Consider the following 288358-nt stretch of genomic DNA (forward strand, 5'->3'; position numbering starts at 1 on the left):
TTTGGTTGAATATTATTCTAGAAGTTTTTGTGAAGGTATTTTTCAGGTGAGATTATGAGTAAAGAATATTACCCTCCATGATATGAGTGGGTCTCCTCTAATCAGCTGAAGACCTTGATGGAAAAAGACTGTATTCCCCAAAGAAAAGGGAGTTTCCCCAGCAGACTGCCTTTGAATTAAACTGCAGCATCTACTTCCTGTGTCTCTAGTCTACTGGCCTAATCTGCAAATTTTGGACTTGCCAGCCTCCACAATCACATGATTGTGATTATATAATTATAATATACATAATTATATTATTATATAATTCCTTATAATAAGTCTCTCTCTCTCTCTCTCGCCTATATATATATATATATATATATATATATCTCATTGTCATTGCCAAGACCAATAAAAATGTCTCGGTCCTCCTTTGTAAATAATTAAATCTATGTTTCACAGGAATGCATTCCATGTCATTAATACTTCTGTCATTTTTGACGATTTTTTTTTGTTGTTGTTGTTTTTGTTTTGCGGTACGCAGGCCTCTCACTGTTGTGGCCTCTCCCGTTGCAGAGCACAGGCTCCGGACGCGCAGGCTCAGCGGCCATGGTTCATGGGCCCAGCTGCTCCGCGGCATGTGGGATCTTCCCAGACCGGGGCATGAACCTGCGTCACCTGCATTGGCAGGCGGACTCTCAACCACTGTGCCACCAGGGAAGCCCTTTGATGATTTTTATTCCCTCTGGATTCACAGCTTTGCAAGTCCTCTCAATTTGGGATTGCATACTGATTTTTCTCCATTTGGTAGTATCTTCTTGTGAAAGCTAGACTGGAAGAGTATGAAAACTCTGCTTAACTTTCCATATACACTTTGAATATAATGTGTCTGTGGCAATATTCACTTGTCTTTTCAGACTAGCCACAAATCAGATTGCCACTTTCAATGATATATTACAAAAACCATTGCACAGCACTCAGACAGCCCTGTTTTATTCCTGCCCTGATCAAATACAAAATGACTGTCAGATTTTCTAGCCTGCTCCAAACTTGAAATGTGATGGACAAGAACACAGTGGACTTTTATCAATTGCTATACTGGCGACAGCATGATTTTTCTTCCAAGGGAAAGAGTGATTCTTTTTCCATTTGCTTTAGTGGAGCTATCAAAGGATAAATTAGCACAAGATTCTCTTGCTAAGATTGAATGATAAATGGTAAGAAAAACATTTGGACTATGTACAGGTAGATTATAAAATAAAAAATATGCCTCTGCTCTGTTTTTTTTTAAAAGAGAAATGCCTAGAAGAGAGGATGTCTTTTGCAAATAAAGTAATAATTAAAAGGAAATGTTTTATTGAAATTGAGGAAAAAGTAAAAGAAATTAATTCAACAAACATTTATTAAGTGGTTTCCAAGTGCTAGGCATCATTCTAAGTACCTAAAGATAGTAAAATCTGGTATCTGTCCTTAAAAAAGCTTATGGCCCATTAGAGGAGACATGACACTCAGTTTCACTCCACTTGGTATGTGAATTTGATATTGCACTTGGACATGTAAATGAAAAATGAGGAAACATAGCAGAAAGAGTGATTATCTTTATTTAAAGAGGTAGGGTCCAGAAAGATGTTCTTGATGATGTTATATCTGAGCTACAATGAAAAGGCTGAACTGGGGTTCATCAAATTCCTATGGTGAGGATATGTTGTAGTTGAACAAGGATTTCAGGCAAAAAGATATGTGCGGAGGCTCAGAATTATGAAAGAGTCTGGTACACTTATTTGTTCAGAAACATGTTGGTACTTTTAGAGTATAGAGCCCCAAGGGGACCAGGTTAGAGAGGCAAAATACTCACTGGTGACACAGGACGGAGAGGTCAGGTCATGATGAGTTTTGTTTCAAGATAGAAGCTTAGATTTTATTTTTAGGACTATGATTCACATCTTGGATGCACATTAATAATCTGAGGGAGCTTTTAAAAAGTTTATATCCCATTTCCAAAGATTTTTATTTAATTTTATGAGATAGGGCATGGGCACCAGTATTCTTTAAAAGTATTTATTTGTTTGTCTTATTTTGTTTTGCTTTTGTTTTAGTGAGCAGCCAGGGTTGAGAACCACTACTTTAGAAGTTGGTTAGTCAATAAAGAGTAGGAAAATATACACACATACATGTATCTTCAACAGTTCATTCTGGCCATAAAGTTGAAGAGAAAATTTGGATTTGGGGGTCATGTCTTAAAATAAAAGGAACAACTCTATCACTAGCTGCTAATCCCTGCCCATTCACTTCATGCCTCATTCGATGTACTAGCATTTTCACTATGGACAGACACCTACCCTCTCTGAGCCTCAGTTTCTGTGTCTGTAGAACTGGGAATCAAGTAACATCCATCTAACAGCATTGTTAAACAGTTATATACGTGAGAGCTATGGTTATGTGTGAATCATCCTGGGTAGAAGCAGTCTACAAGTTGAAATGACAATGTTCTTGACTGTCCAACATCTATACACCCAGACAATCATGAGAGTTCCATCTTCATTCTACAAGTTTTACTGCTCCTAAGAGAGATCAGTATAGAGAGGTGGTTCCTCTTCTTCCACTAGACCCTGTTATTTCCGGGGGCAACTCCTGGAACTGCTATAGCCACTTTGCTATTGAGAAGAAAATGCTTATTCTGTATACTTGAAGACAGTGTTGAGGATGAAATGACTAACCCTGGAGCCCACATTACTTCTGGGTTTATTGTTATGTGAGATAACACATTTCCTTATTGTTTTGTCAATTTGGATTGGGCTTCTTGCAACAAAAAGATGTACAAATTATGGATCAAAAAATCAGAGCACTCATGGAGCAGATACTTAACTTGTTGAAAGCAGACTTAATTTTATCTTCAGTTTGAACAGTTTGGACTAAATGAAAACAGGCCAAAGAGGTATGCTTTAAATGTGATTTAAACTTACTAAGAATGGAAAATTGATTCCAGTTAGATGGGAGAAGTTCCAGGACTATAATGGGGCATTAAGGACACATGGGGGAAACTGTGAAATCCATTTAATCCTAGGTCCCTGGAGGCAATATGGCTTTACTTTCCTGTGTATCCTTGGAATACCAGCCTCCAAGGAAATCATATGATACAATGCAAAACACAAGCTCTAGGGGATCACTGATACAGTTTAATTTTATTACTTTCTAACTGTGGGACCTCTGAAAGGTTATTTAACCTCTCTGAGCCTCCTTTTCCTTAAATGTAGCATAAAGAAAATATTACCTACCTCAAAGAGTCTGCTGTGAATATTAAATGAAGTATTATAAAGCACTTAGTACATTACATGGTAAATAATAATAATGATGGTAATGATAATGATAACAAAACAATAGCAGCAGCATTGGTGGACATATCCATTTGTTGAGTATTTAAATAGAGAGACAGGAACCATGTATGGCAGTGGTGACTAACACAAGACTTGTTCCAGACTAAAGTTAGTAGCTGGAGTTATGTCTAAACACACTCAATCCCCAGAAAATACGGTAGGGAGCATGAGCTGTCTTCTTCTTTCTTTAAAAATTGTAAATAGCTTAAGTATAGGATCATCTCTTTATTCAGTGTAGAGTTTCTACAGGGAGCTTCAGCAATCCACTAGTTACATAAAAAACAGAAATTTCAGTAAGTAACATGATAACCTCACATAGGAAAAATTTGGTACAAAATTAAAATGCATGGTTGATTACCCTTCGACTTGAATTTTGGCCTCTTTCCTTAGACTAACAGCCTGAATTTCAGGAATTAAGGAGTTATCTTGTAGTAATTAATGTCCCACATGCTTCAAAGATGTTCAGACTCTGAGAATTCAGATAGAAAAATGAGATTTTTCTGGGAAAACAGAAAATAATTTTCTTTAGAGTAAAATGGCAAAACTGTACAATTTGGAAGGATGTTAGGGCAGAGGAAAGAAATATAAAATATGAATACTCTTTGGAGTAAGAAAAGATGTTTAGAAACACATACTATTACTTAGGAATTAGGCTAGATGATAAATCTTTCAGGAAGAGATGCAACTGAGCTTTAAATCAAAACCAATCAAAGTTTCAAGAACAGAAAAGGCTGGAATGAGGGGTTTTGATGGACCGTTAAAAGGAAAAGATGAAAGTAGCAGATTTAAGGAATGAGTTTCTTCCTTTCAGGATTGTTTCCAGCCTTCGTTTTCATTGTCATCAGAAATCTAATCTGATCAAAATCCTTACTCAATTTAACTCCTGGGTCATGCTACTCAGCCAACTGTATAAAAATCTTCAAATTATGTTAAATTGTCCTCAGAGCCCTGCCTCTGCCTAGCTCTGTGCATGGCAGTGCATAAACTCTATCCCGCTTTTGCTGAATGTACTTTAACGCTGCTCTGTAGGATAAAGAATCTCATTGTGTAAAACAAAAAAAATGAATCTGATATTTTGTCTTCACATAGAAAGCAAATATAAAAATAGAAGATTAAGAAAATATATATTTGGCAAATGTATTATGATTATATTACAGGTGGTTTTGGAGGGGGTTGTTTTGTTTCTTTGGCCACAACACGTGGCATGTGGGATCTTAGTCCCCCACCAGGGCTTGAACCCGCACCCCCTGCACTGGAAGCACGGAGTCTTAATCACTGGACCACCAGAGGAGTTCCTATTACAGGTGATTTTTTACTGCTATAATTTAAAATATCTTGTCCTTGTTGGAATAAAGTTCAGGCGTTATTAAGTAGAACAATTATACCTTTTAGATCAATAACATTTTCAACTGCCTATAGGAAAGATGCTGTGATTAAGATGAATATCTACTGAAAGACTGTATCAAAAGAAGCCTGTGTGACTTGGCTAGTGTGTTAAAAATTGTATGTATTTCATGGACTCATAAGTAATACAAATCATACATTCCTGTAATCCCCAAAATTATATATCTAGCTCAACTCCATCATTTTACTAATGAAGAAAAAGACCCAGAGAATAAAGAAACTGCTCAAACAGGATCATACAGATCTTGAGTGAATCAATGGCCCACATCTTCTTTTTTTTTTGACCTCACAGTCACTTTTTAATTTTATTTTTCTTAACATTTTTATTGGAGTATAATTGCTTTACAATGGTGTGTTAGTTTCTGCTTTATAACAAAGTGAATCAGTTATACATATACATATATCCCCACATCTCTTCCCTCTTGCATCTCCCTCCCTCCCACCCTCCCTATGCCACCCTTCTAGCTGGTCACAAAGCACTGAACTGATCTCCCTGTGCTATGCGACTGCTACCCACTAGCTATCTATTTTACATTTGGTAGTGTATATATGTCCATATATACACTACCACTCTCTCACTTTGTCCCAGCTTACCCTTCTCCCTCCCCATGTCCTCAAGTCCACTCTCTAGTAGGTCTGCATCTTTATTCCCGTCTTGCCCCTAGGCTCTTCATGACCATTTGTTTTTCTTTTTTAGATTCTGTATATACGTGTTAGCATATGATATTTGTTTTTCTCTTTCCGACTTACTTCACTCTGTATGACAGACTCTAGGTCTATCCACCTCACTACAAATAACTCAATTTCATTTCTTTTTATTGGCCCACATCATCTAATGCTTAAAAACCATTCCAAAATAAATTCTACACTAATTATACAAATATGCTTGATATTTGCTAGAATCAAGCTGGGCATTCAGATTAAGAGTTAATTTTATTTCATTAAATTCATCTTTACCTAATAGAATGTTTTATGTAAATTTGGAACTGGTGATTATGAGGTGAGACAGTAGAATCAAAACTTAGATGAGTGTCTGAAATCTCTTCAGTAGTTCTTAATCTTTTACTGAACTCAGCTAAGTTTAATATACACAAAGTCAAAGTTACCTTTTCTAGCATTTTACCATCAGAGAATTATTATTTTGTGAGGTATTGGACTGTTCTCCAAAAATGGAAATATCTTTGGGCGGTATGAAGTGGAATCTCAGTAAGTTATTTACAACTTAGTGTGATTCTTTTTAATGATTCATCTCTCCACTCCCATCCCAACATCAAGCATAAGCTAAAATTATCTTTTTCTTTTGGGAAAGAGTTTGGATAGTAATGTGGCCAGTAGGAATGGATGATTGTAGATTATTGAAAATTGTCAAGTGATGGCATATTTGGGTCATTGCAAAGAGCAGTCAATTACAGAGTAGATGGGGGAAATTGGGGCATATGGACATGAGGAGAGAACTTCAGGAAGAGGAGAGGAAGAGCTTGGGCACCTTGACACCTCTCTAGAAATGGTCCTTAATCTCCTCAGTCTAATAAATTAGACTCCAATATTCCTTCTAAGCCAAACTAGTGAATAGTTGTCCAACACTAAAACATTCCAGTATTATCACTAATGTTCCTAGGCTTAGTATGAGCTGTGGCAAAACACTGGTGGGTTGAACAGAAAAGCATTTTCAAGAGGTCAGGCAAGGTGTTTGAGATGAAGGGGCTCCTTCAGGGAATTGAGTAAGGAATCAAGGAAGCTTATCTCATTCTACCTGCCCTCTGGCAGGTTCAGGGGAAACCGATGTGGCCGATGGCACTGTAATCCTTTCCCCTCTGAAACTGAACCTCAAGACAAGAATCAGGTGTCCTGATATCTTCATCTAGTCTGTTCCGTGAGGAATATCTTCATCTAGTCTGTTCCATGAAGAAGGGGAAGAGGGCTATGAGGTACATTCTCTCTCCCCTGGTTTCCATTTCCAAACCACTTTTCAACCTCCTCCCCCAAATGTCCTTCTCTCGGGCTGTCCACAATCCCTTCAGTTTCCTCTAAACGCACCGAGCTTTTTTATTCCTCAGGGCCTTAAACCCACTGGCTTCCCAGGTAAATTACTCTTTCTCCAGCCCTTTGCATGACTTGCTTTTTTTAAGCTGAAATATCATTTTTTCCTGACTGCCCTATTATAGAAAATGTTTTCTCCTTATTTTCTTTCTCTGCCCCTTTTTAATTATTTAAGTGCCTTAAAGGAAGTAAATCTGGGCTCTAATCGTTTATTTTCTGGCCTCTTCTCACTAGAATGTGAGCTGCCTGTAAGGCAGGCTGTGCCTTGTTTTCTATTTTTGTCTTACCTACCACAGGACTGAATTTCTTAAAGCACGGATACTGTGCTGGTTTTAGTGAGAGTTAAGTGGTGTAGTTCTCAAGTCTGGAAAGGGTCAGGCTGCCGCTATGTGGGGAAGATGGAGAGCGGGGTTTGTAGACTTGCCTTGACAAAGGGGCAGGCGGGAAGCCCCTTCGGCGTGAGGGAGGGAGCAGCAAGAAGGGCTGCAGCAGGAGGAAACAGCATTTTCCTCAGGAAAGAGCTTGATCTCTTCTCCAACACTGGCACAAGCTTTGGGGTGAGGCTCTAGAATTTTGCACTCTGTGAAGGGAGAAACTTTAATCTGGAAAACCTGAAGGAAACATGGTTTAATCAAATGTTACCTCCAGATTATTATGTCCGTAAAAAACAAACAAGCAGCCTTGTATAGCCTGTGTGAAACCTGAAATTTAAGAATTGCTATCTCAAGACTGGAATCTCCTTGTAGGAAGGAATTCTGCCTTATTCATCTCTATAGTGTAAAGCCCTAGACAAAAAAAAAAAAAAAAAAGTGATCCATCATTTTAAAAATACTAACTGCTAATTGTCCCTAAATACTACTGCTAATACTAAATTAAATACTAACTGCTCTCTCCAGCATGAGAAGTCTGCCAATAGCTAGAGTAATAACCCAAGGGAGAACATGTTGGTTAAATTTAGTTAAAACTGGCATGACTATTCCTAAGGTGATAGCCACTTCTAGCTTCCTACTTTCCTTTTCCTTCTACCTCCCAGACATTGGAATTGAATAATCCTGGGGAACAAAGGTGGAGACAGGGCAGGAAAGAGTTTACCAAGTGTTTCCTGTATAACAAACCCAGATCTACATGCATTTCTTCCAGTATCTTGTAAGAATTACATGAAATAGTCTACAAAGTTGTTATTATTTTTACTGTTAGATCTAGGACTAAATTGAGTTGCAGTGCTTATGTAACTCACAATCACAAAGCTAGGAAGTGGCAAGGCTAAAATTTGACATGACTTAATAGTTTGACTTAGAAACAAGTTCTACTTCCATTACAAGACACTTAAGTAAAATACTCTGAGAAACTGAAGAAATCACTCATGCTAGTAGTACCCCTGGCCTCCCTTCATAATGGCTTCCCTTTTAAAAAGGAAGGATAGGTTTAAAAGAGTGATACTTAGAACAAAGAAGGACTCTCCAATAGCAGAATCTCAGGCAGAGTTAAAAAAAAAGTTTGTTGTACAGGTAGCTCACATCCTAGTGAGAGGAGGCCAGAGAATAGACAACAACAACAAAAATACATTAGAACCTGGAATTAATTCCTTTAAGGGATTTAAATAATTAAATGGGGGCATAGAAAGAAAATAAAGAGAAAACAGTTTCTAAATAGGTCCAACAGGGAAAAAGATATCTGTACTGTACAAATTTGGGGGAGGAGAATGCTTTTGTGCTTATAAAGTGGCATTCACATGATTTTCCTATGGGCCAGCCCTCAAACTTCATCATTTCTTTTCAACCACTCTTATTTTACATTGTATTTCCCTTGGTTATCCAATATTTCCAGTATCTAGTAGTTTTTGCAGCATTCAGGATATGTGAGTATCCAGTTTCTTGAAATGCTATTAAATAGCATTAGTTTTTCTTCTGCAAGTACAAACCTTGACTGAAGTTCCAAGTTTGTTTTGACCATATGACTGTCCGTGATAAGCATGCCAGATGTTGTCCCAATCTTTGTTTGCTCTTTAAGGATCAGAGTGACAAACTGACAATTAATCCAGGTTGGCAAAGCCCAGGTCAAAGTGTTTTGTTTGAAACTCAACTTGGTCATAAAATGTAACTCAAACTGAGTTTCCAAAAAAATCGGGGCACAAAGATAGAGACATACTCCTTTAAATTCAGTTATGAAAAGCATCTCTTGGAAGTCAGTCCACAGTATTACCATAAATTCCACAATGCACCACATCCTGTTATAACAGTGACAGATCCTAAAATCTAAATATTTTCACTTCTAGGTCCATTATCTCTGTCATTTCCACAAAGGTCCTCTGAGATAAGTGTTGCTGTACCATTTACTTTTTTTTTTAACTTATACTGGCATTTATTTTTTAATTTTTTTAACATCTTTATTGGAGTATAATTGCTTTACAATGGTGTGTTAGTTTCTGCTTTATAACAAAGTGAATCAGTTATACATATACATATGTCCCCATATCTCTTCCCTCTTGCATCTCCCTCCCTCCTACCCTCCCTATCCCACCCCTCTAGGTGGTCACAAAGCACAGAGCTGATCTGCCTGTGCTTTGTGACTGCTTCCCACTAGCTATCTATCTTACATTTGGTAGTGTATATATGTCCATGCCACTCTCTCACTTTGTCACAACTTACCCTTCCCCCTCCGCATATCCTCAAGTCCATTCTCTAGTAGGTCTGTGTCTTTATTCCCATCTTACCCTTAGGTTCTTCATGACATTTTTCTTTTTTCTTAGATTCCATATATTATGTGTTAGCATACAGTATTTGCCTTTCTCTTTCTGACTTACTTCACTCTGTATGACAGACTCTAGGTCTGAAATTTCGTTTCTTTTTATGGCTGAGTAATATTCCATTGTATATATGTGCCACATCTTCTTTATCCATTCATCCGATGATGGACACTTAGGTTGCTCCCATGTCCTGGCTATTGTAAATAGAGCTGCAATGAACATTTTGGTACATGACTCTTTTTGAATTATGGTTTTCTCAGGGTATATGCCCAGTAGTGGGATTGCTGGGTCATATGGTAGATCTATTTGCAGTTTTTTTTTTTTTTTAAGATGTTGGGGGTAGGAGTCTACTAATTAATTTATTTATTTTTGCTGTGTTGGGTCTTCGTTTCTGTGCGAGGGCTTTCTGTAGTTGCAGCAAGCGGGGGCCACTCTTCATCGCAGTGCACAGACCTCTCACTGTTGCGGCCTCTCTTGTTGTGGAGCACAGGCTCCATACGCGCAGGCTCAATAGTTGTAGCTCACGGGCCTAGTTGCTCTGCGGCATGTGGGATCTTCCCAGAGCAGGGCTCAAACCCATGTCCCCTGCATTAGCAGGCAGATTCTCAACCACTGCGCCACCAGGGAAGCCCCGTATTTGTAGTTTTTTAAGGGACCTCCATACTGTTCTCCATAGTGGCTGTATAAATTTACATTTACAGTGCAAGAGTGTTCCCTTTTCTCTACACCCTCTCCAGCATTTATTGTTTCTAGATTTTTTGATGATGGCCATTCTGACTGGTGTGAGATGATATCTCATTGTAGTTTTGATTTGCATTTCTCTAATGATTAATGATGTTGAGCATTTTTTCATGTGTTTGTTGGCAATCTGTATATCTTCTTTGGAGAAATGTCTATTTAGGTCTTCTGCCCATTTTTGGATTGGGTTGTTTGTTTTTTTGTTATTGAGCTGCATGAGCTGCTTGTAAATTTTGGAGATTAATCCCTTGTCAGTTGCTTCATTTGCAAATATTTTCTCCCATTCTGACAGTTGTCTTTTGGTCTTGTTTATGGTTTCCTTTGCTGTGAAAAAGCTTTGAAGTTTCATTAGGTCCCATTTGTTTATTTTTGTTTTTATTTCCATTTCTCTAGGAGGTGGGTCAAAAAGGATCTAGTGATTTATGTCATAGAGTGTTCTGCCTATGTTTTCCTCTAAGAATTTGAACTGAGATAAACAAGAGGAAGTCACAGCTAAGTTCCAAAACTAGGACTAATATGAATCTATGTTCTCTGGAGCATGAGAGCCTGTTGGCAGAGAACAGAGATGCTGGAATCACAGAGCTGCATTTGAATCATGCCTCCATTAAGTATTAGTCAGACAGTAGGTAAGTTCCTTAACTATTTTATGCTTTGGTTAAAATAAGGATAATAGTTATACCTATTTTAAAGGATTATATGAGGATTAAAAAACATGATCTATGGAGTTATTAATTATTATTACTAGTCTGTCTCCAGATTCATCATTCTTTCCAGTTCCTTTCAGCTGCAACTAAACAGTCCTGCCACAGTAAGTAACTTCAATCCAGCTGCTGACAAGGGACTATCTCGCCATTTCCCAGAATGCCTAGTGCAGACATCTTTATTGTTACCACAGACAGCATTGACAAGGAACAGCACTGTTTTTTTCCAAAACTATATCCCAAAATAAGAATGGTATTTGGTTCTGCCTTTAAGCTTAGATGAATGTGAACACAACTTTGAGTCCTGATGCCTGTAAAACCAAGGTATTAGATTCTTACTACCTGCAAAGAAAGGTATATGCCTTAAGCATGTAAGCCCCCTATATGGTTCCTTTAGGATTCTTCCAGAAGAGTAAATCCTCAATCACAGGCAACTGTGGTCCCTGTGCATACAGAAAAAGAAAATTAGGTTTCTTTATAAGAGTTGCCATGAGACATGATAAGTCATGGTCATGGGGATGCTAGACTGCAGGGACTAGATCTGAAGCAGTGTCTGGAGAAGTGGTGGAACTGGGAGAGCAAGGGCTTGTGGAAGGTCCCCAAGGCAGCCCTGAATAATGAAGAGGGAGACATTTTTAAGGCACCTGCACCAAGGCCAGGTGCGGAGAGCTGGGGAACTGGGGGGCTGGGTTGGTGGTAGAGTCAAGACCTGATCATTCAGATGATACCTTTGCAAGATCGGGTAGCTGTCTTTTAGGCTATGTACTGCCCCTTTCTCAAACACGATTCTCATACAGAGAAGTCCCAGGGTAGTCAGACTTCCAGGACTCTGTGGGCTGCTTCCAAAGCCACGAGGAATGCAGCAGGCTTGCCAAGAGATGAGCTGCCCCTGCCTGAAAGCAGAGGAAAACAGTTCTTTTTATTTTTTCCTTCTCCCATAGCAAAATGAAAGTATACCCAAGGCCATGGAGACCTGTTCTGCAGGACAACATGACCTTACATGTTCAAGTCTGGGCCAGGAAATAAGGCAGAATCTGCCACTTAAGCTATATATCCCATTCGGGAAAATATTTTCTATTCGGGTTTCTAGAAAATGCCATGTTGCCCACTTGTGTATTTTTTTAAGCTTCTCCTTGTTTAAGATTTGATTAATGCAACCATTTGGATATGAGATGATTTGTCAATAAACACACGTAGAGTTAGGTTTAATTCCTCTCCTTAATTCCATTTTTATGTCAGAGTCAAAACTAAAGATAGTTAAAGCATTCTAGAAAATTTAGAAAATCAGTATTTAGATTCATGTAATGACTTTTGTCAAATGTTGACTTTGGTGATAGTGAGGCTCCATCTATGTCAAAATGAATTTTAATAGGGCATGACTAAATTAAAATTTGACTAAAGTGAATGATTCTATTAAAAATTCTATAAAAATTCTATAAAAAATCTATAAAAATTCTATTAAAAACTATCATTTTATTTTTTTATAAATGGCAACATAAGATAAAGAGGTGAGAGGATTCCAAATACTAAAAATAGGCCATTTCAGCCTTTTATTTTGCATGTCAACAATGTTCTATAAATAATGTTGATAGAAATAATATAATCCTTCCTTTGGAAATTGTTCTAAATATGAAGACTATCATGTTGGTCTTAATTTATTTTTAAGTGGAAACTTTACAAATAAAACATCATTCACATGCCAGTGGAGCCAGGTTATTGCTGACATTATGAACTATCCTGAAATAATTAAATTGCTAGAGGGCATCTCTCCCCCACTGTATGCAGGAGTTTTACCTAAGCACACTGGTAGACAAGCATGATTTCTGCATGGGTTACTAATGCAGCAACTGGAGTGGACATGTGAGAAAAGATTGAGAAGATGGAAACTAGAAACACTGGAATGTGAAAAACACCACTAAAGCAGCCGAACATGTTGACAGCAAATCCAAAATGACTTTGTTGCCAGTTTTTGCTAAATTACACCTCTTTCTAAAGACATCCTACATCAATCAGCATTCACATTCAACAAGTGCTTCCCATGGCCAATATGAGCCAAGAAAAGTATGTCAGGCATTCTTACACATTTTATCACATGTAATTCCCACCACAAATCTTTAGAGTAGGCTTTATTCCCATTGTAACTCAACTGAGGATTGGGTTTGCTCTCTCACTTTGGAGTCATGTAATTTTGTACATGCCAACTGACCTTAGACAAGGATTTGTTTTGTTTTGTTTTGTTTTCCTTACTGCTTTGTACCATAAAGTCCCAGGCAGATACAAGCAGTGGTTCACAACCTAGGGTGATTTTACCTCACAAGGAACATTCGACAGTGTCTGAAGATTTTTTTGTTTTGTTTTGGTCACACCGCACAGCATGTGAGATTCTTAGTTCCCCCACCAAGGATGGAACCCACGTCCCCTGCAGTGGAAGCATGGAGTCTTAACCAGTGGAACGCCAGGGAAATCCCTAAAGACATTTTTCACCATTACAACAAGGAGAGAGCTAGTGGCATCTAGTGGGTAAGGCCAAGCGTGCTGTTGGACAACCCGTAATGCACAGGGAAGCCCCATGCAACAAAGAACTACCTGGCCCCAAATGTCTACAGTGCTGAGACTAAGAAACCCTGGACAAAAAGAAGAAATTGGGAGACTAAGTCATGAAATAGTTAGTGTTGAATTGGCAGTAGCTCATGGTAAAAAGAACAGAAGCATTTTTAAACTGCATCTCTCTCTCAACTCATCCATTCTTTGACAATCCAAAGATATTTTTTGGAGGAAGCACTGATGCAGAGTTCCATTTATTCAATATTTATTAAACCTTGATTGTGTGCTAAATACTATCCATGAGGACATAAAAATAAATAAGCCATTATTGCTGTCCTTAGGAAGTTCAAACTCAAGTGAAAGTAGGCTGACTAAAAATCCAATTATTTTTATGTAATGTAAGTGCTGTAATAGAGGAAGGGAAGTCAAGGAACCCTGTCTGGGGCAAGCAGAAAAGGCTTTTAGTTATGAAAATTTAAAAAAAAATTTTTGAATATTTGGGAATTTTGACTACAAGTTGAGACTTATTGTATGCTGGCAGAATAACAGTCTATCGCATTTTCAATATGCTTAGTTATTATGTACTTTCTAATATGCTTTTAAAACCTCAGATTTCATTTCAAATTCATTCATATGGGCTTATGTTTTATCAAGTATGGACAAACCAAAAGTTGTTCTCTACTATCTTTGTGAATAGGGTCATAAGTTGATAGTCTTTTTCTGTGGAAAATGGCCACTCTAATGCCAACCCACACTCTTCAAATTCTTAGAATTTTGATAATGCATTCACTACAGTCCTTTTTAATGAAAATCAAGAGTCATGGTCTGTTTATTAAAATTTTTTGTTTCCTTAGCAATTTTTACATCTAGATAATTTTTATAACACTTATTGTCTAAGTTGAAACACCCAGAAAATAGATCAGCATCTCTTGAGTGTTATTTGAGAATAAATATGTGTTGAGTGAACCAATGAGCAATTCACAGAATATCTATTATGTGATAGACGTTATGCTAGGTATTGGGGCTATGAAGACAATCAAGGGAAAGAGACAAGTGAAAGAATGAATATGATCAATTTGCTGTGTGCAATCCCCATCCCTCCCCTTCATCCACTTAATCACCAATCATGTTGACTCCGCTCAATACCTTTTGAATCTGTGCACATCTCTTTAACTTCACTGCCACTACCCCAGTCAAAGCCACCAACATCCTTCTTTGGTGTTTTGCAATAGCTTCTTTTCTTTTTTTTAATTAAATTCTATTGGAGTATAGTTGCTGTACCATGTAGTGTTAGTTTCTGCTGTACAGCAAAGTGAATCAGCTATACATATACACATATCCCCTCTTTTTTGGATTTCCTTCCCATTTAGGTCACCACAGAGCACAGAGTAGAGTTCTGCCAACATTCTCTCTGGCTTCAGAATAAGGAATGGCCCAGATGGAGGGAGGGAATAATCTCTTAAAATACAATTCTGATCACTTCACCTCTTTGCTTAAAACACTTCAGTGACTATGTAGGCCTTTTGTGAGAAATTAACTCTTAGAAAACCTAAACAGATCAATGCTTTGCAAGAAGTCAAAGTGTTATCAAAATAACCTGAGATAGATAATTCATATTTCCTTATGAATTTATACATCTCATTTATCTCTTCAAATCTGTTGCCATATTTTTCAAAGTACTCAATAATTTCTGATAGAATACATTTTTTCTTTTAGTGTTCAACCTTTTTGTCTTTGAATCTTCTTTCTTTTTTTCCTAATTAGGTTAGCTATGGTCATATATTTTAATGTGTGTACCTTTAAACACATCATATATGTTTTAGTGATCCTATTGTTTTCCTCTTTTCTTTTTTTATTGAAGTATAGTTGATTTAAAATATTAGATTAGTTTTAGGTGTACAACATATTGATTCAGTATAATTCTAGACTATACTTTATTTAAAGTTATTATAGTATATTGGCTATATTTCCTGTGCTGTACAATATATCATTGCAACTTATTTATTTTATACGTAGTAGTTTGTACCTCTTATTCCCCTAGCCCGAATTTCCCCTCACCCCCACCTCCCTCTCACCACTGGTAACCACTAGTTTGTCCTCTATATCTGTGAATCTGTTTCTGTTTTGTTATATTCATTCATTGCTTATTTTTTAGATTCCACATATAAGTGATAACATACAGAATTTGTCTTTCTCTGTCTGACTTACTTTGCTTAGCATAATATCCTCCAGGCCAATCCACATTGTTGCAAATGGCAACATTTCATTTTTTATGGCTGAGTAATATTCCATGGTGTGTGTGTGTGTGTGTGTGTGTGTGTGTGTGTGTGTGTGTCTGTGTGTATCACATCTTCTTTATCCATTCATCTGTTGATGGACACTTAGGCTGCTTCCATATCATGCCAATTGTAAATAATTCTGCTATTACATTGGGTTGCATGTATCTTTTTGAATTGTTGTTTTCATTTTCCTCAAATATATACCCATGAGTGGAATTGCTGGATCATATGGTAGTTTTGTTTTTCGTTTTTTGAGGAACCTTGACACTGTTTTACATAGTGACTGTACCAATTTACATTCCAACAGGAATTAAAAGGTTCCCTTTTCTCCACATCCTCAACAACAATTTATTTTTTATTTTTTTGATAATAGTCATTATGTAACTATATCATTCTGTGGTGGTGTGAGGTGATATATCATTGTGGTTTTGATTTGCATGTCTCTAATGATTAGGGATGTTGAACATCTTTTCATGTGCCTATTGACCGTCTCTGTGTCTTCTTTGGAAAAATGTCTATTCAAGTCTTTGGCTTATTTTTTAATCAGGTTGGTTGTTTTTTTGATATTGAGTTTTATGAGCTGTTTACATATTTTGGATACTAACCCCTTATCAGTCACATCTTTTGAGAATATTTTCTCCACTCCAGTATGTTGTCTTTCCATTTTGCCAATGGTTTCCTTTGCTGTACAAAAGCTTTTAAGTTTAATTAGGTCTTACTTGTTTATTTTTGCTTTTGTTTCCTTTGCCTTAGGAGACAGGTCTAAAAAAAATTGCTATGATTTATGTCAGTGTTCTGCCTATGTTTTCTTCTAGGAATTTTATGGTTTCCAGTCTTACATGTAGGGCTTTTATCCATTTTGAGTCTATTTTTCGTATATGGTTGAGAAAATATTCTAATTTCATTCTTTTATGTGTAACTGTCCAGTTTTCCCAGTACCTCTTATTGAATTGACTGTCTTTTTCCATTGTATATTCTTGCTTCCTTTGTCATAGATTAATTGACCATAAATATGTGGGCTTACTTCTGGGCTCTCTATTCTGTTCTGCTGATCTATATATCTGTTTTTGTGTCAAATGTACTCTTTTGATTATTGAAGCTTTGCAGTATAGTCTGAAACCACGGAGCATGATACCTCCAGTTTTATTCTTTTTTCTCAAGATTTCTTTGGCTATTTGGGGTCCTTTGTAGTTCCATATCAATTTTAAGAGTACTTGTTCTATTTCTGTGAAAAGTGTCATAGATATTTTGATAGGGATTGCATTAAATCTATAGATTACTTTGAGTAGTATGTACATTTTAAAAATATTAATTCTTCCAATCCATGAACATGAGATATTTTTCCATTTCTTTGTATCACCTTCAGTTTCCTTTATCAGTGTCATATAATGTTGAAAGTATAGGTCTTTCACCTCTGTGATTAAGTTCATTCCTAGGTATTTTATTCTTTTTGATGTGGTTTTCAATGGGATTGTTTTTACCGCTTTCCCTTTTGGATTGTTCATTATTCATGTATAGAAAAACAACAGATTTCTGTATATTAATTGTTGATTACTAATAAATGAATTCAGCAAATTTACTGAATTCATTTATTAGTTCTAATAGCTTTTTGATGGAGACATTAGGGTTTTTTATATATAGTATCATGTCATCTGCAAATAGTGACAGATTTACTTCTCTTCCAGTTTGGATTTGGAAAAGCTTTTAGCTTTTCACCATTGAGTAAGACGTTAGCTGCAAGCTTGTCATAAATACCTTTATTTTGTTTAGATATGTTCCCTGTATACCAACTTTCATGAGAGTTTTTATCATGAAAGAATGTTAAATTTTGTCAAATGCTTTTTGTGCTTCTGAGATGATCATGTTATTTTTATCTTTTCTTTTATTGATGTGGTGTATCACACTGACTGATTTGCAGATATGAACCATTCTTGGATCCCTGGAATAAATCCCACTTGATCATGGTGCGTGATCCTTTTAATATATTGTTGAATTAGATTTGCTTATATGTTGTTGAAGATTTTTGCCTCTATATTCATCAGAGATATTGGCCTGTAATTTTCTCTTTTTTGTAGTGTCTTTGACTGGTTTCAGTATCAGGGTAATGGTGTCCTTGTAGGATGAATTTGGGAGTGTTCTCTCCTCTTCAAGTTTTTAGAATAGTTTGAGAAGCTTAGGTATTAGGTCTTCTTTATATGTTTGGCAGAATTCCCCTGTTAAGCCATCTGGTCCTGGACTTTTGCTTGCTGGGAGTTTTTGATTACCAACTCAGTTTCACTACTAGTATTTGGTCTGTTCAGATTGTCTGTTTCTTCCTAGTCCATCTGGGAAGACTGTATGTTTCTACAAATTTATCCATGTCTTCTAGGTGGTCCAATTTGTTTTTATGTAACTGTTCATATTTCTATTTTTGTGATATCAGCTGTAATTTCTCCTCTTTTATTTCTTACTTTGCTTATTTGGGTCCTCTCTCTTTTTTCCTTAATAAGCCTGGCTAAAGGCTTATCAATTTTGTTTATCTTTTCAAAAACACTTCTTGATTTTATGGACCTTTTCTATGATTTTTTAATGTCTATTTTATGTATTTATTTTCCGATCTTTGTTGTTTTCTTCCTACTTCTGATTTTTGGGTTTGTTTGTTCTTCTTTTTTCTAATTGCTTTAGATGGTACAATAGGGTGTTTATTTGTGATTTTTCTCGTTTCTTGAGGTAGGCCTGTATCACTAAAAATGTTACTCTTAGAAGTGCTTTTCCTACATCCCTTAGATTTGGGAAAGTTGTGTTTTTCATTTTCATTTCTCTTGAGGTATTTTCTGATTTTCTCTTTGATTTCTTCATTGGTCACGGGTTTTTTAATGGCATGTTATTTACTCTCTTCATGTTTGTATTTTCCCATTCCCCCCCCCCACCAATACTAGTTTCATACCCTTGTGGTCAGAACAAAATGCTGTATATAATTTCTGTCCTTTTAAATTTGTTGAGACTTGTTTTGTGCCATAGCACGTGGTCTAACCTGGATAGCATTTTATGTGCACTTGAAAAGAATGTGTATTCTGCTGTTTTGGGGTGGAATGTTCTGTAGATACCTGTTAAGTTCAACTGGTCTAATTTGTCATAAGACCACTTTCCTTATTGGTATTCTGTCTGAATGATCTGTCCATTGATGTTAAGTGGGGTATTAAAGTCCTCTACTATTATGTCTTATTGTCAGTTTCTACCTTTATGTCTGTTAGTATTTCCTTTATATATTTAGGTGCTCCCATTTTAGGTGTATATATGTTAACAAATATTATATACTGCTCTTGTATTGATCTCTTTATCATTATATAATGCCCTTCTTTGTCTTTTGTTACAGACTTTGTTTTAAAGTCTACTTTTTCTGATATGAGGATTGCTACCCCAGCTTTCTTGTCATTTACATTTGCATGAAATATTTTTCCATCCTCTCGCTTTCAGTATCTGTGTGTCTTTAGCTCTGATTGAGTCCCTTGTAAGCAACATAGAAGCATAAAGACTGGCCTTGTTTTTTTTTTTTTTTTTAACCTAATTAGCCACCCTATGTCTTTTGATTGGAGCATTTATTCTGTTGACATTTAAAGTGATTGTTAGGTATGTACTTTATGCCATTTTGTTACTTGTTTTCTGCTAGTTTTTGTAGTTCTTCTCTGTTCTATTCTTCTTCTTCTTTTAGTTTCTTCCCTTGTGGTTTGATAATTTTCTTTTGTGATATTCTCGTGTTTCATTCTCTCTAGTTTCTCTATATCTATTGTAGATTTTTGATTTGTGATTACTATTGTGTTCATATACGTTTACATATAACTATATCTACTTATTTTAAACTGATCGTCATTTATGTTAAAACACATTCTAAAAGATATACATGTTTTTAGTTCCCTCCCACACATTTTGTGTTTTTGATGTCATATTTTACATCTTAATGTTTATCCCTTAAATGTTTATTTTAGCTATAGTTGATTTTACTCTTTTAATCCTATACTAGCTTATTTAATTGGTGGATTGACAGCATTTACTGTATATTTACCTTTACTAGGTAGATTTTTCCTTTTCTATAAATCTTGTTTCTTGATGTAACCTTTTCTTTTAAATTTAGAGAAGAGCTTTTAACATTTCTTTTAGGATAGGTTAATTACTGATGAACTCTTAGTTTTTGCTTTTCTGAGGTATTCTGTATCTCTCTTTCAATTCTGCTGTGTAGACTGTCCCAGGTTGCAGGTTTTTTCCCTTTTAGCAATTTAATATATCATGCCACTCCCTTCTGGCCTGCAAAATTTCTGCACAAATGTCTGCTGCTAGCCTTGTATGTAACTATTTGGTTTCTCTTGCTGCCTTTAGAATTCTCTGTTTATCTTTTACTTTTAATTATGATATGTCTTGAAAAGGGTCTCTTTGAAGCCTTCTCTTTTTATTGGAGTATAGTTGCTTTACAATGTTGTGTTAGTTTCTGCTGTAAAGCGAAGTGAATCAGCAATATGTACACATATATCCCTTTTCTCCTGGACCTCCCTCCCACACACTCCCATCCCACCCATCTAGGTCATTACAGAGCACCAAGCTGAGCTCCCTGTGCTATACAGCAGATTCCCACTAGCTGTCTATTTTACACATGGTAGTTTATATATGTCAATCCTAATCTCCCAATTCATCCCACCTTCCTCTTCCCCCACTGTGGCCACATGTCTGTTCTCTATGTCTGTGTCTCTATTACTGCCCTGCAAATAGGTTCATCTGTACCATTTTTCTAGATTCCACATATATGCATTAATATACTGTATTTCTTTTTCTCTTTCTGACTTATTTCACTCTGTATGACAGACTCTAGGTCCATCCACATCTCTACAAATGACCAAATTTCGTTCCTTTTTATGGCTGAGCAATATTTCATTGTATATATGTATCACATCTTCTTTATCCATTCATCTGTAGGTGGACATTTAGGTTGTTTCTATGTCCTGGCTATTGTAAATAGTACTGCATTGAACACTGGGGTACATGTGTCCATTTGAATTATGGTTTTCTCAGGGTATACGCCCAGTAGTAGGATTGCTGGGTTATGTGGTAGTCCTATTTTAAGTTTTTTAAGGAACCTCCATACTGTTCTCCATAGTGGCTGTATCAGTTTACCAACAATGCATGAGGGCTCCCTTTTCTCCACACCCTCTCCAGCATTTATTGTTTGTAGGTTTTTTTATGATGGCCATTCTGACCAGTGTGAGGTGATACCTCATTGCAGTTTTGATTTGCATTTGTCTAATATTAGTGATGTTGAGCATCTTTCATGTGTTTGTTGGTCATCTGTATGTCATCTTTGGAGAAATGTGTTTTTAGGTCTTCTGCCCATTTTTGGATTGGGTTGTTTGCTTTTTTGATATTGAGCTGCATGAGCTGTTTGTATATTTTGGAGATTAATCTATTATCAGTTGCTTCGTTTGCAAATATTTTCTCCCATTCTGAGGGTTGTCTTTTCATCATGCTTATGGTTTCCTTTGCTGTGCAGAAGATTTTAAGTTTACTTAGGTTCAAATTGTTTATTATTGTTTTAATTTTCATTACTCTAGGAGGTGGGTCAAAAAGATCTTGCTGTGATTTATGTCAAAGAGCATCTGTCCTATGTTTTCCTCTAAGAGTTTCATAGTGTCCGGTCTTACCTTTAGGTCTTTAATCCATTTTGAGTTTATTTTTTGTGTATGGTGTTAGGGAGTGTTCTAATTTCATTCTCTTACATGTAGCTGTCCAGTTTTCCCAGCAGCACTTACTGAAGAGGCTATCTTTGCACCATTTTATATTCTGGTGTCCTTTGTCATAGATTAGGTGACTGTAGGAGTGTAAGGTTATCTCTGGACTTTCTATCCTTTTCCATTAATCTATATATCTGTTTTTGTGCCAGTACAATACTGTCTTAATTTCTGTACCTTTGTAGTATAGACTGAAATCAGGGAGCCTGATTCCTCCAGATCCATATTTGTTTCCCAAGATTGCTTTTGCTATTCGAGGTCTTTTGTGTTTCCATACAAATTGTAAAATTTTTTGTTCTAGTTCTGTGAAAAAATGCCATTGGTAATTTGATAGGGATTGCATTGAATCTGTAGATTGTTTTGGGTACTATAGTCATTTTCACAGTATTGATTCTTCCAATCCAAGAACATGGTATATCTCTCCATCTGTTTCTGTCATCTTTGATTTCGTATCAGTATCTTACAGTTTTCTGCGTATAGGTATTTTGCTTCCTTAGGTAGATTTATTCATAGGTATTTTATTCTTTTTGTTGCAATGGTAAATGGGATTGTTTCCTTAATTTCTTTCTGATCTTTCACTGTTAGTGCATAGAAATGCAAGATATTTCTAGGTATTAATTTTGTATCCTGCAACTTTATTAAATTCATTAATTAGTTCTAGTAGTTTTTGGTGGCATCTTTAGGATTTTCTATGTATACTATCATGTCATCTGCAGTGTCAGTTTTACTTCTTCTTTGCCAGTTTGGATTCCTTTTATTTCTTTTTCTTCTCTGATTGCCATGGCTAGGACTTCCAAAACTATGTTGAATAATAGTGGTGAGAGTGGGTACCCTTGTCTTGTTCCTGATATTAGAGGAAACGCTTTCAGTTTCTCACCACTGAGAATAATGTTTGCTGTGGGTTTGTCAGGTACGGCCTTTATTGTGTAGAGGTGGATTCCGTCTATGCCCACTTTCTGGAGAGTTTTTATTATAAATTGTTGAATTTTATTAAAAGCTTTATCTATTGAGATGATCATATGATTTTTATTGATTTGTTAATATTGTGTATCACATTGTTTGATTTGTGTATATTGAAGAAACTTTGCATCCCTGTGATAAATCCCATTTGATCATGGTGTATTACCATTTTTATTTTTTTTTATTTATTTATTTTTGTGGTACGCGGGCCTCTCACTGTTGTGGCCTCTCCCTTTGCAGAGCACAGGCTTCAGATGTGCAGGCTCAGCAGCCATGGCTCATGGGCCTAGCTGCTCTGCGGCATGTGGGATCTCCCCGGACCGGGGCATGAACCCGTGTCCCCTGCATTGGCAGGAGGACTCTCAACCACTGTGCCACCAGGGAAGCCCAAACCGTTTTAATATGTTTTTTGGATTTAGTTTTCTAGTATTTTTTTGAGGATTTTTGCATCTATGTTCATCAGTGATATTGGTCTGTAATTTTCTTTTATTGTGATATCTTTGTCTGGTTTTGGTATCAGGGTGATGTTGGCCTTGTAGAATGAGTTTGGGAGTGCTCCTGCCTCTGTAGTTTTTTGGAAGAGCTTGAGAAGGATAGGTGTTAGCTCTTCTCTAAATGTTTGATAGAATTCACCTGTAAAGTCATCTGGTCCAGGACTTTTGTTTGTTGGAAAATTTTAACCACAGTTTCAATTTCATTACTTGTGATTGGTCTGCTCATATTTTCTATTTCTTCCTGGTTTAGTCTTGGAAGTTTGTACTTTTCTAAGAATTTGTCCATTTCTTCCAGGTTGTCCTTTTTCTTGGCATACCATTGCTTGTAGTGGTCTCTATGATCCTTTGTATTTCTGTGGTGTCAATTGTAACTTCTCCTTTTCATTTCTAATTTTATTGATTTGAGCCCTCTTCCTTTTTTTCTTGATGAGTCTGGCTAAAGGTTTATCAATTTTGTTTATCTGCTGAAAGAACCAGCTTTTAGTTTTATTGATCTTTGCTATTGTTTTCTTTGTTTCTATTTCATTTATTTCTGCTCTGATCTTTATGATTTCTTTCCTTCTACTAACTTTGGGATTGTTTGTTCTTCCTTCTCTAGTTCCTTTAGGTGTAAGGTTAGATTGTTTATTTGAGATTTTTCTTGTTTCTTGAGGTAGGACTGTATTGCTTAGACTTCCCTCTTAGAACTCCTTTACTGCATTCCATAGGTTGTGGGTTGTCATATTTTCATGGTCATTTGTTTCTAGGTATTTTTTTAATTTCCTCTTTGACTTCTTCAGTGATCTCTTGGTTATTTAGTAGCATATTGTTTAGCTTCCATGTGTTTGTGTTTTTTACATTTTTTTCCCTGTAATTGATTTCTAATCTCATAGTGTTGTGGTTGGAAAAGATGCTTGATATGATTTCAGATTTCTTACATTTTTCAAGGCTTGATTGTGACCCAAGATATGAGCTATCCTGGAGAATGTTCCATGTGTACTTGAGAAGAATGTGTAGTCTGCAACTTTCAGATGAAATGTCCTATAAATATCAACGAAGTCTATCTGGTCTATTCTGTCATTTAAAGCTTTTGTTTCCTTATGTATTTTCTGTCAGGATGATCTGTCCATTGGTGTAAGTGGAGTGTTAAAGCTCCTCACTATTATTGTGTTACTGTCAATTTCCCCTTTTATGGCTGTTAGCATTTGTTTTATGTATTGATTTGCTCCTATGGTTGGTGCATAAATATTTACAATTGTTATATCTTCTTCTTGGATTGATCACTTGATCATCATGTACTGTCCTTCCTTGTCTCTTGTGACAGTTTTTATTTCAAAGTCTATTTTATCTGATATGAATATTGCTACTCCAGCTTTTTTTTGATTTCCGTCTGCATGGAATATCTTTTCCATCCCCCCACTTTCAGTGTGTACGTGTTCCTTGGTCTGAAGTGGATGTCTTGTAGATAACATATATATGGGTCTTATTTTTGTATCCATTCAGCCAGTCTGTGTCTTTTGGTTGGAGTGTTTAATCCATTTTCGTTTAAGGTAATTATCTCTATGTATGTTCCTATTACCATTTTCTTAATTGTTTTGGGTTTGTTTTTAGAGGTCTTTTTCTTCTCTTGTGTTTCTTGCCTAGAGAAGTTCTTTTAGAATTTGTTGTAAAGCTGGTCTGGTGGTGTTGAATTCCTTAGTTTTTGCTTGTCTGTAAAGCTTTTGATTTCTCTGTCAACTCTGAATGAGAGCCTTGCTGGGGAGAGTAATGTTGGTTGTAGGTTTTTCCCCTTCATCACTTTAAATATATCCTGCCACTCCCTTCTGGCATGCAGAGTTTTATCTGAAAGAGCAGCTAATAACCTTATGTGGATTCCCTTGTATGTTATTTGTTGCTTTTCCCTTGCTGCTTTTAATATTTTTATTTAATTTTTGTTAATTTGATTAACATTGTCTCAGTGTGTTTCTCTTGGGTTTATCCTGTATGGGACTCTCTGTGCTTCCTGGGCTTGATTGGCTATTTCCTTTCTGATGTTAGGGAAATTTTTGACTATAAAGTCTTCAAATATTTTCTCAGACCATTTTTCTTTCTCTTCTTCTTCTGGGACCCCTATAATTCAAATGTTGGTGCATTTAATGTTGTCCCAGAGGTCTCTGCTGCTGTTTTCATTTCTTTTCATTCTTTTTCCTTTATTCTGCTCCTTGGCAGTTATTTCTACCATCTTCTCTTCCAGCTCACTTATTCTTTCTTCTGCTTCAGTTATTCTGCTATTGATTCTTTCTAGTGTATTTTTCAGTTTAGTTATTGTGTTCTCTATCACTGTTTGTTTGTTCTTGAGTTATTCTAAGTCCTTGTTAAACATTTCTTGTATTTTCTAGATCTTGGGCCTCCATTCTATTTCTGAGATTTCTGAGCATCTTTACTACCATTATTCTGAATTCTTTTTCAGGTAGGTTGCCTATTTCCTCTTCATTTATTTGGTCTTATAGGTTTTTACCTTCTTCCTTCATCTGTAACATCGTTTTTGTTGCCTCATTTTTTTGATGGGTGGGGCTGTGTTCATGTCTTACTGGTTGTTTGGCCTGAAGTGTCCAGCACTGGAGTTTGCAGGCAGTGAGGTGGAGCCAGGTCTTGGTGCTAAGTTGAGGACCTCTGGGAGGCCTCACTCTGAGGAATATTCCCTGGGGTCTGAGGTTCTCTGTTAGTCCAGTGGTTTGGACTTCGAGCTCCCACAACAAGACTTCAGTCCCAAACCCCAGCCTTGGAAACAAGATGCCACAAACTGCCCAGCACGGAAAAAAATAAAAGAGCAGAAGAATACCAAAGAATAAACAATAAAGTAAAATTAGGAAAATAAAAAATATATTGGAGAAAATAAAAATATAAATAAAACAGCAACAACAAGGCAAGACAGAGCCGAAACATTAAAAAAAAAAAAAAAAAAAGGCTGGAAAAGGCCTTGGGGGGCAGGCTTGTGGGGGGAGGGCTTAGCCAGGGACAGGTACTAAGCTCAAGACCTGCACAGCTGGAAAAGGCCCTGGGGGGGTGGTTGTGTGGTGGGGGGCAGGACTTATGCTCAGTGCCAATGGAGGGGACCTGGAGGGCAGAGGTTCATGCCTGGGACCCCAGCAGACTCACTGGGGTTTGAGTGGGTGGGGGAAATGCTAGCCACGTTCTCCTCCAATCCCCCAATCCCGTGAAGGTCTCTCCCCATCCCTGTTAATCCCCACTCTGTGCATGGGCCCCTCCAAGTGTGGGAACCCTCCCCCCCAACCACCTCCCCTCAGGGGCACTGGTCCTATCCCGCCTGCACTTTTCCTTCCCATCTTCCTCACTCCCATGCTCCCAGGACTAGTGTGGCTGGAGGGGACCCCAGAAGGCTGAGATTTAGGCCTGGGACACCAGCAGGCTTGCTGGGGCCCATGCGGGCAAGGGAGACACTAGCCTTATTCCCCTCCAATCCTCCAAATGTCTCTCCCTATCTCTGCTAATCCCCACTCTGTGGGTGGGCCCCTCTGATCATGGGAACCCCTCCCCTCCCCCAGATGCCCCTCAGGGTGCTGGTCATGTTCTGCCTCCACTTTTCCTCCCCCACTCCTTCCCCTCCACATCCTACCTGGTCACACAGTGATTCTTCTCATCCCGTTAGGTGTCGGAGGTCCCCCACCAGTGCCTGGTAGGTGCCCTAGTTTTTAGGAGATGTGAACTCCATGTCCTCCTACTCTGCCTTGACTCCTCTGGATTCTTTTTGTTTGGGACTCTTGGATATCTGTCTCCTCCTTCATGTTTAGGAAGTTTTCAGCCACAATTTCATCATATACCCTTTTCTTTCTCTCTTCTATTTCTGGGACCCCCTATAATGTGAATGTTAGTATGCTTGATTTTGTCTCTAAGGTCATATAAACTATTATCATTTTTTAAAGTTTGTTTTCCTTTTTGCTCTTCTTATTGAGTGATTTCCATTATTCTATCTTCCAGATCACTTATGCTTTCTTATGTATCATCTAATCTGCTGTTCATTCCTTCTAGTGGTTTTTCATTTCAGTTATTGTATTCTTCAGCTCTGACTTTTTATTTTTTTTAATATTTTCTGGTTCCTTGTTAAAATTCTCACTGTGTTTATCTATTCTTTTCCTTAGTTCCATTAGCATTCTTATTACTAATGCCTTGAACTCTTTATCTGGTAGATTATTTATTTGTTTTATTAGTTGTATTTTCCTCTGTTTTCTCATCTTGCTTAACTTTCTCTCTGTCTATGAAATTAGGTGAAACAGTTACCCTGGTCTAGATGGGTATCCTTGTGTGAAAGTGTCCTTATGCAATCTATATGTGCCTAGTGTCTTTGGTGGGAGAGCTGGATCTGAAGTGAGCATGGGCTACATATTCCCCCAGAGTGTGTTGGCAGGTATCACCTTGACGTGAGCTGGGGCTATTCCTATGCTCAGTGGCTGTCACCACCTTAGGGTCACAAGGTGCTGGAGCAGAAGCCCTGGAGGTCATGTCTGAGCTAGTTCTAGTCTGTCTAAGTGTGCTCTCTTCCCCATCCCATCAGTGGTAACTTCGCCCCAGAGGGGAGCAGCACTGAAGCAAGAGAGGCCAGAGTGGTTGCTCAGTATGGGCCATGGTGTGTGCTAAGGCAGAACTGTCACACCAGTTAGTGCTCCAGACTGCTCCCAATCTGTCGTCTCCATGAATGCATGTAATGGCTGTCCTCATCCAGTTTGGAGGCTGTGCCAGGTCCAAGTCGGTTCCATACCCCTCAATGGCACACTCTCCTTGGCAACGGCAGCATTTGCACTAGTGTGAAGCTGTGCAGGAGTTAGATGTGCCAGAGTGGGTGCTTGGCTTGGCCTGGGTGCCCTGGGGCAGTCACAGGAAACCAGCCAGAGTTCCAGGCATTTCAATCTGCTTCTGCCACCTTGTTTGGGGAGTAAGCAAGTGTGTATACATGGAGTCACACACTTTTCTTACAACTCCACTGTCAGTCCTACTGGCTTTCAAACCAGTTAAGGATACTCATCCTCCTGGCATCAATCCCCAGGGTTGGGGCACCCAATATGTAGTTCAAATCACTCACTCCCCAGGGAGGATCTGCAATCCCATGTAATCCCCCTCATTCTCTGTGTCCCCCCCAACAGGGACACAGATCCCAACCTGATCGCTTCTCTTTCCTTCCTACCTGATTCCATGTAGCTCTTTTTTACAGCTTTGATTGTATGAGTCTTTCTGCCAGTGTCCAGTCTGTTTTCAGTGACAATTATTTCACACATAGATGTATTTTTTATCTGTTCATGAGGGAAAGTGAGCTCAACATTCTCCTACTCCTTGGAGATCTTGATCTCTGAGATTATTTTTCTCTTTTCTAACTCATTCGTTTCTAAGAGTCTATCATTATTTCTTTTCTTCTAATTGTATAGATTCATTTCTTTGCTCTTTTCTGGCTTCATTAGTTAAATACTTATATCATTAAAAATTATGTAAACATACAATGTTTAAAGCTATGAATTTTCTTCTGGTCATAGATTTAATTTTATTTACTAGATATTTTTAATTGCAAAATTAGACTTTATTAAAAGTAAAAACTTCAGTTCTATGAAAGCACTAAGAGAATAAAAAGATAAACCACAGACTGTGAGAAATTATTTGCAAAATACATATCTGGTAAAGGACTGGTATCAAAAATACACAAAGAACTCTTAAAACTCAATGATAGGAAAATAAACAATCTAATTTTTAAAAATGGGCAAAATACATGAAGACACCACCCTAAAGAAAATAGACAATGCCAAAGAAGCATATGAAAAGATTTTCAATACCATATGTCACCAGGGAATTGCAAGCTAGCTATATATATACCATTTTGTTATTCACCTCTGTGAAATAAAAACTTCTGTCAATTAATGTATAAATATCTATATAATAATAAATACAAACTATATTACAAATAAACATAAACAAATAAATATATAAGAACAAATAATGCATTTATTAGAACCACAATTTTGCACTAATTGAAACAACTCATAAATACAATATTTAGATATTGGTTGTTAATTTATAACAATTGTGTGCATGCCTTAAAAAAAGGAAAAGACAAGAGAAATAAAATGGTAAAGATACTCTCAGAACAAAATTTCTTCATATATGATGTTATCCTCTGTGCCATCAAGAGGGTTGGTGAGACATCATTTATTAAAAGAGTTATTTACTAGATTTTTATCTATAGTATATTTATTATTAGTGTCTCTTAAATATTCTGAAATTTTAGTTTTTTTAAAAATTTTCTTTGAAATTCTTAGGAGAGATTTTAAAAATTGAATTGATGGAAATTTTATGTTTGTTTTTATATTTTTCTTTGGAATTATTTTCTAATTTTATTGAATTTGGGTCAGATAATTTCTAGTTTGGTGAATGTATTGAGGTTTTTTGTGCCTTAAGTTTGGTCAGGTTTTATGGAATGTTCCATGGGCCCTTACCCATCAGTCTGATGAGAAGATGGTCTATTCTGTTAAGACACTTTAAGTCATGGTGATGAAGAGAAGCTATAATAGTTGTAAAGTTATGAGAGGATTGTAAAAAGTGATTACTATCAAAGGAATTTCAACATTTACAATTTCTGAGTGGAACAATATCAGACGAGACCAAGTTTTAATCTATAACCACAGGACTGGTTAGTAATAGACAAGATTATGAGAAGACACTATAGTCAGATATGTGAGCCTCAAGGAGTAATTGAATTATATCATGAAACCATCATTGAGGAATTAGGAGAATGCTGACTACACCTCTGACCTTCCCCTTTATAAAATATAAGACAATATGCAGCCCTCATGGAAGAGGCCTTCAGAGGAATTGTACTTTCTGGGAACAGCTATGATTTAGTTAGGTCAAGGAGGTTTAGGAAAAGTTCTTTTAAAATAGTGAGCTGGGCTTCCCTGGTGGCGCAGCGGTTGAGCGTCCGCCTTCCGATGCAGGGGACATGGGTTCGTGCCCCGGTCCGGGAAGATGCCACGTGCTGCAGAGCAGCTGGGTCCGTGAGCCATGGCCGCTGAGCCTGCGCGTCCGGAGCCTGTGCCCCGGAACAGGAGAGGCCACGACAGTGAGAGGCCCGCGTACCGCAAAAAATATAAAATAAATAAATAAAATAGTGAGTATATAGGTAGGATTGACCTTATATCCAAATTTGGACCCAGTCTAAAATCTGTTGCCTGGCTTAATTATTGTTACCTTTTACTCTCCAAAGTGTCTTAGTTTGGAAGATAAATTATACAGTCACCCCAGAAAAAAGGAATATTGTTTTTGAAATCCATACAAAATCATAAAGGATTCAATGTACATATTGGGAAAGGACAAACATGGAAATAATGATCAAGAGACAGGAGGCACAGAATGGTTAGGGAATAAAAACTTTATCTCCAATTTTAAAGAGAAAATAAGAGCCAACAGACAGTAACTCCTTAAATACTGTCCCACCAAACTCACACAGTTATGGAATCCACACTGGCATCCTTCCTCTTTCTTGACCATTAAATAAAGAGGTATTGCCTTCCTGTCCAAGGGTCAGCTCTTCCTCTGTACTCCTGCATGCCCTCTTATTTCCACAGATAACTTGATTTCTTGCTTTAGTGATCTCTCTCATCTCTTCAACTTGAGGCTTAGCAGCATTTAAATATGTTTAAATGTCTTCTATCTTAATAATAATATCCTCTTTCCAATATGATAAATTTCTAGCTACTAAAGTGTAGTTTTCTACACCTGTTTTCACTTCTTCAGCTTCCTTGCACTCATCAACCCTCTGTAACCTGGGCTCAGCTTCTTCAGCTCCAATGAAACTACAACTATCAAGGTCACCAATGATTTTCTTCTTGCTAAACCCAAAGTCACTTTTACATTCAAATGCCACATGACCACATATTGAAAGTGATAACCACTCCTTCTCCCTTCTTGAAACCATCTCTTCTCTTAGGAACAGCATGTCCTGACTCTCTTACACTCCTTATTAGAGTTTTCTTTTAACTTTCTTTTTTACTGTCCACTCTTTCAGTATTGGCACCATTAGGATTCTGTTCAGGTACCTCTTACTTTCTTACTCTTTCTGGTTATTCTTATTCATGTCAATTGTTTAAACTGTTGTATATAAGCTGATGACTCTAAAGTCTCTATCTCCCACCCAAATTCTACTCTTTCCTCTTGAAGTCCAGATCATTATTTACAGCTGCTTACTGAACATTATCTTTCATTTGACTTTCCTATAAATACCTCAGATCAGCACGTCTGCAAATAAAATTATTATCTTGTCCTCAAACATGCTATTTCCCATGTTCCTCATCTAGGTAAATGGCAGTGCCATCCACCCAGTTGCTCAAGCTGGAAACATGGAAATTATTCTGACTGTTCCACCTCTCCCCACTCCCAATATCCAGTTAACTACAAAGGACTTTTAATTCAATTCACTTTGCAAAATTCATCTCTTGTCTCTATTTCCACCAACACTATTCCACCTTCTAGTTGCTCTGCCTCCTTCTAGCTTTATTTCCAAATGCTCTCCCCCTGCCATTTGCCCACACACAGACATACTCACCTACAACCTATTCTTCACATTGTGCCAAGTGATCCATCTAAATGTGAATATGATCAATTGATCCTCTTCCTTTGAAAAATTTTATGTCTCCTCATGGCCATGAGGAGAACTTCAAATTCTTATAATTAGTTTGTTGGACTCTCTCAATTTGGAGGCACATAACCTTGAAATGGTTTTAATTTTCTCCATTCACTGCTGGTGGTCAATATCAACACTTCCTGCTCAAGAGCAGGGTCTTTCATGACATATTGGGCAGATTCTTCAACCCCAGGTAATTTTTGTCTATTAAAAGCCTATCAAATTTAGCAAATTAAGTGTCCATCAACAGATGAATGGATAAAGAAGATGTGGCACATATATACAATGGAATATTACTCAGCCATAAAAAGAAAGGAAATTGAGTTATTTGTAGTGAGGTGGATGAACCTAGAGACTGCCATACAGAGTGAAGTAAGTCAGAAAGAGAAAAACAAATACTGTATGCTAACACATATATATGGAATCTAAAAAAAAAAAAAAAGGTTCTGAAGAACTTAGGGGCAGGACAGGAATAAAGATGCAGGTGTAGAGAATGGACTTGAGGACATGGGGAGGGGGAAGGGTAAACTGGGACGAAGTGAGAGAGTGGCATGGACATATATACACTACCAAATATAAAATAGATAGCTAGCGAGAAGCAGCCACATAGCACAGGGAGGTCAGTTCGTTGCTTTGTGACCACCTAGAGGGGTGGGATAGGGAGGGTGGGAGGGAGACACAAGAGGGAGGGGATATGGGGATATATGTATACATATAGATGATTCACTTTGTTATACAGCAGAAACTAACACAACAATGTAAAGCAAATATACTCCAATAAAGATATTAAAAAAAAAAGAAAGATAAAGGACACAGTATGGAGTGGTAAACCCATAGGAGGCTTAAAAGATATTGATGATTCTTGACCTCTTGAGTTACCTCATGTGTTTGTTTTAGGGTTTATTTTTTTTTTTAACATATATATTAAACTAAAAAGTCTATCAAGTTTAAAACTCAAATCTCCTAGTGAAGATTAATCTGATCTCCTCTGTTCCTCTTGTTAGTCAGTTGGGTGGAGTTGGAGGAGGGAGGCTCTTGCACTCTCAGCTTGGGTGAGACCAGAAGAAGCATGACCTGCCTCTGGGATACTTCCTTTCCCTCTCTCTTTTTTTTTTTTTTTTTGCAGTACACAGTCCTCTCACTGTTGTGACCTCTCCCTTTGCGGAGCACAGTCTCCAGACACGCAGGCTCAGCGGCCATGGCTCACGAGCCCAGCCGCTCCGCGGCATGTGGGATCCTCCCAGACCGGGTCACGAACCCGTGTCCCCTGCAGCGGCAGGCAGACTCTCAACCACTGCGCCACCAGGGAAGCCCTTCCTCTCTTTTTAAAGCTCTAACTCCCAAGCTATGCAAGGCAGAGTAAGGGCAGACAACATTTGTCCTTCCCTAAATCATGTTGGGGGTTGTTGCAGTCCTCTCTCTGTTGGTTGTTGCAGCCTCCCTGGCTAACACCGACTTAGCCCTTCTTCATTTTCTGGTTTCTACTTTTCTATTAAATTTTAACAGAAAAGAGGCGCTATTTCATCCTTCAGTTTAGGTAGGAGTCAGTCACAGGGATAATATGTGTCTACAGAATAGGCCTCTTTAAGGTGTGGACAGACTCCTCCAGAACCACTTCAATGACAGGTAGGTCTTGAGGACATCCACACTATATCAGGGAGGTTGTGGTGCCATGAGAATATGACGCTCAGATCTCTTGCTTCGGGGAGCATAATTGACTGGTGGCCTGAGCTGCTGCTCTTCTGGGTGGCATGCTAGGACCATGCTTCCTATGGGTTATTCCCAGCTAATAGATGAGTGTAGTCAAAGAACTAATGAAGGACTATTCCTGCAAAACACAGACTCTTTTAGCGTGTGGCTTTGCTTGGGAACTTCCAACTGGCTGAAATTTTCATAGAACTGGGCTGTTATTACTCTTCAGACGAGACTCTTATTACTCAGTTCCTTTCACTTTCTCAAAATCTCCTTGTCTTCACAGGTTTAAGACTTGTACCATGGCCTAAAGGCTCCCCCTGCCTTCTCTGGTGTTGTCCCCTTAATTCTTAATTGACATCTCCTTCACTAAATCAAATCTCATCTTGATATCTGCTTCTCACAGGAACTGAACTAACACAAGTGGAGCCTGGAGTGATCCAAGAAAAAGGCAGTAAGATGGCAATTTGGGACTGGCTTGCTCATTGTCCAGGGAGGGTGCCAACCTGAGTGGTGTATATAGTACATGGGTAGTCTCTGGCACAAGGTGTCCTCTCAGATGCTAAAGGTTTCACAAATCGTGACCTGGAGAAACTGCCCCATGGAGGGGGGCATCACTGCAGGTACACAGTTCAAGTTTTTGAAAAATTTGGGAGGTGCAATGTCTGGGGGACAGAGAAGTTGGGCACTGACTGCTAAACTATAGTGATGTCCTATGCAAGGATAATGAAAAACTGAGGACCTTTAACAAGCATTTAAAGGCTATGTGTGAGAGCCAGAGGGCTTCTTTAAAACCTTATCTCCTGCAGTGGGAAAGCTGACACAGCCGAGTAGCGGACCAGCGATCTGAATTTTGAAGTTGGAGCTCCTAAGATGTAAAAAATGGTGAGAAAGTTTGGAAAAGGTAGAGAAAACTTGGGACCCTGAAAAATGGTATGAGGGCATCGAGAAGTACGACAATGAGTATGAGAATGTTGGCTCTGTACACACACCATAGCCCCCTTGCCAATCCTCAGAGCTTGTAGCAGGTAGCTACCCTTCCCTAGTAAGAGCTAACACTTTCCCCTATACTGGAAGATGCAGCAGAGACTTCTTCCCAACAATGCAAGAGGCACCCCCCACACCCCATAAGAGCTACTCCTACTTTATCTCCTGTGATCCAGACTGATAACCAGTTGAAGATATGATGGGTCTGATAAGAGAAGGAAGAGACTATATACTAGGAGGAGCCACAAAAACTGGCTAGCCTATACCACTACTATATTCTGAGGGTATTTGATCAAGGGTGATGGAATGAAAGAGTGGATAAGCAAGAATTCATTGACTTGGGGAAAATTTCTCAAGACACTGGATTTAACACCCACCCTGGCAAGGACCCTAGGGGATGAGGCAAATTCACTACTAGGGTGGCTATTGGAAACCTGGAGAAATTGATGGCCCAGTTTGAGTAAAGTGCAAATGCTTGAGTCCTGGAAGACAGCAGAGGAAGGAATACAGGGACTGAGGGATGTGGACATGCCAGCATGGATATATTCTGTGAGGGCAGAAGAGCCAGCAGAATTCTATTTTGCAGGAAGGCCCAGAGGACACACCATTCACCAAGGCCATCAGGAATGTACTGATGACAAGGACAGCAGTTTAGTGGGAGCTCTCCTCTGCAGGCCAGTGCTACAGAGCTGACAGAGCTGGCCTTGTTAGTGTCCATGGGGATGACGGAACCTTGAGGTATTAGATGTTAGGTGGCAGCCCTTAGCACTTAACTGCCAGAAGCCAGGAGACCATAATTACCATAATAACTGGCAGGTAGAGAGGGAAGTCAGGAGGGCTTGGTCTTCAGGGAGTTTTGTAGATGGTTAATTGAGCATACCCGTTCCCAGGAGCAAAATGGACAGCAGCCAAAAAGGGAGCCATAAAAACCTATAGCCAGAAAAAGGAAGAATAGAGGAGCATGAGGCTGAAGACAGCTGTCCCAATACAAAGTCAAAATTCCGTGCTCAGTTCCCAGACCTAAGCCAAATTTCAGATGCTGATTGATATAGTTCATCCTGGGAGGGATGGCACCTCAAGATGCAGAGCTCATGGTCCCTGTCATATCTCCATTTAAGTCATAGGCTGGCCTCTGCAGAAACAAGATGGATCCTGGGACAGACTGCAGTGTGCCCCAAGCTCAGCTGCCTGGTAAACCTGATCAGTGACTATGAGCTCATCAGACAGGACAAGGAGAAGGTGGCTAGTGCAGTGAAGACACATGCACTCCAGGTCCAATGAGTCTCTTCCCACCCGACTGAACTGTCCTTCTTGCCCCCTTTCCCTCACCGATGCCCGTCTCTGCCCACCTTCTCACTTTCTCTCCCCTTTATCCTTACAGTAAGTCTCCTATGCATCCAATCCTGTCTTGAGTCTGCTTTTAGGAGGGTCCAAACTAACACAGGGGCCTTTGGTATTAGTCTATGAAGAAAAAAGCCAGAAAGAGTAAGAAACTCCATCAGGGCTTGTTTTTCTTGAGGAATTTTTTTCCCTTGGACATTTTCCCCAAATCTCTGATAAACAATCTCAAGTAATGTGTTGTTTGTCCCCAAGCTATCCCTATATGCTCAGACTAGGAATTCTATTTCCTAAGGCTACTCCCATCCACAGCAGAGCTATAAATTTTAACTACAGCAGGGCTTGAAGAATGTGAGCCCAACTCAAGCCTCCCAGGCCAGAGGCCTTCAGTTTATGCTCAGGGCTCCCATTCCAAATCAGTTGTAACTGGTGATCATAAAGCGAAAGGAAAACTGCTGATCTTAGTCTGTGTGGTCTCCCCCTCCCTCCCTTTACTCTTATTCTTCATAGTATTGTAGGTGGCCCATGCGGGAGCCACAAGCCCTGTTCCACATGTGGCCCACCCGAGGCGAATCATCCTGTGGTTCTGATAAGGTTTCAGGATCCACCCTGCCCAGGGCTTTTGTGATCTGACAGGTCTGATGGAACTACCTAAATGTTGGAGTCCCCCCTCTGCAAATAACCTTTCCTTTGAGGGGAAATTAACAATCACTTCCACCAAGTACACCCTCACTTGTAAGCAAGGAATCACCTGGCCAGTATTGACTGCCTCCATCACAGTATTCCCTGAGGCTCTGAGAGCATGGATTTATACAAATATTCATATCCTTCCTCACCTGCAGGTAGCTCTGTACCATGTTAACTTGCTGTGTGAGGTGCTTGCCACTTTGGTGTGCCTTTTTTGTTCATTGCGGCACTATTTACAGTAGCCAGAACATGGAAGCAACCTAAGTGTCCATCAACAGATGGATAAAGAAGATGTGGCACATATATACAATGGAATATTACTCAGCCATAAAAAGAAACGAAATTGCGTTATTTGTAGTGAGGTGGAGGGACCTAGAGTCTGTCATACAGAGTGAGGTCAGAGAGAGAAAAACAAATACCGTATGTTAACACATATATATGGAATCTAAAAAAAAAAAGGTTCTGAAGAGCCTAGGGGCAGGACAGGAATAAAAACGCAGATGTAGAGAATGGACCTGAGGACATGGGGAGGGGGAAGGGTAAGCTGAGATGAAGTGAGAGAGTGACATTGACATATATACACTACCAAATGTAAAATAGATAACTAGTGGGAAGCAGCTGCATAGCACAGGGAGATCAGCTTGTTGCTTTGTGACCACCTACAGGGGTGGGATAGGGAAGGTGGGAAGGAGATGCAAGAGGGAGAGGATATGGGGATGTATGTATACGTATAGCTGATTCACTTTGTTATACAGTAGCAACTAACACAACAATGTAAAGCAATTATGCTCCAATAAAGATGTTAAAAAATAAAATAAAAATTAAAAAACATATAGAAATGTGTATTGCCGAACACCCATTTCTTGAGATGCTAATAATTGTTCTGCAAAAAGGGTTCCATGGGGCTTCCCTGGTGGCGCAGTGGTTGAGAGTCCACCTGCCGATGCAGGGGACACGGGTTCGTGCCCCGGTCTGGGAAGATCCCACATGCCGCGGAGCGGCTGGGCCAGTGAGCCATGGCCGCTGAGCCTGCACGTCCGGAGCGTGTGCTCCGCAACGGGAGAAGCCACAACAGTGAGAGGCCCGCGTACCGCAAAAAAAAAAAAAAAAAGGGTTCCATGGTGTTAAGTTAATTAAACCTGAAGGCCATTAGACTGAGGCGGCTCTAACATCATGGTTACCTATGCAAGCAAACCAAATCTAAGCCTGTAACGGCCTCAAGATTAAGGAACTGATACCTAAGGACAGCCGATCACAAACAGCCAACTGGGATTTCAGCCATAGATAATCAGTAAATTTTTCTTTTTTCTTCTTCACTTTATAAGTCTTTCTTCTAGCTCCTATTGGAGTACTCCTAACCACTTCAGCTTGGTGCTGCCTGTTATAAATTGATTTTCCTCAAATAAACTCTTAAGGTGTTCAATATGCCTCAGTTTATCTTTTAACAATGGTTAAAGAAATTTTGAAAATGCTGGACTAAAAAATATGTAAAGGAATACAAAAAAAATGAAAATGTTTTGACTTCAGAATTTCTGATGTCTTTAAAATGACCAAGAATATTGTGACTCTTCAGGAGGGAATAAAATAGTTAACACTTGCCAAAATTATTTACCACAAAACCCCCAGAGTCCATCCTGACGTTTGCAGGGTAACTTTCCACAGCTAATGCCTCAGGGCCTGACATGTGCAAAATTCAAGGTGGAGTGATGAAAAGGATGTAGGCTGCTGTCCTCTGTCTAATGAGTAAAGCCTTGAGGCCCCAGTCTCAAGTGGAATAGGACTGATCCCTGCTGCTCCTCCCGTGGAGCTTCCTGCAGCCTGAGCCATTAAGACTGGAAACAATTTGATTTTTCTGTACATATCTTTATTGGAGTAAAACTGCTTCACAGTGCTGTGTTAGTTTCTGTTGTACAACAAAGTGAATCAGCCATATGCATACACATGTCCCCTTATCCCCTCCCTCTTGAGCCTCCCTCCCATCCTCCCCATCCCACTCCTCTAGGTCGTCGCAAAGCACAGAGCTGGTCTCCCTGTGCTATGCGACTGCTTCCTACTAGCTATCTATTTTACCCTTTTTATGGCTGAGTAATATTCCATTGTATATATGTGCCACATCTTCTTTTCCATTCATCTGTCAATGGACATTTAGGTTGCTAAGACTGGAAAAAAATTGATTTTAATATCCTGGATGCATCTCTGGCAACATGAGGGTTTAAATCTAGGCCCTGCCTTCAACTTTAAGTGTTGCCAGATCCAGACTATGAGGTGTACAGTTAATGGTTTTAGTTCCTTTTTCCCAGGTTCAACTGAGTCTCATCAGAAGACAAACTCATGGTGGCTGAGAAAAACAGGTCACAGTTTGAATTCATTTGGCGATGAAGGGGAGCAGATTGTGTCCCTGGATATCTCCTTTGGCAACATTAAAACTTCCAAGCTTTGGCTAAATAAAAGGTTCCTGTTTACCTGACACACCATAACAGTCATGAGTCCACACTGCCCTTTGGTTTGAAGGCCTCCTAAGTTGTGGTTTGTCTTTAAATCTGTTGCACATCCCCATCCAATGCTTAGCAAACTCCTCCAGGATGCGTATATGTTCAGAGGCTTCCTGATATGTGCTGCAGCCTAAACATAACCTGAATTGCTTCAGAATGAACCCTTTTGCCAACTCCTCTCTGGAGGAGAGGAGTGTGTCATTGCCACATAGATGAGCATGACAGACTCAAGTAGAGAAAACTGCCTAAATCAAATGGAAAAGACTTAAGTGCTTGGCTGATACAGCAAATCCTAGGATTAGAGAGGAATACCCTTGTGGGGACGTTTGTTGGTTTTCTGACAATTTTGAGGCCCCATCTGGCTTCAGGGGACTGTCCTCAAATGTAAAGGCACTTGCTGCTGCGCAGTGGAATATTCCAGTTGTTACATGTAATTTCTTTAAAAATCTCCTCGGATTTTCTTCATTTAACATGGAGAATTTACTTCAATTTATATTTTTATTTATGGATTTATTACTCTCTTCCATTAAGAATCTGAGGGCATGGATTTATTCCAAGAACATGAGATTTTTTTCCAGATACACAGACTTGTTTTCCATCCTTACATTGCTTATTCTGCACCAGTGTCCCAAAGTGAATACATTGACACTCCTATAACAAGAGGACATCAGGACTTTCCACTTTGCCATTTTTTTTTTCCTGGAGAAGTGTCAGATGTTGATAATATTAATTCATATATCAAGACATCAAGATGGAGGCCATCTCAGTGACCCAGCCCAGATCACAAATCTAAACCTACATCAGCCTGCACTTATGGGAAACACTTGTCAAGGAAACCTAACAAACACCAATTGCAATCCTCCAACTGAGCTTTAGCTACTTTACCTTTCCCTAGAAAATAGGACCCGCTTGCCTTGGCCTTGACCTTCCAGCCAGTTATGCCCTGTTTCTATGTTGCTGCTTCTAACTCTTGTTAAAACTCACTTTTGCCCCAAATCCCTTGGGCAGAATGCTCCACTGCTTGTGAGCAATGTACTTCCCCAACCCATGGACTGTTTCCTTTGAATAAAGGACGTCAAACTTTGACTAAACTGTTTTAGTTTTGTCAAAATTTGACAGTTTATATGAGGAGGACTTTGTTGAGGTATCACAGGCAGGCAGGGAGAGGGCCTGTGAGAGGAGGGTTAAGGGGAAATGAGGACAGACTTAATGGGCATGTAAAGAACAACTAGAAGATGTCAGGAAACCCTGTGTGCCTGACCCTCTAAACTACCGGATTTAATTACATGCATTCACCCTGTGGCTTAACTTCATGGATCTTGACAATACCCTTTTCTTAAGGGAAATGTTGGCACGTCTGGCTTGTAAAAGACAAGAACACTCTAGCTGAATGCATTTGCCAGAATTTTTCTCTTATTGTCTAAAGGAGATAAAATGAAGATCACAATTTTGTAGGAGAAAAAAAATCAAGAAATCAAATAAAGTTGCGGGCACAGACTCTAATGGCACCGTCCTGGGAGCCTGAGTGGAGCAGCTGCCAATGGAACAACCCAAGTAAGGAGGCTCACCCCTTGGCACTGAAGGGAGGGTGGCAGTTGGGGCGTGCTGGAAGGAACCTACAGCTATCTAGATGAGTCCTTTCACCTCTCAGCTCTTTTCTAATCAGTTTACAGGAGGGGAACGTTAGGATTATGTGCTGGAAAGCCATTCTCATTCCTTAGTACGATGTTCTCATATCCATGAACTCAGAACTTTTCTACAATTCTCCTTATCTATAGCAATAGAATAAATCGCTCCCTTCTCTGTACTGCATCTTGTAGTTTTTATGCATTGATCTATTGTCACGATTACTACTCTATATGATCACTTGCCTGCCTTCTGTATAAAACTAGTTCTGGAGGTGCAGGGAGCAGGCCACACTCACCTCACTGCCTCAGTGCCCAGCATGGTGTGAGGTGTAAGAGCTCCGTTGATGTTTGTTAGACTTAATTGAATTGAAGGTGGGAGTGGAGAGGGGAGAGAGAGGTATAAAACTGACTTTCTTTTCATGCTTAGAAGGAAATTAGGGACAGAGCTCTTAGAATCATTAAGCTTCATTTTCCCACCTGCAGCCAGAAATCTGTTAACTCTGTTTGCACAGACATGCAAGCATTAACCACACGCTCTATCTCCTGTATAGCTCAGATCGAAAACCAAGGCTCTATCTCCATAGTTTACAGCCTGAACAAGCCAATCTTGGTTTGTACCACCCACCAGCTGCTTCTTGTCTTTGTCAGACAGAAAAATAGATGCATGACCTATAGCTGTCACAAATTACAGTGCTCATGCTACCCAGAATAGTACAAGCTGTTCTTTCTTTTCTCTAAAGTCAATCAACCTAGATGTGGAAAACCCATTAGGGCATCTTTACTGTGCTTCTCCTATCTCTCTCATCCTCTCATAGCATCCCTGCAAGACGGCCTCTGGGCCGAGCTATTTCTTTTTCTAAGTTAATTAAGGTAGGGGACAGCCACTGCTATTGGTGGGAGGTGATTACACACAGCAGATTTTACCATTGCTCTCTCCCACTTAAACTATTCCATCTTCAGTTTTCCAGGGCTCAGTTTCATCTAGCACTCCTAATTAGAGCCAGCTCCTACTTATTCAACTCATCAGGTATTTATAAAGCATCTACCAGGAGCGTAAGTTGTGCCTGTAACCATGGATAGGAAAAGGACAAATTTAAACGTCATCTATGCTTGATCTTCAACATGCTCACTACTGATAGGTATAAGGCAGACAGCTCAAGACCATGGCAGGAGGGGTAGCTGGGGAAGGTTTCCATCGCCTTGTTACTGTTGGTGGTATTTAAGCAGAGATTTGAGTCAGTCAATCATTTGTTCGACCAGCAGTTATTAAGTGCTCACTGTTGACAGAAGTCCCTGTATTGTCCACTGTTTTACTCCCATGTCCAGTAAAATGGCTGGATGAGAATTCAGAATTGGTGGTGGTTGAGGAATAAGGTTAGAGATCATTCTCTGTCAAAGTTTAAACTCTCTGGCTCTCCTGACAGAACTAGGAAAAGCTGATTATTTACAAACTAATCCTTTCTGCCTAAAAGAGGAAATTAAAGTTATTTCAAGAAAGACAATAGGAGTTATTGTTTCCCTCCTGGGCCTCATTTAGTCATTTAAAAATATTTTTTAGTGAGTTAAAAAATCTGAGGACAGTTTCAAAGACATCAAATTATCTGTATCCATAAAGTGCAACTCCCTACTTGCTTAAAGGAAAATTTTCTTATTGATCTCTTGAATTTTGAGGAAAGAAGATGCAGGGGCGTATATCCTCATTATATATATATATATATATATATATATATATATATATATCCTCAGAAGTTTGGGGACCTCTCACCTGGACCTCTTCCTGAAGGCAGGCAGGGCAAGCATCCTAGGAGTGCTTTACCACATGCGCACAGAAGGGCAATGGCACCCTCTAGTGGCTGACATTTTTCAGGATGCTTTCTGCTGCTCTCCTTGCCTGGTAAATTAAAAGACAATTTGTTCTTTGCCTAACTTCGCTGCTGATGGACAGGAGCAACTTGACCAGTGTCTGAAGATTGCTTCAACACTCTTCCTTTTGGAGATAGTCTCTTCTTTTATTGTTATGGAAAATGCATGCATAAAGTACCAGCCTTGGCATCAAAAGATCTGGGATTAGAATCATGGTCTCAAGCCAGAAAAATGTAGCTCCTTTTTTCTCTAAACCTCAATATGAGCGCTGATGTGAAGATTAAAATAAGCAAATATGTAAGATATCACATGAAGCACACCCAGAGAAAAACAGTACACATTAAACAGGTATTCTTCAAGGGCTCACCTATTTGTTCTTACTCTGGGTATCAGAAATTTGACTTTAATAGTCAGATAGGATCCAAATATATAAAAATGACCAGAGGGGCATAGGGATTCTTAATAAATCTTTTAGTCATCTTTATTTAGTATGGAGTTAAATACTCTGCTAAGAGAATTAAACACAGCTTGGCCTGTATACTCATTAGAACCTTCTGTGTATCTCTTTCAGCAGTTGCAGAACTCAGGCTCCAACTTCTTCCTACTGTAGAGCTAGGGTTTGTTTTAACCCATATGATAAGGGAATGGAAGAGAGTTCTAATTGGGTAAGCAGCTAAACCACTCTTTGTATGTTAGCTTCATATTTTTGGACCTCTGGAACCAACCAAAGTAAGTATTTTGTTTTTGTGATCTCGGGACACGGCAGTGCAGAGCGGGAGTTGTCGCTGTGATGGGGGGCTCTGCAGACTTCTGCTGTCACAGTCCCCCTCAGGAGTAGTGTTCTCCATGGGCTGTGATAGCAAGTGGAATGGGGACTGAAGTGGGAGCTGAGATACATCCTTCCATTTGTGCAACGCTGTTACACCCACTGTGCAACATCATTAAACACTTGCAAACCACCCTCTGTCCAGAGAAGCCACCACAGCTCTACGAATCGCAAGCATTTTAACTCCCAACACCTGCTTCCACAGCACTGTAGTTTTCAGACCTGTATTTAAGTCCTGACTCTACCACATTAATATGAGGTACAGTTAATGCTGCATGGTTTTGGGCAAATTATGTGATTTAACTGAGCTTGAATGTTCTCATCTCCGATAAAACAATAATATCTCCTTCATAGGGTTGTCTGAAGACTACATGAGACAGCAGGGAGAGATCTAGCACAGAATCTGGCATTGATGTGTGTTTCCTAGATGACAACTGCTGCTGACTAACCTTACTAAATCTTCTACAAATAATAAGGATTCATAAATGATAAAATCTCAAACTATAAAATAAAAATGTTATCATTTAAAAATCTTTATAATTTTAGATTTTCTTCATGTTATATTTGAACACATTTACTTGCAAAACTCAGATATCACAGCAGAGTCCCACACATTATTGGGGAAGATAATATGATGGAGAAAATTATTGTGACCCTAATATAAGTCGAGGCCATAATTGCATTCCCTCTTCAGACAGTCTTCAGGGCAGCTTCTCAAAGGCCATGGTTATAAGCAGGGCTATTAGAGGTCACCAGGGACCTTGGAAAAGCTACGGAGCCAGCACAGTGCTCTGGGCTGCCAGGCAGCCTCCTTCAGAAGCTGGAAGACATGCTGGTCCTCAAGCCAGGCCAGCTAACTGAAGAACCACAGCATTACTCTTCCTCAGCCAGAGAGTGATGCTGGAGGGTGACCTGGATATATGGCTCATACTGGCCCCTGAGTAACCAAGTGCATCTTGTTCTGAAATACTGGCTCAAGTCAGTCAATTTCATGAAAAAACAAGTTGATGAGATCTTTCTCTCTCTCTCTCTCCTTCCCTCTTCCCTCCCTCCCTCCCTCCCTCCATCCCTTCCTTCCTTCCTTCCTTCCTTCCTTCCTTCCTTCCTTCCTTCCTTCTTTCCTTTATCTGTTCTCCTCTTGACCTATAATTCTTGAGGCAAGCGTTATGTTACTTTTATTATAATTTCTTGATAGAAATGGGCAGAGAGGGGGATACAGAATCTTCCCACTAATCACCAGGCAGCTTGGCATCTGTCACTAGCTTCTAGCAGATATTTAGAAAGCCCTGAGACTGGTGCCAGTTTCATGACATGATAAGGACAAAATAGCCCATTTCAAGGAAATTATGGGGAAATGATGGGGGAAAGGAGAGAAAGATTCAGCTGGAAGCCTGCATGTATAAGCTGTGATCAGAGAGAGTATATACAGGGATGTGATCGACCCAGTTCATTTCCTGCAGGTACGTCAAGAGCAAAGGTGTGCAGAGAACGTCACCAGGTGGACTCTGACCCAGCCAGTTCTGATGCTCCCAGCATCTCCTCACCAACCTGCCATTCGTGAGATGATGGCAATGTGAGATGAAGAAAGACAGGGCTCAGCTTCTAGAAATGAGGGTAAGAATCAGACCCCAGAGAGATAACTGGGGAAGAATGTTGCTTTCACTGATTGAAGATCTTGCTACGGTTTCCGATGTCACTCAGAATAAAAGCCTCTGCCATCTCTGGCTTCAAGGCCAGCAACCCGGCCAGCACTTGTTTCCTGTCTGCCCTCATCTTCTCTTGCTTTCCCCTCCGTCCCTCTGTGCCAACCCCACTCCCCTCCTCGCTGTTCCCCAAACACACCAGACACGCTCCTGTCTCAGCGTCTTTGCTCTCAGGTTCGCCCACGAGAATGTTCTCCTCACACATCTGCTAAATCCCCTCCCTTGCCTCCTTCTGGTCTTTTCTCATGAGACCTTTTCCAGCCATTCCACTTATTTATTAATTTTTAACATCTTTATTGGAGTATTATTACTTTACATTACTTTACAGTGGTGTGTTAGATTCTGCTGTATAACAAAGTGAATCAGTTATACAGTTATACATATACATATATCCCCACCAAGTACAAGGAGATCCCCATATCTCCTCCCTCTTGCGTCTCCCTCTCACCCTCCCTATCCCACCCCTCTAGCTGGACACAAATCACCAATCTGATCTCCCTGTGCTATGCGGCTCCTTCCCACTAGCTATCTATTTTACATTTGGTAGTGTATATATGCCCATGCCACTCTCTCACTTTGTCCCAGCTTACCCTTCAATTGCAACTCCCTCACCTCTTTATTTTTCTTCATAGCACCCTTTTACACAATGTGTGCTTCACTTATTTATTCTGCTTCTAGTCTACTATGCCTTTCTGAACGTAGGTTCCATGAGGAGGCAGGGGTTTCCTGTGCACTTCACCATCCAGAGTGGTGCCTCGTACACGTGAGCGCCCAGTGCATATTTGTTCCACAGGAAATTAATGTTGGACTTGCCGTTCTCAGCACTGTGTCTTGGGTGGGGCACAGAAACTCAAGGGACTCAAGAGTCCTGAGCACAAGGGACTCACACAGGAGTGTCAAGGTGGGGCTTCTGATCCAGTGGGGTTTCCGTGTACCAATGTGTTTAAGACTCAGCAGTAGAGGCCTTCGGTCTGTGGGGGGGGTAACTTTGAGGAATAGTCATAAGATTGGGGGTGCCAATAATTAAGCCCCTGCCATTGGGACCCCAGGGGTATGAGAAAACAAAGCCCAGAATGAAACTGTTGTCTCTATCAGGAAGAGCAGCCATATATTGAAGGCAAATTATGTGTGAAGTTTGGAGGGGAAACTTCAGATCCAGATGAACCAAGGCCTACAGGCAAGAAGGGGGCGTGTGGGCCTTGATGTGCCTCTGGACCACTCCCCTCCCCCAACTACCTGGCAAAGGTCAGCACACATCTTAGCCTGGTCTTTATTGGCCCAGGTGCATATCCTGAGGCTTGTCCTGGGATTATTTTACAGGTAACTCAAAAGTGAGTCGGGCCACCTAAACGTCCTTCAAAAGATAAATGGATAAAGAAGATGTGGTATGTTTATACAGTGGAATATTACTCAGCCATAAAAAAGAATGAAACAATGTCATTTGCAGCAACATGGATGAACCTAGAGATTATCATACTAAGGGAAGTAAGTCAGACAAAGAAAGCCAAATATCATATGACATCACTTACATGTGGAATCTAAAATAACAATACAAATGAACTTATTTACAAAACAGAAATAGACCCACAGACATAGAAAACACATGGTTACCAAAAGGGAAAGGGGGAAGAGGGATAAGTTAGGAGTTTAGGATTAACATATACACACTACTATATATAAAATAGATAACCAACAAGGACCTACTGTATAGCACAGGGAAATATACTCAATATTTTTAATAAACTATAAGGGAAAAGAATCTGAAAAAATAGATATATATGTATGTATAACTGAATCACTTTGCTGTACACCTGAAACTAACACAACATTGTAAATCAACTCTACTTCAATTTTTCAAAAAGTGATTTAGGTGTCTGGGAAGACAAGGGGTAAAAGATGTCTGAGGATTGTATCACCCAATGTCTGACAGAGATGCTCAATTATAAGATCCTCAAAGATGAAGTGCTTCTTGCACATATTCTTATTTAATCCTCACGTTGACCTCGTGAAGAAGGCATTGTTAAACAGCTGAGGAAAATGAGCCTCAGAAAAGTTCAACGTTAGTCCAAGCTCACATGGGGGGTGGTAAGTGGCAGCATGGGGTCTCCCTCCAGATCTGCCTCTGAAGCTCTGTGTGTTTCTCTGAACCACACTGCCACACATTGGCACCAGCAGGCTGGGGCCATCCTGCCCGGTTCCTCACACATCCTGTCGCCAGCCTGCCTGAACTGTGTCAGTGTGACCTCCCAGGTCTGGATAGAATACCTTGTGGTTTGGCTAGCAGCCAGGCATAATGGGAACAAAAAAGGCCCAAGTTGGATGTAATGTACAACATGGTAATTACAGTTAATAATACTGCATTGTATATTCGAAAGTTGCTAAGAGAGTGGATCTTGAAAGTTCTTGTCACAAGAAAAAAATTGTAACTGTGGTGATGGATGTTAATTAGACTTATCGTGGTGATCACAATATACACAAATATAGAATTATTATATTGTATACCTGAAACTAACATAATGTTACATGTCAATTATATCTCAATTTTTTAAAAAAGAGAATGAGGGGCTTCCCTGCTGGCATAGTGGCTGAGAGTCTGCCTGCCAACGCAGGGGACATGGGTTCGAGCCCTGGTCTGGGAGGATCCCATGTGCTGCGGAACAACTGGGCCAGTGAGCCACAGCTACTGAGCCTGCGTGCCTGGAGCCTGTGCTCCGCAACAGGAGAGGCCGCAATAGTAAGAAGTCCACACACCGCGATGAAGAGTGACCCCCGCTCACCGCAGCTGGAGAAAGCCCTCGCACAGAAATGAAGACCCAACACAGCCAAAAATAAATAAATTAATTAAAAAAAAAAAAAGACAGAGAATGAAAGAAATTCTGAGAGGTAAAAGTCAAAGTCACAGGATTCCATGGACCCACAGATTACCACCTTCCAGGTGGTAATTACCTGGTTGGTGGTAATTACCACCAACCAGTCAAAGACTGGGTTGATATTTGCTCTCTTCCCATTAGTTGTCAATGAGATTTTGGTAGAAGAGACTCAATTATTCCAAGCAAATGGAAACCCTTAAGGGGCAGAAGGCCATCACTGACTTTCTGTTCAGGGTAGCTGTCTTGCTCTGTGGAGAAATTTTTAAAAACTTTAGAGACATCACTTTTTTTTGGCACCTCACGTTAATCTCAGGATGTCAAGTGTACAGCAAGGATTACTCCCCTCATCTGATGATAAAGAAAACCAAGGTGGCAGAGATAAAGCCTGCTTCCCTCTGCCCCTTTCTCCCTGGCAATTCTGATTGCACGGTGTCACCCAGGCAGACTTCTTCTCAACTCTAATCTCTCTTCTGGTGTGGATGAAAGGTGATACCCAGAAGGTTGGGACCAGAATACAGTCCTCAAAAAGTGGGGAAACAAAGAGCCCAAGTCAAGGCAGATTTGTGTGTTCTCTCTCTCAGTCTATGGGTAGATCTCTATGGTGGCCAGACAGAGAGAGCCTCGCAGCATTAGAGATCTGGGTCCCTCACTAGACTGCACTGCTGACCGAGCCAGCAGGAGGTTACTGGGGGTCTCATGTCAAAGTGTTTGGCCAGCAATTCTTAAACAGGTCTCCCTCAGGAGTTTTCTCTACCTAAAGCCTGTTCTATTTTTCTTCTCCCGAGGTATAGCAAGCCCCGTTGGGGTATCAAGTGGCACCAAACACATTCATCCAACAAATGTATTCATTCAGAAAATACTTTTTGAGCACCCAGTATGTGCTGGGAACACTGAAAGTGCCTGTGACATAAATCCTTGGGTTATGGCTCTCGAAGGGTTATGCAAAGTCTTCTTTGGCGGCAATAGCATCATGAATATGGTGAAGTAGGCCACGTGAGGGAAAAATTAGTCATTGCTGCTCTTTGATGCATTTTGTAAAGCCTGTCCTTGGATCCTGCATTCTCCACAGCCTTCTATTACATTTCTGCTGTGGATTAAGCCAGGGACACTGCTATGATATTCTAGGTTGTAAAGTGTCTAATTGAATGGCCCCATATTCTGGATTTTTTCTTGGATCCACCTACATCTAAAGTTACCAATTCTGGCTCTCATTCTCTAGAGGTCTAGATAAATTCATTCAGTTTGATGATCATAATTGGTTAATGTATCACCCTTATTAAAATTACATTTCAGAGGAACATACTAAACCTCTACTTAAAGGAATACCAACTGGTGGGCAATTTGAAGGACCTAGTTGCGTCATGAGGTATGTTGGTCCAGGATATATGTGTAACTCTCAACACTTATTTAGTTTAATGAAGTAAGCAGCCACCTGTGGAAACAGCCCTGTTTCTGGAGGGTACACACTTGGGGTTAAACCACCAAGTACAAGTAACCCAGAATCTCCTTGATTTCAAGAAGATCTTAACCATCTCCTCTGCAGACTCAAAAACAGATACTATTTCTCAAATTTCCAAAGATCCGTAGAAAACCAAGTAGCATTTTAGAATTCTGACACAATCTATAGTTACAAAGAATACCGTCCTTGGCACTGTACATTGGGAGTGGAGTGGACGCGGTCAGTGCTTCTACAGATGCCAGCAGACCTCTTTACAGCGCATCTCCTCCTGACATCTGTGTGCTTTTGCTTCTAAATGCCTGTACGTGACGTGTTCTCTGGAGGGGCTGCCCTTGGGCCACTGAAGGTTTATATTATATATTAAATGCCTGGGAGTTTGCATCCCCCTGGGGCAGCCCTTAAGCAAAGGACTGATGGGCCAGGGCATGAAAGTCCAGAGGCAGAACTTCAGAATTCCTCTGCAGGGCCAGGCTGAAGTTACCCTTAGCAGGGTTTTGCCTGCATCAGACAGTTGTGTGGATTTCTTCTTCCCTGTCCTGCTTTCCCCAACTCTTCATCAGTTGGTCCTGGGCCTAGAAGCATTGCTTCATTCCAAGTCTGCTTCTGGGGAACGTTCTTTAAGACAGGCTACATAAAGACAAGCAGCGTGCCAAGCCACAGATGTACTTCCAATACCGCTGTTCCCAGAGGGTAAAAGGAGCAATGCTTCAGCCTAACGCAGGCTTGTCTGAAATGTATGCTACTTCCAACCAGAAGCCTCTCTGACCTGAAATAAAGCACTCCACTTCCCCCCTACACCCTGATGCTCCCCCTGGGGGCTTTCATGGCATCGATCAGGCGACATGACTGACTCCTGTGTCTGACTAAGAACTCCTTGAGGGCAGAAACTGTGTCCTGACTGTTGTTTGAATTTTAAGTGAAATGACTGAATAAACCCCTATTGCTGACACCCACAACATCCCAGGTGCTGCACCGGGCATGGAGATGCATAAAAATCACTGGAATGAAAGTATCAATAGCATTAGGTACTTCTCTTGTAAAGCACAGGTCAAAGCACACTGAATATAGTATTATTTTAATTTTATGATAATGCATTTGATATTAGTATATTTGCAATTTTCATGATATATTGTAAAATACTAGCAGGCTGCAGGCCTGGCGCCTGCTTGGAGGAGGAGGAGGAACGAGTTACAGTCAGCTGCAGAGAGGCTACAATTAACGTCCAGATTCTCTAACAATAGGTAGTAGTGGATTGCTGGAAAAATCATTATTCTCCCATAATGCCACAACCTCAGCCCAGATTGCTTAGAGAATAAAGTTGTTTTTTCCTAAATGTGCTGATCCTGTAACATATTAAATGATATTTCCAAGCACAAACAATACTTCAGGACTTCTGATTTGTCCTGAAGGATGGACGTTCAAAACGCTCTAGCTTTTGACCACTCCTCACACCAAGGTTATCTTTATAAAGCCTACCAAGCTCTTAAGCCATCAGCCAGATGTGATCGGTTTAAGAGAGAAAAACTCAAACATATTCCAGGTGGTAATTAGAGACCTGAGTTAGGGGTTTGTGAGGAAAAGTAACTGGGCTCCAGAATGGACAGCATCAGGGAGAAGCAACAAACTATGACAGTCTGTTCCTCCTTATTAATGAGGCTAAACGCTGAGTGAACTAATGACACAGCCGAGGATTAACAGTATCCTCTTAGTCAATCGTGAAAGACGACTGAATCACGTCTTTGAGAAAACTCAGTAGGCTAGACCCATAAATGAATTAATAAGAAAAAAGCTGGCATGTGATCAATTCATTACTGCCTACTACTTCTTGAGCCAAAGGATAACTATCTTATTAAACAAAAGTATGAAGTGAATGAGTCATGTTGCTTACCCTTCAAGAAGGAGGTAGAAATCAATCAGGAATGCCAAGATTTCCTTACATGGGTTTGGTATGTCCTCTAAGAAATGAGATGAAACCACAAACCCTAGCAGGTAAACTAAACCTAACACAAATGAGTCCAGGCTTCATTTCCTACTCTGTGGATGCTGAAGAATTTCTTCCCAAGTGTTGTATAGCTCTCTAGGATGAATAAGTTAAAATAGGCCTCATGGAACTACTGATTATAAGTCAGTTCTGTATTCTGTTTCTAGTACTGCTATTGGCACTGGTACACAGCACATTGCAATGAATATAATAGGTTTTAAATAAAAGTTCTATGAGTGGAATTTAATATGGTACCTGCCCTAAACCATCTTATGATATTATTTTAAAATGATAACAAAATTATTACAGTGAAAAGTAACAAATATGCCTTGAAATTTTCCTAAATATTGTTCATATATGATTCCTTTTTTTCAAGGATGGCAAATATGTGGCATGAGGGCCAACTTCCCATGTGCATGGCAAGCATTGTTAATTGTCTCTATATCTCTCTTTCCTCCTTTTCTCCACGGGGGCCTCAGATTCCTTCTCAGCACAATGCTCCAGACACTGTATATCAACCAATCAGAGAACATGAGTTGAAACTTAAATGTCATAAGATTTTATGAGGTTTAAGAGGGAGAGATTTAAGACAGGGTAGAAAAAGGAATTTGAGAGCCATATCCTTTCTCCACAGTTGCTAACATTAACTGAATGCTTATATGTGCCAAGTATGATTTTCTGAGTCTAAGAGGTATTAACCCATTTCATCCTCACAGAAATTTTATGCAGGAGATGATGTTAGCTTTTTTTTTAATCTGTGGAATTTGGATAATGAGACCCAGAAAGGTTAAACAACTTAGTGAAAAATGCACAGCTGGTAATTGTCAGAGCTGGGATTCAAGCCCATATTTTCTGGCTCTAGATCCTATACTATGAGCTACTAGACTGGAAAGAACTCAGTAGAAGAGGTAGAAAACATATAGAGACTAGGAAAAAAGGTTGAAATCATTGAAATGAAAAAAGAAAGAAAAGGACAAGTGAGAAAAGAAACAAATAAAATCCAGATTTGTAAGCATAATGTTTTTTTCTCAGATCATTACTATGCTTTGAAAAATGTCTTTGATCATATATATATACACATATATGTGTGTATATATATACATAACATGCATATATTATATATGTGTTATATGGTTATAGACTAAATATAATGACAAACTATATATATGTATAGTGTGTACATATATTCTTCTACATATTAATAGTAGCGACGATATGACATGTTAACATTTTTTGAAATATAAGGTAACACTGAAATTTGACCTTTTCCAACTAGTCTGAGAGTACATTTTCTGAGGAAGAGTGAAAGGTAAATGTCAGATGACTGAATCACAAAATACTGGAAAGGTTAAGGCAAAAGCAGAGCATTGCCATAGTACTTTTAGTCTCAGACATGATAATTAGTAAACTTAATTTATTCTGAGTCTGTTCTTGTGGTGCTATGAAAGTCTATTTTCATGAACAATGATGAGGACAAAAAGGCAGGGCAGTGAAGTTCAAGACTCACTTCTCAAATGTCATCATCAAGGCTTCCTCTAATGATTTAGGAAAAAAAGTAATGTTCTGTGCATTTACTAGAGGACATGCCTGTCTGCCTACTTTTTACACACTGTTCCTACAGTTTATCAGTGGACAATGGCTTTCAGAGTGGGCATTAGAAAAAGAAGAAAGGTAAAGCATTCTGAGATTCTGGACATACCTATTTTCTCTTGGTTTTTACTTCAGTGTCTTCGATAACATTTTACTTAGAGAGTACTATGACTATGATGAATCTGAAAAACTAATTTTTAGTACTGTGACTTATGTAATCTCCTTAGTATGTAGAACTCCCCTTACCATTGACTATGTGGGCTATTTGATCTGTCATTTTCAAAGAGTTTGAAAAACATGAATCAATATCCCTATGATCCACTTACACTGGATAAATTATCAAGTGACACTAATATAAAAAAAGCCTATCATACAGTTGGTCAGTGTCTCTAGCTATTTACTCAGTTGTACAAAATTTCTACAAAAATTGATTCCAAAATGAAAGCTTTTGTGACTTGTGAATAGGTGTTATCATATTCATCCTGGAGAAGTATTTTTAAAAGTTTCCATAGAAACATTTACAGTTGTTGCTGTAAATAAAGAAGAAACTTCAAGCAATCATTCTAGTGATTCAAGGAAAACAATACATTTGCCTTAATTACCTGGGTCTTTCATAGAATTTGTGGTGTATCTCTAACCTCAGCTAGTCACACGTAAAAGTAAAGACTCAGAATATAAGTCAATGTTGTGTACGGTAACAGATGTTTGGCTGAATTTTCAACTTCTGACAGTGGTAGGGTGCCGAGCTGTGCGCCTACACAACCTCTGGTTAACTTTCTCAGGTAAGTTTCCAGAGTACAACACAGAGGTCTGGGTCAGGAACTCACATCCTTTTTTGCTCTCCAGTGATTCAACCTGCACCCTCTGCACTGAAGGGCAGAGACTCTAACTACAGTGTAGGACCTCCCACCCAGCACCACTCAACAGAGCTGCGGGGGACAGCTGCCATGGCTTTCATAAACCCTGCCTGGCACACAATGACGATGGACGGTTTCAGAGTGAAGAAGGAGGCTGTATCTGCTCGTTAGAATCAGAATAGATGCAGGCCATATTTAGAATGTGGCACTTAGAGAAAACCCTCGGCCCAAAGCTGGAAATTGGTCCTGACAGTGATTCTATTGGGGCACTCGTAGGTCAGGCTGCCTGTTTGGCAAATACTACTGTATAGTCTCTCCATTTTAAGTAAAATTTTAGTTTTTGGTTTTCTTTTACTATTCACATAGTGATAAGATTAATACTGGAATAGTGCTGGATGGGTGGCAGAGATTGTCCAAATAAAGTCAATCTGTTCTCACCAAGTCACAGCCACTGAATTCACTATTTCTCCCTTAGTGTCCCACACTCATGCCCAACTCTTGGCCTTGCTCACACTATCCCCACCTCTTAATATACATCTCCATCTTTTATTCTTTTTCGTATCTGCAATCGTTTTGAAGCCAAATATTCTTTTTACCCCTAGCCTTTCTTGATTAACATGATTGCGTATCTCTGGACTGGGTATAGAATGGAATTTTGGCTTTTCAGATACAGCCCATTTTTCCTCACCTAGAGGTTGAAATATAAACTTCACAATGAGACAACCACACTCCAAAATAGCTGTTCAACATCCCAGGTAACTGTGAGGTCTCTGCTGAGAGGCAGGCCTAGGTTTTGTTCCTGTTTCTGACACTTGCTCTAGGTGCAAGTTACTTAGCCACTAAAAGTCTCTGTTTTCTCATTTCTAAAATGAGGATAGTAACAATAGTTACCTCATATAGATGTTGCAAGCATTAAGTTAGATTAAATTATATAGAGCATGGAAAGCATTTATCACAGTGCATGGCACATGGTAGGTGCTCAATAAACACTTCTTATAGTTGTATTAAGTCTTATTTCTTTACTTTGTTGCAGATTCCTTGAGGCCAGACACATTTTTTATTCCTTTTAATCCCTGGCAAAGTTTTAAGCAGACTAGATTCTGGTGATTCATTTTATATTCCTAGTAAAATCATATTGAATTTGTGTTATTTCTCAGTCTCAGAGCAATGAGAACAGCAGAGAGTCAAACTAGGCAGCGATGTACAAAACCAGGGGCTTCATTTTGTTCTTTGGTGGATGTTCTGCCATGAGGAGTGGGCAGGGCTTGGCGCCTCAGGGAGTAGCTGTATGGTCAGAGTGCCAGATATCATTGTTCTGTCCTCCTTATGGTACCCAAACTTCCAGAAAGCACCAAACCACAGAGGAGAAATATGAGAGACAGCAGTTTGGATAAACACATTTAAATTTCTTAACCACCTAATTTGAAAAGATTAAGCTTACTGCAACATGAATACAGGATTTAAAGCCAGTGGTCTTGAGATATTTGAAGGATCATTGTGCTTTGACAATCCTTTGCCAATATGCCTTGAATTAAGTTCTTGCTGGAATTTTTAAAGCCTTTCTTAAAATATGCTTGAGTTGTCTTTTTATCTTCCAATTAAAAGGAAATTAGAAGAGATGCCAATTCAGCTGCACTTCAAGGAAAATGTGTTGACTTCAGGACATTTAATTTTGAACAATAACAGGTGGCACTTAATGGCAGTGTCTTTTACTGAGGAACTCATTGTCATGCCTGTTGCATTTCCTAAAACTTACATCTTGTCAAGTCAACCCAACTTAAAAGACACTGAGACATCTAAATACGTTTTCCAGAATCTTCTGGAGTCAAGCCCATTTGCTGTCATAGGGGCTTGCAGGCGAGCCTCTTGCATGGCGTGACACACGAGCTTTATGCATTTAGATTATTTTAATTTGCAGATAGTGCATTTGGTTTTGAGGTTGATTTTTAAAATTTCTGATTCAAATGTTGTCACAAAGCATTTGAAAACAGACCTTTTCTGTATCACTAAATAATTTCTCAATAAGTAATAACCATAAACACAAAATCACTGTATATAAAACTCTCAGCTATATTTTCTGATCTGGTTACATAAAGGCTTTTTGATGTAAACTAAATCAAAGTTGGGGCTAAATAGATTCTCTGTAACGATTTTATCTTTTTTTTTTTTTTTTTTTTTTTTTGCCGTACGTGGGCCTCTCACTGTTGCGGCCTCTCCCGTTGTGGAGCACAGGCTCCGGATGTGCAGGCCCAGCGGCCATGACTCACGGGCCCAGCCGCTCCGAGGCGTGTGGGATCTTCCCGGACTGGGGCACGAACCCGTGTCCCCTGCATGGGCAGGCGGACTCTCAACCACTGTGCCACCACGGAAGCCCCTGTGACCATTTTATCTTTAAAATGAAATTTAAAATTTGCTTGAATTTAAAGCAGCACTTCCAGTCAATGCTCAGCATCATCCAAATGTTGACAGTCTTTGGGTAGCTGAATAGTGAACCTTCATTTCTTTCTTTTAGTTGTTTTAGATATGGCCTCATATCATCAGTAAGTAATAGCAACCTCTTGGTAAATGCTCATGGATTCAAATTCCTGTTTTATATATTTTGAGAGGAGGGTAGGACATACTAAGTATTTGCGAGTTCCCTCAACACGTTTTTTGCTTTACATTTGAGGCCAAACATAGGAATTCACCTGTAAAGCCCCTTGGAAATGGCACAAAAATTGTGCTATAATTGAAGCAAATAATGATAATTCTTTGTGGCTTTGATACTTCTCCAATAAAGTGTTCTTATTTGGCCAATAATTTTTCAATAAAATAAAAAATTGTACATTGTACAATAAAAAGTATAATATAAAGAGCTTTTGAGTATCTGTATTGGCTGCAAAAGACAATAGGACAAGTATTTCACATGCACATGTGCAAACACACACACACACAGACACACACACACAGAACTGAACTATGTTTCCAGAGTTCAGTGAAGGAAACACTTTTTCACTGGTAAGGGTAACATTTTCAAAGAGATGAATCAGAAAATTTAGGAAAGATTTAACTCCATTTTGCAGATATTATCAATCATATTCTGTGGGGGCTAAGAAGGGTAGATGATTAAACAGTATTCTCTAAATGGCAAGAGATTATTTTTCTCTAGATTTCAAGTCTGGAAGTCACCAGCAAGGGATCCATAGAGCAGGCAAGAAGGTGCCTGAAATCTCCATCAGGGAAATACCACAATATGGTGTGTCTGCCCTGCCAGCTAAAATGATTCCCAGGCAGACACTACATGGCAATCATTTCATCACAATAGTTGTACCCAAGAAAGCAGTTTACAAAACAAGCACCAAACAACTGGGAATAATTTTCATCATAATCTGCAATCTTTAGCCTGAATAATGAAATTTAATTGTCAAAAATATTAAATAGGAGAGTTCCAAATAATAGGATGACCCAAGTTATCTTTGAACATTTTCTTCTCTAAAAGCTGGTCATATTGGCACTTAAAAAAATAAATCAGAAAATAACATGGCTTCAAGTGGACAAATAAATATGAATTTTAAAGAAAGACTTTGCATTATCTATTGCTTTCCTCTTGATTTGGTTTCATTGATAATTTCTCCCCAAGTTTTCTAATAAGTTCTGCCAAGTCTTCTGAATTTTGAGTTTTTTCTTCAAGAAGTTCATAGCGGAGACTTGAGATGTCCTGTTTAATTTCCTTCAGCTCCCCTTTGCAAAACAAGAGTGATAAGAAGTCAATTGTAAATACGTAATGCAGAGAAACTAGTGATTCTGGGATAGATTGAAATGAGCCTTAATGCCACACACATCTGTATTTTGAATCCCTTCAAAGGAAATCACTTTTTAATGGGGGCAGGTTTCTATTTTCTCAGCTCAGTATTTTGGTTAGTGAAAAGATTATAGAGAAAACTTACAACGTCATCCTCCTGAAGTCAGTGGAAGGGAAACACTGGTGGCAAATGTTACAGGGTTTGGGGGGCAATGGACCCTTACTATCCCCAACCACTTCCTTCTCCCTCCAAGCCCCCCACGGATATAACACTGTTTGCTCTCCCTATCCTCGGGTTTTATGTGTGCGGAGGCGGAGGGTAGACTGTAGTAGTTACTTCATTTTATATAAGGGACTTGGGCACCCATGGATTTTGGTATCCACACAGGTCCTGGAAACAACCTCCCAAGAATACCAAGAGATGACTGTAGTTACTTATCTAGCAAGTGTCATCTGCCCCCAACTGCCGAGACATAGCCCTATTTCCCCAGTGTGTAGCAGTACTGATGGTTGGCTAGATCCTGTCTTCTCCTGTTGAAGCTCACCCTTCCCACGCCCATCTCTCCAGCTCTCCCTCAGCTCTGCTTCAGGCCCCAGGTCCTGGCTTATGCTCAGGGGCTGACTTGTCCCTGTGTTCAACTCACCTTCATTCACTTCATCACTCTCCTTATCTATCTGGGCTTGTAATACATATCTTTTAATGAGCCTCTTCATTATTTTCTAGACAGAGAAAAGAGAAATCCATCTTAGTTTTATGTTCATGATAAATCACTCATTTGGAATAAGTTTCTGATTTTTTCTCTCTTTAGTAAGCACTTCAGAAATGATAGCTATGAAAGATTAAGATGATTTATCTGGTAGGGGATGCATACTATCTCCAGATTTTAAAAGTAATTTTCACATCACCAGGACTAATGACTCAAAAGTTGATTCTTGGGAAAAGAATAAGTTCAGAGCAAACATCCATTGCTTGTATTTTACTTGAAAGTGTTAGAACAAGACACAGCCTTAACAGCTGGGCAGGTCAGAGGTGTGCACTTCTGCACGTGAAAATGGAAAGTTAAGCAAATGTGCCCTCATTTATGGCTTTTCCCCTCCATTACAAAGAAATGGAGCCAGTTTTGATTTTATACTTGCTAATAATTTAGGAATGGCTAGCTTCGATGTAATAATATTTCTCCAGCACTTGAGCTTCCACCATGAGGATATTGCTTTTACTATGTACTTTTCATAAAAAGTAAGAGGCTCAGCAAGTATGCAGGAAGTCCTGGGTGGATATATAGCTAAACCAAATCTTGCTACCTAAACCCTAAACTAAATGATAGTCAAATCCCACTTTCAAGAACTTATCCTAATGATGTAATTAGGTACATGGACAAGTATGTTCATAGTAGTCTACTTATAATAGTGAAAAAAAAAAAAACCTTAAATGTCCATCAATAGAGGATTATTTATTTGTACAAAGGAATATAGTACATCCATTAAAATTAATATGAATATATGTTTTGTGAAGTGAAAAACTATTATTCATTATATAAGTCTTGTTAACTCATTTATATAATATTACATATACATTTCTATAATAATATTAAAATATATGTAAAATTATATACATACATAGAATCATCTGGAAGAATATTCACGAACAGTAAGTAGTCTTTACTTCTCAGTGGTGGGGTTTTTTACTCTCTTCTTTATGTTTTTTGTAAGATAGACTTTTTTTTTTTTTTTTTTGCTGTGTTCATGTATTGGAAGACTATATAGTTAGGACAACAGTTCTACTCAAATCGATCTATAGATTCAACACAGTCACAGTTTTGGAATACACAATCAATTCTAAAATTTATATGGAAAGGCAAAGAAACAGAATAACCCAAACAACTTGGAAAAGAACAACAATGGAGAATTCACATTAGTAAGATAGGCTTTTTACAATAAACGTGTAGGCTCTAAATTCCATGATGGCAAGATTTCATCTATTTCGTTTGCTGCTATATCTCTAGTACTTAGAAAGTGCATTGTACGTGGTAGTTACTCAATAAATTTTTTTTTGAATTAGTGTATTATTTTGATATTGATAAAAATATCATAACAGTTCATTTTCACTTAAATAATCACATAGTTTGAGTTTCTAAATATTACAAATAACTAGTCTTATTTCTTTAAAAATTAATGCTTACCTGATATTGTCTTGGAGGATTACTGAAACTGTTTAACTGGAAATCTTCTGAACTTCTTAAGCTTGATTGTTTACTATGTCCAAACTGTATTTTGAAAAGAATTAGAAATTGATTATCATTTAATTTTTTTTCAATGTGATGATATTTATCTCATTGTTATATATGTGAACTAAGTCTCATATATATAAATAATCTTTTCTATATGTATCGTGCCATTTTAACTTAATTTGCTTAATATTCTGTCTTCCAAGACAAATCATAGACACTTTAGGTGTGTTCAGCCTCTCAGTGTCTATTAGAGGTTGTCTGAGGACACTCTTAGACTTTGTGGCTATCAATCATTTTGTCATGAGAGTCATGTTTTAACATTCCCACAGATACACCCTTGGTGGAGGAAGAGGCAAACAAGTTGAGAAAATAACGGTGGTGATCTCAGAAGTCCATTGATGAGGGATCCACAGTCCAGCATGATGGACTACACCATCCACACCTGCAGTAGAGACTGTGATAAGACTCCTGAAGAAACACCAGGGTAAGACTTTGTTGTAGGATAGGATTCAGGTGCCAAGAAAGCACTAATAAACCATTTGAATTTTAGGATATATATATATAGTATCCTATCTGGTCAGCACTTTTCAAATAATACATTTGCTTGAATAGGAAAATAACAAGGAAAGTAATCTGCAAGAGAGGTGGTAAAGTACCATATTAACATGATAAGAGGATGATTAAAAACCTCTTTAAGGCATTTTCTAAAGGGAAAAAAGTGGTTTTACAAAGAAATAAGTAGGAGAAATTGAGCAAAACACAGCATCTCCAAATATATATTTTTGGGGGTGTAAAACTCTTTTCCAGGGGAGAAGAAACTTCAAGACTATCTACTAAGACAGCCATGATTTATATTTCCCAATGACATCTAAGTTGCTACAGGTAAAGCTCAATGAGACTCAATTAAAATCCTTGACTTCAACGCATTGATGCTTTAAATGGCCACATGCTGAATTCAAGCAGCTATGTACACATTCATCCATTAAACAGGTATGTGTGAGTGACCTCTATATGTAAGGTGCTGTGCTATGTTCTGAGTATTTAATGAATAACATAAATAACTATGATCTAGCTGAGTTATAATAATAGGAAAAGTATGGCAAGGCTGACAAGATTCATATTCATTGTGAAGATATTGTTTAGATAGCATCCTTTTCCATGTAGCTATTTGCCTTTTATTTCACCCTCTCTAATAATGTCAGCAAAATGTCCGTATTTTTTTTAACTTTATATTAACTTTTAAAAAATTAAGATAAAATTTTACAATTTACCAAATTAACCAGAGAGGCAGCTTGGGTTCTGTAGAAGAGTACTTGACAGAAACCTGAAAACTCAAATCTGGCTCTGCCACAAGTTAACTGTGGGATACTAGGTGAGAAGCTGAAACCCTACAATCTCTTCTGACAGTGAAGGGAATGCCCTAGTTGACCTCTACAGTCCTTCAAGTCCTACTAATTCATGAATTTGTGAAACAAATGCAAACTTCAACATATTTTAATAATATTTTAATGTTTATTTTCAAATTACATAATCATTTATTTTTATAATATTATAAAATATAATGATATTTAATATATTAGATATGATTCCTGGATTTCAAACTATGATTTATGCTTTAAAGACATCATTAAACATGATGACCAGAGTCATCACTTCCATCCCCCAGTTTTTATGATAAAGCATGGAGGGTGAGGACAGGTTCATAATCAGAGCGGAAGGATCCAGGCAAAGGGAATCTTTGTGTGCATCACGTCCATCTCTTCATGAATGCACAGCCTCATGGTGGCAAATCATTAATTTGATGTCTCCTTCTTTTGTTAGAGGCCACTAACACATCCAAATGGTGTTCATGGAAAAAAGAAAGTGAAAAATTATACTTCTTTGAGAGTTTTTTAGAGATGAATGTGTGGACCTTAATACTCGTTGTGCCGGTCATTCCAATTAAAGCAGCTCCACAACCCACCATGTCTATGGCAATCATCCTTTTTTGTAAACTTAGTATTATATGAACACTATGCAGGCTTTTTTTCATTTGCTCTTTTCTAACTTAAGGTTTGTTATTCCCAATTCCTGAAACACTCTTTTCCTGGCTCTTTGCCTGTCTGACTTGCTTTGTCTGATCCTCTGGAGTTTAGCTCAACACATAAGCTCCTCAAATGGCTTTCTCTGCCTACCCCATGCAAATAGATCTTGAGAGAGCTAGGCCTTTTGTACCCTTCAAAACATGCTTCACAATTGCTAATTACTTTATTCACTGGCTTGTTTACATGGTTATTGTCTACATCCTCCTGGGCTCTACAGAAGGAGGGACTTTGTTTAGTTTATCTCAGTGCCTTAAGAGCCATCGCTGTCCGGCAGATGGTAAGTGCTCAAAAGTTGTTGGTTGGTGAATGAATGAAGGGAGAAGTGCTTTCGGGTCACTAATAGAGTTCACCTGGTTTCTGAACAACTTGCTATAAAAGACGTGTACAATACAGGTTCGTGAACCAATTGGCTGCAGCTCAACCACACGGGAAAGATAAATCTGAAACATGGTTTTAAGGTCTGAGGCAGATGACTTACAAATTAATACCCTGGATGACACAGAAGAGGTAACAGTACCAGGAAAGCCAGAAAACAGTTTTCTGTTCATTTGAGAATGGGTATAATTGTAGATTTTCCGGATTGTAGATCTTGACGTGTCAATGACTGCAGCTACAGTGTGTCATACAGTTTTATAACACACAGCTCCTCTTTGCATGCACCCAATGGGTAGAGTCTGGGATTTCTCAACTGCAACATTTTTGACACTTTGGGCTGGGTAATTCTTTATTGTGGGGGGCTTCCAGTACATTGTACAATGTTTGCCAGCACCCATGGCCTTGACACCCTAGATGCCAATAACAGTTCCCCTCTCTAGTTGTGACAACCAAAAAAGTCTCCAGGTATTACAAATGCACCCTGGACTGCTGGTAGTGTGGAATCAAAATTACCTCTCAGTGGGAACCACTAGTATAGTTAAATGGTATATGACTAAACAGTTACAAATTCATTTGGATCACTTTTATGTGAAGAGTTCTGCTCTAAATCTGAAGTATGAATTTGGATGCAAATATAACATTTATTTAGCAAAAATTTCTAAACAGTTTCTGATATATAGTAGGTATTCAACAAATACATGTTTAAAAATTTAATAACACAAAGGAGTAATATGTAAGAAGAAACTTACCCAATGGTGCAAAGAAGCATTATTACCACTTGGTGGCAGAAAATTCTAATTTATATTTGTTTTGATGTACAGCTACTAAAATAGGCTGGGAAGTCAAGGGAATTCAGTTGGCAATATGAATAGCATTTAAACCTTAGTGATTTGGACATTTATAGATGGCACTGACGCATAATGTGATGAGAGTGGGAAAGGGGAGCTTGTTGAGTAGAAGCAGGAAGGACTGGGTGTAATAAGCTTTCTTCCTGTCTAATGCAAATACACACTCTGATTCTGAATAAAGCACTGCCTGTCCTTCTTTTCCCCACACCTTCTACCGCATTTCCTGCATTCTTTATGTTTCTTTTCTTTTTTAATCCTAGTAATTAGTTTGATATTAGCATTTCTTATCTTGCTGCAGCTTCATTGTAGGATTAGAGTGAGGAACACTAAATAACTTGTTTGTTATTCATTAAGAATAACAAGTAAGCCTCAGGCTTGGGAATTTTTTATGTTGTTGGACATAGTACTAGGAGTCTGTCTCCCATTCCCCACGTTGAGGGGTCTGAGGCAGGGATCAAAGCAATGAACTGAAAATGCAGAGGAAATATGATCAGTCAGCAGGGGGTGCACATATGACATGAAACCATGTGGTACAGTGCTTGTAAAAGCTCTTGCTTGAAATCAAACAGATATGGATTTGAATTCTGGCTCTGTCATGTGTCTGAAGTGGGACTTTGAGCAAGTCATTTCACCTCTGTTAACCTAAGGTTTCTCATGTATAAAATAGGGAAAATAATATTACCTACCTTCTAGAGTTAATATGAGGATTAAAGAGATAAGGTGTGTAGAATGAGTAGCTTGACATAGCAGATGTTGTACAAGTGTCAACAGCTATTATTATTGTACAGAAGGATAATTATCTACTATGTGGCTTTAGGCCTATTTCATGGTTAGTTTTAATCTGCTCTATTTCTTTTGGAGACACTTTGCTGAATATTGCTTTTTACTGATGTGCTCATGTCCATGACTAAGTCATCCAGGGAATGAAATACTCAGTGATTCCCATACCCAGATAAGCATTAGAATCTCCTAAGTACTTACTAAAATGCACATTTCCAGGCCCAATGGCCAGAGATTTTAACTCTATAGACCTGGAGAAGAGGATGGGTAATTTGTACAAATTCATCTGTTGAAGTGACCCTGGTGATAGTAACAAATTGGAATCACTACATTATATAACTGGTTCATCAGATGACTAAAAAGAAAGCCCCTGACCTAATTAGAAGCTAAAGGACATAGTTCCTGGATATGTAACTGATAAAACAAAAAACTCTCCACATCTCATTCAATCCAGTACAGAATGGACCCCAAATCCTGAAATAACATCTACGCTCCATACTTGCCTATGGTCCATGGCATGTAAAACCTGCTCTGAAACTGACTACTTGAAGGGGATCTGTTCTAGAGCTGGAACAGAGCAAATATTCAAGAAGTTATTTGGCATTTTCAGGTTTATACATATAATACAGTATGGCAGAGACTGAATATTAATGCATGCTGTCCTTTCAGACTATATGTCCGAAAAGCTAATGCTAACCACCAAAGTCAGTGATACTTGGAGCTGATTAAAGATAATAAATAGATATGCTAAAAAGTATTTTTATATGGCTCATCTGACTGATTTATATAGTGTCTGTGGAGCAGATGTGAAGGAAGCAGATGTGAAGGAAGGTTTGTGCGACCTAACCACTTTAACTTTCAAGGAGCCAAGAAAGAAGACCCCAGCAAAATAGAAACTTAACTGTGCCATTTTAGACATAGACTTTATGAAAAAGAATGAACAAAAGCCATGCAAATGGGTTAGGGAAAACACACAGCAACAACAGGCAAAACTGATTGGAACTATAAATGGTTGCTTTAAAAAACATTTTCTCAGGAATATAGTTAATGTATCAAGCAAAAGCAAGCTATGTGAAATATGCCTCAGTTTTGTTCACCACAAGCTTACATGGTAAGGGAAAATAGACACTTGTGTTGATTTGGTCCTCTAGGAATCAAATGCCAAGACAAAGTGAGAAATATGAGATGTATTCAGAATTATGCCTGTGAAAGATAATGCGAAGTGGCAGCAGAAGGCATAAAAAGCTCCCAGACCGTGAGGCACAGCTCACCTGGGAAAGAGGGAAAGGTAATAAGATTGTCTGGGAAAGTCAGCCAGCCCAACGGGGCGCTGTGGTGCAGAATGCCCCAAGAGAGGTCCTGTGTTGGCTTGAACTATCCGGGACCTAAAGAGCATGGCCATGGCGGGAAAGCTGAGGGGACCCCAAAGATGCTGCAGCCGGAGGCTGTCAGCTGACCGAACTCCTTGAAGCAGGCTCTCTCGAAAGAAAACATGAGCCATACATTCCCATGGCTGCCACAATAAACAGTCTCTCAAAAGGGTCTCTAGAAGGTTCAGCTGACATTGGAATCAACATTTCATCGATCTACCACTGTGATCAGATACCAGAGGCTTCGTAATGCTGTTAAAGAATTTGCTTTCGCCTGGGATTGAAATACGTGCTATCGGAAAGTGTAGAGTAATCCAAGCTATGTTTAAAAAATATATTTTCCAGATGATTAAAACAAATTTTAAGTTTCCACATTTTTTGAGAAACTCTAAAGAAAATAAAATTATTTGATTTGAAAGACACTATAGTTTCTATCGTAAAGAAAAAAGCCATGTTGATCCCGCTTGAATTTTTCTCATATTTGTCCAACGCTTTATTGTTATCATGCATTCATCATACTTTCAGCACAAGTAATTTCTTACTGGAAAACTATAAAATCCAACTCACACTGACCTATTTTTGAAAAATTTTTATTGAGTTATTCATAACCAAATAACAAAAAGCTGCTTCTTTATAACAAGTACTTCACTATTTGTATAATAGTGTTTGTGATTTACAAAGCATCAACTGAATCCTCTCAACGATTTTGTGTGATGGGCTGTACAACTTGATCATTCCTATCTTGTAGATGAGGAAGTTAAGGTTCAGAGAAGTCAAACGAATTGCTAAAGGGGCAGAGATAAGATGAGATCCCAATCTTCTGACTACTTGGTTCAATGATCTGGCTATATCAATACTATATCAATACATAAGAGTATTCCTATTTTGTTGGAGGAGGTAACATACTTGGCTTAAAAACAAAACAAAATAGCATCCCTCCTTGGCATTTGTGTCCCATGGGGTGGCCCTGTAGCAGAGTTCTGGCTAATGAGATATAATAACAGAAATTGTTGGGAGGCATCTCTGAGGGTGATTCAGCTAGGGGCCCACTTTTCCTTTGCCCCATTCCTTCTTCATGCCTGAAAAGTGGGTGTGATGTCTGGAGGTGAAGGTGTCATCTTGCATCTGACTATGACAAAAAAATCCTGGAGAACCACACTCACTCCTGGCAACAGTCCTGTACTGCCAACTCTGGAGAGTTAAATGAGAGGGGGAAAAACAACTGTCTTGTTGAAAACACCATGATATGTGCAACTGAATGCTAGTCCCACCAGATACACTGCCCTTCTCCTAATGAATTCACTCATAATTTCCCTCAGCAACACGCATTTATTGTACCCCTACTATGTGCCTGCTGCCAGAATGAAGCAAAAGTCCTCAGCATCAGGGATTTTGCCGCTCCAAATTACGGAGCTGATGCAGCTCCAGGGTACATTGCTCATTATAAACTGGGCTGATGACAGGAGCCATTAAATTCTCAGGGTGCCTTTTTGTGACAGCTTCTCGATTACTGACAAATAATGCAGCCCTGTTAGGTGTGCATAATCTCCACCTGAGCTGCCGAGAATTAAGTTAATTATATCTCCATCAGGTCCCTATTGTTTCAATTTTCCCTTCTTTACATCACAATTTCTATATTCCATCACCCATAAGTACCCCCGTATACTTGTTTACTATCTGTCTTAAACAGCCATGTAATTCTTTTTGCTGATTAACAGGACACAGGCTTATTTTTACTTCTCAGTAACAGATTCTTTGAGCATTGTTAAATTGTTAATTCGTTAATGTGTCTACTGTTTCTTGAAATTGCTTCTGAACATCTGTCCTTTTCTCTGAGTAGAAAGCCTGAACCTACTCGTGGTTTCATATTTTCAAATGTGATCTTACCTGTCTTTTGTCAAGTGATAATTTGGAAAGGTCTTCATGACTTCCGAGAATTCCAAATTTCTTTTCTTCATTTCTCTTTTAAAGATAGAGAGTAAAATAGGTACAATCACTAATTTTACATTGGGAATTATAAAACGAATTTTACTCTTTCTTTATTCCATATTCTAAAAGCCATCTGGTCCAATTCTCCAGCAAGTTTCAATGAGAGAAACGTATTCTTATTGAGGTCTTCCCTTTGGTGAGTACTTGGACATTTCCTTTTGGAGACTGAATTGTCATGGGTTGCAGCTCTAATCACACCTGTAAACTACACACTTAATAACATTAAGTAAAGTGAGGGAAATTTTTGCCACTCAACACACTGAGTTCTGTAAGTTATACATTTGGGAGAGCACCAAAGATGGCATATTTTTCCAAAATTCCTATAGAAAATAATGATAATACATTTAAAGAGGGCTTTAGAATTCTCAAAGCACTTTTACATATTTATCTGATTTGATTTTCATGATGTAGATGCAATTTTTTTTCCCATATTACAGTTAAGGAAATTGGAGCTCTGGGAGCTTAACTTGAGAATCTCACGTAGTAAGTAGCAAATCATTCAATAATAGAATCTTATAGCTGAAAGGAACTTTTACAATCATTTGGCTCAGTTGCCCACCAGTGTAGGAAAACCTATAAATTCCTAATGTTGGTCAGCCAACATTTATTGATTACTTGCAATGATGGGGAGCTCACTATTTCACAAGACAGCCCACCACTCTGTTGGGCAGATCTTCTTGTTACAAATTTTTTTTATTTACATAGAACTAAAAATGAACTATTTGCAACTTTTGCCCATTGCCTCTCTTCATATTTTTGAAGAGAAAATTAAATGTGCTTCCTCATTAAAATTGGGAACTGGAAGCAGCCAGCTCCTTCACGTCCCCATAATATGACACCATATCCACACCTGTTCCCTTCCTGGCCCTCCTCCTCTGGAGGCATCTAGTCCCTCAGTGCTCCTTCTGGATATAGAGTTCTGTCCCCAGCAGAGTTCCCTGCTGAGAGTAACCTCCCCACCCCCATGCATTCCACACAGCATTCCACATGCTCCACACATTTCTAAACCCACTGTGATTGTTCTACTCCTTCATCTAAGCACTAGACCTCTTCTCTTTCATGGCTTCTTAAGATGGTACTGCCTCATGGGATTACTGTTTCCAATTAGTCTCCTTAGATATTTCTCTCTTGAACTACTTAATGCTAAACCTGGTCTCCCATATTATATGTGAGCAATTGATTTCTGAACTTTTCAGTGTAGGACTTACTTGTCTGTCAGATTTCCCCAAGTCATAATCAGCTAGCTGTATAAATTGAGCATGCAAAAAATGGAAGCTGTATAAATTGAGGTATATAAATATACCTAGCTGTATAAATTGAAGGTGAAGTGAGGGACGTGTAGCCACAACAGCAAAAATGCGGCCCAGAATAGCTCTCCCTTTCAGTACCCACTCCAGATAATGTAGTACATTATTTTAGTTACATTTCATGAATTTTTCTTATATTTTTAAGCAGAAATGCCCAGTGTTCTCCTAATAAACAGACACAAGCCAAAGGACTGCTCTGAGCTAAGTGACTACGTTTGGGAATGGATGGACATGTCATCACAGACCGCTTCTTTATAAAGGGATGTGGCACAGTGGTTATAATGGTCTCAGCATTTAAAAATATAATTTTAAATTATCAAGTCAAATCACCTTGTTCATTTCCACATCCTCCTGGAAACCTTTTTTATGGCCCTGGAACAGCTCAGAAATCCATTTTTTAAGCCTCAGTAGGAGATAAAACAGGGACTTTGGACTTGGCACCAGGTTGAAGGGAACAGGAAGAGTTCTTCCTTCCTCAAAGTAGGAAAACCAAAGTTTGGCCCTTGCAAATTTCCACTCCACATCAGCATCATCCTATACAAATACATATGACAGTTCAGCAAGGAAATGCGTAAAAAGAATTACTGGGATGCTTCTAACATTGCGTGACTAGATGGAAGTAATGATGCCTACAACACTCTCAGACCCCAAAGACCACTCCAAGATTTTTTCAAAAATGTTAAGGTACTATTCACACACTCTTTCCTAAATCTGCCTAAAATTTTATCAGGCTTATAGATCTATAGATCTCAAAACTTGCATGTGTTTATAAATACATTGAAAGATATAAATGCATTTTCCTACATTCTAGAAAACACTATGAAAAATTATTCACTTTTTTATTCTGCAACAGATCACTACTTTGATTAATTTGGGAGACAGACCAAGATTTCTGGAATAAAGATGTACACTATCACTCTGAGTTTGAGAAAGGGTCAATTCTGAACATCACTCAAAACAAGATTTGGAGAATAGTGGTATTCGGAAGCAATAATTTTTAAAATAAAGTATAAATTCATGCTGATATAGTATTTCTAAAGAGTTTGTAAATAATAATAACAAATCACACATCATTTCTCATCCTTACGCCTTACTATCCCACCACACCCATAGATATTGTGTTTGGAAGCAAAACATTAAAATTTTCTAGATTCCTGTATATAAAGTATACAAAAATATAGATATTCTCTACAGTATATATAGTATATAAAGAAGTATGTAAAAAGGGAAAGAACAGATGGAAAGCAGTCTATACTGTCGTCACCAATGCTGAGTTGATCCCTGGAATAGTTAAAACGTGTAGCACATAGTATACAAATGTATAGAGATTATACCTCAATTTCCTGGAATGAACTGTTGATCATTGCAATTAACATATTTAGCAAAACAATAACCATTGTAACATTATAGACTCCATAAAGAACATAACCGATGTTTTCAATGAATTTGTGATTATAGTTGATGACCACTGATTTCACTTCAGAAAGTCCAAATATAGCCCAAAACAGTGTCTTAAAACTCTCTTCCACTCTGGTGAAAAAGAAGGAGAGAAAGGAAATGATAAAGTGTACAAATAAACAAAAATGGTACCATAATAAAAGTGAGTTGATTTAGTGTCTTTGAAAATTATTAGATATTCATGAGAAAACTCTTTACTTCCCTGAGCCTCACTTTTCTTTTCTGTAAAATGGGTACAATAATTATTTATTTCTAGGATTGTTGCAAGGATGAGGAAATATTGTGTATATGAAGCACATAGCTCACTATCTGGAACATAATAAGCACTCAGTAAATGCTAGCATAATTACATAACCACAGATATTAACATTTAAATAATCCATAGTTTTGGCAATGGAAGTGTTAAATGTATTACTTAATAAAAGATAATGTTATCTGTTAGAGTCCTTTTGGGTTTCCTGCTCATCTATACTTCCACTAATTTCCAATATAAAGATTACAATAGTATGTGTCTTAAGGTGTCTTAAGGAAAATATGACAATATAAATACAGTCGATGTTACCAAAATCACTGACATGTCTTACATAGGAATTTCAATGCTTTAAGCATAATTACTGACCTTAAACTAAGCCCCTCTGCTTAGCCCAGGTGGTTTAATTTCTCTCATAAACTGAACTTTACAGGAATATGGGTAATAGGTTATGCTTCAGTCAATACTTATTGTAACACTGAATACCTAACATTTGAATAATGTATTCCAAACACACTTTATAAAAAACATGTGTCTATGGTGAACATGTTAAAACTCTTGTCACTATTGATAAATTGGATCGTCTCAGTGATAAGATCCAACAAATTGAATTAGGAAGCAGCTGTTCTCATAGCCAGCATCCCAGGAGTCTGTAGTAAGCAGAAGGACACAGCAGTGAAGAGCACAGATGTTATAGTGGACAAGGGACTATGTCCTGGCTTTTCTACCTATTAGCAGCTATGCAGTGTTCAGCACATCATTTAACTTTTCTGAACTTCGGTCTCCTTTTTTTCTTCTGAAACAGAGATAATAAAATGTGTGTGAGGTAGTTCCTAGCCTTAAAAATGTTAGCTATAATTACTTAATATTACAGAGGTTGCCTACATTATTGAGTTCTTCCAACCCATTTTAAAATACTCTCATTTTGCTAAAGAGTAACTGGAGATGAAGTCTTTACCAAAACATATTTATGCCATGGATGCATATGAACACTGTTAAGCTAACATTTATTTAATCGATGATCTCCATGATCAAAATATCTGAAAGCACATACGTTGTGAAGGCTTCGTTTTGCTTTGCACCAATGTAGTAGGAATAGAGGTTGAACATTCCAATCATAAAGGCCACAAACACCATGATGAATATGACCATGAACTTGAAGATGTCTTTCACTGTTCTTCCAAGTGATATCTGCAGAGGTCCAAAGCTTTCATTTGCTGGTAAAATGTAGGCTATTCTGGAGAAACTTAAAACTACAGCAATTGCATAAAGACCTTCAGATATAATTTGAGGATCAGAGGGGTCCCACTTTATCCTGGCTAGGAGAAAGGAAAGACAAGAGTTATGGTGAGTTTATTTAAGTTTTTTACTTAGGTAACTTCTTTTCTGGGGTAGAAATAAAATTACATTAGCAATCCAGTTCCTGACGGAAGTCTTTTATCTTAAAGGGCTTCTTTAAGTGTCAGGTGTATTTGAGCTTCTGAATTTACTGAGAAAATTACTCCCCTGGTTTGCTGGAAGTTTTCCATAGGGTATAGCATAATGGTTAAGAGTACACATATATATGGAATCTAAAAAAAAAAAAAAAATGGTCATGAAGAACCTAGGGGCAAGACAGGAATAAAGACGCAGACCTACTAGAGAATGGACTTGAGGACACGGGAAAGGCGAAGGGTAAGCTGGGACAAAGTGAGAGAGTGGTAGTGTATATATGGACATATATACACTACCAAATGTAAAATAGATAGCTAGTGGGAAGCAGCCGCATAGCACAGGGAGATCAGCTCGGTGCTTTGTGACCAGCTAGAAGGGTGGGATAGGGAGTGTGGGAGGCAGGGAGACGCAAGAGGGAGGGGATATGGTGATATATGTATATGTATAACTGATTCACTTTGTTATGAAGCAGAAACTAACACACCACTGTAAAACAATTATACTACAATAAAAATGTTAACGGGCTTCCCTGGTGGCGCAGTGGTTGAGAGTCCGCCTGCCGATGCAGGGGACACGGGCTCGTGCCCCGGTCCGGGAAGATCCCACATGCCGCGGAGCGGCTGGGCCCGTGAGCCATGGCCGCTGAGCCTGCGCGTCTGGAGCCTGTGCTCCGCAACGGGAGGGGCCACAACAGTGAGAGGCCCGCGTAACGCAAAAAAAAAAAAAAAAAAGTTAAAAAAAAAAAAGAGTACAAACTGTGGACTCAGCATATGTAAAAATTCCAATACCTACCTGTCTATCTATCTATCTATCTATCTAAAGTCAGCTGGATGAACTGGTACAAATTACTTATCTTAGTTTTATTTTCCCATCTTTAAAAATGAGATAATACTGCTTCTACCTCTGTCATCTGTTGTGAGAATCCAGTAAGTCAACATACATTCAGTGTTTAGAAACTGCTTGGCACTAACTAAATGATAGCATTTACTATTTAATCTTAAACTATAATAAAAGAAAAGAAGGCCCTAAATACATGATATCATTATTTAATTTTAAACTGTAATTACACTATAATGTAATTTGGGGCTTTTGGAGTTATTTAAACTTACTAAAGTAATTTATATTGGTCACTCAAGTCTATTTTTATCATAAAAATGTAGTAATTATTCACTTATGAATTCTTCTGGCATTATTACAGCAGGTCATCAAAAACCTAATTAAGAAACCATTATGAAGAAAAGCAGTGTGTAGGAAAGAGGAAAAATATAATTATAAATTTGTATTTGCTTATTTGCTGAGAAGTGGAATCAGGAAAGGATACAGTAAACTAATAAAAGCACTTTCCTTTTTTATAGCACTTTGAATATAAGTGCAATATATAAATAGATAGTTCTGAGTTTAAAATTCCATATAATAAAAATTTTTGTTATAAAATAATGGCTACATTCCCTGTGCTGTACAATATATAAAAGCTTACATTATGCACTAAAAGTTAATTAAATATTAAAAGAAATATTAAAAAGAAATAATAAAAAAGAAATCCCTATGTGATATAGCCAGTAAAACCCATAGAGATGTCAATTGACTGTTAATTGACATCTTAACAGAGGATTTGAAATAAGTATTCAAAGAGAATCTGTTTTCCCCACTCTAGGTTTCTACAAGGAGAGATTTTCCCTAAGCAAATAACTGAATCTATTTCTATCACTTAGTCACTTTCCTCCTGGGGAGGTGGAATGACTTATCTGATTACTAAACTGGGGTAGAAACTGAGCATACTTGGTTCAGCTCTGCCCTCTTTTTTCTTGAGAATTTTCCTCTGGTCTTCCATTGGGGAATCTCACATGATCAGACACTTGCTGCCATACCCCTCTTTGAGGAAGACTGCCCTGTCCATACATCTGCCTAAGCCTGAAGTTCAATATTACTGAGCCAGCTGGCTAATAAACTCAGAATTATGTCATCCACCCTGAACTTTGTCAGTATTAGAGGTGATGATCTGGCCTCCGTGTTCGCTTTTGGTTTTATCTCTCATCTAGTATCAAAGACTGGGTGAGAAAAAGTGGTGTTATTTATTGGGGGCCCTCTAGAGCCTCCAATGATTCCTTTGCTTTCAAATAGTTTATATGCCTTAAATGGAAATAGTACTTAAATGTATACTATTTTTAATGGACAAGAGGAAAAAAATAAATCCAAGACATAATACAGGCATTCTCAGTGAAGTTTGGTGGTTAGCCAATTAATCCCAGAGATAAAGTGAGATGATTCTTGTGATTAAAAGAGGTCTCCAGCCAGAAGAAATATCAAGGGAAGAGGTAGAAAGCATGCTTCTTCAGATACAGATACTCTGAAGAAGCTGGAAACTGACCAACAATTTTATGAGAGCTGAGTAGTAATCAAACTGTTACTGATGTGTACTTTTATAAGAAAATTCTGCATTTTATAAACTTACATTGACTGTGTCCTATAAACTCACCCAAATTGTAGTATTTCACATTGTCTCCCAATGTGACTTTTGTCAAATCCTTCAAAGTATCATTTGCATCAATAATGCTCTGGGCTTTGGAAGCATGCCAGAATGCCATGAATCTTGCAATGAATGATGCTGCAAAGATTGCCAACATTCCAAAATCAAGCATATTCCACAACTCAAACAAGTACTCCTTGGGGCCTTGAGTCCAAATTTCTTTACATTCAGTCCATATCATGCCTGTATTAGAAAGAGGTTAAAATATCAATCCAACTTCATTCCAGCCTTAGCTCTTCAATAAAACAAAATAAATTTGAAAGATCTCAGGCTGATATTCAAAACCCTTCAAAATTTGGCCTCATCCCACCCAGCCAGCCATAATTATCTTGTCCCCACAAATCCTAGAGTCCAACAATATCAGTGCATTACCTTATAGCAATGTGACAAATTTCATCAAGGGCATTCAATGTTTGATTCAATGGATCAAACATGATTTGATCCATTAATTCTATACATAAAAATACATTAATAAGATGTTCAGTGTAGGGTTCTTTATAACAATCAAACCATACAAACACACCCACATTCACACACTCAAAATAGAAGTAACCATGGGACTTCTACATATGGGATATTATGCAGCCATTTCATATTATATTTTAATTACCATGGGATAGTGGCCACAGGAATGTACCTCCCAGACCTCCAACTACAGGAATTTAATTGGCCATGGGCCTCAGCTACAGCATTCTGAAAACTACTGCCACTTTTGCCCTAAGGCCATGCTTCCCATGGGCTGCTCCCCAGTAGTGGCTGAGGGCAGTCCTTCTTCAGAGATATGAGACTCCTTTGATGGCTGACTTTGGCTCAAGGATTTCCTGACGGCCTTGTTAAACTTCCTTTAGACTGGATGGAGATCTAGGATACTTCTACCCTACTTTCCTTCCCTCAAGATAAGACTTGCATCCCAGTCTTACAGCCCTTGCAGCTCTCTTCAGTTCTCTCCCATTTTCTCTCACGTGGAATTTCCTTAATAAAATTGTTGTACGTTAAATCCTGTCTTGCATATGCTTGGAGGACCTGGACTAATACACATTGGAAAATGTTTATGTCATCAACATTCAAGCATGCTAAGTAAAAAATGTTATATATTGTATGACTTTATGTTTAAAATAAGCATAGTAAAAGACTAGAAGTAATTACAGGAACATACTAATAGTAGCTGTCTCTTGATGGTGGAATTATTAATAATGTTGCATATTCGCTCTAAAACTTAATGTGGTACTCAGGAAGGAGCATAGGTTTTGGAATTAGACTGCCGCAGATTTGAGACTTTGCTCTTCCACTTATTAGCTGTGTAATCCTTGGCAACTTATTTAAACTTTCTAAAACTCAATTTGGAAAATGGGGATGATAGTAGTTTGTACCTACTTCACAGGTTTGTTATGAGACTTAAATAACACATGTAAAATGCACAGCACAGTGCCTGGCACTTGAAAAAATAACTAACATTGATTGAGCATTTACTATTTAAAATTTCCTGTGTCTGGCACATTTTCTTTTTTCATCTGAAAAATCGTACTTTATTAAAAAGAAGTTACTTTACCCCTATTATCTTTAGATCCCTATGCTCTGATGTCCCGCCTCCTCTTAGAGCCATCTGGAGAAATACAAGCCAAACTCCAACAATCCATCAAAGCCTACCTCCATCAACAAGTCTCCATTGTCCCCTAGTTGAAATTAATCTTCTCCCCTTTCTCCTACCAAGCACCTTCCCCAAGTCCCCACATTTGTCATGAACCTTTATCACAACCTGCCATGTGAATGACTGTAGAGCCCTTCAGGGGTTTACAAAAGCAATGGTCTCCGCTCTTCCAACAGCTTACTATGTGCTTTTCTCAAAATGATCATTCACTGTAACACACAACTTACTTATTTGGAATTATTCAAAATTCAGAGGAGACTAGAATTGAATTTATATATACTTGAGTGGATCAGATTTAAAACAGGACACACTACATGTGTACACTCATGAACACATACGTGCACACACACACAACTATGAGCAGGGGTGAATAAAATCTGAGGGCAGCCTTTTTTTGTGGTCCCTGGATTCCTGCCAGCTTCCTCAATAGGACAAAAGGGTAATTTAGAGTAACTGAAGAATAGGAATTAAAGGGCGGTTTAAATTCATATCGTTTAGTTGTTTTCAAAGCTTCTCTCCTTCTTCCTCCCACTTCTCCATCTTCTCTCTCTTTAAGATGTACAGTTTTTGGTAAAAAATGATATCTCACCAAAGCTTAAAAAATAAAACAGATACAGCGAACTCTTCTGTTTGAAGGAAGAGTTCCCATCTTATTTCCCCTGTGGACCCCCCAGGAGCTGCCAAGCACAGATTGAAATCCCCCATCTAGTCCAACTTCTCCAGCAAGCAGGGGACTTCTCCACAGGGTTGAGCCTCTTCTTGAATTCGTCCTGAATGACTACTTCTGAAGACGGCTCATCCCATTGTTGACTTTTTAGGAAGCATCCCTTCACTGTGGACCTGTTAGTGCTAATTCTGCCCTTGAGAGAAGAGAATGAGTCTGCTCTCTCTGCCTTTAAATTTCTTAAAACAAAACAGAATAAAACAAAGTACAAACACCATGCACTCATTAAATCTATGCTTCTACAGCAGAGGCAGGTTTCCCACAAAGCTAATAAAATTTAAACTTCAAGATGCTTTATCTGCCCAGGCTCCTCCTAGGGCTCTGTTTTGTCTTCTTTTTCTCTAAATGGGGCCCTCCAAATAACTAAACTTCAGGCTTCACAATCCCGGGGTTCTGCCCTACCTCCACACTCCAGAGTAAGCTTCCCCAGTTCCCACAAGTGCTGTTCCCTGGAAGAGCCACTCCCTTTTCTGGTTGCTTTCAATTTGGGGTGCTCCCTAGTTTGCCAATTGCCTGCAGACGGGATGTGGCCAGAGCGTGGAGCAGGAATGTAATTACGGCCCTTGCCTGCAGTCCTCTCCTTCTGTTGAAGGGTCAACCCAGCATTGCATTTGCTTCCTCAGCAGCTCACACTGGATGTTAAGTTAAAAAGTGCTCCTTAGGTGAAGCGTCATCAAGCATGTCTCCCCACTCCCTGTGTTCCTGCTACACTTCTCATTGGTTTCAGCTTGCCCTTGAGCCTTGTCAAGATCTCCTGGAATGTCAGTTCCATCATCCAGCCTTTCCACTTTTTGTCTACTAAAAATTATATAAATTTGCTTTCTGTGACCAATAATGTCAGTCTTTTCCCTCAAGCCAACTAGCATCTTGACCTAACTAGTCCACTTCTTATTAATATTTCCAGAAAGTACAGCAACTGTCTTTCAAGAATAACTTCAAAAAGAAAAATAAATACCAGTGTCAGAAATTGAACCAGGTGTCTAACATATGCTACAAAGTATCAGCTGTCCGTTCTGAGTTGTTCCTTGTTTTCCCTTTAAATGAATACTGTGAGATCAACTCTGAATCTCAACCACAAAGGTTATCCAGCCAGTTGTTCCAAGGAAACTGCTTTTATTCATAAAATTAAAAGTTAACATCCTTGGTTTAGGTTTCCAAGTGAAAAAGGAAAAACTTCCAATGTTTATATTAAAATATTAGTATGAGGAGAGACAATTATTTTTGATAAAGAATAAAATGAACATTCATTGTATTTAATCCTCTTACATAAAATTTAATGTTTTCAAAGTTTAATCTTGAACTGAAGTGTCATATCTTGCTTAATATGTTTTCAGTAGGAAATAGCACTTCCATATAAAACACATGAACTCTTAATGAAGAGTTTAATAGTAATCATAGTTATCTGAAACTTATTAAACATTTCCTATGTGCCAAGTGCTGTAATATGTACTTTAAACATACATAAAACAAAACCTATAACATATAGGCTCTTAGCTTGAGGTAAAGGCAATGTCCAAATGATCATTCTTATTTTAAATCAAATATTCAAAGTGAAATGTAATTTATTTCTTATAGCATTATGTTATAAGGTAAATATCAATTAAATTCGAAAAGAAAAAGTGGAAAATCAAACTCTTCTTTATCTAAGGTTGACTTTAATGATGCAATTCACATATTAAGACACTATATTTCTCCTTGGAACATTTCCAGGAAATGAAGTGATTCAGAAGTTTTGAATAACTCTCAATGCTGTTGAATTACCTCATATGCATTTGAAACGATCATATGGTAATTTTTATAGTGCTTTGTAGTATTTCAATTGATCATCCTATCAGCCCCAGTATGAGGAAGCCAAGAAGACATCCCCTGCCCTAGAAGTGATATAAAACTGACTGCAGATGCTTCTCCAGATCACTGGAAGAGAACCAAGCTTATGGGCTACCAAAGGTTTTGTATGAAGATTCCTTGGGCCTTCTTCTCTTGACACTCTCCACATTACACCCTAGGTGACTTCATGCAGAGTCAGGGCCTTATGAAGATTGCTGAAAGTTTATCCACAGCCTGGCTTCTCCCAGGGGTTGCATTTTAGTGGACATCTTCAACTGGAAATCCCATGGGCACTTCAAAGTCAATCACAACCCAAACTTACCTACCAGCTTTTCATTCTCCCAGTCTCAAGCATGATCTTCCCTCTATAATTCTTCCTCCTAGAGACTCGCAGTCACCACCTAGTAATCCAAGGCAGAATCCACAGTTCTCCCTTTCCATGTACAATACATCACCAAGTTCTTTGAAGCGTATCTTTTAAGAAGCTCTCAACTCCTTTCCCCACGCCCTGACTTCTGGCACCATGTTCCTCACAGGGATCACTTCAATTGTCTCTCAGCCTCCATACTCACCCCTCCCCAAAGCCACCCTCTTCCTCACAACCACTGTGATCTTTCTAAAATGTGATGGATCACATCACCAACAGCTGAAAATCATCCTCTGGCCATGTCACCACCCTTATCTCCCATCACCCACATCCATAAGTGAACCTGCATTATAGCTGGACCTAACACATGACTTTGCAAATGAGGTGCCAGCTGTCGACCTTTGCAACCCCTGGGAGAAGCCAGGCTGTGGATAAAGTTTCAGTAATCTTCATAAGGCCCTGACTATGCATGAAGTCACACCTTTGCATCTAACATTTTGCATCCATGCCTCGTAGTGTCCTTACTCCCCATAAACACTCTGTAGTATTAACATGTCCTTATCTTCAAATTCTCAGATTGAACATACTGTTCAGGGGGGCCTCCTTCGCCCCATCCACACCCCACCCCATTCAGGTTTAGATGCCCAGTCCATGTGTGTTCGTAACACCCTAATAGCTCCTCGATTACAGTACATGTCACATAGGTTTTCTTTATTGATTTACTTATTGACCTGTCCCCTCCCCCCAGACTTAACTTCCTTGACTATAAAGACTGCATTTCATTCACTTCAGTATCCTCATTATCTAATGAGGGCACTTTGTTAAACAGCTATTAGGTAGGTAATAGTTACTGACTTTATTCATTCATAAATATCCAATTGAAATATCTTTCATTTGCATTATATTTAATAACAAGCCATATGGACGAGTGATTCTAAAGACAAATAGCATAGTAATTAAGACCACATACCCTCTGTTTCACTTACCATCTGGGAGATCTAAAGCAAATTACTTAATCCTCACATTAATGCTGTAGTGTAGACATTATTATATGACAGATTGGACCACTAAGGCACAAACAGAGTGCGTGATATAATGTATGTAAAGTGGTTTGAACAGTTCTTGGTACATAACAAATGTTCAACAGATGTGAGTGGCTACTACCTTCGGTTCCTATTAAATTGCAACGTAAAATCATGTGGTTATTTTTAAACTTGAAGTCACAGCTCTCCTAAAACATGAATGGCAGTTTTTCGTCGCTGGCAGGGTTTGATTCGTACTATCCTGTTCATTTTCTTCCTGGGTTTTTCTTAGAAATCCAAAAAGCATGTGGCATGTGAGAAGACTGTGGTACTGATAATGAACCCAAGGTAACTGTGCTTTAAAAACAACAACAAAAAGTCATGCTGTGTGGAGCATTGTATCATGCTGTATACATCTGTATAACTGATGTGTGAGGGAATCAGTGTCATTCAGTCCTACTGTTAAGGCTGTAAAAATAAATGATGACAGAAAAATCAGTCTTTACCTATTACCCAGGAAATAATGAGCATCTCCATCCATGAGAAGCAGGAGGTTTTCATCCTGAAGAGCTGTTTTGCATTATCTGTGCTGGTTTCATTAGGAAGGAGTTTGGTGCCTTCAAATCTGTCAGCTGCATTCATGACTAGTAGCCCCAGAAAAATGGTGAAGGAGGCTGCATGTGCTACAAACTTCATGAATGGGCCACGCATTATCTTCCCCATCTGCCACAACATACACCAAAAGAAAATCTTAGCTTTGTTCTGTACATTTTGCAAAACACACATGCGTATACACAAGAATAAATATCTGTGCACTCCAATCTTCTCCTAAGATAATTATGTACCTTTATATAACTAATAATAGAAAAATAATTCCTTATGCTGATATAAAATTTTGGTCACATTGCTCAGCTACATATGCTGATATTCTGGATTGATAGTTAAATAAATTAATTTCTATTAAATGATATTTAAGTTCTTAAGATATTACATATAATATTGACAAAATATTTTATGAATATAATAATGACAAAAGGCAGAGCATAGTATCACCATTACTCATAAAAAGAAAACTAATTTAGTGGGTGTGAAGTATTGAGGAAGCAGCAATGAAAATATTAACCTGAATCTGCTTTACAGTGTATACACCCTTGGTTGATGTTTGTCTGCTTGTTGTCCTCATGTGCATTTCACTGACATGGGTGCAAATCAGGCTTCAAGTGATGCTGTAAATGGAGTAAGAGTCAGGAGTACCAAGAAGAGAACTCCCAGCCCAGGACAGGACAGCAAGGCAGTTCCCATCGCGTACTGGAAAGATGTCCTGGAATGACACTGGATTGAAAAAAGTCCAAGTGTCTTTTTCTTTTTTTTAACGTCTCTAAATCTTTAAATATGGGATAGGAGCAAAAGGTTAAAACATTTGGTCTCGCGTTGGGAAGGGAGTTTTGAGGAAGAATGGGTGAATTCACTGGAGCTGGCCCAGGCGACGGAAACCAAGTAGGGTGTGGGTCTTGGGTGCAGAGGCTGGAAACAGGGACTCAATGGGAGCAGTTTGTAAGGGTGGCTGTAGGGTCTTCAAACCATTTTTTATATTTACAGAAGCCTATTGGAAATCACTTTATATTTGCTGTTCATAGGCTTCGGGAAAAGGTTTAAAAAAAAGTTTTGTGGGGTTTTTTGGCTAGAATTGCATCAGTGTGGTAAGAAATGCAGATTGGCAATTACATACATCTCTGGTCCCATAACCAACACATTTTAGGTTCAGGTTCCAGTTTCATTCCCTCATTAGCTGAGTAGCAATGAGTGAATTTCCTAAATTATGTGAAAGTCAGATTCTTCATATGAAATATGGAGACAATAAAAGCTCTTGTGCATCTATAGTACAGGAATCATTTCCATCTGAGATGCACGAATCCTAGCTGGGGCAGAGGGATGGTGTGTGCCCAGGATGTGTCTCAAGGGCTCTGTGTATCCCCTGTAATGGTTAACAAAACTCAAATACAAGTATGCAAGAATTTTTTCTTGGGAGAGGGCCAATAGCTTTCGACAGCTTTTCAAATGAGTTTATTATTACAGAAAAATGTAAAACTTAATAATAATACCACCAACACTTGGCCAGTACTTTTATGTACTGTTTTAAGTGCTTTACCCTGTTAATTCCATGATATAATTACAATACAAAGCGGTATATGCTGCTGAAATGCCATTTTATGGATGAAGAAACTGAGGAAGTGAGGTCCAGAAACTAGCTTAAAGGTCACACAGCTTATAAGTGGTAGAGCTGGAATCTGAACCCAGGCATACTTGTTTGAGTTAATGTTTCTATTTGGTTTACAAAACAGTTCATATTTTCTCATTGAAATACATATATATGTAAATTCTTAGAGAACAAACGGTTCTAAGATTTTAAAAAGCTAAATGCTATAATGGAAGGAATGCAATCAATGTTCTCTGTTCCTACACACTTTATCTGTCTATATGGTTTTTCAAAATCATAAAAGTTAGAGCTAGGATGAATCACATAGTTTAGTCCCTTCTCTCTTGATATTTAGAATCTTAGGCCAGGCAGAATATCAGGGTGTGTATGTGCGTGCATGCATGCGCGTGTGTGTGTGTGTGTTTATCTAGATCAATAGATCAACCACTCTATCTATCTAGCTTTAAGCCAATGGATCTATACAGTTAGATATACTGCAGACCCAATCCAAGGTTACTTTGTAAAAGGTTGCTGTAAAAATGTTGTCCAAAAACCATACTTCCATAAGTAGATGCTCATTAGATTGAATCAAAGAGTACTTTCTGTGTTTTTTTAAGATCTTGTTTAAATAGAACTCTCAAATAAAGTTAAAACAAATGGGAGAGAAAGTAGGCTTGATTTTCTTTGGCCTATTGTCCTTAGCAATGTTTTCTAAAAAAATATGGACTATTAAAAACTGAACATTAACGCGACTTTAATTTCTTTTTCTATGGTGTGCCACATATACAATTTTAATTCTACATTTGCTTTATATAAAATTTATTGTAATCATGGCTATTTAATCATGTTTTATATAAGATTTAATCACATGTACAAGATTTATTTAATCATTTATTGCAAGGTTCAATATCTTCCTGGTGAAAAGAGCTATTATTATAAATATTAAACCAATTTTTTAAAGTTCTCAGTTTATTTGACTGTTGTGGAAAACTGGGATTGGGGCATTGACTATTAGCAGTAAAATCCATGGAAAACTTATTTATTCCCTGCTTTGTTCAGGAGAGAATCAGAGGCGGCCTTCAAAATACAAAATTACGAAAAACTCAAGAGAGCACAAATTAAAATAGGAGAAGGAGAAGAGAAAAGGCTGGAGACATAAAACGGGGTGACAATAAAGCTACCCACATTAGAGTGTGCCTCAAGCCTGAGAGGTCTGGAACTTGAGTTCAGCTGTCTGGACACATCTAAAGCCAACGTTCAGTTATTCAGGGCACGGTATCTGATCTGCCCCTCACTCCTGACCTGCCTCACCTTCCTTCTTCCCTGGGTTCCTCGTTCTTACACAATATGACTCCTTTATTTTATTCGGAAGGGAGAGAAGAGAATCAAACCAGGTACTTTTGTTGCTTACTAAATATATACTACCAAACGTAAAATACATAGCTAGTGGGAAGCAGCCGCATAGCACAGGGAGATCAGCTCGGTGCTTTGTGACCACCTAGAAGGGTGGGATAGGGAGTGTGGGAGGCAGGGAGACGCAAGAGGGAGGATATATGGGAATATATGTATAGCTGATTCACTTTGTTATAAAGCAGAAACTAACACACCATTGTAAAGCAATTATACGCCAAAAAAGATGTTTAAAAAATAATAATAAATAAATAAAATTTTAAAAAGCAAACACATAAACAAAAAAAAGATGGTTGACAGGAAACTAAAGTGGTGTGTTTGGATAATTATATCTTCCATTTCTTATTACAAATCACTGAGAGTTGTGTTTCTCTTTAAACTAAAGGAGATTCTGGTACACTCAATGGACTTTAGGAACTGAAGTGAGTTATTCATTTTCGTAAAATTTGTCACCTATATATTCTGTGACGTAAACAGATTTCTAAAAAATAACTGTAAAGAAAAATTGAACAAGGTGAAAAACTGATGTACCTGGAAAAATGACTGAAAGTAAGCACTGAAAGAAATACCTGCTTTTAAATATTATACTCTTTTTAAGTATTTACTGATGATCAAATAACTATCAAATACCAATAGTAGCAGAAAATGTTGAAGATAGCTTAAGCCAAAATGATTTGAAATCACAGCATGACCTATTTTTACTATAATGAGTATAAAACACATTTGGGTTATGGTGGAAAAAGAGAACAAGTAAGGACAAAAAGAATTTCTTAAAGAAAAGAGCAGACTTGAGGAAAGAAAACCAAACTTTAAATAGAAACAGGGACTCTGTCAAGGTGCATAGGCCTGCAATTTGATCTCGCTTAATTTTCATGGATGCTTTGGAATTTTTTAATATTTTAAATAATATTTTAAATAAAAGCATCAATATAGCTTGAGCAATCTCCCCCGTTTAAAAAAATCAATTCTCTAAACTGTAAATAATATTTATATATATTACCAAAGGGAAAAATGTAAAATAGATTTTATCATCATGCTTCAAACATTAAATAACAGTAAAATAGATTTTACATATGACAAAAAATACAGTGTCCTTGACAGTGTCCTTTTAATTTGATTATTTGCCTCAGGGTTCATAAACGAGGGTGGAAAACATACCAGAAAGAAACATGGCCAGGAAAGAAGAAATAGTGAAGGAAATCAGGTTAATTAGGATTCAATCAAAATTTAAGAAATGTGCAACTCTAAGGACTGCGAAAACTAGTCTGTCAAAACACCAAACACTCTGGAAGGCATTATGCTTTTGAACTCACTGGATATGGGGAGGCACAATTATTCACCTTAGAAGAGATATTATAATTTAACGGATCACAGAGTAATAACAAGGATAATTCAGAACCCCCCCCCAACTTTTTTCCCCCCACTTTTAATTCAGGTTAAATCTCTGAAGACCCAGGAAATGTGAGTAGAAGCAGAACAGAGACTACATACATAGATGTAGCTTATGTTCTAGTAAGGAGAATTAATTCTTTTTTCAAAGTGAAATCTGTCATTCCTATGAAAAAGGGAAGAAAAGAAAAATCTTAACTTTCTAGAAAAAAATCCATGCTATAAATTTCTAATTCTAGTAAATATCACTATTTTCATTTTATTTTCCTCCTTTATAATTTATTTATAAATACATAAGGCCAACTTTTGGCCTTATATATTTAAGGGAAAAACATTTATAATGACAGATTTTACCCTCAGGAGAAAATGCCAAGTTTCCAGCAGTTCCTATCATCATCAATGGAAGTAATTATGAAGTTCCCACTATGTAAGGCTTTGCACCAGCTTCCTACCATAAGCCACTTAATAACATTCCTATAAGGTTAAAGCACCAAATATATGACTAAGTAATAATAAGAAGAAAATATGTTGGTAATGGTGATATATGTCTTTGCACCCACATGTTACAAATATTTGAAAATGAGTCATGCCCAGATTTAACAACAGCAAGTGATTCAACTGACATATCTACATGGCACATAAATAGATGGTCCAGCAGACATTTCAGTCACATAGCTTTAGAGTTATTTCAGTCTGACTCTAAGAGTTGAAACTTTGACAGTTCCAGAAATGTGGCTTCAAAAACATGCAGAATAAGATTGTTGGCAATGCAGGGCAGACAAATCTCTATGCCTGTTAACAGAATGACAGGTCAACATTTTCCAAACTTCTTCTGTCGCACTAATGAAAGGCTAGGTCCATCTGAACAAATTAATTTCATCAAATTCTGGGCAGAGTTTGCCAAAACCAAAAAAACCCCAAAAAACAGGCTATCTTTGTTGTCAGGTTACAATGTACTCTGTCCTTAAAACAAATAGTCTTCCTTGAAACAAGCATTATAGTAATATTTACACAATTGCCCTTTATTTATATTAAGATTTATCTGGTCATATTCCGTAAAATAAATACAAAACAAAAACTTTCATCTCAAATTTTGCCAGAGGAGAAATAACAAAAGAAAACATGTTCTTTTAGGGTGTTATCTGAGATATCTGCTCAATGCATACCTCATCAAAAATGTAAAAATATATGCATAGGTGTAACTAGAGAGAAGACAAATAGGAAATATACTGAGGTTTTCTTTCGCATATTAACAGTGGTAATATTACAGGTGAATTTTCTCTTTCCACTGCTTTCATTATTTCTTATAGCAAATATATGTTATTTTTATAATATATTTTTATATAAATTAATATATATATAATATATATATATTATATATATAATATAATATAATATAATATATATTATATATAATATATAATATATAATATAATATATATAAATATATATAATATATATATATAATAATATATATAAATAATAATATAATATATAATATATAATATATATATAATATATAAATAAAAAAATAAATAAAAAATATAAAAAATTATATAAAAATATATAAAATATAATTTTATAATTATATTTTAAAATTATATTTTAAAATTATATTTTTATAATATATAAATTATATAATATATATATAAATATAAAACAATAAGATTATTTAAACCCAACTCTGACTTCCCTGAAATTTTTATTTGGGAAATAGAATTTTCTTTGCTTAACTGGCTCTGATATATAAACCAGATACACTTATAGGAGATAACAGAGGTGCAGGCTTCACAGACATACCTTGCTGCATGGAGCAAACCAGTAAATGAGAGCCAGGAAAGGCAGTCCGATGGCAACGGCGAGGACCACAAGAAACTTGACTGCCGTGGTCTGCTGCCGCAAACCGGAAAGGTTCTCATACCATATGGACAGAAGCTGCTGTTGACAGTTTGGATGAGCTACAAACTAGCAGGGGAGTGACAAAACATTTAACAGCTTGCTTAAAGATTCAGCATAAACTCTTTTCTTGCATTCTAATATTATGTTCTGTTCTTGCCCATGAAAAATATTGTTAGAATTAAAGAACAAATGTAAAATATCTAGCGGGCAGGTATCAAGCAAGATGGCAGGGGGTCCTAATATGTATTACATAAATTCAAAGATTCCAACTTTTGCTTTATGACTAATGGGTTTTCTTTCAAAGCACAAACAAATTTTGGAAATTTAATATTGGAAAATGATTCATCAATATTTTACAAAAGGACTTTTATGATTATATGTTTTTTCCATCTAGAAGGAGTGATATAAAGATCCTGCTAGATCAGATGTCTAAATACTTTTTTTTTTAAAGTATACGACCTTTTCTGCACTGACCTAAAATGCTAAACTTATTCTATACTAGGCTCCCATTTGCATATGGGTCTTTTTCTGGACTGCCTATTCTATTCTACTGATATTTCTTTTTATTTCTGCACCAAAAACTCTTTCAATTAAGAAAACTTTATAATTAAATTTCACTGTTTATTTTTCAGAATTTTTTATTCTTACATATTTATTGCTTACAAATGAACCCTACATATGACAGAGAGCTGCATTATTTAATATACAAAAAGCAACAACTCAAAATAACAATTGGTAAAGAATATTAAAAATTAGACAAAGGACAGGTTATATAAAGGAACTAAAAATGTTTCTTAAGGATGGTTAACCTGGAAGATAATTAAATCAAGATACAATGTTTGTCTTCTCAGAATGGTAAGGTTTAATAATACCCATTATGTAGCACAGGGAGATCAGCTCGGTGCTTTGCGATGACCTAGAGGGGTGGGATAGGGAGGATGGGAGGGAGGCTCAAGAGGGAGGGGATATGGGGACATGTGTATGCATATGGCTGATTCGCTTTGTTGTGCAACAGAAACTAACACAGTATTGTGAAGTAATTGTACTCCAATAAAGATCTATTTTAAAAAAATTAAAAACTAATAATACCCATTATGAGTGGAAGAAATAATCCCTCTCACATACTGTTGACATGTGTAAACTGGTGTACATTTTTTGAAGGAAATTTAGCAAATGTTTTGAAATAACAAAAAAAATAAAGAAAATAATAAACACCCTTAAATAGTAAACTGACTGAACATAACAATATAAATAAACATAACGATATACAGCCTTTGAAAAGATTAAGTGGATGTTTATTTACTGATATGTGAAGATGTCCAAGGTACAAATTTATGGAGAGAAATATAATATTGATTAACCACTCTCCGTTAAGAATTGAGAAGACAGAAAGAGGGCATGTCTATATTGTTTGAAAGCTTACCATAAGTCTGTGTTACTTTTATTAGAAAACCTACCTTTAAAAACTGGTTTTTTTTAAGATATCTTACATAACCTAAGAAAGCAGTCAAGGATAGGGGGCACCACATGAAGACAGAGATAAAAATACTCCACAAATAAAGATGAAGGAGATTCAAATGCTCTAAAGAAGGAATAGAAGGCATTGGTCTGGAATTGGAATATATTAACAATGGGAAAACCGAGTTGGGTCTTAAATAATGATGTTCCTATCCTATAACAAATGCCTTGTAGTTTGAACACACAAAGTCATTTTTATATCATTATTTAAGTAAAAGAGTCAATCACTGCATAAACAAGTCTAGGTTTTAAAGACTGGCATTAGTGTAGGTTAAATGCCTCACAGCCAGGCACTTAGAATTGTTAGAGAACCTACCTAGTGCAATTAATTAGAAAAAACCAGCTCAATCTAATTATGCCAACCCTTCATCCTGATTTAGCACCAATAAAAACTGAAATAATGTAAAAGGGGCTTCAGGCCTGACCTTACTTTTTTTACGTCATATTTAATGGCAAGTTTTAAACGGCTGAGATTTGGACGACCGTGATCTCCACCACTGTGGTGTATTTCAACATCCCCGTTCAGAATGGCCTCTACTTCTTCGGTATTTCTGCACAGATCGAGGAGTCCAACAACAAAATCTTTGCACTGCATTGACAGTTTTTTGTAGTCATTCTAGGAAAGACAAAGCAAAGCAAAAAACAATAATGTAGAAGTAGCAAATTTTACTATGTTATGCTGCAGAATTTATCAGTGATTTGATGGTCTTAGAGGAAAAAACCTCTACTTTTAGGTTTACTATTCTTTTAACATCTTCAATTGCTGTTCTGCTGAGCGATCTCTGAAATATCTTAGCACAATAAAGATTTTCTTTACATTCTGAAAGAGGAAATTTGTCTAAAACATAACCAAAGTTATCAAAAAGTACGGCACTGTGCCAAACTCATCTGCTGATTCAGGAGAAATATAAAGTAAGCAACATTTCCCACAGCATGCTCATACTATTTTGCATACATATATCTCTTATGTTCATAACTTCATCAGCTAGGCACATAATATGTATTTGCTAGACAAAAGCAAACATATATCACTTATCTATTTACTAAATTGTTACCGAGGAACTTTATGTACCAAACACAGGGTCAAAAGACAAGATCTAATATAAAGTCTGCAAATTGAGATTCTTCTCTTTGGAGAAAAGGAAATTTAATGAAAATGCTTTCACTGTTATCTACTGCTGATGAACTAATGGTATTTTGGGAAGATTTAGAGAGTACAGATCATATTTAAACACCAAAAACTCATTTTGAACTTACATACACCATGCATTCATATCTTCATTCAGGTCTTTCTGATATTTCCTTCCTCTTTATTCTCTTACATTGAAATAGGGCCATTTATAACCCAATGTTAATAAAGAAAACCTATTAGCTAGAACTTGTTGCATTCCAAGTGGATCATATCATTTAATCTTCACAGTTGCCTTGATCACTTAGGTTAAATAATATGTTCAAGATCATGCAGCCACTAAGTATCAAAATGAGGCTTTAAACGTAACCCTGTTTTGCTCTAAACCCTTTGCCTGTAAGAATGATGCCACTTTGTCTTTTTGTAGAGTGCTTCTCTATTTTGATCTATGAAGAACTGGGAGGCAAGCCAGGAAAATACTAGTCCCACTTTGCACATCCAAAAACTAAGGTCCCGGGCTTCCCTGGTGGCGCAGTGGTTGAGAGTCCGCCTGCCGATGCAGGGGACACGGGTTCGTGCCCCGGTCCAGGAAGATCCCACATGCCACGGAGCGGCTGGGCCCGTGAGCCATGGCTGCTGAGCCTGCGTGTCCGGAGGCTGTGCTGTGCAATGTGAGAGGCCATAACAGTGAGAGGCCCACGTACCACAAAAAAAAAACAAAAAAACAAAAAAACAACTAAGGTCCCTTGAGGTCACTGCCTCCATGGCAGAGTTTACTCTTAAAGCCAGCTTTGCAGGTTCAGAATTAGTTGTCTCCTCCATCTTGAAGCCACCATTGTGTTGTAGGATGAAAAGATTCTTTGCAGAGGGAGTTAAGATAGCAGAGGAGTAGGAGGACATGCAGTTCATCTCTCCCCACGATGCATCAGGAATACATCTACAGATGCAACAATTCTCACAGAATACCAGCTGAACACTAGCAGAAGACCTTCAACACCAGAAGGGACTATAAAGATCCCTGAATAACTGGGTAGGACGAAAAAAAGGAGGGAGAAGGAGGAGGAGAGGAAGCGGGATGGGACCTGCACCTCGGGGCAGGGGAGCTGAAGCAGAGAGATTTCCAAATTCAGGGAAACCCCCCCTCCAACAGGGAAATCAATTGGGACAGAAGGGAAAAGCATTTGAGGCTGTCAGAAGAGGGTGAAGTGGCTGATCTATGGCAGACGGGACAGAGTGAGAAATATACAGGTGGTCTGTACCACAGCCCTATGTGCCCCAGACTGGGATGTGTGTTCACAGGTGTGCAAGGGGGCTGGGAGCTGGACTGTGGGATTGGAGAAGAGACCCGGAGTGAGAACTACTGTTGGCTGTGGGGATACAGACTGGGGATGGGAGGGAGGAAATCCGCAGCAGGGAATACCTATGGAGGAAGACTGGACTGCCATGGAAGCAGGGCGCTATTACAGGGGGAGGAGCCGCTACTGTAACCTCTCTCTCCCCACACACCGGCACCAATGAAAGAAGCCTTCTCAGGGCTGGCCCTCACATAGCTTATGCTGAGCACCAGAAAAGGCCCTCACTTGGGCCATATCTCTTGTGCCCGTGGCCACCAGCTTCCCTGCGCATTTGGTGCCACCAGGGGTCCTGTGATCCAAGCAGCCATACCATCTCTGCACCCCGTCCTCACAGGGGCAGACCCAAGAGCTCCAAGGCAGCCTCAGGACCAGATTCCTGTGGGTGGACCACAGGGAGAGGTGGGGATAAAACCAAAGCTGAACCTCAGGAACAGGGCGACCAAGGAAGAAGATCAAAAATCTTTCCATCAGCTGTTCAAGCTGCAGATTAAATCCCCGTGATGAGCTAGGCAGACCCTGTGTCTATGGAATATCTGAGTAGACAATGAGTGTTTCCACAAATGAAAACAGTCTAGCTCTGGCAGCTGTGGAATTTGGGGGCCAGCACACGCAAGAATTAGGCCTGATCAGAGTCTGAGTGGTTCCCACAGGGCCCACAGCAGGTCCAGAGACCAGCCCAGAGGCAGAGGAGGGCCTCCTGGGGAGGCAGAGGTGGGCTGTGTCTCACTGCATGTGCAAGGACACTTACAGTGGACACCCCAGGGAAACATAATTATTACTAAGAATTTTATCATGTTTTCATTCATTCTGTTGTTGGTTCTGGCTTTTTTGTTTGTTTCTTTTTCTTTCTTTTTTTGTTTGTTGTTGTTATTGTTTTAGTTTTATTTTTTTTTAATTTAGTCTTTTGGGATCTTCATGTTTTATAACTTTTTAAAATATATATTTCTATTTTTACTTTGCTTTTCTGTTGTTCTGTGTTCTTTTCCCTTATTTTTATTCTTCTTCTTTTTCCTTAATATATTATTTATTTTAAAAATATTTTCATTTCTACTTTGCTTTTCTGTTGTCCTGTGTTTTTTCCCTTTTTATCTTATTTTATTATTATTTTTTAATCCTTTTTATTGGTTCTGTTTCCTTACTTTATTCTTCAGTTGGCACACTGCTTTGGTTTTGTGTTTTTGTTAGTTTTGATCCTAATTGTTTGATTTTGCCTTTGAGTTCCTCTATTTGTCTGGTTGTTCTTTGCTTTTTGTTTTATTTGGTTCTATTTTTATTTCTTTTGTATGTGTGTGTGTTTCCTTGCTTCTGTTTTTGTTTGATTTTACTTTTTACCATTTGTCTGGGGTTTTGTTAGTCTTTCTTTTTTTTAATCCCCTTTATTGTGGGAATGAGTGACTTGTGGGGTCTTGGTTCCTCAACTGGAAGTTGGGTCTGAGGCTTTGGGGTGGGAGCAGTGAGTCCAGGAATCTGGACCACTAGAGAATTCATGGCCCCAGGGAAGATTAATCGCCAAGAGCTCTCATGGAGGCCTCTATCTGAATCCAAGACCCTGTTCCACCCAAATGCCAGCAGTTCCCAGCGCTGTACGCTTCACACAAAACAACAAACAAGACAGGAACACAAACTCACCCATCAGCACACAGACTACCTAAAGTCATACTAAGCTCACAGACACCCCAAAACACACCACCTGACGTAGCCCTGCTCAGCAGAGGAAAAGACTCAGCTCCACCCACCAGAACATAGGTACCAGTCCCTCCCATCAGGAAGCCTACAAAAGCCACTGGACCAACCTCTCCACTGCAGGAAGAGAAAAGAGGAAGAGGAACTATGAACCTGCAGCCTAGGGAAAGGAGACCTCAAATACTGTAAATCAGACAAAATGAGAAGACAGAGAAATATCTTGCAGGCAAAGGAGCAAGATAAAAACCCAAAGATCAAATAAATGAAGAAGAAATAGGCAAACTACCTGAAAAAGAACTCAGAGTAATGATAGTAAAGATGATCTTGGAAATAGAATAGAGAAATTACAAGAAATGTTTAACAAGGACCTAGAAGAACTAAAGAGCAAGCAAACAGTAATGAACAACACAATAGATAAAATTAAAAATATTCTAGAAGGAATCAATAGCATAACTGAGGCAGGAGAACGGATAAATGAGCTGTAAGATAGAATGGTGGAAATAACTGCCACAGAGCAGAATAAAGAAAAAGGAATGAAAAGAATGGAGGACAGTCTCAGAGACCTCTGGGACAACATTAAGTGAACCAACATTCGAATTATAGGCATCCCAGAAAAAGAGAAAAAGAAAGGGACTGAGAAAATATTTGAAGAGATTTTAGTTGAAAACTTTCCTAACATGGGAAAGGAAATAGTCAATCAAGTTCAGGAAGCACAGAGAGTCTCATACAGGATAAATCCGAGGAGAAACATGCCACGACTCATATTGATCAAACTAACAAAAATTAAACACAAAGAAAAAATATTAAAAGCAGCAAGGGAAAAGCAAGAAATAACATACAAGGGAATCCCCATAAGGTTAACAGCTGATCTTTCAGCAGAAACTCTGCAAGCCAGAAGGGAGTGGCAAGATATATTTAAAGTGATGAAGGGGAAAAAACTACAACAAAAATTACTCTACCCAGCAAGGATCTCATTCAGATTTGACAGAGAAATCAAAAGCTTCACAGACAAGCAAAAGTTAAGAGAATTCAGCACCACCAAACCAGCTTTACAACAAATGCTAAAAGAACTTCTCTAGGAAGGAAACAAAAGACAAGAAAAAGACCGATAAAAACAAACTCAAAACAATTAAGAAAATGGTAATAGAAACATACATATAAAATATTACCTTAAATGTAAATGGATTAAATGCTCCAGCCAAAAGACACAGACTGGCTGAATGGATATAAAAACAAGACCTGCATATATGCAGTCTACAAGAGACCCACTTCAGATCTAGGGACACATACAGACTGAAAGTGAGGGGATGGAAAAAGATATTCTATGCAAATGGAAATCAAAAGAAAGTTGGAGTAGCAAGATTCATATCAGAAAAACTGACTCTAAAGACTATTTTAAGAGACAAGGAAGGACACTACATAATGATCAAGAGATCAATCCAAGAAGAAGATATAACAATTGTAAATATTTATGCATCCAACATAGGAGCACCTCAATACATAAGGGAAATGCTTACAACCATAAAAGGGGAAATCAATACAAACAAAAGGGGAAATCAACAGTAAGATAATAATAGTAGAGGACTTTAACACCCCACTTACACCAACAGACAGATCAACCCAAATGAAAATAAATAAGGAAACACAAGTTTTAAATGACACATTAAACCCACAGCCAACATCATTCTCAATGGTGAAAAACTGAAACCATTTCCAGTAAGATCAGGAACAAGACAAGGGTGCCCACTCTCACCACTATTATTCAACATAGTTTTGGAAGCTTTAGCCACAGCAATCAGAGAAGAAAAAGAAATAAAAGGAATCCAAATCAGAAAAGAAGTAAAACTGTCACTGTTTGCAGATGACATGATACTATACATAGAGAATCCTGAAGATGCTACCAGAAAACTACTAGAGCTAATCAATGAATTTGTTAGAGTAGCAGGATACAAAATTAATGCACAGAAATCTCTTGCATGTCTATACACTAACAACAAAAAAATCAGAAAGAGAAATTAAGGAAACACTTCCATTTACCATTGCAACAAAAAAAATTAAAATACCTAGGAATAAACCTACCTAAGGAGGCAAAAGACCTGTATGCAGAAAACTGTAAGACACTGATGAAAGAAATCAAAGATGATACAAACAGATGGAGAGATGCTCTTGGATTGGAAGAATCAACATTGTGAAAATGACTATAATACCTGAAGCAATCTACAAATTCAATACAATCCCTATCAAACTACCAATGGCATTTTTCACAGAACTACAACAAGAAATTTTACAATTTGTATGGAAACAGAAAAGACCCTGAAGAGCAAAAGCAATCTTGAGAAAGAAAAATGGAGCTGGAGGAATCATGCTCCCTGACTTCAGACTATACTACAAAGCTACAGTAATCAAGACAGTATGGTGCTGTCACAAAAACTGAAATATAGATCAATGGAACAGGATAGAAAGCCCATAGATAAACCCACGCACCTATGGTCACCTTATCTTTAACAAAGGAGGCAAGAATAAACAAGGGAGAAAAGACAGCCTCTTCAATAAGTGGTGCTGGGAAAACTGGACAGCTACATGTAAAAGAATAAAATTAGAACACTTCCTAACACCATACACAAAAATAAATTCAAAATGGATTAAAGACCTAAATGTAAGGCCAGACACTATAAAACTCTTAGAGAAAAACATAGAACACTCTATGACATAAATCACAGCAAGATCCTGTTTGATGCACTTCCTAGAGTAATGGAAATAAAACCAAAAATAAACAAATGGGACCTAATGAAACTTAAAAGCTATTGCACAGCAAAGGAAACCATAAACAAGATGAAAAGACAACCCTCAGAATGGCAGAAAATACTTGCAAATGAAGCAACTGACAAAGGATTAATCTTCAAAATATACAAGCAGCTCATGCAGTTCAATACCAAAAAAACACACAACCCAATCCAAAAATGGGCAGAAAACCTAAATAGACATTTCTCCAAAGAAGACATACAGATGGCCAACAAGCACATGAAAAGATGCTCAACATCACTAATCATTAGAGAAATGCAAATCAAAACTACAATGAGGTATCACCTCACACCAGTCAAAATGGCCATCATCAAAAAATCTGGAAACAATAAATGCTGGAGAGGGTGTGGAGAAAAGGGAACACTCTTGCACTGTTGGTGGGAATGTAAATTGATACAGCCACAATGGGAACCATATGGAGGTTCCTTAAGAAACTAAAAATAGAACTACCATACGACCCAGCAATCCCACTACTGGGCATATACCCTGAGCAAACCATAATTCAAAAAGTGTCATGTACCACAATGTTCATTGCAGCACTATTTACAATAGCCAGGACATGGAAGCAACCTAAGTGTCCATTGACAGATGAATGGATAAAGAAGATGTGGCACATATATACAATGGAATATTACTCAGCCATAAAAAGAAACGAAATTGAGTTATGTGTAATGAGGTGGATGGACCTAGAGTCCGTCATACAGAGTGAAGTAAGTCAGAAAAAGAAAAACAAATACCATATGTTAATGCATATATATGGAATCTAAAAAATTGGTACTGATGAAACTAGTGGCAGGGCAGGAATAAAGACACAGACGTAGAGAACAGACTTGAGGACACGGTCAGGGGGAAGGGGAAGCTGGGATGAAGTGAGAGAGTAGTATTGACATATATACACTACCAAATGTAAAATGGATGGTTAGGGGTAAGCTGCTGCTTAACACAGGGAGATCAGCTCTGTGTTTTGTGACGACCTAGAGTGATGGGATAGGGAAGGTGGTAGGGAGGCTCCAGCAGGAGAGGATATGGGGATATATGTATACATATAGCTGATTTACTTTGTTGTATAGCAGAAACTAACACAACATTGTAAAGCAATTATACTCCAATAAAGATGTTAAAAAAAAAAAAAGATTCCTTGCAGGGATCAAGAGAGAAAGATGTTGGAGAAATATGAGAGGCTCTGGATGTGAATCAATAGGTAATATTTGCGGAGCGGCTAAATGGAAAACAGTTTCAACTTGGGTATTTGCAGAGCACCTTCTTGGGCTCCTCCCCGTAAATCATGCCAAGTTTCACTTTGCTAACTGTAGGTTCAAACAGATTCTATATAAGAAAATTAATAAAACAAATTGTCTTAACTGAGAATGGCTCAAACTACTTCTAAACAGGTATCTGGTCAGATAGTATAAATAAGGTCACAAGGAAACAGCTCTACCCCTGTCATGAAATAGTCAATTAAGGTCATGGGGAAGAACTTTGAGGTGTGGAAGTATCAATACATATGCTGTCCATGCACACTATTCCATATTATAGTGGTTAGGAGCTTGGGCTTTTAAGGTTAGATATACCTGTAATCAAATCCCAGCTCTTCTGTTTTTTAGCCATGTGAACTTAGGTAGCTTCAAATCACTCTATGAGGTAGGTGCTATTATTATTTTCAATTTACAGATGAGAAAACTAAGGCTTAGTGAGAGTAATTGTTAAAGAAATCACACATTGCAAAGCACATAGCAAGCATTTGATAAAACATAATTATTTTATTTATATCATCAAAGGCAAGATCTGAAAACAGCCCATTTCTTGACATTTGTAAGTACCTATGGAGTTTAATGCATCTAGCCTTTCTTGTTTATAGTGCTCAATTCTAGATGTATCTTTAGTCCTTTTGGAGATAAAAATGTAAGACTCAAAACCAGTACTCTCTCGAATTCCAAAAAAGCTCAGGTGAAATTAGATATTTCAAAGGAGGGTATGACCCTTCAAGTATAGAGTATCATTTTTAGTAGAAACTACATAGACTGAAAAAGTAAAGTACAGGAGCTCTGTGCTGTTTCATATCTTGACTTAAAAAATTGTTTCCAATTCACTGCTAATTCTCAAGACATATTCCAAGCAAAAACAAAACAAAACAAAAACCAACAATTAAAAAATAAAGAATAAGACTGCTTTTAGAAATGCATGTTTTTTTTACCTTGGGAATCCATTTACAAATATTTTCATATTTTAAGTTTTCTCAGATTGAAATGTAAACTGACTTACAATGAGATGTCGGCAGTTCATTAGCCAGACACAGCACTGTGATTTTGGTGTTTTGAAAAAGTGAAGCTGGTGGTTCGGCCTTTGGCTCACACATCCACACCATACGTTAATAAATTAGAAGTGGGTGGTTGCCCATTAACCTTTGAGTTATAAAGAGATGACTGATAGTGGGTTAATAGAACAGAGTTTAGAGATTAATAGACATGAAATACCCTGTTAAAAGCACCCTGTCAAAGGGTCATCTTAGTTGGATTTTACATAGTAGAAGATATGTTATGGTGTGTAATTTTAATGTCTGGATCTATACATAGAATAACATTTGCTTGATAGAAATCAAGAGGGTGGGGGAAAATGCATGCCTTAATTCTCACTAATCAACCCTGTGGGCTTTGGAGAAGGGCAGACCTGGATTTGATACTAGGTGCAAACACTTACTAGCTGCATGACTTTGGACAAATTACTTAATCCCTTAAAGCCTCAAAATTCTCATGTGTAAAACAGGGGTAATGTAAGTACCTACTTCCTAGGGTTACTGTGAAGATTATATGAGATAACAAATGCCACTTCCAGGCCCAGGGTTGGGATGAATCAATGGCAATTATTATTGTTGTTGTTTTCATCATTTCATAAACAATATCCAAGTAGTCTAAGTACCTAGGCACAAAATTGTGCTAAAAAATAATAAAGCCATTATGGGATTCCTGGGGATAAAAGATATTTCCACATGCTGAGGTATGGGTAAGTCATTCTAGCTTATACATGAGTTAACTTGAATTTTATGCTAACTAAAATTGCCTGTTTGTGGCCTGTCAAACATACATTGTACACCTGCTTTAATTATTAAGTAAAGGGCACATTGACCAGAAGTAAAGAATATCCATGTTAAAAGTAACAATTAAATGCCTCTCTTCCTGGGAGGCCAATGCTGGCTCTCTTTCGATGAAAAGGCTCCCTTTCCAGGTGCCAAGGCCATACTGACTTGCTGTGTACATGCTAATCTGTTGGGGTTTTTTTTCAAACCTTGAAGGAACATATCCCTGATTTGTTTAATGTTCTTTGTTCTGACAAGGTATAAAACTGTGCTGAAAACCATGCTTTTTCAGATCAGTTCCTCAGAGTTATCTGAGAGGCTGTCTTCCAGGCTATAGTCCTCAAATAAAACTCTTTTCTATTCCTATTGTGGATTGTTTATGGATTCTTTTCATCAACATTGGGTATCACTTTAATGTACTGAAAATAAAATGATTATTCATTCATTCATTCTTTCAACAAATATTCTACAAATGTTCAGCAAGCAATCAGCAACTAGTGCTGTGGTAGATACAGCAGTCTTACTAAGATGGGAGTTTGGTAAAATGAGATTATGTTCCTAAAGAGTAAAGAAAGTACAGAGTATCATTATCTATCTAGTGATCAAGTTAACCAGTCCTGCTTCTTGGGACCGTAAGTAACTCTAAGGCTTTTCAGAATAATTGTCACTCAATGGCACATTGATCATTGAACCCTGTCACAGCTGATGTGAGGATGATTAACAAGCATTTTTACAGCACCTAATATGTGGGGTTGTGAGGGACATAAAAGGTAATCAGACACTACTCTAAAGAAAAAGTAAAAAGAGATGAGATACATTTTCAAACAAGAATTGAAGACAGACATTTTCCTAGGCTTGTCAGATGCTACTGACTTTTATTTTGATTGTTGCCACAGAAGTGGATACTTATTTAACTTAATAGAGTGTTTGATAAACAGGTTTTATCCTTTCCTTCGCATAGAAATTCTCAGGTCGCATTGAAGCCAGGAAGATTGAAGAGCAGCAATGAAGGTAAATAGGTGCTTCAGGGGCTGAGGTCTCTCAGGGTATACGCTGTTGCACGTAACCTCCATCCCTAACTGTTGACTTGCCTTAGATCTAAAATTTTGCCAGAATGGATTTTTCCTGCCCATCTATTTAAACTGATTGGAAATTCAAAGGCAAGAACAAACAGACTCATACACTTAACTGCATTTGTTCATGTATCTGTCTCTCTTGAATAGACTCAAATATCCTTCAGAACAAAGACTGTATCTTACTCACCTTTGAGTTTCCAGCACAGTGGGTGGCACACAGCAGGTAACCAAAACTTTTGTTGTGTCATATAAAGCATGACTGGGTATAAAACATACCTGTGTTTGAATTTTTGCTCTGCTACTTAACAACTATGATCTTGAAAGGCTACTTTATTTTCTGGCCTTTTGATAATTTCTCCTAATTATGGAGAACTTAAATGCTGCTATATCATAAAGTTAGAGTGTAAATCACTTAGAACGATTCATGAAGCTCAACAATGGTCCATTTCCTCCTTCCCCTTTGGTCTGGATCCCTGCCCTGTGCTTCTGTAGGCTATTTAGCATGCAAGTGACACCTTTGTCACCCTGCTAAGGTCTGATAACAGTCACACTGCCTTTCTGCTAACAAAAACTGCTTTTCAGCTCAGTCAGTTTCTTAGAGGGTATTTCTTTTTCAAATAATGCCAGGAATTTTTGAACATTTTGAATGCCAGAACATAGCAACAGTTTAAAAATGGACAAAGCAGAGTGTCTTCCCTTTCCTCAAAGTCAGTGGCAGAGGCATCTGGAGGGCCATGTGCCTGTTTAGATACACACACCCCAGGAAGACATGAAGGATCTGGAAAAGCTTCAGAAAAGCTGCTTATCTAGAATGACAGGGAACAGGGCAAACTCTGATGTATAGAGGGGGTAATTTTAGGGTAATTAAAGGAAATCTTGTTTATTACCACAAACAACCTAAAATATAAATATATTCAAAAAAGGGTTTAGAGACATAAGTCATAGGTACATATTGATATACTAAAAGGAAGTTCTGAATTTGGGAGAATGAATTTGCTGAAAAAGCATTCCTGGTACTGATCTCCTTGTCTTTATGATAATTCTTAGTCTTGAGTCAAGGAGAAAAACCAGGAGTTATGCTCTGCTTCACCAGAATCAAAAACAGTCAAAATTCTGTGTGTGTTTTTTTAATCGATTTGGTGTTTGTTGCCAAAATTAGGCTTAGCCTAAGTTTTAAATTTAAGGTGGCTGAGGTTTCTTGCTACCAAAGCAAAAAATTATTTATAAAAATTCAGTATAGGGCTTCCCTGGTGGCACAGTGGTTAAGAATCCTCCTGCCAATGCAGGGGACACGGGTTCAAGCCCTGTCTCGGGAAGATCCCACATGCCGCGGAGCAACTAAGTCCGTGCGCCACAACCACTGAGCCTGCGCTCTAGAGCCCATGAGCCACAACTACTGAACCAACAAGCCACAACTACTGAAGCCCGCCCGCCTATGCTCTACAAAAGAAGCCACCGCAATGAGAAGCCCGCACATTGCAACAAAGAGTAGCCCCTGCTCGCCGTAACTAGAGGAAGCCCGCGCACAGCAACGAAGACCCAACGCAGCCAAAAATAAATAAACAAATAAATTTATAAAAAAAAAAATCAGTATAAAAATTAAACTTGAATGGGTGAAACTTTTAAATCTGGTTTCTCCCCCATTCACTTTGAAGACCTACAATCCCTCAGGCCTATCGGTTTTCTTCTTATTCCTGTGGTTCCATCTAATTGTTAGATTTCTCTGTTGTGGTCTGGTTGTCACCCCCACATAGAGCCAGCTCCAGACCTGATGATACGGGTAATGAGTGCAATTTGTTCGGTTTAGAAGATTCAAGGTGCAAGACTACAATTGCCTGAAGAATTCAGTAGCAACTACTCCGGCCTCTTTTGTTAAAGGACTATGGGTTAATTATGGAAAAGGAGAATTTAGGAGGAGCTTAGAGAAGCTATATATTGGAGTTTACAAAATCTTTGTGAAAGTTCTCATTCTCTAACTCTCATAAAATATATTAGTTGCCTTCAAACAGAGATATGTTTTTTTTGTTCCTGTTGTTTGTTTGTTTGTTTGTTTTGCGGTACGCGGGCCTCTCACTGTTGTGGCTTCTCCTCTTGCGGAGCACAGGCTCCGGACGCACAGGCTCAGCGGCCATGGCTCACGGGCCCAGCCGCTCCGCGGCATGTGGGATCTTCCCGGACCGGGGCACGAACCCGTGTCCCCTGCATCGGCAGGCGGACTCTCAACCACTGCCCCACCAGGGAAGCCCCGAACAGAGATATGTGAAGGCTTTCCAAGGGGCCAGAGAACACTGATAGTTTTAAGGGAATAAATTTCCAGATCTTCAACTTTCCTAAAACTGATTTCCTTGAAAATAGATCTTTCACCCCTTTACAAAATAATTCCCCACTCTCACTCACCCATGTAGCAAACAATGGAGAATTCCCCTTTAATAATTAACCCAGGTACCATAGGCCTGAGGGGCTTCCTGTATTTTCCTGCCCTAATACACACTCCTGTTGAAGATGAAGTTTAATGATAGAAATACAACATGCTGGTTCATGTTGGGATGTTCTAAATTTAGATGTATGGTGCAGTGTAGTGACAGGAACAATGATAATTTTTGCTTAATGTACTTTGCCTCTTCATTCTTCAACAACTGTCAAAGAATGCATCCTTCTTGAATGAGAGGATGGCAAAGAAGGTATCAGTAGGGAATACTGAATACAAAAATCACTTCTTCATGTATGTAAATGTGATTCTTTTAAATTATTAATAATCAGCTTTTGGATGTATTATTAGCTTAAAGGAAAGACATCTCAAATGGGCAAGGCAGAAAACGTTAGGAGGATGATTCCTTTTAATGTGATTTGGAAGGGTTTCCAGGACTCAAAATTTTCATAGGATATTGGCTAAAACACATGGATAAAACTTTTATGTGATTTTTTTCAGATTCATTGTGGATAATTCAGTAAGGCAGTTATCAAATCACATCAAGAAATAGTTATTCCAACTACAGTCAGCTCTTTTAATTTTATTACATAAAATAATTTATATTTAATTTTATTAATTTATATATCCTATTAACAAAAACTAAAATAATATGATAGCTGACAAATCAAGTTATTTTAGCAGGCTATAACTTTTTCTTTCACTAACTACACAACAAAAGTATGGACACGATTAATCCCATTAAAAATTCATTTCCAATAAGAACTGTGTCATATATTTAAAGTTTACTTTTCAAAATTTGTACATATTTGTTATTTTGAAAAATTATGTTCAACTTATGTAGTTTTGATCAAATATACTGCTAATATGTGTTATATAATATATATCATATATATAATATATATGTAATTGGGTGATCTATAAAGGACTTTACACAATAAAAAGCTATTACATCAGGAATCATATTTGTGGAGGAAATTGGACTGGAAATACAAGCTCAAGGAGAAAAGGAAAGATGTAGCTATTCTGAATGTTAAAAAGGAGGTTGTTTACTTATTTTTAAAATAGGTGATGTTATGCATAAAATCACAGCACTTAAAGGCCCCTAGATACATCTGAAGGAGCACTAAGAGTTCTATTTTTAAATGTCAATATTTACACTATGCAGAAATTATATCTTTTAAAAATATTTAAACTTAAAAATAAAAATATTTAGATGTCAATTTTAAAATGTGCACATGAGCACAGAATTTTTCAAATGTCTTTCAGGTGAAAAAGAAGCAAAAGAATTTGAAGACCATGAGCAGAAAGGATTGCCTGTGGCCAATACAATCTCTCAGGTCCCTGTGAGGCATCCCAGGCCTCAGGTGGTCCAGACTCTGCAATCTTTGTTCCCTGAGACTCTAAGGGACTTGACTACTAAAAATACAAATAGAAGGATATGTGCTGACATGTTTGCAGTATCAGTGTTTATTTCTTGGTGGCAAAATAGAAATGATTTTTAAACTTTTCTTCATTTTTATATTATTATTTTCTAACATGACCATATACTCTGAACAAAGCAGAGGTTAGGAGCACCCATCCTCTGTGCAGTTGAAAACCTGCATGTAACTCTCCAGTGGACCCTCGGTATTCACAGTTCCACATTCATGGATTCAACCAACCTGGGATTGTGTAGTACTGTAGTCTATATTTAGTGAAAATAATCCACATATAAGTGAACCCGCACTCTTCAAACCCATTTTGTTCAAGGATCAACTGTATCCTTTTAAAGTAAGAAAAGAGAAGTTACTTTTGAAGAGTAGAGCAGCAGACTTAGCAAGAAATCTCACCAGAGACACCAATCTCTTTAGCCCTGTCAGGTCCCATCCTGTTGTAAACTGAGGCTGGGCTGCTGGGAACAGGTTTAGCATCACAACACCGTGGATGATGGTGGATGGAGGATGTGCTTTCCCTGAGTTTACACACAAAGGCAATGGCAGCTCATCCTCGTATGAGGATGTTCTTGCCTCTGTGGACCCAACTAGGCTGGAGAATGAAATATTTGTTTTAGAGTGTCCTGTCTGGTGAGAAAGAAAACCTTGTGCTTTTTTATTTTGTATTTGCCAAAGACTCTTTAAAAAAAAGTCAAGAACTGGCCTTTCTCCTTGTGTAATACAAGAACTTTTGTAGTCAAATTTCTAATTAGAAAAACTGCTGATTGTCGAGTTCTAGGATATACTTTTTAAAACATTTTTCTGAACTGCTATCCTCTTTTAACAGTAAACTAATGTAATATTTGCGAAGGATTTTTAAAAGATATTAGGGATAAAATACTATTAAAGAGATATGTGTTTTCCGAGAGATTTGTTTTTTATTTGCCTTCAAACCTTCAGAGGCAGGGCATTAAGCAGAGAGTAAGCCTGAGTAGAGGCTCTAGGTAGCTGCTAAAGAGAGTGGAACTACACAGAGAAAGTATGAACGGAGGGAAAGTGCCTGATCCATGTACCTTGCACCACCTGAGCAGAAACAATGTGTGGTGAACAAATAAAGGAACGTCCGGATCCTTAAATCCTCTTAATCCTAAAGGGGTTCTTACATTATGCAATGCATTTAGGGACAGTGAAAAATTCACATTCTGGTTAGATGTGATTCTTCTCACCTTTGGCCCACCTGCCCACCCCCTCACTCTACAAGGTCATGCCTTATATTATAGTTCCTACACACAGGTCTTTTCCTCTCCTATTAGAATACAGACTAATTGAGGGTAGGATTACTGACTGAATTGTCTTTATGTTTGTGCTACATCTCCATCCTCCCTTCTCAACTCTCCCCAGTACAATATTTGGTACAAACATGGGCTCAAAAGATGTAAGCAAGTGAACGAATGAATTAAGAATGTAATATTCTTCTGTGGTCTAGAGAAGTGTGTAAACAAAGATACAATTACAGAAACAGAGATGTTGAAACCTAAGCAGTGAAATTTCAAAAAAATTAAATACAAATTTTAAAATAATATTAATCAGATTTTGAAGAAACTTCTCTAATTGAAGATAGCATAGCTCTCTGACTCACTGAGTCATGGGAGTAAAGTGAGAAGTAGGAAAAACTGAGACAGGATTGTAAGTGATCATTTGCTTATCCTGTACCCTCAGCTGCCAGGTAGCTAAAGGAAAAGCAGCATCCTCCATCCTGGGGGCCATTGAAAGGTTCCAGTCACCATTTACCTCCCCCTCCCTGCCTGGATGGATAGGACCCAAGGATAGATGGGCACATGACATACCATGCTGGGTTTAACAGTGTTCCTTCAATGACAGAGGCACCAAGAAACTGCACAGGAGAGACCCCCAAAGTGTGGAATGTAGAGACATGCTTTCTCATAGCATAGAGAACAGAGAAGATAAAACCAATATTTATCTTTGTGTAATACTGTATTTGATGAATACAGGCCTGATTCCAAGCAGTATATAGCTGAGTAATGGAGAAAACCTCACCCTAAATAACAGTAATGTACAGCAGAACGTGATGAACACTGTAAGACAGGTCAGATAACCTATGGAGGGAATTTAAAGGTGTATGTGTGTGACCTTAGACTAGGAATCTGAACTTTCACCCTTTCCAGATGTAGCACAAACCATGGGGAAAATGGCAGCATCTGACACGGTATCTCTCCACTTACCTTTTATTCAGAGACTGCTCAAACTTCCCTCGAAGCGACTACTTCTTCCATATCTACAAGCTTTTGTTTTGGATGTTACCTTGGCCTAAAATATCTTCTCCCTCATTCTCTGTCTTCCAAAATGCTACTCATTCTGCCATATACAGCTGAAACACCATTTTACATGTAACTTCCCCGACACCTAATGTGAATTAAATACTGCTTTCTCTGAACTGCTACAGCACACAGCTTATAGCCCTATCTAGTAGTTTCATTTCTCTTTATACCATATTTATGCATGCATGCATCTGTCTCTCAAGTCAAACTACGACTTCCTTTATCATATTCATCTTTCTGACCTCAACAGCAGCTATCACCATGCTCTGAATATAGAAACAGTGTTTTACAGGAGACAGAATCTGGGTTTTAGAGATCAGCATCCATGGATTCTGATCCCAGCTCTGTCATTTTACCAGTTGTGGATCTTGGGCCTTACTTAACCTTTCTATGCCTCCATTTCTGCATCTGAAAAGGAACTAAGATCTTCTCAAGGTTGTGATAAGAATTAGACATAATAAATGCAAAATGTCTAGTATATAGTAGATCATCTCCAAATGGTAGTGATCACAACTTTTACTCTATATAATAATGAGCTTGTAAAATTGCCTACTGTCTACGATACCTAACAGGGTGTGAGTACATAGTGGAAGCTTGTAAATATACCTTGACTTCGACTCTTAAAGACCTACCTTGAACTCTTTCTCAATGTTGGCCAGCACTGCCAGCTCATTGCTAAGCTCTAAAGCTGTCATGACTGGATCTTCACTAGACAATGACAGGTAAGCTGGGCTTGCCAGGCCTTTGTAGGCATTAATTCTAGATCTGGAATGGCTGAAGGAGTCATGCTTCTGTTTCTGGTTGCATTCGCTGCACTTGCAGAAATAGTCATGAGGCCGTTCAATCCGAGCACCCTTCCGCAAGAGAGTGTGCACAATTTCATATTCCTGGCAGTGGGCAGCCAGAACGATTGGAGTCACATCATGGGAGAACCGTGTTCCGTCTTCATCATAGGCATAAAAATCATCTTGCTGGAGTTCAGACTGACTGGGGCTGGTTGCTAACCGCTTGCCTTCAGCAAAAGCTGGATGACTGAGAATGGCTTCCACAATCCGAACATAACCTTTACTAATAGCTAAAAGTAAGGCATCCCCAACACGAGACAGATTTTCTTTCTTGAGAAGAAGTTCTGTAATTTCCAGATGTTCATTGGCCACTGCCAGCTGCAGGGCATTCTGGCCCATGTAATCCACACAGTTAACATTGAGTGAGAGGCATTCTTCTAACATCTTCCTTACCACTGGGATGTTGCCATATTCAGCTGCATCTAAAAAGCGTTCCTCCTCAATAGATAGGTTTGTTGAGTGATCATTAAACATGTATGCTGGTCCTCGGTTAGCTAACCTTCTCCCCTTCTCACGAAGAACTGTCTGCCGCCGGTGGGTCAGTCTATTGTCGGTGCCCCGGCTGTAATAAAATAGAAAGATTGTGAACAAATCATATTAAGAGCATCTTAGTGTGTAAAATGACCTACCATTCATCTAATGCAATCCTCAAGTATATTAGATGTTGTCTCATCATCTCTAGACCAACTATAATACAAATGAAGATGCATTTATTTGTTAATGGATTTCAAGAACTCCTCTTTTTAGAAAGCCAAGCACTTTGCAGATTTTGACATTTTAATTTGGGGTGGAGATTCTGGCAATTCCCATAATCTCTCTGTGCCATGCACACAGAGATTAATGTGTGTTTTTCAATCGCAGATATTATAGATATAAGAAAGACCCAAAATGTCACTGTTATGACATGGAGTGTAAAAATATACAAAATAAGTAGGAAAATAGCAAATCCATTCAAGTCAACATATATTTATTGAGTTCCTCCTATGCCAGGGCCAGGCATTATATAAGGTCTGGAAAAAAGCAATGGTGAAAAAAAAAAAAAAGAAACCTTTCTGTCCTTAAAAATCTTGTAGTTCAAAAGGAGAAATGGGCAATTAGCACATTACCTTGTTATCAGCTGTTTAATTGTCATGATAAACTTATAGCAGGGGCATCTAACCTACCTTCTGGGAGAAAGTGACATGCTGAAAATGGAAGGATAGCAGGAGTCAGGTGACAGTGTGTTTGGGGAGAGTGTGATGAGGTCAGGTATAGGTAGAGAGCTTTCTCCAGCAGAGGGATCAACTGCCACAGCATAGGTTTCATTTACAGGGACAATTAATGGATTGGACTCTGTTAGGCATTGTTCTAAAAATCACTGGTAACTTGAGAAAGTTGTGATCCAGGTCTAAGTGGGAAGGAATGAGTCTGTGATGGAGACCGTGGTCAAAGAGGAGGCCAGCCTACAATGTCAGCTTTCGCTCTGTGATAAGAAACAGTGATTCCTCCTCTGATTGAAATGCTACAATGAGGATTTTTTTCCCTAGTGATTCATAACTTTATGTCTTAAGGTGTTTTTGAGTTTGAAGGGCTGAAGCTTTGTCACTATCACTAACTGGAAACCCAAAGAGGACAAGTTCCTGCAGAATACAGAAGAGCCAGGTTAAAGGGGAGCCTGAAAAGAAGAAGAAAGGTGTGATTGATGATTAATGTCATAGATGCTTCTTCTCTTTATAAATGTTCTAAAAGCCATCCCTCTTCAAAGACAATCACAAACTTCCCCATATAAAGAGAATTTAAATAGATCCAAAGACCCCATAAGCCATCTTCCCCTCCGATGTGGCCAGGCTAAGAGAAACTAATTTTCTTTCCATACTAACACTTATCCATCTTTATACCAAAGCTCCAGGCAATGTTGACAATGGCAGTGTGATGCCCAAAGAAGTTAGCAAAATGTCAGCAACTCAGAAATAGTTTGTGGCTCTCCAAGGAGCTTCAAGAGTCTGCTGCCATATTCACAAAACTTTTTCATAGACTTTCGTTCAGCAGTGAACCCTTTAGCCAGCCATGGCCTCTTCAAAACTAACCAGGCTGATGTTTTACTGACAACTACGTAATTTTTTAAAAAATGACATTAAGGGCCATAGCCAAACATATGCTATAATACTAGTAATTTTTAAGATAGATCTTTAGATAATGTATCCATAGCTTTTATTAAGTAATAAGAGAATGATTTATATATCTATTTTGCTTTCTATAGCTATTGCTTTGTTTCCGATTCCATTTTAAATTGTACCCAAGTTATGCATGTGCATGTTTACAGACTCTAAAACCTTGTTACAAAAAACAGCAGTCCTTTATTCTTCACCTTCTCCATATCCTGATCCCCAGAGGAAATACATTTCAACTATTTTAGCTGGTTATTTTATAATTTAAATCCTTACATCCATATAACTTCATAATATTGCTATTTCTTGCTTTTTCAGATTTGGTATTATCTACATACAGACTTCCCATTATGAAAGTTGAGTATTTAGCTCACTTTCACAATCTCCCACCTTACCTTCACATCCTTCTCTCTCTCTCTCTCTCTCATACACACACACACACACACACACACACACACACACACATGCTTCATGGTCTCTTATCATTCCAGTATAGTTATATCATAACTTTTGTTAGGTAGCTATTTACATTATGACAATGCAGGTGCTAGCTATAGCTATGACAAGTAGTATATACTATACTGTGGTGTCTTTTCTGGTACAGCTTCCCTGTGTCCTGCAACCCAGTCTTTCTGTATTCATATGCTTAATGTTCTATGTATTTATGAAATTCAACAAAACTAATCTTCAGTATAAATCTTCTTTTAATACATTCAACATACTATGTGTTTTTTTTCAATTTTAGCTTCTTGAAGAATCTCCCTGTCACCTTCTGATCTGCTCATCTGGACCAGTTGCTATCTAGACTTGGTGAATATTTGTTGTCTTTGAATCTTCCTTTTAGCATCATTCCAAGGATTCTGTTTGCTTTGCTCTTGTGTTGGGTTCCTTACTGTCTGTATCCCAGATCTTCCTCTTTTTTAGTTTACTCCCTGGAGGATGGAGCACATCCTCCAGGAGCTGACTGAGAAAGCAGGCATAGGAAATAAATTCCTTGAAATGTTGCATGTCTAAAAATGACTTTGTCTTACCTCCAAACTTAATTGGTAGCTTGGCTGGGTAGAGAATTCTAGGATGACAATAATTTTGAAAGTCTGGTTCTGTTAGATTCTAGTTTTTGTTAGTTGTTATCAAGGAGTATGATTCTAGAAATTCTCTTTCTCTCTGGTGCCCTACAATTACATGATCTTTGTTATTGAAGGGAATCTCTTTTCCTCTATAGTTCTAGGCACTCAGTAAACCTTTTAATGTGGAAAAACATGTCCTTCTTTTCTGAAGAATATTTTTGATTTATTTCTCTGATAGTTTTGATCCTTGCTTACAGTGTTCTTTGTTTCTGGAACTCCTTTGTTTTAGATGTTGGACATTCTGGAATATCCTTTTACTTTTTTATCTTTTCTCTTCTATTTTCCAATGGTTTATCTTTTTTCATTGTACTCTGAAATATTTCTTCAACTTTATCCTCTAATATCTTTTGAAAATTTTTTTCTGCTATTACATTTTTAATTTTTAAGAACATCTTTTATTCTTCAAATGTTTCTGTTTATAAGATCTTTTCTGCTTTCAAAGACACAGTATCTTATCTAATTCTGGGGACATCAGTGATAAAAACTCTAACACAGATCAGAACACTTCAGAGAATTTATTCCTAAGTCACTTTTCTTATGTTTGTTTTTATATTTTACATTTTTTATGTTTGTTTAATACTTTATATTAAAGTTATTCCTCAGGGCTTCCCTGGTGGCGCAGTGGTTGAGAGTCTGCCTGCCGATGCAGGGGAGACGGGTTCGTGCCCCAGTCTGGGAAGATCCCACCTGCCGTGGAGCGGCTGAGCCCGTGAGCCATGGCCGCTGAGCCTGCGCGTCCGGAGCCTGTGCTCTGCAACGGGAGAGGCCACAACAGTGAGAGGCCCGCGTATCGCAAAAAATAAATAAATAAATAAATAAATAAAGTTTTTCCTCAAATAACTAGTGATCCTTAGGAGATATTCTTTTCCATTAAAAAAAAAATATTATTTCCAATGTCTTTACAAAGAGAATGTAATTTTCTCCTACAAGAATCAGCCAGCGTCTAATGATTTTGGCAAAAGGTGACTCTTGACGTAGAAGTGAGTTTCTAGAAAAGCAGCATTATTTCTGAGTTAACAGGATGGATGAAGTGAAAGAGATAAGAAGTCACCAAGATTTGTTGCATGAGCAACCATCCATCATTTCCTTCTGAAATTCTGAACCTTCTTCCCTTTTTCAGTCACTTTTCTGACTTCTAATAACCTCGTTAGCCTTTCACTTCCTCTCTTGTCTTCTGTATAAATTACTTTCCATAGTTTCTGTTGTAGACAAGAGGAAGTTCAAAGATTAGGGGGAGGGGAGGTATCTGTTGAACATGGTTAATGCTTTGAAAATGAAAACCTGTAAAATTAAAGGAGAAAAGAGCTAGGATCAGGGGATTTATAAAAGAGATGAAAGTACTGTAACTAAAAAAAAAGGACACAAAATAATGCCAAGTACCAAAAGACGAAGGATCAAGCCTCTTTTTTGTTCTGTTTTTCCCCATAAGATTGAAAGAAATAATTATACCAGCCTAATTTATAGGATTAGTTCTAGGGTCAATTGAAATTATGAATGTGGAAAGCACTTAAATTTGGATTTCATCATTTTTACAGCCATAGGAATATGCGTTTATATGAAGAAGGACACTGACTTTATAATTTTTCAGCTGTTATTCAATTAGAAAACCCACGAAAAGCCAAGGACTGTGATGGTAATTGATATAAGTGGTTTTTGTCTTTTTATCGAAAGAAAAATTATGATTAGCAACTTCACTCATATTTCAATTTTTTGTTGTTGTTTTTTTTGTTTTTTTTTTTTGGTACGCGGGCCTCTCACTGTTGTGGCCTCTCCAGTTGTGGAGCACAGGCTCTGGACGCACAGGCTCAGCGGCCATGGCTCATGGGCCCAGCTGCTCCGCGGCATGTGGGATCCTCCCGGACCGGGGCACGAACCCGTGTCCCCTGCATCAGCAGGTGGACTCTCAACCACTGCGCCACCAGGGAAGCCCCTCATATCTCAATTTTTAACCTAGTTTCCAAAGTTTTATTTGTTCATATAACACCTCTAAATTTACATTGAGGTAGAATAAGCCTGAGTTGTGACATTTTTTAATTCTAAACTTTTAAAATAATGATTTATGATTTTAATGTTATTAATTTGAATAATGGCAAGTTCTATACTGGCAAGGCACTAATCCTAAGGATATATCCTATTTCCTTCTAAACTATTATGGCTTTCATACCTATAACTTCCATCCTTTTGAAGAACAGGAAAGACATTTCCAGGGAAAATGTTTTCTTCAGTTTCAAATCTTTTCCTGTCTCTATCACAAATTTTAATCATTTGCAGCTACATAAATTTCAGATATGTTTTTATTAAAAGGCCTGGATCATCATCATCTCTTTAGCACTCTGTCAATGAGAAAGCCAGATAAAGAATGTTTACAGAGGTGTTTAAGATTGTTTTAGGAAGAAAACTCTTAAATGTACAATGAAGGCAGTACTCCTTGCATGGGTAGTGAGATAAAGGGAAAGTGCTTGCACGTTGACAAAATGCATCCTTTACTGTCTCCTTATCATTCCCAACTGCAGTCTAAAGAAGCAACAAAAGGCTTCATGTATAGTATTTTGTCATAAGTGGTGCTGCTTAATCCTTGTTGAAACGCAAAAGCAAAATGTGTAAAACAGCTTTTTAAATGACAAACATTTGAAGCCTTTCAAGAAAGATACTAGATGTTGCCAGATTATAGAATGGATTTTATAAGGTTATATTATAGAATTGTACATTAATTGCAAATGTAACCTAGAAAAATTGTCTACTAGAAAGAGGAACAATAGCTCAAAGCACTATGTCAACAAAAGACACATTTTCGTTCCAGTTAAAGGGCACACTTTTGCAAAGTGGGCTCTTCTATTTAAGAAAAATATTTATTAAGATTGTTTTCTTCATCCTTTTGGCTATATTTAGCATGGCTGAATGTTCAGTAACCTACATATTCATGACTGTATTTTTGTAACTTGCTTTATCACAGTACATAAATACCAGTTCTAGGAAGAATGTATCTAGCCACTGCCCCCATGGTACTCAAATATTGATTAGGTCATGAAAACAAGTTTTTACATACCTCATTTTCCTTATTCTTTTTGCTGGCAGAATAGTGCCTGTTGCCCCAGATAGTGAGAGGTGGAATAATCCATCTCTACTGAAAGTGCCAGCAATGTGAATTAGCTTTTGAGTCAAATGGACTGTGTGCTTGAGGCCAGAGCACGTGCAGTAATTTCCTCTACATCCTGTTCAAATATGATGCACTTTTATCAAATAGAACTGCTCCTATACAAACTAAGCTCTATATTAAGTATCTAGCTTCACTTTTATTTTTTGCTTCAAAAATCCTTGAAATATTTAAATAAAGCACAATTCTACTAAAGCAGAAGTGTTGAAACATAAATGGCATGTAACTATTCCAGGCAGCATGGAAGAGCCACAGGAGTAGACTTTTAGATGTATCCTAGGAAGGTGAAAATTAAGAAAATTCTAGAATGTATATTTTATTACATGCACAATTATCCATGGGAAAAATTACATGCACAATTATCCATGGGAAAAATTAGACGTAGATATTTAGAGATTAACAACAAACACAACTAGCAATTTTGCATACTACTTTAGGAGGATAAATGATAAAAGTAATTTTATTCTAATTTTATAACAATGAGACTGTTTTTACTCTACTTAATCTCTAGCCACACATTCCTGGTCCTTTCTCTGGGGTTGAGGGAGCAGTAAACAATCAGAGTGGTTTTCCTTTCTCCCACGAGAGCAAGGACTACTTTGTCTTATTCACCACTGGATTCCCAGCACTTAGTAGAAAGGCACACTGCAAGTGCTCTGTACATAACTTCAAATGCATGAGTCCCTCTTGTCAAAGGAATAAAAATCAAAGACTGGGCTTCCCTGGTGGCGCAGTGGTTGAGAGTCCGCCTGCCGATGCAGGGGACATGGGTTCGTGCCCCGGTCCGGGAAAATCCCACATGCCGCGGAGTGGCTGGGCCCGTAAGCCATGGCCTCTGAGCCTGCGCGTCCGGAGCCTGTGCTCTGCAACGGGAAAGGCCACAACAGTGAGAGGCCCACATACCGCAAAAAAAAAAAAAAAAAAAAATCAAAGCCTGTTTGCCCTCTATTAAGCCAATAGCACATCACCATGATATACAACCCTACAAAAAAAAAAAAAAAAAGGAACACAACATGAAGGTTTAACCACAATGTGTCCTGGAGTACATAAAATAGTTTGCATTCATTTCAAATAAGCATCAAGCTCAATAGTGAATGAAGAAAATTGAAAGGCATATTTTTAAAATGGCATCCTTGTGACTTGTCTTTGATCCAGAAGTGGAGATTTTCTTGTCCTTAAAGGTAAAACTAATATTCTCTCACCTCTATTGCTCTGTCTATCCTTGACACTGCGCATAGAGCATAACCACCCATCTTCACAATGCATTACCAAATCCCTTTAACCTCCAGATATTTTTCAAAGTAACAGTTCTTTATTTTGATTCAGTTAGCTTCGATTTTCCCCATGGACTCCTCTCATTTCATCAAATACTAACGTTCTATTTGATCAGTCACACTACATCACAACACTGGCTTATAACTTTGAGAAGCAAAACGATAGAAACCTGAACTGTCTGTCACTTTCAGTTGGGAGCCAGCAAAAGTGTGACTGAAAAATGTCTTGTGCATGTTATATATTTTTTGTTTGTTTATTTTTATCACCAGTTGGCATCTCACTTGTACAAAGTAGAAACCAAACTATATGAGAAAATGAAAACATGAGTAAATAATGGAACAGTTATAGAAACTTTACTTTTTGTAAAACAACTAAGTCTGAAATGTCATTGTTTCTTTTCAGCCTTCAGCTTGTGGTTTATTTCATGTGTCATGTCATCCTTCTTTGAAATGCTCTTTTGTAGATCTCTGGGCACATGCATTTATTTTGATCTATTTTGACAGAGTGCTCTTGGAAATATAAAAAAGTTTATGTCTAATACAAGCAAGATATACCCCAATTATCTCATCAAAGAAACAGGTTTAAACCTTTTGCTTCTATTATCAGCAGCCATCATAGTCCTGTGTATTACACAAGCATATTATCCTGTTCAACAATAACTTCTGTATAAGACAGATTCCAGGCAGGAAAAAGACAGAATACCTAAATTAGGCAATCTGACGACTTTAATGAAGAGACTCTAGGAATGTGTTGGCAGGAGTTTGTGAAATCCAGCATGGTGCCCTACAGTACCCGGTCTAGGACAGTGTATGCTTCAGCCTGAAGGGGCAAAAGGAAGAAGAAGTTACAAGCAGTTAAACAGGGTAACTGTAAGGCAAGGGCCACTTGACAGCATTTCTGACCTTTGGTTGAGGGTAACAGCCAACCCACCAGGAGAGAGCCAGTGGAATTGATACCCTGGCCTCACTCTCCTGCCCTCTGATATGATGGAGGGGCTCTCCCATGGGCTGTACCCAACCCAAGGGCTGGGGACAAAGGAGCCCATTGGTACCGTCTACACAGTCTGCATTGATGCCAACCTGCCAGGCGGAGGAGAGTGTGCAAAGGGTGGAGAGTGGACCATGAGAGCGAAGCCAACAACACCCAACACATGCTCTCTAGGTGAATTTGACTTTGCCATGATTATATCCTTCAGAAATCACTGATGAAAACATATGCATAGAGAAAATGATGTGTTTAATTTTTTATTATGAGTCACTGATGCATCACCAGTTCTCACCTTTCTGAGCTTAATTTTCCCTCTATAAGCTATCTGTCAGGAAAGATACCCACATTCAATTTCAGGCAGTCCATTATTTTAAAAAATGAGCCTTTAACTAAGAATCGTCCATCCAATTTAGGCTTAGGAGGAACAACTCTGATTCTGAGGGTGAGAAAGTGGGTAATGTGATATAGAAACATTCAGAATTGTTTAGATTGTGTGTTCAGCACAGGCTGAAGCTGCTGACTGCTGGAGATAACAGTGCTAGACTGCAATAATAGATCTGGAACATGCTCTCAATCTCTACCTCCGGGGCTAAATCCAGCCACTCACAATGTGGGTTTAAGTCTATATGCACCTGGAATGTATAAGAGAGTACAACTATAGAGAAAGATGACTAAAGGATGCAGCACATAGTTTAATTTATTTAGAAAACAAAATTATGGAATGCCTTTCTTTGCTGCTGATTCAGCACAATTTTAGATACCACTATCACACCTCACATCCACCATCAGGATCTTAACAGTTCACTCACTCATCAGTTCAAATATTTGCGCTTCCAGGCACTATGCTAGGCACATGGGGGACACAGCAAGGAAAGACACTTAAGGCATGGCAGAAAAAAGAGAAAAGTAAACAGAAGATTAGGGCGTGATGCATGTTATTAAAGAAAAGGTATAATGTGCCATATAAATGAATAACAAGGAGTTTTCAACTCAACCTGTTGGTCAGGGAAAGCCTTCTGAAGACATTTCCCTTCTTGTAAGAAAGAAGGAAAAGTTAGCAGAAGGGATGGGAGAAAAACACTCCAGGCAAAGAGAACCATACTTGTTTGTATAAGTCAGTAGTCTAGAGAAAATGGAAAGATGTCCATTATGGTGGGAATGTACAGGAGTTCCCTCCCCCAAGGGACTTCTTATTCCTGGCTCAGGTTAACTGAAGATTGAGGGCTCAGGGTTTAGAAGCTGAGGTCTGGGTTCCATTGTTGATCTCAGTTCAACACATAGCATTTATACCTTAGGGCAGAAAGGTGAAAATTTAGGTAACTCCCAACGAGCTAAGGATTCCATTTTAGGAGATTCAAGCTTCAGAACTCAACTATTGGGTCTCCAGCTCGAGGGGTTTTGTTCTGAGGCATTTGGAGCCTACATAATTCAAGTTCACAAGTTTAGGAAAATTAAGAACAAATTTATGGTTGCTGAGAACTGAGTCTTTAGGGATCTGGACTTGAGGCAACTCTGGGGAGCTATGCCAAATACTGGGAAGAACATTGCTTTGAAGAAAGAAGGACTTTGTTGGGAATCTGGACTCTGTCACTTACTAGCTGTATCATCTCTCTGAGCATCAGATTCCTTAGCTATTAAATGGGTGGATGGGGGGGTTGGGGAATAGTAGTTACTTTGCAGGGTTACTATGAAATTGGTGACTCATGACATTCAGCTTAAGGCAATTCGATGCCTCATCTCTTATGGACTTCAAACCCTTCTTAACTATAATTGTTCAAAGCTTTCCAGTTTGAAGATGTTCTGTTTAATAAACAAGGTGGAAGGTAAGTAGTCATTAAATGGCTTTCCTTTCCCCAATGCAATCTCTTAAATTTGTACCATGTGCCTAAAATAACAGATTGACCATTCCTTGTTTTTCTCCTTGCTCTGTATGTAAACATGGCTAACAAGCCATTTTCATTGCCTGAGTTTTTTTTTGTTTAATCTTTAAAATATTCTGTACTTCATTCTTGCTCACACTGTTCTTAAACTATGTTCTATTCTTTTTTCTTCATCCCTTGATTGTGTATTTCCCTTACCCTTCTTGTATACACGAGCTCTTTTTTTTTTTTTTAAGATTTTTTTGATGTGGACCATTTTTAAAGTCTTTATTGAATTCGTACAATATTGCTTCTGTTTTACGTTTTGGTTTCTTGGCTGTGAGGCATATGGGATCTTAGTTCCCCAACCAGGGATCGAACTCGCACCCCCTGCATTGGAAGGTGAAGTCTTAACCACTGGGCTGCCAGGGAAGTCCCCCTTACATGTGCTCTTAAAACCCAAATCCATCTTCAATTTCTAGTGCCAAGCACAAGCCAGGCACAAAATGTCTATGAATCTACAAGTGAATGAATAAGTAATAGAAAGAAAAAAGGATGAAAAGAAAAATTAATGGAGAGCATTCTGTTTTGTCACATTTTTAGGAGTTTCCCAACCCATTTTATTCCATATCAAGAACTTATTTTTTACTATACAATTAGAATATCATTTATCATCAATGACCAAATGTACAACAACCATACTACACAAGCTTCCTGTGCTGTCAGAGAGTCAAATTTTGAAAAGTGTATCCTTTATTTACCAAGTAAGGGTGACTCTGCATAATGTCCCTGCATCATTCAGGCAGTTGAGGGGAAGGTAGACAGACTACTCTGTAGGTGTAACCACATCTGCTTCACTTCCTACAAAATGACAGTGTATTCATTTAGGATTTCTCCTACCCAGAAGGATGTAATCTAATTAACAACACATCAGGTTTTAGCTCATGAATCTGTGGGATAAAATAATTTTATGTCTGAATATTAGAATGGTCACAAGGCTAAATCAACCAATTTTTATATACTCACTTGATACAACTAAGATCTTCCAATAATCCACAATGCTCCCTTTTAAATAGGCTGGTTCCTTTGAAATATAGGGCAAAGTGTTAGAAATCATCATAAATAGTAAATGTTGCCTCAATGACTTTCAAAACTAATCTATATAACTTTGTCCTTTATACCATTCCTAGTATAGCAACGTCAGACTTTGTAAAGCTACACATTTTTTTCCTCATCCTGTGACCAAATTAGTAAATTTTCATCAAATGCTTCAGATTCACAGTGGTTTAAAGCACAAATGCTTGAGTAACCTGACATGGATTCAGGTTCTGATGTGCCCATTTTTTGATTCCCTGGCTTCCTCCAAAATAAGGATAATAATGACCCTATTTCACAGGATTTGTGGGAGGATTATAATATTGTATGTATTTTATTTGGAAATATCAGTTATAGCCCTTGCATAATACTAAGTGCTCTGCAAGTCTTAAGGAAGCTTAACAATCTTATGTAGTTTGTACTTATTATTCTCATTGAGGTAAAGATAATGTAAAGCATTTACTACTTGATAATAATAAGTGCTCAATAAATAGTCTTAATTTTTATTATTATTCTACTGTATTTTAAAATAATTTTTACTTGTAATAAATTCAAATATACTTGTCCACCCTCAGTGAGAATGAAACATGGCAATTCGGTAGAGTTTGATTTTGAGCATGCCAATTGTGTCAAGTAAAGTTGTAAGTTCACTATATAGTTACTATAATTTTTCTAGCTTTATAAATAAAATTTTATAAAATTTATATAAATAAAATTAAAACACATGTGCAATGTTGGTAGGAATGTAAATTGGTGCAGCTGCTATGGAAAACAGTATGGAAGTTCCTCAAAAAATTAAAAATAGAACAACCATATGATTCAGTAATCCCATTTGGGTATGTATTCAAAGAAAATGAAATCACTATTTCAAAAAGATATCTGCGTCCCCCCATGTTCATTGCAACATTATTTACAACAGCCAAGACATGGGAACAACTTTAGTGTCCATAGGTGGATGAATGGATAAATAAAATGTGATGTATATATATATACAATGAAACATTATTCAGCTGTTAAAAAAAAAAAGGAAACCCTGCTATTTGCAACAACATGGGTGGGCACCAAGGGCGTTATGCTAAGTAAAATAAGTCAGAGGAAAAAAAAAAACAAAACACTGTACAATCTCACTTATATGTGGCATCTAAACAAAGCAAAACAAAACAACAAAAAACCTGAGCTCATAGACACAGAGAACAGATGGGTGTTTGCCAGAGGCAGGGGGTAGGGAGTGGGGTCAAAATGGGTGAAGGGGGCCAAAGGTACAAACTACCAGTTATAAGATAACTGAAAGTTGCTAAGGGAGTGGATCTTAAGAGTTATCATCGGGCTTCCCTGGTGGTGCAGTGGTTGAGAGTCCGCCTGCCCATGCAGGGGACACGGGTTTGTGCCCCGGTCCGGGAGGATCCCACATGCCGCGGAGCCTGTGCGTCCGGAGTCTGTGCTCCGCAACGGGAGAGGCCACAACAGTGAGAGGCCCACGTACCACAAAAAAAATATCATCACAAGAAAAAAATATCTGTAACTATATGTGGTGATGGATGTTAACTAAACTTATTGTGGTGATTATTTTGCAATACATACGAATGTCAAATCATTAAGTTGTACAGCTAAAATTAATACAATGTTATGTCAATTATCTCTCAACAAAAAACAAAATAATATAAATACAATTATTGGAAAAACACTCATGAACATATATTTTATATTAATTTGACTAGAACTGGGAGGATGAGAACCAAAAACTACTGGGGTTTATTATGTGTCAGTCACTTTATAGATGTTATTTTATTTAATTTTCACTGAAGTTGGTAAAGCTGGCTTTGTTACTTCCACTTTACACATGAAGAAATGTTCGGTGATCAATAGGGATCAGAAGTGGTATGCATAGGGAAAAGTGTTGTTTCTGTTGTTGTTATATTTTTTATACAGCTGAAAAAAAAAAGCTAAGACTGAGTACCTTAAGAAAATGTTTATGAATTCTCTACAGTACCTAGAACTAGTTATGATCTATAGAACACTCCTTGAGTTCATACTAGTAACAAATAGTAAAGCAAGATTGTAAACTTAGCTTTGCAGATATTGTATTTCATTTTTTAAATCTTATTTTTATTACTGTGAAACATACATGCTGAAAAGAGCTATGATTTAAGTTTAATAATAAAATTAACACCATTTACCAACCCTGCCCCCCATCTGTCCTCTAAGAATTAGATCACTGATAACTTTGGAAACCTCTGTGTGCCCATTTTGAATTAGTACTATCTCCCCCTGAACTCCAACAAGTGACCACTACACCACCACCTAGCTTTTGGGTTAAATGTTCTCAACTTTATTGCTATAGCTTTTCCATCTTTGTATGCCCTAAATAATATAGATGAGTTTGGAAAACTTAAGTACTTAGCACAAACCTGGAAGAATAAGGAAAAGGAAATATTGCCACTGTTACACTGTTGGGGGAAGGCTCCTACAATATGACAAGAAGAGCAGAGTCTGTGGTTCACTGTCTGGCTCCAGCTTCCCTGACAGTTGACAAGGGCCCCTGTAGGTTAGGCAGTGACGGATCACCTGGAGTCCTAGGAAACATGGGGCTCACCAGAGCTGTAGCATCTGGCCAGACATTTGGCAAGGCATCTGGCCAGCCTTCTGCTGCTTGTGACTCTGCTACAGTTATTCTGTAGGAGTAGGTCAAGGCAAATCACCTCAGAAAGGAGAGGGGCTCGCCCTTTTCCTACTTATTCCATAAGTCTTCTAGATGTAGGTTATCAGCCAAGTCTTCACTTCATCTCCTCTTTATCTTTAAAAACCAATTTCACAAAAACAAAACACTGAATTACACTGGAAGTTACATAGCGAGACTAGCCGTACTAGCTGTAAAGCTACTAGTTATGCTGAGCCAAGGATGGAATATGTCTATCTCCATTTTCAGCTATATTCAACTTTTAGAGGCATGGTCAATGAGCTTCTATTTAAAATGGGACTTTCAAGACAACTTGAGCTATAAAAGTTATATGACTTCTCTAAAGTAAGGGGAAAAGGAAAAAACAAACTCAGTGAAACCAGTGAAGTCATTGCTTTGATAAAACACAAAGCAAACCTAGCTGACTAACTTCTGGAGGCTTTGGTATCACGTGAACAAAAAATAAGGGTCTACGATTCTACAGAGAAGCTATTCTTAACTTATAATTCTTCTTTTATGGTAATAATGAACTTCAGTTCCTATAGTTATAACTCAAACCATTTTTTATTAACTGCATTATATTGCTCTGCTAGAACGTTTAAAATTGAGAACCCTGCCCAAGGGTCACAGTCTAAGCATCCTATTCTATGATTATTATTGCCATCAGTCACTTAGTGAATGTAAGTTACTTAAATGTCTGAATGTATGGGATACATTTCTGCATCACTTTCACTTTACCTACCAAGGCAATAATAGTAGAATCACAGACTGAAAGTATCAGAACGGCACTTAGAAATTGTCTCTTTCAACTTTCTCACTTTTCAGGTATCTGCCTTAAATTCTTCTGTAAGAGGGAATATATATAAATTATTTTAAAAAATTATATAATTACCTTCTATATGAGAAAACTGAGGCCCAAAGTAACTTGCCCAATGTTAAATAGCTTCTTATAACCCTGAACTGTTGACTCATTTTCACTCCAAGATGCTATTACCTTAAAATAAATTAGTTATTTAAAGGAAATTAGTTTCTGGTCCTGTTAAGAGGAACTTTCTTATGATAAAGATCAAATTTAACAAACAACTATTGTTCCTCAGATATTTCCATAGCTGGTGCTAAATTTATTCCCATATAGATTGTGGCCAGGTCAAAGCAGGAAAGGCCAAAGAGTTGGCTGAGTCTATAATCTTCATTTCTTTGCTGAAGCCCAGAGTAGTAATACAATCCATGAATAAATTCACTCATTGATGTTACTGTGGCACTGAGCCAACTGGGTCACTCCGATGTTTACCACCAATTCAACTCAGAGAAAAGCATCAGTTTTCCTCTCTGGTCTTCTATTTTCTTGCTTTTAAAGCAATCTCTAAGGGCCATTACAGTTAATACTAATTTGATTCTCTTTATTTTAAATAAGTAGAATATTTTTCTTCATTTTCAACAGCTTTGAGGATACAGACTAAGCAGAATAACCTGAAATCAGGTGAAAACTGAGGGAAAACATTCAACAATATGATGTTTTCTCCAAAACTGCTTCTCTTATCTTGTTCCCCATCTCAGTTAATGGCACTCCAATCTTCTAGTTACTCAAGAAAAAAAAAAAATCCCAGTGTTATGCTCCCATCCTAGCCCAGGCCTTTTCATCTAGATTATTGCTATAGTTTCCATCCTGCTTCCGTGCCTCTTTGCAATCACCACCATCCAAGAAAGACTATTCTTACCACATAGCAAAGTAATACTTTAAAAATGTTAGTTAGATCGTATCAACTCTCATCTCAAAACCCTACAAAGGCTCCCGGTCTCAAAACAAAAGCAGAGTCCTTACTATGACCTATAAGGAAGGCTCAGCACAATCTGACTTTGTATTGGTTCTCTGTATCCACCCTGTATTGGAACCCAACCCCACTCAATCCTTTTTCTCCAGCCACACTGACCTCCTTGCTCTTCCTTTATGTACCAAGTGTGCTGGCGCTTTTGCACTTCTTCTACCCTCTGCCTGGAAACTCTGCCCCTGGTATCTGAGTACGCACCCCCAGTTTCTTCAGGTCTTCACCTTCTCATTGAGGCCTTACCTGGCTACTATTTAAAGGTAAAATCCTAATCTCTAACATTCCCTGCTTTTTTTCATCTTACCACATATCACAACATCTATATGTTTTAATTATTTATCTTGTTTACTGTCTGCCTCTCTCACAAGAATGTAGATTCTATAAAGGTATAGGGTCTTTTTCCTAATGTATTCTCAATGCACCTAGTAAATTCTCAGTAGATGTCTGCTGAATGGATGAAATCATGAGTAGATATAACCTGGGTTGACTGCCTATAAGAAATTGTTTGGTGTAGCTTCAGTGACAGCATTATATAGAGGGTTTTTTTTTTTTTACGAAATCAATGCAATCTATAAAGCTCTAGCAGATTAGAAAAAAAAAGATAGAAAACACAAATTATCAATGTCAAGAATGAAAAACGTGACATCATTACAGATTCTACAGATTTAAAAGGATAATAGGAGAATATTATGAACTACCTTATGCCTATAAATTTGACAACTTGGAATAGCAAAGGATTTTAGATATGATACCAAAATAATGATACATGAATTTTAAAAAAATGGTAAACTAGTCTTCATCAAGATGAAGAACTTTCACTTTTTGAAAGACAATGTTAAGAGAATTAAAAGGAAAGCCACTGACTGGGAGAAAATGCTTGCAAATTACCTACCTAATAAAGGACTTGCATCCAGAATATATAAAGAACTTTCAAAATTCAATAATAAAAATTCAATTAAAAAGGCAAGAAAGAATCCAATAAAACAAAGAACCCACTTAAAAATAAGCAAAGATTTGACAGATTTGAAATCATCAAAAATAAATATCAGTGACAAATAAACATAGGAAAAAATGCTCAATATTATTAGCCATTAAAGGAATGCAAATGATAACCTTTATAAGATACAATTGCATACCTATTAGGATGGCTAAAATTAAAGAGAATGATCATACCATGTTTTGGTAAGGATGCAGGACAACTGGAACTTTTTTCTGTTCCTTTTTTTTGTTGTACAAGATTCCTAGTTCAATTGCACCCTCTCTGTCAGTATTTCAAAGCTCAGATAGGTTAGTGGATTGTTGCTATTTTGGTGGTGGGAGATGAGATTGTATATTCTCCAAATTTCTGGTTATCTATTGTCTTCCAGGACAGACAATAGATAACCAGAAATTTGAAGTGAAGCTTCTTTTTCACTTCTTTTATCTTTCACTACCTAATAACCAAAGGGGGCTTTTCACATCATTTTTACCTTTCCCACAGATGGTACACATTTTGAAGAATGCTCTTTGAAACCATACATTCCCTATAATCCTTTACCTATAGTTCAGGCTCTGATCTACCAGGGCACCTTTTTTAGTATTTTTCAGACTTAGGGTTGGCTTAGTATTTCTGACAGTAGTTATAGATCAATGAGAGAGTATTCACTAGCCTTCTTCTTCTCTCTTCCATGTAGTTTTTCTTGGTCTGTCCTTGCTTGCACCAAAGCAAGCCAGGGTAAAGGAGGAGAGTCAGGAAGATGAGATCTTGCACTAGGATTTAGTAGGTTTTTTTCCTTTTTCTTATTACTGTTATTTTGAAGTTTGATCATTCTCTGTTTTCAAGTTATACCATGGGCATGGTTTCTGTGAAATTTTATTTACCCTTTCTTGTTCCTTACTGTTTGTAAGATATATTAGAAGACTGGAAGCTAGGCAGTGGCCCTTGTCTTCCATTACCTGGAATTTTCTGTTCTTTTGTCTTTATTCTGAAATATTTTAAATCAACAATACCAGGAATAAACATAGATTCCACTAATCTTTGGAGACTAACTCTGTGATAAAACCAATTTCAATCTTCAGTAGAGAGTAGAAAAGCAAACGTTCCATATTTCCCCTTAGGTTAGACAGTTGTTCACTTCACAAATACTTATCTCTGGCTGAAATTGAAACAGAACAAATTGAAAAAGACCATACCTATTCATTTGACATAAAAATGTATCTAATCACTACTCGAATACTCTGCTCTGCTTGCAACGATTATTTGTCATGTATATATAAATAGAAAAAAAAGTTGTTTAAAATTTTTCTGATTATTAAAAGATTAAAAGTGGATACAGTGATTCCATGTGAAATTTTCTGCCCCTCCCATGTCAAAATTTGAGGAAAACATTCTTTCCTCTCTCACTTCTGTGCCCCTGTATTCCTTTGTGGTTCTAAAATTATAATGGCTAATTTGGAAGCTATCTCTCTAAGCTAGACAGGCTCTGTCCTTGCCAAAGTCAACGTGAGATTACTCAGTGATAGCCAGCTGCCTGCCTCCAATCAGTTCATTAGCACTTCTCCAATCTAAAAGTAGACTCTCATTTGTATTACTTTTTATCTTTACTGTAGTCTTACTTTTACAAATTTGGGACTGTGGGCTCATCAAGGGACTCAGGTGAATTTACCAAGAGATGGGAACTTCAGTGTCTGTCAGACCTTTTTTTATCCTTTAAATCTGAATATATTTAAGTCAAAAAGTAATTCTACCATATTGTAAGAGCTTTGATTTCAAGACTGGGTCTTTCATTTCAATATTCCCCATTTCCCAAAACAGTGAGTAGCAAGAAGTATGATATGTGAGTATAGTGTTATAAATATGACCTTTATAAAATACAGCAAAATTTGATAACAATGGTTATCTATGGGTGGGTGGTAGAATTTCCTATAGTTCACTTGCAATATTTTTTAAAATTTTTATTTGTTAATAGCAGATTCATAACTATAATCACATTTTTGCCTGATTATTATTTATTTATTTTTTAATAAAAATTGATTATACTGAAGGTTTACAATATGATGATTTGATATATGTATACATAGCAAAATCATTACTACAGTCAAGCTAATTAACATATCCATTTATTCACATAGTTACCTTTTTTGTGAGGGTAAGGGACCTGAAATTACTCTCTTAGCAAATTTTCCGTATTCAATACAGAATTATTAACTATAATTATCATGCTGTATATGAGATGTCTAGCCTGTTCATCTTACATAACTGCAACTTTGTACCTTTTGACCAACATCTCCCCATTTCTCCCCGCTCCCTGTCCCTGGTAACCTCCATTTCACTCTATGCCTCTGTGTATTCAACTTTGTTAGATTCCACATATGAAGTGACATCAGCCTGAAATACTTTTTAAATAATTTCTTTTTCTTTGATTTAAAATGAACACACCTGCTTCATTCACTTCCCAATTATTGCTCACTTTCTATCCCTTAGAAATATAAAGTAAAAGTCTAGTGCCCAATTTTGTTAGCCACTGATTTTATATAACCATGAAAGAAACAATTAAACAAAATGAAATTAAACATCTCAAAGTAATAACATTTTTGGAATAAAGACATAATGGTCATTAGTCTGGAAAAGTAGTGGAAAGGCAATGTGGTAGAGCATTTTGGCTTTGGAGTCAGATGGAATTTGATTTGCATCCCAGGTTTGTGACCTATTAAATGTGTGATCCTGAATTGGTAACTTAATCCCTCTTAGCTTCAGTTTCACCAGGGGAGTAAGAATACCAACGTTGCAGGGGTTTTTTAATAAGTAGGAAAAAAATTTAAATAATCCACAGCAAAGATGCTTAGTCTTAGAATTTTTAGGATTTGATGATTGATTAAATGGAAAGGACAAGATAAAGGGAAGAGAGAAGGGTGACACTAATATTTCTGGCTTGGATGAATACATCTGAGGTGAAACCTAAACAACGAGAATGAATTAGCCAGGTACAGGTGCAGTAAGGGAGAAGAGAATGTTCTAGAAAGAGGAAGTACATGCACAAGGGGCAGATGATGAGCATGAACATAACATGTCCTTGGAACTCAAGGTAGTTTAGTTACACTTGAGGGTCAAGTATAACAGGATAGCTAGAGATTAGGATGGAAGGAAAATGGCATCCCAACCAAGAAAGACTTTTTGAGACATAATGCTGTGTTTGGACTTAATCCCAAGGGTGATGTGGAGACACTGAAAGCTTCTAAATTAGATTTAGAGTGGACAGAAGCAAGGGACAGGAGGCAGGATGACCAGTTAGGAGACTATGGCTAAAAGTTGGGTGTAAGACAATGGTGACCTAAAGTAAGGTAGCAGGAATGGGGACTAAGGAACACATCAGGAAAGCCTTTCCTGACCCCCTAGGATAGGAGCAGCTACTTCTCTTCTGTGCTCCATGGCCTTTTGTGCTCACTACCTGCATTGTAGGGTGCTTATCACAATGTGTTTTCATCACACAGTAGAATGTAAGTTCCAAGAGGACAAGAACCATTTTTTCCCCAGGCCCTCACACAATTTCTGGGACGTGGAGAGTGTTTAATATATATCAACATTAATGAAAAAGCGTAAATATGAATCTCTCTTCCTCCCATTCTGCATCTTTCCTTTGAACAATGACTACTCGTGGGGATAATGCAGACACCTCTAAATAATGGAATTGTTTCCTCCAATGGAGAGAGGACCACTATCATCCCCATAAAAGTTTTGAGTGCTAACTTCCATGTGAAATTGTATTAAACACTGAAAATAAGTTAACTATGGTATATTTTCTGTCCTTAGAAGTTTATATATGATATATACTTTTTAACTTTCAAAAAAATATTATATATCTTAGTTTCCCTTTCTCCTCTTAAAGTCAACATCAATAAACACAGTTATTTTTTACTGAATGGATTTTTCCAGATGTGTTATTCCTAAATTGTCTTTTGTTTGTATATAAAAATTCTTTCTAGAAGGTTCTGATATCAAAAGATGATTTTATTAGATAGGCTTATCTCCCAAAGTATAGGAAATGTACATTTTTTAATTAGGTCACGTTTCTAATGAGTTACACTATTTCATGGTACACACAAAGGCTGAAGGGATGAAAAAGGTTACAATTTCAAAACATATTGTATAAGTACAAGGTTGTGTAGTATTTTATACATCATTGTACTTAAACTGGGGAAGGAAATATGACTAGCAATATAAGAGCACAGCATCAAAATACTGGTGAGTCAATCCTGATGTGTTTTAACTTTATGCATTTTTCATAATTCTCTTATTCAATCCACTCTTCCAATTAAGCTGTTACCTACTAGTCCCATTAGGGTCAGAACAGGAGGCATTTACTGTATTTTCAACAGGTTAATGTGGGAAAGAAGAGGGCACTGGATGTTTGGTTTAAAAAAATTACCCCCAGGTAGCAAAAGTTTTCAAAAGTTTTGAATAGACCTATTATCTCCATCCTCTCAACCTTATACTCTCCTCAACTTATTCTAATCAGGATTTTGTATTTAACTACTGAATTGAACACTTTTCACCAAGGTGGTTATTGACTTCTACTGTGAAAATTCAAAGTCAATTCATCTATACTCATCCTGCTTGTTGTTCCGGCATCAAAGACACAAACAAGTATTTCACCTTCTTAAAAGATTTATTTTCTCTAGGTTCCTGAGATACCAAATTCCCATGTTCTTCTCCTATCATACTAGCTTCTCCTTTTCAGCCCCTCCTCCTCTGCCTGACCTCTAAATGTTATAATATCCAGGGTCCTTGTTCTGGTTCCCTTTCTCTTCTGTATTTCCACTCACTTCTTAGAAGAGCTCAACCAGTATCTGGCTTTAAATGTCAAATCAATATACCCAGATCTAGCCTAATCCCTGAGGCCATTGACCCCACTTCATGATGCCTAATACTCATTTAAAATTTAATATGACCAAAATGGTACTCTTATATCCCATTTTTTCCTGTTTCCCAATTTTCCTTAACTCAGCAAATGGTCCCACCATCGACCTTAGGCCAGAAAACTTAGAGTAGTCCTTAATCTCTGTCTTTCCCCTACATCTAATACCTATATATCAATAAAGTTTTCAGTGGTTCTGCCTCCAAAATATATTTGGAACCTAATACATATCAATGTTTCTACTCCTAAAATCCTGGTCTAAGCCTCCATCACCACTTCCCTGATATTCCACAATAACTCCATAACTGCTCTTTTGCATCCATTCTTGCCTCTTACACAGAGGTCCAAATATTTTCTCAAAATATAAAATCAGACAGTATACTTGTTTTGGTAAAAGACAAACAAACAAACTCCAATAGTTTCCCAATGCAATCAAATAGTGTTAAACTCTTTCCAAAGGCAGATTAGGAAAAAAATCAAATAGGTAACTAGCAGTCTGATTATATATGGCTCACTCTTCTCCCTATTTTCTATTCTGCTCCAGGGACACTGGCTTTGTTGCCATTGCTGTTCCTGGAATATGCCAGGCCCATTCCTGTTTTGGGGTCTCTCTAGTCTACATGGAATAAACTTCCCTCCAGATTTACATGTAGCTCTCTGCTCCTCAGACATTACTTCCTTGCACAGCCTAACTAAGGAAGCTCTACAGCCTATCATATTGTCCCACTGCACAACTTTATTTTCCTAAAGTAATATTTACCACTCTTTAAAATTACTTTATTTGCTTAACTTATGTATTTGTCAGGTTTCCCCATTAAAATGTAGTCTTAAAAGGAAGAAACTTGGGACTTCCCTGGTGGCGCAGTGGTTGAGAGTCCGCCTGCCGATGCAGGGGACACGGGTTCGTGCCCTGGTCCGGGAAGATACCACATGCTGCGGAGCGGCTGGGCCCGTGAGCCATGGCCACTGAGCCTGCGCGTCCGGAGCCGATGCTCCACAATGGGAGAGGCCACAACAGTAAGAGGCCTGCGTACCGCAAAAAAAAAAAAAAAAAAGGAAGAAACTTGGATCTATACACTGGGTTACAATTGTGAGTGCAAAAGTGTTGATAAATAAATAAATGGTTGAATGAATAAATAAGAGAAGAAAAATAAGATAGAGTCTCAAGGCTGTGGTCCCAGGTAAGGGGACACCACAGAAAGAGACAAAGGCCTTTTATACCCAGGGTTCTCAATATCCCCAAAGTATCTTTATACTAGGAGCAAGGCGAGGCCTAAGATTCCTAGGCGCTTATAAACTACCAGAGTAAAATTTTCCTTTTTTGATATGGGAAATAACAGAGCAGCTCAAGTTCTCCAAAGTGTGCACAGGATGAATGGCAGAGAAAAAAACTCTGCTGCCAGGAAAATTTTTCAGAATTCTAGTACCTGATTTAGAAATCCCCAAAGCCTCCTTGGTTCAAACTAAGGAGAATTTATGATCCTGCAGGTTATGCCAAGCATACCCCCAGGCGGCTATCAATTACTGTTATAGCTTAGTCTTAAGAATGTCTCTCCTGTCTGTAATTTAGAAAGCAGTGAGTTACCAGAAACCTTGTATAGAAGACAGGCTTTCCTAAAAGACATCCAGGTGGTAATCTTCCTGTGAGTGTTTCAGACTTGTGTACTAAGAGACAGCTCAAAGGCCAGACAAAGACTAACACAGGGACATGGAGAATGGAACAGGTATATTTTACACAGTTATATTTTCTTTGGTCTCAATAGGCACAATATTCTCCTAGCCTGCTGCCTCTCTCCTCCTATTTATTAATTTGTGATATTCATGACTATAAAGCAAACTAAGGGGCACTAAAATGAGACTACCAGCCAATTTCAACATCAGAACTGTTATGGCAATAAATATACAACATTCAAATATATTCACACATACTTATCACATGTAAACTGTCTCTAGGAAATGCCAATTATGACTTGAAGACTCCTTAAGGCTGTTCAGAGCACAGAAGTCTCGCCATATACTTTGAATCTATTGTTTCAGTAATGGGGCTAAAATAGGATTTCTATAAAACCAACCAGAAACCAAGTGAACTTCAACAAAGTAGGCTTTCTAAATATAGTTCTCTCCTTTCTTCTCTTCATGTACTATATACTAGGCATTAAACATTTACTACCCCATTTAATCTTCTCAACAGCCTAAAAATATACATATTATACTAATGTCACAGATGAGGAAAGTGAGATTTAAAAAGGTTAAGTACTTTGTTCAAGGAGAAAACAAGCCATTTAACCAAAATTAGACTTCAATCCTATGTGACAGCAAACCCCATACCCTCCCATTGCTGCATTCATAAACAATCATGCTTACTTATAAAAAGAAGACTGAGATAAAAGAACTATTAAAAACTTTTTAGAAATTATTTCTATACAATGGAATACAATGCAGCTACTAGAAAGAATGGAATAAATCTATATGTAGTTACTAAAATGCAAGATTCGAGACTTCCCTGGTGGTGCAGTGGATAAGACTCCACGCTTCCAGTACAGGGGGCCTAAGTTCGATCCCTGGTCAGGGTACTAGATCCCACATGCATGCCACAACTAAGGAGCCCACGAGCCACAACTAAGGAGCCTGCCTGCTGCTACTAAGGGGCCCACATGCTGCAACTAAGGAGCCAGTGAGCCACAACTAAGGAGCCCATGAGACACAACTAAGGCGCCTACCTGCTGCAACTAAGACCCAGTGCAACCAAATAAATAAATTTTTTAAAAAGTTACTATTATTAAAAAATCCATATCTTAAAAAAAATAAAATGCAAGATTCTACAAAATATACTGTTGAGTAAAAAAATCATAGTGTAGAAAAGTATGAAGAAATAATCTGATTTTGCTTTGTTAAAAGAATATATATACACAGGGCTACATACGTATAGACATTTTCTGAAAGGACATGCAAGGAAATATCAGTGGATAACTCTGGGAAGTAGTACTGAGGGTAGGGCTTATGCAGTAAGATTTAAAGTTTTCCTTATTACCTTTCTATATTTTCTAATTTATTTCCTGCTCAAATATCACTTTTTTATTAAAGGAAAACCTAGTTTTCTTTAAAAAAGATGGTGTGATGTTCAGATAAAGAGTAAGGCCTACTACCAGGAGGAACTGAATACTACATACGCCTGCTTTAATCTCCTGAAGTGACTAGAGAGCGAGTAAGATGCAAAATTAATCTCTGTGTAAATGAACAGAATGTGAAGCCTAGAAATACACTCAGTGTATTCAACAGTTTGATGAAAAAAGAAGGATATATTACAAAATCAAAGGAATAATAAAATAAAGGAATTATTTATTGAAATTACATCAAACTCTGTGAGGTCATTTTACTTCTTCCTTTCCAATTTGGATGCTTTTTAATTTCTTTTTCTTGCCTGATTGCTTTGGCTAGGACTTCCAGAACTATTCTGAATAGAAGTGGCAAGAGTCTTGTCTTGTTCCTGATCTTAAAGGAAAAAATTTCAGCTTTGCACCGTTGAGTATGATGTTACCATGGGCTTGTTATATATGGTTTTTATTATGTTGAGGTACATTCCTTCTATACCTAACTTTTTGAGAATTTTTATTAGGGGTGTTGAATTTTGTCAAATGTTTTTTCTGCTTCTATTGAGATGATCTGATAATTTTTACCCTTCATTTTGTTAATGTGGTGTATCACATTTATTGATTTGCATATGTTCAACCATCAGTGCATCTCAGGGATAAATCCCACTTGATCATGGTGTATAATCTTTTTAATGTGCTATGCTGTTGATTCAGTTTGCTAATATTTTGTTGAGTATTTTTGCATTAACATTCATCAAGATAGTGGCCTGCAAATTTTCTTTCCTTACAGTGGCTTTGTCTGCCTTTGGTATCAGGGTAATTTAGCCTCAAAATGTGAGCTTGGAAATGTTCCTTCATCTTCAATTTTTTTGAAGAGTTCAAGAAGGGTTGCTATCAACTCTTTAAATATTCAGTGGAACTCATCAGTGAAGCCATCTACTCCTGGACTTTTCTTTGTTGGGGAATTTTTGATTACTAAATCAATCTCCTTACTTGTTATTGGCATATTCAGATTTTCCATTTCTGCATGATTCAGACTAGGTAGGTTATATGTTTCTGGGCATTGATCCATTTCTTCTGAGTTATCTAATTTGTTGGCATATAATCACACATAGTAGTATCTTATGATCCATTATATTTCTGTGGTATCAGTTGTAATGTCTTCTCTTTTGTTTCTGATTTTATTTGCTTGAGTCTTCCCTTTTTTCCTTAGTCAAACTAAACATAATCTTATATATAGAAAACCCTAAATGCTCCACTAAAAAACTGTTAGGACTAATAAATGAATTCAGTTAAGTTGCAGGATACAAAATCAATATAGAAAAATAAGTTGCATTTCTATACAGTAACAACAAACTACCTGAAGAAGAAATTTAAAAAATCAAGTCCATTTGCAATAGCATAACAAAATAAAAAAAAATACTTAGGAATAAATTTAACCAAGGAAGTGAAAGAGCTATACACTGAAAACTATGAAATGTTGATAAAAGAAATTGAAGATGACACAAATAAATAGAAAGGTATTCCATGTTCATAAATTAAGAGAATTAATATTATTAAAATCTCTATACAACTAAAGTAATCCACAGATTCAGTGCAACCTCTATCAAAATTCCAGTAGCATTTTTCACAGAAATATAAAAAACAATCCTAAAATTTGTGTGGAATCCCAAAAGGCCCCAAGTTGCCAAAGCAATCTTGAGCAAGAAGAGCAAATCTGGAGACATCACACTTCCTGATTTCAAACTGTATTACAAAGCTATAGCAATCAAAACAGTATAGTATTTGGGGGGGACGTTCCAGATGGTGGAGGAGTAAGATGTAGAGATCACCTTCCTCCCCACAAATACATCAAAAATACATCTACATGTAGAACAACTCCTACAGAACACCCACTAAACGCTGGCAGGAGACCTCAGACTTCCCAAAAGGCAAGAAAATACCCACGTACCTGGGTAGGGCAAAACAAAAAAAAGAAAAAAAAGAGACAAAAGAATAGGGATGGGACCTGCACTTCTGGGAGGAGGCTGTGAAGGAGGAAAAGTTTCCACACACTAGGAAGCCCCTTCACTGGCAGAGATGGGGGTTGGGCAGCGGAGGGAAGGTTTGGAGCCATGGAGGAGAGCACAGCAACAGGGGTGCAGAGGGCAAAGCAGAGAAATTCCTGCACAGAGGATCGGTGCCGACCAGCACTCACCAGCCCAAGAGGCTTGTCTGCTCACCCACAGGGGCAGGTGAGGGCTGGGAGCTGAGGCTCCAGCTTCGGAGGTCAGATCCCAGGGAGAAGACTGGGATTGGCTGCAAGAACACAGGCTGAAGGGGTGCTAGTGCACCACAGCTAGCCAGGAAGGAGTCCAGGAAAAAGTCTGGACCTGCCTAAGAGGCAAGAGACCATTATTTTGGGGTCCGTGAAGAGAGGGGACTCCTTCCCCATCTGCCCACAGAAGGCAGAATACTGCCTAAACGAGCTTCAGAGATGGACACAAGCCACGGCTATCAGCTTGGACCCCAGAGGCGGGCATGAAACGCTAACGCTGATGCTGCAGCCAGCAAGAATCCTGTGTGAAAGCACAGGTCACTCTCCACACTCCCCTCCAGGAGCCTGTGAGGCACGCCACTGCCAGGGTCCCGTGATCCAGGGACAACTTCCCCGGGAGAACACACAGCGTGCCTCAGACTGTTGCAACATCTCGCTGGCCTCTGCCACCACAGGCTCACCCCGCATTCCAATTATAACTACTGAACCCCTACCTCCTCCCCAGCCTTAATGAGCCAGAGCCTGCTAATCAGCCACTGCTTTAACCCCAGCCTGTCTGGATGGGAACAGCTGCCTGAGGGTGACCTACATGCAGAGGTGAGACAAAAACCAAAGCTGAACTCCAGAAGCTGTGAGAGTAAAGAAGAGAAAGGAAAATTTCTCCATGAAGCCTCAGGAACAGCAGATTAAATCCTCACAATCAACTTAATGTACGCTGCATCTGTGGAATACCTGAACAGACAACAAAGCATCCCAAAACTGAGGTAGCGGACTCTGGGAGCAACTGTACACTTGGGGTCTACAATTGTCTACAGTTGTCTACAGTTGTCTGGAACTGATTTGTTTCAGATTTTCATCTTAGTTTAGTGTTTAGCGCTTGTTATCATTGGTGGATTTGTTTATTGGTTTGGTTGGTCTCTTTTTGTTATTATTATTATTTTTAGTAATTAATTTTTTTTAAATTTATTATTATTTTCTTTCTTTTTTTCTCCCTTTACTTCTGAGTCGTGCGGCTGACAGGGTCTTGGTATTCCAGCCTGGTGTCAGGCCTGAGCCTCTGGGGTGGGAGAGCTGAGTTCAGGACATTGGACCACCAGAGACTTCCTGGCCCCACATAATATCAATTGGCGAGAGCTCTCCCAGAGATCTCCATCTCAACACCAAGACCCAGCTTCACTCAACAACCAGCAAGCTACACTGCTGAACACCCTATGCCAAACAACTAGCAAGACAGGAACACAACCCCACCCATTAGCAGAGAGGCTGCCTAAAATCATAATAAGTTCACAGACACCCCAAAACACACCACCAGACACAACCCTGTCCACCAGAAAGACAAGATCCAGCCCCACCCACCAGAACACAGGCACCACTCCCCTCCACTAGGAAGCCTACACAACCCACTGAACCACCCTTACTCACTTGGGGCAAACACCAAAAACAACAGGAACTATGAACCTACAGCCTGAGAGAAGGAGACCCTAAACACAGTAAGTTAAGTAAAATGAGAAGACAGAGAACTATTCAGCAGATGAAGGAGCAAGGTAAAAACCCACCAGGCCAAACAAATGAATAGGAAATAGGCAATCTACCTGAAAAAAAAGAATTCAGAGTAATGATAGTAAAGATGATCTAAAATATTGGAAATAGAATGGAGAAAATACGAGAAAAGTTTAACAAGGACCTGAAAGAACTAAAGAGCAAACAATGATGAACAACACAATAAATGAAATTAAAAACTCTCTAGAAGGTATCAATAGCAGAACAACTGAGGCAGAAAAATGGATAAGTGATAAGATAAAGATAAAATAGTAGAAATAACTACTGCAAAGCAGAATAAAGAAAAAAGAATGAAAAAAATTGAGGACAGTCTCAGAGACCTCTGGGACAACATTAAATGCACCAATATTCGAATTATATGGGTCCCAGAAGAAGAAGAGAAAAAAAAAAGGGTCTGAGAAAATATTTGAAGAGATTATAGTTGAAAACTTCCCTAATATGGGAAAGAAAATAGTCAATCAAATCCAGGAAGTGCATAGAGTCCCATCAGGATAAATCCAAGGAGAAACATGCCAAGACACATATTAATCAAACTATCAACAATTAATCACAAAGAAAAAAAATTAAAAGCAGCAAGAGAAAAGCAACAAATAAATGCAAACATACAAGGGAATCCCCATAACATAACAGTTAACAGCTGATCTTTCAGCAGAAACTCTGCAAGCCAGAAGAGAGTGGCAGGATATATTTAAAGTGATGAAAGGGAAAAAACTACAATGAACATTACTCCACCCAGCAACGATCTCATGCAGATTAAAGGAGAAATTAAAACCTTTACAGACACGCAAAAGCTAAGACAATTCAGCACCACCAAACCAGCCTTACAACAAATGCTAAAGGAACTTCTCTAGGCAGGAAACACAAGAGAAGGAAAAGACCTATAATAACGAACCCAAAACAATTAAGAAAATGGTAATAGGAATATACAGAGTTAATTACCTTAAATGTAAATGGATTAAATGCTCCAACCAAAAGACACAGACTGGCTGAATGGATACAGAAACAAGACCCATATATATACTGTCTACAAGAGACCCACTTCACACCTAGGGACACATACAGACTGAAAGTGAGGGGATGGAGAAAGATACTCCATGCAAATGGAAATCAAAAGAAAGCTGGAGTAGCAATTCTCATATCAGACAAAATAGACTTTAAAATAAAGACTATTACAAGAGACAAAGAAGGACATTACATAATGATCAAGGGATCATTCCACGAAGAAGATATAGCAATTGTAAATATTTATGCACCCAACATAGCAGCACCTCAATTCATAAGGCAAATGCTAACAGCCATAAAAGGGGAAATCAACAGTACCACAATCATAGTAGGGGACTTTAACACCCCACTTTCACCAATGGACAGATCATCTGAAATGAAAATACATAAGGAAACACAAACTTTAAATGATACATTAAACAAGATGGACTTAATTGATATTTATAGGACATTCCATCCAAAAACAACAGAATTCACTTTCTTCTCAAGTGCTCATGGAACATTCTCCAGGATAGATCATACATTTGGTCACAAATCAAGCCTTGGCAAATTTAAGAAAATTGAAATCATATCAAGTATCTTTCCGACCACAACGCTATGAGACTAGATATCAATTACAGGAAAAAAAACTGTAAAAAATACAAACACATGGAGGCTAAACAATACGCTACTAAATAACCAAGAGATCACTGAGGAAATCAAAGAGGAAATAAAAAAATACCTAGAAACAAATGACAATGAAAACACGACGACCAAAACCTATGGGATGCAGCAAAAGCAGTTCTAAGATGGAAGTTTATAGCAATACAATCCTACGTCAAGAAACAAGAATCATCTCAAGTAAACAACCTAACCTTACACCTAAAGCAATTAGAGAAAGAAGAACAAAGAAACCCCAAAGTTAGCAGAAGGAAAGAAATCATAAAGATCAGATCAGAAGTAAATGAAAAAGAAATGAAAGAAACAATAGCAAAGATCAATAAAACTAAAAGCTTGTTCTTTGAGAAGATAAACAAAATTAATAAACCATTAGCTAGACTCATCAAGAAAAAAAGGGAGAAGACTCAAATCAACAGAATTAGAAATGAAAAAGTAGAAGTAACAACTGACAGTGCAGAAATACAAAGGATCATGAGAGACCACTACAAGCAACTATATGCCAATAAAATGGACAACCTGGAAGAGATGGACATATTCTTAGAAAAGCACAACCTTCAGACACTGAGCCAGGAAGAAATAGAAAATATACACATATCAGTCACAAACACTGAAATTGAAACTGTGATTAAAACCTTCCAAGAATCAAAAGCCCAGGACCAGAGGCCTTCACAGGTAAATTCTATCAAACATTTAGAGAAGAGCTAACACCTATCCTTCTCAAACTTCCAAAATATAGCAGTGGGAGGAACACTCCCAAACTCACTCTACGAGGCCACCATCACCCTGATACCAAAACCAAAGATGTCATAAAAAAGAAAACTACAGGCCAATATCACTGAATCTACAAACAGTAAATGCTAGAGAGGGTGTGGGGAAAAGGGAATTCTCTTGCACTATTGGTGGGAATGTAAAGTGATACAGCCACTATGGAGAACAGTATGGAGGTTCCTTAAGAAGCTTAAAATAGAACTACCAGATGATGCAGCAATCCCACTACTGGGCATACACCCTGAGCAAACCATAATTCAAAAAGAAGCATGTTCCACAGTGTTCATTGCAGCACTATTTACAATAGCCAGGACATGGAAGCAATCTAAGTGTCCATCAACAGATGAATGGATAAAGAAGATGTGGCACATATATACAGTGCAATATTACTCAGCCATAAAGAGAAACGAAATTCAGTTATTTGTAGTGAGATGGATGGACCTAGAGTCTGTCATACAGAGTGAAGTAAGTTGGAAAGAGAAAAACAAATACCACATGCTAACACATATATGGAATCTAAAAAAAAAAAAAAAGTTCTGATGAACCTGTGGGCAAGACAGGAATAAAGACTCAAATGTAGAGAATGGACTTGAGGACACAGGGAGGGGGAAGTTTAGGGTAAGTGTATGCTGGGACAAAGTGAGAGAGTAGAATTGACATATATACACTACCAATGTAAAAGAGATAGCTAGTGGGAAGCAGCTGCATAGCACAGGGAGATTAGCTTGGTGCTTGTGACCACCTAGAGGGGTGGGGTAGGGAGGGTGGGAGGCAGTTGCAAGAGGGAGGGGATATAGGGATATATGTATACATAGCTGATTCACTTTGTTATACAGCAGAAACCAACACAACATTGTAAAGTAATTATACTCCAATAAAAATGTTAAAAAAAATTTTTAAAAACAGTATAGTATTTGAATTAAAAAAAAAAAAAGACTCATAGATCAATGGACCAGAATAGAGGCTCCAGAAATAAACCCACAGTATACAGTCATGAAATTTTTGACAAAGCCGCCAAGAACACATAATGGGGGGAAGAACAGTCTCTTTAATAAATGGTGTTGGGAAAATTGGACTACTGTCTTACATGCAAATAATGAAACTGGACCCTTATCTTATGACACAAAAATCAATTCAAAATGGTTAAAGACTTAATCATAAGACCTGAGAAATAAAGTCCTAAAAAGACACATAGGGGAAATGCTCCCTGACATTTGCTTTGGCAAGGACTCTTTAGATCTGACAACAAAAGAGCAGGTAACAATAGCAAAAATAAACAAATAGGGCTATGTCAAACAAAAAACTTTCTGTATGGTAAACAGTTAACAAAATGAAAAGGCAACCTACAGAATGGTAGAAAATATTTGAGTGATCTATTTGATAAGAGTATAACATCCAAAAAATATAAGGAACTCTTACAGTTAAATAGAAGGGGAAAAAACAATCTGATTAAAAAATGGTCAAAGGGGCTTCCCTGATGGCGCAGTGGTTGAGAGCCCACCTGCTGATGCAGGGGACACGGGTTCGTACCCCGGTCCGGGAAAATCCCTCATGCCGCGGAGCGGCTGGGCCCGTAAGCCATGGCCACTGAGCCTGCGCGTCCGGAGCCTGTGCTCTGCAACGGGAGAGGCCACAACAGTGAGAGGCCCGCATACACCAAAAAGAAAAAAAAAAAAAAAGGTCAAAGGACCTGAGTGGACATTTTCCCAGAGAAAACATACAAATGGCCAACAGGTATATGAAAAGATGCTTAACATCATTACTCATCAGGGAAAGGCAAATCAAAACCATAATAAGATATCACCTCACACCTGTCAGGATGGCTATTACTAAAAAGTCAAAAGTTTACAAAGTTCTCAAGGATGTGAAGAAAAGGGAACTCTTGTACATTGCTGATGGGAATGAAAATTGGTACAGCCATATGAAATTCAGTATGAAGGTTCCTCAAAAAATTAAAAGTAGAAAAACCATATGATCCAGCAATCCCGCTTCTGGGTATATATCCAAAGAATATAAAATCAATATCTTGAATAGATATGTGCATTCCCATGTTCATTACAGCATTATTCAAAATAACCAAAATATGGAAACAAACTAAATGTCCATTGACAGACAAATGAATAAAGACATATATATATATATATATATATATATATAGAGAGAGAGAGAGAGAGAGAGAGAGAGAGGGAGGGAGAGTGGAATAGTATTCACACTTAATAAAGAACAGAATCTTGTCATTTGCAACAATGTGGATAAACTTTGAGGGCATTATCCTAAGTGAAATAATTCAGACACAAAAAGACAAAATCCATGTTCCCACTTATATGTGGAACATATTATTTTAAAAAGCTGAATGCATAGTTAGAGAGAGTAGAATGTTAATTTACCAGAGGCTGGAGAGTGGAGAAAAATGGGAGATTACAAAAAAAAAAAAAGAAAAGGAAGTAAGAAAATAGATTGTTGCCAGGGACTGGGGGGAGGGAGTCATGGGAGTTATTTTCTAAAGGATACAGAAATTCAGTTTTGCAAGATCAAAAGACTTCTGGAATGTTTGGTGGTTGCACTACAATATGAATGTACTTAATACCACTCAACTGTACATTTTAAAATGTTAAAGACAGTAAGTTTTATATTATATGTATTTTACCACAGCAAAAAATTTAGTTTTCTGAAAAAGAAATTATGTGAGGATAATAAATCAGCTATAAGGAAAAATAATTATATTCCTTACATTTCATATAATAATACCATATAACTAAAAAACTTATATGTGAAAAAATATTTCCATGAGTTTTATTTAGTTTACTAAATAAAAACAAACCCAAGAAAATAGCAAAAAAGGACAATAAAAAGGAATTTAATATTTATCAGATATTATGTTAATAAACTTTGATGAAATAGAAGAGACCATAATGAAAAGAAAGTTTTAAATGTTTATAATAAAATAAACTCAGTAAAAAGAAAGTGGTAGAAAGAAAAACCCTATACTGAATAAAACAGCAAAGGGTTAGTTACTATATTTTGAAAAGAGCTTATATAAAATTTTGAGGAGAATAATAATGACTATAATAAATACATAGACAATATTCATCACGGAAATACAATTCACACATTATAAAATACTACAAGCCAAGCAAATTTGGAAAAACAATCAACTAATAAATAAAAGCAAATTAAAACTAAAATGAGGTATTAGTTTTCATATACTAAATTAGCAATAAAAAGAATGATATCACCAAAAGTATATGACTGAAGTGAAATTTGTATCGTCCCTTTTTACTGATGACACAGAAATTGGAAAAATCTTTTTGGAAAATAATTTAATAATATGGTCTAAGAATCATGAACATATATAAAGTTTTTGTGCTTTAGAATTCTCCTTCTTGGAATTTAGTCTAAAAAAAAAGTCTAAAGGAAAAAAATATGCTATGTTGGATGGTTTTCAAAACACTATGCATAAGAACAAAAATTTAGAATCAACTTACAAGTGTCCAACAATAACGAAATAATTAATCATATAATAATTAATTCTTTAATAAAAAAGTTCCTCAGCAGAATTTTATGTGACTTTCAACATAACAATTATAAAAAATATATATTATACATGTGAAAAAATTGGTATAATACTAATTACAGTTAGAAAGTTCAGAGTTATATACTATGGTGGAAAATGATACATATATATGCATAGGTACATGAAGGTAACTAAAAGAATTATATTTTGATTTGTTAGAGTTCAGATGTATTGATACTTTTTTCTTAATTTTAATTTGATTTCTATTAATGCTGTTATGAAAATATTTGTGCAACTAATGATAATAATTTTTATAACCCTAAAACACAGAGTAGTGTTTTTAAGCAACAAAAAGAAAAATTACTTTCAATTGCTAAATTTATAATATATGCCATAAGCACTAATTAAAAAATGACAAAGGGCAGTTGAATACTATATTATTGTTTATATAAATGTTTCTTAGAGACTTTATAAGGTGATACATCATAAAACACAAACAGATTAAAAATGTATGCGATACATGCAGAGCAGGTGGTATAAACTTTCAAAATTTAGAAAAATATGTTTGGATCAAATGTAGTACTTTTTAATATTCCATGTTGATGTTTCATTTTTATTTAAAAAATAATACACAGGCTAAATTATGTGTTCACTAGGTTCACTTAACATTGTTGTGGGATAAGAGATGATTCCTACATTTTATTGGATTGTAATATTAAAAAGAAATTGAACCATGTGATTTAAAAATGAAACAATTTTTGGTACTGCATTAGCCAAAGTTAAAACAATCATTTTCATTAAGAGCAGTTATATGACTATAAATATGTAAGTATTTAGGACAAAGTAGTCAGGTTCTCTAGTCTAGTTTTCTTGGAGAAAATGCTTCTGTACTTTAGTAATCAGAAAATAGCTTCTCGATATAAGAACATATTTTCAAGTCAACATACTTCTATAAAAAATAGTTCAATTTCAAACGTCCTAGAAATGAGTATTTAACATTTAATCAGTAAATACATTCAGTGAGACTACTAAATGAATTAAAAGGACTAACTGAATGTCATGAATTGGCACTCATTAAGCATGACAAACTTTAAAGCATTAGAGTAAACTATATTTATGGCCAATTTAGGGTGACAATCTTAATAAAAAAATTTTTATAAACAGTTTTTCAAAAAGAAAGCCTAAAATATGTTAGATTTGACCATTTAAACTATTTTTCTTTTGGGAGCATAACTTCTCATACTGAAAAATGAGTAATGTTATTTAAATTGCTCTCCTGAGAAATAACATTTAGAAAAACCTGACAACATTTTCAAACCTAAGTTAAATTGCTTTTCACTACTTCCTCATATAGTCATGTCTGCAATTTTTTTCTGTAGTTATAAATAATTTTAAAATCACCTTTTCCCCCAATATATTGTCTCTACCAATTATTGACTCAAAAAGGCTCCTAAAATCCAATTATTCACAGATAAGTCTAGAGTTTCTACCTATTTTATGTGTGAGGCAATGATTGTCCTTTGCTCTAAACTATAACTCCAAGGATGTTAGAACAGCAAAGAGCCTTGGAAGACAGAAATGGTGTCTTTCTCCAGAGCACAACGGCAGTCATGGTTATTGTCCATTTCAAAAGATTTAGGTTCCCTAAGCTCAGGGTTTCTCTCTTGTAATGCAACTCACTGTGAGTACAGCACCAACTCGACCTCTCATGTCTCCTTGTGGAAACTGCAGCTTGGGGAACCAATATGAAAATGTGAATACTTTAGCCACTGTTACTGCTAGGGTAATAAACTGTCCTTTATCTCAGACCCAGGAGGTTTGTGTCTTCTACCAGTATCCATGCAGCTATGAGAGACTATATTGTAAGTCTGCAAGTGAAGTAAAATCTCAGACCCTTCGCAGTACTAGACATCAGTAAGATCATGCAATTTACTTACAATTTATAAAGTATTTGCAGGACTTAGCTGGTTTTGATTGCCTTTAACTAAAGGAAGCCAGGGCCACTCACTGCACATTTTCCAATGTGCAGCAGCTACCCCTTGCTGTAAGAGACAAAAGAAATAGATGATAAAGAGAAATCAACATAACCCATATTTGAAACACAACATGACCTATATTTGAAAAAATAATAATAAAGCTGCATGAGGCAGAATTTTCCAAAATTACTTGGCTCTAAATATTTTTATCACCTTCTGTCTTGGTGGTTTATAGATCAAGAACCAAAATGGTCCAGGAAACATTTGGACGAAATAATAAAACTTTAGTCAATACATTCTGGCACAAAACAGAAACTGAGGCAGTGAGCCAGAAACTTCAAGTTTTGCTTTTGAGACTTCTCTTCTTTCCATTTAGGTTTGTTTATTTGTTGCCCCAAACAAAAAGAGAGCAGTGGTCAATACTCCAACCACAAATTCTAAAAGAAATTGTCTTAGCTATCAGATTACTCAATTTTTAAAAATTCTGTCTAATTGCTTATGTCTCAAACTGCATATTTCCTCTACAATTCCTACATTATTATGTTGTATTAGTACTGAGTATTTATCTTTCCCCAATAAATGAGGGTCAGGTCTAATTCTGAGTTCTAGGCAGTGCCTAGAAAAACATATGTGTAAACGTTATTGCATGAACAAGAATGATAGTTACAAATATTGTTGGACTTTATCCAGTGTGGTTTTCCGCTTCAAGCGGCAGAAATGAAATGAAAATATCAGGACTGGGAAATCATTTTTTCCCCTGAAAATGGAGAAGAAACTAAGTTGTATTCAGTTAATGTGAAAAGAGAAGCTTCCTTAAAGTCTGTTTTTGCAGCAAACAGGAAGTAGGGTATTAATGGGAAGTAAGATAAGAGCTATGGGGTGGAGTAATAAAAAAACGAGGCAGTTAGTCCCTTCTTTCCATGCCTGGCTCAGCAGCTGGTGCTCAAGACCATGAACCTGAGCTAGTCTTGACCAGTACAATTACTCTAGCCTGTGAAGTTAGGAATTGAAACAGGCCTGGTACAGAAACCAAATTTCCCCTGAGGTATACTCTTCCCTATAACCTATTCCACATTTACCAACCCTGATACAGCCTTTTTTTGTTCTTATGTTTTTTCCCAACTAGGCTTTGTAATCCTCTCCTTGAATCTTTTTTAGATTTGGTATCTCATTTCAATTGGATGAATAAAAAATAATTAAGGTACTTCCCTAGTGGCACAGTGGTTAAGAATCTGCCTGCCAATGCAGGGGACACGGGTTCGAGCCCTGGTCTGGGACGATCCCACATGCCGCGGAGCAACTAAGCCCATGCGCCACAACTGCTGAGCCTGCACTCTCGAGTCCGTGAGCCACAACTACTGAGCCCACATGCCACAACTACTGAAGCAGGCACGCCTAGAGCCCATGCTCCGCAACAAGAGAAGCCACGGCAATGAGAAGCCAGTGTGCCGCAACGAAGAGTAGCCCCCGCTGGCGGCGACTAGCGAAAGCCAGCATGCAGCAACGAAGACCCAATGCAGCCAAAAATAAAATAAATAAATACATAAATTAAAAAAATAATAATTAAGATGACACCATAGGATGACTCTAAATGTCTCACTACCAGTTGACTCCTGCTGCCTTGCCCACCTGTTAGAACAGATCCTTTTGGATGCCGATGTTCACCTAAACCAAGTAATTTTGGTCCCATGCCTTTGGACATTGTAATCGAGACTTCTAATCAAAACTTTAGAGTCAACCTAGACTGTGTTCCTAATAGTTTCCGGCTTTCTTCCCTTCTCAAACAGCTCTCCTGCTGAGATCTCAGCATACATTTTATCAAGTCCGCTAAGAATTATAAAATATTCTATCATATATGTATCAAAAAGTTCCTTTATTGTAGTCATGTCTTCTTTGGCTCCCATAGTTAGTTCTAGAAGAGTAAATACACCCATACTTCATTCTCTCCACAGAAATTCACTTAACATTTGTCATGTTCCAAATGCGAAGCCCATAGTAAAAGGATGTACACAAAGGAAAATAAGACACTTGCAAACAAGAAGTATTTTGTAAACTTCTGCTCTGTCCTGGAAGCTGCTGTAAGTGTTCATACTTCAGTGGGAAAAATGTTCATGTGAGCATTTTTCATATTTGGTTTAAATGCTACACTAGAAGTTTATATAATAAATATGAAAATACAGAAACAGACACACTGAACTCAGCCTGAGTTGCAGCTGAATTCACAGGGAGGTGATTTTAAAGTACATTGATAAGATGGAAAGAGGTTCGCTAAGTGAAGAGGAAGGAAGACAGCTTGTATCTCAGGCAGACAGACCAGTATATGCAATGGAAAGGATGTATGAGACCATGTACTGTCATTTCAACAGGAAGAACTGAAAGTGGAAATTGTTCCTTTTTACTTTCTTTTTTTTATTATTGAGGGGTCAGTTTCAGAGAAGCTGTACAAAAAAAGTTTTGATTTGCATATATTCATGTTTTTAAACTTTCATTTGTATTTATTTTATGCTTAGCATATTAACTAGACACCTAAGTTTATCTGAAAGTTGAGCAACAATGGAAAGTTAACCTATTAAGAAAATAAGCAACAGCTTGAGTATGCTGGAATCCTTCATGTTTCCCATGCCTGTATGACTCTAAGTATGATGTATATATGGATTGGGTATATGGGGGTCTTCCTGGCTACAAGGAGAGAAACTGACCTCTACAGTAACCTCTGTGCCCTGGTCAATTTCAGCTGGTAGCTGCCCAGGACCAGGCAACAAGAAAGACAAGTTATTTGTCTCACTGCATCCTTTTTTGGTCTCACCCAAACAGTGATGAAAAATTTAAAACCAAAATGAAATACAACCAATCAAAAAAAGTACTTACTAACTAAAAATTAAAGAAATTTATTTTAATCTCCAAGCTCAGATAGCAGCTGGCCCAGCTATCAGAATTGGATATTCCTTCAAGAGATCCCAGTCCTATTTCTTTACCCGAGGTGTGGGCACCAGCCCTGCTCTGTTGCCTCACTGTCCTAAGTTTGTCTTGTTCTCTGTACTTCAGTCTTAAAACAGGCCACAAAGATTCTATTCCACATATTTAGCTGCTTTAGGCTGCATTAGTGTTTATCTCCTCTCGTTTCCTACTGCTTATGATTTTCAGTGCTAGCACAGTGTGACCTGATATTCACTGAGCCCTCACTGTGACAAGCCCTGTGCTAGGCTGTAGCGATACCGCAGAGGACAGGAGAGTTCAGGCTTTCAAATTCTTTCTCTGTGACTGGTTATGGACGTGGAGTGTGTATTCACTAGGTGATACAATTGACTCTCTTGTTGGTGAAATCAGCTTTCTTCACCTATTCTTCAAAGCAGGATGCTTTATGCTTGGTGTCAACTGGTCATGGAACATATGGGCGGCTCCATCTTATTTCTTCCATTCCAAATACCTCGCTCTTCAAAATTGCCATATTGCATCCTACTCTTTCACCATGCTGAAAGGGACCTCCCTTTTATTCTATTATTTTTAAAAGGCTTCCTCTTGGCTCCCCTAACTACCTTTTCCTGTCTAGGAAGTTCCTGTGTGCTCAGTGTATTTGCTCATGGTCTGAGTTTGGGAAGGGGTTGAGTTGACGTTTTTTTGTTCATAGTCACTGATGTGAATGAATCACTGGCTTTCCCCCATCCTGTATGAGTACCACTGAGCATGTGACAAGACCTAACAGCACACAAAGCTATAGATAAACATATTACATCCTTTTGGAAGAACGGGTGGTGGAAAGCTATTTTCAGATAAACATGGGAACATTATGGAATAAGATGCAAACTTTTAATGTAAAACAGATGTCAAAGAATATTTGTGCTTCCAGTGGGCTGTACCAGATTTCTATGAGAACCAGCCTTTTTTTTCCCTGTGGTTGGGGATATAAAATGTTGAAAATTTTGTATAAATAAAATTTTACTCATAAAACTTTGAGGAGCACTATCCCAGTTATTCCCTAGAGAGTGGTTTTCCATGAAATTATCTTTATATATTTTAACAGAGTAAATAAAACTTAATAATCGTAATATCATGAATGTACCTTTGAGTAAAGGTGAACTGTTTTTTACCAGGGAGTTAACAGAATTTCTTGATAATTTGAAGGTATTTTTATTACAGTGATTTTTCAAGATTTATTTCTCTAAAAGCATCAGTTCACTCTTTTTTTACAGTTTTTTTCAAAGCAACATCTAGCCATCTTGTGGAAAAGTAACATCTGTAAGTCCAAGTTGAGAAATAAAAATTAAAACCTATATGCCACCAAGATATAATAACATTCTTTTTTTTTTGATCAATAGAGTGGTAGGTTTCATTATAGTGGTATATTAGCAAGCAAAATGTATTCAACCTCTAATTAAGGTTTCATGGAAACTGACCTTTTATTCATTCTAAATCTTTAAAAATTGTCAGTCTGGGAGTTAGATCTGATCTATAGTCATTTTGGACCATTTGATGTTTTAAAAACCAGGACATTTCACATATAAAATCTTACTTCTGGATTCTCTTTAAAAACCAGAGGATTTAGGAACACAGACCTCTAGCGCCTCATGGTAGCAATTGACCAGGGCTAAGTGGAGACTGCCATTTTTACATAGGGCATCTTCTCAAGGTCACTACATCCCCAACACCCCCAGCCTTTATTTCAGACTTGCTTTATTTCTTTTCATGACTTGCCTAGACATTTGAGTTGGCAAGATTGATTCATTCAACCAGCCTTCCATGCCTCAGATATTTTTAGATATTGTATATGACACACTGTTCTGCAACTAGCAAGTAATAACTAAGCCCTAGCCCCTGCCCTTGAATATCCAAAAGTCCCATACAGCAGATGCAGGAATGAACCACTGAACTATGGTGTTGTAAAAGGAATGAAAGAGATCTGCTCAGAACACGACAAGAGCTCTGAGGTGAAGCAGTTCCAGCCTGGAGTGGAGAGGACTGTTCAGGGAAGGAGCCTCTGAAGGGGTGTACCTGATAAAAAAGGAGATAAGGGTAATTTAGGCAGAGTGAATAGTCTAAAGAAAGGCACAGCAGTCAAAAGTATCAGTACATTTATTGTGAGAGCACAAGAATTGGGAAGAAGGTGAGGAGAGATGATGTTGGAGAAGGAGGGAGGAAGTCAGTCTGTAGAAGCCAGTATATCGAGTTGTCCCATAGTAAGGTCTCAGATTGCATTTGATTGGCATCAACAAACTAATCCACATAAGGGAACATTACAGTTTACACCCACGTCTTATAGCATGAACATTTTTGTTAATTATGTTAGATTTAAAATCTTTCTAAAATGTATTGCATACATCTCCCCTTTCTTAAATTATGTTCAGAATGCTCAATTTGTTTCTTTTGATGACTCAAGGATAGCATTATAAATGTCAACGATTAAACCATGCTGCCAATAAAATATCAATGCTATAAGTGGGACTTTTCCTGCTCAATTTAAGTTTCTTTTGATGACTCAAGGATAGCATTATAAATGTCAACGATTAAACCATGCTGCCAATAAAATATCAATGCTATAAGTGGGACTTTTCCTCCTACACTAATAATATTCTATTTGAGTAACTCATCTTTTTTGATATAAATCTGTTAGGCAAATTGAAAGTAATTGACAGAAAAGTAAGAAGTCTCAAGTGCTGTCTCCCCCTTCTCAATTGTTGTTTCTGATACACCATAGGCTAAAAGTAAAGGATCAAACTCATTACAAATACATTCAATATGTCTTTCATTTAGGTTCAGATGAGCACTCATAAATGATATGCATGAGCTTCATGCCAACTCTTTTATTTACTCAGAACCACCACCCCCTTTTTTTTCTTTTAACTTTCATGCAGACTCTTGAGTACATTCGAAATCAGTGGCTCTCATCCCTTTATCTTTCCACTCTACATCTGAGCTGGTGGATATCAAAAGGAGAGACGCTTCCTTGGACTGGATCTAGATGGTACAGGCTGGTTATACACAAGCCTCACTCCTCTCTCTCTTCCACTCAGGAAAACATATGAAAAGGCATGTTAATACCAGGGGATTCTAGGGATTACCTTAAGTCCCTTAAAATTTAATTTAAAAAAAAAGCAAATTCCTTTGAGATGTTGGTCCTTTAACTCTCGTTATTAATGAGTTGCCTGGGGCACACCTCACAAATGTCTAAGATATACCATAACATCACAAAAATATGGCCTCAGTTGCCAAGATGAGTGAAGTGAACCTGTGGTGACATAAACATCTTGAGATACTAAAATTCCAAATCTGCTTGGACTATGAGTGGTTCCTAATTCTGATTTCTCTTTCCCCTCTAACCCTCCTGAAAATGGATAGGTCAGGTCATGGAAGAGGAAGAAAAGTAAGAAATTTAAAAATAAAGAACTGAAAAAGGAAAAGGTACAAACAGGAAGGGAAGAAACCAGGGGAGATCACCCAATTTCAAGGGACCTGTTAGGATGTGAATGAGCCGTCATATATTTAGTAATGGTCATTTTGGGGTACTCCCTAAATTCAAGAAGCTATGACTTCATCCTGAGGCCCAAAATGTTGCCAGGGTAAATCCCTTTGCAAATCATGTGTTTTAAAATTCTTTCTCTGTTCTCTTTCGTTTTTACTCATTTCATGAAAATGCTTCTTTCTGTACAACCTGAAATTTTAGAATAAGTGGCTTAAATTTTGTCCCAGATATTCGTACCAAAAATTCTAGTTTGCATAATAAAATAATGCAATTCATACCCGTATGTAGGTAGCTACCTACTATTTTGAGTTGAAATGTAGTAAGAAATGTGCCTTTGTCCTTGTTTTTGACTCTTTGGATTATGATATTGGAAGTGGGTATTAAAAATATCTTACTTGAGGGTACAGAGTAAGGATTTAGAATATAGATTCTGGAGTCAGGCTGCTTGGGTTTGAATCCCAGGTCTGACAATTACCTATGTGTGACTCTGGGAAACTTACTTTAGACGTGTCGGCTTATATTTCCTAATCTATACAGGGATAACAGTGGGTGAAGGTGTGGTCTCTGGGAGAGGTAAATTTGGTGCAGTTGGAGCCTTCAAGGTACGCTGTGTGACCATGGGTGTAGCGGGGGGAGTAGGTGTGGGTCCTAAAGGAGAGGCAAGGAGAGGATGGGCTGGGATGTGCTGAGCGTCTGAGGTGGCTCAGAGGAAAAATAAAAATAAAAATAGGCTGTGCCTTCTGGGTATTTATGATAAAAGACTCCACTTGAGTGGTTGTGAAAAGGTCACATCGATAATAACCTCATAAAAAAATCTATGTAAACAAAAAAACACCTTTTTGTGTACACATTCAGTTTTATGACAACAAAGCAACTTGTAAAACTTGCTTAAACCTGAGATTATCTTTCCAAGGAAACAAAAAGAAAATTTAAAAATAAACAGGAACAAAATTAAAGAAGGTCAATTCCAAATAAGATCCTACATGTTCTGTTGATTCTCCCACTGAGTGGCACGGTTCAAGTCATCATTATGAGAGAATTTTATTTTAAACGTGTCATCTTAAACTGCAAGGATGTCCATTAAACCCTACCTCATAGGGTTATAGTGAGGTTTAAATGAACTAAGAGGTGTAAAATGCTTAAGACAATGCCTCCCCCATAGTATGTTTTATATTAAAGTGCCCCCAGCTAGGAATCTGGAAAACTAACCTGTGTAAAGGTGTTGGAACAGCACTGTCCAATATGGTAGCCTCTAGCCACATGTAGCAATTTAAGTTTTAATTCAAATTAACTAAAATTAAATAAAGCTAAAAATTCAGTTTCTCAGTTGCACTAATCACATTTCAAGACCTCAATACCAGTGGCTGACATATTGGACAGGGCAGATATAGAACTCTTCCACCACTGCAGAAAGTTCTATTCCACAGTGCTGTGTTAGAAACTGATAATAATAATAGTAGTACAACAGAGACTGGAATGGAATAAGGGAATGGAATGGAATAAGGACAAGAACATGTTGAGTCAAGCAGTCATTAAACACGGAGTGAGGGTTTCATCTGGACCAGATGCTGTATGAAATGTGGAGGATACTATGATGCCTCTGTTCGTCCAAATGTGCCTACAGGGGGGCCTGATGTATCAGGAAAATTAATTGTAAGGAGAATGGAAGGGTGATTAGACTTTCGGTAGGAAAACATTACAGAATTTTAAAGCTGATAATTGGTTATCTCCGTAAGTAAAATCTCAACTCCATAAGCCAGCATCATGTGTGTCTCGTTCACCTTTTAAATTTCTTGTTCCTAGTACACAGTTCACTGCATAACAGGTGTTCACCATACATTTGTTGAATTAATGAATTTTAAAAGTCAAATATGAATGGAGGGAGGTTGGTGAAGATGAGATATATGGAAATGAAGCTGGAGGGAGGAGGAGAGAGGACAGGATGGGAGGAGAGACAGATTCTGGCATAACTGAGTAAGCGAAGCACAGCCTAGGAGGAGGTGAGCGTGGAGTGGATGGAGAGCGAAGGTGAGAGCAGATCAGGCCTCTTCACGCTTTTGCCTAGGGATGCCCTGCTAGGTTCATATTAAGTATTTACCTTCTTTACTCCACTTTCTACTTGTACATTTAGAGTAAGGAAAAGGTGGGCTGGCCTGAGAAAAGAGGGCAAACATATACTGTTTACTGAATGGAGCTATAGAAATGGAGAATGTCTATCCATGCTCACACTGCCAGGGTCCAAGGAACTCCCCTGCACCCAGCACTCCCATCAGGAATCTAATGTGAGGGAAGTTGAGTGGTTCCGCTCTGCTAATACCCTCTGCTGTTAATTTGTTTTCAAACTTGGCAGGCCTACAGGCAGCCTACAATTTCTTCTCAGTAATGTTGCATAATTGTTCAATATTAGAAACAATGTTTCGAACATTCCTGTATGTATATTCTGGGGCACATGGGTAAAATTTTCTCTTCAGTAGTAGCTCTCAAAATATAGCATGTATTAGAATCACCTGCAGAGCTTGTTAAAACACAGGCTACTGCACTTATAAGTGGAATCAAAAAACAAAAACGAAAACCAAATTCATAGCGACAGAGAACAGACGGGTGGTTGCCACTGGAGGGGGGTGAGGGGTGGGCAAATGAGTGAAGTGGATCAAAAGGCACCAACTTCCAGTTCTAAAATAAATAGGTCCTGAGGATGTGATGTACAGCACGGTGACTATAGTCAATAATACTGTATTATATTTTTGAAAGTTGCTAAAATAAATAGATTTTTAAGAAACAAAGATTTGTAACTGTAGTGATGGATGTTAACTAGACTTACTGTGATTCTTTTGCAATATATATACTTATCAAATCATGTTGTACACTTGAAGCTAATATAATATTATATGTCAATTATAACAATAAAATAAATATTTTTAAAAATAAAAGCTTGAGAAACACTAGGGTTTAAATTTTGCAACTCAATGTAAATTAATAAAATTAAAACAATAATTATTGTAAAAAATTTCCACACATCAAAACTCCTTTCAGGCTTTAGTAAATCTCAGTTGACACATTATTCAATTGTTTATTCGAAACATATTGATTGATTGTCTGCTATGAGAGAGGTGCCATTCTAGGCATTAGGAATATAGTAGAAAGGGTCTCCAAGTCTCACATTCACTGAGATTATACACTAGTGAAGATACAAGGGGAAAAAAGTCAAACAGCATGAGTTCAGATAATGCAGAGACAAATACTGGTTAATCAGAGGCTTCTCTCTTGACTCTAACCCCATATTTCTCACAGCAAAGGATACTGTCCCCTTTCTCACTGTCCAGGAATAGAAGCAGTGGCTATTTCCCTTCTTCCATAGCAAAGACACCACCAAGTTCTCAATTCCTACTTGACTCCAATTCCTGACACCAGCCTACGGCTCCTTTCATAATCGGTCAATGAATCCACAAATGTTTATTGAGCATCTACTATTTCCTCAGGATGAGGCTCTTGTCCGGGCAGAAAAGGGAAGAGAAAAGTAAGAACCCAGAGAACATTTAATAAACGAAGCAGCCTAATGTTGATGTGCACTCAGCAAGTCTTTACTCAACACCTCCCACATAACTAAGTACTGAAGGGTGAGAGGAACACAGTGGGGAGGAAGCCACAATTCTTTCCTTCACATAGGACAAACCTTCTGGCAAGGCAAGTCAAGGCAATACTTCATTCAATCAAAGACACCCATTTCTTTTACATTTTAAGATCTTTAAAATTGGACTTTATCTTACAATGGTGATGCTTTCAACTGTATGAAATCATAACGATAGCACAAAATAGCATCATGCCCTGAGAGTTGTGTAGAGTCTATGACGATTAGAGCAATGGTCCAAAGTCAGGCTGTACATTAAAAAAATAAAAATAAAAACCACACGGGCTGCTGGACTCCACCCTTGGTTTCTGATTCAGTCCATCTGGAGTAAGGCCTGATGATCTGGATTCCTAACAAGTTGCAGGGTGATGCTGGGCATGCACTTTGAGAAGCCCTGCTCTAGGGCTTCTGTCTTTAAACTGGAACACCCCTACCCATGGAGCACACAACAACTTTGCAAAAGGTGCAAGGACAGAAATATTTTTACTGAAATCTATTTTCAAATCCTCCATATCTATATGTACTCTTTTCTAAAACTTCCCTTAGATTTCCCTCGGAATACTCTTGTAGTCAGTCATATTGATTCATCATTCCCACCGCTCATTCCACAATCTCCCCTCTCTCACTTTGCAAAGGAAAAGCACAACTCTCACTCATTCTTGGCATTGCCCTAAGGTGTAAAGGCTTCCTGAACATTAAATAAATGTCCCGAAGTTCAAACTAAGCCTCTTTTAATTAGGGCAACAAAAGTGTCCCCATTCATCTTTTTAGGAGATGCATTTCTAGTCATTAGTAAACAAAAATAATCTGTAATAGTACTGATCAAAACATATGAAGTTTTGATCAAAAAAAAATCTGAAAACTGGAGCCAAAATGTCTAGAATCCAATCCTGAACCCACAACTTAACTAGCTGTGAAACCTTGAGAAAGTTACTTAATCTCTCTGTCCCTCAAATTCCTCACCTGTAAAGTGCAGATAAGTTCCTTTTATGATTATTGTAAGCATTAAATGATATACATAAAAACTGTAAATTAAATTAAAATTATTTATGTTAATATACATAAAAAATGTTTAGAATTGTACCTGGCACATAAGAAATGCTGTCTGTGTTAGTTATTATTGTTGTTGTTGTAATTATTAATTGTAATAATAACTCAGAATAATTTTTTTAATTTAAAAATTTTATTTTATTTTATTTATTTATTTTTTTTTGTGGTACGCGGGCCTCTCACTGTTGTGGCCTCTCCCGTTATGGAGCACAGGCTCCGGGTGCACAGGCTCTGCAGCCATGGCTCACGGGCCTAGCTACTCCGCGGCATGTGGGATCTTCCCAGGCCGGGGTATGAACCCATGTCCCCTGCATCGGCAGGCAGACTCTCAACCACTGCACCACCAGGGAAGCCCTGTTTCAGGAAACTTTTACAGGATCATCAATAAAAAGCCTTCAAAAAATATGTTGTGACATGATGGTTAAGTTATGTAAAAGTATGATTTCAAGTAAAAGGAAGTAAAAATTTTTAATTAAAGAACCTATATATTTTTAAATTAATGGTGACGAGAACATATATATTTTTAAATTAATAGTGATGAAAATACAATTTTAAAAGTAATGGATCCATTTTATTTATAAACTTTAATTTCACAATATACTGGCAATTACATTCTTTGCAACTATTTAAACTTATGATGAAAACTTTCAGATGTTAACATTCTTTTAGGGTAACCAACCTGAACAACATTAAGACCACTGCTTTAGGTATATGCCAAGGAGTGAAATTGTTGGGTTATATGCTATTCTCATCTTCACCTTTACTAAGTTTTGCCAAATTATTTTTCTAACAAGGTTGTTTCCCTTTGATGTATACTCCTACATGCTGGGTATAGGGTTTCATTGATCTACATCATCGTAGGTACTTAATATTATCGAGCTCATTTATTTTTTGCCAATTTAGTGGATGTCAAATGGTATCTCTTTGTGATTGTTCTGGCATTTTCCAGATTATTAATATGACTAAGGATGATTATTGGTCATTTGTGTTTCTGCTGCTGTGAGAAAGCTGTGTGTGTCTTTGCCCATTTTTTAGAGAATTTATATATTGTCAAGTATTTTATATGCTGTCAGTATCTTTTTCCAGTCTGTAATCTTGTCTTCCTTTTCTATTTATGGTATCTTTTGGTAAGCAGAGTTTCTTAATTTTTATAGATTAAATTTATTAATTTTATGATTTATGTTTTGTGATTTTTTTGTGTGCCATAAGAATCTTTTTCTACCCCAAGTCATTAAAATTTTTAGAAGAAAACAAAGACAGATGTTTTGCTCCTAAAAATTCATCTGTAGTGGATTTTTGTTGTAGGACGTGAGGTAGAGATCCAATTTCTGCTTTTTTACCCCCATATGGATATCCAATTTCTCTATCACTATTTAATGAAAAATCAGCTTTCTCCTCATTGATCTGCCCAGCCACCTCTTTCATACAAATTTAATTCAATCAATTAGTTTATTATCACAGCAATGTCATACCAGCTTAATTATTAAAACGTTAATATGTATTCTGATATTTGATAAGTCCCTCCAGATGATTCTTCTTCAGGACATTGGCTATAATTTTGTTATTTGCACATATGTATAAATATTAGAGTCAACTTGTGAATCTTCTGGAAAGAAAAAATCTTGCAATTTTCATTGAAATTACAGTTAATTTATAGATTAATTTGGGAAAAAAGCTATCATTAAAATATCAAGTTTTAATATGTGTGAAGATGGTTTAGTATATTTGCATTTACATGAACAACCTTTTATCTTTCAGTATAATTTTAAATTTTATTCCATTAAAGCATACACATTTTTGGCTAGATTTATTACCGATGTCTTAAGTATTGTTTTTTCAGTGAATAGTAATTTTTGTAATTTATAACAGCCCATTGCTAGTATAAATGAATGTAGTTGATTTCATATGTTGATCTTAGAACAATGTGTTAAACTGTCTTATTATTTGTAATATGTGTCTGCAGAATTTGCGGGCTTTACTATGCAGACAATCTTATGCTAATAATGGCAGGGGTTTTTTGTTGTTGTTATTTCAGCTTTATTGTGGTATAACTGACATATAAAATTATAAGATATTTAAAGTGTATACCATGATGATTTGATATACATATGTATTGTGAAGGGATTCCCCTCATCTAGTTAATTAACATATCCATCACCTCACATATTTACATATTTATCTTTACTGTTTTTTGATGAGAATATTTAAATTCTATTCTTAGCAAATTTCAATTATACAATACAATGTTATCAACTATAGTCACCATGTTACAGTGGACTCTCAGACTCAGACTTTTTTCATCTTATAGCTGAAAGTTTGTACCCTTTTTCCAACCTCTCCCTATTTCCCCACCCCCTATCCTCTGGCAAGCACTTTTCTACTCTGTTTCTATAATTTTGATTTTTTTTTTAGAGTCCACATATAAGTGATACCAGTACAATATTTGTCTTTCCCTGGCTTATTTTACTTAGCATAGTGCCCTCAAGGTCCATCCTCTTGTTGCAAATGACAGGATTTCTTTCTTTCTCTTGTTAAATAATATTCCATTAAACATATACACCACATCTTCATTATCCATTCATTCATTGATGAACACGTAGGTTGATTTGGCTGTTATAAATAATGCTACAATACTTATACAATAATGGCAGTTTTATTTTTTCCTTTATAAACCTATCATTTTTATTTCTCTTTTCTTCTGTGCTTATTAAGGTTCCAGGACACAGTATAGAAGCAGTGATGTGGTTATCAATGTCTTGCTCTTGAATTTTAAAAGAAATGTGTCAGAATATTTTCATGTAAATGTGGGGATATTCCTATTTTATTGAGCTTTACTGTGAATTAATACTGAAATTCATCAAATGCTTTTTCACTTATCATTGAGATGATCATATATCTTAACTTTTCTCCTTCAATTTATTGATCTGATGAATTAAATAGATTATTTACTTAGAATTAAACCACTGGGTTTGGTTTACAATATTTTGTTTAGAAAGTTTTACATTTATGCTGATGAATAAAATTGTCATAACTTTCTTTCCTTATACTCGTTTTGGACTGTGCATCATGGTTACAGTGGTTTCCCTATAAGAGTTTGTGTGAGATTGAAGTGATCTATCCTTAGGAAATTTGTTTTATTTATAAAACTCTCTGAGCGTGTCTTTTATGAGAAGATTTTTATATAATCTTCTTGAGTCAATTTTGATATGCTCTACTATTCTAAAAATTGAACATTGTGCCTTAATTTTCAAATTGTTGGCATAAATTTGGCCTATTATCATTCCTTTTCAACCTCTGATAACTGTTATTATGTTCTATCATTCCATATTATCACTTTTTTCAATCTTTCAGGTACCTGTGAATATATCTATTTTTCATGCTTAATACTGTTTATCTGTGAATTCTCTTTTCTGGATAAGTCTCACCAGCCTTTTCTACTTTCTTAGTTTTTGAAAATAATAAACTTCTGGATTTGTTGATCTCCACTATTTTATTGTTTTTTTAATTTTATTCCATGTCCTTATTTTTCAGGTATCTCTCATATTTAAATGAAAAATAACTAGATTAATTTTAGTCATTAGCTAAGTGTTCAATTTATGAAAAGAGAGAGCACAGAAGAGAATAAACACAAAAATGATAACATTATCAAAATAAAAATTTTTGCTAGCTTTTTGTTTCCTCTAATTTAAACATTTAAGGTTAAGCACCAATCCTACTGCCACTATTACAATTTTCTATTTTCATTGTAGTTTATTTCAAAGTATTTTAAAATTTCTATTTCTTCTTTGCTCCATGAAATGTGCGTGTATGAGTGTGTGTGTGTATATCTATATCTATCTCTCTATATATATATATATATTTATATATATACATTTTTAAGTTGATGGGAACAGTTTATTTTTGTTACTCATCTCTAATTCAAATGTATCATGATCAGATAGTCCTTCTATGAGATATATATTCTTTAGTAACATTTATATGTGTTAGATCATAAAGTTATCTCAACAAATTTTAATGTTTCACATGTGCTTGAGAAATAGTGGATATTATTTAAAGAGCCAGGTTCCATATATGTCCAATAAATAATATTTGATAATTTTACTTTCAAGTTTTCCTTATTTAAATGTTTTTATTTGCTCAACCTATCAAAAATTGAGATTTCTCACTAAGACAGATTTGTCAGTGTTGTTCTTACAGTTCCTTTGATTTTCACTTTTATATTTTTAAGACTATATTATGATGGGATGCAAATTTTTTTTTTTTTTTGGCGGTACGCGGGCCTCTCACTGTTGTGGCCTCTCCCATTGCGGAGCACAGGCTCCGGATGCGCAGGCTCAGCGGCCATGGCTCATGGGCCCAGCCACTCCGCGGCATGTGGGATCTTCCCGGACCGGGGCACGAACCCGTGTCCCCTGCATCGGCAGGCGGACTCCCAACCACTGCGCCACGAGGGAAGCCCGGGTATGCAAATTTTTAACTTCAATACCCGCAAGATGAATTATACCTTTTATTATTTTGTTGTTGCCTCTATTTCCCTACTAATGATTTTTGTTTTAAAACATTTGTTTCGTTTGATGTTATTATACCTACCAATATTTCTCTTTGTGTTTGCCAGATACATCTTTGTTCCTGTCTTGATTCCCAGTCTTCCATGTCCTTATTTTTCAGGTATGTCTCATATTTAAATGAAAAATAACTAGGTTAAGAAAAATCTATTCTCTAAATCTTTGGGAATTTTTCCTGGTGAATTTATTCAGTTTATATTTATTATCTTAACTGATACATATGAACCTGTTTCTACCATCTTACTTTTGCTTTGAATTTATCCTATTTTTCTTTTCTAGGTGGCTTTTTTCTTGTTTTGTTTCTTTTTTCCAGTTCTCTGTCCATTCATTTTCCTCTTTCTTTTTCTTTTCCCTCTCCGATTTGTACAGTTATATACTCTATTTTTATTATTGTATGGACTTACTTTGAAATTTTACAATGTAGTTAATTTAAGCCCCACCCCTTCCCAAGCAACATAAGGACTCTAGAATTTTTTAAGTCTGAAAATTCCCTCCCAGTTTACATGAAACTGTTCAGTACTTTAATTCTGTCCTTTTTTTAAAACACAAATTAGACATAACTATATTATAGGAGAATGATTATTTAATGTTATCTACGTGTTTATCAATTTCATTGCTCTCATTCCTTTAATATCACAGACCATCCTCCTAGGATAAGTTTCCATCTTTCTGAAGTACGGTATATCCTTTACAAGTTATTTTCATGTAAGTGTGTTGGTAATAAATTCTTCTTATATTTTTTCCCTGAAAATGTCTTTATTTCAAACTCTTTCTTGAAAGGGGCTGTTCCTGGGTACAAAATATTAATATGATTTTGGATATATCATTCTCTTATCTTCTGCTTTCCATTCTTACTGTTGAGATGTTTGCTGGAAGAAAATTCTCTTTCTTTGGTACATAATCTGTATTTTTCTCTCTGGCTGCTTATAAGATCTTTTTAAATAAAATTTTTATAATGTAGCTGAAGTTCCTTGTATCTAGGTGTGAATTTCTTTTTATTTATCTTATTTCATATGTGTAGTGGCTCCTTTCTCTGTAGCTTCATATCTTTCATCAATTCTGAAAAAAACTTAGCCATTATTTTCCTAATTGTTCCTTAACTACATTCCCTTTCTTCTTTGCTTATGGTTCTTTGAATATATGTAAACTGGTCTCTCCAATTCTAGCCTCTATATCTCTTAACCTCTCTCATATTTTACCTTTCTTATCTTTCTGTATTACATTCTGAGAAACTTTTTAATATCTATCTCCCAAATTATAAATTCTCTTGCTAGCTGCACTTAATCTTCCATGAATAACTGGTCCATTGATACTTTTATTTCAATAGTTGTTTTTTTTTTTCCTGATAGCTGTATTGTTGTCTTGTCATTTTTTTCAATACGCTTGCTCAGAGAAATACAAATATCATATGATATCACTTATATGTGGAATCTAAAAAAAGGTTATAAATGAACTTATCTACAAAACAGAGTTACAGATACAGAAAATAAACTTATGGTTACCACGGGGAAAAGGGGGAGGGATAAACTGGAAGTTTGGGATTGACCAATACACACTATTATATATAAAATAGATTATTAATAAGGACCTACTATATAGCACAGGGAACTCTACTGAATACTCTTTAATGGGCTATATGGGAAAAGAATCTTAAAAAAGTCAATATATGTATGCATATAACAGATTCACTTTTCTGTACACCTACTTCAAACTAACACAACATTGTAAATCAACTATATCTCAATAAATTTTTTTTAGAAATATGCTTGCTCATTTTTGATAGTTTTCTTGTGCTTGTTCTCTTTTGGGATTCCATCTTTATGTCTTTATACAGTTCAAACAAAGTAATTTTATGTTCTTAACTTTAATCCTTATATTGAAGTCCTTAAGGGTTTTATATATTGCTTGTTATTTCTGTTGACTCCCACTCAGGATGGCTGTTTTCTTGTGTATCTAAGGTAAATTAAATATATACTCACAATTAAAGATTACCAATTTGTAGAGAACCCAGAGGACCAGGATTAATTGAGGATTACCAGGTCCAAGGCAGAGTCTCCTAACCACGATGCTGACATTATCACCTTATTTATGGAATTCCACCTTTCAAGAGAGTTCACTGCTACTCTGATAGAAGCCTATGACTTGTGCATGTTCGTGTTTGCATACAGGGGTTGGGTTAAGATTTCCCTTGCTTCCTACAAGCACAGAAATATAAATTATATTTTATGCAGAATCTAGTTGTTTTGAAACAGGATGACCATCAAGATTATCTATTCCACTGGAGGCAGAATTTCAAGAAAGTTTTACAAAATCTCATAATATTCAGAAAAAGAAATCCAGTTAAGTGATAATAAGCTTCTTCAATAGCAAAATTTTCACCCTTTTGGAAAATTTTACCCCATAAAATCTTGGATGATTTAAAAAGGACAAACTTCCTCTATATTTTCTGAAAATACAGATAATTCAAATCAGAAAGAAGGTCAACATTAAGATAAAAATAAAATTCAAATAAATTACTTTCTCCTCTAATTTAAATATAAAATTATTGCATCATGTTTTGATTTAAGAAACAAACTGGAAAGGTAGTTTTTCTCATAAAACAACATGTTACTCTCCTGACATCTTATCAAGCATATCTCCTATCTCATCACTTATGCTCCTAAAATATATCAAGAATAGCATCTTGTGTATAGCAGGTATTTGATGAGAATTTGCTGAATTAAAATATACTATTTTTCAATTTATCTGATAATAACTAATCATTGGATCTTAGGTAGAAAAATGAATTTCTTTTTTTTTTTTTGGGGGGGGTACGCGGGCCTCTCACTGCCTTGGCCTCTCCCGTTGTGGAGCACAGGCTCCTGACGCGCAGGCCCAGCAGCCACGGCTCACGGGCCCAGCCGCTCCGCGGCCTGCGGGATCCTCCCAGACCGGGGCATAGAACCCGCGTCCCCTGCATCAGCAGGTGGACCCTCAACCACTGCGCCACCAGAGAAGCCGGAAAAATGATTTTCAATCTCACATTTTTGCATGGATGAATACACTGTAATGGTTTTCTTGATTGAAATTAGGTTTAGTTCCTAACTCTGGTTTTCATAGTGAATCTAAAGTAGCTGAAACAATAAGTTTCTAAACCTGACTACATATTAGAATCAACTAGGGAAATTTTTTAAAAAATATTATTCCTAGGCTATAACCCCCAGAAATACTGATTTATTTGAACTCTCGTAATTATTAGGGAATCTATATTTTTAAAAATTATCCAGGTAATTCTAATATATAGCCAGATTCTCAACCCACTGATAAAAACATTTTTTAATCCCCATCATCTGGTGTACATGTTTAGACAAGAGGCTGCTGATTTTTTCTGTGTTTACATCAGTCGATGTGCAACACTATTCCTTTAGTAATATCTCACTGCAATTTTCTAGTGAGGGTATATCAAATTCTTGCATGTAAGAAAGTGAGGATAATGCCTAAGTCTGAGCATAAGGTGGATTGCAATACAATTTGAGAATAATTGATCTAATTTCTAGAAGACAGATTACCATGAAAATCAACTAAATGTGTAAGTTTTGCCCTGCACAATGTGATCCAAATCAAAGTTACAATATCATTAACATGTAATTTAAAAATCATTTTTACTTAACCATTCTTTTCTCACTTTCTCGATTTTAAGTTGGATTATTTCATATAAGTATTTAAGACTTCTCGGGATGTAATGAGCTTTGGTCACAGGAAGTTCAGTTTTCACAAACTTTTTCAACTTAATTTAAATAAAAAGACAAGAACCTTTCCTGTTGCCATTTTAGTAAAAACAAAAAAGACTAATCTCCATGAGTGTTCTATCAACACAATATAAAAAAATAAACGGTTTATATTTATATTTTCTTGTTTGCAGGATTATTTAAAAATATTTGACAAGCACAATTTTAGGGATCAAGCAGATATATCACAAAGCTCTTAGAATTCATTAAATGACCTAAGCTGCAAGAATACAAAACTCCAATACTGTAGTATTTCTGAAAAGGCTAAGATGAAAAAGTGGTACCCTAAAGGCAGTCTCACAAAACTGTATGAAGCCCAAAGAGAAAAGAATTTTAGAGATAAGGCCAATCTACTGGCCTTCCACTTTGTATAAGGAAGACATTGTATTCATCCAGCAAACATTTATTGAGTCCCTACCAAGTGCTAGTTTACAGACTGTATCCCCGCCCTCAAGGAGCTGCCATTCCAGTGATGGGAAGAAGTTCAGACAGTGAGGGTCAAATGCAAACAAACAAAACAGTCAAATAGGAGTTTAAGTACAGGCTCAGGTTTTTGAAAGCCATAAATTCTTAGACAATTCTTAACCTTTCTGAACTCGCTTCCTCAGTTACAAGTAGAAACAATATTACCCATCACACAAGTTTGCTGTGATGATCAAATAAGCTAATATAAATAAGGCAAAAGACTGGCATAGTCTTATCTGTGTTTTAAAGTCGGAGAATAAAGTTCAAATTCTGGACAGATAATAAAGTGTATTGTCTGCCTTGTAATCTTTCATATCTCACCTCCTCTTTCATTTACCCTGACTCTAGCACACCAAACACCAAATTTCATTGATTCTAGGATACATAATTCTCCCACTTTAACTTCTCTGGAATAGAACATGTCTTTTCAGTGCTGCCAGTTGGTGTCAGTCATTATCATGACAGTTTACCTTTAGCAGTGCATGTACAAGCATTAAAAGCAATGGCTCCAAAGTTTCAGAATGGATGACAGTGGCTTGAAAATAAATCCTGGAAACAGTAGCTAAGGATTCCTTTCAAGCCTAAGAAACGAATACATGTGTGTATGTGCATATGTGTATTGGGGAGAGTGGATCATACATGGGGAACGATGGCGAATCAGATTTGTTCAGCAACATTCAGGAACTGCTAAGTCAAAAGAGTCTAGCTCTATATAATTGCAAAGTCAGTTTAACTGCCTAGCACCGAAAGCTTTTGGCCTATCATGGTTCTTTGGATTCTTTAAAGAAATGCTGCATCACCAATGTCTTCTTGGCACAAAGGACAAGACCGTGTGGAGAAACATAGATGTTAAATATTTTGAGTTGAAAATGACTCAGGAAAGTTCATCTCTGAATATGAAGAAGCTTTAGGAATACCTTAACTAAATTTATTTTGTTTAGCCTTTTTTTTCCATATGTGTGTAAGAGTTATATATGACCCAAACCTACACCTAATTAAGTATAAAGATCTATTTCAATAGTTATAATATAAAAATCTAAGGTATAATATACTTGATACAGCACTTTTTTTCTTGTTTTTCAAAGGCATATAAAACATCAGGACAGGTTAAAATTGATACAACCTTGGACTCTATGAAATACAGTAACAGTGGTTCCCAAATACAGTGCTAAGCACATCAAAGGAGCTAAACAAATATTTGTTGAAAGAAATTAATGCTTTCTTCAAGATGAAATACAGTGTCTGGCCCTGAATGCCCCTCCAAGAAAAGGGGTCCTGCAGAAAACATTTTACTGGGGAGAAGAGAAGATTCTTACAGTGCCCAGGAATCAGCTTTTCATAGCAACTACTGCCACCTTTCAACCTATTCAATGCAAAATTCTGTTTCAGAGAGTTTAACATAGTAATAATAAAATAAGTTTTATCTCTAACAGTTTAAACTGCCTAAAAGAATCTTTAAAAGAGTTTTAGAAATCATGTCATTGCCAAATCCTATTATAATTCTCAAGATAATCTTGTTAGTAATTCCCATGAAGAGAACTCTTCCCAGTTTTGTGCAAGGGTTTTGTGCTGACCCATACATGTCAGGCAAAATGTTCTTTGTGCTGCAACCAGAGTTTCTGTAACTGAAACGTGAAATCTGCCTTGAAAAGGCAATCAATCTTAACATAACTATCCATGCTGTAATTGATTTCTAGCAATATATACTTTCAGATATGTAAAATGCTTTACAAATTATGCAAATCCTGCAATGAAATCCAGTTTCACACTACCATTTGAGTCACGTCAGTTTTTCTAATACAACCTGTTTCATAGCAAAGAAGCAATTTCATCCACATGATAGAAATCAAGAGTAAAAGAAAACTTCCTCTTTTGTAATCTTAAGAGTCATGATCAGCTTGTGGACCATTGCTAAAATTAGTACGTACTTTACAGATTACTTAGTTTTGATGCATTCACAGTCTTCCTTTGGTGACAAAGATTGACAGTTTTTCAAAACCTAGTTTCACTGTGTGTCTAGATAAGTGATAGAATCTTTCTTTCTTTCCTTTCTTTCTTCTCATTTCTGTCAACTACTGGCTGTGTAATCCCTGGCAAATCACTTAACCTCTCTTTGCTGTGGTATATTTTTACTTTTTTCTTTCTTATCATTAAAACATCAGTAAAACAGAGATTTGCTGGAAGTATTAAATGAGGTACATATAAAGCACTTAGAGGGCCTAGCACATAGAAATCCCTAATAAATCTAGTTGTTATTTTTATTATTATGTGACAAAATCATATAAGGTCAACAAAGATGAATGAATAAACAGATTAATGAATTAGTGGAATATAAAGCTTGATCTTCACGGATGACTAAGATTTCAATAGAAAGAAGAGGTAGAAGTGAAACACACATATTACTGCTATTATAACCTTTCTTCCTGTCTTCTTCCCTCACCAGAGAATAACTTAGATAAAAGGAGCACAGCTCAGGAATCTTGGTGCCGTAGATCAGAGCCAACCTGTGGCTTCTCAAGTACCTATGAAAAGATAGAGGAGAAGGAAGTGAGTGTGCTCTCCAAGAGGACACCCACCACGTATCCAGCTGTGCCGGGCACAGGCATGATTATATGGGATGCCTGGAGATTAGGGGACTCTGTGCAACCTGCCAGCCCTTCTGTTTATGCGTTCCAGCCTGAGTTACCTAAAATGTATTGGTTTTTGTCCACTTGACAACAACTTTCCAGCTGTGTAACTTTCTAAATATTGCTCAATGTTTCTAAACTTCAGCATGGTCATTTATAAAACAGACATTAAAAATATCCAAGTGGCTGCTCCGAAGAGCAAATTACATTTGTATGACAACTAGAAGAGGACCTGCTACAGAGTAGGTATTCAAAAAATGTTAGTCCCCCAAAATATACACAGATACTTTAGATTAGTCCTCTACAGAAACAGCAACTCGCACTGACCTGTAAATAACTCTAGTCAGTACCCCTGCTCCTCTTTGTTCTGGCTGAGTTACCTGAATTAGGGTGAGAATAGTTAGACTGCAACTAACGTGTTGTTTGCGTATTTGTGACATTCATTTCTATATGCTGCTCCAAAAGGACATTCTATAAGAAATGTGATTCAATCCATTCCAATATCTTAAGGGTCTTAAACAGCATACCAAGTTTTAGATGCCAAAGTTTAATTGAAATTTGAGATAGAGATGAGGACTTCATGTCCTGAAAGCCAGCAGAAGCTTCCTAAACAAAGAGCAATCACAAATGGTAATTTTATCCAACTGGTTCCAATTACATTCAGCATTTTTTATGAAAGAGGGAGAAAAACAAGAATGGACTCAAGAAAATGTTTTCCTTTTATGATTTACTCTCTAAGAGGCAAAGATGAATTGCCTTATGAAGTCAACTTACCTCTTGTAACTCAAGGAACATAACTGTCTAGAGAAAAAAAGTTATGCAATGTCTTCCTAGAGGTAAACAAACATTATGTTACAGAATAAATGTGGGCATTTCAGCACATCTGGAAATAACTCCACAACCTACGGTGTTGGACCCCTAAAAAAGATGTTTCGTGATAATAAATTGTTATCAGCAGATGTTGATTACTTCAAGCCAGGGGAAGTTTAGAAACAAAATAGATGGTTTCTGTCACGCAGAACACAGAACTTCAAAGTGGTCAATTAAAAGACAGATCAGCTAGGTGGTTTGTGACCACCTAGAGGGGTGCGATAGGGAGGGTGGGAGGGAGGGAGACACAAGAGGGAAGAGATATGGGAACATATGTATATGTATAACTGAGTCACTTTGCTGTAAAGCAGAAACTAACACACCATTGTACAGCAGTTATACTCCAATAAAGATGTTAAGAAAAAAATAGATGAATGGATAAAGAATATGTGGTATATATTAAAAAAAAAAGAGACACACCATTAATCCAAATGGCAGCTGGAGGAGTTGTTGATTCCTAAATGAAGAAGGGAAAGCAGATCCAAAGGTGATTTTTACACTTGTTTTTCCCCGGCTAGCACAGCAGCTTCCAAACTGCATACCCTTAACCAAGGTCCAAGTCTTTGCTTTATGGTTATAGATGCTATTTCTTTCAAAGGACATAATAGATACTAGGATTCCCTCTGAATTCTAAACCACTACATATGTTTGTGATATCATAAGAAATCATGATATCACACATACTCTATTTGATTGATTTTATTTTTCATTTGATAAATGTGTTCTTATAAGGAAATGAGTCCTTGATTTTACTTGGAAATCCCTTATACTGCTGCTGAGTGGCTGTGTTCTAAGGTAACTGCCCCTATGGGTCAGAGAGTGAAGCCATACCTGTGTGAGTAGGTGGTAGGATCTCTGATTAAAAGAGTAGACATACCTAATGTCAATGATCCAGGAAAGAAGGAGGTCCTAGGAAAAGAAATGGAGTTTGAGAAGCATATCTTACACTGGATAAAGGGAGGAGGGTGGTATTCTTTTGTCCATCTGGGCTAAGACTGACTTTTTTTAAGATTTTTATTGGAGTATAGTTGATTTATAATGTTGTGCTAGTTTCAGGTGTACAGCAAGGTGAATCAGTTATACATATACATATATCTACTCTTCTTCTTTAAGATTCTTTTCCCATGTAGGCCATTAGAGAGTATTGAGTAGAGTTCCCTGTGCTACACAGCAGATTATTATTAGTTATCTATTTTATATATAGTAGTGTGTATATGTCAGTCCCAATCTCCCAATTTATGGAACACTGACTATTAAGGGCTAGATTGTCTGTGGATGGTCTGAGGAGGGGAGGGAAGAATACTTTCTGCCAGTTGGATAAAACTTGGGGTTAGGCAGGGGTCAGTCCTTAGGAGACTCCACAAATGAGCTGAAAGACAGTTATAGCCAGCCAGGAGTTTTTCTCTGTATGTTAGTTATCTTTGGTTATTCCTAAGCATTTGACAAGTACTGATAAAGTTACAGCCTCATCTCAGGTGAGCAGAAGGAACTTGAAGGGGAGAGTCTGGGGCTAGAGCTAAAAGGCGAGCAGCATAGTAATGGCATAGTAATTAGTGACAGATCCCCCAGAAGAAGGTGAATCTAAGTGGACAGGCAGCTGGAATATAAGATCTGGGTATCTCCTTCTATGTGGACATTCACTCTTCTGTCTTGCTTAAAGGACTCAGATGCTATTTTATGAAAAGAGCTGGCATCACGTTATTCCTTATTAGAATAAATACTGATGAGAGGATAATGTCTTTGTTGAGGAATAAATTACTTTACACCTTCTCTTTGCTAGATTCTATGCTAAGAGTAGAGAAATGAAGGACTAGAGGCATACAGTCTGGTAGAAAGAGATTTGTGAGCAAAAAGTAAAACGGATGTTTGAATAGACATATTTATCAGACATAGGGAGGCAAAAATAATGGAGGGATAACAAGCACATAAAAATGTAATGTGATTCATAGGCTTGAGTCCATACTCTAACTTCAATCCTAAACTTTTTCAAGGGATTCATGTACTCTATCAGCAGTTAATGTCAGAAAACATTTTCTATCCTGAAGTCTGAATTTTTCATTCCCTTTTAATACATAAACAAATTCAAGCATATTTTATTTTGCCTGGAGAAAAGAAGGCTATGTTGGGGGAATCTATTTATCTGTGGTCTCTGATCTTAGGTTACCTCTCTTAAATCAAGAGTTCAAAGTCTGGGTCCTAGAGCTCATAGATGGGTTTCATCCAAAACCATCCTGAGGTCAATAAAAATTTAAAAAGATCCATGACCCATTAAAACATATTTTTAAAAGGTCACTTTTGTTTCATAATATGAATTAAAGTATACAATTAAGAATCTCTTTGGGTTTCTCCTGAGACCATGATTTAATGACCCTTGGAATCCCTTTTTGTCCATATCCATGTTTAAAGAGATCCTACCAGCAATGGAGCACTGACTTTGTATTAAAAACTACATTAATAACTAGAGAGTAAACAATGCTTCATGTAAAAGAAAAACCATAGTTCTTATAAGCGACACATTGCATAACCTGGGTATCAAAATACACTATGAGTATATTTTCTTATTTTGAATTTTAAAACTTACTCATTTGAATCTCTTATATTTTGGTTCATTTTTATATTTCTTATCTTTAGTGTTCTTCAATTTCAATATAATACATTTAAATGGGTTTATTTTTCTGTATCACACTAGTATTCTTGTACTTCATAAACATGAGAATGAATCACTTCTGGAAAATTATCATCCATTATCTATTCAAATGTTGCCTCTCCTTCATTCTCTCTATTTTCTCCTTCTGGAACTCCTACCTTCGTGTTTCTTAACTCAATAATGTTTATATTTTCCATTTATTTATGTCTCTGCATTCTAGGTATTATCATCGATTATACCATGGCTAATCTGCATTTTTAACCTTTCCATTGAGTTTTCATTTCAAAATTATATTTTTCACTTACAGGTTTTCTATTTGTTTTTTAAAAATAAGTCATTCTTTGTTAGGGTTTAACTTCTTTATATACTGTCAACATTTTATACATACCCATTTTATATATTCTCTTTCATGTTGCTATATGATCTCAAGTTATTAAGGATTCAATACTGCTGTTATGTCTCATGTTAACTCTCCCTCATGGACTGTACTGTCTGCTAACTTTTGTTCTTAGTTGATTGTTTCCTTGTGTGTTTCGTTATGTATTATAGTGAGCATATCTTTAGCAGAGATTGCTGTTTTCCTGAAAATCCTTGGCAGTCTAGATAGTTGGTACTACACTTTCAGAATGCCTTTCTGTTTTACTCTTCTAGGAGCCTCAGGAGTATTTTTCAACTTGAAGATTTCTAGGTCAGTTAGGTAGTGTAAAAAACAAAAGCAAAAATAGAGTCACATGATGTTCAGGCCCAAAGAATGAAATTCTTAGGGGAAGGTTCCTTTTCCTCTTACTAACAAAGTTTTTTGTTCTCACTCCGTGCTGATGGCATATTATGCTAGCCTAACTTTTCACTAAAATAAGGGTCCTGGTTTTATGCAGCGGACAGGGATGTCTCAGTTCCAACTCTCTGCCTCATCTGGAACCAAGGCCTTAGCTTTTCTCCATCTCACATGGACATTAGACTCCAACCTCCTGGTCACCCAGATCCATAATCACTGGGGTAACCACAGCATCGGTTCTCAGGATATACTCTGGCTTTTAACTTCTTTGCTTTTGGCAAATGGTAATCCCTTTTATTTTTTGCAAAATTGGGTACCACGTTAAAATCATTTAGATTATTTTATCCAGTACTGCTAGGTGTTTGTAACCGTAATTTTTTTTTAGAATATCTCAGTCTATTGTTTTGCCAGAGCTTTAGTTTACAGTTTGTTTCATTATTCATAATTAGTCTTTTCCAAGCAGAAATTTCAGTTGGACTATTTCAGATCTTGAGAACTTAGAAACACTTAACATTTTTTATGTCCAGAATTCTTCTCCATGTTCAGAAGGGATGGACTAGAGACATTTTTAAGTTCTAAATGAAGGAACTCTCTAACTCCTGGGATCCTCCTAGGACATGGACATTTCTTGCTAACCATCATTACAAACTGATCAAAATATATTGTATTAATTGATTTCCAATTAGAAGTTGAAAAAAGGGAGAATCTGAATCTTTTTCTTCTAAGCACCACTTCAAAATGTTACTTCTTACACTTAAGTTCTGAGAATATTTAATTGCTCTCAAACAAGATAATTTGCCACAATTTTCAGTAGTAAAAGCCTCATAAATATATATATAAATCATTCTACATAAGTGAACTATGACAATATTTTAGCAAGAGTCATAGAACTTATCCCACAGAATTGACAATTTGCAAAAATCTGTTATCTTACAAGGGAAAAAATCTCAGTGATTTGAGATAATGGCAGTACCCATATCTAAAGTATACTAGTGATTGCCACTTTCACAAATATTATGCCTCTCACTCTAGGAAAATATACAAACAATTGTTTAAATTACAAGTCAAAAGCATATAGAAGCTCTTATTTGTACTCTCTAACAGAGGGAAATAATTTTTTTTTTTTTTTTTTTTTTGCGGTACGCGGGCCTCTCACTGATGTGGCCTTTCCCGTTGCGGAGCACAGGCTCCGGACGCGCAGGCCTAGTGGCCATGGCTCATGGGCCTACCCGGACCGGGGCATGAACCCGTGTCCCCTGCATTGGTAGGCAGACTTTCAACCACAGCACCGCCAGGGAAGCCCGGGAGGGAAATAATTTTCTTTCATTCTTTCTCATACATCACAGGTGTGAAGTACTATTGTTTACTGGTTAAAATTTTTCAGTTACTTGATTATTTAACTGGAAAAAATAAAAACCTTGCCGGAGTAAATAGTGATGAAAAGTAACTAAGAACCTTTTGGAAATAATAGACTTGGACAAGACCAAAGTCTTACTTGGAAACATGGCTCACTCTTAAATTTACTATCATACCTCTGACATGACAGGGGGTGCTCAATAAGAATTGAAGCACATTAAAATATTTCTGTTCATCTCTCTACTGCCAAGGCCTATCCATTAAGAGTGATCTAGGATTCCTGAACGAAGGGAGAAAAATACTTATTCTCTAAATAGTAGATGATGTAAAAACTAGATAAATCAATAAGGCAGTAAACCACATTTGAAGAAAGCATTGGGGAAACTTTTCAGGACAACTTGCAATTATTGTTTTATTTAGTCTGTCTCACTACTAACATATAGCCACAAGTGTTTAAAATCAAATTATTTTCCCCACACAGTAACAAGTGACTATAGAATGATTAGGTGATAAAGAGAAAAAAAAAAAGATTTTGTCTATGGAACAGTCTAATTTTTAAAAAGCAATATAGCTTTTATAAGTTGCTTAACTTACCCACAGGAAACATTACCAAACATAACCCTCAGGCTTAAGGGTAGATCTTAAGTCTAAGTCAATGAAAAAGTCCATCTATGTTTCAAACATACCCTTCAAGCAAATTTGAAAGTAGCTGTGTTCAGAATATCCAGAATTTATTTATTTATTTTTAATTTTTCTTGGCATATATCTCCTCACTACTCAAAGTATGCTCCACAGACCAGCAGCTGCTACATCTTCTCAGAGATTGTTAGAAAGGCAGAAATTTGGGCTGCACCTAGACCCTACTGAATCAGAATCTGCACTTTAACAAGTTCCATAAGTAATTCATATGCCATTAAAATTTGAGAAGTTCTGTAATAAAAGACACAGAAATATTTTCTAATTTAACGTCAAGTACAAGATTTCTTTTGAGGGTGATGTTCTGGAATAACATAGTGGTGATGGTTTCCCCAACTCTGTGCATATACTAAACACCACTGAACTGTACAACTTAAATAGATATATTTTATGAAATGTGAAATATATCTTAATTTTTTTAAAAAGAAAAAAGTAAGTAACAGTAAATGCTTTCAAACCATACAGCACGTAGATGAATGGAACCAGTTCCAATTTTTTTTTCTTTTATCTAGGGGAAAAATTAGATGCACCATTTCCCGGGGCTCAGTTCTTATTGGGAAAGGGATCTACAGCAAGCCTTGACTCTGGGCAGCCCTGACCAATGATCTGAAGGTGCACCCATCCATCCTGCCCCCCATCCCCCGAGAGTGACACACACACACACACACACACACACACACACACACATACACACCTCTACAGCTGCTAACAGAACTGCTACTGAGAACTGCTTTCCTCGGGAAACCGCATGCGGATGGATGTGACATGTCAAGAAACCGTACTGCCCAATCAACTAAAGGAGCAAAGAGGCAGACACGCTATCTGCCAGCTGCACTTGTGGTCCCAGGCGTGTGGGGGAGGGGAGACTTCCTCATTCCGTCCTCTGCTTGCCCCTGCCACCCATCCCCCGCCAAAAAAGAAACTCCAGATTCTTAAATAATATCTCGTAGTCACTCAGGGTCCACAGCAGACGACCTTCTTCAGCTTCTACAATTATCAATTTCCGGCCCGCACCTGTAACAGGCTCGCCTCCCCCGTACGCCCTTGGTAAAAGCTTCGCGCTATGGGTGTGAAAGCCTAGAGGTTCTATTTCTCCTATTTAACCCGGAGAACCGGAGGCTGGGGAGAGGATGCCTGGGGTAAGTGCACCCCCTCCCACGCACCCCTTCGAACTTTGCTGCCGTCTGGTAGCTGAGGACCTGTGCGCTCCCCCTTAAGGGCTACGGCGGGGAGTGTTTAGAGGGCGGGCGCGCGGGTTCTCGAGTTCCCCCGGCAGAAGCGCCGAGCTGCGCCCAGGACCGATAGTTCTGGTCATCCCTCCCACAGATGCTAAGAGTCACTGCGGACGCAAATTTGAATCAGTCCCCCGCCCAGACCATGCCTTTGGCGCAGCGACACAGGGTCTCTTTGAGGGCGCCCGATTACTTGGGACTAAAGAAACCGACATACACCTATCACCTGTAGTGGCGTCGGTACCCCACGGTCTCACTCTCTCGGGCAAACCTACCCATGCGTGCTCGCCCGGAGCAAACCTTAGATCCGCGCGCGCCCTCCTCTCACTCGGGTCTCAGCCCGGCTCGTGTGGCCCTGGGAAGGCAGACGCGTGCGGAGACGCGCGCGGAGCCCCGGGTCTTCTCCGGCGAGCGCACACTTCCCGCCTGCAGCGCCCCCGGCCTGCCCGCAGTGCCCGCACTCACAAGCAAGGGTAGTAGCCGTAGGGAGGCAGGGGGGGCTGCGGCCAGCCGTCGTCTCCCACCTCCGAGTCCATGAGCAGATAGTCTTGGCTCTCGTTGCGCCGCGCGCGGGCCCGGGTAGCCACCCCGGGAGAGCCTCCCCTCCCGGGCCCGAAAGCTGGGCTCTGGTTCATGGCGGGAACGCCCGACTGGCCGGGATCCAGCTCCTGGGGGAGGCGCCTCGGCAGTTCCAGCGGGGACCCGGTGCGGAGGGGTCCGCGTCACCTGCCGGACTGGCCCGCGGCAGACTGGTGCTTAGAGGGTGAGGGTGAGGCGAGGAGCGCAGACGCCCTGAGAGATGAGCTCCGCGAGCGGCTCACCCGCTGGCCCGGGGAGAAGTCACCACGCAGCGGGTCGCAAAGGGGACCTTTTCTGGGGTGCGTCCGGGGAGGCGGCCGGGGCTCCCGGACCGAGCGAGCGCAGGCGGGGCGGCGGGTAGCAGCGGAACCTGAGAGCTGAGAGCAAGGGAGACAGAGCTGAAGAGTTACTATGTCAACCGTGACTCTTCAGCCGTCGGCTCCCGCCTTCTTCCCCCGCATCCTCCGTCATGATTCCACCTTTAAAGGGATCGGAACGACGTTCCAGAAAGCAGCCAAAGCCTGTCGTGTAGCCACAACTTTCAGGACCAAGATGAACCTAAAGTAGGTGGAGCCACACATGCACTTTTTTTGTGTGGGGGGGGGCTAAGAGTTTGCTTATTTAGAAACCATACAAATTAAGAACTTTCTAGGAAGCTTCTCTTAAGTAAGACTCAAAGAACTCTTTTTTAAAAGAGACAGGAGGAGCCTCTCCTTTCTCCTGTCTGCCTTCATTTCTTAGGACATTTTCTCTCCCACTCCCAACCCCCGAAGTTATAACTCTTCACTTTAAAATGAACAACATTCTGTGTTCCCAATGCCAAATGTTCCCAGTTCCTGAGCAAATCAACAAAAATAGGCATTTTCCGATGATACCAATAGAGGCCACCAACCTGCTTACTTCAGAGAAAAACTTTCCTTCCATCATTGCAAATGCCAGAATTATCTCTCTGCCAGATGTTTCCCACATTTCCGAACTGTTTTTAATTTTAAGACATTTTTAAATTCAGATTTAATCTTCATACATGTGGAAAGTAAAAGAAACTCAACAAGGATGAATCACTATCTGTAGTAGTTCAAGTAGTTGTCATTTAGGAATCCATTCGTTCAACAAATATTTAATTGATCCCAATTGTGTGCCAAGCACCATTTTAGGATTCAGAGGCAAACTAGCCAGATAAGGTGCCTGTCTGCCTTCCTGGAAGAGAAGGAGACAGAGATTAAACGAGCAAACGAGAAAGTATCAGAGAAAAAGGCTACAATAAAAATAAGACAGGTTGATGTGATAGTAACTGGAGACTGACTACTTAAGATTATTAGGAGGTTAAAAGAGACCTTTCCAGGCAGGTGCTAGTTAAGTGGAGATGGACAGGGCAAGGAGCCAGACATGAAAAGATCAGAAACTGGTTGCAGTAGGATTGAAGAAAGCCAGACAGTCTGAAATTCTGTTGACAATGGTACTTTTGCTTCCCATAAATAGGTGGACAATAAAATGGATGTTGGAAGTGTGAAAGCAGTGAACTTGATGGAGGAGAAAAGAGGTCACAAATTTAGTGTTTTTGACTTTGCCAGTACACTAAGAACTAAAGCTCAGAGAGGACGGGAACTGTTGTATTCTGAGGGCCTGGGTCTGTATTTGTCACTGTTATGTGGAATGAGTGAACAGATGGATGGACGCAGTACAGAAAAAATAAGAAAACAGTCTTGGCCACTAAAAGAACATTTACCCTGAAAAACTAATCACCATCATTGTGAAGTACATTATTCCTGATTTAAGAATCTCCTTCTCGGGGCTTCCCTGGTGACGCAGTGGTTGAGAATCTACCTGCCAATATAGGGGACACGGGTTCGAGCCCTGGTCTGGGAAGATCCCACATGCCGCGGAGCAACTAAGCCCGTGAGCCACAACTACTGAGCCTGCGCTCTGGAGCCTGTGCCCCGCAATGGGAGAGGCCATGACAGTGAGAGGCCCGCACACCCCGATGAAGAGTGGCCCCAAGCCCTCCGCAACTGGAGAAAGCCCTCTCACAGAAACGAAGACCCAACACAGCCAAAAATAAATAAATAAATTTATTTTTTAAAAAAAGTCTCCTTTTATTTCCCATCATGTGGAGTCATGGTTTAAAATTCTTACTTTTGCCTAATAATTATACATAGTGAAATTTGTCTGTGGCAGTTGCCATCTGTAAGAACTCAGTAGCTTTGATGCTTGAATGAGTTAGTTAATAAATGTTTAATTTAAATAGTGCCAAAGTAATCTGTTTGGGAACATCAAGTATAGTAAACAATTTAGTGGGGAAGGTAATATTCAAATGTTTTTTGACATTTCAAATTCTATGAGTTAAAGAAAAGTTAGAAAAGACCAGTGGTGTTAGTTGAAGTGTTTCATGAAGTGTTTCATTTCAAAAACTGAAGTTTTTCATTCTCAGGTAGCAACCTTCACACTGAAAAAATTATTACAGTAAATTTATAATGTGATATCAATTTATCACTTTGCAAGATAAGACATGCTTTTCTCTGTTTCTTAAATATAGTTAGTACAGGACCAATAAATCCTAGGGACATTTTCCCAGGAGGGAGAAAGTGGTGTACAAAGGATTAGAGGATTCTGAAAGAGTTTAATGATATGAGGAAGTGGAAACAGCATTAGATTGGAAGGCTGAAAGCCTTGTTCTAACCGTTCCCCTAACTGAAGCTGTATGATTTGAGAGAGGACATCTAATCTCTCTATGCCTCCTTTACTGATCAGTAAGCAGATATATAATTACTAAGTACTCCTCAATCTCTAATTTTCTGTATTTTATGCTTATCTATGAAGTTTTATCTCTTCAATTATGTTAAAAAAAAAGTGAAACAAAGACAACCCAGACAGTTAATATATTTTTTAATCAAGTGAGGCATTGCTGAGTAGATCTGGAGTAATGAAGAAAATTGGTGAATGAAGTTAAAAAATAGTTGGATGAGTAAAGAAAGTATAGTTTTCACAAGCTAAAAAAATTGCCATGCAATTTTATGTTATGTTTATGTAGTATGTTTATGGTATTAAAAAAAAAAACACCAAGTTGTAGGTCCAAGATATGGAGATGAAGGTAGGCTGTGTGTCTCTATGCGGAAAGGGAGGGATGCCATTAAGAGATGACTTTTACCTCATTATACATACCTGCAGTTTGTTTGATTGATGGATTTTGATATAACACAGTATTTTGAAAGTCAAGAAAAAGAATTGCCCTCTAGAAGTTCTCAGGCTAAGAGCCCAAAGGGAAAGAAAATGATATTGCTACTGGCAGCAGGGACAAAAGGTTGAGAAAACATTATTAGTTGCCTAATGACTCAAGAAGAAGGTGTTACATTGAAGACTTTGGGCAGCTGCAGTTTATGAGGTGCTATTGTTGATGGGAAGCCACTGACACAACAGCTTTTCTTGGAAATGCAGTTTGGGGTTAGTTGGCCAACAGCTACAAACAGCAGTTTAGTCAGAAAATCGTGTGGATAATTCAAAGCATGGAGACCCAGAGCCCTGAATTCTAATGCATGTAGAATCCACAGGGAAAAAAACAAAAACACCCTAGAAGCTTCAGAAGGCTTGATCTTCTAGAAATAAATGACCTCGGTAAATTCTGGCCTGAGTGAAATAGTTGCAGGTGATATCAGATCTTTGAACCTCAATTGCTTAATTTTTAAAGTAAAGGGGTTTTAATAATTACATTTAAACCTCTACTGCAGATATTAAAATTTTACTATGTTAAATATTAGAAACAGTAAAATTAAATTAGCAACCTATTTTAATATTTTGTTTGATCTGAGCTTAACATAACTATCCAAAATTCTAACATTATCGTATGGGTATTTTTTAAGCACTTGTGATTACCATGGTCTCAGAACAAATCATGTTCAACTGAATTAATCTCTCTTTTAATAGAATTATTAGAATACTTTCAGTAAACTATTGGCCAAGGGAATCGTATAATATATTTGTCAGCAAGATTGAAAAATATGGGCTGAGTAATGATTTGTAAGTAGTCAGAAGACTGTTAAGAAGACTGCTGATCTATGGATTAGTGTCACCCAGGCCTAGTAGATGGAGACATATCAAAAATGGATGTAATTACTTTATAAGTAGTTAGTTTCCTATCACTCAACACATTCAAATGCAGCCTAGACCTCAGTTTTTTACATATGCTATAAAAATAAATGAATGTATTTGTGGCAAATTAAATGACCTCTAAGATCCTTTAAGAAAAAGGCTGAAATTCAAAAACTTATTATCATCTCAGTGGATCCAAAATGCACAATTGATAAAACTCAATATCTTTTCCTGATTTATTATTTTTTTCAAAAAAGCTTAGTAAAAAGGCATGTCTTTAACATGGTGATGAAGATCTATTTCAGATAAAACCAACATGGAGAAATACCAGAGATGCTTTCATCAATGTAAGGAATAAGATAAAGATGTTACAATCATTACTAATAATTATTAGCTAAGGACTTCTATAATAAGCTAAATAAAACATGATAAATAAGAGGGAAAAGTTTGAAAAAGAACATAAAGCTATTAGTTTACAGGTGATATAATTGCCTACTGTAAAAATTTCAAGATTTTTAGCTGAAAATTATTAGAACTGCAGAGTAAGAAATGTGTTTGGAACATTGTTGTATTACAAAGGCAAGCATAGAAATTTCAGTAGTTTTTCCTATCTACTAGCAATAGCCAAGGATCAAGCATCAAGGATTTGCTCCTTGATGTTAAGACTGAGATTTATAGGCCTTTGGGGCTCAAATAATTTCACAGTTTTATAGTTTACTCTTTGGGGATGAAAACCAACAGCCTCTTCAACCTTACAGGTCTCTGCATTTCAGGACTCTGTATTCTCTTTCAATTTTGCTTGCAAACTTTCCAATACTATTTAGAGATCATCTCTTTCTTATATTAAATTGCCAAATGCAGCCAACAGCAACCAACATTTGCTATGAACATTAGTTTTTTTCAGTTCTTAAAACCTCATTAGGTACATTGTCTGTCTTCCAAGTAATTGAAGGTGACAGGTTTTGCCATTTTTTCCTACCACATAACACCAGTAACTCTTGAACTGCCCTCTTTCCTGCCTTTGATAACAGATTCCTTGTCTGTCATCACCTGGCATCTGAGAAAATGCCACATATTTTAGTTTAGTTTGTTTGTTTGTCTTGTTTTGTTTACAGAATCACCCCACTTCTAATTATAATTTTGGTGACAGAAATAAAAAGTGTTACTTCTGTTAGAGGAGGTCATCAAGAGGACATGACTCCCAGTCGACCCTCAAGCTGCACCTGAGCAATCGGAGACTCCTACACCCTCCCCTGTCCTTGCAATGTATGGAAATACTCACAGTGGGACCTGTTTCAAGGACCTACAGCCTTTAGAGACCATGTGTTGTTGAGATCATCTGGACTGTATACATGACTGGGCCCAGTTAAGATCTGTATATAAACTTTTAAGATTGCGGCAGGTGGATGCAGAGATCTACTCATCTCTTGCAGCTGCCCAAGACAAGCCTTGGTTATTAATCCTGCCACCTACCAATCTGGAGTGGTCTGCTCTTTCTTCAGTCTCTCCTTGCCTTCTGTGTATGGGGTGCCAGTTTCAGATTTCACTGGAGAAACTCCTGAGTTTTCGAACTTCATAGTGACAAAATATTTAATTTGTTAGAAAATACGGTCATACCACACAAAGCACCCCCCTATTAATAATTTTCCAATTTCCTTCAATACCCAAACTTTATAGAAAGTACCTAGTTCTCAATACATTTTTGGACACTATCTCCAAGTGATAAATTAATATTTACATACTCAAACTAAAAACAACAGTTTTAACAAAATTATGTGCATTTCATTGAGTTACATTTCAAATACAATTGGTGGAACATCGAAAATCACAAATACGTAGAAGTAGGAAGTTTTATTGAGAACCTCCTGCTGTGGGAAGATGGTAGCTTGATGTATTACTTCTTTCTTTTAAAATTTTCATTTTGAAATAATTTCAAATAAAAACTTACAGAAAAGTTTATAAAAAGTAGAAGGAACTGACATATACCCTTCATCCAAATTCACTAATTGTTATATTTTTATTTATATTCCATACTTGGTATATCATCATCTCTATATACAGATAACATTTTTTCTAACCTATTGGATAGTAAGCTGAAGACCTCATTCCCTTCTACCCCGAAATACCTCAATGTGAATTTTCTAAGAACAAGGATATTCAGGTACAGCTATCAATTTAACATTATACAATTCTCTTATATAATCTCCAGAACTTAGTCTGATTTTGCAAATTGTTCCAAGATTGTCCTTTTTGGCAGTTTTCTTTTTTTAGTCTAGGGCCCAGTCCAGGTTCATACATTGGATTCACATGCCATGTCTCTTTGGTCTCCTTTCATCTGGAACAGTTTCTCAGCTTGTCTTCACCCTGAAGTTGGTATTTTGAAAGTACAGGTCAGTTATTTTGCGAAATGCCCCCCAGTTTCGGTTCATCTGACACTTCTTCGTCATTAGATTGATGGGTAGGAATACCACAAAAGTGATATTATGCTCTCCTTGGTGCAGCACATCAGGAAGCATATGATATCATTTTGTCCATTATTGGTGATGTTAACCTTGATCACTTGGTTAAGATGGTATTCTCCTGGATTCTACTGTGAAGTTATTATTTTCCCTTTGTGATTAATAAGTAATTTATAGGGTGATAACATTGGGTCTATGAAAATAAATACCTTGTTCCTTACCAAACTTTATACCCACTAGTTTTAGCATCCATTGATGATTCTTGTCTGAATTAGTTATTACTATGATGGTTACAAAATAGTGATATCTCTAATACCATCATTCCTTCCATATTCATTTGTTGGCATTCTACTGTAAGAAGGATGTTTTCTTTCCTTACCATTCATTCATTTCCGTAAACTCATGGGTATGTATTTTATTAAAAGTGTTATAATCCATTATTGTCATTATTTATTTTAATACTCGAATGGCCCTTGATTAGGCCCTTTTTATTTGGCCTCTTTAAAATTACTCCATGTGTTTATAGAGAGTCAGTTTTGTTTTGTTTTTTTTTTAAATAAGCACACAGTACTCCATTATGTAAATCAGGGGTTGACAAACTGTGAACCCCCTGGCAAAATCTGATCCTACCGTCTATCTGTTTTTGTAAATGAAGTTTTATTGATACACAGCCATGCACATTTGCTTACACACTGTTTATGACTTCTACAACCACAGAGGTAAGTAGGTGAAACAGAGACAGTATGAGCCAAAAATTACTATCTGGCCCTTTAAGAAAAATTGGTTCTCACTTGGTGAAAGTTATTCATAATTTGTCCAAATAATATCCAGTGTATTGATATTAAGACTGTATCTGATATTTGTAATTATTAATGATGCTATAATGAATAACTATACATAAGTATTTTCATATTGTTTGAGGTACATTTTTAGGGTAAATTCCTAGAAGCAGGATCAAAAGCAAATGCAGTTTCTTGAATCTAAAAAACTATGCCTCACTAAACTTCGATAAAATATAGGCAATTATATGTTTAAATACTTTTTTCTGTCCCATCCTTTCCTCTCCTCTCCTGTGACTCCAAATACACGTATGTCCCACTCAATATTGTCCCACAGATCCCTGAAGTTTATTTTCTTTCAATCTTTTTCTTATTCTTCTTCAGATAAGATATATTCTATTGGTCTATCTTTAAGTTCTCTGCTCTTTTCCTCTGTCATCTCAATTCTGCTATTAAAACCATTCAATGATTTTAAAACTTCAGATATTTTGTTATTCTATTGTATTTCCATCAATATTTCTTTTTACTTCACTGCACACAGTTACAGCATCTCCTTTTAAATCCTTGCCTACTAATTCCAGCATCTGGATCATCTCTATTCATTATCTTTTCTCTTAAAAATGGGTCACATTTTCCTGGTTCATTATTTGTTAATCAATTTTGATTGTATCCTGGAAAGTGTGAATATTATGTTTTGGAGACTCTGGAAAAAGTCTGATATTTTTGTTTTGAAAGCAATTTATTTGTTCAAAATTAAATTGCAAACAATTTCTCCTGGGTGGCAACTCAAATCTCAATTCAATTCTTTTATATGTGGTTGTTACTTTGAATCTGCTCCGTGTATGCATAGCTCAAGGGCCAGACAAAGACTTGGCTAGAGTTCCCTCACATAATTTGAAAATTACCCCACACTGGCTCTCTACTTCAGGGCTCTCGCCTGACTTCCCAGCGGCTGAGATTGCCCTGAATTCTGTTCTGTGTTCTACAGTCTTGGAGGTTTACCCACCCTACTTGGTGGCTGTTTTGGCCTTTTCTCAGATAAAAGAAAATTTGCTGTGTGTGATCCTCTTCTTTCAAGTTTTCACTCTCCTCAAAAAAAATCCTGAGTGAGTTATTCATTCACTCTGAAGTGCCTTTGTATATTTTTGTATTTTGTCCAGAGTTAATAGTTGTTACATACGGGAGGTCTGAGTCTGATAGGAATTTAATTTGCAGTATAGAAGTAGGCACATTATAGCTTAACTGCTAAAAACCAAAGACGAAGAGACAATCTTGAAAGAAGCCAGTGGAAAATGATATGTTATACACAGGGAAACAACAGTTCAGTTAAACAGTGATTTCTCCCTAGAGGGCCAGAAGGCAGTGGTACAACTTCTTTAAATCTTATCAAATTTGGGGTTTGAGTCACAGTTAGATTGTATGGGTGTAGAGGAAGTTACCCTTTCTAGTACCTGAATGACTTTATTTTTATACTGAAATATCTGGTCCATTTTGGAGTTTATTGTCGTGTATGGTATGAGATATGGATTTACTTTTATATTCTTCCACATGGCTATCCACTTATCGCAGCACCATTTAGTAAAAACTTCACTAGTGTCCCAGTGATTTTAGTTACCATCTTTATCATATATCAAATTTTCATGTGTACTTGGGTCTATTTCCAGACTTGCTATTCTATTCCATTAATGTTTGTTTATTCATATGCAAGTTCCAAACTATTTTAACTACAGAGGATTTATAGTATATTTTAATATACTATAAATATATATAAATATACTATATTTATATTTTAATATAAGACTAGTCCGTTCTCTTAGCTTTCCTTTTCTTTGTTTTCCTAGCTATTCTTGTATGCTTATTTTTCCATATGAACTTTGGTATCAACTTTTCTGACTCCAGAAAAAAATATTTGTTAATATTTTTATTGGGATCACATTACAATTATAAATTAATTTAAGCAAAACTGACATCTTTATGACTCTAAGTTATATTCAAATACAAGGAAAGCCTTTTTATTTGCTCGTATCTATTTTTGTGTCTTGTAGAATCGTTTTAAAGTTTTCTTCATATAATTTTTACACATTTCTTTCTAAACACAATCCCATTTTAAAATTTTATCAACCTATTTTGAATATGTTTTATCTTCCATTACAGTATTTAAACAGTTATCTTTGCTTACATGAAGTCCACTGATTTCTAGGTTAATTTTATATCCTGATACTTTACTGAATTCTTTTATTGTTTCAGTTTATCACTAATTCTTTCGAGTTTTCTAGGAATATCATCATATCATTTGAACTAGAGATAGATTTTCTATTTTTTTCAAATTTCTATTACTCTAGTTGTTTCCTGTTATCTAATTACATTGGTTAACACCACAAGTACATTGTCAGTAGTAATGTAGATTAAATACAAATACATACAAATGTGTGCTTGTGTGCGCGCATGTGCACATGCTAAAGAAATGTCCGCTAATTTCTATTTTCTTGAGTTTTTGCATTTTTTTAAGAAGAGGCTTTCCAAATAACTATGGAGATAATCATATGACTTTTATCCTGAGATGTATTAATGTGGTCCATTATATTAATGGATATCTTAATACTGAACAATTCTTGCAGTACCAGAATAAATTCCACTTGATCATTATATATTATGTTCTAAATATGGTGCAGAATTTTGCTTGCTAATATTTTATTTAGGATTTTTACACCAATATTCACAAGAGATATTGATCTGTAACATTATTTTTGTGCTATAAAAGTAGATGTTTTGAAAAGCATTCAGAGTGTCAACAAAGACAATGTTTATCTGAGGTATTATTGCTAAAAGAGACTGTTACTTCATACAAAGCAGATATTGGTTAACAAATAAATCAGTTGTTTGGTGATTAGGACGTAGTGTCTTGAACATTTTGTAGCCTAACATGTTAGTTTATAGCCATATAGATAGTCACAAATTAGTTTTTTACTGTGTTTTAGTAACATTTTAGGAAATTGGTTGAGAGTTTGCCATTGACATAGATGCGTTATAGTTTTTTTCCATTAAAATAATGATAAATTGGCTCCCATTCGTGTTTTTGCATATAATGTCATTTTTCCATGGGCATATTACTGATGTTAAGCAGAAATTGCTTATATAACAATTCTCAACTATAAAGCCTCAAAATGTATAAAGCAAAAACTAATAGACCTACAAATAGAAATAAATCCACAATCTCAGAGATTTTAACATGCCTCTTCTGATGTTTGACGTGGGAAATCTTTCTTTATTGAAAGATATGAGTTGAACACAATTGGCAAACTTGACCTAATAGTCATATATAGAGCAATGAACTGGAGCAGCGGCCAGCAAACTGGGCCAAATTCTGCCTGTGACCTGTTTTTGAATGAAATGTGAGCTAAAAATGGTTTTTGCACTTTAAAAGAATTGTGAAAAAATAAAGAAAAATTTGTTACAAAGACCATATGTGGCCCACAGAGCCTAAAATATTTACTATTTGGCTCTTCAGAGAAAAAAATTGCTAACCCCTGCACAGACTGTAGAACATACCTTTTATAAACATACCTGAAATATTAAAATATCAGTCAAAGAGGAGCTCATAATGGTTTTTTTAATAAATGATAAAATATCCTGCTGCATCTACTTGTGATATATTCACCAAACTCTGTTTCATTTTCCTCTTTCTGAGCATGTAAGAAAGTAACACTTGTCAGATTCTTCTGTACTTAAGGGCCATGTAACTGACTATGAGGGGGTTCTAAACATTTCTGTACATTAATTGACACTATTCCAATTGATATATGGGGCCTATGCCCCCTCCCCTTGAATTGGGAAAAACTTTAATGACTCACTTATAACCATTAGACAGCAGCAAAAACAATGATGAGTAACTTCCAAGGCAAGGTAAGAAAAGGCCTTTCTGTTTCTACTTAACTCTCTTGGGTCACTTGCCTTTGGAGTGACCCTACTGGAAGTCCAGATACCTTGAGACCTTCATGCTGTGAAGAACACAGACCACGTGGAAAGGCTAGAGGCAGGTATTCTGGCTGAAAGTCCCAGATGACAACCAGCATCAACACCCAGACATATGCATGGAGACAGCCATGATTTCAGTCCTGAGCCTTGAAGTGACTCCCAGCCATCAAGTTTTACCAACTGAGGCCCCAGACTTTGTGGAACAGAGACAATCTATTCCTGATGTACCCTGTGGGAATACCACAGAATCTGTAAACGTAATAAAATGGTGATTTCATGCTACTAAGTTTTGGGGTAGTTTGTTATGCAGCTTCAGTAACTAGAACACTAACCAATGGAACAGAGGTGGGAATTATGTATGACACTTCAATACCTAGCCATAAATCCCTCTTACTCTTAAATTCTTGTCCATAGTGACTCTCTCAGAGCAGGAGTTTTGGTTGGCATATGTTAAGATGGAAGGAGCCTGGGTTTTTCAGTGACTACCTGGAGACTGGCCCATGAGATCTACTTGACCCACATTAGACTCATACATGAGTGAAAAATAAATCTTTACTATGCTGAGACACTGATTTTTGGATTAATAACCCATCCTATCTTACTAACACAAATACATTTCATAGTTTAAGAGATGAAGCTAAGGCAGCATTTAGAGGATAATTCAGCTTTAAATTCATATATTACAAAAGGAGAGTGATGAAAAATTAATGATTGAAGCACCCATCCGAAGGTGTAATAAAAACAGAAGCAAAGTGATCCCAAAGAAAGTAGAAGGAAATAAATGAGATCAGAAAATAAAGGAATAAAATTCAATGTAAATATAAAATAAAAAGTCCAATCTTTTTAAAGTTAATAAAATTGATAAACATAATGCAAGACTTATCAGGAAAAGGAGAGAAAGGGCAAAAAAAGAAATTCCAGAATTGTAAAAGGGAATATCACTGTACCTCCTATAGACACTAATGGAAAAAAATATTATTAACAAAGTTATAACCATATGAAAGCGACAAAATCCTTGAAAAATACAACTTATCAAAACTAACACAAGGGGCTTCCCTGGTGGCGCAGTGGTTGAGAGTCCGCCTGCCGATGCAGGGGACACAGGTTCGTGCCCTGGTCCGGGAAGATCCCACATGTCGTGGAGCGGCTGAGCCCATGAGCCATGGCCGCTGAGCCTGCGTGTCCGGAGCCTGTGCTCCGCAACGGGAGAGGCCACAACAGTGAGAGGCCCGCGTACCGCAGAAAACAAAACAAAACAAAAACAAAACAAAAAAAACTAACACAAGAAGAAATAGGAACTCTTACTAGTCCTATAGTATTAAAGAATTGAATCAGCATTTAAAACTGTCCCATAAAGAAAACAGTACCAAATGACTTCATAGGAAAATTCTACCAAACATTTCAAGAAACAATGAGTCCAATCTGAAACCAACTTATACACAGGGTACTTTCCAATTACTTTCATAAGACCAACATAGTCTTAATATCAAAATAAACTGGGCAATGTAAGAAAGAAAATTACAGGCCAATCTCACTTATTATGCATTGTATCTCCATAAGTCCATCCAGAAGCCCAAACACATATAAGCAGACCAAAAACATAAATATCATGTACATCATGAACCAATTGACTTTATCCTAAGAATGTAAGGAGGATTTAATATTAAAAAATCAAACAAGCTATTTGGTGTATTAGTAATTTAAAGGAAAACACTCAAAAGATCATTCATCTCTTAATTCCTGTTTTTTTTTTACTCTAAATGAATAATTAGGGGTGTGAGTAAAGATTACCTAAGATAATGTCAATTTTTTTTTTTTTTTTTTTTTTTTTGCGGTATGCGGGCCTCTCACTGTTGTGGCCTCTCCCATTGCGGAGGACAGGCTCCGGACTTGCAGGCTCAGCGGCCATGGCTCATGGGTCCAGCTGCTCCATGGCATGTGGGATCTTCCCAGACTGGGGCACGAACCCATGTCCCCTGCATCGGCAGGCGGACTCTCAACCACTGTGCTACGAGGGAAGCCCGATAATGTCAATTTTTCATCCATTTTTCTGTCTATGCCCTTTGCCATGTACCTTTGTAATTTCTCCTGCTAAAGAGGCGGAGTCAATTTTCACATCCTTTGATTCTGAGGTTGGCTGTATTACTTGCTTTGGCACGGAGGTATTAGCAGATATGATCACTTCAGAGACTGGCCAATGTGGTTCTGCATTTCCACTTCCTTTCTTGGCTCTTCTTCAAACATGCCAAGAGCACTTCTGCCTTCCAGCCTTTGGCCATCCTGCTCCCTCCATCTGAAATGCTCCTCCTTGCAGATACCTACACAGCTGACTCCTTGCCTTCATTCATGTCTCTGCTTAATTGTTACCTCATCAGAGAAGCCCTCCCTGAATATCGAAGTTAAAAATGTGTATCCAATGAATAAGAAATTCAGAACATCATTCTCTATCCTGTTTTCCCAATTTTCGTTATAGCTAATGCTAATTTGTTCATTGGCTGTCTCCCTGACTGGATTATGAGATCCTTGAGTACAGGGACTTTTCTACTTTACTGATGAATTCTTAGTGCCCGATAATAATGCCTGGCATGTTATTAGTACTCAAGGATTATTTGCCACATTAAAAATATGCCTTGGGTCTTTTCAATTCAGCCACTTTACCCTTTATTAATTTAGCAAAATATAATGAACCCCGGAACCTGACACTTGTTGGTGACAAGGGTGATGAAGTGAGGCAAGACTTAGAAGTTGCTGAAAGATGGAATAGTTAACTTAAAACATGGTTAAGAGAGTGCATAACCAGAAAGTACTTAACCATGGAAAGTACACACCTGCCATTAGTCTTTACAGCTATTCTACACACTGAAAGAATCACAAACTGATGTTCATAAAAAGCCATATGAAGAAATAGAGAGGATAGACATATTTTAGATAAATTGAAGAAAATTTCAAGGAAGAACTTGAAAGATATAATGAGTAAGAAACCTAAGCATGGATGAAACATTAATGAATAATGATCACAGTGTGCAAGGAAGCAATGAAGAAAGTATCTTCACTCAAATAAACTCTATATGTGCAGGGAAAAACTACAGAAACATCTAGACACAAATACTCAATATACAGTGACCTATGAAACCCAGAAATTAAAGAAAGGGAAATGTATAAAACTATTTAATTTTCTTCAGTTACAACCAAAATATTTAGATGTTGAGAATGTACTTGTTTGCATAATTGAATATGTTGTTCAGTAACTAGGCAGATGATAAAGGATTTGTGGTTATAATGTGGTAACAGTGTGTAACAAAATGCAGTTGGAAAGACAAATATAGATGCTCAACAAAGGTTGAATTCTGAGCATTACTTTCAAGGAAGTGACTCAATATGTACAGCAGTCTTGTTCATACCACATAGATGCTTTCATAACATTAATGGAATGATTAAATGTTCAAAAAGGAAAAAAAAAAGCAGCTATGCACAACAGGATGAATAGCTTGCCTAACAGAGCCTAAATTAGTCTAAGCTATTTTTAGCCTGTGATTCTGCCCTAGAAGCCCCCCGGGAATTGGAGGGAAATATGGAGAGAGAAAATTTGTTTTTTCCCAGCTGAATGATACCAAAATATTCCTGAAATACATTTTAAAAGGCTTTATGTTCCAAAGATAACTCAGTTTCTGTCAGTTACTGAGAAAATAAAAAGGTGGAAGGTTTATTTTTATAACACAACATTCCCTCCAGTGGGCCCCCTTCAGGGTGATTACTGCCTCCTGCTATATGTAGTAGAAATAGACAGGGATGTAAACTCTGTGAGTATATTAAACATCTGTAAGTTAGACTAAGAACCTGGTTTTGTTCAGTTTTGGAAAAATTCTTTTAAATTTTATTTGTCTGGATATCCCTGATCACCCTCTCAAATCCAAGATTCAAGCTTCAGGAAAGCCAATCACTGGGAGGCCCCCACACTTTTGTGAACTTTACCTTCTGAAACTCTATCAGGTTCTCACGGTAAATATGGAAGAAAATCCCCCAGTGCTTCCTGCAGAGGAAGTGGAAAGGAAACCATTTTTTAAATATTCCAGAGCATTCTTTTCTTCTTAATAAGGTCTGACCTCAGGAGAAACTAGTTAACCAGAGCTTAATCTGCTGGTGATTTATCAGAGCCTAACTGACCTGGGGGAAGGGAAATACTTGACTCCAGTTGGATCTACTCTTCCATGTGGAAAAAAGGAAATACTCAACTCCAACCTCCTCTAGCCTCTATATGGGAGATGACTGGAGTGAACTGGAATATGGTATCCCTGTCTCACCTGAGTGGGGGGATGGAAAGCCTAAGAAGTGAGGAGAACAGAGAAGCCTGTGTGAAGTTCACATTCCAGAGGTAAAGGCTCACTAAGAGACTCAGACCTAATGACAGGACTGTAGAGCACTTCCCCTCCTCCCCCACATCTCACCACTACATTGCTGAAGGCTTACTTACCCAGAACACTATGTCCAGCTATGAAGAAAAAAAATTGCAAGACATACTAACAGACAAGAAAAAAGTTTAAAGGGACAGAACAAGCATCAGAACCAGACTCAGATATGACAGGGATATTGGAATTATCAGACCAGGAAATAAATATGCTTACTATGCTAAAGGCTCTAATGGATAAATATAAGGCAATACTGATAGTGAGCAGGACCATGTGGGGCTCCTGGGTACAAAAGCCTTTCTGTGTCCCCCATTTCTTGATTACAGAAAATAGTCTTCATTCAGCCTCCATGGCCATCCCTGAGTTCCAAGGAGTAGGTTTAAACCATTGCTAATTAGGAAAGGAAGGGGATGTGGAAACAAGGAAACAGTCAAGGGAAACAATAGTGCAGCCTTGGGGCAAGGTCCTGGTTCCCCATCAAGGGATATACATAACAATATCTTCCAGCTGTTTTGCAGATACTGAAACCCCCATCAGGTGTGTGAAATTAACAGTATGCTGCCCTCAAGCATGATGATGCTGACTCCCATTTACCTCACAACCAGCCAATCAAAAGAATATCCACAAGCTGATAGTGCCCTCTTTGAACCATTCCTATAAAACTTTTCACTATCCCCTCCAGATTGGGACATACAGTTTTGAGGACATTAGTCTGTTGTGGCCCCCTTTGCCTGGCAAAGCAATAAAACTATTATTTTCTACTTCACCCAAAACTCTTTCTCTGAGATTTAATTCAGTGGTACAGAGGCCAGATTCAGCTTCAATATGGCAACATAAGCAGAGAGATAAAAATTCTAAGAAAGAACCAGAAAGAAATGCTAGAGATCAAAAACACCAGAGTAGAAATTAAGAATGCCTTTGATGGGCTTATTAGTAAACTGAAAACAGCAGAGGAAAGAATCTCTGTGCTTAAACATATCTCAGTAGGAACCTCCAAAAAATGAAAAGCAAACAGAAAAGAGACTGAAAAAAGAACAGAATATGCAAGAACTATGGGACAATTACAAAAAGTGTAACATATGTGGTATTGGAATACCAGAAGAAAAAGAAGAAATATCTAAAAGAATAACGACTGAAAATTTCCCCAAATTAATGTCAGACATCAAACTACATATCCAGGAATTGCAGAGAACAAAAAGTAGGATAAATGCAAACAAATAAACAAAAACCCCAACATCTAGGCATATGATTTTCGTATTACAGAAAATCAAAGATAAATTAAAAATACAGAAAGGAGCCAGAGGAAAAACTACCTTATCTATAGAGGAACAAAGATAAAAACTATATCCAGCTCCTCAGAAATCATGCAAGCAAGAAAAGAGTGGAGTGAAATATGGAAAGTATTGAGAGAAGAAAACTACCAACCTAGAATTCTGTACCCTGTGTAATTATCCTTCAAAAGCAAAGGAGAATGAAGAGTTTCTATATATATACAACGGAATTTTACTCAGCCATAAAAAGAAACGAAATTGAGCTATTTGTAATGAAGTGGATGGACCTAGAGTCTGTCATACAGAGTGAAGTAAGTCAGAAAGAGAAAGACAAATACCATATGCTAACATATATGGAATTTAAGGGAAAAAAATGTCATGAAGAACCTAGGGGTAAGACAGGAATAAAGATACAGACCTACTAGAGAATGGACTTGAGGATATGGGGAGGGGGAAGGGTAAGCTGTGACAAAGCGAGAGAGTGGCATGGACATATGTACACTACCAAACATAAAATAGATAGCTAGTGGGAAGCAGCCGCATAGCACAAGGAGATCAGCTCGGTGGTTTGTGACCACCTAGAGGGGTGGGATAGGGAGGGTGGGAGGGAGGGAGACACAAGAGGGAAGAGATATGGGAACATATGTATAACTGATTCACTTTGTTATAAAGCAGAAACCAACACACCATTGTAGAACAATTATACTCCAATAAAGATGTAAAAAAAAAAAAAGCGAAGGAGAATGAAGAGTTTCTCAAACAAAAATTGAGGGAATTTTTTAGCAGTAGAATTGCCTTGTAAGAAATGTTTAAAAAGAGGGAGTGGCTTTGAAATAAACTACAAGAAAATAACTGTAAAACATGGACACATGGAGGCTAAACCATATGTTACTAAACAACCAATGGATCACTGAAGAAATCAAAGAGGAAATCAAAAAATACCTAGAGACAAATGAAAATGAAAGCACACCAATCCAAAACCTATGGGGCATAGCAAAAGCAATTCTAAGAGGGAAGTTCATAGCAATACAATCTTACCACATAAAACAAGAAAAAATCCCAAATGAGCAACCTAACCTTACACCTAAAGCAACTAGAGAAAGAAGAACAAACAAAACCCAAGTTAGTAGAAGGAAAGAAATCATAAAGATCAGAACAGAAATAAATGAAATAGAAACAAAGAAAATAATAAAAATGATCAATGAAACTAAAAGCTGTTTCTTTGAAAAGATAAATGAAATTAATAAACCTTTAGCCACACTCATCAAGAAAAAAAGGGAGAGGGCTCAAATCAATAAAATTAGAAATGAAAAGGAAGTTACAATGGACACCACAGAAATACAAAGGATTATAAGAGACTACTACAGGCAACTATATGCAATAAAATGGACAACCTAGAAGAAATGGACAAATTCTTAGAAACGTACAATCTCCCAAAACTGAACCAGGAAGAAATAGAAAATATGAACAGACCAATCACAAGCACTGAAATTAAAATTGTGATTTAAAATCTTCCAACAAACAAAAGCCCAGGACCAGATGGCTTCACTGGCAAATTATATCAAACATTTAGAGAAAGGTTAATTGATGAGAAAAACTGGAAGAATAGCAGAGAAGATCTTCTACAACTAAAAATATAAAGAACCACAATGAGACAGTAAGAGGGGCAGAGATGCATATAGTCAAGACCCATACCCCCTGTGGGCAACCCACAAATGGGAGGATAATTATAATTATAGAGGTTCTGCCCAAGGAGCAAGGGGTCCAACCTGCACACTGGGCTCACCAGCCTAGGGGTCCTGCACCAGAAAGATGAACCTCCAAAACATTTAACATTGAAGCTCATTGGTGCTTCCTTTCAGGAAAGCCAGAGGACTGTGGGGGACAGAGACTCTACTCTTAATGGGTACACACAAAATCTCACATGATCTAGGAAGAAGAAATAATTTGAAAGGAGCCTGGGTCAGACCCACCTGCTGATCTTGGAGAGTCTCCCAGAGAGTCAAGAGACAACTGGAGCTCACCATGGGGACATAGACACTGATGGCAGCCATTTGGGTGAGCTTGGTCTACCACGTGGACCCTGGTGCTGACAAGTACCATTTTGGAATCTTCCTGATAGCTTATTAGCATTGAGACCCAGCACCATCCACCAGCCTGTCTATTACTCGGATGCCCACCAGTACTGTGACACCACAGTCCAAGCAACGAGCTGGGCAGAGACACGGTCCTACCCACCAACAGGGCTACTGCCTTAAGAACCCATGGACCCACAGCAACCCTGGGACACTGCCCTGTCCACCAGAAGGCCCAGAACCTGGCCCCACACACCAGCACACTGGCACTAGTGCATGAGACCCCCAGGGCCCTGCAATCAGAGACCCCCAGACTCTGCTCTGCACAGCAGTGCACTGACACTAGCCTCAGGATCAGCCTCACCCACCAGAGGGTATGCACCAGTTTGGGGACACCGCAGACCTTGGGGACACCGCAGACCCTGCAGCCAACTGTGTTAGGGACTGCCCTTTCCCATCAGCAGGTTGAAACTAGACCACCAGGTCCACAGCCACCCACTCCATAACCCAGCTTTGCCCCAGTAGGCCAGCACTAGCCCTGGGAAACCCCAGGGCCCCACAGTCAGCAACCTCATAACCTGGACCTTCCCACCAGTGGCCAGCAGTCTCTGCACAAGACAAGGCCTGGCAACCAACCAGACTGGGGGCCGGCCATGCCAGCCAGACCACCAACAGTCAGCCTGCCAAAACAGGAGGAAATATGCAGCACAAGTAGAGGGCACTCCTAGAGCATATAGCCCTGGTGACCAGAGGGGAGTGCACCGGTGGGACACATAGAATATCTCCTACAAAAGGCCACTTCTCCAAGATCATGAAACATAACAAACTTACCAAATACATAGAAATTACAAACAACAATTTAGGCAAAATGAGGCAAGAGATGAATATGTTCCAAACAAAGGAATAAGACAGCCCCAAAAGAAGAGCTAAGTAGAGTTAAGTGTTTCTACTCCATAAAGAGTTCAAGGTAAGGATCATAAAGATGTTCAAAGAACTAAAGAGAAGATTAGATGAACAGAGTGAGAAATTAGAAGAACCAAACAGATGAAGAGTACAATAACTGAAATGAAAAATACACTAGAAGGAAATGACAGCTGTCTAAGTGACGTACAGACTGAAAGTGAGGGGATAGAAAATGATATTTCATTCAAATGTAAATGACAAGAAAGCATAGGTAGCAATACTCATATCTGACAATGTAAACTTTAAAACAAAGTCTATAACAAAAGAAAAAGAAGGACATTATATAATGATAAAGGAATTAATACAAAAAGACGATATAACATTTGTTAACATATATGCACCTATTATAGGAGCTCCTAAATATATAAAGCAAATATTAACAGACATAAAGGGAGAAACTGACAATAATACAATAATAGTAGAGGACTTCAACACCCCATTTACATCAATGGGCAGATCATTCAGACAGAAAATTAATAAGAAAAGAATGGTCTTAAATGACATGTTAGACCAGTTGGACTTAACAGATATCTACAGGACATTCCACCCCAAAACAGGAAAATGCACATTCTTTTCAAGTGCACATAGAACATTCTCCCAGATAGATCACATGCTGGGCTGCAAAACAAGCCTCAACAAATTTAAGAGGACAGAAATTATTTAAACATCTTTTCCAACCACAATGGTATGAAATGGTATGAAACGGTAGAAATTAATTACTGAAAGAAAAATGGGGAAAACACAAATGTGTGGAGACTAAATACCACGCTACTAAAAAAAACAATGGGTCAATAAAGAAATCAAAGAGAAAATCAGAAAATACCTCAAAACAAATGAAAATAAAAACATAACTTTCCAAAATCATTGGGATGCACAAAAGCAATTCTAAGAGGGAAGTTCATAGCAATACAAGCCTACATCAAGAAACAAGGAAAATCTCAAATAAACAATCTATCCTACCATGTAAAGGAATTAGAAAAAGAAAAACAAACACAGTCAGCAGAAGTAAGGAAATAATGCAGATTGAAGCAGAAATAGATAAGATAGAGCCCCCCAAAAAGAAAGAAAGAAAGGAAGAAGAAAGAAAGAAAGAAAGAAAGAAAGGAAGAAAGAAAGAAAGAAAGAAAAAGAAAGAAAGAAAGGGATTAAGGAAACCAAGAACTGGTTTTTAGAAAAGAAAAACAAAATTGATAAGCATCTGTCAAGATTCATCAAGAAAAAAAGAGAGGATTCAAATTAACAAAATAAGAAATGAAAGAAAAGAAATTACAACTGATACCACAGAGATACAAAAACTCATGAGAGAATACTAAAAATAGTTATAGGTCAACAAATTGGACAATCTAGAAAAGATGGATAAATTCCTATAAAACTAAAATCTTCAAAACTGAGTCAGGAAAAAATAGATAATATGAACAGACCAATCACCAGTAGTGAAACAAATCAGTAATTTTTAAAATTTCAGCAAGCAAAAGCCCAGGACTGCACAGCTTCAAAGAGAATTCTACTAAACATATGAAGAAGAGGTAATACCTATTCTTCCCAAACTATTCCAAAAAATTGAAGAGGAGGGAACACCCCCAAATTTATTCTATGAGGCTACAGTTACCCTGATACCAAAAAAAACAGACAAAGGCACTACAAAAAAAGAATATTATAAGGGCAATATCTCTGATGAACATAGATGCAAAAATCTTCAACAGATTATTAGCAAATCCTATTCAACAACATATAGAAAGGATCATACACCATGATCTAGTAAGATTTACTCCAGGGATGCAGAGTAGTTCAATATCTGCAAGTGAATAAACGTGATGCATCACATTAACAAAGGAGGGATAAAAATCACATGATTATCTCAATAGACACAGAAAAAGCATTTAACAAAATTCAACATCCATTCATGATAAAATACTCTCATCAGAGTGGCTGTAAAGGGAACATATGTCAACATAATAAAGGCCATTTATGACAAACCCACAGCCAACTTCATACTCAACAGTGAAAAGCTGAAAGGCTTCCCGATAAATTCAAGAACAAGACAAAGATGCCCACTCTCACCAATTCTATTTAACATAGTATTGAAAGTTTTAGCCACAGCAATCAGATAATAAAAAGAAATAAAAGACATCCAAATTATAAGGGAAGAAGTAAAACTATCAGTATTTGCAGATGACATGATACTATATACAGAAAACCCTAAAGTTGCCACTAAAAAATGATTAGAACTAATAAATGAATTTAGTAAACTGCAGGATACAAAATTAATATACAGAAATCTGCTGCTTGTCTATACACTAATAATGAACTATCAGAAAGAGAAAGTAAGAAAAAAAATCCCATTTAGAATTACGACAAAAAGGATAAAATACCTAGGAATAAACTTAACCACAGAGTGAAAGACCTATACTCTGAAAATTATAAACATTGATGAAGGAAACTGGAAGCGATGCAAATAAATGGAAAGATATCCTGTGCTCATGGAATAATTAATATTTTTTAAATGTACATACTGTCCAAATCAATCAACAGATTTAATGCATCCCTATCAAAATATTCATGACATTTTTCACAGAACTAGAAGAAATAATTCTAAAATTTATATGGCACCACAAAAGTCTCTGAGTAGCCAAAGCAAACTTGAGAAAAAAGAACAAAGCTGGATGTATCTCGCTTCCTGGCTTCAGACTATAAAGCTACGCAATCAAACCCATATGGTACTGACATAGAAACAAACACAAAGGTCACTATATCAGAACAGAGATCCCAGAAATGAATCCATGCACTATTGGTCAAATAATCTATGACAAGAATGCAAAAATATACAGTGGGGACAAACAGTCTCTTCAATAAGTGGTGCTTGGAAAACTTGACAGTTACATGTAAAAAAGTGAAATTAGAACATTTTCTGACACCATATACAAAAGTAAGCTCAAAATGGGTTAAAGACATAAATGTAAGACCAGGAACCATAAAACTCTTAGAAGAAAACATAGGCAGAACACTTTTTGTCATAAGTCATAGCAATATTTTCTGATCTGTCTTCTCAAAAAAAGGAAACAAAAGTAAAAATAAGTAAATGGATCATAGTTAAACTTAAATCCTTTTGCACACCAGAGGAAACGATTGATAAAATGAAAAGACAACCTACTGAATGGGAAAAAATTTTTGGAAATAGTATGTCTGATAGGGGTTAATATCCACAATATGTAAAGAGTTCATACAACTCCATTTTCAAAAAAACCAAACAATTTGATTAAAAAATGTGCAGAAAACCAGAATAAACATTTTTCAAGAAGTTATACAGATGGCCAACTGCAACATGAAAACATGCTCAACCTTGATAGACTTGGAGGGCATTATGTGAAATAAGACAGAGAAAGACAAATAATGTATGATATCACTTATATGTGGAATCTAAAAAATACAACAAACTATCGAATAAACAAAAAAGAAGCAGACTCACAGATATAGAGAACAAACATGGTTATCATTAGGGAGACAGATGGGGGAGGAACAATATAGGTATAGGGGATTAAGAGGTACAAACTACTAGGTAAAAGTAAGCTACGGGGATATACTGTACACCTGGGGGAATATAGCCAATATTTTATAATAACTATAAATAGAGTATAACGTTTAAAAATTGTGAATGTCTATATTGTACACCTATAACTTGCAGAATATTGTACAGCAACTATGCATCAATAAAAAATAATAATCATGAAAAAGATATTCAACCTTGCTAATTATCAGAGAAATGCAAATCAAAACCACAATGAGATATCACCTCATACCTGTCAGAATGGCTATCATCAAAAAGAACACAAATAACAAATGTTGGAGAGGATGCTGAGAAAAGTGAACCCTCGTACACTGTTGGTGGGAATGTAAATTGATGCAGCCACTATGGAAAACAGTACAGAGGTTTCTCAAAGAACTAAAAATAGAACTACCATAGAGTTCAGCAATTCCACTCCTTGGTATATATCTGAAGAAAACAAAAACCAAAAATTTGAAAAGAAACATGCACCCCAATGTTCATCGCAGTGTTATTTACAATGGCCAAGGTAAGGAAGTAACCTAGGTGTCCATCTATAGATAAATGGATAAAGAAGAAATTATATATATATATATATATTTATACAGATATATATATTTGTATGTATACATAAAATTGAATACTACTCAGTCATTTTTTAAAAGATGAAATCTTGTTGTTTTCAACAACGTGGATGGACCTAGAGGGTATTAAGCTTAGTGAAATAAGTCAGACGGTGAAAGACAATACTGTATGTTATCACTTTTATGGTATCTAAAAAATATAAGAAAGGAATGAATATAACAAAACAGAAGCAGACTCACAGAGCAAAAACTAGTAGGTACCAGTGGGGAGAGGGATGGGGAGGGGCAAAATAGAGGTAGGGAATTAAAAATGCAAACTACTATGTATAAAATAAGATACAAGGATATATTGTACAGCACAGAGAATATAACCAATATTTTATAATAACTTTAAAGAGAGTATATTCTATAAAAACATTGACTCTCTACATTGTACACCGAAACTAATATAATATTGTAAGTCAATTATATTTTAATAAAAAAAGAGAAAAGAAAAATAAAATGTAAGGGAGAACATCACTGCTGATCCCATGGACATTAAAAGAATAATCAAAAAATACTATGAACTTTTTTTCTGACAGTATTATGTAATTTTTTAGAATGTGTAGATGGAGTGTTGCTTGTATGTTACCATACAGCCTACATGTATTTTTGTCTATTTTTTATTATCTTAGTAATTTCATGCTATGTATGTACTATAACCAAGCTATAGCCTATAAGAAACATGCAACATAATTTATTTACATCCATTATTCCACATTTATAATATATTTTCTATCTGGTTTTATATGTGTCATATAACATTCAAAAGGAATTTTTCTCTTGATTAAGGATAAAAAATGAAAACTCCACAATTTTTTTAACTGAAAAATGCCAATCGTCTTGCAGTGTTTTATTATATTGGGTGTCTTGTCTTTCTTGGGCTTTTAGTTAACTAATGTATGAACACATTAGATACTTTTGGGTTTTAGTTGGGATTCTACATAGCTTGCATTTTAAATCTTTGAGTCCTTGTTTTTTTCTATTAACCCATAGCATTATTTTAGTAAATGTTATATTATCAACCTAAAAAAAAACTGTAAATAACTCTATGCCCATGAATTTGATAATGTAGATAACCTTGAAAGACACAATTTTCCAAAATTCATACGAGAAGAAATAGATAGTATGTATAGGCCTATATCTAATAAAGAAATTTAATAAGTAATAAGTAACCTTTCTAAACAAAATATACAGGCCAAGATAGGTCACTGTTGAATTCTATCAAACACTTCATAAATGAATTATACCAATTCTCTACAATCTCTTTCAGAAGATTGTAGAAAAAACCAAAGATATTTCAAGAAAAAAAAAACTACAGAGCAAACTCTCATGAACATAGATACAAAAAAATCCTCAAAATATTACCAACTTGATTTCAACAATATATGAAAAGAAGTATACACTAGGACTAAGTGGGATTTATCCAGGGTATCCAAGACTGGTTCAACATTCAAAATCATTAGTGTAATTTCAACACATAAACTGGCTAACAAAGAAAAATTTTTTGATCATATTAATAGATGCAGAAGCATTTAAGAAAAACCAATACCCATTCAGGACAAAAACTGTCAGTAAACTAGGAATAGAGGGAAACTTTCTCAACTTGTTAAAGAATATCTACAAAAAAACCTACAGCTAACATCATATTTAATGGTAGAAAAATATTACATCATTCCCACTAAGATCAGGAACAAGACAAGGATATCCCCTCTCACCATGCGTTTCAACATCACGTTGAGGTCCCAGTTAATGCAATAAAACAACAAAAGGAAATAAAAGGTATAAAGATGAGAAATAAAACTGTCTTTGTTTGCAGATGACATGGTCATCTATGAAGAAAATCTCAAAGAATTGAACATAAAACTCTTGTAGTTAATAAACAATTAGAGCAAGGTTACAGGATACAAGGTTAATATACAAAAATCAATTGCTTTCCTGTATACCAGCAACGAACAAGTGAAATTTGAAGTTAAGAAACTAATACCATTTACAATAGCACCCCTCAGAAAAATACTTAGATATAAATCTAACAAAATATGTACAAGATTTATATGAGGAAAACTACAAAGCACTGATTAAAGATATCAAAGAACTAAATAAATGGAGAAATACTCCATGCTCATGGATAGGAAGACTCAATAGTGTCAAAATGTCATTTCTTCCCAACTTGATCTATAAATTCAATGCAATCCCAATGAAAAACTCAGCAAGCTATTTTATGGCTATCAACAAACATTCTAAAGTTTATATAGAGAGGCAAAAACTCAGAATAACCAAATCAATATTGAAGGATAAGAACAAAGTTCGAGGACTGATATTACCCAACTTCAAAACTTACTATAATGCTGTAACAATCAAGACAGTATGGTAATCATGAGAGAATTGACAAATAGATCAATGGAACAGAATAGGGAGTCTAGAAATAGATTTATATTAATGTAGTCAGTTGATCTTTGACAAAGGGGCAAAAGCAATGGAGAAAAGAAGTTCTTCTCAACAGATGCTGCTGGAACAACTAGACATCTGCATGAAAAAAATAATAAATCTAAACAAAAATTTTCATTCTGCATGAAAATTAAATGAATCACAGATCTAAATATAAAATACAAACCTATAAAACTCATAGAAAATAACACGAGAAAATCTAGATGACCTTGGGTTTGGTGATGAATTTTTAGATATAACATCAATGTCATGATCTATGAAAGAAAAAATTGATATGCTGGACTTCATGAAAATTTAAAATCTCTGCTCTGGAAAAGACATCATCAAAAGAATAAAAAGACAAGCCACAAACTGGGGGAAAATATTTGTAAAAGACATATTTGATAAAGGACTGTTATCCGAAAAACTCGAAGAACTTTTTTTGTTTTTTTTTTAATTTTTTGCAGTATGCAGGCCTCTCACCGCTGTGGCCTCTCCCATTGCAGAGCACAGGCTCCGGACGCGCAGGCTCAGCGGCCATGGTTCACGGGCCTAGCCGCTCCGCGGCATGTGGGATCCTCCCGGACCGGGGCACGAACCCGTGTCCCCTGCATCGGCAGGCGGACTCCCAACCACTGCACCACCAGGGAAGCCCGACTCGAAGAACTTTTAAACAAATAGCGCAATTTAAAAATGACGCAAAGACCTTTACAGACAGACACCTCACCCAAGAATATATACAAATGGAAAATAAGCATTTGCCTCTGAAAAGGTACTCCACATCATATGTCATCAAGGAAATGCAAATTTAAAAACATTTTACCATGTGATACAGCAATCCTCCTCCTTGGCATTTACCCAAAGAAGTTGAAAAATTATGTTCACACAAAAACCTGTACATGCATGTTTTTTCATAATTATCAAAACTTAGAAGCAATCAAGATGTACTTCAGTAAGTGAATGGATAAATAAACTGTGGTAACTTCAGACAATATTATATTATTGTTTCACCTTGCGTTCACTACGGAGACAAAATCAGAGAATCTCCTTATCTCCATTTAGCCAATCTGAGTCTAGTGCTCTCCAAACTGGTCAACAAAGCTTGCATTATCCACCTACTTTTTTCTAGTATCTATCCTTGCCGAAGAACAAATTTGATAGTGTCCAGGCATTTCAAATTGGACTGTGCCACCTGATATAGATTTCCTTTGACTTAATCCAATAGCCAGGCAGGCAGATTGCAATTAGTTGATTCTTTATACATTAAGAACAACCTGGCACCATTTTCCTCTGAAGAAGATTGTGTAACCAGGAGGATCTAGGGCCTTCAAGGTGTACCCAGAACCTGGAGTTTAGTAGTAAGGCCACTAAGGTAGGGCAGAGAATACCTGTGTTCTTTGTCATTATCTGGTACACATACTTGGCACATTACAGGCCATTAAAATAGGAATAAATGAATGGGTTATATGACTTTGTTTAAGTCTCTTTCATCTTTTGGGGCCTTTTCTCTCTCCACTACAAAATTAAAATGTTGGATTACTTTATTTCTAAGAGTCTTATAACTCTAAAATGGTATGATCTAAGCTAAGAATGTTTTCCAGAAGTCATTCTTACCTTTATATTAAACACTTTTGAGCTAAATGAAATTGATAATTAAACCAACTACCAAACAAAAATGTTTAAAACCTAATTTTCCTTTACATATACACTGTAAGAGGAAATTCAGTGGTCTAACCTACCTTAATAACAGCCTCAAATTCCCATTTTACTAATACAGAAATGTCACAGAAATTTTCCAACAAATTTTCATTTTGTAGTCCTCTAGCTTAGGTTTTTCTTATCCATTCTTTTCATAACTAAATCTTAGCATAATAATATATGTTAAGATTTGAGATGGAAAAGATTTAAGGATGGCCCTGTGTGGCTCATAGGCAGGGGTGAGTGTCTGGTGAGGTGACTCCTCTATCAGTAACAGATAGAAGATGATGGAAAAGATTCTGTAATGGTACTTTCAAGTCACCAGGGGGAACCATCCAGGGTGGATCTAAGCACATCACAAATGCTTTCTAATCCCATCTTACCTTTCTGCATCACCCACAACTATCTTGAGGGCTTAACATTCACTTGTTTCCAGTGCAGTGTTCTAAGCTGCTCACAGTTCTGTGTTCCTCTTCTAGTTGTAGTCCCTCACTTCCATTCTTCCCAGGTTTGACCTAGGATCCCACTGTTTACCCAAATGACCTAGAGTTCCAAGAGAGTAAAGGTCATAAGTATGAGCTATCTCAGTTCAGCTAATTATCTGATCTAAGTGATTGTCTCTTTGCCTTCACTACAGCTTTCTCCTAAGACTTGTTTTTCACGCTTTGCAACTTTTCTTCTGGGTGACGGAATGACCCACCAATATTTCTCTCATATTCCAGTCTTCACTGTCAGTCACTTTGATAATGTATGGGACACACACATTTAAAGAAACATACTATTATGTAAATATCTCAGGTTAGGTATTGGACAAATCAGTACTCTATTAGATAAAGCTTCTTGACTCTAAAATATAGATTTAAAATAGCAATTTGCCTACGTTTTCCTCTAAGAGTTTTACAGTGTCTGGCCTGACATTTAGGTTCTTAATCCATTTTGAGTTATTTTTGTGTATGGTGTTAGGGAGTGTTCTAATTTCGTTCTTTTACATGTAGCTGTCCAGTTTTCCCAGCACCACTTATTGAAGAGGCTGTCTTTGCTCCACTGTATATTCTGGCCTCCTTTGTCATAGATTAGGTGATCATAGATGCATGGGTTTATCTCTGGGCTTTCTATCCTGTTCCATTGATCTATATTTCTGTTTTTGTGCCAGTACCATACTGTCTTGATTACTGCAGCCCTGTAGTACAGTCTGAAGTCAGGGAGCCTGATTCCGCCAGCTCCGTTTTTTTGGTTGTTTTTTTTTTTTCTAGTTTTTTTTTTTTCTCAAGATTGCTTTTGCTGCAGAAAGTAACACACCATTGTAAAGCAATTATACCCCAATAAAGATGTTAAAAAAAAAAAAGATTGCTTTTGCTATTCGAGGTCTTTTTTGTTTCCATACAAATTGTAACATTTCTTTTTTTTTTTTTACATCTTTATTGGAGTATAATTGCTTTACAATGGTGTGTTAGTTTCTGCTTTATAACAAAGTGAATCAGTTATACATATACATATGTCCCCATATCTCTTCCCTCTTGCATCTACCTCCCTCCCACCCTCCCTATCCCACCCCTCTAATTGGTCACAAAGCACCGAATTGATATCCCTGTGCTATGCGGCTGCTTCCCACGGGCTATCTATTTTACGTTTGGTACGGTATATATGTCCATGCCACTCTCTCACTTTGTCACAGCTTACACTTCCCCCTCCCCATATCCTCAAGTCCATTCTCTAGTAGGTCTGCTTCTTTATTCCTGTCTTACCCCTAGGTTCTTCATGACATTTTTATTTTTCTTAGATTCCATATATATGTGTTAGCATACGGTATTTGTCTTTCTCTTTCTGACTTACTTCACTCTGTATGAGAGACTCTAGGTCCATCACCTCACTACAAATAACTCAATTTCATTTCCTTTTATGGCTGAGTAATATTCCATTGTATATATGTGCCACATCTTATTTATCCATTCGTCCGATGATGGACACTTGGGTTGTTTCCATCTTCTGGCTATTGTAAATAGAGCTGCAATGAACATTTTGGTACATGACTCATTTTGAATTACGGTTTTCTCAGGGTATATGCCCAGTAATGGGACTGCTGGGTCATATGGTAGTTCTATTTTTAGTTTTTTAAGGAACCTCCATACTGTTCTCCATAGTGGCTGTACCAATTCACATTCCCACCAGCAGTGCAAGAGTGTTCCCTTTTCTGCACACCCTCTCCAGCATTTATTGTTTCTACATTTTTTGATGATGTCCATTCCGACCGGTGTGAGATGATATCTCATTGTAGTTTTGATTTGCATTTCTCTAATGATTAATGATGTTGAACATTCTTTCGTGTGTTTGTTGGCAGTCTGTATATCTTCTTTGGAGAAATGTCTATTTAGGTCTTCTGTCCATTTTTGGATTGGGTTGTTTGTTTTTTTTATTATTGAGCTGCATGAGCTGCTTGTAAATTTTGGAGATTAATCCTTTGTCAGTTGCTTCATTTGCAAATATTTTCCCCCTTTCTGACAGTTGTCTTTTGGTTTTGTTTATGGTATCCTTTGCTGCACAAAAGCTTTGAAGTTTCATTAGGTTCCCTTTGTTTATTTTTGTTTTTATTTCCATTTCTCTAGGAGGTGGGTCAAAAAGGATCTTGCTGTGATTTATGTCATAGAGTGTCCTGCCTATGTTTTCCTCTAAGAGTTTGATAGTTTCTGGCCTTACCTTTAGGTCTTTAATCCATTTTGAGCTTATTTTTGTGTATGGGTCTTATTTTTGTGAGGGTTCTAATCTCGTACTTTTACATGTACCTGTCCAGTTTTCCCAGCACCACTTATTGAAGAGGCTGTTCTTTCTCCACTGTACATTCCTCCCTCCTTTATCAAAGATAAGGGGACAATATGTGTGTGGGTTTATCTCTGGGCTTCCTATCCTGTTCCTTTGATCTATATTTCTGTTTTTGTGCCAGTACCATACTGTCTTGATTACTATAGCTTGTAGTATTGTCTGAAGTCAGGGAGCCTGATTCCTCCAGCTCCGTTTTTCGTTCTCAAGACTGCTTTGGCTATTTGGGGTCTTTTGTGTTTCCATACAAATTGTGAAATTTTTTGTTCTAGTTCTGTGAAAAATGTCAGTGGTAGTTTGATAGGAAGTGCATTGAATCTGTAGATTGCTTTGGGTAGTAGAGTCATTTTCACAATGTTGATTCTTCCTATCCAAGAACATGGTATATCTCTCCACCTATTTGTATCATCTCTAATTTCTTTCATCAGTGTCTTATAATTTTCTGCATACAGGTCTTTTGTCTCCTTAGGTAGGTTTATTCCCAGATATTTTATTCTTTTTGTTGCAATGGTAAATGGGAATGTTTTCTTGATTTCACTTTCAGATTTTTCATCATTAGTATATAGGAGTGCCAGAGATTTCTGTGCATTAATTTTGTATCCTGCTACTTTAACAAATTCATTGATTAGCTCTAGTAGTTTTCTGGTAGCATCTTTAGGATTCTCTATGTATAGTATCATGTGATCTGCAAACAGTGACAGCTTTACTACTTCTTTTCCGATTTGGATTCCTTTTATTTCCTTTTCTTCTCTGACTGCTGTGGCTAAAATTTCCAAAACTATGTTGAATAAGAGTGGTGAGAGTGGGCAACCTTGTCTTTTTCCTGATCTTTGTGGAAATGCTTTCAGTTTTTCACCACTGAGGACGATGTTGGCTGTGGGTTTGTCATGTATGGCCTTTATTATGTTGAGGAAAGTTCCCTCTATGCCTACTTTCTGCAGGGTTTTTATCATAAATTGGTGTTGAATTTTGTTGAAAGCTTTCTCTGCATCTATTGAGATTACTATATGGTTTTTCTCCTTTAGTTTGTTAATATGGTGTATCACATTCATCGGTTTGCGTATATTGAAGAATCCTTGCATTCCTAGAATAAACCCCACCTGATCATGGTGTATGATCCTTTTAATGTGCTGTTGGATTCTGTTTGCTAGTATTTTGTTGAGGATTTTTGCATCTATATTCATCAGTGACATTGACCTGTGTTTTCTTTCTTTGTGGCATCCTTGTCTGGTTTTGGTGTCAGGGTGATGGTGGCCTCGTAGAATGAGTTTGGGAGTGTTCCTCCCTCTGCTATATTTTGGAAGAGTTTGAGCTCTTCTCTAAATGTTTGATAGAATTGGCCTGTGAAGCCATCTGGTCCTGGGCTTTTGTTTGTTGGAAGATTTTTAATCACAGTTTCAATTTCAGTGCTTGTGATTGGTCTGTTCATATTTTCTATTTCTTCCTGATTCAGTTTGGCAGGTTGTGCATTTCTAGGATTTTGTCCATTTCTTCCAGGTTGTCCATTTTATTAGCATAGAGTTGCTTGTAGTAATCTCTCATGATCTTTTGTATTTCTGCAGTGTCAGTTGTTACTTCTCCTTTTTCATTTCTAATTCTATTGATTTGAGTCTTCTCCTTATTTTTCATGGTGAGTCTGGCTAATGGTTTATCAATTTTGTTTATCTTCTCAAAGAACCAGCTTCTCGTTTTGTTGATCTTTGCTATCGTTTCCTGCATTTCTTTTTCATTTATTTCTGATCTGACTTTTATGATTTCTTTTCTTCTGCTAACTTTGGGGTTTCTTTTTGTTCTTCTTTCTCTAATTGCTTTAGGTGCAAGGTTAGGTTGTTTATTCGAGATGTTTCCTGTTCCTTAAGGTAGGATGGCATTGCTATAAACTTCCCTCTTAGAACTGCTTTTGCTGCATCCCATAGGTTTTGGGTCGTCGTGTCTCCATTGTCATTTGTGTCTAGGTATTTTTTGATTCCCTCTTTGATTTCTTCAGTGATCACTTCGTTATTAAGTAGTGTATTGTTTAGCCTCCATGTGTTTGTATTTTTTACAGATCTTTTCCTGTAATTGATATGTAGTCTCATAGCATTGTGGTCAGAAAAGATACTTGATACAATTTCAATTTCTTAAATTTACCAAGGCTTGATTTGTGACCCAAGATATGATCTATCCTGGAGAATGTTCCATGAGCACTTGAGAAAACTGTGTATTCTGTTGTTTTTGGATGGAATGTCCTATAAATATCAACTAAGTCCTTCTTGTTTAATGTATCATTTAAAGCTTGTGTTTCCTTATTTATTTTCATTTTGGATGATCTGTCCATTGGTGAAAGTGGGTGTTAAAGTCCCCTACTATGAATGTGTTACTGTCAATTTCCCCTTTTATGGCTGTTAGTATTTGCCTTATGTTTTGAGGTGCTCCTATGTTGGGTGCATAAATATTTACAATTGTTATATCTTCTTATTGGATTAATCCCTTGATCATTATGTAGTATCCTTCTTTGTCTCTTCTAATAGTCTTTATGTTAAAGTCTATTTTGTCTGATATGAGAATTGCTACTCCAGCTTTCTTTTGGTTTCCATTTGCATGGAATATCTTTTTCCATCCCCTCAGTTTCAGTCTGTATGTGTCTCTAGGTCTGAAGTGGGTACCTTGTAGACAGCATATATATGGGTCTTGTTTTTGTACCCATTTAGCCAGTCTGTGTCTTTTGGTGGGAGCATTTAATCCATTTACATTTAAGGTAATTATCTCTATGTATGTTCCTATTCCCATTTTCTTAATTCTTTTGGGTTTGTTATTGTAGTTCTTTTCCTTCTCTTGTGTTTCTTGCCTAGAGAAGGTCCTTTAGCGTTTGTTCTAAAGTTAGTTTGGTGGTGCTGAACTCTCTCAGGTTTTGCTTGTCTGTAAAGGTTTTAATTTCTCCATCAAATCCGAATGAGATCCTTGCTGGGTAGAGTAGTCTTGGTTGTAGGTTTCTCTCTTTCATCACTTTAAATATGTCCTGCCAGTCCCTTCTGGCTTGCAGAGTTTCTGCTGAAAGGTCAGCTGTTGACCTTATGGGGATTCCCTTGTGTGTTATTTGCTGTTTTTCCCTTGCTGCTGTTAATATGCTTTCTTTGTATTTAATTTTTGACAGTTTGATTAATATGTGTCTTGGCATGTTTCTCATTGGATTTACTCTGTATTGGACTCTTTGTGCTTCCTGGACTTCATTAACTATTTCCTTTCCCATATTAGGGAAGTTTTCAACTATAATCTCTTCAAATATATTTTCAGTCCCTTTCTTTTTGTCTTCTTCTTCTGGAAACCCTATGATTCGAATGTTGTTGCGTTTAATGCTGTCATAGAGGTCTCTGAGACTGTCCTCAGTTCTTTTCATTCTTTTTTCTTTATTCTGCTCTGCAGTAGTTATTTCCACTATTTTATCTTCAGGTCACTTATCCATTCTTCTGCCTCAGTTATTCTGCTATTGATCCCTTCTAGAGTATTTTTAATTTCATTTATTGTGTTGTTCGTCATTGCTTGTTTCATCTTTATTTCTTCTAGGTTCTTGTTAAATGTTTCTTGCATTTTGTCTATTCTATTTCCAAGGTTTTGGATCATCTTTACTATCATTATTCTGAATTCTTTTTCAGGTAGACTGCCTATTTCCTCTTCATTTGTTAGGTCTGGTGGGTTTTTATCTTGCTCCTTCATCTGCTGTGTGTTTTTCTGTCTTCTCATTTTGCTTACCTTACTGTGTTTGGGGTCTCCTTTTTGAAGGCTGCAGGTTCATAGTTCCCATTGTTTTTGGTGTCTGTCTCCAGTGGCTAAAGTTGGTTCAGTGGGTTGTGTAGGCTTCCTGGTTGAGGAGACTAGTGCCTGTGTTCAGGTGGTTGAGGCTGGATCTCGTCTTTCTGCTGGGCAGGTCCACGTCTGGTGGTGTGTTTTGGGGTGTCTGTGGACTTATTATGATTTTAGGCAGCCTCTCTGCTAATGGGTGGGGTTGTGTTCCTGTCTTGCTAGTTGTTTGGCATAGGGTGTCCAGCACTGTAGCTTGCTGGTCGTTGAGTGAAGCCGGTTGTTGGTGTTGAGATGGAGAGCCCTGGGAGATTTTCGCCGTTTGATATTACGTGAAGTTGGGAGGTCGCTTGTGGACCAGTGTCCTGAAGTGGCTCTCCCACCTCAGAGGCATAGCACTGATTCCTGGCTGCAGTACCAAGAGCTTTTCACTCACACGGCTCACAATAAAAGGGAGAAAAAGTAGCAAGAAAGAAAGAAAGAAAGAAAGAGGATAAAAGAAAATAAAATAAAGTAAGATAAAATAAAATAAAGTTATTAAAATAAAAAATAATTATTAAGAAAAAAATTTTTTAATTAAAAAAATAAAACAGATAGAACCCTAGGACAAATGGTGAAAGCAAAGCTATACAGACAAAATCTCACACGGAAGCATACGTATACACACTCACAAAAAGAGGAAAAGGGAAAAAAATAATAAATCTTGCTCTCAAAGTCCACCTCCTCAATTTGGGATGATTCGTCGTCTATTCAGGTATTCCACAGATGCAGGGTACATCAAGTTGATTGTGGAGCTTTAATCCGCTGCTCCTGAGGCTGCTGGGAGAGATTTCCCTTTCTCTTCTTTGTTCGCACAGCTCCTGGGGCTCAGCTTTGGATTTGGCCCCGCCTCTGCGTGTAGGTCGCTGGAGGGCGTCTGTTCTTTGCTAAGACAGGATGGGGTTAAAGGAGTCACTGCTTCGGGGACTCTGGCTCCCTCAGGCCGGGGTGGAGGGAGGTGCACGGAGTGCGGGGCGGGCCTGCGGCAGCAGAAGCCAGCGTGACGTGGCACCAGCGTGAGGCGCACCGTGCGTTCTCCGAGGGAAGTTGTCCCTGGATCCTGGGACCCTGGCAGTGGCGGGCTGCACAGACTCCCTGGAAGGGGGATGTGGATAGTGACCTGTGCTCGCACACAGTCTTCTTGGTGGTGGCAACAGCAGCCTTAGTGTCTCATGTCCGCCTCTGGGGTCCGTGCTTTTAGCTAAGGCTCGCACCCGTCTCTGGAGCTCCTTTAAGCAGCGCTCTTAATCCCCTCTCCTCACGCACCAGGAAACAAAGAGGGAAGAAAAAGTCTCTTGCCTCTCCAAATTGTAAAATTTCTTGTTCTAGTTCTGTGAAAAATACCATTGGTAATTTGATAGGGATTGCATTGAATCTGTAGATTGCTTTCGGTAGTATAGACATTTTCACAATGTTGATTCTTCAAATTCAAGAACATGGTATATCTCTCCATCTGTTTGTGTAATCTTTGATTTCTTTCATCAGTATCTTATAGTTTTCTGCATACAGGAAAACATAGGCAGAACACTCTTTGACATAAATCACAGCAAGATCTTTTTTGACCCACCTCGTAGAGTAATGAGAATAAAAACATAAATAAATAAATGGGACCTAATTAAACTTAAAAGCTTTTGCACAGCAAACGAAACCATAAGCAAGACAAAAAGACAACCCTCAGAATGGGAGAAAATATTTACAAACAAAGCAACTGACAAAGGATTAATCTCCAAAATATACAAACAGTTCGTACTCAATATTAAAACAACACACAACCCAATCAAAAAATGGGCAGAAAACCTAAATAGACGTTTCTCCAAAGAAGATATACAGATAGCCAACAAACACATGAAAAAATGCTCAATATCACAAATTATTCGATAAATGCAAACCAAAACTACAATGAGATATCACCTCACACTGGTCAGAATGGCTATCATCAAAAAATCTACAAACAATAAATGCTAGAGAGGGTGGGGAGAAAGGGAACCCTCTTGCACTGTTGGTGGGAATGCAAATTGATACAGCCACTATGGAGAACAGTATGGAGGTTCCTTAAAAAACTAAAAATAGAACTACCATATGACCCAGCAATACCACTACTGGGCATATACCCTGAGAAAACCATAATTTAAAAAGACACATGGGTGCTTTCCTGGTGGCGCAGTGGTTGAGAGTCTGCCTGCCAATGCAGGGGACACGGGTTCGTGCCCCAGTCTAGGAGGATCCCACATGCCGCGAAGTGGCTGGGCCCGTGAGCCATGGCCGCTGAGCCTGTGTGTCCGGAGCCTGTGCTCCACAGCGGGAGAGGCCACAGCAGTGAGATGCCCGTGTACTGAAAAAATTAAAAATAAAAAGACACATGCACCGCAGTGTTAATTGCAGCACTCTTTCAATAGCCAGGACATGGAAACAACCTAAATGTCCATCAACAGAGGAATGGATAGAGATGTGGCACGTATATACAATGGAGTATTACTCAGACATAAAAAGGAACGAAATTGGGTATTTGTAGAGACATGGATGGACTTAGAGACTGTCATACAGAGTGAAGTAAGTCAGAAAGAGAAAACCAAATATCGTATATTAACGCATATATGTGGAATCTGAAAAAATTGGTATAGACCACCTTATTTACAAAGCAGAAATAGAGACAGAGATGTAGAGAACAATAGTATGGATACCAAGGGGGAAAGGGGGGAGTGGCATGAATTGGGAGATTGGGATTGACATATATACACTATTGATACTATGTATAAAATAGATAACTAACGAGAATCTACTGTATAGCAGAGGGCACTCTACTCAGTGCTCTGTGGTGACATAAATGGGAAGGAAATCCAAAAAAGAGGGGATATACGTATAGATATAGATGTTTCACTTTGCTGTACAATAGAAACTAACACAAAATTGTAAAGCAACTATATTCCAATAAAACTTTTTGAAATAAAATAGAAATTTGGTGCTATGTTTCAATGTAATGTTTGCTTTCTTAGATTTTGTTTTAGAAGTCCACATATTCACAGATTTTTCAGGAAGAGAGTTAAACTAACTTTCATAAGGTGCCAGCTCAGGATGTACCTTGTTTTATGACATTTACAGGTGATATTTACATACTCAAGGACATAAACCCTGCATCTCAGCTCTCTTAAATTTGGCTTGTTTTCCACGGCATCTTTGTGGTTCCGTGTCCTCTGCTTTCTCAGTGTGTGTTTTCAACACTTTGCACAGATGGACTCTATTTAGAATGCAATGGAACTGAAAAAGTCCAGCAGTCAGATAACCCAGACAGTCTCAACTTCATTCTGTTTTAATCCCTTGAATATATTTAAGTCTGCCTCTTCTCTCCCTGAAACAGCAAAAATAAGCAAGGGTGACTTTTACTATTCTGCTTAAGCAGCACCTCTTTCCTTTGAGCCTCCCTCTGAGGATTTATTGGACGTTCCCCCACTAGTCCTGTGATCCTTATTTCCTGGATTTGTCTGCTCCCATCCTCCTTGATTTGCCATATATATATATATGGAATTAACCGTTAAGGGCGAATTTTAAGTTAATTTTTGTTCCTCTGAAATAATGTGACATATTCCATTAATAAGTCAGAGCTCTTGTGACAACTAACATAGATGTTAGGAAAAATCAGAACTCATTCTCTGCATATTGGCAAGAGGAAATACAGTTTCTGCTCTGTACAAAATAGACAAAGTAACAACAAAATGGCTCAAGAGAAAGAAAATAAAGAAGGTGACTCAGAATCTTTAATTATTTTTTGTTCATGACTAAGCACCTACAAACAGCTTTGAAACAATATTTTCACCTTTTCGATTCCTGTTCTCATGTCCTAAAATAGTTATAATATGACCTACCAATTATTGAGCAATTTTGTTATATCAAGAACCATGTGTACTAGGCATTTTTACCCTGATATTTTAAGAAACTTTCCTGTCATACAGTTAAGCTGTAGACCTGAGATTTCTAACACAGAGTTACTCGAATCTAAAGCTCATGATCTGGGATACATGGCCTTTCCATCTTTGTTTACCCCAGTCTAAGTGATGAGCGAGGCAGGGTGTATGTGATCAGGGATAATGATGGATGGAAATCTTCCAGGGGGTGAGTGGCACAATGGGGCAGTCCCTTAGGTTAGAGAGGTGGGGAGGAAATAGGAAGGGAAAAAGACTAGTTCAATGGAGTTTATGGGAGAACTTATTCCCTTTCTTTATCCTGCCTTCCCAACCCCCAAATTCCTCAACTATTTACTGGAGTTGGTTTTAGAGATTGCCTTTGGTTCCAAACACTTGTTAAAGGACACGTATATTTTAGAGATTTTGAATACTGGCCTATGGCAAACTTTTTAATGATCCCAGTCAGGAGAGAAAAATATGAGCACTAATGCATTTTATATTAAACAAAAACTACCAAATTGATGTAATATCCTATATTCTGAAAGATGTCTATACTGCTATTTTCCAAATCATTGTATTAAAATGTTAAATAAAAAAGTAAAGGGCTCCCCTGGTGGCGCAGTGGTTGAGAGTCCGCCTGCCGATGCAGGGGACACGAGTTCGTGTCCCTGTCCGGGAAGATCCCACATGCCGTGGAGCGGCTTGGCCCGAGAGCCATGGCTGCTGAGCCTGCGCGTCCGGAGCCTGTGCTCTGCAACGGGAGAGGTCACAAGAGTGAGAGGCCCGCGTACCGCAAAAAAAAAAAAAAAAAAAAGGAAAACTTGTTTTTAGCTTTTATTTTGTTCTACTTTTGAGACTGCTTGGAAACACTCTTGGAAATCCTAAACTTTATAACCACAATTCTAATCAAAGTAAGATTTACAGTAGATTATTCAGAAAGATAAATCTAGCAGGCATGTATGGAAATGGAAGGACAGAAATATAGATGTTGAAGAGATAACGAAATTATTGCAGTAATCCAGCATGGGGTTGAGAGCCTATGGTAGCAAAGGGAATAGATAGAAGGGATGAGATGTAAGGCATATTTCAGAGGAAGAACCAGTAGGACTTTGTGCCATGGCAAATAAATAGAAGAAGAGAATTGTTGAATGCATGTGGTGCTCATATACTTATCTCAACAGCTATAGTACTCCTAGCCAACTTCCTTGAAGTTAACTCTGTAGCTTCAAATTCAGTGAGGCTTCCATATCACCTGGAAAGCAGTCCAAAGTGTTACCCCACTGGGAATAAGTTCGTGTTCTAGCAGATTAATGGCTGACAGTGCCAGGCTCATAGTAAATGTTTAATCATCATCGTTCGCTTCCAGCTATGTGATTTTCTTTCACCTTCACAGCTCTCTGAATGTAACTATGGGGAGCTCACAAATGTGAATGCTGAAGTCAGAGAAGCTAATTTCGCATGAGTAGAGACTAGTTTTACATGGTACGGAGGAAATCTGAATACAGATCAGAGGGCATGAGAGGGGAAAATGAGTCCACCCTTTGTCAGAAGCACTACTTCAAGTCCCGTTTGGACAATTCCTCAGAGAAACAGAAGAGACAGAAACAGTATCCTCTTGCGAGCTCATTGGTAAGAATATTCTGCAGTTGATTAAATGAGAGCAAATTGTCAAACGTGCACTTGGACCCTACTGTGTGCCAGACATTGCACTAAGTCCTGGGCATCAGAAAATAAGATACATCTTGCCCCAGAGGAGCTCAGCGCCCAGTGGGCAAGCAAGATAAATGGGAAGGAAACAACATTGTAGAGTAGTACAGAAACTCTTGAGTATGAACCTCACCACTACCAATTTACTGTGTGGGAAGAAACACACAGGTTTTTCTGCTTCATGATCCGTCATTTGAGATAGCCAGATTTATATTACACAGAGACAGCTAAGAAAATTCATTAGAAATAGAGCTGAATTTTATGATACTATAAATTTTCAAAGCAGCTGTGTAAAAAATTCTGTAAATAATCATTTAATCCTGTCTTATATTTACTGAGTAAATTCAGCTACATTTTAATTATGACTAAATCAGGAACACTCTTGAGAGAGTCTCCTTTGCATTCCTAAATTATTGCCATAAAAGGTATGAGGTTTTGAACTTAAACTGCTCTACAAAATCAGAATCCTTTTTTTAAAAAATTACGGGTTTCCATTTCTTACTACCCAGATAGACCAGCAGGTAGATTATTGAGACTAGCCACCACTTAAATTTTAAGTACTAAACCTATTTGGCTCTAAATGTCACCAGTGTTTGCAAGGCCCTGGCTTGGACACTATATCACACATCTTGTTGCTGCTCTCGCTCAGTAATCAGCAATGACTCCCTATTGCCATCACTTCAATCTGGTTTTCTTAAACATGATCACTGGCTACTGTCCTAGACTTACTCTTCCTAGGGCCCCCACGTGCACTTCTGTCCCCCACCAGTGTCATCTCTGTCTCCAGCACATATACACTACACATCCCTAACCCTACTCCCCACCCCACCCAACACACTATACCTACAGCAAGTGCTTGTGCCAATGCCATGCTTGCCCTTAAATCTTTTTCCCTGGCTTTATTGAAGGGAGAGTGAGGGAATGGAGGATAAACTTTTCCAGCTTCACTTCCCAGTTCTGAGTAAACTGGCTTCCAGCAGGGTTCAGCTAATGGGAGGCATTCCCTGAAGATTGGGGGACAGAATGAAGGGAGAAACCAGGGTATTTTTTTCCCTCTCTCTGTGCCAAGGGCTCCTTCTCCAGTGGTAAGGGCAGCTTCTCTGTGGCTCCAATTCCTGCTCCATGTATTTATATTCATATGCTATAGGAAAGACAAGTGCTTTATCTATTTAAGCCTCAAAGTCACACCGTTAGTGACAGAGTTCAGGTTGGAACTAAGGTTTAATTACTTGTTTATACATCTGTTCAATTAGATCATAAACTCTTTAGAGTCTGGGTCTATGGGTATCTTTCCTATGTCTCCTTCCTAGATATTTGACACAGTTGGGAACAGTGTGAGTAGATACTCGATAATACTTATTGAGTAATTGTATAAGCAGTTTCCAGCCACAGAAAACCTGTCTTCTAAGAGCATGCTTTAACTATTTCTGTTGCTTGCTCCCACCCATGTTCTCTCTTCCAAGGAAGACGTATGAGGGAGGAAGGAATTAGCAGAAGTGAGGAGACACCACAAGCGTTAGAAATTTTTGACCCTAGGAAAGGGTGACTACCAGGATTCTCATCAAGTAGCAAAGCCTCAAGTTCAAGAAACAAAGGAAAGTTTTGATTTTAGGAGGGCAGAGCAGAGAAAAACATAGCAACCAGATGGCAGAGACATGCCCTGGATAATGTCTTTCTGAGATGAACCATGGAATACTCATAACAGAGCTGAGTCCAAAGAAACAAAGCTCAGCAGGAATGAGAAAAGAATGCAAGTCCCAGCCAGCTGGCTTAAGTACAGTACAAGATGCCTGGCCGAGTCCAGTGACCTAGCAGAGAGAAAGAAATTCTGGAAACCAAAAGATTGGACAGACTATCTTCCATGGGAGTGGCCAATTGTTAGTGTTACTAAAACTCACACCAAAGAACTTAATTCCTTCCAATAGTTTAGCCATTTGACATAAAGCTATACAAGACTCGATAATACTGATTGAGTAATTGAGTAATTTACAAGCACTGCTAGGGGTGACATTACACCCAGCTCAGCTTCATCACATTACGAGCACAGCTTGCATATGGTATCTGATTTGTAGCTGGGCCTGAGGCTAGGGGCTGACAGCATCCACTCTACTGGAAACTATATGACCTTTTATTAGATTTTCTTTCTTTTTCAAGGGAAATGTGGCATATTTCCAAGGAATCTCATAGTTACTAGCATCCATTTAGTTGGAACAAAATAGAAGATTTGCCCTGAGAGATTACTGGAGTTGTTGGGACCTACCTTCCGACTTCTTCTTTCCAAGAAAGAAAGTCCATTATTTTCCCCACTTGGCCTTGCCTTCCTCTTCTTGTCTCCTTCCCATCAAGATAATAAGTTTATCCTTTGCCCATTTCAGAAGAAAGAGGAAAACTTAGAGGAACTGGCTTCACAGCTACAAGTAAAGAGAGAATATGAAGGAGAGAGAGACCAATAAAAGCAAATTCAGCAGCAAAATTATTTTTCTCCTGGCTTATTGAAATATAATTGACATATAATATTGTGTAAGGTGTACAATGTGATGATTTAATACACATATATATATAGCAGAATATTTAGCACAAAAGTTTGTTAACACATTCTTTATCTTACATATTTACCATCTTGTCACTGTTGCTTTTATTATGATGAGAACATTTAAGCTTTAGTCTCATAGCAACTTTCAAATATACAATACAGCATTATTAACTATAGTCACCAGGCTGTATCTTTTATCCCAGGAACTTATTCATCTTATAACTGAAAGTTTGTGCTGTTTGACCTAAATCTCTTCATTTCCCTCACCCCTCAGTCCCTAGAAATCACCATTTTACTCTCTGTTTCTACATGTTCAGCCTTTTTTAGATTCCACATAACAGTAAGATCATACAGTATTTGTCTTTCTCTGTACGACTTATTTTACTTATTATAATGCCCTCAGGGTCCATACATTTTGTTGCAAATGACAGGATTTCTCGTGGCAAAATAATATTCTATTGTATAGATATATGACCACTTCTTTATACATTTATCTATGATGGACACTTAGGTTGTTTCCATGTCTTGACTATTATGAATAATGCTGCAATGAACATGGGGGTACAGATATTCCTTTGACATGGTGATTCCATATAATTGCAGATATATACGCAGTAGTGGAATTGCTGGCTTATAATGGTAGTTCTATTTTTAATTTTGCAGGGAACCTGCATACTGTTTTCCATGATGGCTGTACCAATTTACATTCCCACCAACAGTGCACAAAAGTTCTCTTTTCTTCACACTTGTTATCTCTTGTCTTTTGTACTATACCCTTTCTAACAAGCATGAGGTGATAGTTCATTGTGGTTTTGATTTGCATTTCCCTGATGAGTACTGATGTTGAGCAACTTTTCATATACTTATTGGACATTTGTATGTCTTCTCTGGAAAACAGCCTATTCAGGTCCTTTGCCCATAGACTCTTTGCCAATTCAGATCTGTAATAGAATTAATTATTTTTCTTTTGTTATTATATTGAGTTGTATGAACCTCTAATATGTGTTAGGCATTAATCTCTTTTCAGATACATGGTTAGTGGATACCTTGTCCCATTCCATAGATGGCCTTTCAGTTTGTTGTTTCTTTTGCTGTGTAAAAGCTTTTTAGTTTGATGCAGTCCAACTTGTTTATTTTTATTTTCTGAAGCTGTTTCTGAGTTTATTATCTCTTTGAATTTATAAATTTATGTACAGGTGCTTGATACTATGTTGAGTGTTTCTCAAAGTGGAATCCAAGGACCATCTGAAAAACAATCCAGAGAAAAGCTTACTAAAAATGCATATTCCTGGACTTCAGCATGTTTCATTCACAAATACTGAATGAGAATTCTCAGAATGAGAATATTTGCATTTTAATAAACTTTCATGGTTGTATTTCTGCACACTACATTTTGAGAATCATAAATGTAGAGACGGTTGGGGGGCGGTGCTATTCCCGTGTTCCTGCCAAGATCAATAAAGAAATAATTTATGTTTTCTTTGCCACATGAAGAAAGTTAGAATAAGCATTCTAGAACATTCCATAACCTTTACTTTCAGGAAGTTAGGAGGAAGTATGTCTTTTCTTGTGAAATGAGGGAAAGTCCAAAAAGTCCATTGACAAAGGCAGAATCACCACATTAAAATGAAATAAGCATAAAAATGTCTCTTATTTTCCTTTTTCTTTAACCATTACTATCTAGAGGACAACGATTTTTTTCTCCTCCTCTTTCAATATTCACTAGTAAACTGACTGAGACAGGAACTCTTCCTCAATGGGGAGGTTTGCAATCTCCAGTGAAATCGTATTTATTTATTTATTTTATTTTTTAACCTCTTTATTGGAGTATAAGTGCTTTACAATATTGTGTTAGTTTCTGCTGTATAACAAAGTGAATCAGCTATACATAAACATATATTCCCATATCCCCTCTCCCTTGCATCTCCCTCCCACCCTCCCTATCCCACCCCTCTAAGTGGTCACAAAGCACCGAGCTTATCTCCCTGTGATATGCAGCTGTTTCCCACTAGCTATCTATTTTACATTTGGTAATGTATATTTGTCAATGCAACTCTCTCACTTCGTCCCAGCTTACCCTTTCCCCTCCCCGTGTCCTCAAGTCCATTCTCTAAGTCTATATCTTTATTCCTGTCCTAACCCTATGTTCATCAGAACTTTTTTTTTTTTTTAAGATTCCATATGTATGTGTTAGCACACAGTATTTGTTTTTCTCTTTCTGACTTACTTCACTCTGTATGACAGACTCTAGGTCCATCCACCTCACTACAAATAACTCAATTTCATTTCTTTTTATGGCTGAGTAATATTCCATTGTATATATGTGCCACATCTTCTTTATCCATTCATCTGTTGATGGACACTTAGGTTGCTTCCATGTCCTGGTTATTGTAAATACTGCTGCAATGAACATTGTGGTACATGACTCTATTTGAATTATGGTTTGCTCAGTGTATATGCCCAGTAGTGGGATTGCTGGGTCATATGGTAGTTCTATTTTTAATTTCTTAAGGAACCTCCATACTGTTCCCATAGTGGCTGTATCAATTTACATTCCCACCAACAGTGCAAGGGGGTTCCCTTTTCTCCACACCCTCTCCAGCATTTATTGTTTCTAGATTTTTTTGATGATGGCCATTCTGACCGGTGTGAGGGGATATCTCATGGTTGTTTTGATTTGCATTTCTCTAATGATTAACGATGTTGAGCATCCTTTCATGTGTTTGTTGGCAATCTGTATATCTTCTTTGGAGAAATTTCTGTTTAGGTCTTCTTCCCATTTTTGGATTGAGTTGTTTGGTTTTTTGATATTGAGCTGCATGAGCTGCTTGTATATTTTGGAGATTAATCCTTTGTCAGTTGCTTCATTTGCAAATATTTTCCCCCTTTCTGACGGTTGTCTTTTGGTCTTGTTTATGGTTTCCTTTGCTGTGCAAAAGCTTTTAAGTTTCAATAGGTTCCCTTTGTTTATTTTTGTTTTTATTTCTATTTCCCTAGGAGGTGGGTCAAAAAGAATCTTGCTGTGATTTATGTCACAGAGTGTTCTGCCTATGTTTTCCTCTAAGAGTCTTATAGTGTCTGGCCTTACATTTAGATCTTTAACCCATTTTGAGCTTATTTTTGTGTATGGTGTTAGGAAGTATTCTAATTTCATTCTTTTACATGTAGCTGTCCAGTTTTCACAGCCCCACTTATTGATGAGGCTGTCTTTTCTCCATTGTATATTCTTGCCTCCTTTATCAAAGATAAGGTGACCATATGTGCATGGGTTTATCTCTGGGCTTTCTCTCCTGTTCCATTGATCTATATTTCTGTTTTTGTGCCAGTACCATATTGTCTTGATTACTGTAGCTTTGTAGTATAGTCTGAAGTCTGGGACCCTGATTCCTCCAGCTCCGTTTTTCTTTCTCAAGATTGCTTTAGCAATTTGAGGTCTTTTGTGTTTCCATACAAATTGTGAAATATTTTGTTCTAGTTCTGTGAAAAATGCCATTGGTAATATAAGGATTGCATTGAATCTGTAGATTGCTTTGGGCGGTATAGTCATTTTCACAATATTGATTCTTCCAATACAAGAGCATAGTATATCTCTCCATCTGTTTGTATCATCTTAAATTTCTTTCACCAGTGTCTTATAGTTTTCTGCATACAGGTCTTTTTCTCCCTAGGTAGGTTTCTTCCTAGGTATTTCATTCTTTTTGTTGCAATGGTAAATGGGAGTGTTTCCTTAATTTCTCTCTTTCTCATCCTTAGTGTATAGGAATGCAAGAGATTCCTGTGATTAGCTCTAATTCATTGATTAGCTCTAGTAGTTTTCTGGTGGCATCTTTAAGATTCTCTATGTATAGTATCATGTCATCTGCAAACAGTGCCAGTTTTACTTCTATTCCAATTTGGATTCCTTTTATTTCTTTTTCTTCTCTGATTGCTGTGGCTAAAACTTCTAAAACCACATTTGAATAATAGCAGTGAGAGTGGGCAACCTTGTCTTGTTCCTAATCTTAGAGGAAATGGTTTCAGTTTTTCACCATTGAGAATGATGTTGGCTGTGGGTTTGTCATATATGCCTTTATTATGTTGAGGTAAGCTCCCTCTATGCCTACTTTCTGGAGAGTTTTTATCATACTTGGATGTTGAATTTTGTTGAAAGCTTTTCCTGCATCTATTGAGATGATCATATGGTTTTTATCCTTCAGTTTGTTAATATGGTGTATCACATTGATTGATTTGCATATATTGAATAATCCTTGCATTCCTGGGACAAACCCCACTTGATCATGGTGTATGATCATTTTAATGTGCTGTTGGATTCTGTTTGCTAGTATTTTGTTGAGGATTTTTGCATCTATGTTCATCAGTGATATTGGTTTGTAGTTTTTTTTTGTGTGTGTGTGGCATCTTTGTCTGGTTTTTGTGTCAGGATGAACGTGGCCTCATAGAATGAGTTTGGGAGTGTTTCTCCCTCTGCTATATGTTAGAAGAGTTTGAGAAGGATGGATGTTAGCTCTTCTCTAGATATTTCATAGAACTCGCCTGTGAATCCACCTGCTCTTGAGCTTTTATTTGTTGGAAGATTTTTAATCACAGTTTCAATTTCAGTGCTTGTGATTGGTCTGTTTATATTTTCTATTTATTCCTGGTTCAGTCTTGGAAGGTTGTGCTTTTCTAAGAATTTGTCTATTTCTTCCAGGTTTTCCATTTTATTGGCATATAGTTGCTTGTAGTAATCTCTCCTGATCCTTTGTATTTCTGCCTTGTCTGTTTTTACTTCTCCTTTTTCATTTCTAATTCTGTTTTTTGAGTCTTCTCTCTTTTTTTCTTTGTGAGTCTGGCTAATGGTTTATCAATTTTGTTTAGCTTCTCTAAGAACCAGCTCTTAGTTTTATCAATCTTTGCTATCTTCTTGTTTATTTTTGCTTTAGGGTTATATCTGAACTGTCATTGCCACGACCAAAGTCAGGAAACTTCTTCCAGGGAATCCCTGGTGGTCCAGTAGTTAGAACTGCATGCTCCCACTGCAGGGGGCCTCTGTTTGATTGCTGGTCAGGGAAATAAGATCCCACAAGCCACGTGGCACAGCAAAAAAAAAAAAGATAGAAACTGGGTAATAAAATATCGTGTTCCCTAAAAAAAAAAAAGAAAGAATCTTCTTCCCTACATTTTCTTCTAGGAGTTTTACAGTTTCAGGTCTTACATTTAAGTCTTTAATCCATTTAGAATTCAATTTTGTGGTGTAAGATATAGGGGTCCAGTTCCATTCTTTTGCATGTGAATATCCAGTTTCCTAATACCATTTATTAAAAAGAGCCTCTTTAATATTGAGTATTCTTGGCTCCCTTGTCAAACATTAGTTCACCATGTATGGATGGATTTATTTCTGAGCTCCCAATACTGTTCTTTTGGTTATGTATCTATTTTTATGCCAGTACCATATTGTTTTGATCATTATAGTTTTGCACTGTAGTTTGAGATCAGGAAGTGTGATGATTCCAGCTTTGTTCTTCTTTCTCAGGATAGCTTTGGCTATTTGGGATCCTCTGAAGTTCCATATGAATTTTATGATTTTTAAAATATCTGTGAAAACTGCCATTTTGTTTGCTATTACATTGGATCTGTAGATCACTTTGGGTAGTATGGACTTTTTAATAATATTAATTTTTCTAATCCAGGAACCTGGGCTATCTTTCCATTTATTTGTGTATTCTTCAATTTTTTCATCAGTATCTTACAGTTTTCATTGTACAGGTCTTTTATTTCCTTGGTTACATTTATTCCTGAGTATTTTATTCTTTTGATGCTATTATAAATGGAATCATTTTCTTTATTTCTTCTTCAGGTTGTTTGTGGTTAGTGTACAGAAATGAAACTGATTTTTGTATGTTCATTTTGTATTCTGCAACTTCACTGAATTTGCTTAACATTTCTGGTTCTAACATTTTTCTGGTGAAATATTTAGGGTTTTCTATATACAAGATCAGGTCATCTGCAAACAAGGACAATTTTACTTCTTCCTTTCCTATTTGGATACCTTTTATTTTTTTTTAACCTAATTGTATGTATGTATTTATTTGCTTAATTTCTCTGGCTAGGACTTCCATACTAGGTTGAATAGTAGTGGTGAAAGTGCACACCCTTGTCTTGTTTCTGATCTTGGAGGAAGAGCTTTTAATTTTTTCACTATTGAATATGATATTAGCTGTGGGATCATCATATATGACCTTTATTACATTGAGGTGTGTTCCTTGTACACCAAATTTGTTGAGAGCTTTTATCATGAAAAGGTATTGACTTCTGTCAAACCGTTTTTCTGTGCCTATTGAGAGAACCTATTATTTTTATCCTTCATTCTATTAATGTTGGGTATCACATTTATTGATTTGTGTTAGTGAACCATCCTTTCATCCCAGGGATAAATTCCCCTTTTAATGTGCTATCAAATTCAGTTTGTTAGTATTTTCTTAGGAATTTTTGCATCTGTATTCATCAGAGTTACAGGTCTGTAACTTGCATCTGTATTCATCAGGGTTACAGGGCTTTTGTTCTTGTTGTTTTTACTGTAGTGTCCTTATCTTTGCTTTTATATCATGGTAATCTGGTCTTATAATAAATTAATTTGGGAGTGTTCCATCCTCTTTAATTTTTTTGGAAGAATTGAGAAGGATTTCAGTTAATTCTTCTTTAAATATCTGTTAGAATTCACACCAGCAAAACCATCAGATACTGGCTTTTATTTTTGGGGAGGGTTTTGATTACTGATCCAATCTCCTTACTCATTATTAATCTGTTTAGATTTTCTGTTTATTCATGATTCAGACTTGGTATGCTGTATATTTCTAGGAATTTATTCATTTCTTCTGTCCAATTTGTTGGCATATAATTGTTCAGTGTAGCTTCCTATGAGTCGTTGATTTTTGTGTGTCAAATGTAATGTCTCCTTTTTCTTTATTACTTTTATCTGAGTCCTTTCTCTTTTTTTTCTTGGGTAGTTTATCTAAGATTTTGTCAATTTTGTTTATCTTAAAAGAAAAGCTTAATTTGATTTTTTTTTATTCTTTCACTATTTTCTATTTCACTGATTTCTGCTCTAGTCTTTATTATTTCTTTCCTTCTGCTAAGTGTGGGCTTACTTTGTTCTTCTTTTTTAATTCCATGAGGCATAAAGTTAAGCTGTTTATTTTGTATCTTTCTTTTTCTTAATATAGGCATTTGTCATTATAAATTTCCCTCTCAGAACTACTTTTGCTGCATACCATAAGTTTTGGTATGTTTTATTTTTTTTGTTTTGTTGTCTGTATCAGGGTACTTTCAGATTCCCCTTTTGATTTCTTCTTTGACCCACTGGCTTTTCAGGAACATTTTGTTCAATTTCCAGGTGTTTGTGAATTTTCTAGTTTTCCCCCTGTTATTGACTTCTAGTTTCATTCCACTGTGATCAGAAAAGATACAATATGATTTCAGTCTTCTTAATTCGCTAAGACTTGTTTTGAAGCTCTACATGTGGTCTATCCTGGAGAATGTTCTGTGTGTACTTGAGAAGAATGTGTATTTTGGCACTGTTGAATGGAATGATTGTTTATGTCTGTTAGACCCATTTTGTCTATAGTGTTGTTCAAATCCACTGTCTCCTTATGGGTTTTCTGTCTGGAAGATCTATCTAATGTAATGGAGTATTGAAGTTCCCTACTATTATTGTATTTTTGTTTACTTTTCCTTTCAGTTCTGTTAGTATTTGCTTTGTATGTTTAAGTTATCTGATGTTATGTGCATAAATATTTACAGTCTTGGCAGAAAAGAAAAAGTGAGAGAGAGAGAGGTGGGAGAATGGGGGAGAGAAGGGTGTTAGAGGAGGATCCATGAATTAATAGATGAAATATAATTATGGCAGTACAGCATCTGAGTGCAGTTAGATTTATGAAACTTGGATTAAGTAAGGACAGCTTTTCTTTAAGAAAGGAAGTAAAAGAGTAAGGATGGGTGTGATGAAGAAGAGCATGGTAGAGTGATGAAGGACAATGGAAAAATTTAATGTCTATGTCCCCTCTAAATGCTTTCCACAAAATTTATGCCTTATTAGCCTCTTCTTAGCACAAATACAGATTATCAAAATAGCATTAATGCAGGTCAACACTCCATTTTCTCTTAGATTAACTTCCTACCTTTTCCTTCCTGTACTCTGTGTTATGGGGAGCTACATTTCCTAGCACCTCTACCCTCTGGCCTCATGGTAATTTTGACTAGTTGGTGTCATTGGTAGAAGAAAGGATGACAGAAGGAAGGGATAAGCCAGGGTGTTGTTTTCCCTCCCTCTCTCCCTTCTTCTTATGGTATTTGGCAGCAGATAGATCTTCACTAGAGTTCAAGATCTTAAAAAGCTGTGTTCTCTGCTCTCAACCAGTAACTCCTATCTTCTTCTGGCAATTTCCAAACAGCCCTTGCTTTTAGAGCCTGGAATCATTTCTCTGTTATCTTCCTGCTGTTGCTAATCTCTAAGTTGCCTCAGCACCTCCTATTGGCTTTTTTTAAAAAATCACTTCTACCCCTGTATAACAAATTTCTTGTATTAAATGTAATCTATTTGAAAGCGATAAAGTGTTTCTCTTTTCCCAGTTGGATGCTGACTTATCAAGCATCCATCCCACCTAAACCATTTATATGACCACATGTAAGGTGTGATCCCAGTGCCAAAATAGATTAACCTTAATCAAATGTCTTCTCTCTGAGAAACGTTCTCAAATACAGTACAGCTAAATTTTTTTCCAAAACATAGACTAAAAAATATTGCAATTTTTTCCTTTCAGAATCTCTATTGATAATTGATTATGATATTGTATACTAGATTTTTAAATAATTTTTCAATTATTGATTATAATTAACCAGTTATTCCACAGAAGAGTATAGAGTACTATTTCTAGATAGATCTCTAATCTATAAATAATAGAAGTTTGTGGTTTATCTTTATTTTTAATTGTCCTAAATATTAAAAAAGACACTTCCTCACTCTATAGCATAATGTTACTGCACGATCACATGACAATAAGAATATTCTTCATACTGTTATATAATAAATAATAATGCAATTTGTCCCTTAGGACCTAGTATAAGAATCTCTCACACAGCAAGGCCAATCTGCTTATAAGTTTCTTGAGGTGAGACAAAGAAATCCTCCAAAAGGGCTGGAATATTTCAAATTCCCAAGGAAAAATCTGAAAGGAAGGAAACAAGCATCAGTGTGGTGTCAGTGATGCTTCTTGAAGAAAAGAGAGAAAACACTCTCTTTCCTCTAGTCCCAGGATCCCTGGCTAAGAAAGAACTTGAAAAAAGTCTTTCTTTCTTTCAGTTGTCTTTTCTTCTAAATTGTTGACTGTGGGATTTGTAAGGTAAATCTCTTCTGTATCCTCTAGGGAGTCTTCAAAAAGTTGTATTTTACTCATGTCTTTATGCAAGTAAATTAAAAGTGAATTTTACACAAGTGAACTCAAGCCGATAGAAGAAAACTAATAAGTGAGGGACAGTGTTTAAGAGAAAAATGTGTCTAACTGAGCTTCCATGAGTATGCTGTCTACTCTGTGCTCATCTGAATTTGAACTTATGAAATGCTCCATAAATAGAAGACTTCACTAATTCGTCCAGACGGTCATCTCCTGTCCTGAGATGTAGTGTGGACATGTGTGCATTGAGTGTGTTCAGTGTTCACTTACTTCTAGAGTTGGAAAATTATTAAGTCAGACTAAAATATTCAGGTGAATTTTGAATTTATGCTATGAAGTTGTCTTGCAACACTGGGATTCAGTCAGGTTTACACAGATCTGAGGAATCAAGAAGCAGGAACAAGGTCACAGGAGGGATGATGGGAAGTACTGGCATAGGTCACCTTTCCCATGGCCTGCCTAGGGCCACAAAATGGATTTCTTTTAAGAGTACATTTTCTTATAAATTTCTGGGCATTTACATGCTAACCTTAGGGTCCAAGAAGTTCTCCAAGTACATTTATTTCTCCTGTCCAAAATGTGCATGCTCTCTGTGTAAGAGTAGGCTAATGTATGGGGGGAAGCTGCACCTTCTGAGAAAATACCTCTGCTTCATAGGCCCAGAGACAATATTTGGTCAGTGCCTCAAGGTGGTCAAGCCCTGAGAACCTGACTCATGCTGGGCAAAATACACAAGAGGCTAGCGTTACCCAGTGGAAAACAACTGCCACAGTGACAGCAGATGTAGGACAAACACGTTCTTTTCCTGTGGTAAGCAGCATGGGAAACTATTGAAAAATTGTGAAGAGTCTCTGTGTTAGAGATAGAAAATACCTGAACACTTTATTATCAATGTACTTTTCCCCCATAGGCAGATCTAAATGTGAATTGTGATGTTCCTTTGTTAACCCTGACTCAGAACAAGGGGAGTGAGTGCTATTCTAGTATTGTTTGAAGGCTCCTTCTCAAAAGGCTCTCTCTTCTGCACTCCACTCTGTGAGGCGGCAGTAAGGGCATGCCAGAATGATTTGGGTTAGTAAGTACCAATATATTAATGAAGCAGAAAAAAATGATACACACACACACACACACATACAAAAACAAGGAATAACTTCAGGTAATACTTCATCCTAACAGATTGGACACATTTCATTTGTGAGGGTTATTAAGTAACCAGTATTGCTATGTATTGTTCCCATTACTCGGATTACAATTTGTATGGGTTTCCCCCTTCATGTTGGCTCTTCTACCTTTCATGAACCAAGTTCCAGTTCAAGATGGATATTTGGATTATAAGGTGGGCCACACCAATGAACAATTATTTTAATGACGTATTCCTGGTGAAGGTTTGCAGACATGCCCTGACCTTCTAGTTATTTTCTTGCAAATCTTCTGGCTTATGAGTCACTGTTTGTACTATCAAGTTAATGAAGTCATTAATGTACAGTCATTCCTAATTTCTAGACAGTGAAAAATGAGGTATAGAATGCTAACTTTCTAAAGCCACAAGATAGTAAAGCTGATTTCTAGTCCATTTGTGTGTGGAACAAAGTTACGGCTCTTTCCAGTGCCTAACACTGCCTCCATCAATGTCTGAGCCTCCATTGCTCTGGGCATGTATGTGAAGGTTTCCTCTACTGCCTTAGCAGTGGACCTATATCCTTCCAGGGTGAGTTATGTTGGGATAATCATAACTGCCCACAGCTCCTGTTAATTCAGAGGTAAGAAGCTTCAATATGAATTCCTGAGAAAATTCCCAAATGCTTGCTGAGAGTATTAAACATTCTGTCACATGATACAATTAACTTCTACCACCATGTCATGTCTCTACTGGCAAACTACTTTGTAAAGTGCCTTTACATCCCAAGTTACTCTACCACTTAATAGCTCTGTTACCTTGAGAAAGTGATTTCAACTCGCTAATCTTTAATTTCTTCATCTGTAAATACTGGATAATAAAGGTCATTATATCAAAGGTTTTGTGAGCTTTAAATGAAATCATGTGGAGAAAGCTCTTGGCATGGTTATAGAAATATAAGTACTAGGTATAGAAGGAATGGTAGAAGTTATGGTAATTTTAGTGGAAAATACTAAAATATTATTATTGCAAATACTCTTATACAAATCATCTCATTGTATCTTTATAATAGCTACATTATCTCCATCTTACAACTAAGGAAGCAGAAACTTGTAGAACTTAAATGATCTGCTCAAGACCAGGTTAATAAGTGCCAGAGATATTTGATTTTCCTGCAATAGATACCTACAGAAGTTAAACTGTAAATAATTTAACATAATAATATATATCTGTGTAGTAATACCTATGTTCCTAGCACTGTGCTAAGTGCTTTATATGTTACCTTAACTCTCAAAATCATGCTCTAAGAGAGATATTTATTATCATTATTTACATATTAAAAAACTGGGGATTGGAGAGAGTAAATAGTTTGCTTCAGATAATATCTGGGAAATGGTTAAGGCCAATGCTTGAACTCAAAGCCTGTGCCCTTTACAGGGTGTCTCACTATTTCTAATTAATGTAGGTAGCCCCCATTTTCCATGTCTATAAATTTTAGGGAATGCCTACATTGTAGTACTATGTGAGGATGAGATGAGATGAGATGAGATAACATAAAATAAATTAGAAGAAGGTCAGGTACATAATAGACAACAAAATGTTAGTTCTCTTCCCCTTTATTTGAGAGAACAGTTGTCCAGAGAGAGGAGAGGAAGACAGGTGCAGAGCCATTGACCTTATCTCTGAGTGACATCTGCAGGCAGCTCAGTGACATTAGAATCAGATTGTTCTTTTGTCAAAAGGACCACTACCCTGTGAGCTCTGTACCTAGATCAGTTATGGAGCAAGGCAGTGACGTATCAGGGAAGAACTGCAACATAAAATTCCAGATTTAAATGATGCAATTCTAAACTTCTTCAAACTTTTGTACTACGTTGTTACTCCTATACTCTTACTTATTCTTAAAAATGTGAAACAACTGTTCAATAGGTGAAACTTAACTTTTAAAGACCAACTCTTTATCACCATTTCTAAATAGCAAAATGCTCTATCAATGGTGAAAACAATGTTTCATCTCCATTGAAGATAGATGTGAGAGCAACACCAAGAGAGAAGAAACGCAGAGAGTTAGGCTGAGCCCTGTTGGATCTCACAGATAATTTCTCTGTAATTGCAAAACTTAGCACAAAGCTTTGGAATTTAAAGATAATTCCCTTTTAAAAAACTCTTTCCAAGCTTCCAGGTTGGTGAACCAGTGGAGGTACTGGGAGAGTGACATATTAGGGAAAGGCATGGAAGCTCCACACACTTTCCCCATACCTTGTCCTAATGCATCTCTTCCACATGGCTGTTCCTGAGTTATATTTGTTTATAATGGACCCGTAATCTAGTTTCTGTATATGGTACTCCACACAAGATAAATCAGGCAGACTATGCACTGGATACCCAGTGCATAAAACAAAACAAAACAAAAACAAAATAAAACTTTCCTTGAAGTATAATAACTTTGTCAGTCCAGTGCTATCATCACTGATGTTAATATTGAGATACTTTCTCAGGAATTGCATGTGATGTATCACTGTTTAAGAAATCACAAATAAAAGGATTAACACAGCATCAAGAGTCTGAATACTGGTATAGGTTACTAAAAATTGGTATATTAATCAGTTTTATTAAATTCTTACAAAAAGAATGGGTGTCTGGGGCTTCCCTGGTGGCGCAGTGGTTGAGAGTCCGCCTGCCGATGCAGGGGACATGGGTTCGTGCCCTGGTCTGGGAGGTTCCCACATGCCACAGAGCGACTAGGCCCATGAGCCATGGCCGCTGAGCCTGCGCGTCCGGAGCCTGTGCTCCGCAACGGGAGAGGCCACAGCAGTGAGAGGCCTGCATACCTCAAAAAAAAAAAAAAGGAAAAGAAAAAGAAACTGATTATATCTTTCAAGTGTTTATTAAGGAATTAATAAACTATAAGTCACTATGCAAGGTTACATGCATACAGACATTAAACAAAAATACAATCCCAGGCTTCAAGAGCCTGATCATTTAGTTGTATGGGAGAACAGAAAATAAACTAATCTTCACTTTGCAGGATGTGAGGAGTTGTGCAGAGCTGGGAAGGAGCATACGGGGAGACACATAACTAAAAAATAAACTTAGGGATGAGGGGACTTGGAGGGCTTCCTGGAAAAGCTGATATGGAACAGCTTTTGTCAGGCAAAAAAATATATATAGAAAAAAGTATATACTAGACAGAGGGAGGAGCATGTGCAAGGAGGTAGGAGGCAGTAGCTTGGAAGGGCATCAGTGAATTAATAAAATGATTAAACCTGGGAACAGGATGAGACAAGAAGAATCATATAGCTTGGGGGAAGATAGGGAATTTAAGTTATTGGAAGTAATGAGGTGCCAGTAGATATATTGTGTGAATAAGCTTCATAATAAACTTCATGAAACGTCTGTGGGGTGAGCGGATGAAATGAAGTGGCCAGGAATGCAATTGGAATAGAGAGGGTCAAGGAACGTTGATGATGGAGTATTCTATGGGCTAGCATGTGCACACTGATGTCCTCCACGATGTTAGAAGTTCTTAGTGGTGCAGATAAAGACTGCGATCCTGGTGTCAATGCTAAATGTTCACCTCCTCGGTTTCTAGGAGCCAATGCTTCACAGCTAAATTAATTGCAAATAGTGAAAATCTGTGATCTTGAACCTCAGCTATTTCTGCTCAGGGAGCTTCCTGTGATTTCTAGGTAGAGCTCACTCTCAGCCCCTTCACAACTATTTCCAACCTTCAAAATCCAACTCCAGTCTTTTACTGTGTAAGCTTCCTCCTCATTCTTAGCAGATTTCCTTGCCTTCTGCTTTCTAGGGCCAAAGTGAGGTCTACAAGCAATAAATACCTTGATATCTTTCTCCCAACTAAAAACTCATCTGCATCTACACTCTCCTCTTTGTGTCTCACTTTCCTCAGCTATAAAAATGGAATAATAATTATACACATCTGACAATGCTTTGTGGGGAAGAGTAAATAATATGTAATACTGAGGCAGGTGTGTCATGCAGTGATCAATACTTAATAGTCACCATCATTGTTATCATTATCGTTGTTGTCCAAACTTGATCCCAACACTTGTCCTCAAAGTCCTATCCCAGGCGGCCTCCTGGGGGATCTCACTTCATCATTTATCTTGTCTCTCTCCTGTATTTTCCAAATTTTCCTCTCTAATAGCTCTTTCCTCTCAGCATAGATCAGTTCTCTCACATCTGAAAAAATCTTCTTCCTCTACATTGATTCCTCTCCCCAAGTGACCCCCAGCATTTTCCTTTGCTTTACACCAAGTTCTCTGAAAGCTATTCAGAACCTGCTGTGTTCACTTTCTTCCTTAATATGAAACCACTACACTCTGGCCTCTTCACTGCAGAAACCAATTTTCAAAAGTTACTTATAATGAGCCAGGTATCAAATCTAATGGGTGCTTTTTGGTTCTTACTGTATTTGAACCCTCAGAAACATTGAAACTGTCAAAAATTACTTCTTTTTAGACATTCCCTCTTTTTTCCTCCTTCCTCATCTCCTTCCTCCTCCCTCTCTTCTTAGCTGATTTTATTCTTTCATAAACTTAAATCCCCCTGTTTAGCATGGTATTTGGTACATGTTTAGTACTCAATAAATATTTTTGAAATTAATAAACATGGCCTTGATGATAACATCTTGAGCAAAAATGAATTTCTTTTGGGTATTAAGTATATTTTACTGTTTAAGAACCATTATGTCTGAGGTATGGACATACTCAGGGTAGAAAGCTGCCTCTACCAGTGTAGAAATTATGCTATCCTCTGAACTATCTTTCCTTAATAGGATAAAAAGCCAGTTAGCTGGTGCCCAACTAAAATATTTAAAATTAGTCAGGTTTTATTTACTCTCGACCTTTAGTAGGAAGAAACACATTACAACAGAACAAGCTCATTTACTGTAAATTCTTAATCATCTTGCTTTATTTTTAACTAGATCATAAAATAAAAGTGTTGATTTAAAAAAAAATCCTGGTTGCTTCACAGTTACAAATATTTGGATCTGGTTAGATGATGCTTCAGTGTACCCTTTTATAAAGCTTGTGACTTAATTGGGAAAAAAGGCCATTTCAGGTTTCCCAGCTGGCAGTGGACTGTGATAAGATGTACCTATTTAGGGTATCTCAAGTCCCTGATTAGCATTCATGGGACTTGCAATTGTAGCATAGTAAATATCTCATTGAAAATGTTCTGCACTGCTTTACTCATCACAGTTTTTGTATATACAAGTACAGCAGGATCAGATTCGAGAACAAAGACAGCCAGTCAGCTTCTCTGTGTCTTATTACTATAGCCCTCCAAACAGTAGAATCTGTATTTCTGGTCCCACTCTATTCATGGAACTATAAATGAACTTGCCACATCTGTTTCACATGTTGATTTATTCACTCATTGTTTTCACGTACACTTTGAATGGACTAGGCTGAATCATTTTTGCAGTCACATATATTTGGTCCTAGTGAATCCTAATTACAGAATCTCCAGTGATGTCTACATGATAGCAAAACCATTCAATGGATGAGCTGACTTCTTTATGTCTGACCTTTCTACTCCAAATGACACTAATTTATGTCTTTATTGCCCGTCATCTAGACTAGTAGTGTAACCATATCCTGAGTAATGTCACAGATCGTTTTCCCTGGAAAACAGGCTCTGAGATGGAGTTTAAAATACAGGATATTTATTAAGAATTTTCCTTGGGATCAATACCTGTGGAAGGGAAGAGAAGGAAGCAGGAGTGGACAGAGAGAGAAGTAAAGCAACAGTCAGGTCCAAGAACAGCCTGAGCTCAGCACCTACCCCTTGGGAAGCTCAGAAGCCAAGATGACTCTTCTGAGTTGTACCAAGTTGGGACAAGATATGCAAGCCTTGATAGTCCTGCATAAGTAGTTATTGGATAGGAGTTGATCCTGCTAGCGGCCTGACCTTGGCCAAGGTAGCTGAGCCAATCCATGGCAAGCTGGACAACTGAAGGCTGTCTATGAACAACACTCCCAGCAGCATTCCCCCAATTTTGGGGCACATCCCATTGTTTACCATGACTAGCTTCCCCCTTCACCCTCTCCACATTGTAGTTCACCACACATATTATCCCAGATTCCCCAGATTAATCTCCCGACAGGCCAGGCTTAGTCATGACACTCCACTGTTCAAAAAACCTTCATCTAGCTAACAAATACAATAAAATGAAATTTGGCTAGTTCTCCTTTATTTTCCCCCAAACTACCTTGCCCAGTTTCATCCACAGTACTCATACATGCATCCTCAATTTAGCCAAACCACTATCCCTAAGCCAGTGAAAACCTCTGTTGTGGCCAGATTCAGAGTGTATGTGAAGGAATAGTGGTGGACAATTTGGAAAAGTGTTTTCATGAAAGATCATTGTTCATGTCCCACTCCCTATTCTTACCTTTGTTTCTAGCATTTCCTCTCCGAATGCCCTTCTCCCCAGTTTCTAAATGTATAAATTCTATTGTTCTTACAAGTTTACACTATTTCTTCCACATGATTCCTCATATAGGGAATGCCCGAGTGACTTTTATGAAAGATAAAGTTAAATATTAAATTTTATGTGATTTGGTATGCTGCAGTGTGCCACTCCCTTACAGTCAAAACTGCTGACAACCTTGTGTGGGTGATGCTTCAGAGACATCAAAGATGAGGAACTATGCTCCATCTCTTGAACATCTCAGAGACAGAGGACTGAATGATTGCAGAAAGGAAGACTTGAATAAGACCAAGCATTCTTAAAAACATAGGAGTGGAATGGGCCCATAAAAATTTAAATCCCTGACAAATTGTATACATTTGGCAAGACACACTAGTCCCTCAATACAAGGAATGAGGACTTGTAGCCATTTAAATTTTAACCTTAAACTAAAGAGCCCATGAATTCAGAAGACATGGGAACTGCAGACATCATTTAGAGTTGGGTTTAATGTATAAAATGAGCAGGATGGACTAGATGGTTTCCAAGGTCCTTCAGGAGCTACAGTTGACCTAGGTAACACTTCATATTCACATGGTCACTTTGTTGCTATTCACATTTGTGAGCTCTTTGAGGGCTTGGCCTTGTTCATCTTTCTATCACTGAAAGAACGGTATCTGACACACAGAGGATATTCAGTGAATGTTCAGTAAATGTTAATTGAAAGCAAGCCCTCATCACAAATCAGTTCACTGTGAAGAAAATTCACCTACGGATACTGTTTCAGGGATGAATTTAATTAGAGAAATAAAATATTTCCAGTGAGTAAGCTTTAGAGACATCTTGGGATATCTCAGTATGTACCCTTTTCATATTCTTAACCTCTTGACTGCTGTCAACTGAAAGGGCCAAACAATAGAGCATAGAGTTATATACTCATATTCAGTTAAAATTCCCACAGTCTGGAGTGAGCTTTCATAACTTTTTTTGTTCAGGGTGTGTGGGGGGTGGGAAATGTAGTCATAATTAAATGGCATGATGAATGTAAAGCAGTTATCCCAACATATGGTAATCATTAGATAATCCTAGCTATTATTTACTATTTCCACGATATTTGTGTTCAGGGGTTTGACCTTAAATGACATATTTCAAACCCAACTACTTATAAAAGCTCAAGCTGCAAGACAGATAAAAGTGGAGCTGCTCATGCAAAGGGGGTTGCAAGGGATGTTGAAATCTTATATGCTCAGCTCCTCCATTAGTTCCACAGCCTAGGATCCGACCTGCTTCCAATTAATATGGTTGAAAAATCGTATTTTATTAGATGATAGCTGAAGTCCCTTCTGGTTCTGATTTCATGGCTCTGTGATTCAAATCTCCAGTGAACCTGGAGCCCAAAGCTGCAAGCTAGGTAAATCTCATTTTTTTAAAAAAGGCTAGGGCTTCCCTGGTGGCTCAGTGGTTGAGAGTCTGCCTGCCGATGCAGGGGATGCAGGTTCGAGCCCCTGTCCGGGAGGATCCCACATGCCGCGGAGCCATGGCCGCTGAGCCTGCGCGTCCGGAGCCTGTGCTCTGCAATGAGGCAAAAAAAAAAAAAAAAAAAGGCTAGACAGAGTTCCATGAGGCTGCCAGGCTGCTGCTCCACTCTACACACATCTTCTAGAAATGCAATAGAGATAAATTATTTTAAAACTTAGGAAAACAACTCATGTTTTCTGAGATGGTCACATATTCAAGTCTCATTTTCTTTTGTTTTACGTTAAACAGATTAATCACGGTCTTGGGAGATAGCGCACCAAAAGAAAGGAAAGAGACTTTTATGAAAAAATGATTTAAGAGTCTTAGGCAAGTCCTGGAACTCATAAAGAGTGGTGAAGAATCCTGGGACTAGAAATCACAGGAAGCTTCTGCCCTCCTTTGGCTTGAAGGAGTAAGGAGAGGTAGCTTTTAAAAGAACTCAGCAAAATTTATAGTTGTGGGAGAGGCGTCATATGACAATAACCATGACCTTAGATAAAGGAATGCAGTCACTATAATACCCCCAGAACAAATAACCCCATTTCTCTCTATTCCTGTTTACTAATATATGGCCAATAAAAGTCACCTGCAAAATCCAACGAGAATCTAGAGAGTGAAGGAATATGAGTGATACAGTTAAAGTAGTCAGTCTCCTAAGGCACAGAGCCCAGTGGCAAAGGTGGAGAGTAGACATGGAAAAGCAAACAGAAATATCCAGAACATTAGGTAACCCTATATTTATACCATATCTTAAGACAGTAGGTACATATTAAACACAGAATACTATACAAATCCAGAAAGGCTGAGTGAAAGGCACCAGTAAAAAATGCAGTAGGAAGTCATTATCTTGAATTGTAGAGGGGATTATGAGAAAAATGATGGAGAAAAGAGTTTGGACAAAAATATTATGAAGGTTTAAAGGAGGACACGTGAAGAAGATGGAGAATAAAGTGGGAAATTGGTTTAAATATCATGGGTCATAATATGTTCAGTTGGGCCCGGCAGAAGCCCCTGAATCTGTGGATGCCATTATTAAAAGTAAAATCAAATAATAATTGAGGAAAGTGTCATCATGCTTCTTTATTATACCATCTTCACTCTCCCTGAGAAATGTTCAAGGTCTCGAATGATGGTGTAACTCTTAAGAGTTAAAAAGTAGGGGGTCAGTATGAGAGATACCGAGAGAAGGAAAATGACAGAATTTGAAAACCATAAAAGGAAATATGTAAAATGTACAAAGCATGGTTTATAAATATGTTCCATTTTTGCTGCTAAGTATTTGTGTAACTTATTAGGATGTTAAGCTGTTTATCTCATGGAACCAGAGGGAAGGTCACCTTGCTGTTATTATAGGTTCATAACTGCTGTCCACAATATGGTGTAGTCTATTTGCAACAGTCTGACATTAGGACAATTTCTGTTGTTTGTAGGGTAGAAATCATGGCTTCCTTCTTCCTTCAGTTAAAAAGAGTTTAAAATTTTGGCTCAAAATTCTGAATATAAATGATGTTGCTTTAGCATATGTCATTACTTTAAAGCAACATGCAGCAATAATAAGTGCTTAAAATCAACTGAGATGTGGTTCTAAAGGAAAAATATATTACAGCCTTTGCTGAGCACTTTTTATGTAGTAAACAATTTCCTTTTTCTCAATTCAATACATATTTTCTCTTTTTTATTTAGTCTAATTATTAATGAACTATAATTTACATGCAGTAAAATGCACAACTCTTAATTGTATAGTTCAATGAATTTTTCTTATGTAGGCATTCATGTAACCACCACTCCAATTTAAAAAAAAAATATATATATATAGAACATTTTCATCACTGCCTATGTACCTTCCCAATCAATCCTAACAGATCATTTTTGTCTGTTCTTGACCCTCGTACAAAAGAAATCACATACTGTGTTCTCTTTTGACTTCTTTCACTCAACAAAATGTTTTAACATTCTTCTATGATGTGGCATATGTCAACTGTTTATAGTGTATTCACACCATTCTCCATTCTCCATTTCGGATTGTTTCCAGTTTGGGCTATTATTTTTTAAAAAAGCTTTCTATCTGCTCAAAATTCTTGGAAGTACACTTGGTATTGTCAGCCATTTAAATTTTAGTCCTTTGGGAGAATGTGTGGTGGTATATTACAGTTTTAATTTACATTTCCCTGATGATGAATTATGCTGATCACCTTTTTACACATTTACCAGCTTTGGAGATATTTTATTTTGCTTGTGTTTAAAAAATAGGGTTGTCTTTATTTTTCCTTATATAGTCTTGATACAAGATCTTGTCAGATTTATGAATTATGAATATCTACTCCCAGCCTATGTCTTGCCTTTTCACTTTCTTTCTTTTTTTTTTTTAAATTAATTAATTTATTTATGGCTGCATTGTGTCTTCGTTGCTGTGCATGGGCTTTCTCTAGTTGCGGCGAGTGGGGGCTGCTCTTCAAGGCAGTGTGTAGGCTTCTCATTCCAGTGGCTTCTCTTGTTGCTGAGCATGGGCTCTAGGCATGCAGGCTTCAGTAGTTGTGGCTTGCAGGCTCCAGAGTGCAGGCTCAGTAGTTATGGCGCACAGGCTTAGTTGCTCCGCGGCATGTGCAATCTTCCCGGACCAGGGCTTGAACACGTGTCCCCAGCATTGGCAGGCAGATTCTTAACCACTGTGCCACCAGGGAAGCCCGCCTTTTCACTTTCTTAATGATGTTTTTTGATTAGCAGATTTTTAATTTTGATAGTGTCTAATTTATTATTTTTCTCTTATGCCTAGTGTTTTAGTTTTCTGTTTAGGAAATCTTTGTATACCCCAAGTCTTAAAGCTATTCTTTTGTTTTCCTCAAGGAATTCTACAGCTTGTTTTCACATTAAAGTTTATGTCCCATCTAAAATAAATTTTTATATATGGTGTAAGTTAGGGTAAAGGGTCACTTTTTTCCATATGAATTTACCATTTCTCCAGTACCATTAATTGACAAAACATTCATTTTGTTTTTCATTACATAAAAATCTTTTTGAAATTGTCTGCATTCTTGTGCTCTATATTTCTGTTTACCTATCCTTGCATGAATACTATACCATCTTAATTAATGAATTTTTAAAATAATTTTATTCAAAAAATATGTATTAAGCACCTAGCATCTGTTATAAGAAACCAGTGTAAGCCACTGAGCCCCTATAGGAGCAGAGCAAACGAGACCTGGGGGACAAGACCTATAACCTATGATCAGCATGAGGACATTCCTACCACCTGTATTCATTACACAAATATATATGAAGTGCCAAACCACGTTCCAGGTTTAAACTCAGTGAATATAGCAGTGAAAAATAAGGCAAGGACGCTGCCTTCTTGGGATAAGAGTGGCAGCATGTAACTACACATTCTATAAAGTTAATGAATAAATAACATTATTTCAGGTAATGATAAAGTTCTGTGCTCAAGCATGGTAGAGAGCAATTTTAGACAGGGTGATTCAGGATGGATGTACAATGTTGCACCAGCCTGTGCACTGCTCAACTCCAGTGCCATTGTGCAGACCATGATGTGAATAATGTCCCCTTGAACTGTACTGTATAGCCCTGGCTGGTCAAGGAAGGGACTTTTTGATGAGATGACATTTGAGTGGAGTTCTGGATAACAAGAAGGTATCATCTGTGTGACCCTCTTGAGTAGAAGTGTTCAGGCAAAAAGAACAAAAGATGCAGGAGGGAAGAGATATGGGAACATATGTATATGTATAACTGATTCACTTTGTTATAAAGCAGAAACTAATACACCATTGTAGAGCAATTATACCCCAATAAAGATGTTAAAAAAAAAAAAGAAAGAACAAAAGATTCCAAGACAGGTAGGAGTTTGGTGTGTTTGAGAACAGAAAGATGACCATGATAAGTGGAACACAGTAAAAGATGAAGACAGTGTTAGAAGAGAATACATGGTATGTAGGGGCCAGATCATGTGAGGCCTTGTTGATTATGGTAAGGTGTTTGAGTTTTATTCTAAGTGCCCTGAAAAGCTTTCAAAAGGCTTTAATTAGAAAAGTGATCTGATCTGATCCATGATTTGAAAACATTATTTTGGCTGTTCTGCAGAAGACTGGTAGAGAATTCTGCTTTGGCATATGGTAGATTATCAGACTAATCTTAAAGATAAGAACAACTAAAAAAGGTGGATAAAATATATGTTTGAGGGCATAAGAACACTAATAAAACAATCAACACTGAGTGGCCGAGGTATCAAAGACTAATGTAGCAAGGAGAGGTAAACCAAACCTTCATACTGATGGTCTCCTCTAGGTATTTTGCCAGTTCTCAAGTGGCAGCATAGAGATAAACAAGCATTGCTTAAGCTCTCAATGGTCTGACTGTGAAGGGAAAAAAAATCAATGGAGTTCAGGGCTTGTCAAGGTGGGGAGTTGCTGCTGAACACTTTTGGCTTAGAGGAGACACATAAAGAACTACGTACCACAGGAGTAAGAGTACACTGGATATAATCTGAGCCCTCACGGAGCCAAAATTCTAGCCTCAAATCAGCTTAATCCCTGATTGAATTAAAGTGGTCTGCCATTAATGTAACAGACTGCTAGAAGAAAAAGTAAATCCTTTCTGGATGAATATACCATTACCAGAGCCTCAAATGTTCTCTTGATATTTTTACACACAGAGGCTGCCATTCAATCAAAACCATACAGGCATTAAAAGATAAGAATGGACTGACATTCGAGAAAAACATAGATAATAAGAAAAACTCATGAGTTAAGCTACAGCTGTGCTTAGAGGAAATTTTATAGCCTTAAGTGCAACTTATCAGACAAGAAGAAACTCTTAGCATGCATGATCTAATTATTCATCTCATGAAGGTAGAAAGAAAACTATAGCATTCAAAGAAATTAGAAAGAAGAAAATGATAAAATAAGAATTGAATGAAATAGAAGACAAATGAACATCAATAAAGCCAAAAGTTTTTTCCTTTAAGAAGACTAGTAAAATTTATAAACCCCTAAGGGACAAAAAAGAATGTTTTTATGACCTTGGGGATAGGCAAATATTTCTTAGAGATGACAGAAAAAGAATTAACTTTAAAAGAAATTTTGATATATTCTATTAAGCTAAATTTTAATAGCTTGAGCTCATCAAAAGACAATATTAAGAAAGTGAAGATACATATATAGTCAAGAGTGATCTTATTTGTGCAAGGGATGATCACCCCTCACCCAGCATCACTGAAGACCAACCCAGAAACACACAGATTCCCCACGTTAATCAGAAGCAAGAGAGAACACAGCGCTGAAGCATTACAATTGTGTTTAAGCCAAAGAGAAGGGGCCAGCAAATAAGTCTGAGAAAGATTCATTACAGAAGGTATAGGACACCAAGGCTAGACGTTGTCTATTCTCACTCACTGGTCTCCTCCACTGAATGACCCAACTTGCTATCTGCCAATGACATGCCCAGTACTCCACACATACTTCTAATGCCATAACTTGCCGCATTCAGCACCCCAGGCTTGGATGTCCATGACCAATCAAGAAATAAGTTGAATTTGTGATGACTTATTTGGGCTTGATTTCTTTCTTTCTTTTTTTTTTTTCTTTAACATCTTTATTGGAGTATAATTGCTTTACAATGGTGTGTTAGTTTCTGCTGTATAACAAAGTGAATCAACTATACATATACATATGTCCCCATATCCCCTCCCTCTTGTGTCTCCCTCCTACCCTCCCTATCCCACCCCTCCAGGCGGTCACAAATGGGCTTGATTTCTGATTGTTCCTGCCCTGTCAACTTCTCCTTATTTACTCCAAATTTTATCATTGTACTGTGAACTTCTAGCATATCTCATTGCTTATGTAATCTAATCCTTCACTAAAAGTATTCCCAGACATTGAATATGAAATTAATGGGGCATGAGCATTTATTTTAGTGGCTTTATTTAAGACCTAAGATGCTGACACTGAATATCTATTAAGTACTGACTAAGCTGATACTAGCTTAGAAAGTTGATTTCTTTGAGAAAAAAATAGAATTAGCATTTTCTTTAATAATATCTAATATTAGGATAAGGTATGTGAGTTATGTACATATTCAAAATATTCTACTTTAATTTGTTTATTTTCCAAGAAGTATTTTCACAGCTCCTGTTGGTAAACATATAGTCAGGCGATTTTTAAAAATAATCCCTGTATTCATTCTGAAGCTTTTGAAGATCTATTTCAGTATAAGAATTTAGATTGTACAAGTTAGTTTTGGGCTCAAATTTGATTATGCCCATGATTTAAATCTGTTTCCAAATTTATAATAACACTTGAACTGTAATTACTCTGTAGTGATGTATATTATAAGGTTTGTTTCAGAGGTGGGTGGCACTTAATCAGCATTACTGACATCTTTAACAACGACACAAATTTGTGTGCATTATTCGCCTCACTGCCCAGAACTCAGGGCTACCTGCCACCTAAAGATTAAGGCCGACTACTGAGTGAAATGATGAGTATTGTGGGCAGCTTCTAAAATGGCCTCCAATTATCCCCACCTCTTGGTATTCATGCCCTTGTGTGATCCCCTCCCCTTACGTTTGGGCAGGGCTTTGTGAATTGTTTCTAATGAATAGAATATAACAGAAGTGATGGTATATCAGTTCTGGGATTCGGTTACAAAAAGCCTCTGAGTCTTATCTTGGGAATTCTTTTGTGCACTCTTGCTCTCTCTTGGATTGCTCGCTCTGGGGGAAGCTAGGTAACACTTGTGAGGACACTCAAGCAGCCTGAGAGGTTCATGTGACAAGGAACTTGCCAACAGCCGATGAGGAACTGAGGCTTACCAACAACCCCATCAGTGATTTAGAGGTGAATCCTTCAGCTCCAGTCAAGTCCTGAAATGACTGTAACCCTGGTCAACAGCCTAACTATAACTTCGTGATAGAACTTGAGCCAGAGACATCCAGTTAAGTCATACCAATATTTCTGCCAACAGAAACTGTGAGATAACCTAATATCTATCTGATGCTGAATGATTTTTAATCAAAATTCCCAACAAAGAAAAAAACTATAGGCCTAGATGTTTCAAATGTATCAAACACCTAAGAAAGAGTATTAATATTATACAAATTATTTCAGACAACAGGATGAGGCCACATTGTTCAACCAGTTTTAGTGTGCTAGTACGACACTGATAACAAAACTTGCCAGATACATGACAACAGAAGAAAAGTACAGAACAATATCTACCATGAACAATGAATACGGATGCAAAGATCCTTAAAACATTATCAAATAAAACCCATTAATATTAAAAAAAAGCCATTGTGACTGAGTATGGTTATTCCCTAGGAATGCAAGTTGGCTTAACATAAAAATCTTAATAAATGTTAATAACAACATGAAACAATACAAAGGAGAATTACTTTGATGATCTTGTCAATAGATTCAGAAAAGGCATTTAACAAAATTCAGCACCATCCTCTCCTTGTTTTTATGATTTTATACTCTAGGTTTTCTTCATATCTGCTGATTATTTTTTCTTTATCTCTTTTATAGACTCCTCCCCTGTTATCTCTAAGTGTTGTTCACAGGTCTCCAGCCTAAGCCGTCTTCTCTATTCCACTACCTCTTTAGATAGTATATTGTTTCTGTGGCTTTAATTTCCACTCATGTTTACAATTCTCACTCAACCCTCTCCTCTGTATTCCAAACTTATATACACAATTGCCTATTTGTATATTCTTTGGGAAATCTCACACTTAATATGTTCAAAGCTGAACTCATATCATACATGCTCCTACTTCCCTAGAAAATCAATTTCTCCTCTAGTCTCTTCCTTCACAATAAATGTCACTATAATCTACACAACTGCTTGAGTCAATGGCTCTGGTATCCTGTTTGATCCCTCCTTCTTACTACTCTCTCCTTCCAATTTGTCAAGTACCATAATTTATACCTCCACAATATAGTTCATATTTTCTGTTTCATCTTGTGTCTATTTTGAAAAGTTTGTTTTCCAAGAAATTCTTCTATTTCAATAAATTATCCAATTTATTGTCAAAGTTATAGTGATTTATGCTAGTCCTTCCATTACCTTTTTAGGTCTGTGACATTGGTAGTTAAGTTGTTAATACCAGGAATTAAAGAGAAGATATATGTTTTTCTCTCTCTTTTCTTTCTTTCTTGATATAACTAAACTAGGTTTTTAAAATATATATTAATCCCTTCAAAGAATGGATATTAGGTTTTGCTAATTTTTTGTATGCGTGTATCTGGTTTCTACTGATTGATTGGTTTTTAATTTGCACATCTTTTGAAGCTTTTTAATTTGGAAGGTTAAAAAAGCAAGTTTAAAATTACTGATATAGGCATTTAAAGTTATAAAATTCACTCTATGCAATTTTAGCTGCATCTAACAATTTTTATATATTGCTTTTATTATCTTTAAGTTGGAATATTTTTAATTTCTCCTAGTGTTTTTTTTTCTTTGATCCATAGGATATTTTAAACTTTATTGCTAATTTCTCCATAATTGACCTTTTCCATAATTTAATTTTTATTGATTTCTAATTTAATTTTACTTTTCTCAAAGAACATCCTCTGTAAGATTCAATCAATTTTAGCTAATTGAGAACGTTTTTATGGTCCAACATATAATCTATCCTGATGTACATTTTATGTGTACCTGAAAGGATGTGTATTGTTCAGTTATTCTATAACTATCAGTTGGTCTAAAAATGTCAGTTGGTCAAGATGGTTGATTATGTTGTTAAATACATTCTACATTCTTACTGTTCTATTATCCAGTTCTCCTATTAATTAGAGGGGGGTGGTACAATACCCCACTTTAATTTTGGATTTGTCTATACCCCCTTTTAGTTCTGTCAGTTTTGCTTCATGTATTTTGAAACTCTTCTTTTTATATGTGTGTCTCTGTGTGTGTTTATGTATATGATATCTGCCTGTTGACATCATATATGTCATCATATATGTTTTTCTTTTATCATTATGAAATGCACTTTGTTAATATTCCTTGTCTTAAAGTCTGCTTTGCTGATATTTAGATAGTCACACCAGCTTTCATATACTTACTTTTTGAATGGTATATTTTCCCCACCCATTTAGTCTACATACTTGTGTCTTTACATTTACTACAAGTCAGGTATTACTTTTTTTTGAAGATAAGCAATCTGAAATCTGATAACTTCTGCCTTTTAACTGGAGTGCTTAGTTCATTTATGGTTAATATAATTGTTTACATGGTTGTGCTTGTCTACCTTCTTACAATATTTGCCTCTCTGCTTTCTCCCCTTCCATTCCTTATTTAAGATTAATTTACTAGTTGTATTATTGCATTTTAATTCCTTCTGACTATTTAGGTATACCTCTCTCTTCTTTTAAAATTGTACCTCTAGGGATTACACTAGGCAATTTTAACTTGTCACATTCTACTTAGAATTAAAATTGTACTGCTTTTTTTAAAATGTAAGAATCTTGAAACATTGTAATTCTGTTCACTATCTCCTTTGTGTTATTGTTTTCATATATCTTATATCTGCATGTATTATAAATGTTGTTTTATTTTACTTGATTATATGTATTTTACAAAAATTAAGAGAAAAATCAGTTTCTATTGCATTTACCCACATATTTAAAATTTCTAGTGCTCTTCATTCCCAACTGTAAACATGATTTTCCATGTAGCGTAACTTTCTTCTGAAGAAATTCCTTTAGTACTCCTTGTAGTGCAGGGCTTCTGGTGAAGAATTCTCAGTTTTGTTTTGTTTTTTTCCTAAGAAAATTCTTATCTGTTTCTACTTATCTTTATATATTTTTGAAGTATATTTTACTGAAGGAATTCAGAGCTGACTTTTTTTTCTTCTTTCAGTACTTTAAAGATGTTTCCTGTGTTCTGGTCTTCATTAGTTCTGATGAGAGGCCAGCAGCCATTCACATTACTGGTACTCTTTATATAATTATCATTTTTCTTTGTCTGATTTCAAGAGTTTCTATAATTAAATTTCAGCAATTTGACAATGATATGCTTAAGAATGATATATATATTTATCTACTTTAGAGTTTGCTGAACTGCTTGAATCTATAGATTTATATGCTTTCCCAAGTTGGGAACTTTTCAGCCATTATTTTTTTTAAATATTTTTCTGTCCAATTTTCCCTTTCTCCTCTCTTTCTGAGACTACAATTATATGTATGTTATATTTTTGTGACAGTATTCCACAGGTCCCTAAAGCTCTGTTCACTTTTTTTTTTCATTCTCTGTGTTTTAAGCTCATCAGAGAAATACATAGACATTATTCAATTTTTAAATTCAGACTTATTATTTTGTCATGTTCAATCTGTTAATAAGTCCATGCCATAAATTTTTATTATAGATATTTTATACATTAATTATTTATTATAGCTATTTTATATTTTAGTCAGTTTATTTTTTTAACTCTAGAAACTCTACTCAGATATCCTATTCATTTTGAACATATTTTTAGGCAACTTTGTGTGGACTTTGAATATATTTTGTAGTTCAGAGTCCAGTTGGGAGGTAGAAAACACACCAATAATTTGAATAGGAAAAATATAATAAAAAGAATTATTAACTAGTTCCAGGGAATTAACTACTGAGAGATAAAGAGAACTCTAAAGAATATATAAATAACCTACATAGGGAGCAGCCACTGCCACTAAGGCTGAGGCATGAATAGACAGGGAATAAGTCACTTTCATCTTCAAAACCGAGATTCATACATCATTAGATTGAGTGTGTCTTTGGACCACTGAATGGCAGGAAAGTTCATGATGTATTTCAGGCTAGGGATGGCAAGCAAGAAATCACCTGCTGGGATGCCAGCCCAGTGGAGAGACAAGTGGGAAGCTCCCTGCTGAGGTGCTGCTAAAACTCATGGGAAAGCCACCTTCTGGGTGTCACACATTCTACTGGCTGCCTCATGCAGCAGGGACCAGAATTTTTAAAAAGTTAAAAGCATACCATAACCAGGAAGAGAAGCCTCTACCTCCTGCAGTGACCCATTCAGTACCTTCTCTTAACAAAGCTTTTCATTGTGCCAGCTGGCAAAAGAGAAATGTTTACAGACTCTAGTTCCAATATCACAAAGCAGGGCAAAGAAAGGTAGAATTGGGACTGAGAAACAATAAATAGATAACTTCTAGTTTGCATAGTTATAAGAGCCACTTTAAAATTCTTGTCTGCTAGTTTCAACATCTATGTGATAAGGGTTGGTTTCTTTTGGCTCATTTTCCTCTTGACCAATGCATCACATTTTCCTGTTTCTTTGCATACCTACTAATTTTTAATATGTACTAGACATTGTGGGTGATACAGACTCTAGATTCTGTTATCATCCTCTGCATGGTGTTTATTTTTGTTCTAACAGGCAGTTACATTACTGGCTGATTACATCAAGCTTGTGGAGGCTTTGTTTTATACTTTTGGGAGTGGGTCTCATGGTTTATGCTCAGACCTAGGGTGAACTCTTTAGACCTGGCACATAGTCTTTACTCCAATGTCATGAAACTTGTGGGGTTTCCATGAATAGCCTGAGTTTACCAAGCCCTCCAACATGGCCAGACTCAAATTCTAAACTCTGTCCCCACAGTGGAGGGCAGCAACTGACATTTCTTTCAACCTTTCCACTGTTGCTTTTTGTAGGGCACCTGAGCATCTCCCCTATGTTAGGGGATTTGAGGGGAATTTATACACAGATTTTGAGGCTCTTCCTTCTGTGGTTTTCTTCTTACCAGGATTCCCTCACTCAGTTCCCAGCCCCTCTGGCAGCCCTCAACTCTATCCTCGGGTATCTCTAGTCAGTAACAAAATAGCCTTCTGCTTATTTCCAGCTGCTTTGTGCCTTTCAGACTAGAGACTTCCCTCAGAGAAAAAGCCTTATTAAAGTACATCCCATCCAGTGAAGTTTCCCTGCTTTAAGGGTTATATACTTTACAGTTTTTTTTCCTGCTTTTTGATATTCTCAAATTCCTGAGATAAGCGCCTCTGCCACTACTGGAACAAGATGATTTCTAAGGTACATTCTTACTCTAAGGGCTTTGGATCCAACTTCAAGAAGTAAGTAGCTTGTAACACACATAGAAATGAATCTCCCTGTTTATTGAAAAATTTATAAATTGTTATTTTAGTACAATGTGTATTGTATTTCAGTACATACTCACTGCAGTTCTAGGAAGAATATTAATTATCCAGAAGTATAATAAAATGGAAAAATGTGATAAATGTACTCATATAATAATTTGCCTGATTCCCTCTTTCAGAATCAGCAAGGAGTATTATGTCTTCATAAAAAATAACTATTTAGTAAATTGAGCATACTTATAATATATGCATGTATATAAAAAAGAGATCAGCACAATACAAGAATTCATTTTTCTCTTGAACTTGCATAATCCTCCTCTTTGGAAACATACAACTGCTTTTTGCATGGGTGAATTGTTGTTCCACCACAATCCATTGAACATGGAAGGTCTCATGGGCAAAGCACTGGGTCACCTAGCACAGCTGGCAAAAGAGAAGTATTTGGGGAAGGAATTTTTATCTCAGTGACAAGCAGACATCTTCAGTGGCCTGTTGCTTTCTTCTCACATTAGCTGGTCTGAAGTGTCTTTTTCCTGAAACTATAAACTGCACATGGTTCCATCTTGTTCAGATGGACTGCTAATAAATCTAGTCTTAGGTAGTACTTAATCTAGATGCCTCAAAAAAAAGTGTAACAGCAGCTCCTCCCTGTGATGGTGAAGGTCATCAGCATTTATCTGCAGAAAGGAAATGCTTAGAAGCAGCCTGTCTGTATTCCTTTTTCTCTATTTTATGATGTACTTGTATTGCTTTTATTTTCTTATTGTAGGAAAAATCTTACACAGTGCAAGAAAAAAGCCAGAAAACACATGAAGAGCAAATTTTTAAAGATGACCCTTAACCTTACCACCTAGAGGCTGTGATTATAAATATTTTGCTGTATAAACTTGTACGTACATTCAAGCACACATACAGTTTTCTCTTTGTCTTAAAATCTTATAATTTATTCATTGTATAAATGAAAGTTTATAAACTTTGACCAGCCTCTACCTATTTCAACCACACCCTCAAACCCTAGCAACCTCCATTCTGTTCTGTTTCTGTGAGTTTGACTTTTTTAAAAGATAAATTCCACATATACATGAAACCATACAGTATTTGTCTTTCTCTGTCTGCTCATTTCACTTAGTATAATGCCCTCCAGTTTCTTCCATGTTGTTAAAATGGGCAAGATTTCCTTCTTTTTAAGCCTGAATATTATTTCATTGTATATATACCACATTTTTTTAATCCATTCATCTGTTAACAGACAGATTGTTTCTATATCTTCTCTATTGTAAATAATTACTGACATATATTTTATTTTCTTTTACATCTTTATTGGAGTATAATTGCTTTACAATGGTGTGTTAGTTTCTGATTTATAACAAAGTGAATCAACTATACATATACATATATCCCCATATCTCCTCCCTATTGTTTCTCCCTCCGAACCTCCCTAAACCACCCCTCTAAGTGGTCACAAATCACCGAGCTGATCTCCCTGGGCAATGTGGCTGCTTCCCACTAGCTATCTATTTTATATTTGGTAGTGTATATATGTCCATGCCACTCTCTCACTTCATCCCAGCTTCCCCTTCCCCTTCCCCATGTCCTCAAGTCCATTCTCTACATCTGCATCTTTATTCCTGTCCAGCCCCTACATTCTTCAGAACGATTTTTTTTTTTTTTTAGATTCCATATATATGTGTTAGCATACGGTATTTGTTTATCTCTTTCTGACTTACTTCACTCTGTATGACAGACTCTAGGTCCATCCACCTCACTACAAAAAACTCAATTTCATTTCTTTTTATGGCTGAGTAATATTCCATTGTATATATATGCCACATCTTCTTTATCCATTCATCTGTTGATGGACACTTAGGTTGCTTCTATGTCCTGGCTAATGTAATAGAGCTGCAATGAAAATTGTGGTACATGACACTTTTTGAATTATGGTTTTCTCAGGATATATGCCCAGTAGTGGGATTGCTGGGTTGTATGGTAGTTCTATTGTAATTTTTTTTTAAGGAAACTCCATGCTGTTCTCCAGAGTGGCTGTATCAGTTTATATTTCCACCAACGGTGCAAGAGGGTTTCCTTTTCTCCACACCCTCTCCAGCATTTATTGTTTGTAGAATTTTTGATGATGACCATTCTGACTGGTGTGAGGTGACACCTCGTTGCAGTTTTGAGTTGCATTCCTCTAATGATTAGTGATGTTGTGCATCCTTTCATGTGTTTGTTGGGAATCTGTGTATCTTCTTTGGAGAAATGTCAATTTAGGTCTTCTGCCCATTTTTGGATTGCATTGTTTGTTTTTTTGATATTGAGCTGCTTGTATATTTTGGAGATTAATCCTTTGTCAGTTGTTTCATTTGCAGATATTTTCTCCCATTCTGAGGGTTGTCTTTTCGTCTTGTTTATGGTTTCCTTTGTTGTGCAAAAGCTTTGAAGTTTCATTAGGTCCATGTCATAGAGTGTTCTGCTTATGTTTTCCTCTAAGAGTTTTATAGTGTCTGGCCTTACATTTAGGTCTTTAATCCATTTTGAGTTTCTTTTTGTATATGATGTTAGGGAATGTTCTAACTTCATTCTTTTACATGTAGTTGTCTAATTTTCCCAGCCCCACTTATTGAAGAAGCTGTCTTTTCCCCATTGTATATTCTTGCCTCCTTTATCAAAAATAAGGTGACCATATGTGCATGGGTTTATCTCTGGGCTTTCTATCCTGTTCCATTCATCTATATTTCTATTTTTGTGCCAGTACCATACTGTCTTGATTACTATAGCTTTGTAGTATAGCCTGATGTCCAGGACCCTGATTCCTCCAGCTCCATTTTCCATTCTCAAGATTTTTTTGGCTCTTCAGGGTCTTTTGTGTTTCTGTACAAATTGTGAAATATTTTGTTCTAGCTCTGTGGAAAATGCCATTGGTAGTTTGATAGAGATGGCACTGAACCAGCAGATTGCTTTGGGTAGTATAGTCAATTTCACAATGTTGATTCTTCCAATCCAAGAACATGGTATATCTCTCCATCTATTTGTATCATCTTTAATTTCTTTCATCAGTGTCTTATAGTTTTCTGCATACAGGTCTTTTGTCTCCATAGCTAGGTTTATTCCTAGATATTATATTCTTTTTCTTGCAATGATAAATGGGAGTATTTCCTTAATTTCTCTTTCAGATTTTTCATCCTTAGTGTATAGGAATGCAGGAGATTTCTGTGCATTAATTTTGTATCCTGCTACTTTAACAAATTCATTGATTAGCTCTACTAGTTTTCTGGTAGCATCTTTAGGATTCTCTATGTATAGTATCATACCATCTGCAAACAGTGACAGCTTTACTTCTTCTTTTCTGATTTGGATTCCTTTTATTTCTTTTACTTCTCTGATTGCTGTGGCTAAAACTTCCAAAACTATGTTGAATAACAGTGGTGAGAGTGGGCAACCTTGTCTTGTTACTAATCTTAGAGGAAATGGTTTCAGTTTTTAACCATTGAAAACGATGTTGGCTGTAGGTTTGTCATATATGGCCTTTATCATGTTGAGGTAAGTTCCCTCTATGCCTACTTTGTGGAGGGTTTTTATCATAAATGGGTACTGAATTTTCTCAAAAGCTTTTCTGCATCTATTGAGATAATCATATGGATTTTCTCCTTCAATTTGTTAATATGATTTATCACATTGATTGATTTGTGTACATTGAAGAATCCTTGCATTCCTGGGATAAACCCCACTTGATCATGGTGTATGATCCTTTTAATGTGCTGTTGGATTCTGTTTGCTAGTATTTTGTTGAGGAACTTTGCATCTATGTTCATCAGTGATATTGTCCTGTAGATTTATTTCTTTGTGACATCTTTGTCTGTTTTGGTATCAGGGTGATGGTGGCCTCATAGAATGAGTTTGGGAATGTTCCTCCCTCTGCTATATTTTGGAATAGTTTGAGAAGGTTACGTGTTAGCTCTTCTCTAAACCTTTGATAGAATTCGCCTGTGAAGCCATCTGGTCCTGGGTTTTTGTTTGTTGGAAGATTTTTAATCACAGTTTCAAATTCAGTGCTTCTGATTGGTCTGTTTATGTTTTCTATTTCTTCCTGGTTCAGTCTTGGAAGATTGTGCTTTTCTAAGAATTTGTACATTTCTTCCAGGTTGTCCGTTTTACTGGCATATAGTTGCTTGTGGTAATCTCTCCTGATCCTCTGTATTTCTGCCTTGTCAGTTGTTACTTCTCCTTTTTCATTTCTAATTCTATTAATTTGATGAGTCTAGCTAATTCTTTTTTTCTTGATGAGTCTGGCTAATGGTTTATGAATTTTATTTATCTTCTCAAAGAACCAGCTTTTTGTTTTATTGAACTTTGCTATCGTTTCCTTCATTTCTTTTTCATTTATTTCTGATCTGATCTTTAGTATTTCCTTCCTTCTGCTAACTTTTGGGGGTCTTTTTGTTGTTCTTCTTTCTCTAATTGCTTTAGGTGTAAGGTTAGGTTGCTTTTTCGAGGTGTTTCTTGAGATAGGATTATTTTGCTATAATCTTCTCTCTTAGAACTGCTTTTGCTGCATCCTATAGGTTTTGGGTTGTCATGTTTTCATTGTCATTTGTTTCTAGGCATTTTTTTAATTTCCTCTTTCATTTCTTCAGTGACCTCTTGGTTATTTAGTAGTGTATTGTTTAGCCTCCATGTGTTTGTATTTTTTACAGATTTTTTTCCTGTAATTGATATCTGGTCTCACAGCATTGTGGTCAGAAAAGAGACTTGATACAATCTCAGTTTTCTTAAATTTACCAAGGCTTGATCTGTGACTCAAGTTGTGATCTATCCAGCAGAATGTTCCATGAGCACTTGTGAAGAAATTGTATTCTGTTGTTTTTAATGGAATGTCCTATAAATATCAATTAACTCCATTTTGTTTAATGTATCACTTAAAGCTTCTGTTTCCTTATTTTTTCTCATTCTGGATGATCTCTCCATTGGTGAAAGTGGGGTGTTAAGGTCCCCAACTATGATTGTATTACTGTTGATTTCCCCTTTTATGGCCGTTAGCATTTGCCTTATGAATTGAGGTGCTCCTATGTTGGGTGCATAAATATTTACAACTGTTATATCTTCTTGGATTGATCCCTTGATCATTATGTAGTGTCCTTCTTTGTCTCTTGTAATAGTCTTTATTTTAAAGTCTTTTTTGTCTGATATGAGAATTGCTACTCCAGCTTTCTTTTGATTTCCATTTGCATGGAGTATCTTTTTCCATCCCCTCACTTTCAGTCTGTATGTGTCCCTAGGTCTGAGGTGAGTCTCTTGTAGACCACATATATACAGGTCTTATTTTTGTATCCATTTAGCCAGTCTATGTCTTTTGGTGGGATCATTTAATCCATTTACATTTAAGGTAGTTATCAATATGTATGTTCCTATTACCATTTTCTTAATTGTTTTGGGTTTGTTATTGGAAGTCTTTTCCTTCTCTTGTGTTTCCTGCCTAGAGAAGTTCCTTTAGCATTTGTTGTAAAGCTGGTTTGGTAGTGCTGTATTCTCTTAGCTTTTGCTTTTCTGTAAATCTTTTAATTTCTCTGTCTAATCTGAATGAGATCCTTGCAGGGTAGTGTAATGTTGATTCTAGGTTTTTCCCTTTCATCACTTTAAATATGTCCTGCCAGTCCCTTCACGCTTGCAGAGTTTCTGCTGAAAGATCAGCTGTTGACCTATGGGGATTCCCTTGTATGTTATTTGTTGCTTTTCCCTTGTTGCTTTTAATATTTTTTCTTTGTGATTAATTGTTTATGGTTTGATTGAAATGTGTCTTGGCATATTTCTCCTTGAATTTGTCCTGTATGGAACTCTCTGCACTTCCTGGACTTGATTGACTATTTCCTTTCCCATATTTGGGAAGTTTTCAGCTATAATCTCTTCAAAGTATTTCTCAGTCACTTTCTTTTTCTCTTCTTCTTCTGGGACCCCTTTAATTCGAATGTTGGTGCGTTTAATGTTGTCCCAGAGGTCTCTGAGACTGTCCTCAGTTCTTTTCATTCTTTTTTCTTTATTCTGCTCTACAGTAGTTATTTCCACTATTTTATCTTCCAGGTCACTTATACATTCTTTTTCCTCAGTTATTCTGCTATTGATTCCTTCTAGAGAATTTTTAACTTCATTTATTGTGTTGTTCATCATAGTTTGTTTGCTCTTTAGTTCTTCTAGGTCCTTGTTAAATGTTTTTTTATATTTTCTCCATTCTATTTCCAAGATTTTGGATTATCTTTACTTTCATTACTCTGAATTCTTTTTCAGGTAGACTGCCTATTTCCTCCTCATTTGTTTGGTCTGGTGGGTTTTTACCTTGCTCCTTCATCTGCTGTCTGTTTCTCTTTCTTCTCATTTTGCTTAACTTACTGTGTTTGTGGTTTCCTTTTTGCAGGCTGTATGTTTGTAGTTCTCGTTGTTTTTGGTGTCTGCCTCCAGTGGCTAAGGTTGATTCAGTGGGTTGTGTAGGCTTCCTGGTGGAGGGGACTGGTGCCTGTGTTGTGTTGGATTAGGCTGGATCTAGTCTTTCTGGTGGGCAGGACTGCATCCAGTGGTGTGTTTTGGGGTGTCTGTGACCTTATTAAGATTATAGGCAGCCTCTCTGCTAATGGGTGGGGTTGTGTTCCTGTCTTGTTAGCTGTTTGGCATGGGGTGTCCAGCACTGTAGCTTGCTGGTCGTTGAGTGGGGCTGGGTCTTAGCATTGAGATGGAGATCTCTGGGAGAGCTTTTGCCTTTCTATATTACATGGAGCCAGGAGGTCTCTGGTGGACCAATGTCCCTAACTCAGCTCTCCCACCTCAGAGGCACAGGTCTGACACCTGGTCTGAGCACCAAGATCCTGTCAGCCAGTTGGCTCAGAAGAAAAGGGAGAAAGAAAGAAAGAAAAAAGAAAGTTATTAAAATAATAAAAAATCATTAAAAATTAAAAAGTTATAAAAAAAAAAAAAGGAAAAAAAAGAGCTTCCCTGGTGGCGCAGTGGTTGAGAGTCTGCCTGCCAATGCAGAGGACACGGGTTCGTGCCCTGATCCGGGAAGATGCCACATGCCGCGGAGTGGCTGGGTCCGTGAGCCATGGCCGCTGAGCCTGCGCATCTAGAACCTGTGCTCCACAACAGGAGAGGCCACAACAGTGAGAGGTCTGTGTACCGCAAAAAAAAAAAAAAAGAAAAAAAAGAAAAAAGGAAAAAAATAAGACAGAAAGCAAGAAGAGAGCAACCAAACCAAAAAACAAATCCACCAATGATAACAAGCACTAAAAACTATACTATAAAAAAAAAAAGGACAGACAGAATCCTAGGACAAATGGTAAAAGCAAAGCTATACAGGTAAAATCACCCAAAGAAGCACACAGATACACACTCACATAAAGAGCAAAAGGAAAAATATATATATATATTTTGGGAAGTCTGAGGTCTTCTGCCAGCGTTCAGTAGGTGTTCTGTAGGAGTTGTTCCTCATGTAGATGTATTTCTGATTTATTTGTGGGGAGGAAGGTAATCTCCCCATCTTACTCCTCTGTCATCTTGAAGGTCTCTCCCGACATATATTTTAATTTTTCAGAGGTCTTTCTTAACTATTTAAACCCAAGTCACTCACTAATGCAATAGCTTATTTTAATTCCCTGCAATGCATTTATCATTACGTGATGTTTTCCTGTCTGTCCATTCATTTCCCTGTTCATTGTTTCTGTCTTTCTCTAGATCATAAATGACTTGAGATTAAGGACATTCTTTCATTCAGCCTTGTCTCCCAAACCCCAAGAACAGTGTCTTACACAAGGCAAGGTTTCATAAGTATTTGTAGTGTGAATTAAAACTGAGACTGTGATGTCCTAACTGTTTTGAGTGGTAAGGGTGAGATTTTTTGCCACTATACTTGCAATTTCATACTAGGAACCTACGGGTCAACGTGGGTCAGACATTAGGGCAGGGAGATGAACTTGGAGAGTGGGATAAACTAAGGCAATCATATAACAGAGTGAAATTCGACGGGAGTAAAACATTTGTAGGATCTCCAGCAACAGTGGTGGAAGAGTAAGAAGAAAGGAGATTTGAGGCGACAACGGGAAATGAAAAGGTTGGGCAGCAGACCCAGGCAGCTCAACAGAATTCTGATTTCCCTTCCCTTTGTCCTGACAATCACAACCTCAGCAGCCATATTCCTGGGGACTCAAAGCGCTAAACACCACCACCTCCAATACTTCACCACTCATTGAGATTCCCACCCAAATTATTTGGGGAATTGACAAAGTTAGGTCCCAAGACCATTGCCTGAGACCTAAATGGTTTTAGACTTGACTTGTACTGGAATATTCTTGGAGAAGAAAAAAGCATAACCTGAGTTTGTGAGGGAAGCTGGCATTAGTAAGATCAAAGAATCTTCTCCTAAAATGCAGTGCTCATTAAACCCATTTCAAATATTTACCAAGTACCTACCACACACCTAGGCTAGTACTGCCAGCTGTTCAACCTCTGGCATGGCATGGATTATTGCTGTAGGAGTGGCAGGCTGAGGCTGCAGGTAGATAAACTGTGAACTATACCCAGACAATGAGACATGGCAGACACTGAGGTGAGTCCCAGCTGTAGCTGACAGAATACCATGGTAACCAAGAGCACAGGAATGGAGAACATGACTCACCCAAACAAGAACCTGGCACAAAAGGAAGTGATCTGTGTCCTGAAATGAAGCCAGTGCACAGTGATGCAGATTCCAGAGCAGACAATAAATCACACAGTAGAAAGGAAGCAGGCACTAGGCCAGGATTCCAACTCAAGAGCTTTGGGATCCAAGGGTTGAAGATGAAGGATGGAATTAATCAAAACAAAGCACAGCCCAAGCACTATTGATTGATTCACTGCACATGTTACCAACGCAGGAACTCTAGCAAGGATGGGAGAGTCAATGTATGGAACATTCCATGGTGAAGACACCTGGCCTAGCACAGGAAGAGATCAACATAGTTTCTCTGTTTAGGGGTGGCTGAATGCAGACCCAGGTGCATGGTTTCCATAACAGGTTAGTACTGGACAGTGAGGTTCAACATTTTGTCAGGGCAAGCTTATAAGGAGCTTTCAATGCCAGCATGGCAGAAATAGCAAGTTACTACCTAATAACTATGCTTATTTTCTTCTTTAGTAAAAGAACCCTGATTTAATTGGGGCAACAGTAGGTTCATTTAAAGACTACATTTTTCAACCTCCCTTTCAGCTTTGTGTAACTAAGCTATATGTAACCCTCAGCTATATGTAAGGTTTGTCCAAATTGATGGACTATTTTGTGGACTATACAGGAAGGCTATGGGAACTGTTTCAGCTGGGTTGAACATTTTTTCCATCTACTTTTACTCCTTTATGCTGGTGATGACTATAAGTATCAATAGCCATACTGAACCATGAGGTGACCTTAAGACTAGAAGCTGTGACTGAAAGATATATTAAAAATTGCACAGGACAAAGAGAGAGTATAGGCCCAAGATGAACAGGAGGGACTGCCATATCAGTCATGACATGCCTTCTTCTGGATTTATCTTCCTCTTTTTTCACATGAGAGAAAAATAAAATTCTATTTTGCTTTAGTAACTATTAACTTAGCTTTCCCACTATCTGCAACTTTCCCTAATCTCAGTCAATATAGGCAGGTTAAAGGGTAGTGTGAGCAGACTCTACAGTGGTCCTTATAATCCCCACCTCCTCATGCTCATGGCCTTGTGCAATTGTCTTCCACTGAGTGTGGGAAAAGCCTTTCACTTGCTTCTACCTAGTAGAAAATGGCAAAGGTGAAGGGATGTCACTCCTATGTTTGTATTACATTTATAAGACTGTGCCTTGTCAGTAGATTCACTCCAGAGTCTGTTTCCCTAGCTAACTTTGAAGAAGTGGCCGTATTGGAAGACCCACCTGGCAAGGAGCTGAGAGTGGTCTCTAGGTTCTGGAAGTGATCTCCATCCAACAGCCAGCAACTAGCCAGGGTCCTCAGTCTTACAGCCAAAAGGAAATGAAATCTTTTGACAACATGAGTAAGCTTGGAAGTGAATTTATCCCCCATCAGCCTCCAGATGTGAACATAGCCCAGCTAACACTTTGGTTGAAGTTTTTTGAGATACTAAGCAGAGAACTCAGTTAAGTTGTCCCAAAACTTTGGACCCACAGATGTTATAAGATAATAAATATGTGTTGTTTGAAGCCTCTGAGTTTGTGGTAATTTGTTATGCAACAGTAGGTTGCTAACACAAGGAATCTAGCCTTAATCTGTAGTGCTCAAAGTTCTCCATGACTGTAGTTCATCTTAGCCTACAAATTTATCATTCCATTATCCTGTAGAATGTGTATATTTGGAGTTCACAGTGACTTTGGTTATACCTATGATGTGAAAAATAAAAGAAGGTAAAAGCATGATCTTGACCTCCAAGAAGCCTATGAAATGCTTTTGCATGCTTTCTAATGACTCCAGTTGCACCTTCACCAAATGCAAGCAGGATAGTAATTAGGGCCCATTCAGGCTCCCTGAGAACAACAGCTGAGTGAGATCCTCTTTTTATTTGCACAATGTACCACGCAAATGCATTACTGGACAAAATGTGGGGACTTTGAATTAATGCACTATTTGTATTTAAAAAGAAAAAAGTAGAAAAGAAAACATCACAGAATCACATCTCCCCAAAGATATGATGAACATTAAGTAAACACTGAGATTCTCAGACAAAAAGGTGCCACAGAACTGCAAAACATTGTTATTAATTAACATAGTTGTAAAATTTCAGGTTCCAAAGAGAGAAAAATCTTGGAAGCAATTATGAAAGTCATTGTATAACATTTAGATTAAATAAACATGTCTCTTAAGAAAAATAAAACATTAAATATATTCTTTGATTCTCCAAATATAAGTAATCCAATTTGCTAGCCCTCACCTATCACTTAGTGGTATTGAAAAAATTGCAGATGACTTGATAAACATAGATAGCATCTAACAATGTCACCCCAATCAAATGCATTATATAATATGAACATAGTTGCTTTTTATGTCATAATAACACGATAACATAAATGTCATAGAAAAAGTCAGAGGCAATGGGGATGCATTCACTTCCTTTTGAGTTAATAAACAGTGAATAAATTCTATATAATAAAGCAGCTTGTGAGCCAATGTTTTCCCACAAGTTATATTTGGGGGGGCATGAATGATAACAATGAGCATTATGTATCTAATTTTTTAAGAAGTACAAGTTCTAAGTATGTCAATTACCCCCACTATGTCCCAGACGAAGACAAAATATGTGAACTAGTTGTCATTTTAATATTTACAACTAAAATAAACTTTTTGACATGAAACTTAATTATCTGAATTTAAAATATTTTTTTCAACTAGAAATTGTATCAACTACAAGCTTGTCTCAAACACATGTAACATGGCAGCCTTTGCCTCTTCCTCCATCTTTCCACCCTACCAAAAGCAACAAATAACTAGAAAAACTGGTATGTTAATCCTTAAATATTCTGTATGTGATTCTTTGGAAATAAACTATTTGAAAGGAAAAATACTTTGGTCAGCAATTGTAACTCTTAATTCTGACCTCTAAGCCTTGTGGTTAGTAGGAAATTGTTCCGTATTTTGGAACTGGGTTAACCATCAATCTTAGTTGTAAGTGATGGTATGAATTGTTAATGTTTTGTATCTTTGAAGTACATTATGTAGTGAGAAGTGGAGGGGGAATAGCTTGGCAGACTGAATCAGATGTTGTTTGCCTCGTACCAACATTCCAATGGGATACAAGATTAATATTACAAAAATTAAATCTCCACATGCTTCTGAATTTCTAACAAATTAGAATCCCATATATTTTGTGAGAGATTACTCCTATTTCCTGAGCTTAAGTATGTGATCACTTTTGAGTATGATTTTTTTATATTAAATAATTGTCTATATTAATGATAATAGTTAGTTGTTAAGTCTTAATTGATAAAGGGTTTTTTTAAAGAAGATCTTACTGACTCTTCCAGGAGAAGTAGAATGGCTCAGGAGTTCTAAAGTGGAAAAAACAAAAACAGAAGTAAAAACACCTCAGAAAAGAACCCAGGAATGTAGTTTAAAAAATGTGTCCTTATGAGCTTCCCTGGTGGTGCAGTGGTTGAGAGTCCACCCGACGATGCAGGGGACACAGGTTCGTGCCCCGGTCTGGGAAGATCCCACATGCCATGGAGCGGCTAGGCCCGTGAGCCATGGCCTCTGAGCCTGCGCATCCAGAGCCTGTGCTCTGCAATGGGAGAGGTGCCGACAGAGGCCTGCGTACTGCAAAAAAAAATGTGTCCTTATGAGAGAGAGAGAAAGTTTAGCTAAGTAGAAGCCAGGGACCAAAAGAGATATTCAGATTGCATGCTTATTACACAGATTATCGTGAAAGTTATACACTTCCATGAAAACTTTTGCTGAAAATACAGATAACTTTGATGTGTGTATTACTTGGTAATTTATAAAGGGTTTCACATGCATTATCTTCAATTTAACCTTATTATGAGCCTGTGAAGCTGATATTAATCATTGCCATCAGAGAGGTATTTGTGCTCACTTATAAGTGGCTCCAAAAGGACTTAAATCCAAGTGTTCTTTTTTAAAAATGGTTGCATTTTATTGTATATAAATGATATCTTAGTAGAATTGATTTTAAAATGCAAGATCCATGGAGTATTTTTAATGTCATCTTGTTTATTGTTCCTGTAACATTGCATTTATTTATTTATTCATATGTCTGGTAGATCTTTTCTCCACAAGACTTCTTCCCTGGGTCAAGAGACTATGTTGTTTACCTTTTCATCTCCCATAACATCTAATGCAAAAAACATGGTAATTATACTCCATACTACTGCTTTTAGCAGTGGGCCTAAAAGCCCAGAAAAAATATATATCTCTGTGTGTGTGTATGTGCACGTGCTTACATACACATAAATAAAGTCATTGTGAAAGCAAAATATAGTGTAAACAAAATTCAACAAAGCCACCCCTGCATTACTACCAACCTCTTTAGTATGTCAATACTCATGATCATTTGGAAACATGCACCCCTATGTTCATAGCAGCACTATTCACAATATCCAAGAAATGGAAATAACCTAAATGTCTATCAACAGATGAATGGATAAAGAAGATGTGGTACATATATATTGTACTATGGAATACTACTCAGCTATAAAAAAGAATGAAATAATGCCATTTGCAGCAACATGGATACAACTAGAGATTATCGTATTAAGGGAAGTAAGTCAGAAAGAGAAAGACAAATACCATATGATATCACTCATATGTGGAATCTAAAAAATGACACAAATGAACCTATCTACGAAACAGAAACAGACTCACAGACATAGAGAACAGACTTGTGGTTGCCAACAGGGAGGGGGTTGGGGGAGGGATGGAGTGGGAGATTGGGGTTAGCAGATGTAAACTATTATATATAGAAAGGATAAACAACAAGGTCCTATTGTGTAGCACAGAGAACTATATTCAATATCCTGTGATAAACCATAATGGAAAAGAATATTAAAAAAAGAATGTATATATAGATATAACTGAATCACTTTACTATACAGCAGAAATTAACACAACATTGTAAATCAACTATACCTCAGTAAAAATTTTAAAAAATAAAAAATTTATAAAAGAAAAAAAAAGAAAATTCAGTTTGGAATTTTCCAAATTTGGAAATTTCCAAATTTCACAGTTTGGAAGAAAATATATGATAGACTAAACATCTAAGTAATAATTAATCCAATTGTTCTTGAGCAGTGCTTTTCCAAGCTTAATTGAAGATTTGTTAAGAAGCAGATTCTAATTTGGTAAGTATAGGATGGGTTCTGAGTGTCTGCATTTCTAACAAGCTCCTGGTAGCACTGGCATTGCTGATCCATGTGTATCATTCTTTCATTAACAAAGTTTTAGGCTAGATAGTGTGCTCTTTCCATTACATTACACTCTTCTCACTCATCTTCCATAGCCACTGACAAGAGTACCAAATATTTTATGACTTAAATTATGTCATATTTTGTGTTTTCTCATATAAATATATTACTCTTCAATAAAACATCTGGCAAAGTTGTGTTGAATAAATAGACAAACTACATTGTAAGAATCTGAAGGGCATAGTCTGTGTCTTAAGAGCCTTTGATTTCCCAAACAGCTAGGAACATAGAATATATTGAATCTGAAAATTGAACTAAAAAATTTTAATACAATAAAATAAAAATTGAGCCAATTGTTTTGGCTATCCAGAGGATACAACTGGTACCTGCCCTGCACCACAGTGGAAAAGTAAAATGGAATTCAGGGAAATAGAAAGAGAGTCATGGACTGAGAAGAAGCTGGGGTTTGAAGCAGAGTCAAAAAGAACATCTAAGTCAAACTCAAGATTCAAGGAGCACATGAAGCTGAAACTCTCTACCTCTCATTACCCACCTGCTCTAGTTTGTCACCTTTATCAGTCCTGACAGCTGTGATGAAGCAGTGAAACAGGATGTTAACATTGACGTTTTCACCAAGACATAACAGCACAAAAGAAGCTGCATGCCCATGTGAAGTGCCAGAGAATAACACACAGTTTTCTGACCCCAGGACTCTTCACCCAGGGTTACTGACACTACCTCAAGGTTCCAGAACAGTATTGGACCTGCCTGAGACAAAGATTTCATCCAGGCACAAGGACAAAATTTACCCGCTGTTTAGTCAGCAGATTAAATTATTTAAGACAAAAGATACACTTTGTGTAGTCTGGTAGTTTGGGTTGAATTTAAGAGAGCTGTCTTGAAAGCATGTTGGACTAATCACAATGAGAACAAACAAGAGATGAAGGAGGGAACTGTGATGTCATGGTCACAGGTACAGGAAGAGGCTTCATGTCTTAGTGAAATAAGGTAACCAGGTCACACTGTCATCATGTCACACCATAGCTCTTACCTGTTGGTCCACTGAACTAACGCTAATCAGAAGTTTGATTTTTAAAAATTTTTAAAAATTTAAAAAATTTAAAAAATTTATGATCCAGTATTTCTACTTAGAGTGGAAACCTTACCGGGTTAAAATGAATGTACTCTTCAGCTTATAAGATAAATTAGCCTTAGAAAGATAGGTTGCCTAAAATGGAGAAATGCTAAAAATGTTTACATTGTATGCTTGTGTAATGTATTAGGTGCATTGTACAGAATGATGTTTTCTTTCTCTTAGGACAGAAAAAGAAACATCTTGAAAGCAAAGCAATGATAAATAGTTTTGGATAAGACAATGTTGAAAAAATAAATAACTAAGTTAATTATTTCAGATGTTTTTGGACAAACGCAACTATTCCTTTCAGTGGTTCCAAGTTACTACTTGAAATATGTGTCTATTTATCAACTTGGATCTAGAATTAAATCCAAGTTGATAAATTTCCTTTTAAGCTTCTATTTTCATAAAAATATATGAAAAATGTAAATGTTCAAAGTATTGCTTTCCTACAGTGGACATTTCCCATATATTTAAGGTATCAGCGAGATGATTAAATATTACTTGACTAAATTTTCTCATTTTAAGAGGAAGTATGACCATTCAGGTCACTAGTTTCTTTATCACTATGAAGTACAATAACTATTCCACACATTATAACTTATTATGAAGAGAATATACCACTTTGGAGGAAAAGAACATTTTGCTTAAGTTTCTTAGCCTGACAGCAAAGCTGACCATATCCAAAACATATTTCAAGAAAATATACTGATGAAAATTCAAGAAAAAATAATACAAAATTAGACTTAAGTAGATTTAAATTATCAATATTTTTATGGGGAAAAGAAATCTGAAAAAAAATGGCTATATGTATATGTATAACTGATTCACTTTGCTGTACACCTGAAACTAATACAACATTGTAAATCAACTATACTTCAATAAAATATTTTTTAAAATAGATTCATAAAAGGTATTTGATAAAGTCCAACACCTTATCATGATAAAAACTCTTAGCAGCTAGGAATAGAAGGAAACTTCCTCAATTGTATAAAATATACCAACAAAGCCTCTAGGAAACATCCCATTTAATGGTTAACTATTGAAAGCTGCCCTTTGAGATGAATGAGATAAGAATGTCACTATCGCCACCACTATTCATCATTTTTCTGGGGATCTTGGCCAGTGCATTGGGGTTAAATAAATAAATAGGAAAAGTATTGGAATAGAAGGAAAAAATTGTCATTGTTTGTGTATGATATAATTTAGGAAAACTAGTAAAATTAATTGGTAATTTCAGAAATGTTTCTGTACACAATATTAAAATAAACATCAAATTTATTTCTAAATATAAGCAAAATTTGGAAAATAAAAACTGTATACTTATAACTTTTAAAATAGCTTTAAAATACGTCAAATACCCAGAATAAATTTAACACGAGATATGCAAACTCTCTACAAACAAAACTACTAGACATGAGAGAAATTAGAGAAGACTTAATAAATGGAAAGAGGTACCATATCCATGGTTTGTAAGATTCAGTATTGTAACAGTATGAAATATACCTTCCTTGATCTATACATTTTAAAAAAATATTTTTATTAAAGAACTGTAGGGAAAATTAACTAAGAATCACACCTTTTCTAGGTTCTAATTATTTGAAATAGCAATATTAGTTTAAAGAGATTTCACTGTATGCAGCATTCTATGAATAAGATGAGATGGTTGAAGACAACTCTTGTGGATAGCTTTATTTGAAATCATCTCCTTATATAAGAAAGAGAATAAAGTAGGAGATTTTATTTGATTTTTTCTTCAAGAAAGTTACCCGTTTGATAAAATTTTCAAGCTATTTTAATTAAAATGGGTACTTCTGAATTTCTTTATGTGATTATTCTGCTAAATATTATCAGGAATTCATTTTAAAAAGTATTTGACATGTCATTGATAGCAAGATAAATATCCAGAAGGGAAATAAGGTTACCACAGTAAACTACAAGCAAAATGATGAAACCTATAAAGTAGATTCAATAATTAATATGGAAAACAAGAAAGGAGAGATACTAGTGGGGGCTGGTTTAATCAAAAATAGTTTCCTTATAGATTAGTACCCAAATCACTAAATTTTTCTACCTCTGTTCTTTTTATAGATATGAATAATATATTAAGCCTACTTTAAGTTAATTTTATCTTTCAGAACTAAAGCTGTTCTACCTTGATCAAAGATCATCAAACAGCAGAGAGGTAATCTTTTATAAAGACTCTACCTAGCTAATCATCTGATAAATATGCCGTACTGCTTTAGAGATCTTAAACTTATGAAACTACAGATGCCTCTACAGCTGTTACTTTTCTAATTTATTAACTCAACCTTCAGTATGACAAAGGAAATTCTGTACTTAGCCATCTATTTTAACTTACTGAATTCTCTTACTTTTGACTTGCTGCTGGGAAAAGCAATAAAAGAAGAGTCTATGGAAAAAACTTACATCCTCTTGGGTACCACACTTGACATACGGCATCTTCAGTCAGCTGACTCAACTCCCACCTGTACCTTAATTGATATATTTACATTATATTACCTTCTTTCCTTCCTCTTTTCTTCCTTCATTTCCCTCTTTTCTTCTTTCCTTCCTTCCTTTCTTCAATCTTTCCTTTCTTCTTTTCTCTCCTTCCTCCCTTCACTCTTCTTTTCACTCCTTCCCTACCTTACTTTCTTTCTTTCTTCCTTCCTTCCTTTCACTCAAGTCAAATACTAGCACTTTCAGAAATCTGGCCTTTGGAATTGGAGAAGCAGTAAAAATCTTGGAAAAAGCACTAGATTTGAAAATTGCAAGTAGATGTGGTTGAAATTCTATTATTTACTAGCTGTGTGACTCTGGCCTGGTCCTTTGTTTCCTCATCTATAAATTAAAATGAATTCATTTTTATAAGCTTGATATAAATATCAAATGATAAATCATACCTGAAAACATTCATGAAACTTCAAAATCTTATATAAGTTAAGAAATTATTATAAATTGTATATTCCTCCAAAGCAGATATTAATTGGCCCTAGATGACTATGAATTTTGTAGGGTGCCACATTTGCCTAGTAAAATGTCTGGAGTTGTCACTCAAAGTTTATTTTTAAGTGAAAGTTGGAGAAGAAAATACCTCTTTAGAATCATAACTAAACTTAAAAATTTTTAGCAATGTTGTATAAGAAGGGCAGCCTATTCATTTACTCACATATTAGGAATTCATTTACTCACATATTAGGAATAATAAATAAATAATAAATAAATTTACTCACATATTAGGAATAAATATGGAAACAGGTAAGTGTAGATGGAAGGGTGGTAAGGATGGAAAATATAAGAGAAAGAAAGTAAACCAAGGAGAGAAGTCTGAGCACCATGAAGAGACTTAAGATTAAGAAAAGCTAGGAAGGAAAGGAAGGATCCCAAAGTCTCAGGCTTTGATTACATTCTACCTCCCACAATATGTGGGCATTTCTTGTCCATTTATCTGTCTCTCTAATTAAAATGTAAGCAGCTTGCTTGCAAGAATTATATTTTCTAACCTTGTGTTACTGTATATAATTGGTAAGGAACAACTGAGTAGATCAATGAAAAGTCTGATTCAATTTTCTTGAGACCAGGTCCAGATCAAGGTGGCACAGTAAGAAGATCCTGAGCTCACTTCTTCCCATGGACACATCAAATCTACAACTACATACAGATCAAATATCTCTGAGAATGACTTGAAGATTAGCAGAACAGATTTTATACAACTAAAGATATAAAGAGAAGGCCAGATCAAGAGATGTAGGAGGGGCAAAGATGTGGTCTAGTCAGAACCCACACCCTTGATGCAGCAACTCACAAGTGGGAATGATTTCACAACCATGGAGTCCCCCCAGAGGAGTTAATGGTTCAAGTCCCACATTGGGTTCCCAAGATAAGGGAACTTATACCAGGAAAATGAACTCCTGTAATGTCTGGCTCTGAAAACCAGCAGACTTACATCCAGGAGACCCAGAAGGCTGTGGGAAACCAAGATTCCCACTCTTGAAGGGAGTGAGTCTGTACAAACTCACTCACTCTGAGTCCCAGAAAAGAGGCAACAGCTTGAAAAGCAACTGGGCCATTCAAAAAGAAGATTCATTTACTAATATTAGGGCATGAGCTAGAGGGACAGGGATCTGTTGGAACTTTTCTCCAGGGTAGGAAATGTTGGTGGGCACCAATTTTCTTAAACTTTCCTTCCACCTAGCTGGCCCGATGCAGATACTATTTCTGTCCCTCTTAATCAACCTACCTAACACCATGTGACCTGCCCAGCCAGCTCTTCCAAAATAGTTTCCACCCCACCCTACCCATCAGGCAAATCCAGCTGACATTGGCACCACTCTGGAGCTCCTAGGGGTCTAACTCTGCCTCACATGGCAAGTGGTGTTTGCCAACACTACTCACCTCCAAAGTGGTTCCCACTCCAAGGGGCCAGCCCCACACACCAGCACACCCACAGCAACCATGGCTGACCTCATAAACAGCTGGACCAGGAACCAGCCCCACCCAGCAGAGTGTTCATAGCAGTTGCAGTTGGGCCTTGCAGCCAGCCAGCCTGGGAGCCAATGCTTCCTAAAAGCACACTCACAGCAATTGCAACACAACCACAATAGGAGTGTGCATGCAGCCCACACTGGGGATACCCCTGGAGCACCTGACTCTGGTGAACAGGGTGGGAATTTTGCCTCTGGGCTTCACAGACACCTTCTACATGAGGCCACTCTTTTAAAACTGGGAGACATAGCTGATATACTCATTACATAGAAACAAACACAGTTACACAAAATTAGGAGACAAAGGGACACCTTCCAAATGAAAGAAAAAGACAAACATCCTAAAAAGATCTAAATGTAACAAATATAAGCAAGTTATTAGAAAAAAATTCCAATTAATAGTCTTAAATATGCTCGCCAAACTCAGAAGAATGGATGAACCCAGTAAGAACTTCAACAAAGAGAGAGAAAATATAAAAAGTCAGTCATAAATGAAAATACAATAACTGAAATAAAAAATACACCAGAGAGGAGGCAGATTAACAGTTCAGCTATCTAGAAGAGAGAGTAGTGAAAACCACACAATCAGAAGAGCAAAAGAAAAAAACAGTCAAGAAAACGATGAAAGTTTCAGTGCCCTCTGGAACATCAAGCATACTAACATTTGAATTATAGGGGCATCCCAGAAGAAGAGAGAGAGAAGAGACAGCGAATCTATTTGAAGAAATAATGACTAAAAATTCTCCAGTCTGCCAAGGGAAACAGATATTCAAGTACAGGAAGCACAGAGAGTCCCAAACAAGATGAAAACAAAGAGACACACAACAAGACGCATTATAATTAATATGTCAAAAGTTAAAGATAAAGAGACAGACTTCAAAGCAGCAAGAAAAAAATTTTAGTTACATATGAAGAAACCCCTATAAGACTATCAGCTGATGTTTCGGTAGAAACTTTATAGGCCATAAGGAATTGCACAATACTTTCAAAGTGCTGAATGAAAAAAAAAAATTACAAACAATAATACTCTGCCTGGCAAGGCTATCATTCAGAATTGAAAGAGAGATAAAAAGCAAAAGCTGAAAGAAATTTGGCACCTTACAAGGCATGTTAAAGAGATTTCTTTAAACAGGGGTTTTTTAAAACAAGAAAATTATGAAAGAAAAAAATCTCACTGGTTAAGGCAAACATATAGTAAAGATCAACTACCTATAAAGCTAGTATGAAGGTCAAAAGACAAAAGTAGTAAAATTATGTATATGTAAAATAATTAAGTGATACAAAAAGTAAAAAGACATAAATTATGATGTCAAAACATAAAACATGGTGCAGGGGAATAAAAATGTAGTGCTTTTAGAATGCATTTGAATGTAAGTGAACTTTAACTTAAAATAGACTGCTATATAAATAGGTTTTTATATATGAACCCATGGTAACCACAACACATTAGATCAGATGAGTTTAATAGATATATATAGAACATTCAATCCAAAAGCAGCAGAATACACATTATTTTCAAGTGCACATGAAACATTCTCCAGGATAAATCACATGCTAAGCCACAAAACAAGTCTCAATTAATTTTACAAGATAGAAATCTTGTCAAGCATCTTTTCCCACCACAACAGTATGAGACTAGAAATCAACTACATGAAAAATATTGGAAAAAGCAAAACATGAGGAGTATTGGAAGTCCTAACCACAACAATTAGACAAGAAAAAGAGATAAAGGCATGTATATAAATTGGAAAGGAAGAAGTAAAACTGTCACTATTTGCAGATGACATGATACTATTTATAGAAAACCCTAAAGAGTTCAAAATCTATTAGAACACATTAATAAATGTATTCAAGTCACAGGGTACAAAATCAATATAACAGAAATCTAATGCATATCTACACATTAATAAACTATCAGAAAGAGAAACTAACAACCTCATTTACAATTGCATTAAAAGAATAAAATACTATGAATAAATTTAACCAAGGAGGTGAAAGACCTATACACTGAAAACTATTCATCGTTGATGAAATAAATTGAAGATGACCAAACAAATGGAAAGATATATAATGCTCATGGATTAGAAGAATTAATACTGTTAAAGTGACCATACTAACCAAGGTAATCTATGGAACAATGCAATCCATATCAAAATGCCAATGGCATTTTCACAGGACTAGAACAAATAATTCTAAAATTTGTGTGGAAAAACAAAAGACCCCAAACAGCTAAAGCAATTTTGAGAAAAAAGAACAAAGCTGGAGGTACCACACTCCTTGATTTAAAATTACACTGCTGAGCAACAGTAATCAAAACTGTAAAGTATTGACACAAAAACATAGATCAATAGAACAGAATAGAGAGCCCAGAAATAAACTTATATGGTCAATTAATTTACAACAAAGGAGTCAAGAATATACAATGGGGAAAATATAGTCTCTTCAATAAATGGGGTTAGGAAAACTGGACAGCTACATGCAAAAGAATGAAACTGGACCACTTTCTTACACCATATACAAAAGTAAACTCAAAATGGATTAAAGATACAAATGTAGGACATGAAAGCATAAGACTTCTAGTATAGGTGGTATATTCTTTGACAACAAACTTAGCTATGTGTTTTTGGTTCTGTCTTCCCCAGGCAAGGGTAACAAATGAGTCTACATCAAACTAAAAAGTTTTTGCCAAAAAAGGAAACGCTCAACAAAACAAAAAGGCAGCCTACTGAATGGGAGAGAAGATATTTTCAAATGATAAATCTGATAAGGGGTTAATATCCAATATATATAAAGAATTCACACAACTCAAAATCAAAAAAAAAAAAATACTTGATTTAAAAATAGGCAGAGGGCTTCCCTGGTGGCACAGTGGCTGAGAGTCCGCCTGCCGATGCAAGGGACATGGATTCGTGCCCCCGTCCGGGAAGAACCCACATGCCATGGAGCGGCTAGGCCCGTGAGCCATGGCCACTGAGCCTGCGCGTCCGGAGCCTGTGCTCCGCAACAGGAGAGGCCGCAGCAGTGAGGGGCCCGTGTACCGCAAAACAAACAAACAAACAAAAAAACAAAACAAAAAAAATAGGCAGAGAAAATTAATAAATATTTTTCTGAAGGAGACATACAGATGGCCAACCAGCACATGAAAAGATGCTCGACATTACTAATCATCAGGGAAACGTAAAACAAACCCTCATGAGCTATCACCTCACACCTCTCAGAATGGCTATAATCAAAAAGACCACAAATAAAAAGTGTTGGCAAGGATGTGGAGAAAAGGGAAACTTTATGCACTGTTGGTGGGAATGTAAATTTGTGCAGCTACTATGGAAAACATATGGAGATTCCTCAAAAAAAGAGAACTATCATATGATCAAGCAATTCCACTCCTGTGTTTTTAGCTGAAGAAAATTAAAATCACTAATTCAAAAGCATATATGCATCCCTATGTTTATTGCAGCATTATTTACAATAGCCATGAAATGGAAGTACCCCTATATTTATTGCAGCATTATTTACAATAGCCAAGAAATGGAAGCAACCTAAGTGTTCATTGATAGATTAATGCATAAAGAAGATGTGGTATATGTATAAAATGGAACATTTCTCAGGCATTAAAAAATAGAATTAAAGCTTGCCATTTGCAACATCAATGGATCTGAAGGGTATTACGTTAAGTGAAATAAGTCAGACAGAAAAAGATAAATACCATATAATTTTACTTTTATGTGGAATCTAAAAATCCAAACAAACACACACAACAAAATAGAAATAGATTCATAGATACAGAGAACAAACTGGTGCTTGCCAGAGGGAAGCATGGAAGTGGGTTGGGCGAAATAGATAGGAAGATCAAGAGTACAAACTTCCAGTTATGAAATAAGTAAGTCATGAGGATGCAATGCACTGTATAGACAATATAGTCAACAATACTATACTTTGTAATAATTTTGTATGGTGACAGGTGGTTACTAGACTTGTCATGATGATCAATTTGTAATTTATGTAATCCTCAAATCACTTTTATGCTACTGAAACATGTGATATTGTATGTCAACTATACTTCAATTAAAAATTTTAAAGGAAACAATAAGAGTAAAGTGTTTTTTAAAATTATCCTGACACCTGTCCTTCCATCCATCTGTCCACTGTTTCATCCATCTGCCCTTGTCACCTGCAAACCTTCAGGAACTAATTGAATAAATACCTAGGGAAAGCACAGCAATGTTGTCAATTTAAGGGGAAAGAAAAGGAAGTCCTGTATAAATTGGAAACTTCCAAATATAAGATGGCACCATTTTATTTAAATTTTATAAATTGCTAATATGGAGTTCATTGAAGAATTATCCCTGGGCAAAATTGAAGCTGTTATACGAAAGATAATTTGCTCCAATAAGTAAAATAATTGTAGATAAATATTAAAGGTGGTTTGAAAGACTGGCAGTTTTTCTTTTCCAGTTAATAGTTTCAATAGCATTCATCTCAGGGATTTCTGAAAACTTCCAATCTATAATGGTCAAGGTTAGATTGCTTCATGAGGCCTTTACTTACTTGGTAGAAGGGAGAGTTGATAGGTTTGGCTGCTTAGTGCAAGCTCTTTGGATGGTTATTTGTTAAGTGTGGTCATCAGGCCTTCACAGTGAAATTTATTTCCAGTGACTATGATGCATAGGGGGGAAAATGCCTGAATCTTGGACAAATGCCAACAGTGTGTCTTTCCTGAAGACAGCAATCAATGATTCTGGCCCTGAGTCAGATTAACTGGTATGCCTGGGAAGATGCTAGAGCAAATCCTGATAAAAGACAATTTGCAAATGCTTCTAAAAGACCATGGCTCTGTGAAGAACAAAGCCTGGAAAATTAATCTCATATACCAGAGTTCAGAGTGACATGAGCTTGATAGATTAAGAAGATATGTTGGAGTTTAATTTTATAAGGTTTTGATCCTTCGTGCATGAAACCACCAACCCAATGGAAAAATAATGATGGTGAGCTGAGGAAGCAGAGGTGTGTTTTCCTATGCAGGGATCCATGAAATCATGCTGTAAACTCAGCTAACACCACATGTGGGGCATCTGGCAATAGGGATAATCATTCCTGATCAGCCCTAACTCTGTTGTTACATAGGATGCACCAAACTAGAAAGCAGCCATCTTAAGTTTAAAAATTCTCCCTTGACTCCACTTCCTCCTCTGGCTCCATTTTTCTGACCTCATTTCCATAAAATTCCTTGACAGATTTATCCATAACCACTGTTTCCAATTCTTTTTCATCCATTGCAGGATCAGCTACATAATTTGCTCTGTTCAGTGCAAAATGAAAATGTGAGGATCCCTTTTTCAAAATTAAGAATTACCAGACAGTGACAGTAGAGCATTAATCCAAATGTGAGGCTCATCTAAGAGTGGGGCCTTAAGGGACTGTACAGATCTTATACCCACGAAGCTGGGCCTGCTCCATCTTCTGATTCTACTCCAGTCAGGCTTTCATCCTCCACATTTCCACTAATGTAGTTCTTGTCAGCGTCAGCAATGATTTCCATTAGGTTAAATCTAAAAGTCGATTCTCATCTGCATTTTCCTGGATCAATGAGTGGCATATAACAGAGTGATCATTCCTTTCTCCTTGAAGAACTGTCTTCACCTCATTCCAGAGCACATTCCTCTGTTCTCTGTCTACCTCACAAGATGATGCTTCCTTTGACTTTATCTTCTGGTTCCTACTTGTGGGAAGTTGAATATTGGTTCCTCAAAGGTAACCATGTCCTAATAGTGGGAACCTATGACTATGTTACCATACATGGTTAAAAGGGCTTTGTTGATGTGATTGGGTTAAGGATCTTGAGGCAGAGAGATTATCCTGGATTATCCAAGTGAGTCCAATGTAATCACAAGGGTTCTTATAAGAGAAACAGGAGGATCAGAGTCAGTAGTCAGTGATGTGATGATGGAAGCAAAAGGTTGGAATAATGCAAGGAAGGGGCATGAGCCAAGAAAAGCAGATGACCTTTAGAAGATAAAAAAAAAAAGGCAAGGAAACAGACTCTCCCCTGCAGCCTCCAAAAGGAATCCCATTTGAAGCCCTGATGAAACCTTGATTTTACATTTCAGATCTCCAGAACTATAAAAGAATAAATTAGTGTTTTTTAAGCCACTAAATTTGTGGTAATTTTTTTCATCAGTAATAGTAAAACAGTATACTCATCAATCCAACCTTTATGTATTGACCTGGTCCAGGGCTCATCCCTAGGGTCTCTTGACTTCTCTACCTATACCCATCCCCTTATAGTTTTAAAATAACCAGTTTAAAGGCTTTTAAAATACCAACTATCAAAAATGAAAATCAAAACCACAATGAGATACCACCTCACACCTGTTAGAATGACTGTCATCAACACTTAACAAGAGGTAAGTGTTGAGAAAGTTGTGGGGAAAAGGGAACCCTTGTACACTATTGTTGGAAATGTAAATATCAACCACTATGGAAAACAGAATAGAGGTTCCTCAAAAAATCAAAAATGGAACTACCATATGATCTAGCAATCCCACTTCTGGGTGTTTAGCTAAAGAAAACAAAATCCCTATCTCAAAGAGGTATCTGCACTCCCATGTTCATTGCAGCATTATTAACAATAACCAAGACATGGAAACAACCTAAGTGCCTACTGATGGATGAATAAGGATGTAGTATATACACACAACAGAATATTATTCAGGCATTAAAAAAGTAAATATTGTAATATTTGACAACATGTATAGACATTGAGGGCATTATTCTAAGTGAAATAATTCAGACAAATACTGTATGCTCTCATGTATATGTGGAACCTATAAAAACCAAACTCATAGGAACAGAGAACAGATTAGCTGTTGCCAGAGATGGGGGGTTGGGGTGGTGATGATGGGAGAAATGGGTGAAGGTAGTCAAAATGTACAAACTTCCAGTTGTAAGATAAGTTCTGGACATGTAATATACAGCATGATGACTTTAATTAACAATCCTGTATTGTACATTTGAAAGTTGCTAAGAGAGTAGATTTTTAAAGCTGTCATCATAAGAAAAAATATGTAACTATGGGGCTTCCCTGGTGGCACAGTGGTTGAGAGTCTGCCTGCCGATGCAGGGGACACGGGTTCGTGCCCCGGTCCGGGAAGATCCCACATGCTGCGGAGCGGCTAGGCCCATGAGCCATGGCCGCTGAGCCTGTGCATCCAGAGCCTGTGCTCCTCAATGGAAGAGGCCACAACAGTGAGAGGCCCGTGTACCGCAAAAAAAAAAAAAAAAAAAAAATGTAACTATGTGAGGTGATAGATGTTAACTAAACTTATTGTGGTGATCATTTTGCAATATATGTATATATCAAATCATTATGTTATACACAAACGAATACATTTTATGTCAATTATAACTCAATAAAACTGGAAAATAAATAATAAAATATCAGCTAAACATTGATGACTCTCAGATTTACCTCTCTGGATCAGGCTTCTTTTCTAAATTCCAAATTATTGTAGCCAGTGGCTCATGACATTTTCACATAAATTCCTAAAAGGCATCTCAAATTTAACCTGTCTCCAAATGCATGATCATTCTGCCATCTTCCCTACATCAGTAAATGTTAGCTCCAGCTCAATTCTTCCCATTTCACAGGGTAAAATTCTCAGTTATCCTTGACTCCTCTCCTTTTTTCATTCCCCACATCTTGACAAGAAATTCCTTTTGCTGGGCCTCTAAAAAAACTCCAAAATCCAACACTTCTTACCATCCTCCTTGCTTCCACTGTGGTCAGAGTCACCATCATGACTCACCTGGAATATTACAACAGTCTCCTAACTGGTCTTTCAGCTTCTCACCTTGTTCCCATACAGTCTAGGCTCAACCTAGCCAACAAAATGATTCTTTTACAATATTTGTAGTGTCTCACTGAAAACTTTCAAATGGCTTTCCATTTCACTCAAAGGAAAAATCCTTACAGTGACCTAGAGGCTGTTTGAGATCTTGCCCCTCTGCTACTCCTCTAACCACCTTTGCCACTTTCTGACTCACTTTGCTTCTTCTACACCAATCTCATTGCTCTTCCTAGAATACACTCAAGCAAGCTTTGCCTCAAGGTCTTTGCAATTATTTGTCCTTCTACTTGAAATGGAAACACATTACATTACTCGTTTTCTTATTTCTTTCAGGTCCTCTGCTCAACTGTCATTTTACTACTCTCACTATCCCTGAACACTTTCCCTACTCCTTGTCTTTCTTATCCTGTTTTATCTCCGTAGTTCTATGACCATCTAACACACTGTATGTTTGTTTGCTTGTCTATTTATTGTTTTATTCCTCTACCAGAATGTGAGCTCTATTAAGGCAAGAGCATTAATTTGTTCTTTAATACATTCCCAATGCTAGAACAGTGACTAGCTGATAGAAGTCACTTTTATTAACACTTGTTAAATTATATGGATGAATAATGACACAAAACTAGGAGTGCTGATTCACCATTTGCCAATTTCTAACTAACATATTAATGAAGATTCATGAATAAACCAAAGCCCAAGCCCACATTTTGAAATGAAAATGAGAAGACTGCTAACAAATTCTTGAATCCCCACTAATTTTATCAAGACAGTGTGTGAAAACTGTGATCCAGGAGCTGCCTTCATCAGAAAACTAGCTAGCCATTTTTTCCCCTAAATATACATTTCATGATAGAACTAACTCCTAAATCAGGGACTTTCAACTGGAGGTGATTTTGCCCCCGAGAGAATATTTGACAAAGCCTGGAGACATTTTTGCTTGTTATAACTGAGGGAAATGTATTAGCATTCAGTGGGTAAAGGCCAAGGATGCTGAGAAACATACTACAATTCATAAGACAGCCATCCACAAGTAATTATCCAGTATACTGGATACTATTCAGTATCCTGCTGTTACTGGTTAGCATGTTTCTAAAATGTCAATTAGGTCACACTGATCAGTAGTGTTGTTCAAGGCTTCTGTTCGTTTACTGAATTTCTTTTTATTTGTACTATTTGTTGAGATATGGGTGTTGATTCTTCAGCTACATTTGGAATTTATTTCTCCTTTCAGTTAGAACATTGTTGCTTTATGTATTTTAAAAGTTTGTTATTAACATAGAAACAATTAAGACTGCTATGTCCCCTGGATGAAGTTACCCTTTAATCATTTTCAATAGACCTTATTTATTGTTAGTAAGATTCTGAAATTGACTTTGTTATAAATATAGCCAGTCCAGCTTTCCTTTTGCTTAGTGTTAGGATGGTTTATCTTTTTCTATTCTTTTACTTTTGATCTATTTGTGTGTTTATATTTTAAATGGGTTTCTTATAGACGGCACATAGCCTGCCAGTTTCTTTATCCAACCTAAAAGTCTCTGCCATTTAATTTTGGTGTTTAGACCATTTAAATTTAATATGATTATTAAATCATATTATTCAATTTAAATCTACCATCTTGCTCTTTGCTTTACATTTGTCCCAACTCTTCTGTGTTCACTTTTTCCTTTTTCTGCCCTCTTTAATATTTGTTGAGTCTTCTTTTTTTTTTTTTTTTTGTGGTACATGGGCCTCTCACTGTTGTGACTTCTCCCATTGCAGAGCACAGGCTCCAGACACGCAGGCTCAGCAGCCATGGCTCATGGGCCCAGCCACTCTGCAGCATGTGGGATCTTCCCAGACCGGGTCACGAACCCATGTCCCCTGCATCAGCAGGCGGACTCTCAACCACTGCACCACCAGAGAAGCCCAAAAGTTAACCATGTACTTTTTTTTTTTTGAGTCTTCTTTATTGTTCCATGTGGTAGGCACAATTCTAAGATGTCTTCCAAGATTGTTACCCCTGGTTTATACACCCTGTCTATTCCTCTACCCTTGAATTGGACAGGACTTGTGAATATGATGGAATTTTACTCCCATTATTAGGTTACATTATATGGCAAAGATGAAGAAATTTTTCTGTAATCAAGTTCCCTGATCAGTTGACTTTGAACTAATCTAAAAGGATATTATCCTTGGTGAACCTTTTAAAAAGAGTCCAGTCCTTCCTTGAAAAGGGAGATTAGAAGTCAGAGATTCTCCTGCTGGCCTTGATGACTTAAGTTCCCATGATATGGGATGGCTAGTGAGGACAACATAGCAAAGACCTGAGGGCAGCCCTAGGAGTTGAGAGTAGTCCCTGACTGATTACTAGCAACAACAACAATTAAAAAAAGACCTCAGTCATGCAAACACAATAAAATTAATTCTGCTTATAGCTTGCATGAGCTTGGAAACAGATCTTCCCTACTCATACCTCCAGACTAGAATGAATCCAAGACAAACCCTTGAATTTCAGCCACATGAGATCCTCAGCAAAGGACCAAGCTAAGCCATGCCTGGAGTCCTGACCCACAGAAGCTGAGATAATAAATACATGTTGTTTAACCTGTTAAATTTGTGATAATTGTTACACATAATAGAAAATTAATATATTACATTTTAGTTTCTTTATTACCTTGTTAGATACTCTTCTTTTTTTTTCAGTGGTCTCTGTAGGGGTAATAGTATACACGTTCAAATTATCAGTCTACTATCAAGTGATATTATTCTACTTTAACTATAGTATAGATACCTTGTAGCAGTTTACTTCCATTTCACCAGTTCTGACCTTTGTGCTACTGTCATTCTACTTCTATATGTGTTATAAATCTACAATACGTTGTTACAATTTTGCTTTAAACAGTTAAAATATCTTTAAAGTTATTTTTTAAATAATGAAAAGTCTCTTTTATTTACTCATATATTTACCATTATCAGCACTCTTCAGTTCTGTGTGTAGATTCAGATTACCATCTGGCATCATTTCACTTTGTCTGAAGGATATTCTTATAGTGCAGGTCTGCTGGTGTTAAATTGTTGTACTTTTTGTATGTCTGAAAAAGGCTTTATTTCACTCTCATTTTTTAAAGGTTATTTTTGCTGAGGATAGAATACTAAGTTGACAGTTTAATTCCCCTCACACCTTTAAAGATATTGATCCAATGTGTGACAGTTTAATTCCCCTCACACCTTTAAAGATATTGATCAAATGTGTTCTTGATGGCCTGGTTTCTGATGAGAAGTCAGCTGTCTTTTTATCTTTTTTCGTTCTTTTATAATGTGTCTTTTTTCTTCTGGCTGTTTTTAAGAGTTTCTTTTTATTACCAGCTTTAATCAATTTATTATGATGTATCTTGGTGTTTTTTCTTCATGTTTCCTATGTTTGTGGTTTGCTAAGTTTTGAGGATCTATGTGTTTATAGTTTACACAAATTTTGAAAAATTTCAGCCACTATCTCTTCTGTTGTTTTTTATTGCCACTCCCCAAATTCTTCTCTCCTGGAGTTCCCTAGTTACACATATCTTAGGCAGCTTAATGTTATCCCACAGTTTCCTGTTGCTCTTCTTCATTTATTTTTAGTCTTTTTTCTTTCTCTGTTTAATCTGAGATGATTTCTATCACTATGACTTGAAATTCACTAGTTTTTTCTTCTGAATTGTCTAATCTGCTATTAATATTGCCCAGTATATTTTTCTTCTTAGCTATTGTATGTGTCATTGCCAGAAGGGATTTTTTTTTGTCATTTGGAGGGGTGTATCTTCTATGCCTTTCATTAACATGCTATGCTTTGCTCTACCTTTTTTGATATCGTGTTTTGTAATAGGCGCTTTAATGTCCTTATCTAATAATTCTACTGTCTGCATCATTTCTGGGTCTATTTTTATTGAGTTCATTTTCTTCTCATTATGGATTCTATTTTCCTGCTTCTCTGCATAACAAATATTTGTTTTTACTGAATGGCAGACCTTATGAGTTTTACATTATTAGGTGTGAAATTTTTTTATTTCTTGAAATATTTTTAGTATTCTTCTGGAACCCAGTAAAATTATTTGGAAACAAACAAATGTCAACGTTGCTATTAAGGTTTGTTAGGTGGAACCAAAGGAATCTTAAGTCTAAGGGCTATTTGGATCTTACTGAGGTAAAAATGCTTGATGAGCATTTAACCCAATGCCAGATCATTATGAGTTTTCTTCAGTCTGGCTATTGGGAACATGAATTTACTCTGTGTAAACTTCAGAAATTCTTCACCTTCTTTTTTTACAGTCATTCTTATCCTGGCCTTAGATAATTTCTGAATTCAGAATTCAGAGTAATGATAATAAAGATGATCCAAAATCTTGCAAATAGAATGGAAAATATAAGAAACGTTAAACAAGGACCTAGAAGAATGAAAGAGCAAACAATGATGAAAAACACAATAAATAAAATTAAATTTTTTCTAGAAGGAATCAATAGCAGAAAAACAGAGACAGAAGAACGGATAAGTGACCTGGAAGATAAAATAGTGGAAATAACTACTGCAGAGCAGAATAAAGAAAAAAGAATGAAAAGAACTGAGGACAGTCTCAGAGATCTCTGGAACAACATTAAATGTACCAATGTTCAAATTATAGGGGTCCCAGAAGAAGAAGGGAAAAAAGAAAGCAACTGAGAAATATTTTTAAGAGATTATAGTTGAAAATTTCCCTAATATAGGAAAGGAAACAGTCAATCAAGTCCAGAAGGCACAGAGGGTCCCATACAGGATAAATCCATGGAGAAACATGCCAAGACACATATTAATCAAACTATCAAAAATTAAATACAAAGAAAGCATATTAAAAGCAAAAAGGGAAAAGCAACAAATATACAAGGGAATCTTCATAAGGTTAACAGCTAACCTTTCAGCAGAAACTCTGCAAGCCAGAAGGGAGTGGCAGGACATATTTAAAGTGAAGAAAGGGAAAAACCTACAACCGAGATTACTCTATCCAGCAAGGATCTCATTCAGATTAGAAAGAGAAATTAAAATATTTCCAAACAAGCAAAAGCTAAGAGAATACAGCACCACCAAACCAGCTTTACAACAAATGCTAAAGGAACTACTCTAGGCAGGAAACAAGAGAAGGAAAAGGCTTACAATAACAAACCCCAAACAATTAAGAAAATGGTAATAGGAACATACATATTGATAACTATATTAAATGTAAATGGATTAAATGCTCCCACCAAAAGACATAGATTGGCTGAATGGATACAAAAACAAGACCTGTATATATGTGGTCTACAAGAGACCCACTTCAGACATAGGGACACATACAGACTGAAAGTGAGGGGATGAAAAAAGATACTCCATGCAAATTGGAAATCAAAAGAAAGCTGGAGTAGCAATTCTCATATCAGACAAAAAAGAATTTAAAATAAAGACTATTACAAGAGACAAAGAAGGACACTACATAATGATCAAGGGATCAATTCAAGAAGAAGATATAACAATTGTAAATATTTATGCACCCAACATAGGAGCACCTCAATTCATAAAGCAAATGCTAACAGCCATAAAAGGGGAAATTGACAGTAACACAATCATAGTAGGGGACTTTAACACCCCACATTCACCAATGGAGAGATCATCCAGAATGAGAATAAATAAGGAAACAGAAGCTTTAAGTGGTACATTAAACAAGATGGACTTAATTGATATTTATAGGACATTCCATCAAAAACAACAGAATACATTTTCTTCTCAAGTACTCATGGAACATTCTCCAGGATAGATCACACCTTGGGCCACAAATCAAGGCTTGGTTAATATAAGAAAACTGAAATCGTATCAAGTCTCTTTTCTGACCGCTACGGTATGAGACTAGATAACAATTACAGGAAAAAAATCTGTAAAAAATACAAACACATGGAGGCTAAACAATACACTACTAAATAACCAAGAGGTCACTGAAGAAATGAAAGAGGAAATCAAAAAATGCCTAGAAACAAAGCGACAATGAAAACATGACAACCCAAAACCTATGGGATGCAGCAAAAGCAGTTCTAAGAGAGAAGATTATAGCAAAACAATCCTACCTCAAGAAACAAGAAACACCTCGAATAAACAACCTAACCTTACACCTAAAGCAATTAGAGAAAGAAGAACAAAAAAACCCCCAAAAGTTAGCAGAAGGAAAGAAATAATAAAGATCAGATCAGAAATAAATGAAAAAGAAATGAAGGAAATGATAGCAAAGCTCAATAAAACAAAAAGCTGGTTCTTTGAGAAGATAAATAAAATTCATAAACCGTTAGCCAGACTCATCAAATCAATAGAATTAGAGATGAAAAAGAAGTAACAACTGACAAGGCAGAAATACAAAGGATCAGGAGAGATTACTACAAGCAACTATATGCCGATGAAACAGACAACCTGGAAGAAATGCACAAATTCTTAGAAAAGCACAATCTTCCAAGACTGAACCAGGAAGAAATAGAAAATATAAACAGACCAATCAGAAGCACTGAAATTGAAACTGTGATTAAAAATCTTCCAACAAACAAAATCCCAGGACCAGCTGGCTTCACAGACAAATTCTTTCAAACATTTAGAGAAGAGCTAACACCTAAACTTCTCAAACTCTTCCAAAATATAGCAGAGGGAGAAACAGCTTTTTCTTCACCTATTGTGACGATCATATGGTTTTTATTCTTCAGTTTGTTAATATGATGTATCACATTGATTGATATGTGAATATTGAAGGATCCTTGCATCCCTGGGATAAATCCCACTTGATCAATTTAATGGTGTATGATCCATTTAATGTGTTGTTGCATTTGGTTTGCTAGTATTTTGTGGAGACTTTCTTTGGTTTCTCTGGTTTTGGTATCAGAGTGATGGTGTCCTCATAAAATGAGTTTAGGTGTGTTCCTTCCTATGCAATCTTTGGAAGAGTTTGAGAAGGATGGGAGTTAGCTCTTCTCTAAATGTTTGATAGAATTCACCTGTGAAGCCATCTGGTCCTGGACCTTTGTTTGTTGGAAGATTTTGAATCACAGTTTCAATTTCATTACTTGTGATTTGTCTGTTCATATTTTCTATTTCTTTCTTGTTCAGTCTGGGAAGGTTGTACCTTTCTAAGAATTTGTCCATTTCTTCCAGGTTGTCTATTTCATTGGCATATAGTTACTTGTAGTAGTCTCTTATGACCCTTTCTATTTCTGTGGCATCTGTTGTAACTTCTCCTTCTTCATTCCTAATTTCATGGATTTGAGTGCTCTCCCTCCTTTTCTTGATGAGTCTGGCTAAAGGTTTATCAATTTTGTTTATCTTCTGAAAGAACCAGCTATGAGTTTTATTGATCTTTGTTATTGTTTTCTTTGTTTCTATTTCGTTTATTTCTGCTCTGATCTTTATGATTTTTTTTCTTCTACTAACTTTTTGGGGGTTTTGTTGTTGTTGTTTTTGGTCTTCTTTCTCTAGTTCCTTTAGGTATAAGTTTAGATTGTTTATTTGAGATGTTTCTTGGGGTAGAATTGTATTGCTATAAACTTCCCTTTTAGAACTGCTTTTGCTGCATCCCATAGGTTTTGGGTCGTCGTGTATTCATTGTCACTTATCTCTAGGTATTTTTAGATTTCCTCTTTCATTTCTTTAGTGATCACTTGGGTACTTAGTAGCATATTGTTTAGCCTCGCTGTGTTTGTGGTTTTTACAGTTTTTTTCATGTAATTTATTTCTAATTTCATATCTTTGTGGTTGGAAAAATGCTTGATATAATTTCAATTTTCTTAAATTTACCAAGGCTTGATTTGTGACCCAAGAAGTGATCTATCCTGCAGAATGTTCCATGTGCACTTGAGAAGAAATTGTAACCTGTTGTTTTTGGATTGAATGTCTTATAAATATCAATTAAATCTATCTGGCCTATTGTGTCATTTAAAGCTTGTGTTTCCTTATTAATTTTCTGTCTGGATAATCTGTCCATTGGTGTAAGTGAGGTGTTAAAGTTTCCCACTATTATTGTGTTACTGTTGATTTCCCATTTTATAGCTCTTAGCATCTGCCTTATGCATTGAAGTTGTCCTATGTTGGGTGCATATATGTTTATAATTTTTCTATCTTCTTCTTGGATTGATCTCTTGATCATTGCATAACATCCTTCCTTGTCTCTTGTAATATTCTTTATTTTAAAGTCTATTTTATCTGATGAGTATTGCTACTCCAGCTTTCTTCTGATTTCCATTTGCATGGAATATCTTTTACCATTCCCAAACTTTCAGTCTGTATGTGTATCTAGGTCTGAAGTGGGTGTCTTGTAGATCGCATATGTACAGGTCTTTTTTATCCATTCAGCCAGTCTGTGTCTTTGGTTGGAGCATTTAATCCATTCACATTGAAGGTAATTATCTCTATGTATGTTCCTACTACCATTTTCTTAATTGTTTTATGTTTGTTTTTGAAGGTCTTTTTCTTCTCTTGTGTTTCCTGCTTAAAGAAGTTCGTTTCTCATTGGTTGTAGAGCTGGTTTGGTGGTGCTGAATTCTCTTAGCTTTTGCTTATCTGTAAAGCTTTGATTTCTCCAGCAAATCTGAATGACGTCCTTGCTAGGTAGAGTAACCTTGTTTGTAGGTTTTTTCCTCTCATCAGTTTAAATATATCCTGCCATTCCCTTCTGGCCTGCAAAATTTCTGCAGAAAAGTCAGCTAATAACCTTATGGGGATTCCCTTGTATGTTATTTGCTGCTTTTAGTATTTTTCTTTGTATTTAGTTTTTGATAGTTTGATTAATATGTGTCTTGGCATGTTTTTCCTTGGGTTTATCCTGTATGGGACTCTGTGTGCTTCCTGGACTTCATTGACTATTTCCTTTCCCATGTTAGGGAAGTTTTCAACTATAATCCCTTCAAATATTTTATGTCACTTTTTTTTTTCTCTTCTTCTTCTGGGACCCCTATAATTCGAACAGTGCCTTTAATGTTGTCCCAGAGGTCTCTGAGACTGTCCTCAATTCTTTTCATTCTTTTTTCTTTATTCTGCTCTATGGCAGTTTTTTCCACCATTCTATCCTCCAGGTCACTTATCCATTCTTCTGCCTCAGTTATTCTGCTATTGATTCCTTATAGAGTATTTTTAATTTTATATATTGTGTTGTTCATCACTGTTTGTTTTCTCTTTAGTTCTTCTAGGTCCTTGTTTAATGTTTCTTGTGTTTCTTCATTCTATTTCCAAGATTTTTGATCATCTTTACTATCATTACTCTGAATTCTTTTTCAGGTAGACTGCCTATTTCCTCTTCATTTTTCAGTCTTGTGGGTTTTACCTTGCTTCTTCATCTGCAGCATATTTCACTGTCTGTTCATTTTGTTTAACTTACTATGTTTGGGGTCTCCTTTCCACAGGTTGCAGGGTCATAGTTCCTCTTGCTTTTGGTGTCTGCTCCCAGTGAGTGAGATTGGTCCAGTTACTTGTGTAATCTTCCTGGTGGGATGGACTGGTGCCTGCATTCCAGTGGGTGGACCTGGACCTGTCCCTCTGATGGGCAGGGTCTGCATCCAGTTATGTGTTTTAGGGTGCCTGTGAGCTTAGTATGACTTTAGACAGCATGTCTTCTAATGAGTGATGTTGTGCTCCTGTCTTGCTAGTTTTTTGGCATGAGGCACCCATCAGTGGATCTTGCTGGCCAGTGGGTGGAGCCAGGCCTTAGGGTTGAGATGCAGATCTATGGGAGAGCTCTCACTGATTAATATTCACAGAGGCTGGGAGTCCTCTGGTGGTACAATGTCCTGGACTGGGCTTTTCCACCTCAGGGGCTCAGGCCCGACCCCTCTCTGAGCCCCAAGACCCTGAAGCCACACAGCGTGGAAGAAAAGAAAAAAAAAAAGAACAGTTAAACAAAAGCCCTAGAGAAATGGTAAAAGCAAAACCAAATAGACAAGAACAAACAAAGAAACACACACACAAACAGAAAAAGAAAAAATAAGAGAAAACATAAGAGTTCAACCAAACAAATAAATGAACCCCAAAATGAAAACAAACACTAAATCTAAAAACTAACATGAACAAAAAACCAAAGACAAATCAAAATCAGAAAACCAACTAAAAAGGCAAAAAATGCATAAAACAAACACACAAAAATTATTTTTAAAAAAAGTATAAACAAAAGAAAGATTAAAACAAAAGGAAAAAACCCAAAACAACAAAAAAGTAAAGTAGAAAACATAAAATAAAAAATATAGTAAAATAAAATCATAAAAAAGAAAAAGTAAATAAAAAATAAAAGTTAAAAGAATAATAAAGAAACAACAGAACAAAATGAAAACAATAATAGTAATAATAATATTTTCCTGTGGCCTCAGCTGTCAGTGTCCCTGCCCCCACAGTGAGCCAAAGCCAATCCCTGCCTACCCAGGAAGTCCTCCAATACTTCTAGGTAGGTCTCTTGACCTGCTGTGGGCACTGTGGGGCCAGCTTAGACTCTGATCTGGCCTTATTCCCATGTGTACTTGCCCCCAAAGTCCACAGCCTCAATTGTGGGGATACTCACTGTCTATTCAGACATTCCACAGATGCAGCGTTTACCAAGCTGATTGCAGGGATTTAATTTGCTGCTCCTGTGGCTGCTCTGAGAGATTCCCTTTCTTTTCTTTTTTCCCACTGCCCCTGAAGTTCAGCTTTGGTTTTGGTCCTGACTCTGCATGTGGGCCACCTTCAGGCATCTGTTCCATGCCCAGGCAATTGGGGGCAAAATTAGTGGCTAGTCACTTGCTCACTCAGGCCAGGTAGACGGAGGGATACAGCTGTCACAGTTGGGATGTGCGGGGAGTGCTGGTGGCAGCAGAGGCCATCAGGAAGTTTCAACAGCCTGAGGTACACCGTGTGCTCTCCCGGGGAAGTTGGCCCTGGATAGCAGGACTCTCAGCAGTGGCAGGCTGCTCAGGCTCCCAGGAAGGTGTGGACAGTGATCTGCACTTGCTCACTGGACCCTTGGTGGCAGCAGTGGCAGTGGTAGCCATTGCACCCACCTCTGGCATCACAGATAACAACCGCGGCTCACTCCTGCCCCTGGAGCTCATGTAGGTGGTACCCTGCCATCTGTGAGAGCATGGAGCAAGAAGATCCTATGGAGGGCCTCGTACACCTCACTACAATGATCCCTTGCCTCTCTGGTGGGCCCAGGCTACTCCCCAGACTCCCTCAGTTCTTGCACACTAGCCCCCTCAGGCTGTCTTCTACAGCCAACCCCAGTCCTCTTCCTGGGGTCTGACCTTTGAAGCCTGAACGTCAGCACCCAGCCCCCACCAGCTCCAGCATACAGATAAGTGTCTCAGGCTGAGGAGTGCTTGTTGGCACCACTCCTCTGTGTGGGATTGTCTCTGCTTTGCCCCCCATACTCCTGTTGCTGCACTCTCCTCTGAGAATATGAATCTGCCTCCCATCCCCACCAGTGAAGGGGCTTCCTAGTGTGTGGAAACTTTTCCTCATTCACAGCTCCTTCCCAGGAGTGCAGGGCCCTACCCTATTCCTTTGTCTCTCTTTTTTTTCTTTTGCCCTACCCAGTTATGTGGAGATTTTCTTGCCTTTTTGGAAGTCTGAGGTCTTCTGCCAGCATTCAGTAGGTGTTCTGTAGAAGTTGTTCCACATGTAGATGTACTTTTGATGTATTTGTAGGGAGGAAAGTGATCACCACATCTTACTCCTCTACCACCTTGAAGGTTCCCCTTTTCTGCCCATTTTTTGATTGGGTTACTTGGGTTGTTTTGATGTTAAGCTGTGTGAGCTGTTTGTGGTATATTTTGGAAATTAAGCCCTTATTGGTTGTTCAGTTGCAAATATCTTCTCCCAGTCACAGGTTATCTTTTCATTTCATTGATGGTTTCTTTTGATGTGCAAATGCTTGTAAGTTTGATTAGGTCCCATTTGTTTATTTTTGCTTTTACTTCTTTTGCCTTGGGAAACTGACCTAAGAAAATAAGAAAACATTGGTATGATTTATTTCAGAGAATATTTTGCCTATGTTCTCTTTTAGGAGTTTTATGTTGTCATGTCTTAAATTCTTTAAGCCATTTTGAGTTTATTTTTGTGTATGGTGTGAGGGAGTGTTCTAAATTCATTGTTTTACATGCAGCTGTCCAGCTTTCCCAACATCACTTGCTGAAAACTGTCTTTTCCATTGAATGATCTTGACTCCTTTGTTGAAGATTAACTGACTGTAGGTGTGTGGGTTTATTTCTGGGCTCTCTATTCTGCTCCATTGATCCATATGTCTGTTTCTATGCCAATATCATGCTGTTTTGATTACTGTAGATTTGTAGTATTGTCTGAAATCTGTAAGGATTATACCTCCAACTTTGTTCTTTTTCCTCAGGATTGCTTTGGCAATTCTGGGTCTTTTTTGTTTTCATACAAATTTTAAGATTATTTGTTCTAGTTCTGTTAAAATTGTCTGGGTTATTTGATAGGGATTGCATTAAATCTAGGTTGCTTTCAATAGTACGGCCATAACAATATTAATTCTTCCAATCTAAAAGTGCAAAAAGATATACGCACCCCAATGTTCATAGTAGCACTATTTACACTAGCTAAGACATGGAAGCAACCCAAGTGTTCACCAGCAGATGAATAGATTAAGAAGATATGGTATATATATACAATGGGATATTACTCAGCCATACAAAAGACTGAAATTCTACCATTTGCATCAAATAGACCTAAAGAATATTATGCTTAATGAAATAACTCAGACAAATATTGTATGATATCACTTATATTTGGAATCTAAAAAGTAATACAAATTAATGCATATGAAAAACACAAACAGACTCACAGATATAGAAAACAAACTTGTGGTTACCAAAGCAGAGTGGGAAGGGGAGAGGGACAAACTAAGGGTATGAGATTAACAGATACAAACTCCTATGTACAAAATAGATTAGCAACAAAGATATACTGTATAACACAAGGAATTATAATCATTATCTTGTAATAACCTATAATGGAGTGTAATCTGCAAAAATACTGAATCACTATGCTGTACACCTGAAACTCGTATGATATTGTTAATCAACTACACTTCAATAAGAAAAATTAATAAGAAGAAAAATAAAAAGAGAATATAAATACACAAATAGTCATGCTTAAATATTTAAGACCACTCCCTCAAAAGGAAGCTAACTGATACTACCCTAACACAAGAAGCCAAATATATTGTTAAATACATCAATATGAAATTGAGTAAAAGTATGAACTGGTAAAAAATAATAATAATAATTAAACAATGGGCAGAGGACCTGAATAGACATTTTTCCAAAGAAGACATACATATGGCCAACAGGCACATGAAAAGATGCTCAACATCACCAATCATCAGGGAAATGCAAATCAAAACCAACCATATTGAGATATCACCTTACACATGTCAGGATGGTTGTTATCAAAAAGACAACAAATAACCAGTGTTGGTGAGGATGTGGAGAAAATGAAATCCTTGCTCACTGTTGGTGGTGATGTGAATTGGTATAGTCACTATAGAAATTACTATAAAT

General features: G+C 37.2%; 1 protein-coding gene and 1 long non-coding RNA gene across 5 annotated transcripts; one reads left to right on the forward strand and one right to left on the reverse strand.

The window, feature by feature from the left end:
* Nucleotides 1-57002: 57002 nt before the first annotated feature.
* Nucleotides 57003-174293, reverse strand: TRPC6 (transient receptor potential cation channel subfamily C member 6). 4 transcript variants are annotated; one of them, XM_022562054.3, is made up of 13 exons: nt 173674-174291; nt 105991-106765; nt 88489-88674; nt 86442-86606; nt 80152-80368; nt 74007-74240; nt 71151-71415; nt 69723-69918; nt 68719-68922; nt 66980-67054; nt 59588-59671; nt 58052-58127; nt 57003-57346 (listed from the first exon to the last, which is right to left on the reverse strand). In XM_022562054.3, the coding sequence occupies exons 1-13, from the start codon at nt 173841-173843 to the stop codon at nt 57195-57197; spliced, it is 2799 nt and encodes a 932-aa protein (XP_022417762.1). In that variant the 5' UTR covers nt 173844-174291; the 3' UTR covers nt 57003-57194. The 4 variants fall into 4 exon arrangements, with proteins under 4 accessions (XP_022417762.1, XP_022417764.1, XP_022417765.1 ...); XM_022562056.3 differs by lacking the exon at nt 86442-86606 and having other exon boundaries at nt 173674-174293; XM_022562057.3 differs by lacking the exons at nt 57003-57346; nt 58052-58127; nt 59588-59671 and adding an exon at nt 59714-61462 and having other exon boundaries at nt 173674-174292.
* LOC111168368 (uncharacterized) lies at nt 172875-176039 on the forward strand. Its single transcript, XR_002643028.3, has 3 exons — nt 172875-173115; nt 174220-174350; nt 175267-176039. It is a non-coding gene; the product is annotated as an uncharacterized LOC111168368 (long non-coding RNA).
* Nucleotides 176040-288358: the final 112319 nt, after the last annotated feature.

Source organism: Delphinapterus leucas, chromosome 7 (assembly GCF_059928025.1).
Source record: "Delphinapterus leucas isolate spDelLeu-1000000601 "Yukka" chromosome 7, BTC_Dleu_Yukka2, whole genome shotgun sequence".
NCBI classification, from domain to species: domain Eukaryota; kingdom Metazoa; phylum Chordata; class Mammalia; order Artiodactyla; family Monodontidae; genus Delphinapterus; species Delphinapterus leucas.

Bases quoted from the DNA above. Each gene is read 5' to 3' on its own strand.
- TRPC6 (XM_022562054.3), bottom strand. From the start codon at position 173,843: ATGAACCAGAGCCCAGCTTTCGGGCCCGGGAGGGGAGGCTCTCCCGGG. The intron at 88,675-105,990 runs GTAGGTCTTTAA...TGTCTTTCCTAG, and splicing joins ACATTGAGAAAGAGTTCAAG to AATGACTACAAAAAACTGTC. The intron at 58,128-59,587 runs GTAAGCATTAAT...TTCTCTGTCTAG, and splicing joins ATCCTCCAAGACAATATCAG to AAAATAATGAAGAGGCTCAT.